We start from the raw sequence: 259,407 nt of genomic DNA on the forward strand, positions 1-259,407 counted from the left end.
TTAAATATCTAAAATGTATTGTGAGCTTTGAGAATAACAGAAATATACTGTACAGTCTTATAAATGTAGGAAAAACGGCGCTGTGCTCCTTTAAGGAAATAACATTCTGAGGATAGACCTGACGTTTCCGAGCCTATAAGAAATCAGCAATTTAAATAAGACTTGGAAATCAGTTAGAACTTGATATTAGTGTGCAATTTTAAAGGTATAAGTATACCATTATTTATTTCCAAAAAACATTGAAAGAAACTGTGTGTGAAGATTCTCAGTCATCCAGGTCATATTAATCAAAGGTGGGTTCAAATCAAGGCCAACTGGACTTGGGTGAAGATAGAAGATCGTTATCAAGGTGATGGTATAGGAATAGTTGAAAACGACACCACAGAGGTTAAATAACTGGGACTCTGCCAGTCAGTCAGAAGTGAAGAAGCCTCTTGAAGGTAAAATGTCTTCAAGCATCTTCAACCAGGTCCAGTTGAACCTTGATTTTAACCTTCCTTGGATTGAAAGTACCTCTTTATCTTTATGTCACCTGATGCCTGTTTGTGTCCCATGTCTGTGTGTCAGCCCATCATGTCAGAGTGCTGATGTTGTGCGTATTTCCCAGGCAGCTGCTCTAAAAGGTGATGGCTACAGGGGGCGTCCTTCGCCCCACTCCCCCAGTGAGATGTTCCAGGGAGTCACTGTCCTGAAGGCTGTGAAGGTCTGTAGTCCTGCTCGCTAAATTATAACTAAAAGCATTTAGCCAAACTGTGTTGTTTTCATCACAAAACATTTTCTATTTATCCAACAATAATTCATTAGAAGTTTGCATGAAAATAAATGAAAGACTTTGACCTGAGAAGTTCCACCTCCTACAGCTCGGACAGGAGGGGAAGGTTCCACTGAAGAGCGCCCGTCTGTTCTTCGACATCAGCGAGAAGGTGAGGAAGGTGTTGGAGTCGTACTTCCGTCTGGGCACTCCGCTCTACTTCTCCTACTCCCACCTGGTCTGCCGCTCCGCCATCGATGGTGAGTCATGCGGGGCCAGTTTGCTGGTGTTTTGTCTGTGGAAGAGACTAATCCACTGCTGCGTAAGAAAAAAACAGGATTCCTGGTTTGTCCCGGGTGATGATATTGGTTCATTCATAAAATGTTTAAATCTCTTAGATCTATCAACAGAACAATTTTAGACTTTTCCTTATCCATCAGAAAAACAAGGCCGTTCACAGCAGGGTACAAATGTTTTCTTGAAGTCATAACCTCAATATTCCTCATCAGAGCAGCATACAAGCCTCCTGGATCATTTAATATATACTGTAGAATGGATTATTCATGTTTCATCTTTGCTCTGAGAAATCACATTTCTCTTTAATAGCTTCAAATACTACACCCCCCATGAGCTTTAGTGACTGTTGTTATGGAAGGGGGTAACATGCAGTAATTAGATCTATTGTTAAGACAGGGTGTCCGCGGGGTCTTAAAAAGTCTTAAAAGGTAATAAATCAATTTTGCAAAAATTAAGGCCATTAAAAAGAATTAAAAAGTCTTAATCGCCATTTAACAAGGTATTAAATGTTGAAGATATTTTTGTGAAAATCCTGTTTGTCCAAAACTTTGTTTGCTAAAAGTGTAGGTGAACGCATTTATTTATAATGCGTAGCCAAAAACACTAGACAGGCAGAGAGCGACTGTGTGATTCGTTTCTGTAACGTTAGGCGCAGGGATCTACCGAGCGCCTATTTCACTCTTAAACGCCTAAAAAATAGATCCGTGTGAACCGGAAAATGATTTACGAATACACCAGACTGTAAACTCCCACCCCGCCGGACAGATCTATCACAGCCTGGATGATTTAAAAAAAAAAATTGCTGCAACAAACTTTATAAATGTTGAACTCAGTGTTCTGCATAAAGATTATTGACGAGTTAGTAGCCTGCCTAAAATCAAGGTTGGAGACTATCATGTAGCCTAGAGCATTTTTCTTGCACAAAGTTAATGAATAAAAAACAACCCCAAACTGAAGCAGCTGTAATTTGAATTAATATTACACTAGTGGTAAGTTATATACTATTATATGAAATTATATTGAACATAATGACTATATTAATATCTAACTTACAGTTTACTATTAAGTTAACAATGTACTTTTAACTTAATGTTATAATATTATACTAATCCAGTCATTTAGACTAGTTCCTCCTCCAGGTTGTATCTGTGCTACACCGCCTACACTACTTACGTTATTCATCACTCAGTTTATTCCCTTCATCTTTCTTCCCTCCTGCCCTATTTGAATTTTGTTGTATTGATCAATTGGTCGATGAAAGTTATCACACATCATTGCAAGCTCACATTCTCTAGTTTAAACCAACTAAAACACAAAATTACACTGTGTTTCACATGATTTGCTGTAATACTGCGTACATACACGTCATAGTTTATGTAAGTTTATGTTTATGTTGCTTTTGGCAGGAAATCTGACCAGTCCTTCACATAGAAAACAATAGGCCTTTACAGGCTGTTATAGGCAACTGAGAAAGTTGGTGAATGCCTCAATTTATAGGTGGCGTTACAACCTGATGACATATAGGCGATAAATATGTTATAAATATATTTACATTCCTTTTAAAACCTCAGAAATGTCAAGGTGTGTGGCTGATTTAATCCGTTACAGCTCAAAGTGGTGCGGCAGTAAAATATGTTGAAAAAGTCTTGAAAAGGTCTTAAAAAGGTATTGAATTTTACTGCAGGACTCCTGTATATACCCTGTAATACTTACTAGCATTGCTTTAAAGTTTAGGAAATGTGCTTTGGTGTAACTTCTCTCTGCGCTGTTTTTAATTCAGAGAAGCAGGAGGAACGGAAGGACCTGAGTCACCCTGTTCATGTGGACAACTGTTTGCTGGTTTCTGAGCTTAACGACTGTATCAAGGAACCTCCTGCATACACAAACAGAGACTACAGGTGAGCACACACACACAGAAGTACACTACAGAGTTGATCTTTCAACCAGAGAACGCTGGTGATGATAACCCACAAAACATCCTAATGTCTCTCCCCCACAGTGCCATCCTTTATCTAAACGATGACTTTGAAGGAGGAGATTTCATCTTCACAGAGTTGGACGCTAAAACAGTCACGGTAAATATTCAGCTTTTCTTTCCATAACCTTCTTTCAACATGTGCATGACTTATAAATAAAACCAGTAAGAAATGTCGGGCTTCCCTGCTATTCAATGCTACATGTTCTATATTTTCACACTTCTCCAGGCTGAGGTGCGTCCACAGTGCGGCCGTGTGGTCGGGTTCGGAGCGGGGAAGGAAAACCCCCACGGTGTCAGAGCTGTCACCAAGGGTCAGAGGTGTGCTGTGGCACTGTGGTTCACCCAGGATCCTGCTCACGAGGAAAAGGTACGATCCATCTCTGTAGACTAACGTCAGTGTAGGAATCGCTCTGCAATTCTACCAGCAGCATCTGTGAACTGCATAGCGCCTTTCTAATCGTCCGACCACTCAAAGCGCTTTTGCACTATGTCACACCTCCTGAGCCACAGCCACCATGTGTTACATGTTTTCTGCAAATATCCAAGGAATCAAGTATTGCATATGTCAAGTATGAATGAGTGATATTCCGCCTCTGGTCTAGGCACTTTGATTCTTCATTGGCTTATTTTGCTTTCTTCTTTTCCTCAAATGTTTTTTTCTGTCCTGTAGGAGAGAATCCAAGCTCAGGATATGCTGAAGATGTTTTCTACCCCTGTGGATACAGAGTTTATCAAACAGGAGTCAGCTGACATCTCCGAGCCCCAACCATCAACCCCAGACCCTCCTGCTCAGGCTGACCAGGAAAAAGCAGACGATAAACAAGATAATAAACCAGCAGAGCAGAAGCTGGATGCACCAGCAGACACGCAGGCTGACAAACCAGCCGACTCGCTAAAGGACAAAGCAGAGGCCAAACCAGTCAGCAAAACAGCAACAGGCACTAAAGCCAAAGCTTCTCCTAAAGCAAAGACCAAGACAGCAGACAAAGGCAAATCTGCTGCTAAAAAAGATGGAAAACAGACTGTTGAAACACCGGCCAAGCAGGTAGGCAAAAAAGATGCAAAACCAGCAGCAAAAAAGACAAAAAAAGTTGCCGCCAAGAAGGACTCCAAAAAAACTACAGCTGACACCATGTCGACCTCAGACTCTCAGAAGGGCAAGGAGGAGCTGTGATCCCGCAGCAGCTGTGACTCTGTTTTCTACAAGGTCTCCTCGGTGGGTGGTTGAATAAAACAGAGTGAAAGGTTCAGTTTGTTAAACCTCATTTGTCTTTTAATGAATTACTTAAGGTGGAGGATGGTATCATAAGTGCTGTTTCACTGCAGATGTCACTGAAGTCATTACTTGAGTACTTACCTTGTTAACTGTCTGCTAGAGTGCCCAAATCACTGTATCCATCTTTATTTGGCATCCAAAGCTCTGTCTCTGTATAGATACATATTTTCATCTTAGTTTCCAACCTGAATTTGTTTGTAGCTATTGTCTTTTATTTGTGATGTGACTTTGTGGAACCAAGCACAGGGGGGTTAATAATATTAGGGTATAATATGAGCAGAATATTATTGTTGAGAACTTCAAATCAGCTGTGTGAATCAATTAAATAAAAGTGATGTTTCTAAATTGTGGCGAGTTCATTAAAAAAAGAATGCAGTACTCCGAGCTTGCACTGGGTGTCAGGATGGAAGCATTGTTCAGTAATCTGTCACACACTCATTCAACAAACATAACAAGAAATCCTCAGGTAGTGATCTTCAAGATTTTGGGAAATTCTGCTGCTCTACTGCTGTGATTTGATTTCGACCTGAATAATTCAAAGCCCAAGAGCTCATTGCTCTACTGACTTCCTTGAAGTTCGACATATTTCAGGACTGTCATATTATAATTCCCAGAGCCTGCTTCTGAAAATGTGTGTCGTCCTACACTGATGTAACGGTTGTCTTTGCAGACACTGCTGTTGGGAATTCATTTAATTTGGATTTTTATTTTAACAAAATATATGTTCTCTCAGTCTCAACCATTAAGTTTTCCCGACAGATCCACAATTGAAGAAAGCTCATCAGTGATGTGGCAGAAAATAACAAAGTACATTTACTCAAGTACTGTACTTGTGTACATTTTTTAGGTACTTTTACTTTACTTGAGTATTTCCATTATATACCACTTTATACTTCACTGCATTTTAGAGGGAAGTATTTAATACTTACTCACAACAACAATACAGTAGTAACTTGTTGCTTTGCAGAATAAGATTACACACAAAACAATCAGTTTATAAAATATGATGCTATGCTCTCAACTGAATCATCACCTCGACCACGAATGCTGCTTACCTTTTAATTCATCAGTAGTAAATATCAACTCTAAGAGTCCATTCTGCATAATACATATTTTTAATTTTGATACTTAAAGAACTTTAAAATGCTGCTTGAAGAAGCTTGTAGGTTTCCCTGTAGAGCTAGAGCTACTGGACAGTATGTACAATTAATTTGTAGAGCACTTTTGTCACAGAGGGCTTCACATTAAAAAGCAAAAGACAATAATACAGACACAATAAAAGAGTAAAATATAAACTAAATGCAATTTAACCAAGCATGTCTAAGCAGTTCACCGTGGATATTTACAGGGTGTCCAAGGTGTTCACAGATGTAGTGCTGTTAAGCCGGAAGCAAAGGTAGGTGCAAAGGTAGGTGCAGCCCAGTCCTCGGTTCTTATCCTGCTTAACCCATCAGCTGCCTTTCACACAGTCAATCACAGGATCCTGCTATCCGCACTCTTGGCAATGGGCATCTGGGGCAAAGCACTTCTGTGTTTCGAATTCTACCTCCATGGGCGTTCCTCTCCCTCCCTCCCCTACAGGGGTGTCCCAAGGCTCGGTGCTAGGGCCCCTTCTCTTCTCAATTTACACCACCTCACTGGGTCTCGGCTTCTCTTACTCAGCTCTTCCTATCCTTCCCGCCATATGACCCCACCGTCTTGGAGCAGATCACGTACTGTCTCTCGGATATATCTGCATGGATGAAGACTTGCCACCTTCAACTGCTGCTTGTATGTTGTAGGGCTGCAGCTAACGATGATTTTATTCGAAGCTTCTACAGATTATTTCATCGATGCATCGTTTAAAAAGTACTTACGTAGTACGTAGCGGTGGCAGAGAGGCCTTCTACACACATATACACACACAGTGCTATTATGGTAGCCCAAATAATAAGCACAAAGCAGAATTAGCCTAGTCATTCAGAGAGGAGTATAGGTAGGTAGGTAGGTAGATTTATTTTGTCACAATACAACAGGTTATAGTGTGAAGTGTAGAGGAGGTGTTCCACTGCTGCCATACATACTGTATGAAGTCAATGTATAGACTGGGTCTGTGTGTGTGAGAGACAAATGTTTGGTGAAAAATTCCTTTAACTCTGTTCAAACACTACATTCACAGCTGACGCTGAACCCTTACTCTGAAACACGTGTGCAATGCAATTCCACCAACACAAACCCACACACATACATAGTGTCCATATTAATACAGACACACGAACACAGAGATCCTGTCAAAGAAGTTCCATGTCGATTTAAGTTGAGAAAATGCCCAGTTTTAGTTTGATTGAGCTTGTAGTGTGATTTGTGTGAAAGGCAGATGGACTCAGCTGTCATGCATAAACCAACTCACCCAACCTCCTACAGCACAGCCCCTCTGCTCTGCTAGAGTGTGTGTGTGTGTGTGTGTGTGTGTGTGTGTGTGTGTGTGTGTGTGTGTGTGTGTGTGTGTGTGTGTGTTTGTGCGCGTGCGTGTGTGCTGTATACTGTCAGTGCTTTCTTTGTATCTTCTTACTCTTGTTTGATTGAAAGAGGGAGACACACACAGGCCACTTTGTTTTTCTGTGTATTCGTGGTCTATGGATTTGACCATTGTTTCTCTAAAGGAGGGTGTGTATGTGTGGGGTTTAGAGTACAGTAGACAACGGAGGTCTAGTCCGTGATTGGTACAGTCGTCTCTGACTGTTCTGCCAATAGCCAACACATTTCAATACATTTTCATATGTATCAGAAGGTTCTTATTTTTCCCCATTTAAACTCTACGAGTGCATTTCTATAGGCCTGTATTTGTGTGTGTGTGTGTGTGCTTACCACATGGTCGGCCCTTGTTGCCATGGCGATGTGGTGGGCACGGAGACGGAGGTGGCAGGTTGGGGTCAGACACAGCAGGGCGCAGTTCTGAGATTAACTGTGACTGTGACTGTAGAGAGGAAAATAAAACAGCAGGCTCTGAAGGACTGACATGACCTCCGTCTCCCTGCTCCTCCGGCTACTGGCGGCACATCCAAAGGAAACTTTTCATTGTCCCATGTTTTGGCTTCAACTTTCAAGATCAGCCTTTCACTTATCCCTGTAAACCCTTGCTCAGCGCTCTGGGACATGTGTGTGTGTGTGTGGTTTTGTCCCGTTACTGAGAAGTCATGTACAGACACAACACACCCCCGAGGGAGTTTTTTTGTTGTTGTTTTAGCCCGTGAATAATTTAGTTTCAGACTCTGTACACAGGATAAGAGGTTGACGATGGATGGATGGATGGAGCCAATTCACTGCGCTATGTAGAGATATGCTGAGTATGTGACAAATAAACCTGAAACTTGAATATTTAGCTGACTGACCTAAATTTCATCAAATAGGTTCCCTGGAGGACTGTCAGGTGTTACAGTACAAGACAAGGTCAAACTGTAGCTGTCAGTTCCATTGCTGCTGCTGGTCTATCACAGCACTCTCCAGCCTCTTGTCTAAAACCAACCTTGTGTTGGCAGGACAGAGGGGTCCATTGTTTTGGTTTCTGTTCTGACGGATGCCTGGCCAATGACATCAGCTCCGCCATGAACCGTCTCCTTATCCTCCTATAGGACTGGGATCACAGCCGTGCCGGTCTGGGCTTGGAACCACTGCTGAGAGGGAAGCAGAGGTCCAGTACGATGCGGGGCATCGTATAGCAGTATAGGAAGTCAGATCAATACATAGAAACTTGCAGGAAAACATTATTGTTTTGGTATCAGACTGGACTGCCAGTTAACTTTCATTTTTATTTAAGGTTTTTCTTGTATAAAGAGGCTATGTAGTTTTCATTGAAATCACTTCTTAATAAATCATATTTTGACTGCCTTATTGTCAGTGGGCTCTGGGATATGAGGCACAGTTACTATTCTATAACGAAAATCAGATGTCGTCTTGTGAAAACAGTGAACATCAGAAAGGCTGGAGTCATGAGAGAGTCACGTTAGCTCGGTGGCTAACACCAAGCAGTTGCTAATGTTATCCGGTGCAATATATAATATGCAATGTTATGGCTTTCCACATTACTTCACCAGCTAACGTGATCCACATTACTATCCTGTGTACTACCAGTATTATGTCATATGTTGATTTTAGCCTGCAAGAAAGGATGTAATGTTACAAAGCAAATGTGGAGCAATTTGTTTATACTAGCCTTGATGCAAGACAGGAGCAGCCAGCAACTTTAACACGAATCTACCGCTGTTTGTTCTGCAACTTTAAATTTAGATTTATTGTAATTTTACCGATACTCAGGTACACAGCTTCTCTACCATCTCAATCGCTGTAACTTACGTGATCCACATAATATACAATAATGCAGAATAATTTAAGGTGACCCGATTTCTGAAATGAAAACCGGGGGACATTTTTGGTTTGGTGGTCGGTATGGCATTAAAAAAATATGATATGTATTATATATGAAGATCAGTTTTCGGCAAGACACTTGTATGCTCTGCTGTCCAGTCTTTATGATTTCAGCTCTGTTAACTCCTTATACAGTCTATGTAGTATAATTAACACACAGTTAAAAACAGGGACAGCTCCAGGCGGGGATAGGCCACCAAAACCGGGGACTGTCCCCGGAAAACGGGGACGTCTGGCCACCCTAGAATAACTGCACAAGACAACAACACGGTAGAATAGCCTTTCAGTAATGTTACTAACTGTGGTTTAAAGTGTGACAACAGTCTCATCTATAATAATCAGTCTTGCTCACTAACCGTTTTGTTATCATCTATTACCAGGGACGGTTCATTGGGGCGCGCAGGCAACGCACCACCAAACCAGGAAAGGCAGGGTATTTTTCTCACACATCCTACCAGTGTTAGCTAACTTTGACTGTTCTAGACAGACATTTGGCTCTGAATATCATAGCCCAATCAGCGTCAAGTCCTGTTCTGTGGAGTCCCGCCCCTTTTGGATGATTTCAGTCTGTCAAAATCACCCAGATCGCTCTCATAGACTTTCAAGTTAAGGCAGGTTTTTTTACAAACTGCGGGCGCTGCAATGCTATCTCTATGGCTAACCGGGGGGGGGGCTTGCACTTACAGCCGAGCTACATTTCTGACCTGAAAATGCAGTCCGCCAGCTTGTTGCTGTTACTACTATCAGCTGCCGTTTCAATAAAACGTATATTCAGACTGAAAATTCACCTATGGTGTTGTGTCGGGAGATGCAGTGACTTAAAGGTTCAGTATGTAAGTTTAAGTGGCATCTAGTGGTGAGGGTTGCGAACATAGGTTGCGAATTGTACCTCCCCGCCCCCAGCAAGTAGTATAGCTACGGTACCTGAGACAGGACAAAAGATGTCCTCTATTAGACTGCAGAGAGTTGCCAGTCAAGAAATTATGTTTCTTTAGATAGGGGGGGGGGTTAATGTTTAGTACATAGACTGTATATAAAAATGGACGTAGTATCAGTGACGTCAACCAATGGGTTTCTGAAGAGCAGTTTTGAAGCCCGAATTGGGCGGAGCTGGCCGTCGCCATCTTGGCAGCGCGTCACTCCCGGATAACCATAAATGGGCAAAGAGGCTGGTCATGGGTGGAGCTGAGGTGACATGTTGCTGAAACCACTCCCGCCTAGCTCGACATGACCGAGTTAGCTCATGCTAAGGAGCTAATGCTACTCTGTGCTGGCAGAGGTAGCTTCTAAACCCCGGTGCTGTACGGCGGAGGTTGGCAGCTGTTTATGTTTTGTTACCAGTTTATGGTCGTCAGCTCATCAAGGTAAGACACCGGAAAATATTAAAATAACTCACATATCTGTTATTGATATTGTACTTCACAAGGTTTTAAATGCTTTTAAATATATAAATGGGGTAAGGTTATTTTGCAACACTAACGTTAGATTTTGTTGAGACCAACGTTAACTGTTGAATTAGTTATTAATTACGTTAAGTTTACTTCATGTTACAGCTCAAACGAACAATTTCAAGCAAATCAATTAACCCTTTTACATACATTTAGTTACGAGTCGTTTATTTGGACGTCACCTCAGTATGTTACTTGTAATAAAAGGAATAAGCTAGCCGAGTCCTTAACGTTAGTCACATGATGGAAGCTGTAACGTATATCTTGTAAAATGTTTGCCATGGCTGTTATCACATTAATTAATTCCCCACACCGCTTATTATTATACCTTTCTACCTTATACTTTAAGATAAATAAGGAGCCATACACCCAGTACCCACAGACTGTATAACAGAGCCTGAAGTTTCTGAAGAGTGCCTTGTTTGCGGCTCTGATATAAGTCTAGTTTAAACACAGAATAATGTGTGCACATCCAAACCATCCTGTGGGTAAGTGCTGAAACAAAGAATGATCTGCACAGAGTGATTATGAATCCCACTAGGTGGTTTTTATTGTGACCTTGCAAAATCTGAGGTCTCAGAGCTGACCAAATGCACGTGTCGTAAATAGGTGAGTCTATACAATGTAAACCACACAAGACCTTCTCAGAGGTTGCAATGAATGACACCTCCTACAGGGCTTCAAAACTATTCAGTGTGCAGAGCATTTGTTTTTCACTACAGAGTAACTTCTTAGTCAATGTCACATTTGTCTCTTAAAGAAATTTCAAAATAAAACATCAACCTTTCATGTTTTACTTTCTACTAACATACGTAAAATGTTAGCCTATAAATACCATCTTAATATTTTCATTTACAGCTGTTAACTATAATATACTGTAGAGTTTAGATCACACTATTTAAAATTAAAATATGAAACTGATGAATGAAGAATGATTTTATTATGTATAATTAGTCTGATATACTTTATAACAAAGTCTTCCTAATATAAAAGCAATACTTTAATAAATTAAACTCTTGTCTTGCATTCATGAAAACATCAATATTAAAAGGTTACAAAGGTAAAAGTAGTTTTGTATGACTTGAAATGTGTCGAGAGTTATTATAATGAAAGAATCTGTTGATAAGTGTCATAAATTCATGTCAGTAGTGTTCAGTAAAAAGAAAAACAGGAGCTGTAGAGCTGGAAGCTGGAAATGTTCTCTCCTGAAGAGCTGGACACAGCTAATCACATCTGGAGGGTTCTGCAATCAGCTCCTCTGGCACCTGTAAAGACAACAATGGGTAGACAGTTAAGCAGCTTCTTCCAAAGAGCCATAAAGCTACTGAACTCTGAGCTCTCACACACCTAATTTCTCGCCTTAACTAAACCGTTGCCCTAGTTACAGCCCAGCTACCTGTCTGCAGGCATAACGCGCATTATATGCTGACAAAAAAGGTGGATGCAAATCTCTGCAGGTGGCCTATAACAGCTGTTCTGTCGAATTATGCATCCACCTCTTAAGCGCCTTATCAGAAACGTCGCTGATCAAACGCAGTTATCACCTCAGAGTGTTTGCTGAATCTCAAGGAATGCTACATCTACTAAGTGTATTAACTTATTACTATAAACGTCCTTCAATATTCAATCATCCCCACAAAGAATAGTATATCGTTTTTAAACAGTAACGTTACACTTGGAGGTGCACGGCTCTCCTTGGGAGAGACAGCTAGCTCAAATAGTGGCATCGGTGCTCCTCGGTGTGACCATTTCAGGCAGAACTCCGCAGCCGCTCCCCCTCGGCTCTCTGCCTTTAAACCCTTCATGTCCATTGGGATCAGGTGCAGCCACTTATAGTATCTGACTAGTATCTAACTGAACAGGGATTCCGTTACAGGACGTAACTAAATCTCACATCGCCCGTTAGTAAAAGTTACCGTTAACATAACGTCAGGTAACTGAGAGCTGAGCCTTACACCTTCACACAGATGCCTTTTCTTCAAAACATTATCACCCTAATGTCTAACACTAAGGTTAATCTAATAACGTTACATTTTGGCTTCTCTCTTCTTGCTGACTTGTCTTTGACTCATTAAAAGCTGCGGTTAAAACACACTAACTTACTTACACTAACTTAGCAGCTAGGGGCTGCTCGTATCTGGCTAATTAGCGTAATGAGCTAACGTTAAGCTAACAAGCTATATGCCGACAGCGACACCTGTTAAATGTTAACACATAAATAAAATACAGGAATTTCACTCAACAAGTAGAACACGGGTTTCCTGGAGGTTCTCTCTCCAATGAACTGCACAGTCGGCCATTATTCATCCGGTATCTGCATGTAGAAATGTCCAAAAGGCTCCGACAGGCTGAGCCTTAGAGCTCCGTGTAGCTGAGTGAGGCTAACAGACAGCGGACCAAGTGCTAGCAGCTAAAGGTGCCTGTCAATCAAAGCGGCCACACCCCTAATAATGCAGAACTTTAAGGCTTAATATAGTTTAAACAGGTGAGTTAAAAAAAAAACAAAAAAAAACCCCACCTCAGTTGACACGAAGGGCAAAATTAGCGATATGCAGGCTGTAAACATGATTTATTCTGCTGTAAAGTTGGGCTTTTTAACATGGGGGTCAATGGAGATTGACTCCCTTCTGCAGCCAGCCTCAAGTGGCCACTCGAGGAATTGCAGTTTCAGATGCTTCCGTATTGGCTTCAGGCGGGAGACCGGAAGTTTGCCGCTTGGTTTAGTCCCATGGTGGAAGGAGGAGACATGGACTCAGGAGTTCTCCACCTGGTACTTCAATTTATTTCTTCAGACACGTGGAAAGTGCAGTAGTACAAGGGTAAATTATTGCAAAACTATATCACATTTTAAAAACAAACAAGAAAACTAAGTATAAACTACTCAAATTATCATTACAAACTAATACAAAAAAAAAAAAAGCCCTGACTATTGGGCTCTAGCATATGTGCCCTTCCAGGCCAAAGCTGTTCTGCCCAGAGGAACCTCTGCCTCCTTCCTTTATACCAGAAACCCCTCCTACAAGACAAACCAAAGTTAATTGGAAATCATTTAAACACCATTATGCTACCTCAACATTCCCAAACATTTCTGGCTACATCAATACACAATATATCAACTATAAAACCAGAAATTAAATGTTACATGCTGAACATGCTTCTCAAAAAAGAAAACTGATGCATCTTACTTGTACAAAAATCTTTGTTGGGAGTTGCACATGCGCAGTTCCCAGGTAAGGACTACTAGCCAATCAGAGGCAGAGAAGGGAGGGTCATAAGAAACAAGGTAGTGTGAACCAAATCAAAGCCGCTTCAAACTGCAATCATAACCTAGCAGATGGTATAAGTTATTACCAATCCACAACCACACTACATCATTGTTCCACATCTGACCATAAACCACTACAAAAATCACCATATTTCAACTCAATTTTACATAAAAATTGCTCAGTAGCTTTCACATCAGGTGTAACATTGTAGTTATAACTTTAGCTGTGTTAGCCAACGTTTACAACAACTCCGCACTTGAACAGTCTTTTAAGTTACATTGTCGTGTTTATTTTAAATATAATTCACAACCAATAAAGCATACTTACAGTTTGATTGTGAATTTCCAGGCCCAAACCGAGTCAGAGTTGCATCGTCTTTTCCGACTAAACGTTGAACTGTTGCCGGTGTTTTGACGATCTATGCTGCCTTGCCAAAAAATGCTACCATAGCGCAAATCGATGGACTCGACTCTGTTCGGCCCTGCTCTGTCTGTGTAGGTTGGCGCAGGCTTCCCCCGCCGCCAATTGTGGAGCTCCTCAACTCCGAAAATATTCAAGCACATTTTTGTTCCGCCATCACTTCTCTAAAACTGTCAATATTGGAAATCTACACAGCTGATTTCTCACCTCAAAACTTCTCAGAAGTGGATTTAGTGATGAAATTCCATAAGAAAACTGTAACATATAAAACTTTCTGTTGCTGGCCTCTGTCTGGTGCAGCAATGATGATGCAGTGAATAGTGAATATTCTCTCTGACCAATCAGCAGTCTGTCTGTTTTCACGTTACATTTTAGTTTCCCTCAGCTCGCTTGGAACCTCGACTGAGGTGAGGTGATATGAAAAAAAAGTACCTGGAAGCAGGTACAGGTCCAACATTTCTACAAACCAAACAAAGGCGAGTCGAGCCAAAGGGCCTCCGCTCAGACTAGCTTGGTTTGAGGGCGTGCCTGACCCCGCTAGCTGCTTGGCAAGCTTTATGACCCGTTTTCATTGTGACATCACAAGTAAAGGAAGTGAAGGGCTGGACTCCAAACCAGCTGTTTTCAAGCGGTTCAGAGCAGAGCTTTCTGTGGGAGATGGGAACTCCCTTTGGGCTGGACTTTGGGCTTTTTCACTTTGCAAACCTGTTACATGCACAAAAAAGAGATATAACTCAATAAAGGAGAGGGGAAAAGCCAAAAAGCAGAATACCACCTCTTTAATTATTCAGTAAAACCATATGTTATTGTTACTTGTTCATTAAACAACAGCCACATCAAGAAATTACATGATATCTCGTACTCCTGTAATACATTATTTTACTATTTTACTATTTACTTTTTCTTACATCTTGGGAGGGTTGGCTCATCTGGACTAACATTCCAAAGTAAATCAAGAACATCTCAAAAACTGTTTTATCTAGTGCATCAAGTATGAGCACTGACTGATCACAGGACAATGTAAGCCTCACTGTTTCTGTACCACAGTCCATTATAAACCACATAATACATGAAGTTTACAAAGGCATTGTGGGGTGAGGATCAATTAGATAAGCAAATGTTACCAAAATGTATTTTTAAATTTTTTTAAATATAACAGAAGCACAAAGTAGTATTGATGGCATTTTCATCTTGTGAGCAACATTTTTAATGGGCATTTAGCATGTGAAAGTACATATTACACATTTTGTGCACAGTAGTGAAGCAATATCCCTCCAAAAATGTTTTTTTAAATGCAAATTCTGAAATATTCATTATTGGTCACTTGATAGGCACATGGTCTTGTTATGTATCACCATTAGTAGTTAAAAGAAATACACATTTACCACCAGGGCAGTATTCAAGAGAAGTGCTAATCTTAAGGTTCCATGCTGTTATTGTTTTATTAACAATAATATTCAACAGCTGTTTGACTCATACATTCCCAAACATTTCTGGCTACATCAATACACAATATATCAACTATAAAACCAGAAATTAAATGTTACATGCTGAACATGCTTCTCAAAAAAGAAAACTTTAGGTACTCCAGTACACCCCTCTATACTGGCTTACACTTGGACCCTTCCAGGTCTTCCCCCCTATAAATTACTCCAGACTCCATCACTTCCTGTTTGCCACTTGGACCCAGATCCCTGCTTGAAGATAAGCACAGGTGAAAGAACCATGCAAACATTTGGATGAGCTTTGTAAATCAAATGACCTAAAATAAATGACTTGAAATTAACTGTGTATGTGTTGTATACATGCTAAAGGTAATGCTAATGCTAAAAGTCCAATGCTCATGCTAAAGTTAGCTTAGCATGCTAAGACCAATGCTACCACTGGTTTAAATGAAGGCATGGGGCAGCCCCATGACAGGGGGCCTTAAGAGACAGGAGCATCTACAGCTTGTTTCAAACAGAGGCTAAAATGAAGGCCTACATGAAGAGTCAGTATAAGAAAGAAAAAAAACACTTAACTTTGAATCATGCAAAGCTGCAATACAGATGTCACAGAACTACAATATAGGACTGGAAAAGAAGTATAATAGGTCTCCTTTAAGAAATTATATTTACTTAAAGAGGTGGTATTATGCTCATTTTCAGGTTCAAAATCTTATTTAGGGATTGTACCAGAACAGGTTTACATGATTTAACCATATTTTTCTCATACTGCACATTGCTGCAGCTCCTCTTTTCACCCTGTGTGTTGTACGCTCTGCTCCTGAGCTACAGAGTGATGCATCTTACTTGTACAAAATCTTTGTTGGGAGTTGCACATGCGCAGTTCCCAGGTAAGGACTACTAGCCAATCAGAGGCAGAGAAGCATTTAGCATGTGAAAGCACATATTACACATTTTGTGCACAGTAGTGAAGCAATATCCCTCCAAAAATGTTTTTTTAAATGCAAATTCTGAAATATTCATTATTGGTCACTTGATAGGAACATGGTCTTGTTATGTATCACCATTAGTAGTTAAAAGAAATACACATTTACCACCAGGGCAGTATTCAAGAGAAGTGCTAATCTTAAGGTTCCATGCTGTTATTGTTTTATTAACAATAATATTCAACAGCTGTTTGACTCATAAAGGTATTGGCACATTTCTGTCCACGTTGCAAGGCCATAATAGAGCGCTCTAGAATAACTACATGAAATTACAATCCCAACTACATTGTTTTTTCTACCGCAACAGTAAAGGTGTAGCTGTCTGATCTGAGCTTCTTTGCTAGAAGCTACCATTTTATTGCCAATTAGTGATCAGCTGATTGTCTCAGGAACGTTATGACAATGCCAAAACTGAGCGCTGGAGACAGAGTAACTACATAAAACTAATCCAACTACATAATTTACACCACAAGCCAAAGCACAGCGCTGTAGAAATTAATCCAACTACATGTTTTTTTTCTACCAGGGCAGTAAAAGTTTAGCTGGCTGATCGCTTCCATGCTGTAAGCTAATGTTACAGTTTTATTTCTAATTACTGATCAGTTGATTGTCTCGCTAATGTAAGCAGCAAAGCCAAACCACTGGCTGGAGAATAACAACGCTACATGAAATTAAACCAATTACACTTTTTACACCACTGACAGGGGAAACATGTCAGACTGTCAGTCTGAGCTAATGCTATCGAACAACAGTTTTCATTTGCGTTGCTAAAGTCCGACTAACTTAATTACCTGTCCAGCAGAAACTTCAGTACTGCTTAGAAAACATCTGTCCCACATCAGAGCCTTCCATCTGGGAAAATCCACACCAATTACATCCTTTTTTTCCTACGTCAGCTGTCTCTAGCCTATCTGTCCCAACTACATCTGGCTTCTTTGCATGAAGATCCAGAGTCTGTCGGCTCGTGCTAAATAACGCGTGTGGTCATTAATTTTTTCAAATGTCACTTCTCTTCTTACTTTTAATAAACCAGAGGACTACTCCCAGACTGAATATTACTATTATTATTTCCTCTTCTTGTTTTCAATGGATGCATTTAATGTAGTGACGGGTGTCTACCCGTAAGTCAAACCGTCACATAAAAATGGCACCCCAGATGGGACCAATACTAACAAGCTAAAAAAAACATTGAATGACAACCCAAACAGGAAAACAAAAAAGCACAGTCCACAAGTTGCGACGTCAAAGCAAAACTTTATTTTGGGTACCGATAAAACCATCAGGACAAAATGGCTGCTTCAGACCGGTTATGGAATGAGGTGGAGGAGCCATCAGCATCAATCAATGTTGCACCTTTTTCACTGTTAACCCCCACTACGTACTCTCTGTTGGATATGGACTTCACTGGACTTCATAAACTTCTGGATACACCTCCAAATAAAGCTGTGGACTCTGACCACAGATTGGACAAATCTCCTTCTTTTACGTCCATGTCTGCTACAGAGGAAACATGTTCTGGAGCTGACATTCAGCAGCAGCTACACACAATTGTGGAAAACCAAAATCATCTCAGACAAGAGCTTTCAAGAAACATGGAACAAATGGCAACGGAAATCACAAATCATACGGACCAAACAGGCTTATCCCTGTCCTGAATGGCAAAGCTATCCGCCCGGCGCCGCCAGGGAGAAGGGCGCATAACGGGCAGTGCGAACCAAGAGTGAGCGCTCGGCCGGCGTGATCCGGTCCGAGACACACCTCGCAGCGGGGACGGAGATCACCCAGCACAATGTAGCCTGTGTGGCAGACGCCGCACACCCGTCCGATTGTAGCGGCGTCTTGCCCCGTTCTGGCCTGCTTGCTGGAGACATCGTTCTTCTTGTTTTCCAGCTGGAAAGTCTTTTGCTCTTTAGACAAATCTTCTGCTCTTTAGACAGCTCAGTGCTGAAATAAAATGGGAGCCGAAGGCTAGGTCTCACCGTTGTGTATATATACACACACGTGCTGGTCATATAATTAGAATATCATCAAAAAGTTGATTTATTTCAGTAATTCCATTCAAAAAGTGAAACTTGTATAATGTATACATTCATTCCACACAGTCTCTCAGTCTAGTTCTGTAGGCTACACACTCATGGGGAAGACTGCTGACTTGACAGATGTCCAAAAGACGACCATTGACACCTTGCACAAGGAGGGCAAGACACAAAAGGTCATTGCTAAAGAGACTGGCTGTTCACAGAGAGGCGAAGGGAAGGAAAAGATGTGGTAGAAAAAAGTGTATAAGCAATAGCGATAACCGCACCCTGGAGAGGATTGTGAAACAAAACCCATTCAAAAATGTGGGTGAGATTCACAAAGAGTGGACTGCAGCTGGAGTCAGTGCTTCAAGAACCACCATGCACAGACGTATGCAAGACATGGGTTTCAGCTGTCGCATTCCTTGTGTCAAGCCACTCTCGAACAAGACACAGCGTCAGAAGCGTCTCGCCTGGGCTAAAGACAAAAAGGACTGGACTGCTGCTGAGTGGTCCAAAGTTATGTTCTCTGATGAAAGTAAATTTTGCATTTCCTTTGGAAATCAAGGTCCCAGAGTCTGGAGGAAGAGAGGAGAGGCACAGAATCCACGTTGCTTGAAGTCCAGTGTAAAGTTTCCACAGTCAGTGATGGTTTGGGGTGCCATGTCATCTGCTGGTGTTGGTCCACTGTGTTTTCTGAGGTCCAAGGTCAACGCAGCCGTCTACCAGGAAGTTTTAGAGCACTTCATGTTTCCTGCTGCTGACCAACTTTATGGAGATGCAGATTTCATTTTCCAACAGGACTTGGCACCTGCACACAGTGCCAAAGCTACCAGTACCTGGTTTAAGGACCGTGGTATCCCTGTTCTTAATTGGCCAGCAAACTCGCCTGACCTTAACCCTATAGAAAATCTATGGGGTATTGTGAAGAGGAAGATGCGACACGCCAGACCCAACAATGCAGAAGAGCTGAAGGCCACTATCAGAGCAACCTGGGCTCTCATAACACCTGAGCAGTGCCACAGACTGATCGACTCCATGCCACGCCGCATTGCTGCAGTAATTCAGGCAAAAGGAGCCCCAACTAAGTATTGAGTGCTGTACATGCTCATACTTTTCATGTTCATACTTTTCAGTTGGCCAACATTTCTAAAAATCCTTTTTTTGTATTGGTCTTAAGTAATATTCTAATTTTCGGAGATACTGAATTTGGGATTTTTATTAGTTGTCAGATTTAGTCATCACAATTAAATGAAATAAACACTTGAAATAGATCAGTCTGTGTGGAATGAATGTGTACATTATACAAGTTTCACTTTTTGAATGGAATTACTGAAATAAATCAACTTTTTGCTGATATTCTAATTATATGACCAGCAACTGTACACATCGCTGAGCCTTCGGTGAAAGATACACAAATAGTAACATTACTGAAAAGGCGAGCTAACGTCGATGTATCACTTCGGCTAAATGCAGTCAATGTAACCTTATCATGTAATGGGCATGGATTACTTCAATCTCAAGCTGATAAAAATAGTACCGGAATGTTGCAGTGGGAGTTTACCTGAGTTTCCAGCATGTTGTATGAAGCTGTCTCCCTGTCTGTCTATAGCTGCTGTCACACTGCCTTATTTTCCGGGGGTGGGGGGTTGTGCCAATATGACGGCTCGCTGCACTGTATGAGCACATTGATTGTGGGATATCTGAATGAAAGTGGTTGTGTTTCAGATTATGCTTGCTCACGAGTTCAAGCGAGTACACATACGAGCACACACCTGGTTGCAATCTTGACTTCATTTAGAATAGCACAGCTGCTGTGAGCATCCTTAATTTCATCCAAACAGTACCTGCCAGCAACTGCAGTAGCTTACACAATGACATAAATGCATGAAAAAGGATTTGGATAACTTAATGTTCGCTCTATACATATCAATAGTATACATACACATTATTGTTAGCTCCATGTTAACATTCTGATTCACCACTGGCAGGACAGTAACTTCTTACTTTAAAAGAAGTTAGTTTTTATCATGTGACCTTTATAGTTAGATCTTTTTATAAAGTGGTTTCAATATGGGCAAATGTATTTTGTGTAAATTGTATGAATTTTGTCTCAGATGCAAACTTCCCGACTAAAATTTATGTAATTTGAGATTACTCAATGCACCGCGTAGTATTTTCTCAAACACAGCAACTATAATTCTGTATATTAGTATACAGAGAGTATGTGATGTGAATGAGCTGTGGCACTTACTCACTGAAGAAATGTTAGACTCTGCTGCAGATAAAAGGCAGGCATTGGAGGACACGTCCAGTGAAGCTGACCGGGAGACTTAAATATTCCTTCTAAGTGTACCAGGAGATTTTTAATATTGTGGGGAGGGGGAGCAGCTCTGGGGATATTCCACCACAGATCCTAGACAGGATAGTTGGATGGTGACGTGTGGATTGCATTGCTTGTTCTGTGTAAGCTTGACAGATAAACTGCAGTGCCTTCAGTTAGAGGGTGATAGCATGCCGTGTCTGAGTGGTATGCCTTAAGCTAGGAGTATAGCTTGGTGTGTAATGTGAGTAGTGGTCTTCACAGCTTTGTGGGAGCTTTTTGTGTCCTGACGGGACGCGGCATATGGAGAGAGGACAACAGACCATAGTATAAGTGGAAACAGTAATTGTGTGACAAAAGGTGCACAGGTTGGTGGAAAGACAGCGCAAGCAGAAGCGAAAGAGACAGAGAGGGGGGAGATTCTCCTTCACAAGGCAGCGGGTGTATGGCACATTTTTGGAATAGCAGCCAATAAAAAAGGTGGCAAAGAGTGTGAGAAAGGTTTTGTAGACACTTGTATCTTAACAGTGGGCTAAATGCTCCAAGCCAGTGTTGACACCTCGTCACTTGCAGAGTGGAGCTGCCTTACATTCATCGATGAGTTAAATGCAACTTTGCTTTTAACTGAGCTACTGGCTTGTAAGTGTATGATGCATAAAAATGGTTTCATAGTGTTTATCTTTGCTAAATGTACTGTATTTTGATCAAGCTGCATTGTGATTCTGCTGCCAAAAGTATCAAATATTCAAATTCCATGGTTTGATTGTCTATTTCATCCATCAGCTTACAAGAAACTAGCTTTTATTTTAGTCATTTTCCACTTTGCTACTACCCAATATTTGTATTGTACCAGACCACGGCCATCCCAGTGGACTGTTCACCCTTGAGTGTTTACATCAGCACAAAATGGCTGGATGTGGGAACATGTGCTGGTTTCAGGCAGGTAGAACATATTTGCATTTGAGTAGTGAGGAATTCAACCTTCTGTCCTGTAATGTGAAAAGAAGGAATGTGGAGATCGAGAGGGAGGCCATTTAGAGATTCAAGATGATGATGGGGCCCTAATCATCAGTACAAAATACATTTACTCAACTACTTAAGTAAAATTTAGTTCAGGCTCTGTTACTTAAACGTTCCCATCTCATATAGCGCAGCGAGCCGGCATATTGGCACAATACTCCTGGAAAAATGGCAGTGAGACAGCGTCTAGAAACGTGATACATCAGTCTTAGCTCACCTGCTCCTTTTCAGTAGGCTAACTAACATTTGTACTATTTGTATGTCTTTCACCAGAGGCTCAGCAATGTGAGCACAGCTCAGCTGAACCAAGAGTAAAGATCAGCTGGTTACAAACTTCAACCAGCCACACAAACACCTCTCTTCAGGTCAATGATGATGGGAAGGGATAAGAAAATTAGAGTAGAGAAAGGGGTGAGAAAATAAATACATTTTATATACATGGTTTGTTTCGCCCTTTTGTGTAATTTGTCATTTAGTATTTTTGACTCTTCCATTGTTTTGTTGTTCTGTGCAGTTATATTGCATTTAGGGCTGTCTGTTGTATGTGTTGGACAGAGAGGACCCAAAAGCAACACTCAGGTGAAAGAGGATTTATTGGAGGGCAAAAGGGGTTGAGGAAGTGGAGGTGAGGGAGAGGTGGATGCCGGGGGAACATGGGCACCGGGGACCGAGGAGCAAGTAGGGCAGAGGGGGCTGAGGCAAGCGAGCTGAGGAGCACTGGGGGCTGAGGAGCAGGTGGGACCGAGGAGGCTGGGACGAGGGAACTGGGAGGCACGGGAGAACTGACCAGGGGGTTGGTGGAGGAGTGTGGTGGCAGGCTGACTGTGAGGCACGAGGGGGAACCGAGAGGGTGCCGTGGTAGATGCCCGAGAGGAGAGGGCCGGTAGGCAAGCCCAGCTGACTCGACGGAGGTGAGCGGACCTGGGGAAAGGCAGACAGGGCTAGTAACAGGGAAAACAGGGGGGGAACAGATGTGGCAAGAGCAAAAGGCTTGAGGCAAGCAGTGGCATCAGGTCAGGAGCAACGACGATATAGCAGAGATTGTGTAGAGAAACGGGGTTGAAATACAGGCAGGGATGGAGTTGATTGCTGGCAGGTGTGGCAGGCAGAGGAGGTGGCTGACGAGGTGCAGGTGTGGATCGTCAGCTGGGCTCAGGAGCAGAGAGAGAGGGAGAGCACACGCAGGGGGAGAGGAGGAGACACAACAAGGGAGGCCAAAACACAAGGGGAAAACAGAATCGCAAGAAAAAAGGAGAAATAAACAGGACACTCACCGTCAGCTGGGTTGCCACCACAACACTGTCCCCGACTAAGGATTTACGTAGTCGAATCACAATTGTCAAGTCCTGCCTATAGTCGACCGATAGTCGAATTGTGTGTGTTTTTGTGCAAGGCAATTGCAATAACACATGGTGGCTCTGCTTTAACCTTGAAAAGCTGCAGAGCTCCAGTCTCTATTCATTCAACTTACACTGTTTTGCGTCCATGCTGTGCTGCCGACAACTGAATGCACGTTGCAGTTCCTTGTGGGTCTATTTGAAGTAGCCGGATTTTTAAAAACGCTAAAATATTGTGTGGTTTGGAAAGTCCCGCGAGGTGCGAACAACTCGGCACAACAACGGTGAAGCTGGGGCTCCTCTCTGTCTCTTCAGCAAGTGTTTCTCCACTGCTACTACACACACATACGCTACGCCTACACATGAGTTACAATTTTGGATTTATTCAGGCACTTCAAAAACATTTATTGAAAGTTTTTTTCTTTTTACATTTTTATTTACAGCATTAAACATTGAAATAGGCTTTATATTAACTTATTGTAGTTCTATATAAAATCAGATGTTGAGCACCCCCATTTCGCCAAAATGGCATGATCCTTGTTTCACCGCGAAGCTTCGACTGTGAGATTGACAGTCGAACCTGGCTCTGGTCATCGAAGCATAGAATCTTTGACTATTAGGGGTCAGCCCTAATTGCATTATTGGATATAATGTGGTCACGCAAGTTACAGCAACTCGGTGGAGAAGTGTGTACCTGAGTACCGGTAAAATGACAATAAATCTAAATTGAACGTTACAAAGCAAACAGCTGTAGATCCGTGTTGCTGGCTTCTCCTGCCTTGCATCAAGGCTGGTATAAACAAATCGCTCCACATTTGCTTTGTAGCGTTACATCCTTTCTTGCAGGCTAAAATCAACACTTATATACCAGTGGTACACAGGATAGTAATGTGGATCATGTTAGCTGGTAAAGTAATGTGGAAAGCCATAATGTTACATATTATATATTGCACTGGATGCTTGGCATTAGCCGGTCAACTAACGTGACTCTCTCCGTGTTTATCCAGTCTTTCTGATGTTCACCGTTTTCATGAACATCATCTGATTCTCTTTGGCCTGACAGGCTTCAGCACATACCTTTATTGTTGTTTTGTATCCTTACGTGGAGTTTGTGTTGGAGTCTGTGTTGTACTGGGGGCTGGTTGTTTTGTGGTGTTGGTGGACTGCCTTTTATTAGCTGCAGTGTAGTTGGAGAGCGGCTCGGGGGCGCGCACAGGGCTATATTGTATATATTGCCTTCACATTATAAGCAGAATATTGGCTGTTCCAAGCAGCAGAGAAAACAGGCATGTGCTTCATTTCTAAATGAGATTAGAGCTTATTAACAATAACTTGCCTGTCCACCAATATATGACCACCTTGTATCATATGACCTGCATTCACACAGGTCACGTAAGGAATGCTGACTCAGCTCCATGAAAACTGCGCAAGCAGGTGTGGAGGAAGACCGTGAGAGGTTGGAAGGCCTCCTTTCCATCACTCGGGTCATTAGTTCCCTCCACAGATTCTCGATGGGATTCAAGTCTGGACTCTGGCTGGGCCCCTCCAAAATGTTGATATTGTTGTCTGTTAACCATTTCTTGACCACTTTGGCTGTATGTTTCAGATCATTGTCTTGTTGGAAGATCCAGTGCTGCCAAAGGCCAAGACTGCCTGATGTTTTCCTCCAGAATCTCTATGTAGTCTTTTTATCGTGATGCCATTTACTTTGACATGGCTGCCTGGCCCATTGGCTGAAAAACGCCCCAAAAGCATTACATTCCCACCACCATGCTTGACTGTGGGGATGGTGTTCTTGGAGTTGAATGCTTCTTCTTTATTTCACCAAACGAAAGCAACTTCCCTGTGACTAAACAACTCAATATTCGTCTGACCACAGAATTGATTACCAAAACCTTTCTTCTTTGTCCAGGTGAGGTTTTGCAAAGGCTAGGCGGTCTTTTGTGAGCTTGTCTCGAAGAAGTGGAGTCCTCCTTAGTCACCATCCATAGAGACCAGCCTTGTGCAGTGTCCGCTGGATTGTCTGCCTTGAGATGTTGGCACAAGATGTGCTCAGATATCAGGATAGCTTTGGTGGTGATCCTTGGATTCTTCTTGGCATCACTACCATTCTCTCACCTTTGGCTTCCTACCACGCCCTGTACTTTTTGATTATGTATTGCACGGTGGACACTGGCACCTGAAAACACTTGGATACGGCTTTATAGCCTTTCCCTGTCTTGCGAGCAACCACTCTGTATATATGTACTATGACTAGTAACTGAGCACAGAACTACTGCTTCAGCTGTTCTCAATTTATAGCTAATTTATATTAGATTTAGATTAGAATGCTGTTTGACCATTTGAAATGGTATAGGAACTTACATTTTCTCAAAAACTTGCAACAATTTCAAGAGGTATGAATAATTTTGGACATAGCATTTTTACTACACATAAAAAAAAAGATTTTTCATTAATATCTTTAACACAATATCTTACTGTCTTTGTGACTAGTTTACAGGGGCAGACGGGAACAAAAAATCAGCCCTGTCACTGTAGCCACACCAGCCCACAATACCACACCCATGCAGCCCCACCCACGAAAACACGCATTCACTATTTACATTTGTATTCAGTTGCTAAAATAATATAGCACCATATGTAACAGATATTTAAACATTTAATATATGTGACTGACAAACAATGCTTAGGCTACTCCTTTTTAAAGTGCACATGTATATAACACATTTACACATACAGTAAAAACTACTACTGTAGAGTTAATTACAAACCCAAAGTACATTCGTGTGTCATTGTTTTCTCCCTACCTCTACTATCCTCCTCCCTGTCTCTTCTAACATGTCTCATTTTGAGTAACTCGGGACCAGGCCAGCCGTTACCGACTGGGCCAAATACTATTATAATATTATAATATTATTATTATTACCGTTGTGAAATATAAATTTAAAAAATATGAACAGCCCACCCCAAAACAAATGGTCCGGCCCCTCTGAATTGTCAGATGGCCAATCCGCTGCTGCTTGTTTATGTCAGTTCCAGCCAGATGAAACCTATTGGTAAAATGAAAATTCACTATGAATCAACATTTGTCATGATTATGGATATTTTTGGGCTTAACTATATATAGCATATCAAATCTATGTTTCGCTTGTTTGATTTACCTATAGCATGAAACAAAAAGAAAAGCACTACACTTGCACTTTACTCCTTATAGATAAAGGATAGTAATACTAGGCTTGTGTTATAGCTGTGAAGTGAAAGCTGAGGAGGAGGGGAACGGCAGCAGAAGGTCGAGGGTGAAGATGGAGTGTGTTAAGAGGTGGTAGAGGACTGAGGGGCGGAGGTCCGCAGCTGATCAGGTTTGATGGGCTGTTCATTGTTTGGTTAAGGCCAGATGGTAGGAGAAAGACATCTGTAGCCCCTGGTCTGTGGTTTGTAGGGAGGGCTCGGAGGAATGCTTGTCTTTTCTTTGGCTTCTCTCAGTGAGTGGAGACTCAGAGGACTGCTGTATAACAGTGGATTAAGTCCCACATTCCCTTTTTAATCTCTCTATAGTCGCTCTCAGCTGTTCACCCTCAGGCCTCTGGCTCCTCTACCTCCCACTGCCTGTCTGTTGATGTTGGGCTCGCATAGAGTATACACACACACACACACACACACACACACACACACACACACACACACACACACACACATATCAAAACCCCAAATCACTCAAGTGAATTTCTCACAGATTGTCACTGAAGGTCATCTCAACTCAACATTTGCCTCACTGCGGACTGTGTGCTGGTATCCTCGGACATACACATGGAAAAAACGTTGACTTCTCTTATTGACTACAGACGAAATACCAGTTTAAAAAATCCCATATTACCAACTACATCCATCACAACCTTCATTCGATATCCAACACCTCTGTCAACCATAAAGAATTCAGCTAAATTTCTGGCAAAATCATGCTAGGTACATGAAATGATAATTACAGTATCTCACAAAGGTGAGTACACCCCTCACATGTTAGTAAATATTTTATTATATCTTTTCATGTGACAACACTGAAGAAATGACACTTTGCTACAATATAAAGTAGTGAGTGTAGCTTGTAGCGTGTAAATTTCCTGTCCCCTCAAAATAACACATCACACAGCCATTAATGTCTAAACTGCTGGCAACAAAAGTGAGTACAGCATTGAAAATGTCCAAATTGGGCCAAAGTGTCATTATTTTGTGTGGCCACCGTTATTTTCCAGCACTGCCTTAACCCTCTTGGCATGGAGTTCACCACAGGTTGCCACTGGAGTCCTCTTCCACTCCTCCATGAGGACGTCACGGAGCTGGTGGATGTTAGAGACCTTGCCCTCCTCCACCTTCTGTTTGAGGATGTCCCACAGATGCTCAACAGGGTTTAGGTCTGGAGACATGCTCGGCCAGTCCATCACCTTTACCCTCAGCTTCTTTAGCAAGGCAGCGGTCGTCTTGGAGGTGTGTTTGGGGTCGTTATCATGTTGGAATACTGCCCTGTGGCCCTGTCTCTGAAGGGAGGGGATCATGTCTTCAGTATGTCACAGTAATGTTGGCATTCACAGTTCCCTCTGAACTGCAGCTCCCCAGTGCCGGCAGCACTCATGCAGCCCCAGACCAGGACACTCTCACCACCATGCTGGACTGTAGGCAAGACACACTTGTCTTTGTACTCCTCACCAGGTTGCTGACACACAGGACATAGTTCCAGTAATCCATGTCCTTAGTCTGCTTTTCTTCCACAAACTGTTTGCGGGCTTCCTTCTGGGACGACGGCCATGCAGACCAATTTGATGCAGTGTGCGGCGTATGGTCTGAGCACTGGCTGCACCCCTTCAACCTCTGCAGCAATACTGGCAGAACTCATATGTCTATATCCCAAAGACAACCTCTGGATATGACGCTCACGTGCACTCAACTTTGTGGTCGACGATGGCGAGGCCTGTTCTGAGTGGAGCCTGTCCTGTTGCATGTAAAAAAGACATCATTGTCGAGGACTGTGGTTACATTCCTGCTGGGGTCAGCCAGCGGCCTACAGCAGGGCTACAGTGCACTGTAAAAGCAGTATGGAGAAAAACAGGAAAAAGGTCATTAAGGACAAAAGAAGAAATGTGGAACAAAGGGAGGAGGAAGAGGAGGGGAAGCCTGCTAGTGCTAATTAGAGTGATAATGGAGGGCCAGAGCATGCAGAGGCTACTGGAAGGGGTTGACGTGATGAGGATAGTGGTAGATGGAGATGAAGGAGGGGATGATGGGGTTAGAGGGAGGAGAGTGGTGAGAACAAGACCTGGGCCTTCCCCAAACTAGGGGGATGCTGATGTTTTTCAGTCAGGACCAAAGAAGTGCACTGACCGACCGATCAGTGTTGTCATTCCTGGAGCCATGCCACTACCTGCCTGCACAAAAATGAACTGTTAAAAGAGAATTTTGTTATTTTTATAACCTGTATTTTTCATTTTTTACATAATTAATTTCTGTGATCCAGTGTGACAACAGTCAGACCATCAGGTTTTTACACAAGTCCCTATAGCGAACGACAGATTATAACAATTATAACACTGGTGTAAATATCCATCAAGGTTTGCAGACCAATTTACAACTTGGAGTTACTGTACATAGCATAGTTCAGGCAATATTTTATTCAAAAGAGACAAGAAATAATCTTAGCAAAATCAGCTGTTTCAGTTCGGTTGTCTTTGTTTGATACAAGTAATATTGGCATTCAAATCCTTGGATTGAAACTCAGCACATGCTCCCAATCCATCAGACTTCATATCCCCAGGTGGGCCCACTCCAGGTTGAGAGGAAGCTGTACTGCTACAGAGGAACTCAGAGGCCCCACTCCAGACCAGAAAAGCTTTTTTCTGGGGACCCTGTTAAAAGCAGTCATTTCCAGAGCCCTGGGTTAAACTAAGGTTACAATAAAGCCCTTCCTGGCTCTAGATAAATGCACACCCATATGAGGAGCCCTCCCCACTACCACCACCACTGCAGCACCACTAAAAGGCTTCCTGCTCTCCTCTCTGGTCTGGTCCTTCTCGTCTCCCTTTCATGTCCTTGATTTTCTTGGAGGGTCAGATCAACACAGTGCTTTCAGGAATTCTGAGAACCGGATAGAGTATGGACGTGCAGGTGCAAAAGATTTCCAACAACTGTATGGTATGGGGGAGAGGGGTAATAAGGTGCAAAGAGGCAGACGGCAGGAAGGAAGTGCTGGATAAATTTCTATTGTGGACTGAAAGGAGGAGACTGGGAGAAGATAGAGGAGACTTAGAGAGAAAGGGCAAAGTAACAAATATTCAGTCTGTTTGGAGAAAATGAGAGGTTTACACTTGCAATCTTAAATCTCAAACAATCCACCTGACAAGGTAATTCTGAATTAAGAGAGAAGATAACATGCAACTTATCCACAAAATGCGCAATCGTCTTAATGATTGAAGTATATCTTTAACATTGTGTTTAGTGTTTTTTGAAGAAGAAAGATCTTCGCTCAAGGTCCACCTATGAACTTTTTTCCAGAGCTTTCATCCATATGACAAAGTCTTCCTCATTAGATGGAACTTCATCTTGTTAGCCTCTCATCAGCCACTCCATGGATCCCTATGAGCAAACTCCATCCACGGCAGTGAAATGCTGTTCTCCTGACAAATCTAGTAGTAGCAGCTAGTAACTGGACCTTATGTAACACATTTGTTGTTGTTAAAAAAGGCTACTGTTTCCAAAGACAAGAATAAACTGTCACACTTAACCTGTTTAATATCATTTATTTAGATGTAATGAATAAGCTGGTCTGGGGCTTTGTTCCACCCCCATGTCAAGGCCATCTCCTTGTTGTCCCTGGAAACCTGACTGAATGACTGCATTTTAAGAATTCCCACTGACACAGTGTAAAAGAACAAATCTTTACAAATCAAATATTTAACTTTTTGTCACTTTTAAATAATAGTTTGAATTTCAAACACAAAGTGACACCCCTAGTCCCACATGTAGCGGGCATGTAAAAAAAGACATCATTGTCGAGTACTTACATTCCTGCTGGGGTCAGCGGCCTACAGCAGGGCTACAGTGCACTGTAAAAGCAGTATGGAGGAAAACAGAGGAAAAAGGTCATGAAGGACAAAAGAAGAAATGTGGAACAAAGGGAGGAGGAAGAGGAGGGAAAGCCTGCTAGGGCTAATTAGAGTGATAATAGGGGGCCAGAGCATGCAGAGGCTACTGGAAGGGGTTGACGTGACGAGAAGAGTGGTAGATGGAGAAGAAGGAGGGGATGGTGGGGTTAGAGGGAGGAGAGTGGTGAGAACAAGACCTAGGCCTCCCCACACTAGGGGGATGCTGGGTAATGGATGGTGGCTCTCTCTGCAGACTTAAAATCCCTAGAGTAAGTCAGCAAAATGTCCCATGGACCTGAGATCAGCAGGAATAAGTATATTTTCTCAGGAACACAGGCCGCTATGCGTGCACAAATATCACAGGGCTACTCATGCAGTCACACAGGCAGAGAGTATAATCAGCTCGGGTGCCTCCACGTTGATTCTAGTAACAGTAGGTCTATGGTGGTGGAAACCCCTGGGAGGTCCTGTGTCGTTGGGAACTCTCGCCTCTTGTTAGCCACTACATTGCTACGGTCTTTGATCAGCTCAGCTGACTCTTAAGCTCAGCTTAGTGCAGCAGGGGTCTGGAAAATCTGGGAAGAGGGAGAGAGGTAAGAGGTGGGGAGAGACGATGGAAAGAAGGAGTAACTGATGGCACCCACTGAAGCGTGCATCCTCCGGTGAGGAGTTGGAAGGAAGGAAGAGGATAAAGAAAAGATGGAAAGGAAGGTGAAGGGGGATACGCAGGTTGAATGGTAAATGGGTGGAGAGGATGGAAAGGTGTCTCCTTCCATTCCTCCCCAGGCAGTCACACGCTTCACGACTACCATCAGCAGAAGGCGCTGACCCAACAACTGAACTGAAGCCTGGCATGAAAGCAAGGTTGACCATGGTGAGTTTAGGAAACAGTGGGATGAAAGGAATTTGCAGAACGCACTGCCTCTGCATGTCATTAGATGCAGTCATTAGCCTTTGGAACAGTCATGGAAAGTGCTCCCATCAACCTCTCACAGTAGTTTTCAAATTTAAGTATCGAAAATGACATAATCAAGGCAATTAGGACATCAGTCAACAACAATAACTCTCAAGCTGTTTTTCTCCTCCTCATTCTCAATGTGTGTAACAGCACTTGATGCTGCTGTCTACTTTGGGGGAAAAGACGCCCTGTTCAAATCCATAATGAGCAGAGCCAACAGTCTCTTCAGGGACACTTGAGCCCGACCAGAGGAGCTCTCCTCGGGACACAGACATACATTATTCATTTCTGTGCTTAGTTAGCATTCATTCAGACGCCACCTTCTCATGTGGGCTGTCTGGGTGAAAAACGTTAACAGGAAAGGCTTAATGTACTGTAATTATAGTTTACTGGAGTGTACTACAAGGTATCTGGGGATACTGTAAAAGTTTGCATCCCAATTGATATCAATAATATAGTATCTTCAAGATGTATGACTGCATAAAATGTTCTTCATGGGACATCAAAGTGAAGCTGCTTCACTGAATAATCCCTGTGTGTTTCTTCAAATAGACTATTCCACAACTGGCCTGTTGTGTTACATATTTCTGCCCCAATACTGTTTACATGTCCACATCTGTCTCACTGTAACCCTGGCAACACTCGCTAATCTGATAGGCTCCTAATGTCTTAATTGTGCGTGCATGGGTATGAGACTGTACTAACCACATTTGCTGGCTTCCTGTCTGGGGAGAGTCATATCAAAGAGATAAGAGCTGAGAGTAGAGGAGGGGTGTATCCACATTGGTAATGGTGGTGGAGCTTCTGGAAATAAATGAATGTATATGTATAAACATAAAATGCAATCTTTCAATAATCTGTGCATCACAAACTCCAATGTATTATTTATTTATGTATTAATTTGTCACCGGGCTGGACAGGGGGGCAGAAATGGGGATCACGCAAACAGACTCCACAAAGATAGGACAACGCATGCAAAAGAACGGGGATAGGGGGTGGAGACAACAGGAAACAACAGAGGAAAACACCAATTGCAGAAATCGAAGACACCTGCAAGGGAACGCGTAGAAATAAGATAAAATAAGGGGTGGAGCAACAGGAGACACAGCCGAACAACAGCAATAAACAGCAGACATAAGAAAACAACTGAGGGAGAATGAGAAGGAGAAACAGTCAAGCAAAATAAATAAATTGCACAGCCATGAGAGGTGAAATAATAACAATTAACTTCAAAATACATGCATAAACAGGGTACGATTTTCCCGGGGGGATCCGTGGGATTTCCCCCTTTCTGGTTTATGCCTGCCTCTGCTGAAGTATTTTTATATATAATATATATAAAATTCTACTTCAATAGTGCAACTGTTGACCTCGATCCATAGTTTTGTTATGGGTCCATGGGTACTTTGGCTCTGATCCCTTTGGCTCTGATCCAACTGGCTCTCTCTATAGGTAATCACCTCTCTTTAGTCTTGCTCGCTGTCCCGCCCACGGGATATATATCCAGTGTGTACTGTCTGTGGCCTGAAAGTGACCCGCATGCGCAGAAGAATAACACGACATCACACGCAGAACGCTGTCGTACAGAAGCGTTGTTAGCTCCTACTTGCTAACCCTCCCAATTTTCATGGGAGACTCCCGTTTTTCATTGTCCTCTCACGGGTCACATTTCTCCTGAATTATGACAAGTGTTCACAACTTTCTGTTCTTTTCTGGGGGCGTACAATGCATCTCCCCCACAACTCACCCCACCCTCCCTCTTTCTCTCTCTCTCCACTGTGTCCGCACAGACACAAGTAGCATGCCCGTGACTCAGAAGAGAGCTCACGGTCCGGTGGATTTCAGGTGTAAGAAAGGGAATTTGTGAGCAGATAACAAGGTAGAGAAGAAAGAGAGCCACATAATTATGGCTTTTTGTGGAGCTTTTTCGTTCGTTGCGTCTCCATCTACAGCAAAAGAACTACTCTAGAGTGACATCAAAGTCGCATCAATTCCGACCTGTGTATCCAGACTGAAGTCATTTAAAAAGATCTGAACTGGATTTGGACCACATATATGAAAGTGGCACAAATCCAAACTGAAAAAGATCAGATTCCATGTGACTTGGCCTGTTCATACTGTTACAAAAAGATCAGATCTGAGCACCTATGGGCAAAAAAAATAAAAGTCAGATTTGGGTCACTTTGGCCTGCTGTCTGAACTTAGCCTATGTGTGTGTGCCTGGGGGTGAATGTATATGTGTGTATAAGCCTGTCACGGAATGTGGACAACCCCACAGCGCGCAGGCCGGCCCCAGATCCAGGCCTCCACACATCCCCAAGGCAGCCGTAGGGTACCTTAGCCAAAAGGTCTTTTGGACAGGTGCACATAGCCACATACCATGTACTGTATATGTAACATGTATAACATTGTTTTGGTATAAAAGTACAATTCTCAATTAAAAGATTTGGTTAGAATATATAGGTCTATGAAGATTCTCAGTCATCCAGGTCATAGTTATCCAACGAAGGTTAAAATGAAGGGCAACTGGACTTGGTTGAAGCTACTGGCTTCCAGTAACTTCAACTAAGTCCAGTTGCCCTTCAGGTTAGAATATATATTAAAAAGAAATGCCACCTAGGGAATACCCTGAGCCCTAGGACTCAAAACACACAGGTTCTTTTAAAATCAGGGTTGGAGCAGACCAGAAACCACGCCAAATTGAACAGTTTTTAATACACTTTAAAACAAAACATAATTTAAAAAGGCCTATCTAAAATCAATATGGTGCTGGCACAAAGTTAAAAAGCATCTATACTAAAAGGGGGATTAAGAGTAGTGCGCCAGCTCTCAGCGGCAGGGCAACAGTCACTCGCTCATTCTACCAATCCCCCACGTCCAGCGGCTCCACTGACCACACTCCTTCCCTACGGCCGGTTCTGTCGGTCCCTCAGTCCCCCCGCTGTCCACTCCATCTCAGCCACCCCTGCAATAAGAGAAGAACCGGCAAGTAGTGTGCTCTCGTTCCAATTAGCCTACATTGAGATAAAAATCTCACTCACAGATCTCCTGGGCTGCAGTTACACTGTCTGCCCAGGCTTGAGTGAAGTCGTGTTGGCGGGCACTGGCTGCTACAGTCGGCTGTACTCTCATCTCGGTCGATGCTGCTGCCTCCGTCTGAACCCGCTCGGCCACTTCCTCGTAGCTCTCTAGTAACCTCCACGCCCACTGCTGCTCTTCTGCTGAATGCTCCTCGTGCTACTGCTGTCGCTCTACTTAAAAGGAGTTCTGTTCAATCTGTTGCTAGGCGTCTGCACCTGTTGCTCATTGTCTAATTGCTGCATCAGCAGAGGCGTGTGGCGTTTAAAGACATTCTAGTTGGTAAAATAACTTTATTTTAAACACACATATGAATTAATACATAGCAATAGTTCATGGTTCATAGTAAGTCATGGCATGCATAGTCATCCCACTCCACATGCAATAAAAACACACACCAAAAAATACCACAGCACTAAAATCACAAGGCATTTTCTGGCCCTGTCACATATATAACTATCAGAGATGTTACCCGAGCAGTTCAGACACGTTTGACTGCATAAGACCCATTCTGAACATCCTTTGTTCTGTATAGTCTGTTCTGTGGAGAGTTTTATACTTTATGAGTTGTAGATTGGGATTTTTAGTCATTCTAAAAGTATTTAAACATATATGCGTCCAGAAGTTTTGGTCTGGACTAATGTATAGACCTACTACTTTAAGAATGGGAGAGAGATTGAACCATCTGTTTTCAACAGTAACATGTTTATCTTTGATAATAGCATGGGGGGCGAGAGTTTAAGTCCATTTTGTTATACTTAAATCTTGCCCAAAATATGGATTTAAACTGTTGATTTTCAAGGAATTTATTATTGCTAATTCCATATTGGGCCACTAGATCCTGGAATGGAATAAAGTCACTGCCCTAGATGACATGCTCAAGATTTCTTATCCCTTTATTGTATCACAATGGGGAATTTTGCGTTTTTCTTATTTTGGAGGATGGATGTCAAGATTGTTCCAGATTAGAGTAAGTCTTTTTTTTATGGTGGCGACTCTTCTCATGAGTGATATGGTTATCCTCTATTAATTTAAGTAGAGGCGTGTAGTTTAGCCATGACAGTTCTAACAACCTGGAGGAAATATTGACACCCAGGTATTTAATAATCCCTCAGTGTAGCAGCGTGGTAGATATACTCTGGAAATCACACATCAAGTAAGATTTACTCCAGTTAGTCTGAGATGGATGAGAATTTATCTAAAAGTGTGACTGTCTCTGAAGGAGAAGTTTGTGATTTTAGGAAGAAAATTAATACATCATCTGCATAAAGGCTTATCTTACGGTCTACATTCTCAGTTTGAATTCCTTTAACATTTTGTTTCATCTGATAGCAGCTGCCAATGTTTCTATACAAATTATGAATAGCGAGGGGCAAGTGGGCAACCCTGCCTAGTGCCCCCCTGAAGACTAAACCTTGGAGAAGTATGATCATTTGTCCTGACAAAATGAAGGAGTATTCAAATCCAAATGTATGTAAAGTAGCCAATTTACCCTATTAAATGCTTTCTCTGCATCTAAAGAGACAACTGTAGTTTCCAAGTTATGAATAGTGGCGTAGTCTATTACATTAGTAGCCTGAATGTATTGTTGGTGGAGTGCCTACCCTAAATAAATCTTGTTTGCTTGGGGTGTAACCTTGTTGCCAGGGCTTTGCAGATGATTTTAAGATCTGCGTTAATAAGTGATATTGGACAATAACTGGATGGGAGTGTGATCTTTTAAGGAGCAGGCTGATATTAGCAGAGTTCATTGTTGGGGGCAATATGCAACTTCCCCTAATTTGCATTACCATCCTATAAAATGTAGACAAGTGTTTCCCAGAATTCCTTGAAGAATTCAGCAGCAAAACCGTCTGGCACTGAGGCTTTATTAGTCGCCATATGTAAGAAGGCTTCATTGAGTCATCTAACCTTTGCAAATCACTACATTGTTCAGAAATGCATCGATGTTAGAGTTAGATGGATCGTTTTGTGATGTATTCAAGTTGTAATAAAAATCTCTAAATCTATTATTCATTTCTTCTGGGTAATGAGTCATATTCCCAGCTGAGTTGTTTATAGAGGAAATAGTTATTTTTTCTTTATTCAATTGTAATTGGTTGGCTAGGAATCTGCTGGATTTAATGCCATGTTCAAAGTTCTCCAAGCATAGTCTTTGCAACTGGAATTGAGTCTTTTTATCAGTAATTTCATTTAATTCAAGTTAAAATTTTCTCAGATCGTTCAACATATGTTCCTGTGTGGAGGAAGCATGGGCAGCTTCTAATGTTTCTTTTTTTAATTCTAGCTCTAATTCTCTATCGGACAGTCCAGTCAGATAATCAACGTATACTTTCGAGACTGTATTTTAACCCACCATATATATCACAGCGTAATGAAGAGGGAAGGAAAAAAAGCATGCTAATGAGACTGATCCTGTTGCTGGGTTTGCTCTTAGTAGAGCCAGGGAGTCGTACTGCTGGCTATCTACGTGAAGTTTATCCAATGTGAGGACAGCCCATGATCCATCTCCAATAAACTTTTTCCTTATTGGGAACAGGACTCAACGTCGGTCCAGGATCTCCCGGGGCAACTGGTCATTTACGCTGAAGTTCTCTCAGCTCTCTGTCACAGCTTTTAACCAGTTCCTTCTGCTTAAAGTGTTCAAACTTCACGACACTGTGTCTAGGCCTCTGATTGCCTGGTGGCCGACCTCCCATGCGCTAGCTTCAGCTGCTTTTGGATGAAGACTTGTTGTCCACCTTGTCCGACATTGTCCCTCATGCTCCGCGCCTGGAGGTCAATGACTGTTTCTCTAATGTTTTTATTTTCCACCAAGACCTGTTTTATTCCCTCGGTGAGGGATTTAACCAAACCTCTGAAGACCTTCTACGACGTTCTACGCCATGATCTCAACCACTTGTTTCTGGCTGAACTCCAGGGATTCCCGCAGAGCTTGAAACTCTTTGTGGAGAACTTCCACCATAGACAACCGGGGATTCCTCCTTTTCTACTGTCATACAACCACTCCAGGTCGCTGCCATAATAAGCGTATTTAGGGGTCCTTATTACTGCACAAATGTCCTATTTTTCTGGGGAGGACTGGCTAGCATTTACCTGACAAGCAGCCTCTTGTGATTGGGGTGAAAAAGACTGTTGTGTCTGAGAAGCAAAGGCAGAAGTAGCATGATATTGACATAACTGACTTTTATATGCGAAGACTGGGATTTGTGTCCTGTCCCATCAAAGTTAGTGCTGATTTGTTTTAACCATGACAACAACCTTTACTTGCTTAAACTGAACCTAACCTTATCCATAGAGCTGGCAAATCCAATAAGGGTGCTGTCGAACACTTATATGACACACAGCCTATTTTGTCACTTGCTGAGTTCAGTTTTTCTATTGAACTTGTACTGCCATAACCCCACCAATGGCAATGTGTTGTTATGATTCAAAATCAGAAAGCCTGCAAAGCCTTGTAAAACACCAACCTTGTTGACTACACCAGACTTGAGCAGTTGTTTTGGCTGTTTTTCATCCCCTCTCACCTCTCTGGCTCAGCTGACCTCTGTGCTTTGACTAAAACTCACCCAATAGGTCAAGCCCCTCAGTAGACTTTGCAAAACTGACAGTCACACATACACACAGCCCGAGTATTCACACCTATAGGAACACTGAGAGGCTTGAAAGATAACAAACCAGAGTTGATTTGAACCATGGGTTGACCTCCATGTATGGCTCTTTCTCTCTATCCGTGTGTGTGTCTGTGTGTAGTGAAGGGTTTTCAAAGACATGCCTGGTGCCGGATAACCGAGGTCACATGCATGTTCACATGTTCTGGTTTTTTGATGTCATGGTCGATCAAGTTCAAGTTCAATGTAGTATTGTTAGGAGAGGTAAGAAAATAAACAAAAAGGTAAGCCAACAACATTCTGCTTTTCCAAATGCCTTTCTTTCTATATGTCTACTATTTATTCTTAAGTGAGTAATATTTTTATTCATCTTAAGTCTGTTGAAAACACCCTTGAGAGTATAGGCAAGAACATGGTTGTGTAGACAGGCTGTATTTGTGTGTAAGTGTGTGTGCAGGGCGGGGGTGAGACATGTCTCTTACAGATGTGAGAAAACGGCCATGTCTCTGAGTGTGTCGACAGTCTAATTGGCAGAATAGAATTATTGAGTTAGTTAGTGAGTTGAGCTGAAGCCCAGCTGATAGAGCGCGCAACTGTGGGAAAACAGGTTTCTGCACTCTCCACAGACACAAAAGACTGGAGTGTGTCTGCATTTACAGCCCGTAAGGATGTACAATTGGGTGATCTCTTACTCGCTCTCTCTCCTTCTCGCTCTTCATTTGTCGGGGTTGCCATGGTGATGGGGGAGGCTTGCCTTGGCGGACCATAATTCCCAGAGAGCCTGTCTGGATGTGACACGTCCTTTTCAGCCAGGCATTGTTTAGATGCTGATTTACGTGTATTTGTTGCACTTTACCACCTCCTCCTCCACACCTCCAGCAGGGGCGGCAAACTTTTAAGGATCAATAAGATTTGTGGAAGGGTTTGATGGAAGGATTTGGACTGGAACAATTTTGCAAAAAAACTCTTTTTCATTAATGAACTTGTTATCATGACTTTACATAAGCTGTTTTCCTTCCTTCTCAACATCTTATGGTTTTTCTTTCCCTCTCTGTTTGAAACAGTGCTCATTTTCCAACTAGCCCATCCCTCTTTCCTCCCAGCAGGCGTTCCTACAACACACAGGGTCCAATCACAGGCCAGCCCTGTACCCCATCCCTCCGTGGTCAGCCTGTTAAGGACTTTTTGTGTTCACGTTTTTTTCCTTTTTCCTTTTTTTTCTCCACTACCCCTCATTGAGCCACTTGAGCCTGGAGCAGATGGAAAGCTTGTAGTGGAAAGTAAGCAAGCAGCAGAGAGAGAGAGAGAGAGAGAAAGAGAGAGAGAGAATTGGAAGAAGCCATGCGAAGGGTGAGGCAGCCCAGCGACGATGTTTGATGAACTGAACCACTGACTGCCAGAAAGCCTTTCTTTCACTTTGACTAAGCCCCAGAGAGACCAAGGAATCAGATAGGACAGCACTGAAGGGGGACATCAACCATCTTTCCAGCTGACGGGCAAAAAGCAGCCCAGGACGTTGTGAGCAAAAGAAAGAAAGAATTAGAGACACAGAGAAAGAGGGGAACTCTACAGGTGAGAGTTAAAGCAGAGAGGCAGAAGGAAATGCTCAGAGGGACCAGATAGTGAAGAGAAAAGTAAAATAAGTAACAGCATTGCTACAGGTGTGTCCTCAAAGACTGCTCAAAGAAAAGGCGACACACCAGAGTCACCCGAACAACAGCGGTTGCAAGTGAACCAGGCAGTGAAAGAGCGAGAGCAGACAGAAGCACAGGCACAGAGCTAGATAAGGATGGCCAACTCAGGTCTCCAGTTGTTGGGTTATTTCCTAGCGTTGGGCGGCTGGATCGGCATCATCTCCACCACCGCCTTGCCCCAGTGGAAGCAGTCGTCGTACGCCGGCGATGCCATCATCACGGCCGTGGGTCTGTACGAGGGGCTGTGGATGAGCTGTGCCTCGCAGAGTACAGGACAGGTGCAGTGCAAGATCTTTGACTCCATGCTCTCGCTGGACAGTGAGTACGACGTTTCAATTTGATTTAACAAAACCTGACTAACTTGTAGTGGCTTGTTACTCTGATCTCCCCCCTCTTAGATGATTAACTAATGAAATTTTACCAAATATTTGATAAACCGTGAGATGATTATTATCATATTTGAAACACGATATAACAAACAAAACAGGCACTGTGTAATTGAGTAAATGATATAAACTGGATCATTTGTCAGATGATGGAAAAGCATAGTTGTGATTCAATTAAGGCTGTAATTAGCTTGTAAAGCATTCTTTTAGTTACACGCAATACTGTATTCTCACATTGCTTTCTTTCTTGGCTCATTAAATTTTCTTTAATAATTGTCCTTTTGAGAAGGCAGTTCTGTGTGAGTTTCAGACAAAGGAGGACAAAAAAAAAGATCCAGTGAAAAACATTGTCTTTAGTTTATCTTACCAAGTTACCCCAAGAACTATCTATGGTGTTTTATTACAAATCAAACAGTTATTGTCATGGGTTATTGTCATTTTCTCACACATAGTAAACAGCAGCGAGAGTCCCTAAGCCCTCCATATCTGGGACACATTCAATTCAGAAGTTGTAAATCTCACTTAAAACATTACTTTTAGAATCTTTAATGAAGTTCAATTAAAGCTCCAAAACACCATGAAACGTCATGTGTGAGGAGTGGGGGGGGGGGGGCAGGAATGTGGTGTTCAGACATAAATTAGCTCAGAATATGAGCCTCCTGTCATCTCCAATCTGTAAGTAGGACCTAGTGACTCATAATTAATGGCACACAGATTATAGGAATCCATCCATCCACTGTCTGCTTAAATCATCCTATTAGCGATTCAAATGAAAGACTACGGGGGGTGGGCTTGGTCAGAAGTCGTATTCACAAAACAACTGAACGCTGTTTTTCTCTGTGGTTTGAGACTGATGTGCTTACAGTTCCTGCTGTGGCACACTTGCCTTAAAGAAACAAATGACGCACTTTGCAAACATTTTGGTGTGTCGGTGAGTGATTATATCAAAACATTTTCTGTGCCGTTCTGTGTGACTGGTGCCCGAGCTGATCTCCCATCTCCTTTGGTTCATTGCAGCAGTAAGAACAGCGTATTGTCCTTGCGGATGAATAGGGGCTGTTAGGAGAAGACAAGGGCAGTGTTGAGTCAAACACCAGAGATATTCCCAGAATGTGTTCCGTCTTCCCCACACGCGCACATTGTTCCATTTGTCCATCAACACACCCAGTGAGTACAGACTCAAGAAAGTTCTCCCACAGAGAGACAAACACTATGTGCCTCTGAATCAACACAGAGCTGAAATGTTGTGACCAAGCAATTCTTGATCAGTCACAGGTTTATTCAGGTGTTTCCCCAGACAGATTATGAAATGGAGCAGATCAGCATCCAATCATGTGTCTGGGGTCAGAAAAGGCACTGCAGGTCTGAACCTTGATGAAACACGCCTCTGTCCAAAAGATCCAGCAGTAACACTGATGAGAGTTTGTCTGAAGGAACTCTCCTGCCTGGCTACGCAGCGGGAGCAGCATGTGATGCTGGGTATAATTGTTCAGCAGACTGTGCTGCACTCGACTGATGCGGCCAAGCAAGTAGTGGAAACTGCTGGATCTGCTGCAGGTTTACTGAGTGTTGTGTTCAAAAAGGAGCCGATGATCAGGATAATACACGGTCGAGAAGGGAGACAATTAATGTCAGAAGAGTGGTGCTGAAAGGACAGCTCTTCAGAAGCAATCTGAGCATGACATTAGAGACACATTGACCTGCCTCTGCCAACCTGTTCTGTCAACATACAGAGTAACCTTGAATTCACTTTTGAGGCAAAATGTATGGTGTTTGTCTCTGCTTCTGTAATGTAAAGTCATGTAAAATAAATTCTGCTCGCTAAGTGAGGACTAATGGTAGACAAATCCCATAAAAAGGCTCAGTAATTTTCTTATACAGCTGGACTCTAGCTTTTAGCAAATGTTACTCAAACATGAGTAAATAGTACATGTGTTTGGGACTATTTTCACAGACTATTTGCTAAAGTGAGTATTTGGGGCAGCAGGACAGTGTATGTGGGACTGGATCAGAATAAAATGCAGTGTGTGTGTTTATGGTGGTGAAGGAACATGTCACCCAGGGCAACAGTGTGGCTGCAGGATCAATTCAGTTTTGGTTTTGGTCTTTTCATGGGATTCGCTGACAATAAGAAAGTGTTGGAGTTTAGTCTTAGTTACTAGTTAGGATTATTGGGATGTTTACTTAAGAGTGAGCTGCTGGTTAACTGGTTAACTGGTTATAGAAAATTCCATTTTTGCCACATAAAGTGTATTAGTACAAGCAAGGACATCAGAAGAGTGAGTTGGAGGTGATGGTGGGTTGGAGGATGGCTGAAGTTGTCAAATATGAGTTAAATTTTAAAGTTGGGCTGTGAGTGGGCAAACAGATATTACGTATGACAGAGTCACAAGTGACCTCACAATGGGACCTTACAGTGCCTACACACATGCCACCAAGCACACACACTCATTGAACGCTTGTGGCTGGCACTGCCAACCTTGGTACTGGAGAGAGAGGGCCTAGTGGGTGAGCTAGTCGTCCACCACCTCCCTCCCTCCTTTTAGCCTCTCCTTTACCCCAAAGGCCCCTGAGCACTCTTATGGTTTGTCACCCACTGAAACTGGTCAGAGTGGTGTCATTTAGCATCAGCCTGATCCTCCGTGCACTCTCAGAAGAAAGGAGGAATGCCCAGAGTGGATGAAAGAAACAAAAATCAAATGTCTCTCTGTTAAGGACTATTCAGATACTCCATCAAAAGGAGCTCTGGAGACATAAATCAGACTTCAAAGATTGCTCCATCCTCTTCCCCCATCATAAGTCCCTTCAGATCAGCTTCTGAAATGCTACTTCTCTGCCTCACCATGAATGATGGTGTGTGTATTTCTGTCACAATGACAAATGATGACTTTAGCTTCCTGCACAGGCGGTTGCTCAGCAGCTCTTTTTGAAGAGATTTTATTTTGTATATATATACACACTGTATTCTGTTCTAGTTCAGCGTGAACCTTTGTTCCTGAGCTTGAACAGTAGTTTGACAAAATAAATTAATACAGGGTCAACATACTAGGTTTTTTCAAGAACTTTGAAGAGTGTGTGTGAGATGCTCTTAAAAGCTCAGAAAAAAATAGTCAAAGATAATTCTTGACCTTGGAAACAGTTGTTTGACAAAAAAAATTTTAACTCAAGGTACATTTACTGTTTTTTTCTTGAGGGGGTGAAGATGGTGAGATGCATTTGAAAGCTCTACAATAAAAGACAAGGTCAAAACCAAGCTGGATCCAAGACCAGCAGAATATTCCCTTCTTAGCGCGTGAATATGAGTAGAACCGCTGTAATGCCCCCTGAGGATGTAACATAGGACTGTCTGTGCATTTTGAAAGAGCAATGGCTAGTGGGGAAACGCCAATACTCACCTGACCGATGGCGGAACTTCATCACTCAGTAACCCAGGGACAGACTTTACGGGGCTGGGCCCTTTTTGCTGCAGTCTAGCCAAAAAGCAAAATTCTTTCTTGACCCTTGGAAACAGAGGTTTTGACAAAAACGTTGACTTACTAGTGCTTGCCCACAAACAAATCTTAACATGTGGTTCAAGCTTTGAAGACCATGAAATGCAGTTGAAATCTCTGGGGGGAAAGTTGATATTGAGTAAAGGTTTTATTTGTCAAATTATTCTGTTCTGTCTATTGTGTTTTTTCTGCCTATTCAAATGTGTTTTGATGTGATTTAATTTTTGGTGTATAAACACTGACTCAATTTGAAGCTAATGCCTCTGACCCTGGCTGCTAAATCTGCATGGAAATCTCTGATATGTTTACTTTAATTGCCATACTTTTCAGCTTTTTCAGATATCAGAATATATCAGAATATCAGCATCAGAAAAAGAAGCATATTGGACTTTTCTGTCACTGCTGGGATTTCAACAATCCCCTTGCTTGTTGTAAATAAGACACACTCCATCAGTATTTGACAGTATCATTAAACTTTTAGCATTGCTTTTTCGTTTGTGAGTGCCGTGTTTGAGGCAGCAATGTCTGATCGCTGTAGTGACAGCCCCATGAAAACAATCTTGCTTTGTGACAAAGTCACACTAATCCCACTGTGTGAAACATGTAAAGCAGGCCCTCCTACAGCTCCTCTGGGTGAGAGAGAGAGTTGTGTTTCATCTGTGTCTATTCCACCTACAGTAATTGCGTTGATGCAGATATTGTGCATTTGCACATATGTGTGTGTGTTGTAATATGTGTAAATATGTTCCTCCCACTAAGTTATGTGTGTGCTGAGGCCTGTGTGGGCAGCACATTAGATTTTTGAGAAAGCAAACCACACTGGAATGATCTGGAGAAGATTTGGAGTATCATTTAAGGTCCCAGAGCTTGGCCAAGAAATTCACCTCTGGAAATGAAAAGGCTGGAATTACCCTGCTGCTAGGATAGTGGTGGACTCTCCCTAATGAGCTTTCTGCCGTAAATGCATGTGGTCTCCCATCAATCCTGCATGGCGTGTGTAGCGAATTCATTCCCTTATAATTATCACTTTATTGTCCAGAAATGTATTTTATTCCAATTGATGGACTAAAAGATTTGTTTTCTCATCTCCACACCACATCTCCTCCCTCTCCTTTCTTTTAATTTTGGCTCTCCCTTTCTTTCATATCCTCTATGGCTTCACTATCATTCACCATTCTGTGCTCTGCGATCCCTGTCTCGTCCTTTCCTTTTCTTTATCTAGTCCACATCCAGACATGTCGGGCACTAATGGTAGTGTCAGTACTGCTGGGTTTCATTGGCATCATCGTCAGCGTGGTGGGCATGAAGTGCACTAAGGTGGGAGATAACAACCCATCCACCAAAACCCGCATCGCTGTGACCGGAGGAGCTCTCTTCCTGCTCGCAGGTGTGATTATTGCTGAGGGCGGCTAATGTTTTGTTTAGTTTGCAAACAAAAATACATCTCCCGCAACCAGTGCATTTAACAAGAGCGGAATGGTATTTTTCTAGCTGGAATCTCTCACCAGGAGTCTTCTGGGTAATTAGAGTCCCTGCTGTAAACAGGAAGTGGTCATTTTATAGTCATTAGCCACTGACCACAGACATTAACCACAAGCCCAGGGGAGAAAATTAACTAAATAAAGATTGCCTAGTGAATGTGTGTTGTTTTAGCTACTGCAGAGTGAATATTTGCAAATTTAATGCATACAGAGAACTGTTGCACTCTTATAAATCTTTTCTCTCTCCACAGGTCTATGTACACTGGTGTCTGTTTCCTGGTATGCCACTCAGGTGTCTTATCAGTTCTTCAACCCAAATACACCGCCCAATGCCAGGTATGTAGAGAAGCTGATATGTAGAGATAGAAAACAAAGGGAAGACATCTGTCAAAAAGTATACACGCTCGTGCTTACTCTCTCTTTTTATCTTGGTGTTGACAACTCAATCCCTGTCTACTATTTTCTGACCAGTCTGAAGCTGCATATGTAGTCATTTTACATTAATAGATATTACTATCCCTTCTCCTGATATTGATATTAGGCACTTATTGCCTAAAGTGTAAATCTGTGCTGCAGTTGTGAGGCTTCAGCAGTCATAGATGTTGCAGAAAGAGTCTTTTTAACAGGCAGGAACCGCAGCTGAACAACCAAAACTGTAACACGGTTGCTCCAGTCAAAATGTTGGTAATAAACACAGCTAGCTTTAACTGCTCACATTTCCTTAAACATAAACATGATTAGCTTAGCTACTGACAGTTTCTAATTAGGTTGATAAACATGTCCAGCTTTAGTTACTAATAGTATGTATAGTACATGCTAATAGTCTTACTTGACTAGCTTTAGCCGCAAATTACAGCTGATAAGCTTGGGTAGCTTAACTGCTATCAGTTGTAACAGGTTCATTTTTAGAATTAGTAAAGTGGCTTGTAAAACAAACAATTTACATGATCCTGACTTTATTATGTCATCTATATACTATCTTTGATTTTTTTGGGTAAATAACATCTCAAAGGACGCAAAAACTCTGACACTGCCATACTGTATACCTGTCCTCTTTACAACCAGTTCCTCCCTCTTTCTTGCACAGGTATGAGTTCGGCTCGGCTCTGTTTGTGGGCTGGGCGGCGGCCAGTCTGACGGTCCTGGGCGGCTCCTTGCTGTGCTGTTCCTGCTCTAAAGACGACATGCGGGGGCAGCAGTATTACCGCCAATCACAGCCTTCCACAGCCAGGGAGTACGTGTAAAAACCACCCCCTTCCGGCAGTCACCCAAACAGAGAGCATCGGACACGCTTGGCACCCCTCTTTCTTTTTGTCAAATTATACCTAGTGATAGGAAACAAACAAAAAGATTATTCTGTAGACACATGCAATCATGTAGTACTTACACACTGGTATACATATGAACACATACAGTATTATACACAAACACATTACCCACCAGCAGGATGTATTTCTGTGGCTAAAACTGCTACAAACTTAAATCAATTATATGTAATCAGACAACCTACAGATTTCATGCTCATCATCCAGCTAGCTTATATAATGATAAGCTTGTAGTGTGAACTGGGACCTCTAGTGTGTGGTGATGGCGCAGTGGATAAGATGCATGGCTTCTGTGTGGGAAATCTATGTTCAACTCCCCACTGTGACCCACCAATGTGTCCCTGAGCAAGACACTTAGCGCCTAGTTGCTCCAGAGGTGTGCAACCTCTGACATACATAGCAATTGTAAGTAGCTTTGGATAAAAGTGTCAGCTAAATGAATTAATGTAATTTAATCTACTCGAAGTTAGTGGAGCTGCATAAATCTGATCCAAAGTTACAACTACTCCCTCTAAGTCATCCATTTTCCGAGAGATAAAAATGAAACTAATGAAAATATTTGCTTCTTTGTTGAGCAAAACTCCATTTAAGGTGAACTAAAAGACAAAAAATAGGGTGTATCACAGCTGAAACCCAGAGAGAATGGACATGGAGCTAGAAATACTGGTACTGCAAAACTTGCGTAACTTTAGCATGTCCTATGCTTCCTGGTTGGAGCTGCATCCATGTTTGGCCTCAATAATGCTTTGTGTATTCACACTCCACTGGTGCAGTTATGGTGTGTAAAGGAAGATCCCCAAACAACTGTACAAAACTTAGAAAGGTTACTGGGCTGCAGGAGAAACTCAAAGCACAGCGGCAGATAAACAGAGAGCAAGAAGAAAGAGGAAAGTAAAAAAAGAGGAAAGTAAAAAAATATTAACTGCCTAATTGCACTTGATGAAAAGGGTGATGCGCCCATAAAACCAATGCCCCAAAATTTACGAAAAATACAGGGGACATCTGATTAGCTATAGCTCTGAAGACAGCATTCCGGTAATTAAAACAACCAAAATGACAGGTGTGTTCAGTGTCCTCTGCCAATAAGGCCTAGGTCGGCCATTTTGTTACAGCTGAGGCACTTCCTCACTAGCTAGTTCTTATATAGCGCTGTTTTACACAACAATCACTAAATGAGAGCTGCACATAAAGACACAATCTGAACTGCAGGAGTGGAGGTGAATTGTTTATAAAAGTTGTCTGCTTAGTATGTATGTGAGTGTGAATGTTGTTAATGATCATTTCACCATTTTACTCTATTCTAATAGAAGGTGGAGGTTCTCATCAACACGTTTCACCATGTTCCATACACTAACACTTTCCAGATTTATACACTCCTTCATCTCATATACCAATCAATACCTTAAGATCTGAGCTATTTCATATACTTCTCACAGCCATATAATCTGACTGGGAATCATAAACTATGAGACACTAGTACATCACTTTACAATGGACCATGAGCTAAGACCAGAACTTAAAACAGAGTTGTAAATGGACTGTACAGCGCCTTTCTAGTCTTACAACCACTCAAAGCACTTTACTCTACCAGTCACATTCACCTCATTCATACGGGGATGGCAGAGGCTAAGTTCCCAACTGTTCATCAGCACTACTAATCTAGTCATGCAATTTGGGGTGCGGTATCTTGTCCAAAGACACTTTAATATGGAGACAAGAAGAGCTGGGGAACCATATTTAACTTCACTGCAGAACTACAGCTGTTTTGAAAACACTGACCACTGCATGAGCATGATTTATAATAGATTTCAGCAGCATTTTTAGAATCTGCTTCACATTAGCCTGTCTAACAGGTCTAGACTAACTCCCAAGTCCCCTCTTGATGCTCCCACATCACTTTGCCTTCATTTGTGTACCTAAAAGAGCTGTTCCAGATAATAAAGCCATTAACTTTTATTGGAATCGCTCCCAGTCCCCCCATTTCCCGGTGATTCTCTCTTCTTGGTAGACACTTGTTTGTGGAGTGCTTTATTATTCTCAGATTGGGGGAGTTGTAGGTCTATAGGACATTCCTTGTTCTGTTTAAAAAGAGAGGGATGTCAGGCGTCACTGGTCTGTCAGTGGCAGCTGTGCTTTGAATAAGGATTGCTCAACAGCAAGTCTGAAAAGCAAAGAAAAGAAAGCATTCATTTAAAGTAATGATTTGACATTATGGGAAATAACCTTATTTGATCTCTTGTTGGAAGTTAGATGAGAAGCTCAATGCCACTTTCATATCTGTGAATCTGTTAATATGAAGCTACAGCCAGGAGACGTTGAACTTAGCATAGCATAAAGACTGACAGTATATTATAAACAGCTAGCCTGGCTCTGTCTAAAGGTACAAAACACACAACAAAACGTCTTAATTATTGAGCTTTAGAGGTGCTGGCAGGCAGATTTTTTTTTCACTTTTGGACAGAGCCAATCTTGCTGTTTCCCCCTGCTTATACCGTTTATATGCTACACTCACTAGTTCTAATGGCCCTAGCTTCATATTTAGCATACAAATATAAGAGTGGTATTAATCTTCTCATATAAGCTAGAAAGTGAATAAGCATAATTCCCAAAATGTCAAAAACAGCCAGTGAACTAGCAGCTAACAAGTACAGCTCGATAAATCTGACTTAATGTGTTGTCTTTCATCTTTATCAGTCCATCATTACTAAGACATGCAATCTCTTCAAACTTTAGATTACTGGCTAGCCAACATGTAGCATCACCTCCCAAGCTCCTTCTCATTGTCTTTCCACCCTTTTTTCCTTTCTGACACTTCATTGCTGTTGTGAGGATATGAGAGGTCTTGATGTGTCTTGTTTCCCCTCCTGTCCTCTAATCCTGTTCTTCTCTGACTGTCTTCTTCTCTCCTCTAATTCAGGGCAGAGTTGTTGAGTGAAACTAGTTTCCCTGACTGATCAGCCCCTGCCTTTTTATCGAGGACTGTCCGACTGTCCAACCACTGTCTTCCCCCTTTTTCCCCTGTTACCTCTTAGAACCCAAGTTAGGACCTCTTGTAGAATACTGCCTTTCCTCAGTACTACATCTGCGCCTTATAAGTTTTAATGGGTACCAAGATGCATTATCTTCTCCCATTTTAGCCTACCCTCAGAGCCTTTACTGTAAATATGGACTTAAAAGGACATGTGATCAGACCTTCTATTTAAGAAATGGGGCAGCCTCCTCCATTTAAGCCGTACTCCACCTCCCACACCCCCCTCTGTCCCATTATTGGCTGAAAGTTAACAATGATTGAAACCCCTTGTGGTTTTGTTGCGCTGATTCATTATTTCACTTATATCCTATGACCTCTGGGTTTTTTTGTAAATGTGTCTTTTGGGTTTATTTTGTTTGCTTTGACTGTACTTTGACTGAAACGTGTCTTTTTTTCCCTTTTGAATTGCAGACCAAATGTTAAAAGTACCCCACCAGAGAAAAGGGAGCAGTACTTGTAGTTTGGGAGAGTCTTCTGGCATTACCATGGTTTAGATTCTGTCAGCAGACAGAATCCTCTCACTGAGGAATTCAAAACAGACAAACACCATTAAAGAAAGAATTTATGAACAACAACCTTTCAAGCATATTGCAGCAACATAAATTAGAGTCTTTGTTTAAGTAAAAGTAATTGTTGGGGGGTTATGAAATAGTTGATCAGGGGGATTGAGAAAGATGACATCTTTGTCTTGTCTGTTTTGTTGACTTCGGGAGAGACAGTCATTCAGGGTATGTTTTCTGTAACATGTTAAAATGCCCAGGTGTATATACCACCTCCTCTATTCTCTCTCTCTCTTTTTTTTTTTTTTTTACTACATGTATAATGTTATATTACAGTGCCTTATAACACATGTTTGTGCACATGTATGTTTTTGACTTCATGAATTCTTTATAGTCTCCTATCCCATCTGATGGATGTGTCCATAGTTCCTCTGCCAGCAGTTCTGTATGCCTTTATTTTTTATTGTTGTTGGATTTCTGAAAATGAATGTGAAGCTACTCTGCAGTACCACTTATGAAAGAAAAAAGACATACCTACGATAGGTCTTCAGCATAGTGCCTTATTATCCAAGTAGCCTGGATTGAGGATATACCCAGTACATTCATTTTGTTGTGCCAATATGATTTTGTGTGAGTGACAGAGTCATTATTTTATTGACTCTAAAGGATGTACTGTACTGTGTGCTGTCTCCTGTACTAAGGAACGCCAGTTTGCTGAGTGTTCAAATGCCCTTCTGATGCCTGCATTTATTTACCATGCCATTCCTTTCTCTAATATTTACCTCCTCGATGTTGTGTATCATCTCATTTACAGTATACCCCTGTCTGTTCCTTTTAGAATAAAGTAAACAGAGACATGGACTTGGCTATGAGTCACTGCTTTATTAGTTGTTTCCTAACTTTTCACCCATGCCTGACTTTCGGCCCACTCCCCCCACTCGTTCCTCTTTTCCAGTTCAAATACTTCTTTTGCACCCTGTTGTTCAATAATTGCAGACGTGGAATTTCACTTCTGCTCCACTGGACTGTAGCACATTCTCAGGGCTGGACTCACAAAGTGAACTTGCTCACCAATGCTATAACTGACAACAATTTTCTTCTTTTGTTGAGTTTCAAACATTGTTTCATCGTGAACTTGGAATGAAGAGTTAACGCAGTTTTGTGAAAATGTTTGGTTTTGTGTGATTTTACATCCCACCTTGTGAAACTAATGCAAGCCCTTTTTTTTTTTGAATTCCCAAAATGTACATAAATGATCAGATTTTGTCTAGTTTAGTCTATAAACAGATAAATGCATATGAAGGTAGATATTTGTAGGCAAGAAACAAGATTTTGGGATCTGGTTTCCGTTTGTAATCCTTTTGTAGTCTGAATAGCACTGGTCGATAATGTGTGAGCGGGCATTGATTGCATGCAAACAATCCGCGTGGACTGCGAAAAAGGCGGAACGCATCGGACAATATGCAATCATCAGTCAGTTTGCGTCTACATTACTCACAGTGCAACTGGACTGCCCACAGTTCTGGCAAAGATTAAGGTTTTGTTATTAGAAACGGCTACTGTAGCCTCGACCCGGTGGCCTTAAGCAGGAATGAGAAGGTCTGGTAAGGTTAACTCTTTCTAACGCCACACCCCCAGAATGTTTTCCTTTTCAAACCTGTAGTTTTCAACCTCAACCGACACCGATATATATCCATCTCCATCTGGAGCTACAAAAGGCTAATTCAACAGAGAAAGGTTCAACTTTGTTGATGTTATGCAGCAATGTTAATGTCCTGGAGACAACCAATCATGTTCTTTTTGTTTCCCCCGCTACATAAAAGTACATTTTCACTGTCAGTGGCTGATTTTATTGATCTACCAGGACTTCAATAAGAAAAACAATAGGAACTATCTCGAAAATAACTGCCCAATCAGGGCTGAGTATATAAACAATACGGCCAATGATGCTAACACACCTGCACATTTCAGGCTTGTGAGAAAACAAGTCTGCTACTTTGAGCCCAGATGAACACTGAAGTTATGTTGGAAAGGGATCTCTTTACAGCCAGTATGGAGAGCACATACAGATTACAACTACCATTAACTTTCAATATACATGAGAATTTAAAATGTGTGTACCTTTTCTTTAAGAAAATCACATAAGCATAAAATAATATTGAAAGGTCTTGAATATGTGGACCCCGCGACCCTGTACGCAGGATAAGTGGTTGACGATGGATGGATGGATGGATGGATGGATGTGGATGATTTGAATGAATTACTATTGATGCATGAATACAGGTAGCTCAAGCAGACCATACAAGCCATTGATTCAACATTATTTTAGTACAAACATACAGTCAGTTTCAATGTTGCTGCAGTAAATTATCTTTTTATCAAAGAGACTGTTCATGAAAATGTATACAGAGTTAAAATAAGGCAGTTTAAGAAATATGCACAATGAAGACACCACTGGTGGGAACAGAGTATGGACGTGAAATCTCACACACACCTGACATGTACGGATGCACCTATACTACCTAGATGACTATACAGTCTGTTCCACAATACTGATGTGTACCATTTAAGACTATTATTATTTATTAAAAAAACACCTTTTCCACAAGGACATTTGCTTTAACTGTACACAACAACTGTATCTCTTGCGTTTTCCTGCTAAGTCAAACTATGGAGAAATATTTTGGGCTTTCTGATATGAGCTATTCATCTATGTCGATATTTTTAAAAAAAGAGCAAAGGTTATTTACATAATGAACCCGATGAACTGAAGCTTGCCGCAGAAACCAAGTCATTATAGTAAACACAGGAATGTGTTTTTGCACTTTTAGCACTCTGAATGATAGATGTTACACATGTGTTTGATTCGGACTTATACAGAGTGGTAATTTAGGAATGTAAGCCTGGAAACTATCTCCTTTACTGCTAAACATCAGCACAACAATGTCACATGTTTTCATAATGAAATGCGTCATTCATATTGAAGAGGAAAATGAGGGCAGACATCAGCTCTTTATTGAACAGTAGCAGTTACGCCAACAACAACAACAATCTACTGGTTGTTTATACAGAAAAATAACCAAAGATCTAATATTCACATGTTGATACAGCTCTAAAAGAGACAATCTTGATGAAACAGAATTTGTGCAGGAAAGCTTTAAATGTAAGTCTTGCAGTTTAAGGTAGACTGTGGCGACATGATGGTGTTGGTTTGGGCCGGCTGACTGTGATCGAGTCGCATCCTGAAGGAATCACTGATGTGAGACACACTCCTGATTGTCAAAACAGCTGAGGGAAGAGAGCAGAACACACTTCCCACCATCAACCAGTACGAGAGCCCAAACTCAAATGTAATTCCTGGCATCCCCAGAGTCACCTGTTGGAGAAACATGCCGAAATAATTAAGTAAGCAGATTGTTTCTTACTCTGAATATGCATTAATGTCATGAAAACGGTCTACCTGTGATTTTTCCACCTGCTCTCTCTAGTGGTATTATTAGAAATTCAGTAAGTGCTAAGACAAAATGTAGACTGCAATTTCATAAGAACGTCTAACTTGATTTTTTAAAATTCTTTGTGAATACCAATAAACCTGCAAGGTTGTATCCTCTTCCTCTCTGAGATCTTTTTTGTGAAATCCACTGCCTGCTAGCTACACTGGTTAGCAGAGTGGACCGCAGCTCTTACAATTTATTTTAGCTTGACTTGACAGGTTTGTCTCGGAGCTGGGCATCAAGCATCAGTTTCTGCGTGCCAGCACATTCAGGAGCAGAGGACTGAATTATATGAAAAGATATCTCACAATGTTTTTATGATCATCTCAATGCAAAGGGATGGATTTGTCAGTTTCAAATAAAGTCACTAAAGTTAATGGGCAGAGGAAGAAGCTGTAAACATAACAGCAACATATTCTCAACTTATAATTATTTTAATAATATATTTTATTATATATATTGTTTACACATCCAACAGAAATGGCATAAAATTAGCATTCATTTGAAGTGTTTCCGAATCCAATATTCACTCTCCTTTTAGGTTTTGGTCTCTACCAACTCCTGAGAAAAATACCTGTCCCTTAAGCTGCTAAATGTTAGTGTAGACGTTCGAAAGTAAGACAGCAACAACTAGGATACACTGACATGGGAACAATTAACTCTCACACACACATTAACACATTGATAAACGCCAGGAATACTGATGTCATAGTTCAAGAACTGTTAACATCATTTATTTTGTGATCGTTGCAAGTTATGCAACCGTACTAATGATTTACACCTTAATGTTGATTCTTGACCTTTCGGGAACAGTATGTGCAACAATATAATCTAAGCCACTTGCTACCTTTTCGGGGATTTCAACTTACTCCCAAAGTCTTCAACAGTGAATGCTGAACTCGTTCATATTTTATACAAAAGACCAGCTAGAAGATAGACATGGGTTATGATCTCCTTCACATACACGACCACCTCTTGTCATGTGACTGAAGTTCCACGCCTTGTGATGATACCTGAGCCAGCTCCACTTACTGATAAAGACATTCAAGTTAAATTTAAGAAGACATGAAATAAAGGACCTTGTTGTTGTTAAAATGATGTCAGATAAACCTTCAACAAGCTCTTGATAACAGGAATCTCAAAACAAAAGAAATTGGTTTTAATTTATTAGCAATGCTGATACAATTACCTTTGCAAATCAATTAAATTAAAATATTGAAATATTATGAATAATTCAAAATCTTATGAAAAGAATGTGATACATGGTTACAGAAAGGTGTTTTGATAAAGCAGAATAAAATAAATACGAGCCTCATGGCAGCTAGACAGGAAATTAAGAGGTTGGATCATATTTTGTGCTTTCTTGATGCAATATTAGCAGAAAAAATCTGAATGAGATTGACAATTTAGATCTGTTTCTTTTGACGATGGAAAGGTTTGGTATTGGCTGTGGGTTTTTAAGGTTTCTAATAGGTCATATAATCTCATGGTGTTGTGGTGTTGTGTGATGACACCTACCTCCTCTCTGTATCTGGTGTAAGTCTCCACCCCATACCACAACAGGCCAGCTGCACCACACACACCTGAGAGTGACACACTCATTTTAAACCAATGCACAGATACGAGTCAACATTACAACTGTCAAAGCATGAACAGTAAACAAACTTAAGTGTGTGAACCAGAGAATGATATGAATCTGAAGTAGTTACCCACTGTGCAGAAACCACAAACCAAACAAACTGCTTCTGGCTGGATTTGACTAAGGCTGTTAAGTGCGAGTGAGGGGCAGTTTTACAGACCTCCACACAGACAGAGGACGCCAGAGATCAGCAGCAGCCTGCCCTGAGCCAGCACACTGGGGATCAATGTAGTGCACCTCAGGCCGGGTATCGAGATCAGGATGGAGACCAAAGACAGAACGCACATCCCCAGCAATGCTATTCGCATGGCCAACAAATCAGCTGTTGGAAGAAGAGACAAGATCAATATGGAGAACTCCTTACCCACAGAACCCAAAATGGATCACGACATTTTAAAACAGTCAGATCAGTTTATTAAGAGGAGTCAGACATGTAGTCAAGAATGATACTTGATGATTGTTTGTGCTTTGTATTCTTCTTTATGTGTTTTTCTGTTAAATTAAAACGTGCATTTATATGAAAGCCCATCTCATGACAAGGAAAACTAGCATAAACAATAAATGCTGTGGTATTTGGCATTGCTCCATGTACTTCTAGCTTACAACAGTTCATTCATTCTATTTTTTACTCTTAAAGGTACAATGTGTAAGAACAGACCCTTCGCTAAGCCACGCTACCCTTAGTTACTGTTGCTAAGTCAGACAAACTGTTGGATTTGCTGCCACTGTTTATAACTGCACTCCCTGGAGAAATATTGTCTAATTTTTTGAAAAATGAAAAAAGCGATCTCAGAAAGGAGACAGAAAGGTTAGCATTATACATTTGAAGGTTGTATTCAGGCTGTCAAACTGACGTCAAACAAATAATTAGAGAAGCTAAAGCCTAATGTTACTGATCACAGAGTAAAAGTGAACCACTGCATCACCTGACAACTGAGACAGAGGATAACGATATTAGGGATCAACACTGTTCCTGTAAAGCTGGGTAGGCCTCTGTTCACTATTACAATCATTAAACAGCAAAAACAGTAGGGTTATATAACGTTACATTCAGTAGTATGGTAAGTTATGTAACTAGCATTAGCTAGCTAACACATTACATGAGGAACAACCCACAGCCAACATTTTTCTGAATTTGTTTTAGGTTTTGGAAAGTGAATAAATCGTACTTCTCCTTTCAGCCTCTCTGGGTAGCGACTGTAACTATTACAAGTGCCCAAGAAACAGCCTTTGACCATATCTTGGAAAAATACAGCAAATAAAAGCTAGAAAACAACGCTTTTTGCATACGAGTCAATGGAGCGCAGCCATGAAAGTGTCTGACCTCAGTTAGAGCGAGTCCTGTACTGCGCTGTGATTGGTTAGCTGCATATTTGGGGCGTGGCTTAGCACAGGGTCAATTGATGCTATTCTCAAATTTATACTCCAAAAAATAGGCTCATAACTGTTGCTAGCTAGTTAGCAGCTGTACTGAGCTGTACTACAGATCAGGGTACATACTATCGAGGTACAAAGTGGTATTATCAGAAAGACAGGCTGTGGCTAGCTGGTTAGCATAACCAACTAAGCTCTGCAACATAACACATTGACGTATTTGTCATAACATCCGAACTGTTACTTCTTTACATTCTATTGATAATGTTAGTTCTTTTTTTTGAATGTTTTAAACTGAACTTCTGGACAAATCTTACACATTGTATCTTTACAGTTTCAAATTTTTCTTCACAGTTTTCAAAGTCTCGTATACAATTTTACCCCCATTCACGTTAGTGGAGGGCTAAAAGTTAGCCTGCTCAGCCGGCAAAAGTCAACACAGTGGAGGCTGTAGCGCTACTGCCGACTCCTACGCAGGAGTACAAATCAAGGTTTACGCGTTACTGAACGCACCATCTTGGATGCGCGGCTGTGCGGCACCTCAGTGGCACAGGACCTTCATTTGTTCATGTCCGGAAGGAAGAAAGGAGAACGAGGGAGAGAGGCGTTCTTTCCACAGCTGTAAGTAGCCTACTGTCAACCCCCCCCCCCCACCCGCCGAAAGGAATAAAGTAACCTAACAAGTAACGTATCTAGTTACTTTTATCACACAGTAATTTAAGTAAAGTAATATTATTACTTTTTGAAGGAGTAATAAGTATTACAATTTCTGAGTAACTTGCCCAACACTGGTCATTTCCTTTTTGATCATTTAAATAACGTGTTTTATTTCATAGAGTAAAAAGCGTTTAACTTTGGGGGGAACTGCATTTCTGTTATCAATATAGTACTGTAGTACCCTGTACTTAAGTACAGCTTTGAGGATCTAGTGCTGTAGGCCTACTTCAATAATTCAACTTTATTACTAACTTAACTTGTTACTACCTCTTCTCCACTATTAAATTGATATTAATTTTTTACTCCATTACGTTCATCTGACAGCTGTGAAATGAAAAGTTACTTTAAAGATCGAAATTTTGGATATGACATATGAATGTAAAGTAATTTGCATATAAAGTAGTTGAAACATAGCTCCACCTCGACCAGCTGAAACATTAATGCTGCTTACACATTCATGCATCAGTAATAATTAACCTAAACTAAAATATATAATAACATGTTGTAATCATGAAAGGGGCCATATGCAATACTTAATGAGTATTTTTCTGATCATGCTGTCAGTCTCTGTGTTAAAAGACCTGGAGTGAGGTTCCAGTCAGTAATATGGTTGGGCTATACTTTGAATCAAAGATTGTTCCTGTGAAGAGAGTAACAGCGCATCAGGAGTGAGAATTATTAGACGTCTCTGCAGTGATATTTGTGGAAGAGGAAGATACCATGATTGAAGGTGTAGTGTTGTTGTACCTGGCAGATGTTCCATGTAAGACACTGACACATCACATGTCCTCAGGCCAACCAGGCTGTCATGAACACACTCCCCCCACAGGCCTCGACAACGGGAGCTCAGGCCTACTGAGGTCAGCTGATCCTTAGCTCCATGCTGGACCAGGAGACACATTAAATTTGTGAAAGGCCTGATCACTAACTTAAGCACAATGATTAAAGTCAGGTTGTAAATCCATCTTAACTGTAATAAAAATAAGGTATTGGAAGTTGAAAAACATGAATAAATGTGTCCTCAAAATACGCACTTTACATGATTGGTCGTCTGGCTTCACAACCACACACTAAAGCTCAGAGTTTACCCACCAGTGTATCACTGCAGTCAGACAGACAGTAGTGCAGCCTAGTGGTTACTTTACACTCCTTCTACATACAATGATTAGCAGTGACTGCCGATGAGAAGTCGTGTGTGTGCGTGAGTGCACACTTGTTCCTACCCTCCAACAGTCCTTTCCAGCAGCAGCGATTAGCAGCAGCTGGCTTGTCAGTGCTATCAGCAGCCCCAGGACCTCAGTCTGTCCTCTGCTCATCCTGTCCTCTACTCAGCTGCTGGAAAAAAAACAACAACTTCCATCATAAAACATCAGAAATGTGCAGATTTCTAGAAGGAACTGTTTTACAGTGATGAAGAGAAGCAGCCTGGTTCTTAGATGGACTTAAATTAAAAAAATTATGACATTATCATTTACACTCATAGCACCTCGTCCACACAAGTGATGAAAGAAGTATTCAGATCCTGGACTTCAGGAAGTAAAAAATTATTAGAAATACTTCATTACAAATGAAAGATTCAAAATCAAATTAAAAAATACAGAATATATATAAAATTATGTAGTTATTTCTATTAGTTTTTGTGAATTTGTGCGTTTTAACAATCTGTGGGGAGTCTACATTTTGTAATAAAAATGGTTTTATTAATTGTTTCCCAGTAATTCTTACTTTTAGATTCAATATCTTTAAATCCGACTACTTTACAAAATAACAAAAACATCAGCATTTTGGGTTTTGAAACACCCTGGAGACCTTCATACTGGGAAATAAAATAAACAGAGAGCTAAATAAAACACAAAAGTGTTCCTCTTGATTTCTGGTGTGTTGAGGGGTGAGCTAAGACGAGTCATTACTTTAGTATTTCTAAAATCCTAACAACATGAAAGTGAATGGATAAAAATGTGCAGACAAGAGGAGAGACTTTGGTCAAAAAGAAGCAAAAAAGGAAATTTACACCTCAAGTGGAAGAGAAAAAAACTGATATTGTATAACAAAAGTGTAGTGTATAAAAAAGATAATCCTTAGACGACAACTTCCATAACTTTAAGATGGTTAAAAAAGCTTCAGACATTTTAAAGAAATGTTTTCAAAGACGTTACATTATCTTTTAATGAGTAAAATGTCTGTTATCGCCCCGTGTGGGGAAACAGCCTTTCTTTAAATATCTTGACAAAAGAATCATAGTAGTAATCTTGCCGCTGTCGTGAGGGTAATGAACAGTGGTGTGAAACTATTGAAAAAAACACTTACCTCTTAGAAAATGCTTTATTTCAAGGACTGACTCTCAAAGTGGATTTGTTCATTTCCCAAAAAGAGAAACGTGGAGGAAATTTGGCGCAAAAGCTTCAGACTGTGTGTCTTTGCCCTTGATCATTCCCAAATGAAGTGGTGTAGGCCTGTGTTAGTGGGGCTTGGCATAGTGCTGAAATTAGGTCTCAAGACATTAACCACGCATGACCTTCATAACTGCACTATGACTTTCCATTTTGCTCTCCTCTCTGTTTATCCTTTGAGAAGTTTCACCCTTGTCTCAACTCTAACTTAAAAGAAAAATAACTCTTTCTCCCCTCAAACAGAGAACAAGAAAATCCGCCTCATTTGAAGACATTTTCTTCCATTTCAGACTGTCCAGATGTGGCAAGGAGATATTTGTGTTGAGATGACAAGATAAAAAGGAAACAGTTAAATCCATCACAGAGAAAGGAGGAGAGACATAGGGACAGACAGAGAGAGCCAAGCCATATTGAGATGTTCAGAGGGATTATTGTGGAGTGAAAATGCCAGCAGGCGCAGTGCCAGCTGCCTGCGAGCTGCTGCTGACAGGCTGAAGAGGGCAGTGTTTGTCTTCCTACTGCACCACACCACCGGGAAGATGTGTCAACCAAAAAAAAAAAAGCTCTTATCCATAATTACTTTCAGTGATGTATACTGAATCCAGAAAGCTCTCTGCATATTAATATGGAGTATTAATAGGTTTCACAATAATTAAAAGTGAAGAAAAAATGCTTTAGAATTTACAAAGATTCGTTCAGGTCTAAATAAATGTGCTTCAATAAAAATAGAGGGATTTGGTTGCAAGTTTCTGCTGGGCCTGTCATTAGTAATGGAGTTGAACATGGAGACATACAGTGAGCAGTTACAGTGTGTGAGTGTGTGTGAGAGAGATCATATTTAAGTAGTCATGTCATGTGTGTGTGCATGTGAATATTGGCAGTTTTTAACCTTGTATGCACTGGCCGTCGGGAGTGTCGGGACATTTCCCAGAGGCCTGAGGGCCGTTTTGGCCTGTGGTTAATTGTCAACTTGACCAGCGGCAGCGATAATACGGCTAGCTTTTTTATAATCTAGCAAGCAGGACAATCTGCATCCACCGTGTGCGTGTTATCTCTCTCTGTGTTTCTCTGCCGGTGTTAAGAGCTTCCACACAGCTGGCCACATGTTTTAGTGTTTGTGTGAGTGTGTCTAAAGACTTTTCTGATCGGGAGCGACCCTCCTTTGAATCCACAGGGTCTCACTGCGCTCCCCATGTGAAAAGACAGACAGACAAGCGCTCCAAAGGGAAACACCATGGCAACGGCTTCTGTTGCTACTGAATCTCTGCAACTGTATTGGCTTTATAGACTAGGCCTATAGAAAACATCAACAAAATATAGTCTATCGAGTATTAGTTATTGAACGACGTGTTTATTTTTGTGCGGTTTGCTTTATGGACCCTGGTGACTGAACTGAACACAGGAGTGCTTTTTGGACTTTTGTTTTGCATTAGGCTATACTTACTTTCATTATTGTAGCTTATGTTCAAGTTCAGTGAACGTGTGTGTGGGTGTGACGCTTATAATACTTTTAATATGATTGATGCTTGTATATAAAGATACATGTCCAACATTCAATCAGAGGTGAAAAACTCTGTAGTCGTAGATCTCATTCTAGTCTTTAAAAGTGGAGCTAGGCTTATTTTTTGTGTCTAGCCTTGTAAAGTTTGTTTGTATTTGCTATGATTAGTGTAGCTAGCCTAGGCTATTTCTCTGGAGTTTTTGAGGGTCCACCCTTACAGTAGCTATAGCACACCTTGAAAACTCAATGTTCACATAGGCTACTTTAATGATAAGTCCCAAATGTCTGTAGATGAACATAATGGTTTACCTGGTTTAGGACCCATTAAATCAACAAAGTTAGTAAGTTAGTCCACTATGTTAGCGGTCTGGTGGTTGGCGTGAACAAGGTGGCCTGGGATGGAGTCAAATTCCCAGCCTGAATTATTGTGTCAGTCCGCCCCTGCTTGTATGTGTTTTGTGTGTGTTTGTGTGGGGACATGTTGTGTGACTTGGTGTTACTTGTTTCATGGTTGTTTCTGTGTGTGTCCTGTCTATATTTTCAGGTCTCGCTCCATCCCAATCTTCTCTCTGCATTACTCCACTCCATCTCCTAACGATATGGGTTAAAGCCTCATAATCACCTATTGATTCCTCATCATCATTACCACAGTTTAATGTTGTATATGGAGCGTCATCTGAATGGGAGTCTGCATGGGACCATCACACCCTGCCTTTGATTTGAACAAGGTCAGAGGAATCGATATAGACGTGCTAAGAGAAACACCTTATTTCCACAGGCTGCCAGCGGAGCACATGGTCCGGAGCTCCTCCTCAGTCCAGACGTCTGTGTACAGTGAGTGTCTGCCGGTAAAAGACCACACATTGAAAAGAAAAAAAAAAGTTTTATGAAGCCATAACTGGTTTTATGGTATATTTTTGTGTTTAATTTTGTGTTTGTGTTTGTGCACAGTTAGTCGTACCTGTGACTACCTGACTTTAGCTAGATGCCCTGTGTGCCACTGCAACATTAGCTTTAAGCATGCACCATAATACTGTGTTACATGTTACAAAAGCAGTGCTGCTGCACTAAATGACCACATGTCCACAACCTGCATGTTGCAAGTGGGACATGAGGGTGTTCCTGGGTCTCACCATTAGCCACAGGACAGGACTCTGGATCTCCCACTTAACCTCCTCCTGTGAGGCAGTAGACTGACTTTAGTCAGCCTGCTCTTTTCTTACTGCAGACAGTTTAGATTTTTAATCATGTATTTTTTTTTAGTATTTAATAATTCATAAACCGTTGCTTCAACAGAGCAACTCACCCCAACATTAGTTGCTAAGGAGAATCAGAGGTGAAAAATCTTTGGGTGACATATTAAAGCGTCTGCAAAGGGAGGAACTTAGAATCAACACTGACAGTAAAACCTAATGCCAAAAACCATCCCCCTCCCATCAGGCACTGACAAACAAACAATTAAAGGATTCAGAGGAGTGGAAAGTGATGAAGTCCACGAAACTTTCACTATTCATACTGCTATGTGTCACTGCTGCTCGCGGATGTGTTGCCTTGGGCAGCATCACAAATAAAGCCATCTCTGCATCTGTTGCTGATCTTTGAAGTCTTTCCATTGAGAGACGACAGCACGGAAAATTGAGTCTTGTTTTTACTCAAACTCCTGTTTTTTGCTTTGAGACTTTCCTGAGATCTAATTCATTTTTTTTCTAGATGGCTGAAGGCAGAGCTGCGTCTGCCATGCTTCACTGCACCTACACAATCCAAAATAGCCTGAAGATCTGGGAATAATTATCTAAATTTGCCTCCGCTTGTCATGCTGGACCATAGACTAAGTCTTTCTGTGTTCCACCTAAAACTTCACAGATTGAAAATAAAGGAATGTTTTCTCATGCAGCTGTTACCTGCTGCCAAATTCTGAGTGGTGCTCTCACTATGAAGTTGGCTGAACTACCGACTGCTTTTCCTTTCTTCTTCAGGTTTGTTATAGCATTAGTGCTGACTCAGAGAACTCCATCATTATATTAACTGCACACAAGTGATTACTTCCAGTCGCAATCACCAGAATCAAACTTTGGCACACATTCATGCACAGATGCACGCACACACACTCACACACACAGCGAGAAATACAGTTGAACCCACAATAAGTCGGAGATCCAGTTAAAAGTGTGTTTTTTGGAGATCTCTGCAGCTGCACGCCCAGCAGCTGACAGCTGGAGTGTTGTGTGATAGAGAGTGTTTGTCAGTGTGTGTGATGCGTGCCCGTGTTCGCATGATAAGCTGTGAGTGATTATCATTGTTGTTGTATCACAGTTTATCACACCACAGGAGAACAGTTACACTCACCTGGCCATGTTTTCCCTGGAAGCATCATCATTCTGATATGCACACACACACACACACACACACACACACACACACACACACACAGGCGTAAAACTTAATCTAATCTGTGTGTTTTCTCTCTGCTGCAATAATACAGGGGCCTAATTGGCTCTGACAACTTGGCCGACTCAATTCCAGCCAGTCTCGTCCAGAATGCCTCTCTATGTCTCTAATTAGGTCCAATCAGCCGGAGTGATATTTATCGATTCACCTCATCCCTCTTTCTCTCTCACACACACTAACACACACCCTCCATCCTGCTCTGCTTCACACCAACCTCTCTTCATTCTTCCTGCGTTTCTTTCTGAAGGAGAATGTGTTCCTCCTCTCTTTGGCTAATTTTAGTATGAGTAAAATAATTATGATTGATGCAGGTGCCTCTCTGTTCCTTCAAAGCTTTTTAAACAGAGCCCCCCCCCCCCTTCAAAAAAAGAAGCAGGAAGCTAATTAGCGTGCGAGGATGAGCGAGGGGAGAGGCCTTATCGAGCCGTTATCAGCTCGCCTGCCCCACAGCTTTAAACATTATATTAGATATCTTAATCGTTCATTCTGACAGGGGCGTCAGGGACAAACTTTCTCATTTTTCTAGCCAATTGATGTGCTCTATTTTCCCCCCTCTGGTTCCTAACTTGTTTTTTTCCTCCTTTCTTTTTTTTTTTCGAGAGACACACAGCCGTCAGCTACGTGTCGGGAATGCTTGATGCTTTAATTCATCTAAACAACCTTTAAGCCTCGCTGCGAATGTAATGCTACGTTTGAGAGTCTGAGCAAAGTCAGCGTTGTGTCATTTTGGGAGTATTGACGTGGCAGCCTCGCTGCTGAAGACACGTCTGCAGTGACATTGGAGCTGATGGTTGTTTCTGTAAGTCTGTGGTGAGATAGTGGCCTGATACAGACAAAAGGAAAGGGTTAGAGAGAGATACTGCACATATAGTGTTTCAGAATGCAGCACTGGCTGTGATCATTTTTATTTGAAGTTCATCTAGCCATGGTCCAAGACTGACACACTCGGTGACACAGTCCTGACCTAATTGCTCTGGTATGAACCTGAACATTTCATTCACTCTGGCATTTATCAACATTCATTAAAATATGAACTCACTGGATCAAAGGAAATCATTTTAGAGTGCTCCTGTATATATTCTTTTTCTTAATAAATAATTAAGAACAATAACAGCATGATTAAGAGGAGGCTAATTCCCATTAGAGAAAATGTTGATGTGTAAAATAAAAGATGACTTTTTTCTGTGAATTAGTATTTTCATTTTGTAAAATTAATTAATTCATTTGTGTATTTTGTTTAAATGGAATATACATTGTTATTTATCCTTTTTAAGTTTTTTGGAACACAGAATAAAGCCACTAAAGGAAACTGTTTTAGTTCAAGTATATTAAATAATACATTATTGAAGAAATACAATACATTTCCCCAATCAGTGACATATCTTTTCCTAATATTTGCAAAAGAAAAAAAAATCCTCAAATAAACCTCATATTAGAATTAAGAGATTCATTGAAAACAAAAACTGTGTTTTTTTAGTTTTCCTTTATAAATGTATTTCTATTATTGGAAAAGACCCCTGATGTAATGTTGTAATGAATTAACTTTATGTTCTAGTTGCCTGCACAAATCACTATTTTTTGAATGAATTAATCAAACCTGCATGTGTAATACCAAACCCTGAAAAATGATCACCCAACTCTGCAGTTCCCCTCAGCTTTACTGGGCATTTTAGCACCATTCAGCTCATTGTTTCGGTTTTTGTGTAACGTTCAACTAAAAGTGTTACAGTAGTAGTGATGCTTTAAAATGGTATCTGTATTCAGTTTGTATAGTTTGTATTGACTTTAATTGAAGTCACCCTCCCTTTGTGAGAGTAAATCATGTTTTTGTTACATTACACTCTAGATAAATTTCAAATTAAAAATGATGCCATGCTTCAAATATGAAACATCAGCATTGATCCACAAAATCCTGACAGGCTGGACTTGTCCCCTGTAAACCCCAGTCTAATTCTAAAGGCCAATACAATAAGGTGGTGTAGTCTTTTTAATAAAGCAGCAGGTTGCCGCCATCACTTTCCTCGTTGGAAGAGTCCATCCTTTAACTCAGTCTACTTTCCCTCTTGCTCTTTCATACTGAGCTGAGTGAGGAGTAGTGCTCGCTGTGGCTTTCTGACCTCAACATAACCCTGATTTAAGACAGAATGATGCTGTCTGATCTCTGCAGCTCTACCCAAACCGTCTCCCTATCCATTTCAGTGTCTCTCTCCCCCTCTCTCCTTCTCTTTTCTGTGTAGTGTGTGTACAGGCTGGCTGTTTGTGTACCTGCAAACTGACAGACTCTGCTTTGATCAGGTCCGAGCCCCGGGGGCAACACACCGCTGGCCCTCCTCTCTAGTGTTGACACACACACACACACACACACACGCACACACACAGCATTCACATACACTCATTCATGCCCACATCACAGAAGCAGAGCGAGATGATGTGAGATAGATAGGGAGAGAGTGAAGTCTTTGATGTGCTCAACATTTTCTGTGTTCATGTTTCAAACAGCAGCCATCATAACGCACCAGAATGTAAGAGGAGAGGCTCAGAAAAGATTGGATGACGGCTGATTGTCTCTTCAAACCTGGCCAGTCTTAACAGGGGCTGATGGGAAAAAACACAGGGGCGGGCTTTTTGTCTCATTTCCTCTCGACTTCGAGACCCGGCCCCCGCTCGCCCCTCTAACTGACAGACATCCTCTGCCTGGCTCTTAAAGTGAGCACCCTGCTACGGTGATTAGTGGTTTTCAGTTACCCTGCCAGTATGTGTGTGTGTGAGTGTGTGATGTGACCGAGAAGGAGCACTGGTACTTGGAGAGATTTTAAAGTGCCGAAATTGGCTGCTCAGATGCCCCGGCTATGACCCCTCACCAGCGAGCCAACAAGCAGATGGCATTCAAGTAGTCAGACCGCAGGTGGATGGAGCGGTGGATAAAGGCGTAGTCGGTACAATGAAGTGGCAGGTTACTTCTCTTCTCCTTTCCAATCCTTTTAGGACAGGCGTGGAGGGCTGCGTTAAGTGATTTTTATTTGGGCGATTAAACTGTCTATTCAGTGAGCCAGCTGAATTCCACCCCCTGCTACGCCACAGAGATGATTATGGAGGTTACGGATGTCACTTTTCTCTCCGCTGATCATCTCCCACCATCATCTTGAATATCTGCTCCTCATCCCTTCATCATACTCTCCGCTGCTTCAGCCCTGAGTCGCATACGTGTCATTTATTCCCCACCCTGACGCCTCGCTGATATAAAAATGATTTTGTGTCCAGGTAAACGTTTCATGTTCGAGACAGGGATCTCGTTGGGGAAATTAAGTCTCCCTGGACATTTTTCCTGGCTGCAGAAACACTTGAAAAACCCAATCAGAAATAATGATCCCCAGCGTTGTATTGAGCATACATGACAGTGATTTGGCGTTATCTATCTGCCGTGGAGCATTGCTTCCTCCCAGGTTGCAGGTTATTAACTGACAACACAAGGTGATGAGAAATGAAATATAGCGGTAGCTTCCACATTAGATCTAGGTCAGGCCAGATCTAGACGAAGTAGAATGTTCTGGTACAAGATGGGCTGCGGTGCTGAGGGGGAGGCAAGGCCAGGATTTTAATTTTTTCTACATTTTTCCTGCTCACTAAACCGCTCGCAGCCTGAAGCCAGATGGGATAGAGCCAGTGTATTCTGCAGAGAAAAAGCAGGTGTCTACTGTATGAAATAACACACTACCATCCTTCGCTCACAATTACACCCTATTTTGGAGAGCTGCTGACAATTAGAAATGAAGAGAGAAAGGGTGTATTGTAACAGCCAAGCTTTTCCAGATGTAATACCTCCACTGATAGCTTGACATTGTCTCTGCTGACCTTCTGGACACTTGTTAATCAGCTATTGTTCTATTGAGGGCTGTATTCAGTTCCCACAGTGTCAGACAGTTAAAGACAGCTATGTAGGTTTCAATTCTCCGTGGACAAGGGACACAGTACAGTATATCCGTTCTTCATCAACTGTAAGGTGAGTCTAAAGCCATCCTATCAGCTCAGTGAAGCTGCACTTAGTATCAGCAATACTGATGTCAGCATGCTAATATTCTCACAATGACAATGCTAACATGCTTGTAAAACTGGGATGTTTTCAGGGCTTCTACCAACAGTCTGGATGAGTTCACAGAGGCTGTGATGTCCTTCATCAGCTTCTGCGAAGACAGCTGCCAACATGCTCCAGTGTGAGTTACAACAATGACAAACCCTGACTTGATGATTAAAACCCCATCGCCCTGACTTCTGTATCGCGCCTTGTGCTGCCCTACCTAAAAACCTCAGTGACCCAGTCCTGGACCCCCTGCAGTTTACCTACAAAATTACCTAAAATATTGACAGATAGGTGTCATTTTCACTGGGCACGCTGGGGACAGGTCAGAATCAGAATGTCTCACTTTTTGAAAGTTTTTGTTAAAAATGTCCTGAACAACATCAACAAGAAATGTTAAATAACAAATGAAACAATGGACAGTAAGAAAACATGCAGTTTTCAGTCACATGACATGCGTGGTGACCTGGAGGGCAAAACAACAGACCAACACCAAGGCTCCCCCGTAGACACCGCAAAAGCAGTCAAATTTTATTTGTATCACCTTTCAACCTAAGAAAAAGAAAGATATGAACACAAACTGCAAGTGTTGGGCATATCTGATCCGTGTACCGTTCCACTGCCGCATTTCTACCAATAAAAAACGCTAGGTCCCTGACGCTGTTTGACTGCGGGAATGTTTACTTTTACCTTCTGGAGAATCCCTCACCTAACACAGCCCAGGCTTGTCTCCTCCTCGAATATTAAATCCGAAAGCACAACAACCATGTTATAATGTTTACTAGAGGGGGAGAGGGGCTACACTTCTGGTGTTCATCTGTTTTTTCCAGCTTTATTGCTGAAACATACCTCTGACAGAAATACATTCATTTGAAAAGGAAGACAAAGTTTTGAATTAAAGAGCAGCGGCCCTTAGATGATCCATCAGCCAGGTCTTCACAGAGACCTGCCCCATCAACACCCCGGATCAAGCACTCTGCAGGTAGTCCATGTTCCGAGCTGTCAGTGCAAGACTCCGGAGTGATGAGAGGAGGTGGACTCTTACACATTGATGATGTTTGGTGCACAAACACAGTTAAGATGGACTCTGTTTCCCAAATGTCAGACTTTTTAATGTGAAGGTGAAAGCAGATTATCATCTGGTTGCTGCTGTTTCCATTCTCCCAAGACGCATATTCAAAAAATGCTTTGCATAATATTCAGGGGGTATATGTGTCTGTATATATAAATAACTATTGTTTTATTTTATTTATGTTATATGTTACCACATTGACATTTACTTTTCTGTTAAATTCTGTGTGTGTAGCGTGAAGGGAACTTTTTTTGTTATACAACCTTGTGTTGTATAAGGACAAATAAACTAGCTTATACAATTATTAGTAGAGTCCCCATGCCTTTATTATTTAAAAGGGTGATCAATCATTTGGTATCAAATTGATTATACTACATTTAGATTGATTCCTCTCATCTCCACTGCTGCCAGTAGCCTGTCAGCTACTGCGGAGGCCGAGGCATGTTACATTAGATTAACATGGAGGAGGAAGACCTGCACATTCCTCCAAATTTCTCCAGATCAAATGTTTGAAGAGAGACAAGATGCATGCAATTTGGAAAATATACTGTGCAGCATACAGGACAGAGGCAACACGACTAACTTAAAAATTAACCTGCAAAGACCACCGAATCCGCCTGTGTCACGTTACGACTGAGTCAAGGCTGCCGTAGTTGATCGTATCCTTTCTAGTCAATGTTTTTGACTCCACAGACCGCACAGAGCAGATCGAACTGGGAAGGAAGACAGAATGACAGACAATCCTGTTGATTTTCAAAATAAAACTGTGCAGATTCCCGATCAACAATAAACACAATTAAAACAGACAAAAAAATTACCCTTTAACTATGTAGCCTAGTTAATCATAGTAGAAGCACAAAAAACAAGCACTAATTACCAAATCAACAAAACCTAAACATGTCAGCATCAGGTCGCAGAGAGCCATTGCCGGCAAGCCTAGTAGAAGCACAAAAAGGTCAAATTAACAACAAGCCAACAACGTGCTCCACTCCTCATTGTCATGGGGCTACCCCATGCCTTCATTTAAGCCAGCAGTAGTATTGGTCTTAGCATGCTAAGCTAACCTTAGCTGAGCATTAGCATAGGACGGTTACCCTTAGCATATGGGCTAGCATTAATGGACACATGGCTTGTCATTTCATGTCAGTTCATTTAAGTACTAGTCGGAAGAGTTGAAATCATGGTTAGATAAATACAACACATACACAGTTCATTTCAAGTCATTTATTTTAGCTTATGGGATTTACCCAAGGTCATCCAAATGTTTGCATGTTTTATTCACCTGTTCTCATCCTCAAGCAGGGATCTGGGCCGAAAGGGGCAAACAGGAACAGATGGAGTGTGGAGTCATTTATAGGGGGGAAGACCTGGAATGGTCCAAGTGTGAGCCAGTACAGAGGGGTGTACTGGAGTACCTTAAAGTTGATGTTTTGAGAAGCTTTTGTTCAACATGTAACATTTCATTTCTGGTTTTATAGTTGATATATTGTGTATTGATGTAGCCAGAGATGTGTTGGACTTTTGAGATAACATAATGGTGTTTAATTGATTGTCAATTAACTTTGGTTTGTCTTGTAGGGGGGGCTTCTGGTATAAAGGAAGGAGGCAGAGGCTCCCCTGGGGAGAACAGTTTTGGCCTGGAAGGGCACATATGCTAGAGCCCAATAGTCAGGGTCTGATGTAGGTTTTTTTTTGTGTTCTGTAATCTCAGTTTTTAATTATAATTTGAATAGTTTATACTTAGTTTCCTTGTTGTTTGTTTTTGTTAATTTGATATATTTTTACAATAATTCACTTGCACAACTGCACTTTCCACATATCTGGTAAAAAAATAAATTGAAGCACCAGGTGAAGAACTCCATGTCTCCTCCTTCCACCATGGGGCTAAACATTACACGCATCTTAGACGCTTCCAGTGGAAGTTGACGCCGAACAAAGTACAGAACAAGACTGTGGCGTAGCAGTACCGTGATCAGCCAGACTCAGTGGCCTTTTCAGGTAACTTTGGATACAGCTCTAGCTAGTCAACCTAATGGCTACAAATCAGGAAATCTAACTTTCTCTAACTTCAGGTCGTGACTACAGAGAAAGGTGACAGAATTTGTAGTTTCTTTGAACACTTACAATCACTTATGTTTACATGTTCCGCAAGTGATGTCTTGAGGTCCAAAGAAGTGACCGTTGTCTCTCAGATACAAAAATTGACATAGTCTTTGACTCTGACACCAGAAACTAGGACTGTAGCTAGGATTTGCCCCCAGTGCAACACCACCGTCTACAAACCACCAAAAAGCCTGAGACATTTTCTATTTGTATTTTTTCTTATGTCATTCACTTAAAGGTTCAGTGTGTAATATTTCTGAGGATCTATTGACAGAAATACAATATAATATCCATAACTATGTTTTCAGTGGTGTGTAAAGACCCTACATAAAAAAACATTATGTATTTATTACCTTAGAATGAGAATTTATATCTACATAACTGCGGGCTCCCCCTTCGAAGGACGTCACCATGTTGCATCGTCATGTTTCTACAGTAGCTGTAAATGGACAAACAGCGCTACAGAGCGCGTTTCGTCACTACGTTCTTCTTGTTCTACTTCTAGAATTCAGGCAGTAAATGTAAATGCTCTGTACTTGTATAGCGCCTTTCTAGTCTTTTCGACTACTCAAAGCGCTTTTACACTACATCTGCATTCACCAGTCATACACATTCATGAGCCTAAGTGCTCAAACAGAAACTAGCATTCACACTTGCCAGGGGCAAATCGGGGTTCAGTATCAAGGACACTTCGACACGCAACCAGGGGGAGGACAGGGATTGAACCGCCGACCTTCCGATTAACAGCCAACCCGCTCTACCTCCTGAGCTTGCAGACACTGTGCAGACACTCATCTCTGAACAGGTATGTTAGAAGTAGTAATAATATACTGCAGGGGTCGGCAAATAAGTTTTGCTTCGGAGCAATACTTTCAACCATTAGATGGTGGATGAGAATATAAGCCATAATATAGACCTGCAGTAACATGTTGGTTGGTTAGCTCAGTTGGTACGGCACAGGACTCAAAACCCAAGTTTTTTTTTTTTTCTCTCTCTTCAGCAGTTGGATTCTGCAGCAGATGTTTCTCAGATCACGGCATGTGCTTCACTGTTTTTGTTTCATGTTTGATCCCCATCCATCAACCTGCGGACGCTTTTTCAATTCCCCACACTGCATGAAAAGTGGGATTTTCCGCAGTTACTGGCACGTTAAATTGCCGTGGAAGTTCAGGTTAACGGCTACTTATGGGTATTTTTGGCCAGCACCGAAAACTGTCAGCAACTGCCGGTAATTGACGTGGATTTTGTGTGTCAGTGTTGCCCCCATGACCGCCCTTCGCCTAGGTCTGTGGGAGGTTTTCACATGTAAATGATAATGCTGTGAGCTATACAAATCAGGTAAACCCCCACTGGTCAGAGGTGACACCTTTTTCTATCTCTTTATGTGTTAGCTTCAGTAAAACAGAAATCAAGAGCATTACTAAACAGAGAATGAAAGGTGTAAAAGTAATTGGAGGTGTTTTTTCAGATTGTAGAGGATAGTTGTTGAAATGATTAGACACACTGCACTAAACAGAAGAAACAGTAGAATATGTTATGTTACACTGTCAGAAGCATGAGGAAGAAAGAAGGCAGCTGGTTCAAAACCTCAGAATGATAAGTACATTTAATAATTAATAAATAAATTAATAACTTAAATTGTTTATTTTAGACTAAATAGTATGGTTGAGAGGGCATGAGTTTATTTTATTTTTTTATGTATAAATAAAATAAGGACTAATCCTTGGATCCACACTCCTTACCAGTGGCGCTAGTGCGCCAATTCATTGTTTGCCAATCGCTAATAATGGTCAAGAAGAAGAAAAAGAAGGAGATGTTCTTTGTTGGATTATCCGACCTGTCATGTGTGAGTACTGGTGTGATTTGAGTTCGCTAACTGAAGTTTTTAATGATTTCTGCCTTCAGACCAAAGGCTAACAATAGCACGCTAATTCTAGCATGCTAGGTCCGCTGGAAAACAGTGTTAGAAACACTGTTTCAGCATGTTACTCTGCTCTCATAAGGCTGCACGATTAATGTAATCGCAATTGCAAAAAGTGCGCAATTTAATTAACAGAAAAGGTGTGTGTGACACTCGTCTCTGTGTGCGCTGCAGTCTGCTCATTATCTCCGCCCACACCGTGCTCTCACATGTGTCCCTAAAACGGATAACTTTACCTGCAATGAGAACAGTGATTCATGAGCAGTATGCAAGTAACATTTAAGACAGCAACCTACTGTAACCCCCACCCCGCCCTACCGCTAATGGTCAAAACATTGTCGGACATGCCACCGGAGCACCGAGAGAAATGCTGGGTGAATTCTGTGATCCCGCTGCAATCACTTTCGTTACCAGGCAACATGGATTGCATGCACACACGAAGTGGAAGTTGGAAGCGCAAGACCCAATGAATGCAGTAACTGTAGTTGCATTTTTTTGCATTTTGATTTGCATTTTGATTTTTGCATTTTGATTTTACGATTCGTGGATGAAATCTCTTGCCTGTGATCAAAGACAGTGAGAGCGGCTCATGTTGGGGAGTAGCCTGTCACCAAATTTGTGCTAAATTATTATTGATGCAGTTACATACTCTGCAACCTTTTTGCAACCAGAACCTTTGGCTTTTTTAGCCAGTGGTGAACAAATTTACATAGGCCTATTCAGATCCTTTAAAAATAAATAAAAGTACCAATACCTCACTGTAAAAATACTCTGAAAGTAGTACTGTATTGAAAAAGTTCAGTAAAAGTATGTAAGTAGGCTATAAGCTGGAAAATGTAGAAGTAGCAAATTAAAAATAAAAGTAACCTACTCAAAGCAGAAAGAAAAATGTCCCATACGACTGTATACTATTATGTATTATATCATTAGATTATTATTCCTTATGCATAACATAGTTGGTAGACGAACTATTTTGTATGAGACTGCAATTAATGATTATTTTTATTTTAATCAGCTGATTATTTTCTCCGTTAATCGATAGTAATATATTCAGAAAAACGTGAGAAATGCTGTCACAGTTCCCTCAGTGACACCAGTCCAAACCTCAAAATGATTAAAAATACATTAAAATAAGTAAAAGCAGCAAATCTTCACGGTTGTGAAGCTGGAACCATGAAATGTTTTTACATGAAAAATGATAATATACCAAAACAGCTGCCAATTAAATTTCTGTCAATTAGCCTAACTGATGTAGTTCTACTAGCTGGACTTGTATAAACTGTTAAGTAATTTAAGTTATATCAAAGCATCCTATTTTTTAAACTCTTCATCTATTTTGTGTGTAAAAAGCTTATTTTTAAAGTAACTAGTAACTGAAGCTGTCAGATAAAGTAAAAAGTAGCTACAATATTTCCCTTTGAGATGTGGTGAAGTCAAAGTAGAAAGTGGACTAGAGATATTTTTCTACATTTTGGCTCTGGACATCATGATGGTGAAAATGGCTGGCCTTGAGCCACAGTGCTTTAGTGCTTTGTGTAAGATTTAGTGGCATCTAGTGGCGAGGATTTGTGAATTACAACACTCTGTCCAGTCTACCACTGCCCCCTAACCTTTCAAAGAGCTACGGTGTCTGACACAACACAAAAAGTGTCTCTGTACTCTCTGCTGTCTCTTCTGAGACTATTTTGTTTAGGTAAGGACTTATTGGCACTACAGGTTTGGAGAAAGCCACAAAATGTATCAGTGAATTTTCTTCTTAATCTTTCTTTTTATCTTCCATATAATATTCTGCAGAAAGCTCTGCAGGAAAATGGGTCTTTCTGCCCATTATTCCACAATCCTCAAATCTGGACAATTCAGTCCCCAAAAACACAACTTTTGAGTAGATCAACAATTGATGACCAACAATTGTTTTATTGATGCTGAGAGTGTTTTTTTCAAGCTATGTAGATGTAGTATAGAACTGTACATATGCATATGTTTTGGGTCACTTATTCTTTCTTTAGGTATGAGGACAGCCAACAGGAAAGGATGGCCTAGTTTGGTTGGGTGAGATGATACCTGGGTTGCATCCATCTGCCACGTTCAGGCCTGGTTCATCGAATAGGTGGTGAAGAGTGAGAGAGAGAGAGTAAAAGAGAAACTCATAATAATCCCTTCATAAAGTGATAAAGTGTTAAAGATGAAATCATTTCTCGAACATGGACACCATGTATATATTCAGATTTTTATTTATGTTGTTATGCACTATTTGCAAATCAATTGCTCAGGTGCATTTCCTGCTTCAACTGGACACATAAACAAATAGTTCGTAAATTGTAAAATACAGTTTGAAAAGAAAATACAATATAAAAATCAGCTAATAATAATTGTGGTATATTATTATAGGTTAAGCTACCCGTCAGAATATAAAGTCAGTTAGTAAAAATGTAATTAGTCCCGGCTGTAGCAGCTGCCACAGTGAAGTGATGCACACATTAATGCATCACTAATTATAATCCAATAATATAATACATACATTCTGAAATGGCTTGTTCTGAGTAATGAGGTTTTTTTTTTGGTTCGATACTTTCAAAGTCTAGCTGTCTCTTGCTGGTTTGTCCATCATTGCCTCTCCCAGCTTTATTTAAGAGTTTGAATGCATGCCTTTAACTTGTAAGACTATTTTTACTCTGTAGTAGATTAATCAGGCTTCACCTCTCATACCCACAGCGTAGGAGTCTTCATTGTTCTGGCCTCCGTCTCCTGTGCCACATTTTTTCTGTGTTGTTCTTGACTATGAGGCACTTTGGGAACTTATTCTAAAAAGAATAACACTATGCAAATGAATCATCACTTTGTGTTATTATTCAAATCTACTGTCATAGTTCCCTAAAGACAACACAATAACATGTGCAAATTGATGTACTTTGTTCAGTGTGTGATCCCATGGCAGCAGAGATGCAGCTGTCCTGCATAATTAGAACAATATTGATTGATGTGCAAGACCACTCAATCTCTGTAATCTGCTGTGATCTTGAGTTGCATATCCTCCATCACAGTTTTGCAGCGCTGGGTGAATCCTGTGGCTGACTCTGCGTTGGTTGACAGCATCCCTTTAGGTGGTCCAGACTTCATTACAGACAGGAAGTCCTTCTGCAAACAGCAATAGTCCCCTCATATTGCATTTACATATGGCATGTGTATGCCAAGATGAGACTGGACTGTATCGGACAGACGGCTGTTCAAAGATTATCTCAGTCTACAGGATGTATGCAAATGTTCCAATTTTCTCTCTCTGTGATTCAGGGTTCACAGCTGAAATGGAGGCTACTGGCCTTTTGAGCTTTTGGAAAAAATATGAAACAGCTGCGAGTTTGCGCCTGCTCGTTGCTCTCTTGTTGTGGACCCAAATAGAGACTGCAATTAACCTAAGTGAAAAAAACTCTTTACTTTAAATCATGTAAATGAGTGAGACCATGAAATAGAGGCTTGGAGATTTCCCTCACCACACCTGGCTGTGAGTAGCCCGCCAAGGGACGTCACGTCCCTTTCAAGGGTCAGAGGTCGACTTACTGAAGTGGAAATCAATGGCAGAATCCCTGGTGGCCTTAAGAGAACAAGAAAGGAAATGAACATTTCAAACAAATAAATAGCAGCATTTTCAAGGTGCCCTCCCTACTTCACAGCTGTGGATTGATCTCGCCGGTTTAACCCAGAGGAGGAGGCAGAGAATGGGAGAAGCAAGGAGAGCCTTGCTCTCACTTGCTTTCTTTTATGTAATTGCTACTTTTTCACCTTGCTGCTGACATACTCTCTCTCTGCGTTGGTGCCAGCGAGGCTGGGACTGCAGTCTTCCAGATTTACAGGCGGCTAGTCAAGGGTAATCTACTTCACACACAGCCTAGGCTAGTGTACACTTTCATATAGTCACATCATCTATAGTCAGATCAGTCTTTGAAATTTGTTTTTTAAGTTCAATTAGTAGGGACAACTTTCTGATGAAAACTGAAAGGCAGCTGGGGCTTTAAATTTCTCTGAGGATTATATTTCACCGTCTTGACTGAGGGACAATAAAAAAATAGCAATTGAAATTAGTTTGTGCTTAAGTTACATTAAGAGCAGTGGTGCGGTGGCCTAAAGGTGGATAAAGTATGAACTCAAGGTAATAACTATCAGGATGTAAAACATTCACAAATGCACTAATGTAAGCTTTTTTGTCCTTTAAATACTTTGATATGACATAATGGTTTATTATATAAATGTTCAAAAACAACCTTTATGTCTGCCCAAGGAGAGGGCTTAACCCAGACCATTCTGAGTTTAGATGGATTTATCCTTGGTTACATCCCTGATTTAGAAGTCATGTGTTTGGCAGTGATCCCGTCCACCCCCCCTGCCACTCCTTCCATATACATCTGGGTGCCACTTTCTCTCAGATTGTCCCTGTGAGCCGATCTGTGATGTGTGGTGTTATCTCCCTGGGATACATGCAACAATCAGTTTAATACCAGGCCACCGACCTGGGAGAGCGACATCTCCTCTCCTGCTCGGCCTCAGGCAGATAAATATCAGGGAGAACAAAGAACCTGCATCTCATATCCGCTCTGACTCCAATGGACACTCCTGTCCCTCCAAATAGTTTTTTTGTGGTAATCCGTGCCCTTGGCTGCAGCGAAGGCTGGGAGGGATGGGGTGAGGGGGGTGGGTGTGATTATGGCTATCGGTAGCCCTAAACACTGGCTCTAGCCAAGGTGAATGACAAGCGCTCTCCTCATCCCCTGTTCACATGAAAGGCACTCTCCCCCAACCATTTTGCCACAGCCATGATAAAAAGGAGGAGTATGCAGAGGCCTGCCATTATGGTGAGACACCTATTGAGTTTGGGTGAGGAAGGGTACAGTTTTATTGTTCCCAGAAACTTTTATTCTGTGGACTGCTGTTATTTAATTTTTACTGCTACATATTAGCAAGCAATTACATCACATTCAAAGTCATTTTAAAATCACCAATGAAAGAAAACTACTGACATTCATTTAAAGCAATGGCTCAATAGGCGGGAAATTTGCTTTCTGGCAGAGAGAGATAAGTAAATTGATATCAATCCCATGTCTGCGAGTTAAGCACAGAGCTGGAGCCAGGACACGGTTAGGGAAAACAGCTAGCCTGGCTCTGTTCTGGCTGTTTCTTTGTGAAGAAATAGTTCCAGTACATTATGTTCTTACATTTCACATGGCAAACAACACACGTTGAGTAAGATATACAGCTTTAGTTGGTAGGCGTCTTTTTCACCAGGGGACAGAGGCTGTTTACCCTTACAGTCTTTACACCATTAGCTTAATCGCTAGGCTAAACTTTCAAAATACAGCTCCCGACTTAACACACAGACACAGCTCATCTGAGTCTGAGAAAATAACTCAATGTTTATGTGCTAATCAAAAACCATTACTCTTTTCTAGCAGGAAAATTATGTATGGTTGCAAAATAAAGATTACTCACGGTGTGAGCCAGCTTGCTTTAGTGACAGTTGACCTAAATTTATTATACTTTAGTTGGTAGTGGGTTACAGGTGTATTCAGAACTTTGTTGGATTTGATTCCCTGAATTTGCTTGACCCTGCAGCTGATCTTGTCATTGGTCTGTGTTTCATTAAAGCAAAGAAGACAGGTTCAGGCCAGCATATTAGAACGATATCAGACTGTCGGATATCGTCTGGTCACATCAAAGGTGTCATCTGCTGGAGGTCCCACCCTGACTACAACTAGTCATAACCCTTTTTAGTTTCTGTATGTCTTTCTGCCAGGTGTCTGACCAGAGAAATCAATCCATTGTGGCAAGAGAAAGATTTTATTTCAGTCTGTAAAGACTCACCCTGTCAGACGTCCTATAATCATCCTGTCAAAGGCTGCATGGCGTGTTTGTTTCATTTGTTTCTGAATTTTGTATTTCGATATCCAATCCTGAACCAACAAAGTCTAACAGAATGAGAGCCATAGCATGAAAAGTGGTCGTTACAATGGTTGAGTGCTGAATATTGAACAGTGAATGGAAGTCTATTGTCTGAAGAGGTTAAACATTCAAAAAAGAACAAATGTGAGAAGAAGGATGTTAAACAGATTAATGTGTTACATTTGACACAATTAAATGAGCTGTGAAGCTTGATGCAACAACAGCAACGCTGCAGCAGACCAGGCGCGTGACAAACATGCACAGTAGAGGGTTATGAGTCTCAGCAGGGCTGTTTAGACAAGTGTAATGTCCCATTAGAAGAGGATTCAGTTACATTATGTTCCAATAGATGAAGTGACAACTCGCCTCAAGCCTTGTTTACTGTATGTTAGTGTTGTCTTTGTACAAACACTGAGACAGTTGTAGAGCTCCCTGTATCCTCCCACAGCACTGAGCTTTAAGAACTTTTCCTCAGACATCACTAAAGGCCCAACAAATGTTCATGCTCGCTCAGAGGATATACCTTTTCTATTTTGGAAACATCATGAGCTACACCTTAACCCTAACATTTTTCAGTTCTTGCTTTCTACAATATCTGAGCTGGCAACAGTCAGGTTAAGGTGGTTACGGTCATGGGGTTAGGGAAAGATTGTGGTCTGTGACAGGAAGCAAAGTCTTGCTGCATAAAGGGCACACTACTTCCTGCATTGGAATTGAATGTTGGCACTGGATCTAAAATATAAGATGCAGAATTTTCTGAGCATCCGGTCATGCTTCCACTACGCTGGCTCCTGCATGCTTTGTCTTGTTCAAACCCCAGTAGCTCAAGCAAGTTAAATCGTAGAAAAATTCCTTCATTTTTTTCTTCTTTCACGTAGTTGAGTGGAGTAGAAAAGAACTATGTGGCAAATGGGTGTTGCCAGGCTGTAGATCTATGGCAGATAATGTATCTACAGAAAGTCGAACCTTTCTCAACTTGTGGGCAACACATACCTCTCGCCTCTCACAAAGGTTCAACAAAAGGTACAGTATCCAGGGCCGGCCCTGGTAATGTTGGTGCCGTAGGCGAGATTTTCTTCTATTCTATTCATTGTCTTCACCGTGCAAGTCGATCGCTTGCGCTGCGCATCTGTGAAGGGCACACGCGACGGCTCTTTTGATGTCATCCACTCGCCGCTGTTATAGATGTTATAGCCTAGTTAGATTCTAAACACAGCTTGAATTTAAATGCAGTATACAATTTACAAAAACGACTGACTGTTGTAGTGTTTTATAGGCGGTAATAATAATAGCCTCATAATGTCGGCTAGTTCTTACTGTTCTGCTTGTTTTTTCGGACTCCATCGGGCATCCAGACATAGCTACAAAAGTTTGAATGTCCAAATAAAAGTAGGCTATTTATTCGAAAGAAACGATTATTATCAATTCAAAAATTTATAGTAGATTTTTACCCAACGGAAAAATGTATAGGCTTAATTATCACTTTTACTAAAAAATACACAATAGGCTACTGGAAAAGTTATAGGCTAGCCGGTCAAAAAGCAGGACCGCAGAACACACCTCTATGGCAGGGAAAAACTAGACTACTGCAGCATTAGTTTTGATGATCATGTAGCCTTCACGAAAGCTATGAGCAGCGGCTTTTATGCATGTTTAGGCTACTTCATTCCAGGGGATCGCTGTGAGATAATGACCCGTCAGAGGCAGAATCAACCCAGGACACATCGCTCAGGCCCCACCATCAGACTCTCCTTCACTCACTGTGCTGAGCAAGTGTAATGTCTGTAGTGGAAGAGGCGTTGCAAATAGCAACATAGAATGTTTATCTAAACGCACGACATGAACTATTCTCTATAGGGGTAAATTTTACCCGCTGGCGCTTATAGGTATAAATGCCCATTTTTTAAATCTGGCTTTATATTGACATTTTTTAACAATAGAGGGTGCTACATAACACACTTTTAGGAAAAGTCAGAGACTGGGCGACTTGAATATTATATTGAAACAAAGATGCATACAATCAAAAAACAGCCGCGGGTAAATTTGGCCCGTTGGCGGTTCTAGTGTTAAACGTTCAGCAGCCAAACTCACAATTTTAGCATGTATAGATGAAAAGCCAAGTCAGTAATCATGGTCAATAATGAATAAATTTGATCAGCATACTCGTCAACCTCAGCATCATAGCCTAAATTAGGAGACCAAACATATTCCCCTCCAGAAACCGTGTGTCAACCCAGAGACTGTTTTATTGCAGTATGTGGTAGATTTCTTGAAATGCAAGATCATTGGTTTAGCTTCAATAGTGGAGATGACTCAAATGAAGAGGAGGGTTTGGGGGTCCTCCCCCAGAAAAATTTAAGCATTGAGGACTTCATTTCCTGCATTCTGGTGACATATCTGCCTTTTCTGCCTCAATTTATGGTGGAAAATTCTTCATTTATGTAAAGGGTAACACAAAAATCAGGCAGCAGGTGACAATACAAAATATAAAAAATGTATAGAATATAATGCAGTGAGGCTTTCAGACATTCTGAAGCTATTGCTTTTAAATATTTCTACTGTAGATCAACTTTTCTAATTTAATAAAAATCCCTGCTAAGTCAGCACACATGCAGGCATGATTCAGTCTTCCCTCCTCTTTTGTGTCTTTTGCATGGGGGTGTGCATGTGGCACCTTTTCACCTCAAATAAGTTCATTTTAATTAAAGTTAAAAACTGACACAGGTTCAATCCTTTGTTTTAGCAGGTTTCCTGCTCATGTTCAAAACTTCCTGCACATTCACAATCTCTCCCACATCTGTGTTCACTGACTTGTCGAAAAAAAAAGACGTAATATTAAGAGACTAACGTCATCATCTGATGAGGATTCATAACATCTTTTAAGTCTACCTGCCCTATACTCCGCTCCGCTGGAATTATCCCCTTTAGACCGTTTGACCGACACAGTGCACAGACTGCATGTTGCATGTGAAACCCAAACCAACAGGAAAAAACAATCACCACAAATCCACACACGTTAACTTCAGCAGCTCACATTCCCAAACAGAGCAAGGCTGCGCCTCAGATTTTAGATGTTTAAATCGCAAAACTCTACACAACGACACGACTCGTCACAACTGTCTGGACTCACAGCGCGAGCCGCGAGGTGCATTTACTATCACGGCGTACGCCGGTGTCACAGCAGCTGGGCCGAGTTCAACTGCGGCAAGTCGAAAACCTTCTTTTGCGGCGCCCCCTGACATTTTGCGCCCTAGGCTACTGCCTATGTCGCCTATGCCACGGGCCGGCCCTGACAGTATCTTGTCATGTCTCCAGTTCTTGAGTTTGCATGTATGAACAAGGTAGTATGTCAAAAGATCACCTTTACAGACCAGGGGCCTCATTTGTAAAACTTTATAAATGAGGCCCAGTTATCTCATAATTAATTGGGTGACTGCTATGTTTGCAGAAACATTTGTTCTCCCAAGCATAAACACTTTTCACTGGTATGACCCAAGGACCTTTCCTGTGGTGCCATCCTCATGACAAACTACATATCTGTAGCCTCACTTTCTGTACGGTTCTTTAAAACTCATTAAGTATGAGCATTTTTAAAGCTATAAAAGATGCTTTCACTATCGAATTTACTATATATTACTACACACAACAACAAACAAAAGCAAAGACACTAATTACTTTTGACCCCTGTGGTGATGGAACATAAAGTTTACTTAACCTGTATAAGGGACTCAGAAGAAGTGCATCACTTTTGAGTTTCAGAAACGAGACTTCAGTGAGGCCAGCAAGCAGCATCTTTGCAGAGGTCAGTTCTCTCATCCTCCAGCCTTCTCCTCTGGTCACAGTCAAGAAGCCCCCTACAGTACATACCCAATCCCAATTTAGCCCCTGGTTACTCCTCGTTCTGTCTGCAATAAGGTATGGATCTCCTGGTGCAGTAATGTTATGCTACAATACAGCAGTTAGCTGAATGAACTCCCCGTCAACTCTGTGTGTGTGTGTGTATGTGTGTCTACCTTGCTGCCGTGCTTTCAGGGTGTGTGCCTGCCTTCGCCTCATCTCCGTCCCTCGCTCTGAGGAGACTTTGAATTAGTCTAATTATCATCGCCTGTGTCACGGAAACATGAGGAGGAAGGTGTTGTCCCCAGGAGGCCTTCTTAGATTTAACACTGTGTGTGTGTGTTTATTATAATGTGTGTGTGCGAGTGTATCTTTTATGAATTGCCACAGCTGTGTTAGACAGCTGCTAGAGGGGCTGCATTCAGCGAGGGCACCTCCCCTTTCGTTTCCCGTACACAAACAATCATGGGCACAGTCTATCGCACACGCTCAGGACTTCACATAATTACAGAGTTCAGCGCTTACATTTAAGAATATATGCAAATTCATTCCGATCACCCTGAAGAACAGTTTGAGAGGATGGAGGCAACAAGCACATTTAAGTGTGTGTTTCCCTGTTGATATTATGAAGACCTTTTCATCTTTAGTTCTGACAGAAACTGGAGAGAGTGCAATAGTGAAAAATCCTCCATCCCTTGTAGCAGTTGTGTGACATTAGCTATGGGCAATGGTGGCTGCTGTGTGACAACACCAAAGGAGCTTTGCTTTCCCCGCTGTGATCTGTGTGCTGCAGACAGGAGATTGCTCTGTCGTCTCGTGGCCCGTGAAAACTTCGTAATGTTCACCATCCGTTCTCTTATAAGTGTTCGGGCTAATTTTTTAGCAAATATGACAGACAAGGAGCAACATTAGCATTCATTTGAGATTGTGTGTCTGTGCAAATCCAGAATCTCATCCAAATACTTTCTGCATCTCAATACTTTATCTCTCTCCACCAATTGTTGAGTAAAATATTAATAACTCTTTAGCAGCTAAATGCTGCAATCTGTTCACCAGCTAGTTGCTAACTTTGTTTGTTGATTTATAGAGCTTTTTCTCTGGAAACAGCTGCCCGCTGCTGCTAGAAATGAGAGTGGAATTTGCTGTAAAACCAAAACAATGAGCTACAAAAGCCAAAATCGGAAGACCGTGCCCGCGATGGTTGGCTGTCGGTGTGTGAGAGTGTGTGTGAATGAGCAACAAAAACCTTGTTAAGCGCTTGGGATAGAAGTGCTATATAAATGTAGCCATATTACACAAATACAATTGCTTCAATGTTGTTTAATGGCACAGCTTTAATGACTATGTAGTTTATTATGATTAAGTGTGATGTTATTGTCTAGCTGTTTCCCATTTCTGAGTCCGCACACTTCAAAGGCCACAAAGCCTAGAGGGTTAGGCTGATCCTGAACCTCCTTCCTAAATAAGACCGCTGCACCAAAACAAATGGTGCATTCAGGTGGCCCACGTCATCTTGGGAAGTACAAGATTTTCACCTGGGAGTTGCCTTTAAAGATGGACTTGAAAGTCACAACTTGACTTGAGATATTTTACTTGACTTCAATACATACCTTTTCACTTTTTTCCCAGCTTTATGAGTGGACAGGGTGCTGGTGCTGGGACCTCTCTCTCTCTGGGCTGTCGGTGCTTCTCTCCAGATGTTTAACATCTGGCTCTTTCTCCTCTCTGTGGGAATGGTGTGCTTGGGTTTTGCCTCTTGTGCATTTGTGTAGTCTGTCTTGGTGCAGAGGAGGTTATGTGACTCAGGTCTATTTGACGACACCTGAAGTTGCTCGAGGTCCTTCTCGCTCCATTTAATATCTATACATAACTTTTTCATTATGATTGTCCACACTGTAATAATATTATGTTTTTCATTCTCATGCTCCCTTACACCATTCACACCATCTCTCTGGGGATACATATGTTTGGCAAATATTCGGATCACAAGGTCTACTTTCTTATGTATAATATACTACCACTGATTATGATACCTGAGCAAGTTCCATTCAGTGAGTTTTATGAACAAAATTCATACAAAAGAACTGTGTTTTTTGTCTGCAAGCTAAAGGGGTTAGGAATTTCTGGCCTGTTATGACATATTTTTTCTAGAAATGTGGTTTTTGGGTGATACCACCTTTGAATTTGTACACAGCATATGTTCGTATCACAGGTAAGTCTTTTTTCCAAAACTTAAAATTGACTTTTAAACTCTATTCTATATCCCATCAACTATACATTCCTCCGTGACAGCTGACAATGTTCTAAAATTTTTTCGCTTTAGTTGAACCCATTTTAAGTTAATCTTTAAACCAGGTGAATTATTTTTTTTATAGCAGGCTGCTATTGTAGGGATGGTTGACATGTTATTAAAACATGCCCTGATGGGTGGGGGTAAGTTCCTCCCTGCTACCTTTCTCCACCCACAACCCATTTTGATGCCCTAATGATTTCCTCCATTGCCATAGTGAATGCTAGAGTGGAGCTGTGCACCCTTCCATGATACCAATTTCCAGGTGCCGCCATGCTGTGGTGAATTACATAGCCGTGAAACATATCTGTATGTTTTGGAAATGGACTTTAACTAGATTTTTACTAAGGGAATCGACTGCGGGCCACTGGATTGTGTGAACCAAATGTGTTTTCCAAGTCCAGGTCTTCTGTTGAACTGGAATTGCATGTCTGTCTACTTTAAGCAAATAGAGAACCCTGGTGCTACTACCTTTTCAATATTCTGTCATTTACTTCAGTACGTCATAACTGCTCTGTCATCACTCAACACATTCCTCAGCTTTCTAAGACTTTTTTCAATGTGATGGGTTGTTTGTGTTTTACACTCTTCTTTGTTTCAAACATCTGGTGTATTTGTCTACTAGAGAGAAAACTCCACTGTGTCCCGAGGCTGACGTTGCTCTTGCATAGTTAAAATTTTTGCTCCAATCCTGAGCACTGGCTCTCTGGCACGTCTTACAGACGTCATGTCTCTGCGCCTTTCACTGTCGGTGTATCTTTTCTTGTTCTGCTTTGTTGCTTGCAGAGCAGCACTTGTCCTTGGGGAAGAGTAATTCGAGAATTGTAAAGGGATGCTTTCATTTTTCATTCTTACCTGAGGTTTTCTGTCCTCTGCAGGATATTGTCATATGGTATGAAGATAAAGACAGCAAATTCTGACAGAAAAGCGGTACACTTAAAAGTTTACTTAATAAAGAGTGTTATATTTTTCCATACCGTGTTGTTTTTTGGCCCTTTTTTTTATTACAAACAACAAACCTCTGATAACAATATATGAAACTATGCACTCGTGTTTCCTGGACTGAGGCATTGAAAAAGGCATCAAGTTTAATGTAATTTATCCTACTGTTCACCTTATTGAAGAGAATAAATTGCACTACATGTAAGTATTTATTAATATGATTCCTGATTTAAAGGTTACGTGTGTAAGTGTTAGTGATATCTAATGGTGAGGGTTGCCAATCACTCACTCACAGCCGCTCCCCTTTCCAAGCGTGTAGGATAGCTACAGTGGCCGACATATGACAAAAGATGTAATCTCTGAAACAGCAGAGAGTAGCTAGTTAAGAAATGAGGTTTCTTTAGACAGATATATTAAGAAATTATAATTACTGATTTATTCAGTGAAACCATATGGTATTGTGAATATTATTGTTAATTGTTCATCAATCAACATCATTATCAATAAATGAAGTGATACATGATGTGGCGTACTCCTGTAAAACATTACTGTACTGTACTGTAATCATGCATTTTGTTACATCTTGGTTGGCTCATCTGGACTCACATACCAAAGTAAATGAAGAACATCTCAATATTTTAGTTTTATTTCCAATTAATCAGCTGATTGTCTCACGAATGTAACCGACACATAACTTTAGCCCAGCCAAAATAACTTACCGCTCAGGAGAATAAGGTTACATTAAATTACAATCAAACTAACATTACACTAACACTAACACTGACAAGGGAATTACTTACTAAGGAAGTTACTTCTCTGTGATTTTGGCCAGCTTTGAGCTAAAGCTATTGAACAACAGTTTTCATTTGCATTTCTAAAGGTGGACTAACTTAATGATCTGTCCAGCAGAAAATAGACAACTTCGCCAGCGCTATGAAAACATCTGTCCCACATCAGAGCCTTCCATCTGGGAAAATCCACAATGATTATATGATTTCTTGATTTCTGCTGTCTGCATCTGTCCTGGCTTCGTCTGGTGTCATTGTGTTTTCGCTTCTTTGACGACGAAGATTCACACGCTGTCGGCTCATGCTAAATAACACTTGTAGTCCTTCATGTGTCCAAGTGTCACATCTCTTTTTATTTCTAATAAACCAGATGTCTGTTCAGAGACTGTACATTATTATTATTATTATTTTCTATTTTTATTATTATTTCTCTTCTTCTTTGTACCAACCCGATCACATCTATAGTACGCAAAACGGCGATTTTGCGTGTATATGATACGCTGCAGTTTGCAATAGCGTTGCAACACAAAGAAGACACGGCCGATGTGCACAGCTGTAGGGTTAGCCGGTCGACATGCATATATTTACTGACTTGGGTTTAGGTTCTAACTTACAGTATGTGATGGTTAAGGTTAGGGTAGGTTGCCTCGGGGGGTTGTCAACTCCTTAAACAAAAACATCACTAGCTAGCTAGCTAGTTAGCGTACATACACACGCGGCCTGGATGCGTCTCATACACACGCACCTGGGGGCGTCTACTATACACGCAAAATCGCTGTTTTGCGTACTATAGACACGGCTTTTCCAAAGCGTGTATATGTGACGCCTGAGCATGAGAACAGGCTGTTTGTACGCATTCCAAGTGGTGACTAGCGTCTGCACTGCTGGAATTACACAAGAACAACAACAACATAGTGATGAAATGCGCTCTGTAGCGCTGTTTGTCTGTTGTCAGCTACTGTAGAAACGTGGCGACGTCCATGGAAGGGGGACCTGCGGTTATGTAGAAATAAATGTCTCATTCTAAGGTAATAAAAACATAACAGTTCATTATGTATGGTCTTTACACACTACTGAAAACATAGTTATGGATCTTATATTGTATTTCTGTCAATAGATCCTCAGAAATATTACACAGTGAACCTTTAACTGTACAACATATTTGAGGCATTATTTTGCAAAAACAGAAATCTCAGTTTGTGTTTATTGTCCATAATCATGGTTCTTTTTGTGTGCACTGAAAATTATCTTTGAGTGATCAAATGGGTGTTTATTCGGACTTCATCTGTTTTGCAAATGTACTTATATAATATTAAATTATATACATTTTTATTAGCCTATAATAGTCAGGTAATATTTTGATTTATTTTGGACACAATAGTATCCATTTCAAACTGTTTCATCCTTCTGTCATGTGAGTTGCGGTTTCTTCTATTTCCAGTTTATTGGTGCAATTACGGCTCAGATTTTGCGTGGAGGACCACACGTTCTGCCGGCAAGTTTATTTTTATTAGATCACAACCTTTGTGTTGGAAGTAGCACCGTTTATAAATGAGACTCTGGGACATCATCTTTCTGTTGAGGATGCTCTCAAAGATCTACTAAGTGCTAAGCTGCCAGAAGGCATCTCAGGCGCCTGAAGAATCCATCCATCCATCCATCGTCAACCGCTTATCCTGCACACAGGTTTGCGGTGGGCTGGAGCCAATCCCAGCTGACATTGGGCAAAAGGCGGGGTACACCCTGGACAGGTTGCTAGTCCATCGCAGGACTAATCCCAATTCCTGCTTTTCTCGCTGTTCGTTTTGTCCAGCTATCATCTGTTATGTTTTATATATATATATATATATATATATATTATAGAGTACGGTCTAGACCTGCTCTTTTATGAAAAGTGCTGTGAGATAACTGTTGTTGTGATTTGGAGCTATATAAATAAAATTGAATTGAATTGAATTATGTAAACCACCACTGAGACTACAGAAGACTCATAGCCCTACATAATTATAGCACGTTGTTATAATGTAATGTAAACATTGTTAATGTGTAGGTGTCACACACAGTCACTGGCCAGAAATTTTGTAAATGTGCATGGGATTACAATTACAATTCAAAAGTTTCAGATTATCCAACATAAAGTGAAAAATCTCCCCACGCAGAGAGAGGACTTACCAACTACAAAAGAACTTCATGTCCATCAGTCACTAATAAGACCATTTCAACAGGAAGTCAGTAATTATACATTTCACATATATCTAATCATATTTTGCTTTATAATCCAGCAATAATAATGATTTCACAAGCATTTAGTAGAAAAGACAAACAGCAGATGTTACCTGTATGACACCGTGAAGAAAAATGTGATTTCTTGAGAGATGAAAAGTCTGAAAAGAAAGATTGGTAGAAGGGTATTTTCTCTCACAATGGAAAATATTTACATATTAAATCCTTATTTGTAAAGCAGTATAATTTTATCAACTTATTAGAAAGCTTAGTTTCAAGGATTTCAAGGATGCGCGTCCTCTGCTGAGACTCAAATAAGCTCCCAGTCACGATTCAGTAAGAAACAACAAGGCACAGAGCAGCGGCACCACTGTTTGAGTGTAGAGAACAGAAATACTGATCAACAACCCACACAAACTGTGATACTGACGATTGATTATCAATAATCTGTGTGTGAACTATTGCACACACACAGACTAGGGACTATTACTACAGACTAAGAGGGTGATTTAAATGCATTGTGCCCTAAATTACTGCACATATTAGAGAAGTGGTTTTATACCAATTACAATCAAGAGCGTCACTTTGTGCTGAAAAGTGGTGGGGACATAAGGGCTCAGTATTTTAAAAAGCTGTAATATACGAGTGGGAGTACTGGGGGTCTTCCTCTCCAAAATTTTGAGCATTTCTGCACCAATTTATAAAAGATATTTCTTTATTTATGTAAATGGAAACAAAGTGCAGGTGGCAGATGACAATTCAAAACATAAAAATATCTTGGAATATTATGCAGTAATCAGTAACCTCTCTATTTACATAACAATGCATGTTTTGTTGTTGTGCAAATAAGATCAACATAATATTGCAAAGCATTTCATTTGTTGCTGAATGTTTCTTGTTGCAAGCTATTTTTAAGAACATTTTTAACAAATGCTTCCAAAAAGTGATGGAGACAAAAGCAGCCATTACAAAAAGTGGTGGGGACATGTCCCCAGCGTCCCCAGTGTAAATGACAACTACGATTACAATACACCTTAAACTAGACATTTCAGTCAGGTTCAATACACCACATATAAAAGACGAGGCACAGCATCCGTGTCTAAATGATTTAACACTTCCTACAGCAGGTCATTTTGTTTGTCTTCACACAAGAAAACATTTTGCCAGTGATAGTTGGATAGATAGATAGTTGGATTCTGGTGTCTCCTTCTGTAATGCTTTTACAGTGGGAAACGATTTGAACAAAAGTCTCAACTTTTATGCATGGCACATATACGCTGCCACACCACCTGATGTGTCTATATGTCTGACATTTTTGTTTTCCATCACACTGTCTGCTGGTGATAGGTGGGAGGGGAATTGGGAAAACTCAGAGAGGAGGTGAGATGAGACCTCCAAGCTGCATGTCCACGTTGACTGTGTACTTTTTCACTCTGGTCTCACACTGTCTATTGTTTGAGTGGCAATATACTCAATTTGGTCCACTTTACCTATGTTTCACACAGACATACTCACAGACGCCACTCCCACCCTCACAGACGCTGGCACACACACATACAGATGAGGCCGAGTCTCCTTTCCCTGCCTGCTCTCAAAGCCCTTGGTGCTGCTTGTTTACCCTTCACTGTGACAGCTGTGTGTGTGTGTTTGTGTGTGTGTGTGTGTCGATCTGAGGAAGGAGATATTGCGTGTCAAGTGCTCTCCAGGGCTAAACTATCATTTCTGAGTGTTATCACACCATCCTACTTCCCAGGGGCTGACTGGCTGTCTCTCTCTCTCTCTCTCTCACACACACTCACACACACACACAAACACACACACACACACACACACACACACACACACACACACACACACACACACACACACACACACACACACACACACACACAGGAGGAGCTCCAGACAGTGTTAGCCCAGTGAGGCGTGCAGTCAGAGAGGAGAGAAGAGACTGGGGTAACTTGACCAGTTCGTGAGCACACGCACTTTTTCAGACTGGAAAATCAGTCATGCAATGGTCCCATTCAGACACGCAGCGCTGCAAGATCTCTGTGACCTGCAACTACAACACAGAGTGCAAGTTCAACTGTCAGACCCCTGAGGTCTACGGGCTACTAATGTATAGTATTGACTGCATACTTATGAATAGGATGAAATAGAGACCCACTGCAGTTCATCCTTCAGTTCATCTCAGAGAATTCAGCAAGATTTCAAGTGAGGTTTTGAAGGCAGAACTGCTATTTCTTAGATCTACTACTTCAGCAAAATGACATGCTTTAACACTGTTCGTTTCCCATTTTCAACCAACAGTAGACATTGGTTTCTTTTATCCATGACCACTATCGTTCCCTTACGATATGCTTTATTTTTGACACTAATGGTTAGGGAAGTCACTGACAAATGATGTCTTGTGTGTGATTAGGCCTCTTCTCAGGACTGTATGGGCATGTACAGACAGTGTTTGATTTCCATTTTCCTCACTCCCTTTTTATCTTTGTTAGGAAAAATTACATTATCATTCTTACATGGAGTCAGATGACCTCACGCAATTGGCAGCATAGCACGGCCCCTGAGCAGAGGCCTCATCTACCAGAACAACACCTGCATGGATGTGCATTGCCCTAACTAGTTTTTCTTTCTGTTTCAAATTTAGTGTGTCATTTGACACTTTTCAAAACGGCACTGTGCGATGGACACCTGTGTATGTAGCTCTTGAGTGTAGAATGATTTTTCTCCCGTGGAGTAACCAGTTGTTTCTTTTTCACCTTTTCATCTGTATTAGGGATCAAGGTTCAGGTCACTACGATCCCTCACCAGCTTCCTAACAGCAAACCAAGCAAGATATTCAGCTTGAGCTTTTTGTGTTTTCAGAGTCAGAATAAGCTTTATTGGCGAAGTATGTGTACATATAAGAGGAATATGACTCTGGTTTGAAATTGATTTCAAAGTACTCATACACAGTTCCAAAACAATAGATAGAAATATACACTGACCAACAACATACAATGTCTGGATACATGTTATAGTGTAATGACACTGTATGACTCCTGTCTGTCAGGAAGTTTGTGATCCACTGACAGTGAAGGCTGGCACAGTGAGCTGTAGGAGTTTAGGGCAGAGTACATCTGGGATGATGGTGATGAATGCTAAACCCTCCACAAACAGCGTTCTTGCAGGGACTGCATAGTCAAGGTGTTGCAGGAGGTAGTGCAGTCTGTACAGGCTTCAGACAGGAGCGGGACAGAAAGAGCTTACACACTTCCTCTTCTTAGATCCTGAGTGCAGGTGAGGGGTCATAAGAATGTACAACACATCTATTTAGTGTGACATTGGTTCTATTGATAAGTGAAATCTGACACTGACATCGCTGGAGGCACCTACAACAGAGCCACTGTGCACCATGATGCAGAAATGCAGCAATATTCTCGGCTGAGTCCTGAGTCTTGACTTAGACCAAGAGATTCAAAAAGGCCCTCTGAGACCAAGAGATAATACTGAATATAAGTTGCATCATTCCCAATAAAACCAACACAAATCCAGTTTGATGAACTGAAAAAAATAAAGGAACTGATGGCCCTCTGGAGCCTCCTGGCCTTACCGTCTGTTAGTATATCACACCATGGGATGATGCCATGTAAATTGCTTGTGTTTCTCAAACAGTTAACAACAAGCATGAAGCCCATGCCAACAGACGGAGGGGAGAAAAAGCATTACTGATTAACATTATGTTATCAGCACAACAGTCTGCCCATTGTTCTGCGGTAAGAAGGCCTAATCCTGCTCTTAGCAGTCTGGAGGAGAGATGGAGGCTTTTGTGTTTTTCTATCCTGCCGGGTTTCTGGGCTTGATGAGTTTGCCCTTCGCATGTCTGCAACTTTCCCTTTCACTGTCAGTGACTCATCTGTGGCATGCAGGACTGGAGCATATGAAGTCACCGTCTCAACAGATAAAGTCACGGTGAATGTGGAATCTCTTCAGAAAGATAGTGTAGCTTGTTGCAGAAAACAACCAGGCGTTCCGCTCAGCCTCGGACTGCCGCTGAGAAGCACAGATGCCACTGTTTGTCCAAGGCTTGTTCGTGTGTGTGTGTGTTTGTTTGTCGCTCAGGAGTGCAGCAGATGCCTCTGTTTGAGATGTCCTTGAAATGTGTCCCTGACCGCCAATTAGCACTGCCTTATTTGGCCACTGCAATGCCGCCCCAATTAGCGTCAAACCAATACCTGTTCCAAACTGCCATGAACCGTTATGAGCCGCTGCCACACCTCTGCTCTGCCATTTAAGGCATCAAGACCCCGGGTCATCACAGTTAAATGGCTGTCACCAGGCATTTAATTATACTGCTGCTACAGCTAATGGAGTGGCTGCCACTCTTATTTGTAGACAAAGTAGCATGGTTGAAATGTTTATTTCATCACGATAGAGGGAAAAATAGATCTCCTTCCATTCCTTTGTTAGTTTATCCAGCCACACAGCTACGATTAGACTGTGAGGAAACGTGGAGAAATAATATATGTCAGAGATTTGAAAGTAAGCTGGGAGTGGAGACGTGTCAAATAATTTACCGTTGTATTCACATAATAAGTACTGGTTAAATACAGAAGGGCTCACGACGTTGAGCTCACTATTCAGAAGGTCAGTGGTTTGACCATGTGGTGTAGTCTAGTTTTTTAGTATACTAGTATACTGTGATTTTCCCCTCCCAACCTCATACTCACCTGTCCCCAAGTGACCCGTCCCAGAGCAATGTGTCCCAGAGCAACGTCCCATAAGCACCTCTACACCCACTAATACATATGCAGTATGCATGTACATGTAATAGAGAGCATTCTGAAGGACTGTGTGTGTGTTATCAAAACTACTGAGACTTTAACAGCCAAAAAGACATTTACAGGTGGGCAAAGGTGTCACCTTGTGTTGAATAGTGGTGGAGACATTCTAAGGGCTCAGACAAAACACTTCATCACAGCCCATCAGACGTGACGATGCAGAATATTTGGGTAACGAGAACAAGGCTAGAAGATATTTTAATACTATTTTTAAAAGAAATATTCATTGATGAAATATACCATTGGGGGTCTGGTGGTACTCCTCCAGAGGATTTTGAGCATTAAACACTTAATTTCCTGCATTCTGGAGACATTTTCTGCACCAATTTATGGTGGAAATGTCTTTATTTATATATAGGGGAACGCAAAATTTCAGTGGCAGGTGACAATTCAGAATATAAAAATATAATGGAATATTATGCAGCAATCAGTATCACATTTCTTTTTAGCTTAAGTAATTTCTTTGGACGATGCAGATCTATTTTTGCATTGCATTGCATGTTTTCTTATTGTGCCAAAAAACATTCTCATGGCACTTACATTGTTTATTATTATAGCATTTCTTGTTGCAAGCTATTTTTCAGAACATTTTTAACAAATGCACATTTAAGAGTGCAAGTTGCAACTATGAGAAACTGGTTCTTCAGCACATAAAGAACAACATCCCAGCCAGTCCCAGTCAGTTCAGATTGGCGGACTCACCTCCTCCACTCTAGTACTCAACACCGGAGCCCCCCAGGGCTGTGTGCTCAGCCCCCTCCTGTTCACGCTGTACACCCACGACTGCATCCCCCGACATGGAGAGAACTCCAGAGAAGTTTGTGGACGACACCGCCATCATCGGCCGGATTTCAAACAACGATGAGACTTCATATCGGGAGGAAATTGATAATCTTGTAGAGTGGTGTACAGAGAACAACCTACTGCTCAATATCAGCAAAACTAAGGAGCTGATCGCTGATTTCAGGAAGACGGCGATAAAGACACACACTCCTGTCTACATCAGTCACAAGCTGGTATGGGATGTGCACGGCCCAGGACCGGAGGGCTCTGCAGCGGGTGATTCAAACTGCTCAGAAGATCATTGGTACCATCTCCTGAGCATCAGTGATATCTGTGAGGTGAGGTGCCTACGCAGAGCCCAAAGGATACTAAAGGACAGTACCCACCCAGCCATAGCCTGCTCACCCTGCTGCCTTCTGGGAAGAGATATAGAAGTTTCTGCTGCAACACAACCAGGCCGCAGAGCAGCTCTTCCCCCAAGCTATCAGACTCTTAAACTCTAATTCATCCTCAGCACTGCTCCATTAATTATAGTTTATCGCTGTTTACCATTTTTTTAAAAATTGATTCTGAATTAATGTATATTGTCTGCTACGTAGCAGAAGGTAGGTACAAAACACAATTTCACTCTATAACTTGTTATATTGTGACAATAAACCTACCTACCTATTATTAACAATAATGGAAAGCTGAGGCTCCATAGTAGTAATAATGAACATTTGTGCAGATCTATCACCAACACTTCATTACAGAATATTATGAATTTAAAGGGGCATTATGCAGTTTTCAGCGGCCACTAGAGGTGCGGTTTTAAGATTGCAACCAGGTGTGTGCTCGTATGTGTATTATTATTATCCATCCATCGTCAACCGCTTATCCTGCGTACAGGGTCGCGGGGTGTATTATTATTATTATTATTATCATATGTAGCCATTTTGCTACAATTACGCTTCACACAGCAGCTGTGTTTGACCTTTCTTTTCCCTGTGAGAGGGAAGAATATAAAAAGTTGCGTGACGCTGCAGAGCCCCCAGCTGCAGTAGTGCATGGATCATGCATTCATTCAATCCAGTTCATTCAATATTCATCCAGCCAGAGGGAACAATCACGAACCGTTCACAGCGCGTCGGTCGTACTAGCGACACAACACGTACCGGAGAGGCAGTGGGGCGGTGGAGTGTACAGGGCCAGGGACAGGATCGCGGGGGCCCGCTGCAGACGTTTGGTGATCGTTCCCTCTGGCTGGATGAAGTCTGACGCTCTTCATTTTACTCATAGATCCATGATGATAGAGAAATATTGAAATTAATTGCAATAAAGCATGTCAATATTTTAGAGATCCCACCAAAATATCACAAATCATGCTTTTAGGGGAGCTGATGTCTTATTAAGGGGAGCCTAGCTTCCCCTGGCTCCCCGGCATGACTGTGGCTTTTCTCTAGACATGTTCAGGCTCTGTTACTTCGATGTTCCCAGCTCAGAGGTAGATCAACACTGGCTCTGTACCTTTCATACAGCGCAGTGCCACATATTAGCACAATCCTCCTGGAAAAAAAGGCAGTGTGACAGTGACATATAGACAGACAGGGAGACAGCTCCATACAACATGCTGGAAACTCAGGTAAACTCCCGCTTTTCAGTAAAAGCAGCTGTCACAGCACCCACTGCACTCCCCTGGCAGGTCCCTCTCCATCCGGTCAGAGATAAGGACACCTTGCCCAGCAGCACCCCTGCTGCCAGACGGTGAGAAGACCCCCAGAACCACAGGTCCTCCTGCACCAGTGGTGATGGTGGTGGGGGGGGGTTTGGGTCACCATGCATTGCTTTTGTCTCTTGAGGGCCAGATGCAGGCTGGCGAACCAACATTATAGCTGTCACATGTGGTGCAGCAGGCCCAGTGGGAAAACCGGATGGACTGCTGCCCTGAGGCTCAACAACAGCATCACTGACGCTGTCACCACTGTCCCCTGCTGCAGCCTGTGGACCACCTTGAGAAGCGTCGCCTGTCTGAGATCCGACAGATTTTCTCTCAGGGTGGTGGAACTGAGCACAATCCCCTGATACTCTGCTTGCTGGGGGGAGCTCTCTTCACAGTTGATCGCAAACCCCAGGTTGTTGAGGGGCAAGATCAACTGGGCTGTGTGGAAGATCACCCAAGGCTTCGATCTCTTCGTGACCATGAGGTCGTCTAAGTAGAAAAGAACCCCCAAGCACTGCTCACGCAATGGTTGCAGTGTGGTGTCCATGCATTCGCTGAACGTGTGGGGAGTAGTTGACAGGGAGCCTGTTAAAAGGCGAAAGCATAGAAACTTCCTGTTACTGTGTCACCTCCACTTCCACCTGTATCAACAAAACTTCTGAGTGAAGCCACATCAGGGCATCCTCCTCTCCACTGCAGTGAGCTGCTGCTGGAAGCAGCACATGAAACATGATCAGAGTAACTGCATGCTGGACACATAACGGGGGGAGGAGGTCTGGTGGTGTGCATCAGCCTCTCTCCCTTTGCCACCATTTTTTTTAATATAAAGAAGGCTGCGACTCTTTTTCCAGGGGGTTGCAAACGAAAAGGCCTTGCTCTCCCCATTGCACAGCCTCCACACAGCTTCCATGTGAAGCAATGACAGGGTGGAAAGCCTCGCCAGCGGTATCGACGATCCTGGCAAACGACAATCCTGGCAAACCCACTGAGGTTAAATAGCTGAGTTTACCTACCAGTCAGTCAGAACTGAAGAAGTCCTTTGGATGAGGGACGACACGTCTTCAAGTATCTTCAACCAAGTCCAGTTGCCCTTGAATGTAAACTTCTTCTTTTCTTACGTCTAATAAACCAGTCGAGCTCTACTACTGCTACTACTAACATTAGTTGTTCTTCTTGTTCTTCTTCTTCGTTCGAATTCAACATAGTGACCAAACATACTCTGAAGATTCGTTTCTCCATTTGGGCTGCTGTAGAAACATGGCGGCACAACATGCTGATGTCCATGTAAGATAGGGTGACCAGACGTCCCCATTTTTTTTTCCGGGGACAGTCTCCGGTTTTGGTGGCCTGTCCCCATCTGGAGCTGTCCCCGGAGATATCCCCGGAGATATCTCCGTTTTCAATTGTGTGTTAATCATAGACTGTATAAGGTGTTAACAGACCTGTAATCAGATTTTACGTGCCCAGAAATACTGGACAGCAGAGTGTGCATGTGTCGTGCTGAAAAGTGATCGCTGAAAACTGATTGCCGTCCGCAGGTGCGCGTGCAGCATGTTAAAGCTGTATCGTCTCTTTACGTGTGCAGCTGCTTTTATCTGGTTCCAACGGTCATAACGTAAATATGTCCCCAGGTAACATCTAAGACATGTCTTTGTGATACTTTATCTCTTTTCTTTTAACGGAATAATCACAATTGTGGCCAATGAGTGTTTGCAGTTTATAGCGTAACCAGGCGTGACATTTACATGATTATAGGCAATAATAAAAGCCTATTGTTGCCGATGGAAAATGATAGGCATATATCATCATTTTTTAGATTTGGACTGAAGTGCTTTTATTCAAACTTGGTGGCCCCCCACCGATCATAATTGCTGTCATCTACCGCCCCCCAAATCCAGCTGGTCCCTTCATGCTGGAATTCCCTGAATTTTTATCTGATCTTGTTTTATATGGGGATAGAATTCTTATTTGTGGTGATTTTAATTTACACGTTGACGAGTCTTCAAATCTCCCAGCTCTTGATTTTTTAAGTATCATTCATTCTTTTAATTTTACTCAACATGTGTCGGGCCAAACTCATCACTATGGCCACACTTTAGACCTGGTCCTTATCTTGGGTGTGAAGATATCCGCTGTAGAAATTAAGGACTTCTTTATATCTGATCATCAGGTCATTCATTTAAAGTCTCACATTAAGCAAATTTCAAAGACCGCCTTTTTTCACCTACGTAATATTGCGAAAATCAGGAACATCCTGTCTAAAAATGATGCAGATAAACTAGTCCATGCATTTGTTACTTCTAGGCTGGATTACTGCAATTCCCTATTATCAGGCTGATTGAAAAAGTCCATTAAGACTCTTCAGCTGATCCAGAATGCTGCAGCACGTGTTCTGACAGGAACCAGGAAAAGAGATCACATTTCTCCTGTTTTAGCTTCTTTGGATTGGCTTCCAGTAAAATCCAGAATAGAATTTAAAATCATTCTTCTTACCTACAAAGCTCTTAATGGTCAGGCACCATCTTATCTTAAAGAGCTCATAGTACCTTACTACCCCACCAGAGCACTGCTCTCCCAGAATGCAGGGTTACTTGTGGTTCCTAGAGTCTCCAAAAGTAGACTAGGAGCCAGAGCGTTCAGCTATCAAGCTCCTCCCCTGTGGAATCCTGAACCATCCCTTAGTTATGCTGCTATAGGCCTAGACTGGCGGGGGATTTCCCATGATGCACTGAGCTCCTCTCTCCTCTACTTTCTCTCCCTCTGTATGCAACCTCATCCCATTATTGCATGTTACTAACTCAACTTCTCCCCTTTCTGGTAGTCTTGTGCTTTCTCGTCCCTCTCCTCTCTCCTATCACTTCCTGCAGGTTTTCTGGCTCTGGAGCTGTGGAGTCTGGATCTGTGGTTGCGGGTCACCTGCTGCCCCCGTGTTCCTGCTCGACACCCTCTGCTACAACAATTATTGTTACTAGTCCTATTGTTATTATTGTTATTATAATCATTAACATTATGATTGTTATTATTAACACTACTTTAAATATCTGTACCATTTTTCATTTAGTCTATAGCAACATCACCTTTACTGTCTGTACCTCTTTGTGTGTATATTGTGTAGGCTGCCTCCTCTCTCTCTCTCTCTCTCTCTCTCTCTCTCTCTCTCTCCCTCTCTCTCTCCTTCACCCCCAACCGGTGGAGGCAGATGGCCGCCCACCCTGAGCCATGGTTCTGCTCGAGGTTTCTGCCTCTTAAAAGGAAGTTTTTCCTTGCCTCTGTTGCCTAGTGCTTGCTCTTGGTGGGAATTGTTGGGCTTCTGTAAATAGCATCACAGAGTATGGTCTAGACCTGCTCTTTTATGAAAAGCGCTGTGAGATAACTGTTGTTGTGATTTGGCGCTATATAAATAAAATTGAATTGAATTGAATTGAATTCATTTCCACTGTGAACTACAGGCTGTTAGTGTTGCTCAGTCTTTCTCAAAACAACCCAGCAGTTTAAATGAGCAGAGCGCCTCTAAATTTGGTGCCCTCTTCAGTTCATTTAGCAATGTGCCCCCTGATATCTCCTCCACTAATGATATTGTCAACTATTTTAATTCCCTCTGTTCCTTAACCCTTGATCTCAGAGCTCCTCTGAAAAACAAACAACACTTAAAATCTGCAAAGCAACCCTGGTTAAATGCAGATATCAGAAGCTGCAAACGGGAATACAGAAAAATAGAACACAGATGGAAAAAATCAGGTCTCCAGGTCCATTTCACGGCCATGAAAGAGTTACTATCTTCGTACAATAGTTTGATAAAAGGTGCAAGAGCTTATTGCTGTCCACCAGCACAATCCTAGTTTTCCTTTTAAGTCTCCCTGTGCCTCGGCTGATTGTGATGCAGATTGTGAGATATTTTTAATACACTTTGTCAGTAAGGTGGAATTATTAAGAGCCAGTATTAGCCTAAACTCAGCCTTTTCAGATGTTGTTCACCCTACCCAGGATCCTTGGAGTTCCTTTTCTTCCATTACCATGGCAGAACTTATGGAAACTATGTTGAAGATGAAGCCTTCCTCTAGCTCTCTGATCTGATTCCTAGTGTTGGAGTATATTAGCCCACACCTGCTTTTAATTTTTAACAGCTCATTATCTACTGGTTGTATCCCGGTCTACTTCAAGACAGCATGTGTACAACCTGTCCTAAAAAAAACCTAGCCTTGACCCCAACATCCCTGATCACTACCGCCCAATCTAAACTGCTTTTTCTTTCAAAAACCCTTGAAAAGAAAGCAGCTCCTTGCTGAAATGGAAAATAATTGTATCTTTGAAAAGTTCCAGTCTGGCTTCTGTAAGCATCACAGTACTGAGACAGCACTCTTTAAAGTTACCAATGACCTCCTAATGAACGCTGATGCGGGCAAAATATTCAATACTGGTTTTGCTGGATTTAAGTGCTGCCTTTGACCCCATTGATCATGGCATCCCGTTAAACAGACTGAGGCACTGGGTGGGGGTATCTGGTAGTGCACTGAACTGGTTTGCCTCATACTTATCCAATAGGAAGTTTTGTGTCTCTATAAATAATAAGTAATTTTTTTCTACGGTGTGCCTCAGGGGTCAATCCTTGGACCTATTTTGTTTTCTATATATATGCTCCCTCTGGTTGATATCATACACAGGCATGGAAGGCATGGAATTTCCTTCCATTGTTATGCGGATGATACACAGTTATACCTACCTGTACAGCCCACTGACCTTAGAATGCTGTGCTCACGACAGCACTGCCTTACTGACATAAAGCACTGGATGTCAAATAACTTTCTACAACTTTACTTCAATAAAACAGAAATCCTGGTTATAGGTCCCCAAAATCTCTGCAATCAAATTCTGCCCTCTTCTGGCGACCTGCTACAACACGTGAAGCCTGTTGCAATAAATCATGGTGTGTTATTCGATAGTAAGTTATGCTTTGAGCATCATGTTTCTAAACTTGTCCAGTCCAGCTTTTACCACCTTAGAAATATCGCAAAAATAAGGCTTATTTTAAATGTTACAGATGCAGAAACTGTACATGCTTTTATCTCCTCACGTATTGATTATTGCAACTTGCCTTAATCAAAAAACCCTAAATAGGTTACAGACTGCACAGAACTCAGCTGCTCGGCTCTTAACTAGGACAATCACCCCAGTTTTAGCATCATTGCACTGCCTCCTTGTTTTAGAATTGATTTTAAGATTTTACTCATTATTTTTAAGGCTATTCATGGCTTGGCTCCTGATTATATTTTAGATATTTTAACTCTTTATGAGCCTTCCCGTGGTCTAAGATCTTCTGGCAAGGGCCTCTTGTCTATTCCTGGAGCCAGACTAAGAACAAAAGGTGACCGAGCATTTGCTGTCAGGGCCCCGAGGCTCTGAAACGACTTGCCTGAGGAAATTAGGCTGGCAGGGTCGGCTTCTTCCTTCAAATCTCTTTTAAAAATGTGCCTTTACCGGAAAGCATTTCCAGATTTTATCTGAGCTGCCACTCATTTTACTATTCCTGCCCTATCGTTCTTATCACTTTGTTTCCTTGTCTCATTTTCCTTATGTCCTACTGAACATATTTACTCTATTGTGATCCTTGTTCTTTTCTGTATTTTACCCCCCTGTATCTTATTACCCACAAGGTTAGTTGTTTTTCCATTTTATGTGTGATTTGTTGTGAAGCACTTTATACTCTGTTTGATTAGTGCTATATAAATAAAGCTTATTATTATTATTATTATTATTATTATTATTATTATTATATTATTTATATTATTATTATTATTATTATTATCATTATTATAAAATGGCATGTAGCCTATAATTAACATGACTTACTGCTGAGTTATATATAAAATAAAGACATGATCTCTTTTGCAATTATCCTTATGACTCTACATTATTTAACTTGCTGTGTAGCAACCAATCCAGTCCTTTTTTCCTGTTAAAATACCTTTAAGAATCAGAATCAGCTTTATTGCCAGTATGTGTACACATACGAGGAATTCAACTCAGGATTGTACAATGCTCACGATGTGCTTACTCATACAAAAATACCATAACACAATAATAAAATAATAATAACACAAACTACAGAGTAGACAACACTAACATACACACTATGAACAAAACAAAATAGACATATTGACAAATAGTGCAGTGATCAGAGTGCAAAGGATGCAAGAGTAAACTATTATTCAAAGGGGAAGGGGACATTAGTTCTCTGCATTTAACCCATCCTATTTAGGAGCAGCGGGCTGCCATCGTACAGCGCCCGGGGAGCAATTTGGGATTCAGGGCCTTGCTCAGAGGACACCTTCGGCATTGGTGATTGCAGCATCTAGGCCTACTTATTGACTGAAAGGTAGATTCTGCCTCAAAATAACTTTATTTCATTCAGAAGTTATATTTGACAGATTGTAACTCAACTAGTACTTTTTACCACTTAAAATACCTTTAAATGGTAAAAACAACACAAAAAATGCACTTGCCAGAGAGTATTGACTGAAAGGTAGTTTCTGCCTCAAAATTACTTGATTTCATTCAGACGAGTTATATTTGCCAGATTATAAAACCGAAATTGTCCCCCTTTTTATTTCATGTTTAATAAAATTACATTTTTTAATAACATTCCGACCACCAAACCAAAAATGTCCCCAGATTTCATTTCAGAAATCTGGTCACCTTAATGTAAGAGGATCCGCGGTGTATGTAGAAAGGAATGGCTCATTCTAAGGGGTGTGTGACAAGAAAAATGTAATGGTGGTGTTATAGTGTAGGACTAATAACTACAACAATTATTTTTTGTGGAATGTTTCATGAAATAAAAAGCTGAATAGAAAACTTTCCTTTGTAAATTTGATTTAAAATGAAAAAAGTTATTGTTAATAGTTAGCTCACAGGGAATGGCTACTCACACATCTCTTTTCCTCTCCCTCTCAGGCAGAGCCACTCTCGCTGTAGTTACAAATCCTCTCATAGATCCTCTTTTAGTCCATGTTATCTGTTTATGAGGCTATAACAGGGTGCGATTTGTGAGAAAACAGAGGGGGGATGTTTTGAAACGTTTTTTTCTCATGAAAATACCCCCCACCTCCCTCCGCACTGCAAAGTTTAACCATCACATTATGAGAAAAAGTTTTACTTCCACTGTTACTTTTTAAAGTAATAAATATATAACGTTAAGATGCAGAGCTGCAGAGAAAAGACAGGGGAGACAGCTGTGTTTAAGCGCAGTGAGTGGGTAAGGGGAGAACAACTGATTTAAAAGCCGTCACTTTCAAGAGAGTCACTGAGTGAAACCCCTTACTGACTTCGGGCATGTTCACTGGTGTAACAGGGACACTGCGCTGCTTGTCATCACAGAAACAGATCATCAGATTTTAATGTTTACTGCACCTTCAGTAATATCGGCTGCCTTCTCTTCAACACACAGCTCCGCTGCTCACCAGAGCAAAGTGTTAATTGGCTATTATTCGATATTTAACCAATCAGGGTGGGACATTGATGAAATAAATAGATAAATAAGTAAAATAATAATAATAATAACACATTTTTAAAAAGATTGTTGTTCAAAATAGGATTAATCTGTTCTGTCAGATGCAGGCTGAAAGACATCCTGTGTAGAAACGCTGTGACACCAAATTGGCTGTTGGGCCCCTTAACCTTGGTTCTTACTGCTCTTGTCCAGTGTATTCTTATGTTGGAATACTACATAGTGTATTCCTAGGTTTGCAGTGTAATATTTTCATTAACAACACATTATTTTATTTTTTATTTTAGCATCAACCAGCACAATCTCAGATTAAGTAATGATAGACTTGAGGAAGTAGTGTACACTCGGTTCATGAGCGGTGCTGCCTCCTGCTAGTGGAAACAAGATAGATGAGAGTAGTGAGCATAAACTAAAATAGAAACGTGTGGGCCGAAAAGCTAAAATAATTTGCAAACAGATGCTAAAATCTCTGATGAGCTGTGGGAAACTGCAGAGAATCCTCGGCGGGTTCATCACTTAGAGCGACCCTTTTCTCATTACACTTGGTCATTTGACCCATTGTTCACAAAAAATGATTCATTAGTGCAGCTTTAACCATTTATGTGAGTACCTGCTTGACCAGGCACCCGTTTGAGGGTACGCGGGAGAAGTTTGCCCTCAGGGTTTCTGCCAGAATGCCTTACTACTTGGTTATGTTTAGGAAAAAAGAAAACCAGAGAGCCCTGAAGGCAAACTTCTCCCATGTGCTGAGGTTTTGTGCAAGGCACAGCAGATGTTAAAGTCATAGAATACAGGCACATACTACAGGTTGTATTGCTAAATAACCTGCATCGGCCTTCAAAAGCCCATGTTGGTTGAACTGTTTTGTTCAGCTGTGTTGTTCGAGGAAGACAGGAATCCTGCTGATGTTGGTCATTTTTATTTTGGGAGCGATTAGTCTCCCATTTGCATATTGGTAGCGCCTGATCTCCCTGGCACTCGTTCATTCATCCATATGCAGTACATCTGGAGAGGAATAATTTTCCTTCTCTAGCTTCAGGCTGTTAGAAAAAAACACATCAAGAATGGTGTGGTGCTTGTGTTTAATGTATGAATTATATGCATGAAGCCTTTTTATTTTTTACAGTTGATTTGAATTCCAAATTAACTCAATGATATGAAAGGAATGGGTCAATAAGGTCCGTACTTTATAAAAAGAAAGGCTTTAATGTGTTTCTTATTGATCTCCTGGGGTTCAGTGGGGAAGAGAAGGTTAAAAAACACACATGATCAAAAAGATCATGTGATCAACAGATCTCACACATGAGACAAAGTGGAGTTTAGAAAAGTAGCCTATGTGTTCCTCATGCTGGCTGTCCAGATACTTTTGAAAATACTTTTACTTTATATTCTTACTTTTTGTGTCCTTTTTCTATGATTGCTTCTTCTGCTTACACTGAATTTAAAGGGACAGTTTGGGTTGTGTTTAGTGGGCTGTATGATGTACATATTAATAGTCAGTGTTTTACTTGTAGTAGATACACACTCATCTTGCAGCACTGAGACAATCCGTGTTTGCAGTGATCAAGATTATGTAAAGCCACGGCCAACCAGTAAAGAAACACTTTATTCTCCGTTTCATTTTGAATATTGCAACACACATACCCCCATATATATTGTATATCCATCTGTCTTTAAGGTGGCTAAAATATGTGTTGCTGCCAACCCTGTCCACAGCAGTACGTTACTGCGTGTGTACAACAAAAATCTTTTTTGGAGATCCAGTGTCTGTCATGCTTTGGATACTTGACAGTAGTTTAATCCTTTTTTATACTGTAATATGGCACAGCTGAACATGCACAGCATAACATGGGGAATTGTTTTCTCACAGAAGAGTGGTGAATATTATTTGGAGCTTTCATTTTCATTAGAACAATACATTACAGCATTTCCTTGTAAAGAAAACTCACCGCAAAACATTGAATCTTCAGTTTACATAAGATACCTGAATTTCATACTTTTTGACTTGTTGAAATTTTGACTTCCACTCTCTATCTTTTGGCTTTGTATCTCATATTTGTGAATCGGTCAATAAAATACGTGGCTTACATTTTGAGTTTTCATGATAATCTATATTTTTACCATTTATTAAATTTCATTTCAGGCTGGATTAGACTTCCACATACAAGTGAAAAACATACATGAAAACATTTAGCTCTGTGAGAATGTGAGTCACTTTGACTGTGAAAGAAAATTACTTCAATCTAATAAATCAAAAACCAACCAAAGCAACTGCTGGATAACAGTTTTTCATCATACCCTGTAATAACCATAAGTCTAAACACATTTTGTGATGCACTCTCTCCTCTGCATGCCCATGCTTTGTGTGTGCGAAACAGTGGTGGAAAGTAACGAAGTAGGCCTACAAATACTTCGTTACTGTACTTACCGTTAAACTTTGATTAATAGCCTGGGCTTTTATTTACTAAAATTCCTGAATTGACCCTACCTATGTTTGGGACAGGCGTCCATATGGGACAGGCCTTTAATTCCTCTTGCACAAAACTGAAATAGGCTAACATGAAAAAGTTTATTTATTTCAAACAAAATATTACTTGTATAAAAGTTATCCAATAATAATATAATACACGTCATTCATTTGATCTAGCTCCAACAGACGGCTTATGCGCTTTTATTTTGAAGGCAGCAACAACAATGAAAACAACAACACAGTGCAGGATGAGAAAAGTGTGGTAGAAGTTAGCAGAAATGCTATATATTTTTTGAACGTTTAGAGTTGTTAATATTTTATTACACTTAGTAGAAGTAGCATTCATTGAGATTCAGCTAAAAGACGTGGTGATTACCGTGTTTGATCAATGAGCACAGCAAAGACTCTGAAAAGGACCTTAAGAGGTGGATGCAGAATTCGGCAGAACAGATGTGTTAGGCTACCTGCCCAGATTTGCATCCACCTCTTTTCTCAGCATAAATGAGCGTTACCACCCACGAGGTGCATTCAAGTCTCTGCAGGCAGGAAGAATTCGGCACAACACCGGTTACACGGTAAATCTATAAGAATTAGACTTTGGGGCTTGTTTCTGTTGAATGAACTGAACTTTGATTTGTGGAGAATCTAACCGATCTAACGATATATAAGGTTAGCATATCCATACTGACATACTGATCATACGTTTAAACATTAATATGTAGCCTTTTAACGATCTAAGCAACTTTAAGAGTGAGGGTTTAAGAGGTTTTATACATCCAAAGAACTTCTATAGAAACCGGAACAGGCGTTTAATCGAGACCTGCGTTTATTTGTCAAAATGTGTTCCCACACCAGGCCAGTAAACAGTATAGGTGGCTATTTGGGACTCGTTTGAAGGTAAGTAGTTTTTTCTGTATCTGTACTTTACTTCTTATCTTTAGTTGTTGCAACTTTTTACTTTCACTTTGCTACATTTCAAAGCCAAATATCAACTTTGTACTCTGTTACATTCTGCCCAAGAATGTGTGAATGAAGAGGGACTATCCTTCTAGGTACGAGAAGAGAAAAACGCAGTGAGAGTGAAGTGCGGGAACAGCAGTCAGGTAAACTTGTGTTCTCTCCTCTCCAAGTCAGCAGATCACACTTATGCCTAATGTGCAGCTGCAGTGAATCTCTCTGTCTGTCCTGCTAACCAGCTGAGCAGCGCAGCTCTTGTCTGTGTGTCTTGGTCGCTTGCCAGACTGTGACTGAACAATTTTGAGTGAAATACAACTCTTTATTATGTTTGATAAACGCGGACAGGCCACGGTGTTTATAAACTGCAGCTCGGAAAGATGACTGCCTTGCGCGTGGAAATGTGTTCATATGAAAACTCAAACTCAGACGGTCTGAAAGGGATACTACCACAACAGCAGAGCAACAACTCAGATTCATCCTCCCCACATGTAGGAAATATCCACTTGTCCTCTTGCGACTCATTTTTCCTTATTGTGATTCACTACAACTTGCTGTATTCAAAGCTGTCCTGAGTGAATTTAAAAAGATAGACTGTGTTTTGTAAGATCATTAGATTCTGATGTGTAGTACTTTTTACTTTTGATTACTTAAGTATTTTTAAAACCTTTTATTTTTACTTGAGTAGGTTTATACTGAATGACTTACTTTTACTTGAGTAATATTTTTCATATGGTATCTGTACTTTTACTTAAGTAGGAACATTGAGTACTTCTTCCACCACTGCTGTGAGATACATGCCTCCATTCAGCATGTTCCCTCTTTTACTCTCACTTAGCAGCAGGGGTGCAGTCACACACTGAGAACACAAACCATTGGCAAGATCTGTGGTTAAACTGGGACATTCCACACACTGCCACGATATACAAACACACACACACACACATACGCACACATGCTACAGAGACATGCTGATGCGCATTCAAATATTCATACACCTGCAAACTTGCATGTTAAATACGGATGGGTGGATGGATACCGCAGGATTGGTACTTGTATTGATATATTGATACTTCAGTAAATATTGATAATAAAATAATACAAATGCATCAATTCCAATTTAGTACTTTTTTTATATGTTTATTTTTGTGCCAATAAACAGCCCCCACACACACACATATATATAATATATATATATCCAAAAATGTGTGTAAAGTTACAGTTTTACAATCACTTTGTTACTATTTTCAGAACCTTGATGTCATTTTTCACAACTCTAGACAAACTCAAAACGGTTATCACTTGTAACACAGGCTGTCTAATGTTCAAAACATTGCGTTGTGCATTCACATCTTTAAAGAAATCTTGCACTTGCACAATCATTGGTTCAAAAAACTAATTTACTGTGAAATACCATTGAAACATAACTATAGATCACCCACTCCCAAGCAACCGATAGTTTCACTGTGTCATTGTTCGTACAATCATTAAATATTGTAGAACAAAATAGGTGATATAGGTTTCATTACGGTACTACATGTACAGTAAATACATCTCTAGTAGTACTGCAGTAGTAAAAGAGAATACTACAGACACAGTGGAATCATTGAACAAAGTTTGTAATATATTGATGCAAAACACTACAGTACAATCACAACATAGGTTTATTTGAATCAAAGCAAAAATAATTAGCTATGAAATAGAAAAGTACTGTAAAACATCAAATGCAGTGTTCCTCAACTTGCTTGCTTGTACTGTAAGAAACAAAACAGGAGTGATTACTGTACTTCTACACTGTCATCAACTCTGTGTTGTGGATTTGGCCACAGGTTCTCATCTACATCACAATGGATGTTTTCATTAGCCAAACATGTTGGAAAAAACCTTCGGGCATGGCGAATCCAGGCCTGACACTGGTCTGCTGTGATGTCATTGCAGGCCTGGAAAAGAGTGACTTGTTCATGAAGGTGCCTGTCATGAACCTTCTATCTCCATGCGGAGAAAAATTCCTCAATCAGGTTAAGGAAGGGAGAGTATGGGGGTAAATACAGGGTGGTAAATTGTGCATGGGCCTGAAACCGTGCTTGCACCACATGAGCATGGTGGAACCTGACATTGTCCCACACAATGTCATAGGTCACACCTTCAGCTCTACAAACCTGATCCAGCTCATCAAGAAAGGTGACAAGGAGAGCTGCATTATATGGTCCAATATGAGGTCTGCGTCCCACCACACCATCTTCTGATATAACCACACACATGGTAATGTTGGCCCCACGTTGTTCAGGTACTTGGATGGTTGCCCGCTGGCCAATGAAATTCCAGCCTCTCCTCCTTGTCTTGGCCAGATTAAAACCTGCCTCATCCAAATAATATGAATTTGTGATGGTCGTCATCAGCATCCAGCTCCACCATCCTCTAAAAATACATTTTGGAAAGAGATTTAGAGATTACTGTACAATGTAGAATCTTTGGGAATGTTTTTACAACAGCTGTCTTGAAACTTACCTGAACTCAGTCCTCATTTGCTTCACTCTGTCTGCATTTCTTTCGAAAGGCACACGGTACAGTTGTTTTATAGATACCTGGTGCCTTTTCACTATGAGTGCAATAGTCGGCAAACTTATGGATCCCACATTGTTGAACATGTCTTCATTGTCCAAAATATGCTGCCGAATTTCTGTAAGGCGAATATCATTTCTGGCCCGAACCAAATCGACCACAGCGTGCTCTTGTTGGTCACTTAGAATTTTGCCTCTGACTCCACTATTTGGCCTGGTCACAATTCTACAGGGAACTCTTGCAATTGGATCCCAATCAACTCTTTATATACTCATTCCACAATGTGCACTCAATCATCAGTAACGAGTTGGCAGAATTGGACAAGCAATTACAAGGGCCTGCATCTATACAGTGCAGTAGTGTCAATACTGTAAATAGTCTGAAAAGGTGGTACCATAGACACAGTGTCTGATGAAGCATAAAATATTAGGCTACATCCATGGATATTGTAGTCTAATTGGTTCGTGCTCCACACTAATTGGTGACAATGAATCTCGTTATCTTGAAACTTTCATGATTTACTGTACACATGGAAGATTGTTTGTCTGTTTCCATACAACTATGCATTAAGAGTAATGCAACAGTTACTTATCATTTTGAGCAGTTGTATCAATTGATAGTTAGATCATTGTAAGGAAATGAATAGACACTCATTTGAAATGTAATGTATGAATTGCCTTTTGAAATAGTAGTACTTTGATGTTAAGTTGTGTCATATTGAACAGGTGAATTTTGTTGAGTTTTATGTGTATTGTATCCAAGCAATTGAGAAAAGGGTTAGAGTTTTGAAAAATGTGCATTTTGATCATTGGTTGTGAGTTTTGTGTCTAGAGTTGTGAAAAATGACATCAAGGTTCTGAAAATAGTAAGTGATTGTAAAAAAACTGTAAAAACCGTCTATCTCTATAAGCAACAAACACAGTTCTTCAAAATTTCTAGAAGGTTAAGCAGGTGATTATGGAATTAGTTTTTTGTTTTTCTGTTTGATCAATTCTATTGAGACTCAGTTTCTTACTGTTGGTAGCCCAGTTTGAATTATTAGTCTTTATTTTACCGCATGAATTGCGCCAATCCAATTTGAGCAACCTTATTTTTGGACTTGATTTGAATTTTTTGATCCAAATTTATGAAGCCTGAAAATAACAAATAAAAGGATAACAAAACAACAAATAACATATTACCATCAGGAAATTAAAAAAAAGGAATTCAAACCGCATAAATTCATCCAGATATTGTTGTGGTATTAATGTACAAAAGTATTCAGTAATGATTAAATGTCAAGATTAGGTATTCCATTGCTAAGAAAATAAAACATGCTTTCTTTGTTTGTTTGCATATAGAGATCCAACTCCACGGCCCATTTCAGAAAGCAGGATTAGTGAAAATTCTGAGTATGTTCAGCCTGAGATGAGGGAAACTCTGGATTTTCTGTTTCAGAGAGCGAGATCAGATAAACCCTAGATCAGTAACTCCGGCAACTGATGAACAGGATAAATTGTCCCGTCGGGTTACAGCTTAATAAATCTAGCCTTCCTATTTAAAATCAAATGTAAGGGGCTGTAGAATAATTCCAGCACTTTATCATTCATTAAGGAAAGTCCAGTCTGGTAAATGATGAATGAGCAACGCTGTGTAGTAGCCTAATAATGTTAACGCATTGATTCTTCTTCCGCTCCTGCGTTTTAGAGCCTATCAGGGTCCGCGTTGGCACGCATTCATATTTCTAGCTCCACTCGATTGAAATGGAGGCTCTGCCTTTATTTACCCGTTGCCATGGTGAATCGTAGTATCGGATCTCCATTGATGAGGCTTTTTTTAATCCCCACGCACGCGTTTCCATCAGGCTCAACGTACTCAGAGTTGATTGAACTGATTCTGATCAGCTGTTCTGGAACCGAAAACTCAGAGTTTCACATCTCAGGCTCAGTCAACCCAGAGCTCAGGGACGAGCTCAGAGTTTGTTAAGCCTGCTTTCTGAATCATGTCTTGGTTCCTAGGAATCGTGTGGACCTGTGAAGTCCTCAGTCAGGCAAAGACAAACAAGTGGCTTCACAGTCGTGATGAAAGACATTTACAGACAGCACCTCAATGTCACCAACGCCACTGTCTCAGTGCCATGCAGTGAGATACAACCAGTAGTTTTAAATTGTTTCATTTAACAGAACTATTATGATTTATTTTGTGATAAGAACAATATCACCCAAGTCACTCAAGTAAAAAAATAAGTTTTTGTGATATTGTGGAAATCAAACTGTTCTGCTTTATTAATTTTCACACACGCTAGTCTTGAGAAGAACGAAAGAATACAGGGTCTGATTGCTCTGCAACTCTTCTACACTACATTACAAATCAGCTTGTTTTCCTCTACTCCAGTGCTAAATATGAAGCATGCCATTCATTTTAATTCTGACCTAGAAATTCTAATAAACTCATCTTCGTATTCATTAGCCTCGCGCATTTTTGCTGAGATCTTGTATTTTGCATGTGCATTCATTTCTCCTTCTCTGAACTCTTCCTCTATCCTCTCCTCACCCTTCCTGTTTTTCCCCCCACTGGAAAGACTTAGTTTAGTCAGGGCGGCATGCCTTTGGCACTGCTTGAAAATCAGGTTTCCCATTAAGCCTTGGAAAGTTCATTCTGGGGGCAGGATGTGTGTGTGTGTATGTGTGGTGGTATTTTGTTTTGTTTTTTTTGACAGAGAGAACCAGTTTAACGCCAGTAGCCTTTGAGCTGCTATTTAACATATTGCTGCCAGTCAAACATGAAGTACTCATGTCTATTAGAATTAAATGTGTAATATAACAAGATGCCATCTTTGTTGTTTTAGTGTCTTTGTATGACCACATTTGGCAAAACCTGCAGTATCACAGTGAAAATGTCATCAGGGACATAAAACAGATAACTGGAGAATGCACATTCCACATACTGTATTATATTGATCATGAATCATCTTTAGCTGTAATAATTCTGAATCAACATCATTTAAAAGCTAAATTCAGCAAAGTAGCTCTTTATCTTCACACAGAAGGTGCGGGTATTGAGATTTAACATTTCACCCTCTAGCAGTTCGAACTGATAAATGCTGTTATCAGTTCTTCCACGTCCAGCCTTTGAAATCTCTGCTGAGTTAAAATGACTGCAAGCGCTGGCAGCTGTAGATGACGCATTGTGAAATGACAGACAAGAGCATTCCGTCTTCTCAGTCCATCTCCCAGCATTTCATTGCAATATAATGTCCGGGTTTATTGCATCGATTTTTGGTGCTGCGTAATCTTTCTGCCAGGTTGTGCCAACTCTTCCTGTTTTTGAAGGTGTTCACTGCTCCTTGTGTGCTTTCTAGAATCCCATAAATAATCCCTGGTAACCTTTCCCCACAATGCAAAGGAAAGGTTCCATCAGTGCAACTCTCTGAGTGTTAATATACCCCCCACTCACTTCAGTGCCAGCGTTTGTTAGACATTTTTGCTGTTCATTTAGCTAAACAACTTTGAAAGTCACCTCTTGTCTTTTTTATTTTTCTCTCTTATTTTCCTTCTGTTGGCTTTGGACATCTGAACTTCTCATCACACTCAGCGTGCTGTCAAGTTGGATTAGTCCATGAAGTTTAACTTGTGGGTGTTTTTTTATTACAGAAAAGGCACTCTAGGCTTACGTCTGACAAAGAAACCTTGCTGAGTTGCAAGTTCAAAGTTTATCCAGGCCGCTTCGCCCCCCGATTATTTCTCCTGAGTCTAAAGTTTTCTGCTGCAGCTTAACGATACATGTGTGGCATCATCAATAGCAAGGCAACCGTGTAAAGAAAGGCGAGGAAAGAGTGGGGTGACTGGGAGGTTGGCTCCTGCCTCTGCCTTGAAGTGAGGACTTTACGGTGGGGAGGAAAGAGAGAATGAGCAGGAAACAGAAGCACAAAACAAGGGATCAGTTGTTTAACAAAATTAAGGAGCTCTTGTGAACTCGAAGGACCCAAGGCACTGTTTGAATTAATGCCGGGAAGTTTTATTCTTATGTTGCTTTGGTATGTACGAGTAAATGTAAATGTAAATGTTCTGTATTTGTATAGCACCTTTCTAGTCTTTTCGACTTTTCGAAGCGATGTAGTGTAAAAGCGCTTTAATAAATAAAGCGCTTTTACACTACATCGCTTTTACACTACATCTGCATTCACCAGTCACACACATTCACACACTGAGCCTAAGTGCTCAAATAGAAACACACCATGGTAAAAAAGCCACCAGGGGCAATTCGGGGTTCAGTATCTTGCCCAAGGACATTTCGACATGCAGCTTGGAGGAGCCGGGGATTGAAGCTAAAAATGTTTTTATCATCTGCATGGTCAAAACATCTGGCTTCTATATTCATGCTGTTTGATAGAGTGGGTGTTCACATAAACACTAGATCTAAACAGGCATCATGAATGTCAGTACAAACTTTCATGGCAATCCAATTGTTGGACTGAACTGGTGGACAGCAAGACCAACAACTCGCTGCATGGCTCGCTGCATGGCACGCTGCATGGCACGCTGCATGGATCGCTGCATGGCACGCTGCATGGCACGCTGCATGGCTCGCTGCATGGCACGCTGCATGGCACGCTGCATGGCACGCTGCATGGCACGCTGCATGGCTCGCTGCATGGCACGCTGCATGGCACGCTGCATGGCACGCTGCATGGCACGCTGCATGGCACGCGGCACGCTGCATGGCTCGCTGCATGGCACGCTGCATGGCACGCTGCATGGCTCGCTGCATGGCTCGCTGCATGGATCGCTGCATGGCACGCTGCATGGCACGCTGCATGGATCGCTGCATGGCACGCTGCATGGCACGCTGCATGGCACGCTGCATGGATCGCTGCATGGCGCGCTGCATGGATCGCTGCATGGCGCGCTGCATGGCGCGCTGCATGGCGCGCTGCATGGCTCGCTGCATGGCACGCTGCATGGATCGCTGCATGGATCGCTGCATGGCACGCTGCATGGCACGCTGCATGGCTCGCTGCATGGATCGCTGCATGGCACGCTGCATGGCACGCTGCATGGCTCGCTGCATGGCTCGCTGCATGGCACGCTGCATGGATCGCTGCATGGATCGCTGCATGGCACGCTGCATGGCACGCTGCATGGCACACTGCATGGATCGCTGCATGGATCGCTGCATGGCACGCTGCATGGCACGCTGCATGGCTCGCAGATGATCGTCCCGGTTACAGCCTGAAATATCAGACATGTTTAAAAAAACACATTTCATCTCCTGACTGTCAGGACTGGCTGACCCGGTCCGACTTGGTCCATTAGCAGATTTACAGCAGAGTTAGACCCAACATGTAAATAGTGGAATAGTGAATTTCCAATGGCTGATTATTTAGTCAATTAATCAAGACAGCCAGTGGTATTTGGGGATGACTTATTTGGTATCCATTTGGGCTTAATCCCAACATTGTCTGCCCTACCTTAGTTGTTGTGTGCCTTTTAGGCCAGAAGGGGGCAGCACATTTCTAGGTACCAGTTCAGTCTCAGTACTTTGAAGAACTCAAAAGTTGTGTTTGTCTATTTGCCAACACTAGTTTGAGTCTGACATACCCAAACTCCACCGGTGTATGTGTGTGTGTGCAGGTGTTTGTGTCACCACCTATTCTCCAAGGCTCCGTCTTTCTTCAGCTCCTCGCCATCAACCTGCCTCTGTACCCACCTCCAATCTCCCCTCCAGTTTTCCCTCCACTTCCTGTTATTGCTCCTGAACTTTTTCTATTCCTTCTCTTTCTCTCTGACCCTAACTCCTCACCTCCAAGCCCCCCCTTTGGCTGTGTTGCAGGAAGACAAGTTTATCATCATCATTATCACCATGTTAATTCCAGAGCCTTATCTTCCTAAATAAATTGTGTGGTTTTGTCTCTTTGTGCTGATATCCCCAGGCTGCACTTGAATGTAACTTATTTCTATCTTGCTCCACTTAGCATTGAAATGAACCAGTTTTTGGGGACTAGCACTAGCGTAGCTTGCATCAGCTCCATGCAAGCTAATAGGGGTATCAGCAGTTGCCTGCATCAGAGAACATCAAAGCGAGCAATTCCCTCTGAACACAGAATCTGAGTGCACACAGCGGGCACGCATGCAAAAACACACACACACCGACACACACAGACGGGTGCATACAGCGGGCATGAGGGAAGGAGCAGCGTCTTGTTTTCACACTGCATTTCCATATATGTTAATAGCATTCTTGTTATTGTGCAGAAACAGCCGGTGGTGTGATGAAGTGATGAGCTGTCCTGGCTGCAGGGAAGAGGACAGACAGGGTTAGAAAACAGTACAGTCTGTGTAAAGAATGTTTGTACACACACACACACCAAAACACACACACACAGCATACACATACACACTATTGATTTCCTGCCATTGTACATGTTGGTGCTGATATGAGTGATGTGTTTGATGTGGAGCACTTTGAGGCGCATCATTGATGTTTCTGCTAACACCACATGATTAACCTGTGAACGGCTTCATTTGAAAAACCTGCATGGGAACTGGGTCATGAAATTTCAGAAATTCAAACAATCATACTGCAAAGCTAGATGAATGGGGTTTATTTGGAACAAGCACAGCTTCTGACCGGCTAACTGATGTACTATCATGTGTGACTGGAGCAATGGCTGCTCCTTTATCTGCACACCGCCGTGACAAACAAAACACATTAGAGCTATCAAAGTGCTGTAATCATATTTGGTGAAGGAGCTTTTTTTGCCCATTTGTTGTATAATTTGATTTGCTCGGTGAGTGGCCACAGAGTGCTGCTCATTACCATTGGAATAATTCACAATTAATTATGTTTGTAATTTCTGCTTGGTTATCAAATCTCTTTGATGTCATGGAACAAATGTATTGAACAGATAGAGGTTAATATATTTTAAACATGTTTTTGTGTAGTGAAACATTCTCATCATTACTTTTAAAAATGGGGCTCTGGAGGTTTTCACAGAGTGAAACATTTAGGGCTACTTTATATCGGTGTAGTGATTTAAAATTGCATTTACCTGCAATGCCTCCTGCACGTAAAGAGACAAGACATCCCTGCTTTTGCAGATGCACACCGACATCTGGCACAGTGCTTGGACTGGCAAACTGAGGCGATTGTTCCCATATAAGAGGACTGGAGGGAATGCTTCAACTGGAAATGACTACGGCCACTTGTTGAACCTTGCATTTAGAAAGCACAGCATGGATTTGTCCTGGTCCAGGAATTGTGGCTATTGCTTGGATACTGGAGAGGATAATGGGAGTTTCACAGTCCTGTTGGCTTTTCTTTTGTAGATTTGGGGAAGACTGACCACCATTCTGGGGTACAGTCTCTATGAACAACTGCAAAACTGGATAGAGAACTGTATCTGTCCCAAATGGCAGTGACAAACATCATGAGTGTTATTCAGTTCATCATGCCGAAACATCATGATTGTTGCGCCGATTATCAATTGGATTTTGGCAAGATAACTGATGGACCGGGTCAGCCAGCCCTGACAGTCAGGAGATGAAATGTGTTTTTTTAAACATGTCTGATATTTCAGGCTGTAACCGGGACAATCATGTGTAGTTGTGGAGACATAATCATAAAAACAAAACTGGCCTAAGCTGGCGAGCACATTGCAATATGCTGTTAGTGAGCGAGTAGCTTTTACGTTCTTCTTTAAACATTTATTTCGTAAGGTTTTTCGGACAGAACCACAACTCACCTTAAGATTCCCTCGTTTTGATGAAAATCGCTCTCTGCACAGCCCTCATCTGTCCTTCCAGCCTCTCATCTAGATTTAGCATGTTCCCTTGTACCTGTAATCCATTAGACTCTAATCATAGCATGCAGTTCCTTTTGCCGATTGTTTTCTCTGCAATTACTCAATTATTCTCTGGCTGCCAAGGCTAAAACATCTGTGTGCTGGTGTGTCATTTATGTGTGGGATGTCGGGCTTTCAATTCAATCTAGATTTCAATTATGCTAATGTGTCCCCAATTTAAAGGTTCGGTGTGTAATATTTTTAGGATCTATTGACAGAAATGCAATATAAAATCCATAGCTATGATTTCAGTGGTGTGTAAAGACCTCACATGATGAACCGTTATGTTTTTATTACCTTAGAATGAGACATTTATATCTACATAACCGCGGGTGCCCCTTCCATGGACGTCACCATGTTGCGTAACCTGCTTCTACAATAGCCGTTTTCTCTCCTCGACAAACATTTCAGACATGTGTCAATCAGGCTACAGACTCTTTTTAATGTGATTCTGAATGTTTCAAAGTAAAAGGCAAAGCCACTAAATAGGAAATTATTACGTGAGTAAGTGTTGCTGACATGACTGAGATCTATTTCAGCACCACTATCAAAGTATTTATTTATTTTTATTTTTTGACACTATCAAAGCACCATTTTCTGATATTATTGCTGCTGGTGGTTGGTATTGGACTTCACCAGGGGTGTCTTTTCAGATCTCAGTGGATAGAATTTCAGGAATGGGATATGTCCACATGACAGCAGGATCCTGTAGTATCTCTGCTTTTTGCAGATCGTACCTCTGCAGACTTTGTCAGGGTAATCTACTTCTTAGGAAAGATATTTAGCTTTTCAGCACCAAAAGCTTCTTGTTTTCGCCAGCAAGCTAACTTTATCTGCCTGTTGTTTGGTGCTTGACGGATATCACACAATCAGTTAATCAGAGTTTTTTTGTGGCCTGTGGTTGTAAACGATGCTGATGAGCCAGTAAGTAAAGTTGTAAAATTGTTACAGTAATATTACATTTTGAATTAGTGCAGCTTTAATTTTTGGGATATCATAGCAGTGAAACTGCCCTTCTGCAGTTTAGTAAGATCTTTTGATGAGTGCATAGCTTCACATCCTCTCCTTGTTACTGCTACATGACATGACTGCAACCCAGACAACTCAGCAGGCTTCTCTTTTTTTAAACTGATGTAGAAATTGGGCTAGTTTCTCTGGGACTGCCAAATGGTTATACTCTGTTAGGGATTCTGTTTCTTCTGTTTTATTGATTATCTACATTGACTGGTGTACATCAAAGCTCATTGTAGGGCTGATACCAGAAAGCAAAATAAATACTGTACATAATAAAATAAGAGCTGGATAGACAGGCAGGCAGGCAGACAGGCCAACAGATAGACAGGCAGGCAGGCAGACAGACCGTGTTTAAGTCAATACATTTATCATCTCTCAGAGAAAGAAACAACCTCTGACCAGCCAGACAAATATAAGTATGAAAGAAATAATCTATAGGCTACCAGATGTCATGGATGGACACGTACATTCAGAGAGAAGTAAAAGCATTTTCAAATCTTAAGTGATATTTATCCACTTGAGCAATATGAGTCAAACATGTCTGACATGGATGATAACTCTTAAAAGGTGAGCTTGTGTTTCAGCCTGAAACGGCCAAGTGAACATCTGGTGAGAGAAATACTGTCCAGCAGCGGCGTCTGATTAAGATCCTTATGTCAATATGATGACTTAATGCAATTAATTCTGAACAAACACATGAATGATTGGACTTGTGCAGCTTTAAATCTGTTACGATGTGGCAAACATTTACACGCTGATTACCATTAATTTACATACGTTATTTGGTAAACACTTATGCTGACACTTAGAGCTTTCAGCCGAACACGGTGCTGTACAAAGCTGGTGTTCAGTGCCAGGAAAAGCTGGTATGGCTGTGAAAAACCATCAGGAAATCAACAGATTCTTTTTGACAGATTTCTTTGAGAAATAACACCATGACCTGACCACATCTACATGCCTGTGACAAAGCAACAGAATACACAGGACTCAGCACTATGTTGAGTCTTAAGGTTTTGAATTTATATATTTAGATTTATTTTGTCAGTCTGTGTGCCTCATGAATTATATATGGCCTATTTACAGAGCAGCAACATTAAGTCATGAATATATGCACAATATAATAGTGTTTGTGCAAAATGGTGCATTGAAAACATATTGTTGATTCACTGTCTGCTGTGAGAACTCAGCTTCTCTGCTACTTAGAAGAAGTTACACCAAAGAAATGAATACTGACCCCTGATAGGATGTTATTATTATTATTATTATTATTATTATTATTATTATTATTATTATTATTATTATTATCGACTGTTGTAGCAAACTTAATCTAATAATCTTCTTTCTGTATATATTTGTAACATTTGTAACGCAATGACACAGATGGACGTTCCTGTACAGTTTGCTTGTAATATAAAATGGTACTCCAACCTCTTTTATTCTCCAGGTATATATTCATTTTATTCTATTATGAATGTATATTTTTTAGTATGTATATATAGAACATACTATTATACTGTATTATGCATAAATATTTGCTGTCCATTGACAACCACATATCTTTATATTTGTTTTTCTATGATGTCATAAAAAGCTGATCATTTGGAGATACATGGTTTTCATTAGACTGTGACAATATTTATTTTGCTAGGTATACTGAGTATCTTGGGCTCAAACATTTCCTTTACATAGTTTACCTATTTTCACTACTGTCATTGCTCACACAGGTTAAATGTACTATTGTTTTAGCCTTTATTTCAATGACTCCACTGCATCTTAATGTGAAGCAGGTCCAAAGTACACACTGAAATATAGTCATTAAAATCCTGTTAAGTATTCGAACAAATGTAGAACCATTTTAACGTAGATATTAACTCTCCAAAGTTGTGGGTAGAAGTTTTGGCAGTATTTGGACAATTCATGCTGTCTGGAACTGGTATAATGAATTAAATGTCACATACTTGCAGACAAGATCAGTGGAGTGCTGTTGGTGTCCTGCTGTAGAAATCTACTGTGTTGTACTCTTTTACTGGACACTTATTCCAACCTGTAACTAAACGCTTATTGTAACCTGGTTGATGTAAAATATAGGGATACATACAGCAGATCAGTAATCAGATTTCTCCCCTTCCTCTGAATTTATTTTGAAATAATTATTATTAATTATTATTATCTTATGAGCATTAGTGATACAAAAGGTTGCTTCTTAATTTTTTTGTATCTGTGTGTGTGTCAGAGCAGGTTCTGTGATGAGACACAGTTGTCCCTCACAGATTAATTCTGATTATGCAAATAGTCTGTCTAATGCTGAACTGTGGAAACTTATTTAGATTTGCAGAGACTACTTAATGTCATTTTCAGATTTTAATAACATGAATGTATCACTATATATAATGATCTGACCACACATGTTTATTTGCAAATTAGAAACCTGGATACACATGACTGAGAAATCTGCTTTTTGCAGGTGGAATCTACAGGAAAAAAATTTTTTTCTTATAATCTTGCCGGTACGAAAACCAGATTTGCCAGTTTACATGACACAGAAGAAATCCACAGAAAGCAGACAATAATTAAAATGCATGTAAATACCCTGACTGGTATGTTGACCCAGGAGTTTTTTTGCTAGCAGGAACGCCTCTCTGGCACATTTCCAGTCATTTCTTTTCTTGAGGAGGTTTTTCAACCAGTCATCAGGTTGTTTACTGCACAAAATTCAGTGCTTTCATTTTATTGCTCTTTTGAAAAGGCAGAGTGGCCTCACACTGAACTGAGAGCTTTAGGCTTATTCAACAGTTTGCTTCTGAACACAGTGTGTTCCCCTGTTCTTATAGCGTATAAATCACATTTCGTGTAGAACAGTGGCAGGTCAATCCAATAAAATCCTGTCGGTGATGAATTTGCACACCTTTTTCCCATTCTGTCAACGAAGGTGTTCTAAAATAGTGGTGCTGAAAGATATTTTGTGTTGTGTTTAGGGAAAAGGCCCTTCACAGCAGTGTAAAAATAATAAAGACCAAAACTAAAAGTACCTATAGCAGCAGGCAGAGTGAGCTGACAAGGCAGTCCCTAGTGACTGCATCTCACTCGGCTCTCACGGATTGTTTGCTTGATGAAATATACTGGTGGAATTACAACAAGCTATACACATGCATTGTTCCAAGGTTGTTCGCAAAGACTTCATTATGACTGTGCAGATTTACACAGATTTGAAATCTGGTTATTGAATTTGTATTGTTGCTACTTTAGGATAGAAGTAAACTTGACAATCAGTGCTTGAGCGTTTAAATCCATCCGCATTGTCTGCCACTCTCTCATCATGTGGACCTGCTGTGAGGCGATAAGAAACGCCAAAACCACTCGCGTTGTGATCAGCGTTGTGTGCCGTTCAGTCAACCACAGGACATCCAGGGGACACGAGGACACGGGCACAGCTGAGGCTCGGAGGGTGCCTGATCGCAGATACAAAGTGCTATCACGGCTGCGCTCAAAGAAGTCAATCAGGGGACAGTGTAGATGGTCGTTTGTGATGGGTGGGACTCGGCGTCATCATGGGGATGGGGCTGGGGCTGATAATTGGACGTGGGACTGTGTGGCAACAAAGCAACACGGCCTTAGTAATGAGATTAATGATGTTGTGTTAGGTCTTGTTTCACCAAGGAGAGGATTATCTCCTAACAGCCCTCCTAAGGTGAAGGAAAGGACAATTACTCAGACACAGATTCATCAGGCCATTCCCTATTCAGGCTGAGCTCAAAATGATGTTTCAGAGTTGGGTCAGGGCTCATTCCCACACAAAAAAAGCAATTTACTCAAAAACTCAGCAATGAGCATTAAGGAAGTCAAAGTCAATTGTTTTCAACCCGAGTGTTGCAGAGTGAGCGTCATGGTGCTGCGAAGTTCAGATCGACTGACAGAGTAATGATGCCTTTCTTTGTCAGAGATGAGCCCTAGATGAATTTTCTTGAGCTCTGCCCTCTCTGAACACAGGAGAAATATTCATTACAAAAGATTTGTGAGGCGTTTGTTTAAATGATGCACCACTCCTCAAGCAAATATCTTTCTGGGGACTGTCGCATTCAGGACTACACGCTGAATTCTTTCATGTTTGGCAAGAATGATCCATAGAAAATGCCATGCAGGGAGGGGGAGTGCATCAGGTGGTGAACACAGTTTATTTAAAACACTCAACTGGTTTTCTTTTGGTAAACAGACATTTATGCACAGCGGACTTTTGGGCATAGTTCAGATTCAGCACTGAACTCATTGAGTGCCATAGTCCTGCCACGGCTTCAAGATAGCATCTGTTTCATTCGTCTTGTTTGACAATATTTTGATCCATGTGATCCGATCCATGGAGGCCGTACCTCGCAACCATACCTGTCAACCCTCCGGTTTTACCAGCGACTATCCCGTATTTTACCATTCCACCCTGGTATTTTCCCGTTTAAATATTTTCCCGCAATTCTCCCGTATTTTTAACAACAAAAATGAAAGTGCTGTAACTGGACTCAATATAGTGACCTAGTAGTAAAACTACATATGAAATTATAATGAATATAGTAACTATAAGTAATATATTAACATTATACGACTGGTTGGCAATATGTGTTGGCCCGCCAGCAATAATATCTGGCCTGTGGCCAGATTACTTTGATAGTGGCAAAAAAAAAGAAATTATAGCAGCTGTTGCTGAAACAGTCATGACAACAACAGTTACTCAGATAATCACTTCCTCTTCAGTGATTGTGTCTGCAAAATAAAAGCTTAAGAACATTTTTGCAGCAATACTTTATGTCGTGTTTAATTGAGAGCTTTTACTTTGTTCTATAGGAAATTCTAAAGAGTCTCTGGCTTGCTTGACACACCTCTGAAAAAGCCATCAGAAAATGTGAGATTGTGGATTCCCTTGAAACATGAACATGAAATTGCATTTCCGAACTCTTTTGTCAGAACACTTACTATTACAACATCAAACAAATATGATCATTAACTGACATATTGTTAACTAACTACTAACACATTGAGTAATGTTAAAGCCAACCTATTAACAAAGATGGTAATAAAAACTGCTATCTTTGTATGTCTGCTGTTTGGTGCACAGTAGCGGACGCTGGATCAGGGCTTTTATTCTGTTTTGTTTTTATGTTTCTGAAATCTGCTGCCGTTAGAACTGATCTCTGGAAAGAGAAAACAAAATTCTCTGTGGATTTGTCACTGTGTACATGTAAGAATTTGATCCATTGTTAATATAAAGACAATAGTGCAGCTTTAAACCAACATAAAGCACTTGCATTCACCAACTACAACTCCTGTGAGGTTTAGTGTGCATAACCAAAGAACCAAAAGCTAGTGCAACTGAAGTATGGGTGGACATCAGTTCTCTATTGTATTAGAAATAGTCGGAAAATCACTGTTGCAGTCACACACAGACAAACGTTCCTTTATTGTGTATTTATGGACAGTTTGCACATTTATCATTAGCAACAAGGATGATTCATCAACTGTAAGAAAATCTCTCAGAGTTGTATTATTTGGAAAACAAGTAAGTATGAATAAATAATGAAATGTGAATGAATTACTGTTTTTTCTTCCTTCCAGTGACTGAACTTGCTGTATACATTATAAATCAATTCATCTAGCAAAAACATATCCTAACTTTATAAAATATGGGTTTTCAGTTCAAGTCCAGTGTCTTTAAAAGCGTCCTAAAGAAAAAAGAAATCTTTTGAAACCAGTAGTGAAATGCCGCTATGATACATCCTCAAAAAATACCATGAGGTTCTTCTCTAATAAAAACTGACATCAATCATATAGAGGAAAACCTACTGGGGTGCACAAGAAAAAGACATTCTCTTGATGGCATAGGGGGTATAAATTAGGACTAATTATGTACTTTTGAGAGCCTTTAGACATAAACATTCTACTTACATGTTCTTCCCCATTTCATTAACACTGAGGCAAACAGTGTAATCACATATAATCAGAAGTAACACTTTATTTTACAGTCTGTGTAGCTTATGTGTACTAGTTTCCCAGCATTCACACAACAAATGTGTTCAGATATGTACTCTGGGGTACAGAATAATTGCACTGAATAGTATTAGTGCTGACGGATGAAAAAATCCACTGAATTAAACAAAACCATTTTGTTCATAATTTTCATGAGAATACGAGGGCTTTCAGGTGTAACGCACCCTCCCAGCAAAACATTACTCAGAAGAAATATTACTCGACAACGTGGGTACAAAGACAACCCACCTTTATGTATGTCTGATTTTGCCAATAAAGATGTAGGGCATATTTATATTATAATATTTAAGGGAAAAGTTAAGGGAATATAAAAATGTTGTACAGGTTTGGCAGTCATGGATACATTTCGGTAAAAAGTCATGGACCACTGTCAGATTTTTACAACTGTTTCTGGGCTTAAAGCTGGGGTAGGCAACACTGGAGAAACCAGAAAGAATGTGCAGCGAGTGCATAGGCAGAGTGCACGCAGGTGGGCTGGTAGGCAGGCCAGCCAGAAAGGACTGGCCGTGCTTATTACAGTCCTGCGACAGCCACAGACACCACACATTTTTTTGTGTCAGAGCATTTTATTTATTGATTGCTTTCGGGATGCAAAGAGAATTTCAACAGATATAACAAGAAATGCTTCCGAAATACATGACCTACCCCAGCTTTAATGATGTCACAACAGAGATTTGATTCAACCAACACTGGGTGCGTAGTGGGACACTGGCAGCCATTTTGTAGGCCTTGGACAGTCACTGTAAACAGGTGTTGTTTAGCACTGAAACAGACTTCAGCACACAGATATTTTGTGCTGGCTTCTTTTAAACTGGGCATACACCGTATGATTTAAAAAATGTTGTTTAAATCCAACCCCCACTGTACGAGAGAATTACGAGGACTTGACTGTGATATAGAGCCAAAGCTCACAATTTACGTGCTCACGCGGTACGGTCCGATCGCCAAGCCACGACCTAAGTACTACATGTAAACACAGGCCTGTCGGCCTCTGCGGAGCATTCTGGCTATTGACAATTGTCAGTAAAGACTCGTTTGAAAGCCCGGAGGCAGGTAGAGGTTTGTTTGCTAGCAATAACGCTAACAAGGCAGAAACGTGCTGCTTCGATCATCTGTGTCATCTTTTGTGCCGAAACGTCGGAAAAGAAAAAGAGAAAAGAGAAAAAACTGGTGGACAGTAGCTATGGCCTGTCCTTTTAGCAGAGAGAATTGGAGGTCAGCTAGCTACATTTTACTGTATACATTGAGATTCAGACACCATTCAAGGTGTCTGAATTGACCAAAATTTCTGACATGTCAGAAATTCATACAGAAAATGCCAGACGGCCGTTCAGGAGAAGCTGATCGGTCCTCGCTCCCCTGTACACAAGCTGAAATTCGGTCTGGCTCTAAATTGAGTCATGCAGCTCAAAAATCGTGTCAGAAATGGGCTCAAATCATACAGAGCATGCCCAGCTTTACTGATATTTTTTACACAAACTAAAGTATTTAGCTTACAAACGTTGTGCTTTGTTAATTATTATAATTACCACTCTCCTGTTGTACAACTAGCTTACATACTAGTGTAGTAGAAGCTAGAGTTAGCATCTAGAGGTCAGTTCACATTAATGCCAGCTGCTTTACTTAACTGAGCTTGCTGCCAACTACTTAGCTAACAAACAAAACCAAACGTTAACTAATGTTCATTTAGGATTTATATTTTTCAAATACATTTTCAATACATGGGCTCTTCCAAATGCATTTCAAAAATGCATTTAAGCTACATGAAAATGTGTTTCTGTTTGTGAAGGTAATGCAGAAAGCATGTATCCTGACCAGGCTTGAGAAGTAGACTATATATTGTAATATATTTGAAATTGATTTTGATTTCTTTTGCAGTTTCAAGATTTTAACTAAACAACAGGACAGAAAGTTTGACAAAATAATCTTAACTCGGGGGCCTCTTACTATTTCAACCACATATCATGTCCTTCACCAGCAAACTGAAGATTGTTAAGTGTCGAACCACTATTCCCAAGATCGAGAACCCACTTTCACACTCAAAACTGAAATATGCATTTAAAATATATTTGTTAGACATTTAAACCTGATTTGAAATGCACAATAAATACCAGGATATTTGTAATTTTATTTAAAATAAGAGGTGTAACAAGAAATCCCCAAATATACTGAAAAAGTATAACCAATATAATTTGTATGCCTATTTAAATACATCCTGTATGTAATTTAATTACAGATACTTTAAATAAAATCTGGAAAGAAATCTCATAAGCAAGTTACTTAAAACACTAATGAATGTTAGATATCTCTTTTTCTTCTTGGGTTTTATACTGTTTAATTAGTCATTGTTTATGTAATATTTTCAAACAGGTAATTCTTTAACAGCCAACTTCGTGGCTTCAGTTGCGGCTGAGAGAAGATTTGTGACACAACTGCAAAGCCTCTCCAATGCAGAGAGATTGTAGAATAAAGTGCACTGTAACCGAATCATACATATCTTCCAAGTACAGCAGTTGTGCGCCGTGCAGCTTCACACTGGGCAGAGGGCTCTCGGGCTCTCCTGGGGTCATTCATCAAGGTTGGTCAGCGGAGAAATGTTCCTGTTGTTGGTATTAATAGCCTGGGGTGAAATAGGTCTTCTCCCCTGTGGAGACGATCTGGCAACTCGGGTGAGCCCTATCTCACTTTTCTCCACCCTTTCTGACTCCAGCCGCATTCTGGGCCTCGTTCTCAAGCCGTTGTTGCAGGAGAGGCAGTGAGTGTTATCACAACATCTGAAAACATCCCGACCCTCTCCATCACTCCATGTACTCTTGCTGTTGCCCAGTTCAGGAAATGATATTTCTCTGATAAATTCATGATTGATAAATTATCTTCTCTTTGTAGACAATAAAATTAAAATAATTTGTGGTAATTAAGGCAGTCTTTCCATTTATAAACAAGACATTTAAACTCAGAAAATGTAATCGGATAGGAAAAAAAATGAAAGGTCGGACTTGTCCCAAATAAGCCATGTTTACTTGCTCCACAGTTAAAACCTTTCATGTTTTGTTCTTCACTCTCTTGAGGAAAAAGTCTTGTAAAGTTCCCACATATGTTGTTCTGACATTTATCAGATCATCTTAAATTCCATTAGAGTCCATCTAGGCCTTATAGAAACCTGGGTTCCTAGATTTCCCCAGAAAGACACCTCAGCTGTGGAGTTATACGTGCACAGACGGCACACTCTTGTTGAGGACCTGCGCCCTCATCAGCTGGACGCTGGTCATGATCTTCTTCTGGTGGCCCATCAGTGTCACGCCGAGCCTCTGGATGTCCCTGCACCACAAAAGTCACACAGAAATCATAGTTGTTGAGCCTTAATGTTGTTTCAGTCTCAGATTTTGGGGTATACGCAGAATTTAAAACAGAACATCCTGTAAATTCTCAGACAATGATCAGGGCAGAGAGAACAAGCCCTTTATTCAGAACAGGCTTGTTTTATTGATAGGCTTGTATTATTAATTATTAATTCTAAGTATATTTCACCATAATTACTCTGTAATGGTCAGCTCCCATTTTAATTTGCTGTTGATGTTGGTAATGAAAACTCAACATATCTTCCATTTTTAACTGTTGTCTTGAGAAACTTGGTACAACACAGCAGGGGCACTGCACCAAATTTTGGGCCCAATATACAGGTAGTCTCCTTCCTATCTTGGTCCCTGTTTCTCATGCATCATTTGAAAAATGTTGCCAAATAATTGAGCTAAAAGCTGTACAAATTAAACTGTGGTGGTGATTAGGGTAGTCGCTAATGAACCGTTCTACCACATTTAAATAAGTAATAATAATCTGCAGTTTGTGCTTACAACTGCACAGTTTGAAATGTATACAAACTTCAGTCTGCCAACCAATTTAGTTAGCCAATTTTATCTTAGTAATTTCCCCCCGACACCCTCATGTTTGCATTTACCTATATAGATTACTATATTATTTGGTGGTGTTCTGGACTCTTTCTGACTTTGATATCAGCTTCACAATTTTTTTGCAAGAGGATCATGGTCACTTCACATTATAGGGGAGATATGGTCATACAGTATGAGATGATGTCATAGTGAAGGATGGACTTAAAGGCAGATTGAAATAGAAATCTTCTGTCCCCTGGCTCGGATATAAATGTGCCTTTTACTTGGAGCAGTTTTATAATGATTCAAGTGTGCAGAGAACCAACTTACTTTAGTGTAACAATCAAACAGTTTAAGCTTGGAGTGTAGTGATTTCTCACCCTGCAGGGTCTTTAAGCTGGTAGAGTCAGCTTACAGCTGACCATCACTCTCCATCATGGTCAGTACTTACCCTTGGTTCATGCCTATGACGTGTCCCAGCGTGTGATATCCCCCTGCTGCAAAGTGGTCCTTGTAGCGGCCCATCTTTATGGTGTCCAGCCACTCGTTTACTGAGTTACAGCTACTGAAGTCAGGGATAGCTCTCTCCATCAGTGGAGGACTGTTTAAACTGCTGCCAAGAGAGAGACAGATGGCCATAGATAGACAGAGATAGTGAGAGAGGGGAAGAGGAATGGGAAGACAATTAGTTGGAGGGAGTCCGAAAATGAGAAAAGAGTCAAAAAGTGAGGAAGAAGCAGAGTGACTGGGGGAAAGGGGGCTTTGAAATGCGCTAGTAGCTGAGGCAGAAAATCAATTGCAGTTAAAATGATAGAGAAGAGGCGACGGCTGTGGTTACAGGATGGCTGCTTTGGGTAGATTAATAAAGGGAGAAATTTTTAACACTCTTCCTCTACCTACTTCTCCCCCCTCACACACAGATGCACAGTGCCATGCACCACTGACAGCGTAGGACCTGGGATCTGAACAGAGCAATTTACACAGGTCCAGCTTCAGCCCGGGCATCCTCTCAGACCTGCTCCCAGATTCACAGCGGATCAATGTCTATATCACAGCTAGTCTTTTACTTAACGCACAGCACGTCTGTCAGAGATGAGCTTATCGGAAAACGACCACTTGCTTCATCTGCCAGAGAACTTTGAGGGAAACTTTAGGCTGCAACTTCATCCCACTGCGCTCATGTTTGATAGCAGCTGGATGAGATTGGATTTACTCTGCCTCCCACACCAGGACAGTTACTTAGTAGCCTAACAGTCTGTCACCATATATTGTCCGGGAGATCATCTTCTCAGCCCCTCACACACGGCGTCTTGCTTTGATTTGCAGCTTAATCCGCTAATCACATGAACCAATATTTGATTAAATGTTGGCGAACTGTCATGCCAAATTAAATCAAAGGACTCCTCGGCATGTGACACAATCCATCCATGTTGCTTCACCACAAATATGAATCTATTCGGTGGCCCACCCACCTGCAGAGCGTGTCCAAAGACTTCAGGTTCTCTGGGTTGCGGATTAGCTTGTCAAGAACGGTGACTATCTGGCAAAAGCGTGGCCTCTCATTGCGATCCTTCTGCCAGCAGTCCAGCATGAGTGTGTGTAGAGCAGCAGGGCAGCCCATAGGAGCAGGCAGCCTGTAGCCCTCCTCCACAGATTTGATCACCTGCACATGTACAGCAAAACATGGATGAGACAGTGTCTACAATGAAAATACAATGAAGGTTAGCAAATTTTGCTCACATCTCTGTTGGTGAGGTTCCAGTATGGTCGCTCTCCATAGGACATCACCTCCCACATGACCACTCCGTAGCTCCACACATCACTGGACGAAGAGAACTTCCTGTAGGCAATGGCCTCAGGGGCTGTCCAGCGGATTGGAATTTTCCCACCCTGTCAGGAATATAAAGACAGTTTGACCAGGGTGTATCAGGCTTACAGACAGAATTACAAGTCGTCTTAAGATTAGAAAATTCAACCCAGTTCCCAGTTTTAAGAGTGTGTATGGTTATATTTCATATTTTTGTTATCATTGTCAACAAATCCCATGAAAAAACTAAACCAACAAAGAACGTATCCTACTAACAAGTAGCCTCTGTATCTAAACCCTGATGTCTCCTCTTCCTCTTTACAATAGAGCTCCACTATTGTCTAGAAACTATTAAAACCCATCAGTGAGCCGCACTGTTGCACTCAGTGACATGTTCCTTCATCACCACGAACACACACACTGTAGTTTATTCAGTCCCACATATGAAAGATTTATGTCTTCAGGAGGACTTAGGGAACAGTGTCACAGACAGTAGGATGCACTATTATTTTTGGTCATATGTCATTTCAAAATGAGATTATATGTCAACAAATCTTCTCTGAGGCTGTTTCATAAGAAAATGTATATATAAATGTAAATAACTGGCATAAAATAAATGTACTTCAATAAAAGGTACACTATTTCCCTCCGAAAACATAGAAGTAGAAAATGGAGAGGTTAAAAAAGTACTACATAAAATGTACAGTACTTTTCTCCACTGAGTACATTTGTACATGAAGGCAGAACGTGAAATGACACACTGTGGTTAGAATACTGCAGAATGCAGTCAAGAATAAACTTGCAAATGTTTGCAAGTATGTGAACTACTTCCATTAATCTTGATATAAAGCTGACACTTAATTAAGTTGAATACATCACTTCTTAAACAAACAAAGCCCTCCCTGTGGGTTATTTCAAACATCTGAAGGTTACTCTTAACAAGTAAACCATTATAGACACTTTATGTCTGTTACGGCCACTGTCAGCACCTTCTCTTTTCTGTATTCTGGTTGAGAATCTGTGTAGGCTACTATATGTTAAGTCAGCTGTGAGGTTGCCCGCTGAGGATTGGATCTGCTGAAACCAAGGCCACTTCTTACTACTGCCAGGTTGGCTTTGATGACGAGTCCCTCCAACCAGAAGATGGCAATTAGCAACAGTTGCTCTTAAATGGAGTGTTGGCTTACCATTGGAAGCAGCTGTGATTCCCACTAATCGGTTTGCGTTTGTGTCAGGTTGTGTCATAATTTTGTTTCCTGATTTATTGTCTATATAATAGGGCCTAGGTTTAGTTTTGCTACTTTTTTATTACTTTGTATAGATCAGGGGTTTTCAAAGTGTGACATCCGCATCCCTTGGGACTTTCAGGGGAGGTGTGAAAGAAGCAGGGAAATATTTTATTTTAAAAATAATTAGGCTATTTGTCTTTCTGAAAAATAAGTCAAAATCTATTATAATTTAGTGGATGAATTGAATACATAGATATATATTTTTTTTATTTTATTCGGACAGCAGATGTGTGAGTTTATTTGTATAGCACATTTCAACAACAAGGTAATTCAAAGTGCTTTACATAAAACATAAAAGCAACAGGGAAATATAAAAAAGTTTAAAAGCAACATAAAATATAATAAAAGTTACAGTGTTACAATCAGGGTTAAAAGAGTTAAATGGAAAATAAAAACAGGCTGAGGGGTCGAGCAAATAACTGAGTTACAATCATCCTGAAAAGAGAATAAACAGAGAAGTACACTTACCACTTCCTTCACTCTGTTCAATCTCACTCCCATAATCCCCCAACTCAGTTACCTGCTCATTTCTCACTGTGTAAATATTTAATTAAAAGCAATGCTAAAAAGCTAAAAACGAAAAGAAGAAAAAGGACAGTAAAAGTTACAGTGCAGTGTAAGTTATCAATAAAAAGAAAAATCTTAAATATTTAATTAAAAGCAATGGTAAAAAGAAAAGTCTTCAGTCTTAATTTAAAAGAACTGACTGTTTCAGCCGACCTGCAGTTATCTGGGAGTTTGTTCCAGATATACGGAGCTTAATAACTGAACATAAACTAACAGCAGGATTTTGAAATAAATTCTTTGACATACAGGAAGCCAATGTAAAGGCCTCAGAACTGGACTGATGTGATCCACCTTTTTGGTCTTAGTGAGGACTCGAGCAGCAGCGTTCTGAATCAGCTGTAGCTGTCTGATGGATTTCTTAGGGAGCCCTGTAAAGACACTGTTACAGTAGTCAAGTCTACTGAAGATAAATGCATGGATAAGTTTTTCCAGGTCCTGCTGAGACATAAGTCCTTTAATCCTTGATATATTCTCCAGGTGATTGTAATTGTGTTAATGTGGCTCCTCAAATTCAGGTCTGAGTCCATGACTACACCAAGATTTCTGGCTTGATTTGTGGTTCTTAACATTACAGATTGAAGTCGAGCACTGACTTCCAATCTTCCTCCCTGGCTCCAAAAACAATAACTTCAGTTTTATCCTTGTTTAATTGAAGAAAATTCTGGCACATCCAATCGTTGACCTGCTCAATACAGTTACTTAGCGCCTGTATGGGATCATAGTCCCCTGGTGAAATGGTTATGTAAATGACAGGACACATGTAATTAGCTAGCGGATAGAGCAACTTCACTCAACAGGAGAGAAAATGTCTGAACCTAGCAGAAAGCGCAGAAAGTATGATGATGCATATTTAAAGTTGGAATTTTCTTTTACTGAGCCTGCTGATGCTCCAAAGCCACAATGTGTGGTTTGTAAAGAGGTGCTGGCTAACGATAGCATGAGATCCTGCAAACTGCGCAGGCATCGGGAGACCATGCACCAAACTTTGGTTTCTAAGCCGCTAGAGTTTTTAGTACAAAGCTAAAGGAACTAAAGATAAAGATAGTCGAAACAGTCAGCACTTCAAACTGCAAGGCAACTGAAGCATCATATCTCGTAGCGTTACGCATTGCAAAGGCGCGCAAGCCCCACAACATTGGTGAAACATTACTCTTACCTGCCATAAATATGTGCTCAGTGATGATGGGAGGAGCTACAGCAGCCAAGTTGAATGTCATCTCCTTGTCTAATAACACCGTCCAACGCCATATCTCTGACATGGCATTGGATGTGAAGGAGCAGGTCTTGGATGGTATTTGTGGAAGTCCTTACTTCTCCACCGATGTGACTAACTGCGCGCAGCTAATGACCTATGACCTGCATCAGAGAGCTCAATGTCCAGAAGAAGTTTCTGTTTTGTCATTCTCGACAGCTCACACCACGACAGAAGAATTATTTAACATTGATTGGAAGCGGTGCTGTGGTATATGTAGCGATGGGGCCAGGGCAATGACAGGTTGCCATAGTGGTATGATGAAACGCGTGCAAGACCTGGCTCCCAACACTGTTTGAAATCACTGCATCATCCATCGACAGGCATTGGCGGTCACGAAGATACCCGAGGAGCTGCATGTGGTCCTGGGTGAGGCAGTAAAAATTGTGAACCTGATTAAAACCCACGCCATTACGCAAATACGGAGCATTTACATTGTGTCAAGCTCTCACCCTATAACAATAACTTTACTTTTACTAAATCCATCTGGATCTATGTTACTTTACTTGCACACACGAGACAGGTCGTAACAACGTCCTCCTAAACAATAAAACCAGCAACATGACCCACTGGAATTCTCAGAGGTTAAAGTTTAAGTGTAAGATTTAGTGGCATCTAGCGGTGAAGTTGAGAATTGCAAAAAACTGTCTAGTCTACCAATGCTTTATTTTGAGTTGAAATGAGGGCTTTTACTTTGAAAAATTGACATTAAATAGTCTGTAGCCTGCTTGACACACCTCTGAAATAGCTAGAAAAGATGATTCCCTTAAATGTCCTCCACCTGGAGATAGTGGGGAAATGAAAAAGCGACCGTAGGATGATGGATACGGATCAAACTCCGGAACACACTGCAGCACCCAATCTCCTAGGTAAGAGTCTTGCACTTTACCGACTGAGCTAACTGAGCACCATAATATGCAGTTTAAAAATTCTGTCTTATATTCTCACCCATCATCTAATGGATAAAAAAATTGCTCTGATGCAAAACTTACTTGCCGACCCCTGCTGTATGTTACTACTTCTTCTTCCTCTTCGAACGTACGTATTCTACGTAGTGATGAGCGTCTACACTGCCAGAATTCTAGAAGAATTGTCTGTTCTGGGCTACTGTAGAAACATGCCTGTGCAACATGGCGACGTCTATGTAAGGGAGACTCGTTTCTAAGGTAATAAAAACATAACAGTTAATCATGTAAGGTCTTTATACACCACTGAAAACATAGTTATGGATCTTATATTGCATTTCTGTAAATAGATCCTCAGAAATATTACACACTGAACCTTTAACTCATGATCTTAGTACTTTCAGGATCTTCAAAGTGAGATTCTACAGAATAGGCAGCTTTTTCACTTTACTCAGATTCCAGGCAATAATGTGAACTGTATTAATCTTCAGCCATTATCAGCCATTAAATCCAGATGTGCTGTGACAATGCTATAGTTTCTGTAATATCATCATCTACAATCCTTTTCCCCTTCAGAAGTCTGTGAGTTGGATATTGGACTGCTCTGCTGGAGCACATAGAAAGATGATTTTACTTTGTTCTCACTTTAATGTATATTGTTGTATTTGTCTCCAACTTCTACTTTCCTGGCCAGGTTTCAGTGATTTTGCCTTCTGTAATAATATATTTTTATTTGTCAGCTAAATTGACAAAATATGAAGATCTACAGTACATTTGCCTAAATGTAATCTGATGACTGGAATGAGATTCTGCCCAGAGAAAGCTAAACTCACAAGTCTGGAGTCTGAAGTTCAAAATGTGAAACCTTCCTAGTGCAACTTTAAAGATGAAACACTACTGATTTTAGACATATTGTCTTCTGTGCCTCCAGAGGAGTACATAACCCTGATGACATCATACTGACACCATCAGGGTTATCTTGGCTTGGGGTGGAGGAGTATTACAGACTGGAGGTGTGGCATTTGACATGGGTGTTTACTAAAGATGCACAAATCAGATTTATTGGCTCAGATACTGATGTTTTGAAGTGTAGTGTTTATCAGTCAACACGTCCTCACACTTCAAAACACCATGTATGACCACTGGAGAGTACCAGCTTTGTTCTCATGGTAACAATAAAATACATGTGGTTAGCTTTTGGTTAGACACCAAAAGTGCTTGGTTAGGTTTAGGAAAAGATTGTGGTTGGGGTAATTGAGGTGAGGTAAGTCACATGACGTAACTTGCGTATGTAAATTAAAATAAGTCATTGTTAACTTTTGGTTTCCCACAGAACACAAACAGCGTTCTCCTGGGACTTTGTCACCTGACCTTTGCTCATGTCATAATTACTACAGCCACTAATGGTCGCCGCCTAACAATAAACATAAATAAGGGTCATAATAAGCTGCTTACACTGACACCTTATACGGATGTATTTTTGGGGAGGAGGGTCTGGTATGGGCCAGACATCAGCGATCTACATTAAAGCTACTGCTGTTACTCAACATTTCCTGCTTGTGCTTCACAATAAATTCATATTAATGTTAAGGTGGATGTAAGGCTTTATTTCTTTTAAAAAAGCCTGATCGAGGAGAGATGCTACAAAAATGAGGACTGATGTTACATGTTATTGACGACAAATGTTAGCAGGTTGAAGCTAACTTCCCCCAGAACGTCAGGTATAAAAAGGTGGAGTGTCCATTTAAGTTTGGGAAAAGAGAGCAAAATATGAAATTGGTATTTGCAGATACCCTAAGTTTAGCTATCCAAATTGGTATCTGGAGAGAAAAAGTCACATCAATGCATCACTTGTGTTCTCTTGGTTGGTACTGGTTGTGAAACTTTCATCCACACTAGGGTGTAAAAAAAAGCCTCTGCTGCTTCAGGTTTTACTATTTTAATTGTCTGTTGTGAGTCGCCCAACTTTATAGAGGCTGCAGCTGTACATGCCGTACATACATATTTCTACATATCAGTGGAGACGTCCATTCACCAACATTCTTTCTGGGTTTGTGCATTTAAATTGTAGTTGTTTTTTCTGTCCCATTACCTGTGAATGCCACTCCCAAACTTTATTTTAAAGAATTGTGTATGTGTCTGAATGTGTGTGTGTGCGTGTGTGTTTGTGTGCACTGCAGTAATGCTTGCCTCGATGTGAAAACTCACACTGGTGGTGTATGCAGCGTCGGGGTCATCCTCCAGTACTCGGGACAGGCCGAAGTCAGACACCTTACACACCAGGTTGCTGTTGACCAGGATGTTGCGGGCAGCCAGGTCTCTGTGGATGTAGCCCAGGTCAGACAGGTAGGTCATACCTGCTGCAATGCCGCGCAGCAACCCAACCAGCTGGATGATGGTGAACTGGCCATCGTGTCTCTACAGGAAGGCAGAAGAGAAAAGGGAAAGATAGGGAAGGAGGAAGTACGGAGTGAGACTTTTAATGGCAGATCAAAAAAACGTGATGGTATAGCAGCAGAAAAGATGAAGAGAGTGATAATAGAAGAGATTTTAATCAAGATAGAGAAGAGAGTAAAGATAAGAGAATAAAACATGACAGGGATTTGCTTTTAAGTAATAATCCGAAATATTTTCATATAAGCAAATACTGGAGCTGTTTGACATTGTCGATGTAATACAATGTTAAATCAACTTATATCTTGCCAAAGAAAACTTTCACATTTAATAGCAAGCCACTAGTCCCTCTATCCTGGCAACAATACTCTGATACACAGGACATGATGTGAAGTGATGCTGCTCTCCTGTGAAAAACACGTTTTAGATTTTTATGTTTTCCCAGTCTCCCTGATGTTTTGAGAACATTCTCCAACCTCAGAGGTTCATAAAACCGAACATGGATGATGAGCAGTTACAGATGTCATAGTTTAACAGAGAAGGAAAACATCACCTCATTTACAGACAAAGACAAAATTAAACAACATTAAACGCAGACAGGAACCTTTATTACTTAAAAACTGTTCAACCTAAAGCTTCAATACGAACCCTGAGGAAGGAGTCCAGAGAGCCGTTCTCCATGTACTCTGTGATGATCATCACCGGTTTGCCTGAGGAAACAAACAGGAACCTTCAGGACTCTTCTTTTGCTGCATATCAACAGGATAGATACTAAGTGTACTTATTTACATGCATGTTCTGCATACTGATTACCTGTATGTGTTTCATGTGATGTATGAAACAACGAAAAGGTGTGTGTATAAATAAAAACCTTTGCTGCAAAGAAGGACACATAAATGCAGTACCTTAAGTTTACTGTTTTAGTTCCCCCAAACCACAAAAACTTTCACTTTCACTGTTCGTCCACCCCTCATTGTAGAAAGGATCTGTTTTATTTTGGTGAGGTTTCCAGATCTCTGACATCATACCTGTTCCTCACTGCATGCAGATTCTAAGCAAGTTTAGAGGAGTTATTATGTTCACTATAAAGTGACATATCTGGGTATACATAAAAGGTCAGTATGGTCAGTAAAAGGTCAAACTAAACAACACTTTTGAGTGTGCTGTTAGCAGGGCTGGACTGTAATCTGGCATACCGGGCAAATGCCCGGTGGGCCGAGGCACATTTGGTGCCTGTGTAACGTAAATTATTTATTTATATAAATGTTTTTAAAAAATGGGCCAACGATCGGCCCATAAAGCTTGGCCCAATCACATCTCTTACTGGCCCCCACCCGCTCTGCTCATTCTTCAGAGGCGCAAAAACAACCAATATGTTTCCGATAAGTTTTGCCGATAAGGGGCTGCAGTAGCTTCGACATCAGCTGCAGTGTCCTGCGTAGTGAAAGAGCTGTGATAGCGAAACAGAGTGACAAAGGGCCGAGTGAGAGAGAAGAACAGGAGGAGAGTGGAGGTGAAGTGGTAAGCATGGAGTAGCTCAGTCTGTAGGGAGAGGGCAGGGAGGGAGGGTCATTTACACTGGGGATGCTGGGAACATATAGCCACCACTTTTTGAAAGGATTTGTTAAGTAAAAAATAATAATAAGCTACTGATTACTGCATTATATTTTATTATATTTTTACATTGTGAATTCACCTGCCACCTGAATTTTGTGCTTCCCTTTAAATTAAGACATTTCCTCCACAAATTGGTGCAGAAAATGTCTCCAGAATGCAGGAAATTAAGTGTTTAATGCTCAAAATCTTCTGACGGAGGACAATGATGTCCGACCAGTTTTGGTGGGCCGCCTCGGCCAAAAATGCCAGGGCCGATTTTTTGTCCCAGTCCAGCCCTGGCTGTTAGTGTAAGGAAATGGTGGTTGCTGCTGTCTCAAGCTAAACAAAACATTACAATACATTCTGTGTATTGTAATGATGGTGAGAAGAACAGATCTAATTTTAGTATTCAGTATTATTTCATCCCTCTGACGTTTAGTGGACTGTGGCATTCTAAATAAAAATAATTAAATAATACATACTGTATATAATTATTTTTTAGAATAGAATAGGGACACAGCAGCAGACTTCTGCCACCACCACAATACAATTCAAATGAAGGGCAAATGATCTGGTGAACTCAAAGTGTTTGAGTGTTTCCAGGTTCAGAAACAATGTCTGGATCTGGATCATCCACAAAGCCCCCTGGAACAGTTTCCATTGAGAAATGTGACAGTAGTACTTTGGTAGAACCTCATTCTAAATGAACCACAAAAAGATGTTGCTGTTTTTTAGTACTACCAAATGGGATAAGCAGTTAAATTAATTGTGTGAACTGACGCTTAAAAGCACCGTATTAGGGAAACAATCTTTAATGATTTAGATAAGCATTAAGGAAGGACACATTTACAGTCTGGCATGGAAGTAGGCCTCAAAATGTATTTTTTCCAGTTGATTATCATGCTCATTTACATTTCTGTAACTATTACTACATGGTCAATCATTCTCAAAAAAGTGCTTTACATTAATAAACAGTTTTAGTGGCAGCGTACTCTGAGTTACCACTCCCTCCAGGCGGATGACGTTGGGGTGGTCGAACTGGGCCATGATGGACGCCTCAGCCAGGAAGTCCCTCTTCTGCTTTTCGGTGTATCCTGCTTTCAGGGTCTTCAGGGCCACTGGGATGTCTCTTTTCCCCGGGAGTCTCATACGTCCGTAACACACCTCCCCAAACTCCCCTAAACACATACACAACATGATCACATCACAGCATGAAATACATTCTACCTTTTATTTTAGTCCTCTGTATCCAACATGTTATGTGCTCAGCTGCGCCCCTACCCCCTCTTAAGCAAAGGTTATAAATAAGAATGTGTGTTACGTTGATTAGCTTAGTTAGATAAGAGAAACAAATGCACATCTAGGCTGTCTGTCTACATACAGGTGCAAAACTGGAGGTAAGCTAATTGTCCACCTGCCTCTTTCTTATTAATTCTTATCTTTTAAAAATCATCTACCTTGCTGTTGTCTTCCTCACTGTTATACGTTATATTTCTCTGTATGTCTATCTATGTCATATGTAGCAAAGTGTATTGTGGCGCTGACACAGTGTTAGTATTCCCTGCCTGTCTGAGGACCTTTGATTGACAGTCCCACGCAACGCTCTGATTCCGCTCTGCCATCCTCCTCTCTGCTGCACACCACAGCCTTTACACTGGCCAATGATTTTAAGTTAGCTCAGCCAATGATTCTCCCTGTGTGTGTGTGGGTGTGTGTGTGACTCTCTGTTTGGGCGTGTGAGCGCACAAAGGTCCATGGTTTTACCTGAACCAATGATTTTCTCGATTTTGATCCTGGAAGCTTCAATTTCTCTGGCAAACTCATGGACTGCCTGGCAGGGGTCCTCGTATGTGTGCGGGTCGATATAGAACCTTGCATCGGGGAATGACACTAAGATAAACAACATTAGCATTTGGTCACATATCGGAGAATGAGAGCGACATCACATCTGAGCCCCTGTCACTGGAGTGTGGAAGGAAAACTTGATGAAAGGAAAATAAATGACTCAAAGACGCAGTGAGAGACGGGGAGAGAATAAACAGCATGCAGCGAATAAGGCATGTGTGTGCTGTAATCACTCAGAGCGTGATGAAAATTGTTTGCTCTAAGGATGAACTTTATTACATGGGGATGAAAATAGTCCTCTTCAAGGAATAGCATCTAATCTATTATTGGTAATAATTGAGGAATGGGCCAAACATACCGTGACCGTTCTGGTAATGCATCTTCTCCTCATCAGAGTCCTGGAAGGCTTTGCTGTAGCCACAGTGTCTATACAAACCACACACACATGCAAAGGACAAACACGCGCGCACACGCACACACACACACACACACGCACACACACACACACACACACACACACACACAAACAGACAGTCATCCAAACACACATGCACACACATAAACAGACGTGGGATGAAAACAGAATAGTGAAAAATCTGTACTATACTTCAACTAATCACAGCTCATAGTTAATAAATCAATAATTGTTAATAATGAATTATTGACATCAACAGAACTGTTCATCACTTAGAAAGATGCTTGATTATTTATGAGAACAAGGTCAAACAGAAATGTATAAAGGGTCAATTCACCCACAACCAAACTTTAAATTTTTTGTTTTGATCGAGGGTCCCTTTAATAATTATAAAGCTTTTTTTTTCTAGGCAAATGCCTCCATGTTTTCAGGTTAAACTGATTAAATAAAATAATGAGCTGATGATTTTTTCCTCACTATAGCTACTGATGCACTACAAGGGGAATTAATTTTCCACTGGTTTTAATCTTACATAAGAAAACGCTCCTGGTTTTACTTTATATTGAAAATGTGTACCTGTGACAGAAGAGCCTGATTGACTAGCACTGGAAACATTCCCTTCACTTGCATCATTTGGTATGAGAAGTTTTGGGGAAGCTAATTTGAAACTGTAGCTATTGACGCCACAAGCTACTTTCGGTGGCCACAGTTAGCCTACAGGAACACTATCTTTGTGTTGAAAGTAGCAAGCTACACTACAAGCTGCTGAAAAGGTAGCTTAACACAGTGTTTCCCATTACTCTACTAAAAGTAGTGTCGCTTTTAGAGTCTTACTGAGGTTCACTTCAAAATGTCTGCATCCTTCACTTCTCCAGAGTCTGTATGTCTGAACACTGGGAATGGGTGTTTGGATTTCACTCCGTGTGGCAGGAACCATCACATTTGTCTCTCATCTCCTTACTAATAATTTAATTATTAAAATAATTCAATTGTTACTCACTTTCAAAGTCATATCTAAAAGGTTCATTTTCTTTTTGTCTGGATAGTTACTTTAAAACCTGGTAAGGTTGGTGAGATATCGCCACTGACAGTCCTTACAAAACTGTCCTTTCTACTCAAACAATCAACTTTTTACAGCTACCAGAGATGGAAATAGATGCTATAAAAGTGCGCAAATATAAATACAATTTAACAAGTTTTGGCAAATTGTGATGAGATGGAGACATAAAAGATAAAAGTTTCAATGCTAGCATGCACAATCTTGAATGATAGCTGGGCACTAGCATTAGGCAAAGTGCTGTATTTTATTTCTAAAGATTAAATGTCATTTGAGGTGATTAACAATTAATTCAACTACAGTGAGGTATAGTTTCTTTACCTACTATGTAAGCAGCAAAACTCTTTCTGTCATAAGGACATGCTGGTCATCAGTTTGAAAGTTAGTTGGCCAGTGGCCCATCTCGCTCTTTTTAGTGTATTCCTTAAAAAGGAGCAGTTAAAATTTGAACTCCACCATCAGTAAAGACTTTCTTTTTCAATCATCCATCTTAGTACCATTAAATATACTTTGCCATTGTGACAACATTTTTTGCCTGGATATCATCTTTAAATCCTTCACAGTATTTTTTTACTCCTCAAACTGAATAGAAATGAAAAACTTAATGCACTAAAGTATGAATTAATTAAGTGCAAAGAAATTAATTATTCGGTGCAGTACTACAGACACGTAAGTTGAAGACATCAAAAGAGAGGAAGGGGGGCTGCTGGGATAAGTGGGAACGTTTGGCTTGCAAGCTAATGGACATGAATCAACATAATTAAATCCACTATGAGGTGGAAATTACGAGTTACGAAATTAGCTAAACAAGACAGTGAGAAGACAGGGAGGGTTGAGGAGATGAGAGAAGCTAAAGCATTAGCTTTCAAAACTCCTCTCTACTCGTCCTCCTTATTAGTGATGTAGGTTCCTGTCTTAAAGCATGCAGATTATTTGCGTGCTCCAACATGACAAGGGGGATTGAAGGTATTTTAGCTTCTCAAACATAGGTTAAAAGAGACCCTTCCCCATTTTTGTAAAACTTTTTTAGGTTTTCCTTTAGGAGGGATTCACTCAGATTCTAATCTTACTTTACATGTAGAAAAAGCAGGGAGAAACACAGTGCACATTGGGTTTTGATCACAAGCAACATTACACAAAGAGAGGCACGGTAGAGTAGTGTAAGAAAGTGTTCCACACACAGCAGCGATGGGTAGTGTGGTAAAGTGTAGCCTTGCCGTTTCCTGCAGATGATGATGGCCAGAAAGGTGACCAGGCTGGATACCAGAGCCATGCAGATCCAGACGATGGTCATGGTGTTGTAGCGCAGAGGAGCTAAAATCACACAGAAACACTCTGTGTTAGATTTGGAAAATGTTCCACCAACAGTCCAGAGTTTATACTAACACACACTGACACACACCGGCAAACACAGAAGGCAGGTACAGTATTCTACAGTGGTACTCGGTCAAACAAGATAAACAAGAATTTGGAGCTTCATTAAAGAACTTACTGTTTTCTAATTACATCCTGTTTGCATTTTGAAAGTTTGTCCACAACATTAAAAGGTAGGACAGATTGAATGTTGTCTCAGATTTATAAGTGATTTAGGCGCAAGTACACTGTTATAAATACCTGCGAGGACATGTAAGATGCAGTGTATGACAAACAACCTGAGGCTTCATGCATCAGACAAAGGACTTGCCTCTGAACTGGTTTCATAAGATCTTAGTGCTACATTTGATAGCATTTACCATCATATCCTATTACAGAGACTGGAACATTTCATTGGCATTAAAGGAACCGCTCTAAGCTGGTTTAAGTCGTATTTATCAGATCGATTTCAGTTTATACATGTTAATGATGAGTCCTCCATGCACGCCAAAGTTAGTCATGGAGTTCCACAAGGATCTGTCCTCGGACCAATCCTCTTCACTTTATATATGCTTCCTTTAGGCAATATTATCAGGAAACACTCCATAAACTTTCATTGTTATGCAGATGATACTCAATTATATCTATCAATCAAGCCAGATGAAACTCATCAGTTAGCTAAACTTCAAGCATGCCTTCAGGATGTTAAAACCTGGATGACCTGTAATTTTCTGATGTTAAACTCAGCTAAAACTGAAGTCATTGTACTGGGGCCCAAGCTCCTCCTAAAAATAACTCTGGATGGCATTGCCCTGTCTAAAAATGATGCATAAAAACTAGTCATGCATTTGTTACTTCTAGACTGGATTACTGCAATTTCTTATTGTCATGCTGCTTGAATAAGTCCATAAATCCAGACTCTTCAGCTAATCCAGAATGCTGCAGCACGTGTTCTGACACGAACCAGGAAAAGAGATCATATTTCCCCTATTTTAGCTTCTTTGCATTGACTTCCTGTAAAATCCAGAATAGAATATAAAAGCTATTTGCTGACCTACCGAGCTCTTAATGGTCAGGCACCATCTTATCTTAAAGAGCTCATAGTACCTTACTACCCCACCAGAGCACTGCGCTCCCAGAATGCAGGGTTACTTGTAGTTCCTAGAGTCTCCAAAAGCAGAATGGGAGCCAGAGCATTCAGCTATCAAGCTCCTCTCCTGTGGAACCAGGTTCCAGTTTGGGTTCAGGAGGCAGACACCATCTCCACATTTAAGAGTAGGCTTATGACTTTCCTCTTTGATAAAGCTTATAGTTAGGGCTGGCTCAGGTGAGTCCTGAACCATCCCTTAGTTATGCTGCTATAGGCCTAGACTGCCAGGGGACTTCCCATGATGCACTGAGCTCCTCTCTCCTCTACTTTCTCTCCCTCTGTATGCAACATCATCCCATTATTGCATGTTACTAACTCAACTTCTCCCCTTTCCGGTAGTCTTGTGCTTTCTCGTCCCTCTCCTCCTATCACTTCCTGCAGGTTTTCTGGCTCTGGAGCTGTGGAGTCTGGATCTGTGGTTGCGAATCACTTGCTGCCCCCGTGTTCCTGCTCGACACCCTCTGCTACAACGACTATTGTTACTAGTCCTATTGTTATTATTGTTATTATAATCATTAACATTATGATTATTACCATTAACACTACTATAAATATCTGTACGATTATTCATTTTCAGTCTGTACCACTTCTACCTTTACTGTCTGTTTTTCTCTCTGTGGATATTGTGTTGACTACTCCACCCCACCTCCTAGCCCTCTCTCTCTCTCTCTCGCTCTCTCTCTCCCTCTCTCTCCTTCACCCCCAACCGGTCGAGGCAGATGGCCCAGTGTTATACGCACTTTAAAACTGATAATGTGGTAACTGCACATAATGTAGGAACTATGGACAATTTAACTTTAAAATGACATAAAAACTGATAAGTGTTGAGCACATAATATAATACATTTTGTGTGTAATGAATAGTTTTTTTGAATGAAAAATATAATGTAATTACAGGCCCAAATAAAACTAAGATTGTGATGAATACATTTTTGCTAAGCATTCCAACTGTGTGCCAGTGGAGGAACGTAACGAAAGTACATATACTCAAGTACTGTTCTTAAGTTTGAGGTACTTGAGTATTTCCATTTTCTGCTACTATAAACTTCTAGCAACTACATAACATAGCCAAATACTGTACTTTTTACTCCACTACAGTTATTTGATAACTTAACTTTATTTTATTTATTTTTAATATATTATTTATTTATTAGTATATAACTGTGTTTTAATTTCTTAAGTTTCTTTCTGCTTTTACGTGTATCTTATTTGTTTGTGTTTTATTGTCCTTGCTATAGTGAAAGCACTTTTTAACATTGTTTTGAAAAGTGTCTGTAAATAAACCTGATTATTAAATTATTATTATTATTTCAAGTTACTATTTCATTAAAGTAATCAAAATCAAATCAAAATCAAATACTGGTCATTCATTGTTCTATGTGGGGGGGTTCAGAGGTGCACAGGAAGACAGAGTATGAATGTAGAAAAACCTATGAGAAAAACAGTGGAATCTTGACGAACGCGATACCAAGTGTGTGAAGTTCATGCAAAGTAGTATGTTGTAAGCTGGTGTTTTAGACTATCCACTCGACAGTCTTAGCACAGAATACCATCCTGCGTACTTTTTGGTGAGAAGTAAAAGACCTTATCGAAATGTATCGTACAGTTGTTCGCATGTGTATGATAGCTCGTTTGCTGACAGTGTTTTGTGTTAGCATTCATTAGCAAAGTGAATGGACTCTTAGCCACTGTATAGCTAACTCAGCTGCATACTATTGGCCTAGTTCACTGTTTTCGACGTGAAAACCCTGAAGAGTTATCTGAAAGTTACAACTGCAAAGTCAAAGCTCAGAGTTCTTCAGAACGAAGGACACCAACCATGCCAGTTTGGACGCACGCTTTCACTCCTGTTCACCAGCAGAGACCGAGAGACTACAGCTGCAGAGCGCGGGACAGACCATGCCATCTTTGGACACCTGCTTGCCCTTGTTTTGCTGGAGACCGGGAAAGACTGTTGAACTCTGCACAGTGGACTGAACTGTTACCTAGGGTAAAAACGCTTTCATTCTGTTGCTCCTTTGAGTGAAGTGGACCCACAGTTTAAGTATCGTCGCTCTCAAGCACCGACACAGGCCTGCAACAAAGTTTGGGGTTTTATATTTATTTTTTAATATGCTGGCTTGTGTGTATATGTGTGTGCGCTTGGTGAGTGTGGGCCCCACTGAGGTAAAGCTGAATTTGAACTGAAGGTAACTGATTCATAATATTGCGTTATGCTGGTATTCAAGAAAAGGGATATTCCAAAGAGACTGGGAAATTTATTTTATTGTTTATGTTAAAATTGCCAAAGTAAAGTGGGGATTTATTATTTCTAAACTAACCCTGGTGTGTCGCCTTATTATTACTTTTACCAAAGGTATATGAACACATAAGGTAAATCTTGGTGTTTTGTTGACAAGGTGGTACATTTATTTTATTGCAGCATGCTGGTTACAGCACTGTATGCTTAGTGTGACTAGTGTGACAGAGCTAATAGACGTTAGATAAACCTAGCCTAGTGATAGTGGTGTTACAAATTATTTGAGATAAATACAGAAACCCAAGACATTTAAAAGTGTATAGAGACCGAAGATAAAAAGAACCTTATTTTAAGTATTCAGTTAGTTTGATTTAAGAACTCATGTGTACTATAGAATTAACAATAGGCTAAATAAAAACTGTCACAATAAATACATAAATATATGATACACAAATATATTTACTCACCAATCAAAATGGTGATAAATTAAATTTAGAAATTTTTCACATCCTGTCTATCAACAGCCACATCATGAGCATCTCAGCATCCACTGGTTATGTGGAAAGGATATTTTCCAGAATGACCAACAAAGTGACAGCAAGAACAGGTGCTCTGTGAAGCTCATTAGGAGTGAGCTTTTGATCAGTCCTGTTCATAGTTTTACTGTTTGAAAGACAAACTGCTACTCAGTGCTGCCCGAATAGTGTATATCTGACAAGAAAACATTTATAAAAGGATGTAGGCCTAACATGATCAAATACTGCACACAAGGCCTACTACTTCTGGTCCACTGATGTCCATGGAAAATCCTTTGCAAAAGCTGTCATAGCTGTGTATTCAGCTATGACAATATGACCACTAGTCCATCTATAATGTCTTTTGATATCAATCTTAATACTTTCCTGAAAACATGTTTTAAGTTATGATTTACCACCACTGGCACACTGGCCTGTGGTTACCAGGTCCCCGAGGGGTGTGGTCCCCGCAGTGGCAGGCGTCCCTTATTTTTCTGTAGTGAAGTTGGCAACCCTGCCCTCTGAATATCCCTAATATTTCAGTGATATATTGGTCTGGACCAAAGTGGTGGACCGACCAACAGCCATCCTGCTAGCATGGCTAATTTCAGTCTGATTACAAGGTTAGACGTAAAGCAGGTTCCTGTTAAGTCTCACACAAGATTGTGTATAACTCGGCTCTCAGAATGTACATGACTGTTTGCCATTGGGTAACGAAGGTTGCTCAGTCTGTTTGTAATAAACTTCAGAACCTATTGTTTACTCAGCATGTAGGCTAGTGGGATGTTTGCAGTCCTATCAAGAGGAAGAGAGTCAAGCTCCAGTGAGCAGCAGAAGGAAGAGAGACTATTAGTCAATGAAACAGCACAGGGATTTCCAACCAGGCAGGAGGTTGAGCTTTGCAGACCTAGAGACTTCTCTGTGAGTTATCTGCCAAATCCCCTATTAGGAAAGAAAAATGTTCTAATAAAAGGGTTTTTGTTAAATATTCTAACTTTCAGTGTTGTACTTGCCTCAGGTGGACAGACTCATGAAGACTTCTATCCCACCCCAGAACTGTGTACAGCAGTTTGAAGCTGGGATAGGCTGCAGTTTTGCTGACAGGGGTGACCCTCTAACAAAGCGGAGATCAATAGAACAGAGGGATGGACTGAGGCGGTTATCTGCCTCACTGACACCCAAGCCTCTTTAGCCCTAGACCATGCTGTGCCGTCTAGCCTGGCTTTAAGAAGCTTTCTCTGCCAAACCTTTTAACACAACAAACAGTTTTCTTACTAGACTTTTCCCCACTGTATTAAACAACATACAACTGCTGAGGGGTTCCCCTGGCTCACGACAGGCGGGAGGTTCACTGCTCCATTATGCCCTCTTTCTGTTTCTCTGTTTCTTATAGACTGTCATACACACACACACCTGCTTTCCCAGTCTGGATCTCTACATTCTGGCTGAAGCGTCCGCAGCCTGCAGACGTTCTAGCTCGGACCTGGAAGATGTACTTGGTGCCCGGCTTCAGCCCTGACACCCGGGCGCTGGTATTTTTAGACTTCAGAGTGGAGTAACTCTGCTCTTCATTATCCTGTAAGAAAAACAGCCACATTTAAAGATTAGGTTTGGGGAGAATGACATGCTGGTCAGCTTATGAGCTCACTGCGTTTCCCAATGAAAACATAAGCTCTGCTGCTCCATATTAACACGTTATAAATAGTGGTTTATAATACACTATATGTATGTCTGATGGGAGACTTGATGCATTTAACAACTCAAAACATAAACTCAATACATATGATGTAGCCATGTACACAACATTGACATGGAAACATCTTTTAAATAGTTGCTTATAACACATGCAGCGGTTCCAGAGCAACATTATCATTCATGGAGTCATGTCTCTGTCCACCAGGTCAATGTAAGTCCAATATTCTCTCTGTTAGTCTTTGGTCTCTGCCAACTCATGAGGGAAATATTTGTCTCTTTATCTGCTAAATGCTTCACCATGATCACCAGCTAGTCTCTAACTGTGTCAGTCTGTCTGTCTGTGTAATGTACAGTGAGTTTTTAGGGCTTTTCTATGAAAACAGCCGCCTGCTGTTGCCGAAAGCCACACTACGAGAGCGGTGAGAGTGAACCAAAACAGTAAATGTGTGGGCTGGACAGATTAACAACTGATAAATTCACTATACCGCTCTATAAAATCGAGGGGAGCTGCGGATATAAATATCAATTGTAGCCGCTTCAAATTGAGAAGCCATGTATTAATGCACTGTACCAAAATGTTTGGGGTTGGGTGGGAAGATGATTTAAATTTGTCAACTGTCAGGGATTTTGCTGTTTCACTGAGCCGCCAATTTAATATCTCCGTTTGTATTAGGTCACTTTGGGTAATGTTACAGATCAATGAGCAGGACTGCTTTATTGAATTTTTATGTGATTTCTGCATCCTAGGATGAAGTTGCTTGATTTGGCAATAGGGGCTTATCTGCTAGAGTTTAGCTCTGCCTCATCAGTAGTACACAGCGATGCCAACTCACACTTTTGGTGTAAGACAACATTACAACAAATGTCATGCCAAATAAGAGGAAAGCACAAAGCCACTCTTTAATAAAAAATGATTGTTTTAATGTGATAAAGGCAGGTTTTAACTTACCAATACGCTTCACGTCTTCGACACGTCATTGAATGTAATCTGGAGTTTTGCAGAAACATCAATACTGATGTTTTGTTTGGTATAGGCATTGCCCCCAAGTATTTCTACAATTTAGGCTCCTTTCCTTTCAGTTATTAATTAATGACTCTCATCACACAACAGCAACATTATTATGTGTGTCTCCAAATTGAGAGAGGTGCTGTGGTTTTATCAGTTATTTCAATTTCCTGACATGGCGACAGGGTCTAACATTAATTAATGTTCTGTGTTTTTTTACACATCAGACTGGTAAGTTTAACAGTAAAATCGTGTGGAATAAAGCAGCCATCCTCTGGATGAGTCCTGAGCTCCATCAGAGCTTTCAGTAGTGGCAATGCTACATAAGAATAATTATAAACTGACCTCAACGTCACTATTTATTGAAACACAACAAGGCAAGAAATAAAAACAGGTCTGCCAACGTATTTAGGGTGATGTATTACTTTTCCCTCTAGTGGAATATGACCATTTAGACAGTTATGATTCAATTCATCCAAGGTTTGAGTTATCTGTCACCTTTTGCTTCTCACAAATCCTGATTTAACCCTTGTTCATCAGAGGCACAGATACAGATGGAGCCCTCTACTGGACTCTATGGGTAATTGCTCTCGAGTCTTTTGCTCCCGCCTTCTGTGACAGAGCCCCCAAGACTTAGGGAATGGTCCAGGGCTGGGCTGCCTCTTGACACATGGAGAGCTTCCAGAAAGAACAGGTGCTCTGAGGCCCGTAACCACAAGTTCTCCTCCATCTTCAACAGAGATGGGGACTGGACTCCACCCTGCCAGTTGATGTAGGCCACTGTGATATGGCCACTGTGATATGGTTGTCGGCCCTCACCAACATATGCTTCCCCTGAACTAGGGGTTTGAAGCATTGAAGGACCAGAAACACTGCCTGAAGTTTGAGCAGGTTGATGTGTTTTCCCCTGTGGGCCACACAACAACTACCACCCTCCCCAGGCAGGTAGCCCTTCACCCTGTCAGGGATGAATATGAGGTCATTCAACCCAGAGGCGTTCCTAATGATATATGAGGTGGAGACCCCCAATGACGTAGGTCGTCCTGCACTGATGGGGGATCGATCACCAGACAGTGCTTGTGCTTCTTGGCATGTAAGTGATCTTTGTATACGATGCATGTGCAGTAGCGGATAAACTGAAGCCAACAGCCCCAGCACTCGCATGACAGTCAGTGCTGTCACCATCGCTCCCAGTCGCAGCTTTTGACTGCACGCAGCCGGGCCATGCATCTGGGCTCCAACAGGAACACCTGCAGCTTGGTTGAATCAAGTTTGACAGATGTTCCACCTTTTGGCATGCCTGGGGGGTGCTCTTTTTGATTGCAAATCCCAACCTTGAGGTGAGGTGAGGTGTAGGACCAACTGTGCTCATGACCATGCCCTGATTGCACAGCCGTTGATACACTACTTCGACACATTTACTAGCCGACCGGTAGCCTGTTGTACTCGTAGGCTATCCCCCGAAAAACTAAGCAGAGAATGTTCCGTTTTGAAGTCACCTCAACATTAAAGTATGCATTCTTCAGGTCGACGGTGGTGAGCCAGTCACCTGGCTGCACTAGTTTCAGTAAACTAGTGCTAGCCCCCACATCCTTTGTTAAACCCCTTTATTCTGTCGTGACCTGGAAGAACAAACACACCGCCTTTCCTGCTCAGCTCAGTCTGAAGGGGAGGGGGATGCTAACTTAGCGCTAACAGGCTTCACTTTTTCAGCAGTTGGGGAAACAACAGACTTTTCTTGGTCTTGAGAAGCAGACACACTGTAACAGATACCGTACATTTCCTGCCAGAATATTTTCCTCCGCTCATGTTCACCGTCACTTTCTACTGCTTGGACAATCAAACACTCGCTACGCACCTCCTGATTCCTAACAGGAGTTACGCTGTTATAACCGCATCTGTCACATAGATGTTTTGTACAGAACGAGGAGAGGAAGCTAGCCAAGCATTGAGTGTTGCCGTGCTCCCACAGTGTGCGAGTGAAAACATTTGTAGCACATAGTTAAATTATCGTTGGAAATTTTTTTAGCGGCGGTCATGATTCAGCATATAGGGGAAACACTTTGTATCATCATTAAAAAGGGAATACAGTTCAAGGAACATGTTAATTTTCAAGTCTTGATTAACAACAAAGTTCCTTATTATCATCGTAATTGCTATCCTTATTTTTATCTGCATGGTGCAGCATCTTTGCAAACTTAATTCAGAGATACTTCCTAAGTGTGGAGGTAAAATGAGTTCAACAATAGGTGCAAGGTGCATCCAAACAGCAGAATAAGTAAATCATTCATGTGTCCTTAGAAGGATAAGAGCCTAATTATGAATAAGTGCTAGGTACAGAAATAAGAGGCTTTTTTTGTCTTCATTATCATCCTCAGCTGTGTGCTGCTGCAGCGGACGCCACCCTCGCTGTGACTCATTGTTGTTTAGTACAGTAGTATAGAAACCTTAAGAGAGCACATTGCTGACTTGTCCACTTGAAATCCCCCACAGGCGTCTCGCCCCCTGAGCAAGGCCAGATTAAGACACCATAGCAAGAGACGAGCTAATCCTTCAGCACTCCCCACACCATCCTGCTTGTTTGGCTATGAGACCGCCTGTTCCCAGGCTGCTCCCTCTGCAATTAGCTGATTTCTATCATCACACACACATACATTTCCTCACCCAAACACTCTTGCACGTACACATTCACACACAGCAATTAGCTTGTTGCAAGGCTTATGCGCCTGCCAGCCGCTTGCTGTCACTGTCACTTTTGCTAAGTTGGAATCCACACCGTCTCATCCTCCTTCTTGCTCTCCCTCTCTCGACCCCATTTCCTTTCAATTAGCTGAGCTGCCAGCAGGATCTTTTTCTTGGATTAAGTTATCCAGAGTCTATCCAAACGCCACTCCTCTGCATTCCCAATATCTTGACTCAGCTTAGTCGCAGCCTTTGAAGACAATAAGCTTGTGTTCTCCAGGTATAGCTAAGACTGTGTCACTTTTTTTCCTTTCATAAACTGCCTGAATAGTTTGTTAGCTGTTTTTTAAAAAAAGAAAAGAATATGTTGACACAACCCTAAAACAAATGACTGCAGTATTTGGGTTTTTGCTTTTACGTGCAGTTCTTAGGTGATACAGATGCAGCAGTTAGTGGAGTATCTTCTTATAGTATTTGATGTCCAACTAGGGTTGGGCTGACAGACATCACGACGTTGTGATTGTAAAACCCCTGCCCCCCAGCAAAAAAATCTTATTATTGTTTTTAAGTATGCTTTGCACCTGCCTTGGAAATCGCTTCCCCCCACACTCCGACACACTCACACACACCTCAGGTAAACACCTTGCCCCTCCTCTCTCTCTCTCTCTACCCCTCCAGTCTGCTCTATTTTCTCCATCAGCAGTCATCTGAAAGACTGAGAACTCGTCTTTTTTCCGTATATTTCCACCTGCGATCCGTTATCACGGCAGCAGATGACCCGCACGAGGGCTTGTTAATGACGTAGCCTATCAAACAACTGAAACCAACATCTGCACCCTGTGTGTTCACTGCTGCGTGCATAAAATATCCAGTTATATCCAAGTTAATAGTCTACAATTTTTTTTTTACCGAGTGAAGTATGTGCGAGAACACATGCACATAAGACGCCCGCCGCCTCCCGCGCGCGTGCGCGCTCCCGATGACATCGTCCATCACGATGTTTCATTGTAGACATTGTCCGATGGAAATTTTGTACACATCGCCCAACCCTTTGTAAGTATTTGATGTCGTACCTTCTCATAGTATTTGATGTCGTACTCCAGGATGACTCCGTTGGGCTGGTCGGGTTCATGCCACAGCAGAGTCACGCTGTTCTGACTGGTGTTCTCCTGGCGGATCGCTAACACTTCAGAGGGGGCTGCACAAGAAACAGGATAGATTACTGCTTTGTGAGTTCAAGATGTGGCTCCTCAGTAACTGCCACATATAATAAAGTAATGAGATTACCCTGCAGTGAAGTCGTGTTGATGCAGGAACTGTTGCGTTTCAGGAAATACATTAAGACCAGATGATGACATGATTGATTGTACAGTAAGGTGACTTTTTGACAGTAACATCAGTTAGTGCAGACTTTATAAACACTTTGCTAAGGGTTCATTCTGGCAGATGACATTGCCATGTGGTTTCAGTTCCAACAAGAAGTATAAAATTCCACGTTCTTTTTCTGATCTCTAGCCTCAATTGGCAGGACAATATCAGTTGTCAGTGCTGTCGGCAGGTATGGTGATCAGTCTCCAGTGTGAGTAGATCCAACAACCCACACTAATACTTTCTGCAGCACTATAACAACGTCACGCTACTTTTGACTTTGCTTTTGAGACACCAACTAACATCATTTTCATGGCCACAAGAGGTCTTTGTCAATAAATGAAATGTTGTTTTAGACATTTAGATGAACAAATGGTCAATACTGTCATTTTTCTCAGGACAGTCTCTTCAGTCCTGTTCCATGCAGACCTTGGTGCACTGTGGAACTCTAGTCTGAATATTAAATAGACTACAGCAATGTGAAAACACCTGAAAATACAGTGAAATCACAAATGAAAAGAGGAATTAATTGGCGAAAAAAGTGTAGCTCAAGCTCAACAAAGTCAGTGCCACAGACTTCTGTGAGATCATGAAAATAAATCTGAAGCAACCTATATGAACGAATCATGGAGCTATGTACAAAATGCTGAGGTCACAGATGGGGCTAATTTAAAGCTGGTACGGTTCACCTGCTGTAGGATGATGACCTCAAAGATCTCTTGTCTGTCCAACATGTTCATTTTTATTCGCTCTTCTCAATGACATCTTTTCTATTCAACTCTAAGGTCTACTGGAAACTCTATATGAGTCAATCACTATGGGTGGTGCTACCCTGATGGCAGGCCACTTTGGGAGTCAACTTTAACACTAAACCCCTGAAGCAACCCAATTGACCCAAATCAATCTATCCCTTTATTTAATGTTTGAGGAACATTATCTACATCAAAGTAAATGAAATACAGATAAAGTTGGCATTATTTGTTGTGTTTCTACAGTCATTATGGGGCACAGAAGTGTCAGAGTTGGACATAAATGTTTGCTGACAGTGGCAGCTACTCCAACTAGTACTTATGGAAACAAAGTGCGTGTGCCACAACCTGCTTTTCATTCTCAGCACAAAATATCGTTGAGACAGCACTTTTCTTTCAAAGATTGTTATTTTGGCACTTTTGCTAAACTTGACAGTAAGAGTAAGACAGCAAGAGGAGAAGAGGAAGATGTGTGATGAAGGGCTAAGGCTGGATTCAAACTCAAAATGATGTGGCTGCAAGTCAGCCATCAACATGCCCAAGGGCAAAGTCTATCTTTTACTGTTTAAAAGATCATTTCTGTGCCATTTCTCTTCTTTTGGATAATTTACAGTGAGTAATTCAAGGTCAGATTTGAACCCAGGACATCACAGTTACGTAGTACGAATAATACGCTATTCCAGATTCCCAGCCGAGTGAACACATCCTCTACTATTCAACCATTTTCCTGTCTAAAGTCTTTAGGCATCTTTTCACTACAGGAACCAACAACTTGGAACCTGGAACTCCATGTTACCTGAACCTTTAAAACCTGCTAGGTAAATGGACTGTACTTATAAAGAGCCTTTACATTCACACACGCGGGATTGAACCACTGACCTTCTGATTAGCAGACAACCACCAGAATATTATAGGAACAAGTCATTGAAAAGTCGACACTCCTTCAGATATACACCACAGCAGGATGTTGTCAGACAGACAAGAATGGAATGGAATTGTCCCTGATAATGACTTTCTTTCATGTTTACAGGTAATGACTTTTGAATGTCAGTATCATCCCTCCTGTCTGATGCACAGCAATCATTTCTGAGGGAAAATTAAATGTAGCAATGTAGCATTTGGTGTGTACAAAATAGCTCACTACTGACAGCATTATATGGGTTTTACAGTAGTTACACAACTTTTTCTCTAAAAACTATAAAGCTAGGTAAAGCCGAAGAATCAGGGGCTAATCCTCTGTAGGTTCATCACTACGAGTGACTCCTTTTACGTCGTCACATGGTTTCACATTGTCATTTGATACATTGTTAAATATTGATAATTGCCGCTTTAAACTAGGAGTGTACTCCATGCAACAAGTTGTCAGCAGGGATGGGAGGATTACTTTAAAAATGTAATCCGGTACTATATACTGTAAAAAAGATATATAAAAGTAAGTAAAGATGTATAAAAGTAATGTAATCTGATTACTTTTAGTTACTTTTGGATTACTTCAATACCAAATAGAGTATCAATAACGCATTGTCTGCTCAGTGTATTTTTAGAGAAACATACAATAATAAAGGGAATGATAAAGGGGAGCATCGCCTGATCGACGCTACTGGCTACTGTAAACACCAATCAAGGTTTGCGACACATCCCTCCCTAGCTTTGTGTTTTTACAGAAACACGTAGATATACCATAGACTGTATATAAAAACAACATCTACAGAGGCAAATAGACCTACGTTTCCTGTTTCATGGAAACTTTCTGCCTAAAGTAATCCCTGTGTGTAATCCCTGATTTTACAGAATGTACCTGTAATCTGATTACGTCTATTTTTTCTGTACTGTAAAGGAACACAGTTACATTTTCTTTGTAACCTGAATACGTAACGCCGTTACATGTAATCCGTTACTCCCCAAGCCTGGTTGTCAGGTTCCATAGTGGAAATGGCCTACAGTATATGCACCAACGCCTTCATATTGAGAAATTGTATGGCAGTGTTCCGAACCCTACCTGCCTGGTTCGTTGTGATGTTGACCAAGGCATAAGGTGATGGCTCATTGCTCATGTGCGTCACTGCATTCATAGCCAGGATGCGGAAGGAGTAGTTGGTGTGAGCCACCAGGTTGAGCACCGTCACCCAGGGCTCCGTCAGCCCGGTCTGTCGAGGAACAAATCGAACTGCTGCAGTGCCTGAACGCTCCACCATCCCTCCTCCTCCTGCCCCGATACTTGCTCCTCCGCCTGCCTTCCCTCCACCGACGCCTCCCGGGTAGGATGCACAGTCCTCACAGGGCCATCCTTCCCCTGAGCATTTCTGACACAACACGCTGTACTGCAGGTCACTGCGACCCCCGGTATCCAGAGGGCGATCCCATTCTAAATTCACAGACGTCCCATTGACCGAGGAGATGACACTTACTGGAGCAGATGGAGGGCCTGCAGAAAAGAAAGACGGAGGTTTGAGTTCATTCAGAGTTTTGATCACGGTCTAAAAAGTAAATTGGATTTTTGAGGTATAGAAGTTTGGCACATCATTCTGTAGTTGCGGGTGTGTGCGATTGTGTGTATATGTCTTGGAGGCGTTCTTTCCTGTGGGATTAGGTGATCTTGTGTACCATGTGTTTGTGCTTACGGGAACATGGAGCTGCTGGTGGGTCATCTGCCGCACGATAGTAGTTGGAGTCGCAGGGGCAGGAGAGGGCAGCTCTGGTCTCTGAGTGGCTGTGTTGAGGACATTTACCACACAGCCCATCGCCCGCCACCGGCTTATAGAAACCCACCTCACAGGCTGCAGAGAGAGAGAGAATAAATAGAGTAAATAGAGAGCTTGCAGGGAAGGGCTGTGCTCTCCCATAATCACTCAGACCATGATAAAATTGAGAGAGTGCAGCCAGAAAGGCATGAATCACACTCCTATAGCAAGCTGTGCATATCAATGCGGCTTCAACTTTTTCAAAACTGTGTCATCTCCTTCAAAGCATTCATTTTGGGACATAACCCACCCCTTGCACCCCTCCTCCAAATCTATGTATAATTACAGGCCTTGTAACCGTAGAGACCGTGGAGCAGGGGAGATGAAAGTCATATTTCTTTCTGCTCAGATTTGGGCTGAAAAGGCTCTGCACTGTTGATACTCCCAGTGAGACCCTCAGAATCCAGACCGTGTTTCAACCTTATTCAGCTCCTCTGATACATATTCACTTTTAACTCTGCACTGATTAATAATGGAGGGGGCCCTGATAAATATATTCTCTTTCCAAGCGGTTAATAGGCTTCTGCTATGGTAAATGGGGCAGGGGTAAACCTCGCATACACTCAGAAAGCAGCAGCAGGCACCAGCATGCTCGCGTTTGCTCTTCCTCGCAGGGTAATTCACGCTTCCCCAGAATGCTGAGTGTTAGTTTACAGACGCAGTGTTTTTCTAACCTTTCCTTGTTAAGTTTATAGAAGACCATTTTAGGTGCTTAGACTTCAAATGTGCTGAAAGAACCATGAAATTGGATAACCAACATGAGTGAAATTTTAACAAAGCGAATAGTTAAAATGCATTCTGGATTACTGGCTGAGACATTTTTAGATGCATTTGGAAAGGAATAAAACCTCTTGCTTTTACCTGAAAAGTACATATGCAAATGTTCACTATGGCTGCACAGAAACACACATCGACACACACAACCTGCATGTACAGTTCAACCATGTGATTGAATTTTATGATAGCCTGCATAATGGTGTTTAATTTGACAGGTTTTAATTTCAGCCAATTGTTCATTGGAACACGCTGTTATTACCCTCTTGAAGCACCTATTTCTTAAAAATAATAATTTAAACCGTAAAGTGTGTGAAGGTTCACATTACCCCTGAAAGATCTAGCTCCACTGAATGGAGAAGTTACTACTCTGGACATGATCTCAAACTGGTTTCCCACCTGAAAACACCACTAGTTGTGTTTATGGGAGTATACCGATTTATGGTTTGACCGACTTATTCAATTGAATTAGAAAGAAAAATGAAAAGCAAGGAAGTTGGCTAGATAAAAACACTACATTCTTTGCCTCGCAAATTAAAATAAATTAAGCAAACATGAATTCAGTAGTAAAAAAAAAGCTTACAAAACACAAAGGTGCTATGACTTTGACAACACTAACACCTTCACTGGTACTACATGGACAGGCTCAACATGGAAAACCTGAACATCTCTGAGCATGAGCCTGAATACCTCTCCTGACTTCCTGCGGCAAAAATCCTTGTCACAGCTTTTCTTTGGAACGTGTCTCACGTAGAACTACCATTTTATCTAACTCAGTTCCTTTCTCTGGATAAGAAAAGAAAGATCTCTGGTAACTCTGAGCTTGAGCATGGTGAGTATAAACAGAGGAGGAGCTGGGAGTAGCTTGCAGAAAATTATTTACCAGCTCAGCTTCTGCACTGTTTACTAAGGAATCCTGTGCTGAGACAAAAATGTCTGTATTTTATTTACAGACATTGAGCTGACATGTCTGCAAACCTAAAGGGACGTGCAATGTTTGCAGAGCACATTTTAGCTAAGACATTTTACATAGAAGTCCATAGGATCTGCCAGAACGGTGAATCTGAATCTGAAGCCTGACTGTGCTATTTATTCTGGGACATCAGCGGCTAGCATAGGTCACTACTGTGCTGTATGTAAATAACCAATGTCTTACAAGAAAGCTTCCTCCATGTAGGGTCTATAAGGTCTTCCACACAAATATTTTAGGTCTGTGGGACGGTTGCACAGTGACCACTACGTCAGGGAAAGTGGTTGAAGGAGGGGTAAGTTGTGCTGCATGTCCCAGTCCGTCACAGAGTAGATGCTCAGATATGCGCACACACACACAGACACACACACACACACAAACTCTACATCACAATGGATCACAACAGACTGTGGGTGATAGTGCTCAACAGACTGTGGGTGATAGTGCTCCTCTTTCACTGTCAGTGCCCTCACAGGAGCCAGAAACTATTTCTATTTTCGATATTTATCCAAGACTGTTTCTCTTCCTCCTTTTCATCCCGTTAATCCCTCCATCCCTTGGTGTTTTTTGTGAAGCCCCTGAGTTGAAAAGCAGGTCACGATAAACATCGGAACAGCTCATTCATCAAGGAGAGAGGCGGCGAGCGCTTTGAAGTCTGTGACAGATTCACCAGTTCTACACACACTCTCGCATATACACACACGGAAAGGTTATGATAATGCAAAACGCACACAAACGTACAGACGGGATGTCTGATGCAGCTACAGTAACCACACGCAACATGAATTTATCAACACACAGGTGAATATGCAAAGGCTGAGAGAAGGCAGTCTGAGTCAAGACCAGCTGTGATAACCTCTAACTTCACTTCTGATGTGCAGCTCATTTGGCGCTCTGCATGGACAAAAATAAAGAGCTGGCTATCATGAAAACAATATCATGATCAGAAAGGTGAGTAAAAAGACCACAGCTGCAAGAAGCACAGTCATCAATTGTTCACTCTCACCTACAACACTGTAACCTTATGTTGCTGCACAAGCAATCGATAGCAACCAATAACTGATCCAAAGTGACTGTGAGTTTAAGTGTGTGATGCAAAAAGTTACTCTGCACATATTTCAGTGACATTTTGCAGGTGGACTTCGCCTTTAAGGGCTGCAGCTTGGGATTGAGACTTCACATTTTTAACAGAAAGTCTGGGAATAAATACAATTTTTGGAAATGTCAGAACTTTAGCTGACACAAAGAAAAGCATTGAAGTACTGGCTGATTTCTTTGGGGCATACAGTGGAGCAGTGGATAGGAGTCCAGCAGCACATTTTTGTGATGTGATTTTTGTGATGATCAAATCATGAACTGAGAAGCATCTAGTCACAGGAATGTGAAAAGAAATTCATGCATGTTAAATTAAACAAAACACGCTCTCTTTGCAGCAGAATTAATGGGACATGTTTACTTTGGGAAACAGTTGGACTAACAGTACACCCAAGTTGAGATAGTGGCCAGTCCTCTCAACTATGGTGTCATTTATTTACAATAATTACACTAATGGGGCATCCTGATGTTAAGATGCATTTGATTCCAGATTATTTGAGAGCTTGCTTGTTTTGCTGTGTCTATATTTTACAGTGTTTTAGTTTATAATAATGTTAATAATGTTAATAATGTTAATAATACTGTTGAGCAGAGAACGTTTTAGACAATTAAAGGATATATGTAAGTGTGACGAAATAGAGGAGATGTGGTGTGAGACACGCACGCTGTTCGGCTGCACACTTTTAGGTAAACTGTCCACAGAATCTGTAAATTGGTAAATGTGTGTGTCTTTGTATGTGTGTGTGTTCATGTGTGGCTGTTTGCGTGCTGCCCGTTTTGTCAGTACCTGTCAATGTAGTGCATTCGCTTTGGGAGAATTTGCATTACAATGAATCTTAATAGCCGTGTGCGGCATTGTGTGCTGACCTTGATTTATTCCCTGTATAAGAGGGTAAATAAATACATTGGAAAAAAGGGGGAGCTGGAGAAAGCACATCATCATCCCACGCGTGAGGAGACTGAGGGAGGAGTGGGGGGGAGCGGGGTCACAAGTGCAACCTGGGATGGCTGGTGAAAGCTCACGTTCAGCATACAGTGCTGGCTCTGAGCCAGTCTGCTTCAAAGATACAGTTGAATAAATCTAGAAATCTACAACAACAATGAAAACATTTTCAATTCATTAACACTAAAAATAAGGACTGAAAAAACAAATCTACTGTGTGACAGTTAAAACGAGTAAAGCAACATTCGGACATTGTGGTTGTTGTTCCCCCCCAAAAATAAGTAAATTGGGAGTCAGAATAGTGGATGAATTAGATGATTAGATGCTTGTCACTCTTGCCAAAAATAAAGACTTACTGGCTGAAAAGCATCAGCATCTTGTGATGGCCGTATGCCCGTCAATTAACTGTACTCTGCTGTTATGACTCGTGACATGTGTTATTGCTTAATGACTGTCTAGTGGAGGCTGTGTTATTTGGTTCTTCTGCTTACCTTGAGGATGGAGGACAAATCAGTCAGTCTCTCTCAGTGCAGTTTTGACATGTTTTGATGCTCCTAAATTGTACACAAAGTGCTAATCAGGAAGTTTTTTGTTGTGTTGAGGTGTTTGGCCATGCTGATCCCGGGAGTCACTTGTCACTAGAGCTTTGGTGAAGACCATTTAAGTCTAGCCAGAGACAAGTCCAAGCAGGTTCAAGTTAAGTTAAGACTGAGTCTAAAATGGGGGCCAAGTGCCGTGTAAAATCAAAAGCCAATGTTGACTTGATTAAAAGTTAAATAACATTACAAAGGTGATGTAGCATTACAAACTTACCATAAAACTTCATTTCAGAGCCTAATCCCAACTAGACACATGTCCCTTTCACTGGCCTGGTGTGGCTCCATGTTTTTGAAGCCTGATCTGATTTTTATAGAAGTTCTCTGCATGTATAAAGCCTTCTGAAGCCTACCCAGTCACCTGATTGAGCTGGTTCTAAGCATCTTAGGTAGCTCATACAAATATAAATGTCTAAACTTTTCAATATCGACATTCTTCACATCATACATCAGTTAGATTCTCCACAATTCAATCGTTCAGTTCATTTTATGGAAACGAAGAGCACCAAAATATAATCCTTTCATAATATCTGGCATGGTATACAAGAGAAACTAAAAAGCAGTTGTGACTCATTACCTTTGAAGCTGTCATAAAGCCTGAAGATGTGTCCATTCCTCAATTATTTATATTCCTTTAGTCTGTAAGGGTCCGCTGAGCAAAAGAATCAAAAGTTGAAATAACTTCGGTAACCTTAGGTTTTCTTCCTTTCTAAGGTAGTCTCTCTCTCTAAGCTAGATGAAATGAATGACTTATAAATGAATTTTTTTTACCACAGCAGCAGCAATTTACCACAACACGACAGCAAATCGTCACAACATGACACAACAGCAGTTTACCACAATAAGACAGTAAATTGCCAAAACAAAACAAAGCATTGGTACCTACCCTTTCCGTTTCAGTCTCACTAACGCTGCTGTGCGATTTGCTGTCATATTGTAGTGAATTGCCGTCCTGTTGTCCAAATTGCTGTCTTGTCTTGCCGTATATTTTATATACAAGAAATATTCATACTGGTTTATATAAACAATTTGATAGTAGCCTATTTCTTGCTGAGTAAGAGTTTTGTGCAAATTAAAGGCCTGTCGCATATAGACTCCTGTCCCACATATAGGCAGGGTGAGCTCAGTCATTTAAGCAAATAACCGGGCTATTTATTAAAGTTTTACAGTATTTCAACACAACCCACGATATTTTCTTAACTTCACAAACTGCGACAGTCAAAACATTAATCTTTTGTTTGTCCTTGTAAGAAATAAATATTTCAGATTGTAGATTTTTAGATTATTTGATAATTTTATTATAATACTCATTGTGTGTAACTCTGCAAAAACAGTAAGTTAAAAGTCATGATCAACGTGTCATCTTTAAAGGGGGCAGTGACGACACCTTTTATTTTAGCACATTAACACGAGTGTGAGCTCAGGATGTGTTCAGGACTGTATATTCAAATGCCAGACAGAAACACACCTTTTAGTATTAACATGACCTGTGACCTCAGGACTTGTCTAGGACTATATGCTAACTGCCAGAATTTAATCAATATTTGCATGGGGTGGCGATAGATACCTATGCTTTCTGTGCCATATGTCAAATAAAAAGGTCTGCTCAAAACTAATCGTTTGATGCCTCATGCATCACTGTGATGTTCTGTTCTCAAGTTATCGGCCTGTAAAGCAGACAGTAGTATTTTAGTTTAAAAAAACAACAATTTTACAGATAGATTTGTATTCCAGGTATAGTAAAAGATAATGGTGATCTTGCCTTTGAAATATAGATTTTATAGCAGGCATCTCCATTTAGTCTGTAATGGCAAAATAAATAGGCTCATTTACAGTAGATTCAAATTCCTGAGCTTGTGACCTAACCAAGTAGACCAGATTATGCATCTAGGCCTAATGGTTGAGGAGGTAGTCCTGATTAATATTGGGTATGTTATTTAAAGCGATTTTCCTGGAAATAGGTGTCTGTTTCCAAGAGGGTAAAGACAATAATAATTGTCATTTTAACATTTTTTTCATTTAATTATGACACAGTCAGTGGATACATTAAGCGGAAATACATATAAAAATTTTCACTTTCTTTTTTTTGTTTGATTAGTTTAGAAATGGGTAGCGCAGTGCTACAGTGGTTAACGCTGTCGCCTCACAGCAAGAAGGTCGTGGGTTTGAACCCCGGTTGCCCCGGCCTTTCTGTGTGGAGTTTGCATATTCTCCCCGTGTCCGCGTGGGTTCTCCAGCTTCCTCCCACCGTCCAAAGACATGCAGGCTTAATTGGTGTCTCCAAAATTGTCCTTAGGTGTGAGTGGTTGTTTGTCTATGTGTGGCCCTGTGATGGACTGGTGACCTGTCCAGGGTGTACCCCGCCTTTCGCCTGATGTCAGCTGGGATTGGCTCCAGCCCCCTGCGACCCTGTACGCAGGATAAGCGGTTGGCGATATGAGATAGGTAGTTTAGACATTTTAAATCTTCCAGACAAAACACTTGGTAAGGGTTGGGGAAAAGACTGGTTACAGGGTCAATTAAACAGCATACATTGATTGCAGGCTGGCTACTGCAGCATATGCCATTTAACAAGTTCACTTCCTGTGTCCTGCATTTTTTCATAACAGAAAATAAATAGAATGTAAAAGTTCTGCATTAGCTTCAAGAACATATCCACTCCTCATGTCCTAGACCTTGTGCAGCATTGACCTTGTAAGGAAGTAAGTGCACTCCAAAATCCAGTGACAAATTTAGCAAAATGCTCCTTGGCTGGTTCTCCAGGGAGCACATGAAGACACTAACGAGCCGCTGAAGCTGTCTGAGTGATGGATGAACGTGTCGCTGAGATCAGCTGTGGAAATGGGACACTCACTATCCACATTGTACCTCCTCTTACATCGTTAGTCCAGCTACTAACAGCTGGATTGTCGTTCCGCCTCAACCCAGAGTACACTTTAAACGAAAGGTGTGCCCTTCCATTTTGAAGTAATCCTGAGTTACTCAGCGTCAGGGGCATGGAGATAAATTACCTTGTCGATAGAATGAATGGGGCTGGTTAAGGATCCTTTCAGGAGGGGAGATAGATGGCTTCAGCTTGCTTGTGTTGGGGTCAGAGGACAACACAGATAGTCAATACAGTCATTCTTAGGTAAAAATCATTGCTCAATCAGTGCTCTTAAAAAAATAAATAAATAAAGGTTTTTGTGTAGGGAGCAAATGGTTACCGGTTTGATGATAAACCACAGTAAAATTGCAGATGGTTGGTATTTAATGAGTTAGGTTAGTAACAGCTTCAAAATGTTATTATCATTAAAACCGCATTTAATTATTGTACTTTGAAAACTTCAAGGTAAATACTGTCCAGCGTCTCCCAAAATTAATACTGTAACAGTCAGCCAGACGCAGGCGCAGCGTGGGTTTGTTTTGGGTCATTGAAAATATGGCATAAGGCATCAACAGCCTAATCCTCAGAGGACTAAGGCTATAGTCACACTACTATGTTTTTTTAAAAACGGAGTTTCAGCTGTGTATCAGAATTGATCTCTGTCTAAATTAATATGACTGAAAACACACATCAAGTGACCATTCACGTACACTGGGCATACGCGTGCCGGTGTAAACAGGAAGCAGAAAGTACTACTAAAGACAAATGAAGAATAGCAATGGTGAAGAACCACAGCAGAGATTTCTTTGCATGGACCGACGACAAGGTGGAACTGTTACTGAAAGTAACACGGGAGTACAAAGTGACTGTGGTGGCGGAAAACAGACTGGGAGTCATCTCAAAGCAAATATGGTGACATGCACAGTACACTTGTATGTGTGATTTACACAGTACAAAATATTTTAATAAATACCACAACAAAAACACTGTCAGTAGCCTCATGTTTTTGCTTTACATGAATGATAAGACCCAATCAGGAAGCCAACGTGAGCGTCTGTGTCATGGTTTTCGCCTGTCTGCACTAATATGCTACCCCAGAGTTTTAAAACAAAAACGGGGTCAGCAACGTTTTCAAACTTCTCTGTTTTAGGTCTTTGGATTTGCTGTTTTAGTTTTTTAGCAAAAGTGTTCTGTTTAAAAATAAAAAACGAATAATCCATCCATCCATCCATCGTCAACCACTTATCCTGTGTACAGGGTCGCGGGGGGCTGGAGCCAATCCCAGCTTACATCGTGCGAAAGGCGGGGTACACCCTGGACCATCACAGGGCCACACATAGACAAACAACCACTCACATTCACACCTAAGGACAATTTTTAGAGACACCAATTAACCTAGCCTGCATGTTTTTGGATGGTGGGAGGAAGCCGGAGCACCCGGAGAGAACCCACGCGGACACGGGGAGAACATGCAAACTCCACACAGAATAATGATTGTACTTATTCTCCCACCAATAAACTAGCACATTTCCGTTACAGGCAATATAGGTTATACAAAATTGTCTTCACTCCTCCACCTCTACCCCGTCAAATATAATGAAACCACTAAACACAGGTAACATGTATATTGGCATTCAGCAAAGCACATAGATGTTGTTTCTTTTTTTTTTTTTTTAACCTTTGGGTATTTTGTGTTTTTAAGTGTTTTTTTTTTAAACCACTGTCCTTAGTTAACAAACAACAAATACAGGGTCAGTGTCCCAATAAATGTCCATTAACAACCCATGTCAGTCAACTGAGTGGGAGGGGGTCGCTCACAGCATCAGCCGCTGTGGTCTCCGAATAACCCGACCTGAACGAGTAGTAAGTGAGTCACCAGAACTAGGCACTGCAGGAGCAGTGGCAGTCTTTTCATTCTGTTGTGGCTGGACTTGTGAGACCCGTCCTGAAGGTCTCCTTAGCAGGGGAACAGAGGGGCAGGCAGGCACAGAAGCTCAAGTCCAAAAGTTTGTATGTGAGTCCATTGTTATCTGCTGAGATAACCTTGTAAGGTCCAGTACAGTTTGGGTCCAGTTTCTTTCACAGTGTAGTGGGATCATCCATCGATACTAGATCGCCACACTGATAAGGTTTGAACTTAACATGTTGAAGTAGTAATCACGCTGAAGTCTCTGCTCCTCACGATGATAACGAACAGCCTGAAAAACTGTGTCAAGACGGTGCACCAGTTCAGAGCCATAGTTCTGTGGAGTCTGTGATTCCCCTGGAGCAGAGAGATTCACATTAGCTGGAACACGAGGTTCTCTGCCATGACCAAGAAAATAAGGTGAGTATCCAGTGCTAGAATGTGAAGTAGAGTTAAATGAGAGAACCACTGCTGGCAAATAGTGGTCCCATTCACCACCATAATCGTGAATAAGTTCAGCCAGCTGTCCTTTTAGAGTCCTGTTAAATCTTTCCACCATCCCATTTTCACAGGGGTGCTATGGTGACGTTCTTTTCTTTTGGATTTTCAGTCTCTGACATATTGTTTGAATGATTTCAGATTCATATTGTCGTCCCTGATCTGAACAGTTTCTCTGGAACTCCATGTTCAGGAATGTATCTCTCACAAAGTAGTTCTGCTACTGTAGTTGCTTTCTGATCTGCCATAGGAAAAGCATTAACATACTTTGTAAAATGATCTTGCACTACAAGCACATACTTATGTCCCTGAGAAGTTACTGGGAGCTCAGTAATATGAGTGCACACAAACTGGAATGGTCTTTCTGCTTGTATGGATTGTAGTGGAGCTCTGTGTTGTGGTACAGGTTTCCTGTAAGCTTCACATGTATGACACATATCACAAAAGTTATCAACGTCAGACCTCATGCTTGGCCAATAGCACATAGTTAGGGCTTTGTTGAATGTGTGATCAGCGCTGTAATGACCAGAGCAGGGCGAGCCATGGAGAGTGTGCATAGTCTCTGTGATTAAAGAGGTGGCTGTCCTGGTGCAATATGAGCTTTTCGACAAAGCAAGTCATCGCATAGTACAAGTTTTGGAAATTCCCAGCAGAGCTTCCTTAGAATTTTCCCTTTTACCTGTCTGAGGTAGGGTCGCTTGTGTTGTTGCACCCATTTGTACACGTCAGAAAGAATCGGGTCGCAAAGTTGTTTAGCCAAAATGTCATTTCCTCGACTAGAAAGTGTGTGTGCAAGAGCTCTGTACCTGTGGCTGCCTGAACAACTGCAATGTCTTTTTCTGAATAGCAAATCCAAGCTGTTGTGCTGTCGACCGAAGAAGGCTGTACAGGTAGATTGTGCATCTGAGAAACTGCAGGAGGAGTGTCCAGTTTTACAGGAGAGGACTGGTTTTCCTGGGAGGGAGGTACTGTTTCCTCCGAGACCACTGAGTCCTGTTGTGAGGAGGGAATCCGTGACATAGCATCTGCATTAGTGTGTTTCCATCCATCCTTGTGTTTTATTGTCCAGTCATACAGATCCAACTCCAAAGCCCAACGACCGCGTCGTCCTGTGGGGTCATGTGTGACATCCAGTTTCCTTAGACTGAGTAACGGATGGTGATCAGTGATGATTGTAAATGGATTACAGCTCAAGTAGTGTCTGAAGTGTCTGACTGGCCCAGAGTTCTTTGTCATATGTGGACCACTTCTTTTCTGTGTGGGTCAGAACATGACTTGCATATGCTATAACCCACTCATTCCCATTTGAACCTGTGAGAGCACTGTGCCAACTGCATAGTTAGATGCATCTGTACTGAGAATGAATGGCTGATGGAAATTTGGAAAAGCCATTATTGGAGGAGAGGTAAGTGCATCTTTTAATGTCTGAAATGCAGTTGAGCACTCCTCGGTCCATTCAAATGGCACGTGCTTTTGTGTGAGTCTGTGAAGAGGATGAGCAATGAATGCATACTTGTGCACAAAACGTCTGTATTATGAGCACAATCCCAAAAATGCTCTTACCTCAATTGGTGATCGTGGGACAGGCCACTGACCTACACGGTGGCTGTTGACAGGGTCCAGGGTAAGTCCATCCCGTGAAACAATGTGTCCCATATACTTGACTGCAGGCTTACAAAAGTCACATTTCTGTGGATTCAGCTTTAAACTGTCTAAATGGTGTGAGAATGTCAGTCAGGTTTTTAAGATGATCATCAAAGTTTTCTTTAGCAGCAGTATAGTCCGATTTTGTTGCATCAGATAAGCTATCCCAATAACTGAAAGCAGCACCGACCTAGGCATGTGGGCAGCAGTTTAGCCAAATTGTCTTCATCATAATCGGGAATAGCCTCTACATACACTTCAAAAGGTCTGCACCACTTTGAAAAGTCTTCTTTTCCGTCTCCTATGAAAACCTCCCTTACAATACTGTGGCACATTAGAGCCAGAAAAGGGCAGTTTATTCCAAAAGTTATTTTGAGTGGCCATGGTTACTTCCAGAAAGCACGTATTATTTATTTATTTTTTAACTGGGGAGGCACAACTCTTAAAACCGCCTTTTTTTTAAAGTTCAGAAAGGGGTTATGACAATTAACAGTCCTAGGTTGATGTGCTAGGCAAGTCCGTCTTGAGGTTGCAGTATCCAGAGTAGGATGTGAACAACCTTTCTAAACAGGTGTCCCGCGTAAACAAGTTCACAAGCAGGCCTCCAACATGATGTAGCCTGACCATTCACGGAGAGCAGGAAAAAAAAAAAATAATTGTCCACTTTGCCAGTCTCAGTTACTCACATATGTTGTCCTTTATGTTGTCTTGGTGATTAAATGTCGTTTTTTTCCCACCAGTATCCGACTGAGTCACTAGTTCAGCTAAATCTAGCTTGTAGCAGGAGCAGTCCACAATGAGGAGAGAAAAAAAACGTGTTGTCGTAGCACATGCAGCTAGCTTATTCATCCCCGGCAATACTCCAAACTCCGCAAAAGTTGCAGACCACACATCCGCTAGACGTGGGTAAAATAAGAGCATGGGGACAACTTCTTCAGGATAACTGCGTTCACTTGTTTAATGCTCCAACAGCAGCCCACGACCGCGGAACATTCACAATAACCGTCACAGATCGCTTCCTCCTCATATCACTGCGCCAACCTTGACCGGTAATAACTTTAATTTACAGGCAATGTGGACCATGTAATGTAGTTCCTATTAAAGCTTAGAAACAGAATACAATGGATATAGTTAACATTAATTAAATCATGCAACTTATTTCAGTAAATGGAGTAATCTATAAAATAAATCTTAACAAAAATAAATCTCATCTTACAGTAGTGTAGATGTAGCCTTAGTCTGAAGTGTGGTCGTATTTTAAGAGTGATGAGGGGAAACCTGATTGGAGAATATCACTGTGAAAGAGGGAAACACTTTGTATCTTATGAGTCATCTTCATGTCCACCACCCACTTCTACTAGCAAATGCAGGGTGATTTAACTTTTGGCTCAATGCATGATGTGACATGATGAGAATGAAGGAACATGTCACTGTTTGTCTGTCTGACTTGCTAACAGCTTGTAAACCCAAACTGTCAGTGTTACCTGCTCTTGTAAAAACACTACACATTGTTGCTGCTGTATGCGTCGTGTGTCTGTAGACTCTATTTGCCCAAGTTACGTAGTTTAGTTTATTTAAATCTGACAGTGATTAAATTTGTTGTAAAAGTGTTCCAACAGGAGAAACGCTGCAGACTCCCACAAGTCTCCTCTGTGTTTATGTCAGCTGTTGGCTCATGCAGTCACTATCACTGTCTTCTTAAAACTCATTTTGTATTTAGGTAAACTGCACATGGGCTCATACTTTAAAACTTTAAAACATCTAATGTTAAAGTTAATATGGTTTTGATATGTTTACATAGCATTGGGTGTTATTATTTTCATGTTTATGGAAACATAGAGTGCTGCTATGTTTTCAGTATAGAACTTGGTGAAAGTTTCAGTGAAAGTTTCAGTAATTTTTAATAAAACAAACAATACAATAATACTGATAACCATGATAAATCTGGTCACTATAATCTTGATATGAAATGTACATACTGTTTCATCTCTAATCTTGTGGCATTCTAAGAGCATCAGGACAAGGCCATTGTCAGAATGGTATTAACAACCACAATACATGTTGAACTGTATTGTTATTGTTCTCTTGGTGGTGGTGGCGTATAGATAAGCTGCTTGCCTTTGGTGTGGGAGACCTGGGTTTGATTCCCACTGTGACCCATCCACCATTGTGTCCCTGAGCAAGACACTTAACCCCTAGTTGCTCCAGAGGCGTGCGACCTCTGACATGTACAGCAATTGTAAGTCACTTTGGATAAAAGCATCAGCTAAATGAATTAATGTCTTAAATACAAATTAAGCAACATTATTTACATTTTACAGAAGCCATTTAATATCATAATGGATCCAAGATGCAATATAATTGTATAATTGTATTGTATATTCTCTGTTTTACAGGATACAATATATTTACATATTTAAACTCATCTGATAGAGAGAATTAGGAAAGCTGTTTCAATGGCTGTAACAATAAGGCTAGATAGAAAAAAGGTTAAAGATAATCATAGGATTCGTTTCACAAAGTATGCCAGCAGAGAAATATTTATTAGACTATAAAGTGGAAACTAGACAAAGACTGTGATATAACATAAAGCCACAGCTGACTAAAGCTGAGAAAAAATAGCTCATTTTAAAATGTCCAAGTGAACAAAACATTTGTTCATCCCACTGGGTACCTGGGTTTCCTCTGGTAATATGACCACAGCACATTTTTAAAGTCATCTGTCACATTATTAGCTGACCTTCTTGGGAGGTTCTGTGTGAACAGAGAGAAAAACGTTTCCCCTCTTAAATTCCAACTGAAATCCCAAAAGTTATGTTTTCGTAGTCAAAGATTGTTTTAAGTGTTGATTAATAATGTTATTACTGAAACTTTTAGTCTCTGAGTGGGCAGGCCTGTGTAGGTGTTTCACTGACAGCTGAGCAGGCAGGATCACAGAGGTATAAAGTAAATAAGTGTCTGCTGGTAACTGTTTCTTACAAGGACAAACATTTAGCATAAACTGAACGACGTTGAGGTTTGCAGGGAGTTTTTTTAACTAATCGTGCAGCTTACCAGCTAATTAGCTAACCAGCCTGTAAAATATAGTAGCAACTAACCTGTGAACATAGTGGAGCATTTAGCAGCTAAAGAGCCAGATATTTCACTCAGGCTGGTGGAAACCAAACACAGAACAGAGAGTTAATATTAGACTTACATTCATCAGGTGGACTGACACGTGACTCCAAATGAAGAATAATGTTCTTTAGTACAGTTCATGCCAATCATTGTCTTTGTATTTCATTGATGCGGACATCCGTAAGTATTGATATGCTGGACATGGTAAAGATACTATCAATTGATTCCTCTCTAGCTGTCTGAAGAACATTGAAACTTAATAATAACAAATAACAAGTATTGCGTCAATGTCTTCAGTACATATACGTTCTTGCCTCTCTGTTGGCCTGCCTGTTGGCCTGCCTGTTGGCCTGCCTGTTGGCCTGCCTGCTGGCCTGCCTGCTGGCCTGCCTGCTGGGTTCAAATCAATTCCATCAATGAAGCCATCACAAAGGGAACATCACCGTAGTGTTTTCCTGTGAAAAGGCCTGGTAATTACAAATCAAACGAGACAAATACATCCCGGTTAATGAGCGTTAAACGGATGTTAATTATCCGATTGAATGGCTGTCACCATTAAACAGTGTCTGATGGGGGAGTGGGAGGAGGAGGGGATGGAGGGGAAGGGTGGCTCAGAAAAGACAGGCCTTCTGAAAGGCATATTAGCAGCAGATTGAGAAGATCAGACACTGTGAAGCGTGTGTGTTGGAAATGGAAGCGAGAGGGGAAAGGCGTGGGGAGAGGCAGCGGGGGAGGGAGGCTAAACTTTTCTCTTTTTCCGACATTAGCAAATGCTGCGATGCATCAGAGGGGAAATTAATCAACTGTTTCTGATTATTTATATATTTGAAAAGGACAAAGTGTGCTAGGAGAGAGTTGCACAGAGGCAGGAGTCACGCTGCGCTAATATGGTCACAGCCGGTCTGCCAGGCAGCTCCAGTCATAACATATCCGTCTCTGAAAGATCAAAAAAAAAAAGTTCTCACACTTAACATTCAAAACAAGGTACACGTCTTCTCTGATTCATCAAGCGGCTCACATAACGAGGCAGGAGTCTACATTTGGATTAGGAAGCACACACAGAACAACTTTCTCATGTTTGGAATGACTGTCTGCGTGTGTTTGAGCAGAGGTTTGGTCAAATAATAATTCCACAGTGGAATGAAGCAAGCAGATCACCAAGGCAAACAGATGGAGGGTGTACACACAGTGTTGAGCAGGTTTAGACAAAAACTCTCAGTGGAACTAGTTCAGCAGCACTGTGAACAGTGTGACTAACCTACCTGTAACTGTAACCAGCGTTTTCCCTGCTTCAGGTCTTTTTTCTTTGTTGAGATCAAAAGGATAAATGAGATCCATTTTCTTGCTTTGGCACAGGACTGCTCCATCACTGTCAGCGAGATAATATCTCACCAGATACAGTGACTAACTGTTTTCCATGTCACATAAAACAAACAGAGCTCAATGAAGAAGGCTAATCTGCAATCTAATGTTATGTTTTTATTTAGCATATTCCTTCAAATAAAAGGGCTGCAGAGAGAGTAGGGCAGTCAGAGAGTAGGGGATTTGGGTATTAAGAAATAAGAAGAATATAAAATATCGCAAGAATACACAGACAGTGGGTACAGCAGGTTACTCCATCCCAGGATGCACTGGAAGCTTTCACACTGTATTGCAAAAACAAACAAAGTGAAGCAAAGAGATAAACGAGACTTATTAGTTGGCTCGGAAATGAGAGCCAATTAAACGTTCAACTGACATTTTAACAGACTGCATTAGAGCATACCCTGGTTTTCAATAAGAAACAATAAATGACACTTTTGTTTATCCAAGGAATCAACTGATGAATGCAATCTCCCTACCAACAATGTCACAGCCAGTCCCCCTCCTTTAAATGTCAACATCGTTACAATTCATGACACACACATACATTCAACCATCCACATCCATACAAACTCGGCTCCCTTCAGTGGAGGCCTGGAAGAGGGAGAAGTAAATGACAGCGCCCTGTGTGCACATCAGTTTAACTCAACAAGAAGTCAGGGCAGAAAATCATTTGAAGAAGTCCCGCAGTCCCTTCAGACGGGGGCTGCCAGCTTCTCAGTGATCTGCTATCATGTTGCCTGTCTCTTTACTGTCAGCACTAATAGCTCTTAGACACTGGGCTGGGACATGGGTGGCTACTGCAGGCTAAGGGTGGCACACACTCAATCAATAATTGACCCAGCAGCTCTCGGCCTTTTGTGTGTGTTTTCATTCCTGAATTAAGCATTCATATGGACTGCACATAAGAGGATTTGTTTGTGAGAGTGTTTCTTTGTGTAGCTGGCAACATGGGTATGCAAGTGTGAGTATGTGTGTGTGTGTGTGTGTGTCAGCAAAGTTGCATTGTGTACTGATGTGTAGCCCTTTGCACCTGCTGTGGAGATAGGGCTTCGGCCAATCACAGCAAAGATTGGAGGGAAGTTTGAGTGACACGACAGTGCTGTGTCTGGCTGAGATATGATTCATTCCGTTATCGCCTGCTCACTCACTCTCTCTCTCTCTCTCACACACACACACACACACACACACAGTTACGATGGATTAACTGCATTAAAATGTTTAATAATACCATCTCTTCTCATCCACTGGTTCTTTTCCTCTCTTTCCTTCCTCCTCTTCCCTTCTTCTCTCCTCTTCCTAAACCCTTTCCTCCTTTGCTCACTTCTCCAATTTCCTCTCATCTCACCAACTTTCATCCCTTTCTCCTCTTCTCTACTCTCCTTCCCCCTCTTCTATTCTACACTCCACACTGACCAATCAAAATCCTCGGTCATCCACCAACGAGGACCAACCAGACACACAAAAAGACTAATTAGTCTTGGCACGGCAACAACAAATCCCTCAGCGCTGACGCTCACACACTCCAACAAACAGATGTACACAGCTTACACGTTTAATGAGACCCACACATTTGGTCACACACACACACACACACATTAGCGCATTACAGTAACACACACATTCCCAGTGCCTCGTTTCCCAAAGCACAGCATGCGGCCGCAGCAGCTGTGACTGCTGTTGTTTTGTGCTTTTGTAAAGCTTAGTAAAGTTTAGTCACATTATGGCTGCATTATAACTGTATTATGTGTGTTTGTGTGTGTTCAGTATGAGCATGATGGGAGTGTATGAGCTTGTAAGGAAACCATTCCAGTCTTATTATGAAGCTGAATATCCTAATTTTGCTTATAGAGACGTTTCAATTAGCCGCTTGTCGTGCCCTGCCACTCACTGTGCTGTATTTGTCTGTATTTGTTTGTATTTGGATCGATCCAGTTTATTATAGCTTGTGTTTTATTTTCCTAGTTCTGGCCATCACTTCTAGCGCTTTTGAAAACATTATTTTCAAATAATTGTTGAGCTCTGGCAACACACCAACGTCCTTTCAACAAAGTTTGACATTTATTACTTTTTTAAATCAGTATTCTCAAGGTAATTACAGCAGAAAGGGCCTACAGAGTTGTAAAAAAGTTATTTCGTTTTTTTTTGGCTAATCACATTGTTTCTTGGCTAACAAATGTTCAGTGGTCCAGGTGGTTTGGAAGCACTGACCCCAATCACTTTGAAAGTAAAACTGAAAGCAAAGATGAAAGTTATGTTTTATTTTCCAAATACGTTTTTTACAAAGCTCAGAAAAACATTTTTAAACCTGATCATCAGACTTCTTATGTTTATTTCCCTACCAAATTCTCTTTTGTGATGTAGGGGCATTCCCAGATCTCAGTGATTACTTTTCTGAATCCACTGTTATAACAAACAATAGCCAACTGAAATAGTAACCAAAACTACAAAAAAAGTTGTATTTAAACACAATATTCCTCTAAGAGAAAAAATGTTAACCTTCCTCAGAGTTCAAATGGTGTTGATACAAATCTCTGGTGAGATGGTATTAGAGGATCCAAATTTGAGAGCATGTGAGTTTGTGTCAATCAGTATAAAGCCAAGTATGTGTGTGTGTGTGTGTGTGTGTGTGTGTGTGTGTGTGTGTTTGGGTGCTTCAGTGTCATTTGCCTCCAAACAGTAACAATGTTGTTGATCAGCAGTTGTTTACAAACCGCCAGGAGGATGGAACTAATTTGATCACTTCGTATTCCCCCGTCTCTCCCTCTCTGGAGACCGTTTCAATTTAAGCTCCTTCTACGTTCTCGATAGCAGGCCGCCACAAGTTGATTCTGACAGCAATTATGAATATCGTGTTCCACTCAAGTGGTCGTGAGCCGAAGCATAATGAAGTTCTCACCAAATCATCTGTTCTCCAAATCACTTAACTGCATCTTCATTATGAACTTTGCAGCCTGGAGGAAATCATGGTGGGACTTGGCAGAAAGACGTAGCGGCTACGTGAGAAATAACTCGATTTATAGGCTTAATTTCACCTTAAACTCTGTAGCTAAAATCTCATGACTTACACTTTCATGATGCTTTGCATTGTTTAATTGTAATGTCTTTTACATTGAAATCCATATTGATTCATAGTATACATTTTCTACTTTGACTGTGATTTGCTCATTTTAGTGCTATCACATGACATGGCATTTAACCAGTTGTAGTAGATTGGAAATGCTACATGTTTAGTTTTATGTAAACAAACACCCCCCCATTCTTTTGTTAGAATTGATCTATCCTAATACACGAAGTCATAACATAAAGGTAATGCACTTACTCAGCAGGAGATGGTGCTCTGGTACTGCTGTGGATCAAGCAGCTGTAAGCCCCGCTCATACGCAGCTCAGAAATAAACAAGCTCTGGCTTGAGCAAGACGCTAACTTTGGTCATCTCTCTATTAATCCACAGGTACAGTAAAGCTTGTTTTTCTATGTTTAGCTTGGATAAGTATTTAATGTGAATGCAGTATAAAATGTTCAGAAGTGTTCTAAGATGATTTCAAGATGTGTGTAAAGTGATTCGTTTAGCTAACTGCTCCGACAAGTGTCGTCAGTTTTTTCCCCGTGAACTTCAGTCTCTCACGTTGTTTTGTAAGTGTGAGTAACTAACATTAACATTCTGTAACAGACGAAAATGTGTTCTAGACGTTGTTAAGAGTTTTAGCCAGCCGGTAGTGAGTAGATGGTCAGGGGAAAGATGCCATATTCAAGCTAGTTCACCTCGCTGGTCACACACTAGTGTGTCGTGGTACCGCCATATTGTTACGCGCTGCAGTAAAGTGCAAGTGTAGGAGAGAGTGTGATGTTGAAAGACAAATGTGTAGAAAAATGTATGTGTATTTTATGCTAGTGTTGCAATTAATGTTAGCAGAAATGTAATGTATTAATATGTACGTGACGATATCAGAGTATAGTGAATGTGTGTTTTGAGTTCTATTATTTATATCATTCTTTTGAGTTATTTTGATTATGTGGAATATCTGTTCAATTATTTTGATTTATCTCTCTATTAACCCACAGTGGCTACACATTGCTCCCTAGACTGTGTAACCTTTGCTGCCGGTCCAGATTACCCCTAGGTCTGGCGCCGGTATGACAGTCATGATGGAACAGCTTCCGAAATACATATTTCAACTGCTTTCATCCCATACACTCATATGCACTCATATACACTCATATACGCCCCAACTGACAGTTCAGCTGGTGCTTAGTGCTTATTGATTGAATTACATTTTCATGTTCTTCATGGCTTAGACACTGACTGACAGTTCACCTGTTTTCAGCTCTGACTCTCCAACGGTTACTTTATACTTCCAGTGTTACTGTGCAGTATACAGACTGACATCTCACCTGCCTACACTTTAACTTTCTGCGCTTCAACCTCAGCTGACAGTCCAGCTGCTTTAAGTGCTACAACTTGAACACATCGAACATCAGACATTTTCAGACATGTTAGCCTGTTTACGATGTTTGCACGTGCAAATTTTAGCATGAGTAAGCATGCAAAGGTTTTCCTCTGAAAAGTTTTCCTTTTCTAGTCTATTTTTTTTAATTGTAAAATGTCTGAAAAAATAAATACTGTGATAAATATCACAATTTCCCAGAGGCCAGGGGATGTCTACAAGTTCCTTCTTCTGTCTGAACAACAGTCCAATCATATAAAACAGAGAAAAGCAGAAAATACAAGTGAATGTTTGGTGTTTTGCTTGACAAATTACTACAACTTATTGTCTATTGGAATAGCTGCACATTTATTTACTGTAACCTGACTAATTGATTATTCTTTCAGCAGTAGTGAGAAGGATATGGATATATTAGCTATTTCAATATTCACATCAAAATTTACAAACAGCCCAACAGAGTAATTAAATGCAGTAAAAAATCATTCAACATTTCCAGAACACATTTATCAGTTTTCAAGACAACATTATAATATATTTAATAAAAGTAACAATATTGGTCTTCTTTAAACATGCAGTGTGTATGTGTGCGATGAAATAAATATATAATAACAGTATTATTAAATCTTCCTTGTCACCTGCTGTCTTCCTCTGATATTTTTTACGGTGCCACACTGACAGATAGCAATCACATTACTGCAGGTGGCGGAGTGTCACACCCTTTTCTTCTGAAACCACACTTCTCTCATTTGACTTTGTTTCTTTATCTCGCTCTGTTTTGTATTTTTATTCTTTCATTCCACCTTTTTTTTCTCCTCCTAACCTCTCCTTTATGCATGCTGCTTTTCTTTCTCTCATCAACCTTTTCCTTCACTCTTTAAGCCTACCTCCTCCTCTCTCTGACGGACAGGGAGAAGAGTTTGCTTATAGGACAGTCAAATCACTTAACTGAAAGGCTCTGAACAATCCCACAATCCCTCAGTGACTTGAGGAACCAATCATGTTGTCTGCTTCAGAGGGGGAAGTGAGGAATTGTAAGACCTGCCAGGATCTCTCACACACACACACACAGTTTGATAACACACATCATTTCGAGGCTAAAGCGGAATGACTTGAGCTTCCATCTTGGATCATTAATGTAAATGTTTTAAATATGGATCTCAAATGTTTCTAGGGAAATTCTAATTTAAATTTCCAAATCAATTGTTACAGTTTTTTATTTTACACATGTAAAATGTGGAGTTTTTCCTGTTACTATGTAACAATGGAACATAAGAGCTTACTGCATTGCACACCACATTTGATAATTCTATATGATTTTACCATCCTTTGCCATTTACATATATATATGTATACACACACACACACACACACACGCACACACACACACACACACATATATATATGTGTGTGTGTATATGTATGTATATATGTATATATATAATGTCCAAAAATACCAGAACCCTGGATAAAAAAAGACTATGCCTAAAATACTTTTCAGATTCAAATGTTATCAGACATTAGAAATTTATTTTGTACAGTTGACTGTGACTGAATTTCCTAAATCTCATTATTTGCTTCCGTCATGATTTTATCTCTACAAGATCAAACAAACCGAGGGCCATAATTATCTGTGACAATAAACATATGGAACTGCCAAATAGGCTATCATAAGCACTAATAAATAAATTAAAATTACTTTTATATCCAAATGCAGAGAATAACATGTTAGCTCCCCATTGTTATGCAAGATCAATACCTTCATTCTTTTTTAAAATTCTGTAAAAATGTGCAACTTTCTCAACAAATGAAAGCCATTTTAGTGTGGACATGGACCATAATGAATACATCTGTGCTTTAATGCAGTGTGTTATAGTAAAGGTAAATTCTGGGGCTCATCCAGCTCATAGTTATCCAAGGAGGGTTAAATCAAGGGAGTGATGTGTTAGTTTAAAAAGAAAATGTATTTATTTATTAATATTAGTTCACTAATATAATTTGATTTGACTTTTAATTTCAAAGCAAATTAAACATTTGCCCCTATGTCTGTACTTGCTAATAAAATATCATTTTAACATGAGAACCTGTGGTTAATTTTTATTATTGTGGCTTAAAGGTTCACTGTGTAATATTTCTGAGGATCTATTGACATGCAATATAAGATCCATAACTATGTTTTCAGTGGTGTGTAAAGACCTTACATAATGAACCGTTATGTTTTTATTACCTTAGAATGAGCCGTTTCTATCTACATAACCACGGGCACCCCCTCCTATGGAGGTCGCTGTATTTTGTCTCATGTTTCTACCATAGCCCACAACGGACAACAGCGCCACAGAGTGCGTTTCGTCATCAGGGCGTTCTTCTTCTTCTTGTATAATTCCGGTAATGTAGACGCCTGTCACTACACTGAATACGAAAGAAGAAGAAGAGGGAATAATAATAATAATATTAATATACAGTCTCTGAGTAGTCTTCTGGTTTATTAGAGGAAGAGGAAGAGAAGTAACATTTGGTAAATTGAAGGAGCACACGTGTTATTTAGCACGAGAGCCGACAGCCTGTATGTCTTTATACCATGAAGCCAGACAGTCGGGACAGATACAAACAGCTGATGGCAGAAATCAAGGATGTTGTGGATTTTCCCAGATGGAAGACCATAATGTGGGACAGATGTTTTAAAAGCGGTGACAGGTAAATAAGTTTGTCAGACTTTAGCGATGCAGAAGAAAGCTGTTGTTTGACGCTTTAGCTATTAGCTGGCCATGATCACGAGAGACTTGACATGTTTCCCCTGTCAGTGGTGTGAAATATGGATTAATTTCATGATGCCTACTTATTCTCCAGCCTGTGGTTTGGCTTTGCCGGTTATGTTAGCGAGACAATCAGCTGATCAGTAACGTTAATTGGCAATAAAACCATAACGTTAGCTTAGAGCATGGAAGCATCAGCCGGCTAAACTTTTATAGCACTGGTAGGAAAAAATGTAACGTTAGTTGGATTGGTTTATTCTCCAGCGCTGCTTTTGCTTGCGGTGTAAACTTCATGTAGTGACTCTCTCTCTCTCTCTCTCTCTCCAGCACTCTGTTTTGGCTTTGTTACATTCATGAGACAATCAGCTGATCACTAATTGGCAATAAAACCGCATCGAAGCTCAGATCAGCCAGCTAAACTTCACATTTTAGTGCCCTGGTGGAAAACATGTATTTCTTTTTACTGCTGATGGTGATATATAACAAGACCGTGTGCCTGTCAAGTGACCGATAATGAATACTTTCTGAATTTGCATTAAAAAAACTTATTGGATATTGCTTCCCACTGTGTAATTTTTACTTTCACATGCTAAATGCCCATTAAAAACGTTTTAAAACAAGCTGAAATGATGGCTGTCAGTACTACTTTGTATTTCTGTTGTATTTAAAAAAACATTTTGGTAATATTTGCATTTGAGCCTCGATCCTCACCTGACTATGCCTTTGTAAACTTCATGTATTATGTGGTTTATAATGGACTGTGGTGCAGAAACAGTGAGGCTTACATTGTCCTGTCATCTGTCAGTGGTCATACTTGATGCACTAGATGTGATAGTGTTTGAGAATTTCTCCATTTACTTTGGTATGTTAGTCCAGATGAGCCAGCCCTCCCAAGATGTCAAATAATGTATTACAGGAGTATGACACATCATGTAGCACTTCATTTCTTCATGTGGCTGTTGTTTATTAATTAACAAGTAACTATAATATTCAGAAAAACATGGTTTTACATAATTTCTTAACATATTTATTATTTATTTCTCAACCTTAATTTTGATTGTTGCTTATTTAGTCATATGTATTTTATGTTGCAGAGAAAGTATTAAAACCGAGATTCCAGGGGTTTCAAATTCTAATACACAAAATACCTATAATATTTCTATTTGATGGAAAGTACAGAATAAAAATCATTAGGTTTGAATAGTAGTAATTATACTGCTGTGATGTCATATACCTTCAATAACGATGTGACACAGAATTTATATGGTGGAGAGGTACTTCAGGGGGAAACCAGTATGTTAAGGGGTTAATGTAATTATTATAGATGTAATAGTTAGATGCCAGAAGTAAGTGTGTGAATGTCTGCTCTAGTAGCTGGATGTTGTTTCCAACCATAAATCAAATGAAAGAATCACGTGCAGCTCCCAGAGTAGGAGGACAGGCTGTGGTCCATTGACCGAGCAAAGGAGTGAGCTAACCCACATGTGTGAGTACGCACCAAGCCGTCTCTCCTGGGTCTGTGTGTGTGTGGGGGGGGGGGGGGGGGGGGTGTCAGGCTTGGATAGGCCGGCTGACCTGAGTAGATGTGACCAGCCTAAGTGTGTGTGTCTCATATCAGTGTGTCCTCGATCGCTCTCACTGTATGGGGCACTTTAGTCCATTCTTTACTTGCACCAGGAGGCACGCATACACACAAAGACACACACACATACACACACACACACACACACACACACACACACACACACAGATACAGTACACACTCCTGCACACATGTATGCACAAATACACGCACATACACATACACACACTGACTCAGTGTTTTGATGTAAACTCAAGTGGACGAGGGCTCCAGTCAACCACTCCACCCGTCTTTCTCCCTCTATCTTCCTCTCTTTTTTCCTTCGTCTTTCATTGCTTCCCTCCTTGTGACACTTTTAACGGCATGTCACGCAACCCTGTGCTCAAACACACACACACACACCATGCCGTGCTCTCAGCCCAACCTCTGCACCTTTGTCAGGGGAGAACCACTTAAGCACGCTCATATACACACACATATTCACGCACATTCATGTCTGATTGTCTCCCTCTCTTTTTGCACACACACATACAAGCCTTCACCACTTAAGCCGTCTTCCTTTCACCATCTCGTGCCCTCCACTCCTCTCTGTGTCTCGTCTGGTCTCGTGTGTGCGTGACTGTGGCTGGCTTTGGCAAGGGTGAATTAGCTCGGCGACCCAGTTTGGTACCAGAAGAGACAAGACGTCAGTGGAGGATATATTGAAGAGCTTTCTGCCCCCTTCCACTGCAAATCCACTTTGTGCTCTGGCTGTCGTGATGTAATGGTAAATAAAATACAGGGTAAAAACATCACCTCCAGCTGAGGATTATCATAAAACAAATTAATTCTATTTTTAGATGCGTTTATGCTTTTTCCAAGATCCTATCTTTATAACCTCAGATACCTTACATCAGTGTGTTCAAATCAGCCTTAAATGTGGATAAAATCATTTCCATTAGCACAGACCTGAGGAGATTTTTCCCTCCACTCTTTTCTTTGCTTTCTTTATGGGCTGTTTTGCATTTCTGTGCTGATGCTAATTGCCTGCAACTAATTATAGAAAGTCTGTAAGTGGCCCTCTGAACCGGACACACGCATGCACATATACTCCACTTCCTACACATTTAAAAACATTATGACAAGGAACGCTTACTCCGTGTGTGTGTGTGTGTGTGTGTGTGTGTGTGTGTGTGTGTGTGTGTGCGCGTGTGTGTTTGTTGGGAGGTGGAAGAGGGTACAGAGGAGGACGAGAGAACCAGTGTTGCGTGTCTCGTTCGGCTCGTTTAGCTGACAAACTGCTTTTAGTGTTTAATTATCCATCTCTCTGTGATTAATAGGTTTTAATTACTGTAACCCATGGCAACCTGAAATATGCACAGGTCTCTGCGTGAGGTTAGCCTATCAAAACCCCATGAAAAAATCAAAAAAGACAAAAACAAACAGAAGGTGGTTGAAAAAAAGAAAAGAGGACTGAGAGTCTTTGCATCTCAAATGTCTCACTTATTGTTCATCATCAGAAACTGCTGGCTGACACACGGCTACTTTCTCAGTATATAGGCTACCTACTTGAGAAAAGTGTTAGACCTCTGAAAACACTTTTGACCAGACCTTGAACTCCTTCACTTCATTTATTTTTTTTACATGATCCACAGCCGGAGCTTCAAACAGACTTTTTGATTCACTAGGAAGGTTAGAACCTTTCCAAATGCTGGTGTTGCTTCGAAGGCTTTTTACATTCTACAGACATTTCTGCTGAAGCTCTGAGCTCAGAGGAGACTTTTAGTTAAATTTAGTTAGTTTTAGATAAAGACTTTTAGTTAAATAATTGGGCAATTCTGATGCTTAAGTGAGATTTTTTTTTCCTAAATAGAAAAGAGGTTGTTAGACTTAATAAAAGCAACCAGTGTGTTCCAGCATCTTCAGCAGAGCAGATCTATCTTTGCTTCCATTCATACCTGTGATCCAGTTCACTTAGTCTGGACCAAAGAACAAATAATTATTGGTCTCTTTACTGCTGGACCGGTAAGTGTTCACACTGAACCAAGAGGTGTGAATTTGGTCTCAGAGGTACCTTACAATCTGGACAGTTTTAGTGATATGCCTCTCGTGTTTTGCTCGTGAAGTCCTAAACATACCAAACTGTTCATAAACGGTAAACTGCTGAACTTCACTTAACCCTGATTAACCTCCAGCTCTCTTCGGACAGTGTGCAGTTTCCCCTCATCACTCCATCCACCAACTCATCCTAATTCAGTGTTTTCCCTCAGTTTCTTTCTTTTTTTGCTGTATAGATTATTAAGGTGAGCTCCGTTTAACAAATGTATGTTTTTATTTTGCTACAGGAATTCATGCTCGGCTAGGTTTAAAATGCCCTCGCTGATATCATGTTACTGAATGATCTTGCAAGAGTACACAGATATTTTATATAGTTAGGAAATCACTTCCTTGATAGTTTAGCTTTTGAATTCACGCTAAAGTCACATGTACTATCACACAATCCCGTTATTGGTCTTCCACCACAAAGAAACCACACCAGACCTTGCTAGTCGTGGTGTGGTTCTTTGGTTTGCTTCACACCAGCCTAAACGAACTTCACTGGTTAGGTTTGAGTATCAATGGTACTATCAGTTTAATAGTTAGCCTACATGAAGGCACCATGAACCAACTTACCCACGCAGGAGTCTCTATGTTCTTCAAATCCAGCGGAGCACACACACCTCCCAATGGGCACCAGCCACTCCCCCTCAGCGCTGCAGTACATTTTGGGTGTGTCCCTCTCCTCTGCGTGATCCACACACTGACCCCTGACCTCCACTAGAGAGGACGAGTCGGCCCCCGTCACCACATCAGTGAACACCGCCAGGTTACGGCTCACGCCCACGCAGCGTTTGTAGTATACTCGCACAGAAGTGAGAGCGATGCAGGCGCCAATGTCCTGGAAAGCCAGGTAGAAGCCTCGCCTGGTCAGAGGGCCCACACCTCGCACCTGGGAGCAGAGGAGAAGGGTTTAACAGCTCACATACTTCAGGTCATCATGAGAGTGCTAACAATGTATTTTTGACAATGACAACGGAGATAAAATTTACTATAATGTATACAGTATAGAAGTCTCTTTCTTGTGGCAACAGGGCAACAAGCACAGAACAGTCTACGAGTCTATGAGAGTCTTTTTAACAACAACAACAACAACAAAAGACAGCACTAAAGGCCCTATGTGCTGCCAGATTTTATCAGGTGGAAATGTAGTTTCTTGCACTTGTTTGGTAATATCTTGACTCCAACAGACTCCATTGCAGCGGGTTGGGAGGAGTGACACAGCTCTGCGTCTCTATATGCAGTTTAAACAATGCAGTGCAATTTTGGTACTAGACAACTGCGCTTGTGCCACCTGGGAGGCAAGAACACTTTTAGGTGTCACAAGATACATCTAAAGGGTTATGAGAGAAATAACAGGAAAGACAACAAAACACAAATAAGACTTTTTCTGACATCCAAAAAGACTTCAAATTATAACAACAAATGACACTGCGCTCCTTTAACATTTTCACTCACAATGGACTAAATCGATTCAGCAGAACCAAAGATATCATCCTTTTATTCAGCGCACTCTACGTTACGCACAATGCACCCTGACAGCGCACAGTTCAGTCTTAGACTGTGTTATGCAAGTAATGGCTAAAGTAGCCTCGACCCGCTAGCCTAAAGCAGAGATGAGGCATTTCATTAGATTTCACAAAAGTCTACAACTTTTGACACATGCAGTAGCAAGTATTTCTCTATAACATTTAAACGGCATGACAGAATAAATGACAATCAACGTAAAAAAAAAAAGAAACACAGAAATCTCTCGGGTGAATCAACCAAAACTGATCATCTTTGGCAGAAAACAGCATGTATATGTACAACCAAATTATTATTATTATTTTTTGAAATACTGGATGGTTTTCCCTTTTCTAATATCTACAAATTATTTAAATCGTTTTATGGTGGAACAGTTCATGACAAGACAATGCTTCATTTTGAGGGGTTATAATCCAAAAAGAGAAGCACTGCCATACGACGTAAAGCAACTGCACGTTAATGACACTTTACTACCTTTATTGTGATCAGTGCCTGTGGTGACCTTAAAAAAATATACTTTCAGTACTGTACACGCTACACATTATACAGTACACGGGATACACGTACATATTTTTGAAACCTGTGTTTTATTGGACTTGCTAGAAACTTCTCCCACTTCTTCGTACTAAAAGTTCAAACTGTGGTTCCTGAAGAAAACAGGTGGGACAGTGTGAACACAGTTTTAATTTAATCTCTGGACTGAGGTTTGGTATTGTGCTTTGGCAGCAGCCATGCAAGTCATTAACACACAGTAACAAAACTTTTTTTAAGGTACTGGGACTTTTTAACATCAGGGTCACAAATGAGAGTAGGAACTAGTCTAGTTGTCTCTAATTGCCTTTTTAAAAACTACCTGCAGACACCACGGGCTGATAAGTCTAATATAAGGCCCTAAAAGCTTGGTAACGTAGTGACAATACTTACAGGGCTAGAACGGCTGTAGCTGGCAAGCCAACTGTTAACTCGCTAGCTGGCTAACCATACTCAATCATGATAGCTTTTTTTCACCACCTTGTGTCGTAAAGATCTTGAATTTGACTTGTGTTTTCAATGGTGCTATCACTATCTATCTTTTTCTCTTTGGTGACCCTGCCCCAGTGTCAGCCATAACCAAAAATAAATATTGTCCAAGAAAAAGACAAATCTACTCCTACTTCCTTTTAAGTGGCTAACACACCCCTCACTGTGAAACTTTGCCTAGGAAAATGTAAACAGAGGCTCCAGTCTGTAGCTGATGGTCTGGTTTGCTTATGTGGGTTATATAGAGCGGGCGGCACAGTGGTGCAGTGGTTAGCACTGTTGCCTCGCAGCAAGAAGGTTGTGGGTTCAAGGCCCTGGCCTTTCTGTGTGAAGTTTGCATTGTGCCCGCATAGGTTCTCTCCAGGTGATCCCACCATCCAAAGACATGCGAGTCAAAACTGAAAAAGTTCCCCAAAACATTTTGTGGACTTTCTTTGCCCTGTAAGCAAATCCACTAATTGCAGCAATTCCTTTGGAATGCCTTAACGCAGCAAAAAGCAAAGTACCTGCCTCCCCCATAGCTCTATTGTAATGATTAATTTTGTAATTTGTAATGAAAGCTGTGAGTCAGTTTGTGTTCACTCTGACATTATGGTCTGTCCTGTTTTTTCTTTCGAATCAGATTCCACAAGTGGCAGAAAGGAAAGAAAGTGGTTTTGTGGTGAGGTTTCTTTAATACTAGATACTGATTCTCACACTTCACAGGATGGATTTTGTATTTCTTCTACATTTGAAAGATGAGGGTATGCGGATGTACAGAAAGAATAGATCTAGTATGTTTTCATGTGTATGTGTTTTGAAAGGAGCTGAAAGACCATTGCTGCTGCTTAATTAGTAGCTTTGTTTATGAACTGATTTGATGGACTGAACACATTTTTCAAACTGACTCACCAAGCTCCTGATACATCAGCACTGTATGCTAATTAGACAGCTAATTATGAGTTTTGCTGATCTTTCAGGGCTATTATGGGGACAGTTTTTGTTGCTATTTCATGTAAATGCCAGGAATTAAACATATGTTCTGTAATCACTATCAGCAGTTGTCATTTCAGTTGCTTCAGGCATTTTCTTTCCTGCACTGTGTGCTAACATTTGTCAGCTGGGCACACACTGTATGGTTCCTGCTCTTTTGATGTCACTTTTCCTTGGGACAGTCATACATATTCATTCACAGTGATGGTGATATTAAAAAATGAAAGAATATGACTGTTACTATTATGTCCATTACCTACAGCTGTCTGTAACATAGTAAAGGTGCAGCACAGGTGATTATCTAATCTTACAGAAACTGAATTAAATGTCCAGAATTGGAACGTCCATTCACATTTTAACTGGGAGGACTATCATTTGCAGGGACTAGAGGAATTAATTTTAAAAAAAGCAAAATAAGATAAATAAAATATATAGGCTAAGGTAAGATAAGATTAATGTCCACTTTAAAGATGTGTAAAATGTTCATTAAAATCACGTTATTTTCAAATGTAGTAGGCAGGTAAAAATCAACATCTCTACTGTCAGGATTAGGCTGAGTGCAGATGCAGGTAAAGTGGAGTTGTGGACCCAAATGCAGATGCAGGCATGCAGGTTGCAGATTTTGTAATTTATTTAACTGAACAAAGTCCAAACAAAAGTAACATAGTATCAAAGAAACATAGTCTACACAAGATAATCCAATGATCCAGCAGAAATAATCCAAGTACGCAGGCAGGTCAGGTCAGGTGAGTAACAGGCAGAAAACTCAACATGCGACGAGGAGTCTATAAAGACTGAACAAAACTGAGCAGGTGCAAACAAGCAGGGAGGGAGGAACTAATCAGAACAAACAAGAAATAAGTGAAACAGAGACAGGAAACAGAACACTGCAAAATAATACAGGAAGTAAAGCACGTGACAACAAAAAGTACAACAGAACACAACAGAGAACGCATGCTTTACATGCAGCCGGGAACACATGAGGCAAGGAGTGTCAAACACTGGGAATAGCATAAACAAGGATAAACAGGAACAAATAAACAATCAAAACCCAAAACCATGACACCATCCTAACGTGCAGGTTTCTATCAGAAAAGCCGAACAAGCTTAAGACGTAACGGTTGCCGGTACAGTTATGTGATGGGTTATGCATCCATGGACGCAGACATCTGCAGCTGAAACCTGCTGTTAGGTTTTAGATTGGGCTTTCTCGAATAGAAAATCTAAAGGGTTTGAACTAATAAATCAAGCGTTGAAGACAGCAGCCACTGTGAAGCAGTATACTTGTAGTATTGCCTGAATGTTCACACTTTAGCACTACAGGCAGAACAAAAAAGGATAAGATTATGCAAAGGGTTAATTACAAAGCCACTGTGCCAACAAACCACAAACTAATTTAAGTTTTTTTGTTTCCTATAGCTAACTCAGGATTAAAGTAACAAATTCAGAGTGTACAATGAATTGTACTGTGTCTTTCATATCGTCATCTTTGTAACAATGTAAGGTATCAATAAAAGAGTAGCTCCACTATGCAGTATCAAATTTGAAGCTGTTATCAATATCAAAGTATTCCCCATGATACTGAACTGAGCCCTACTGTTTGTTTTCTTTTACAGATCTGCAGAACCGAGCACAAAACAGAAACGCTCCACAAAAGAACTCTCCAGGGCTGTGGATGTTTCCAACTTGTCTTGAACTCCTGTGGAGGAGTACGTGATTGAAATTAGAATTAACTTTACAATCCAAAGTGAGATACTGCTTCACAGAGCCTGGACAGTTGTTTACCCGTTGTATCAATCAGAATTTGTGTTGCAGTTTAGTATCATAGCTCGTACCTCAGTGTTGAGTTTGAGTCTGCGGACTCCTAGGTCCACCCCGGTGAAGCTCTCGTCAGCAGCGATGGTGTCAATCTTTATGAACTGGTTCTCCCGTATGGCCGAGCCTACCGCTCTGTCAGACTCGTAGTAGTACAGGTTGAAGGTTTCCTGTGAACAAACAAGGGTAGTGTGATTACTGTATGTGTGTATACAGTGAATCAGATTATGCTGAAGACCTTCAAGAAACTTTAGGATGCCTCCTCAGTTTGTATAAGCAAGGCAGCTCTGCACTGAACAAGACCAGGTCAGGCAACCCTGAGTCAGTCAGAGGGCTAAAATATACTCAAAAACTACAGTACATTCCCATAAAATACAGCAGTGTGTATGTGTGTGCATAAAAATCAAATCCCTCATTCTTTATCTCTGAGTAGGCCTCTCCCTGGCTCAGCTTCCCTGTCCTGTGCTGGACCGTCTGCTTTTACTGATTGTACAGCTACATATGCACGAACATCACTAATAAATATGACAATATTACAATAATCCATTCTCTAATTTTAAAAACACACTGCCCCTGCGCATCACCTCCACAGCTAATATACATAAAGACTTACAGAGATTCCTCGGTTAATTTGGCACATTTAGCTGCCTCTTATGCCAACATTTTTTCTTCTTAATTCTTATTTTTTCAGCATCACACATTTCTTTTCCCTCTTTCACTCTCTTCTCCACATTTACCGGCTCTGTTGAGCCTATCACACAGCCCTTCTGCCCCGATGAAATGTTTGGAGATTAAACTCACTCGTACATCCCCTCCATATTAAAAGTATTGGTTTGGCCGAGTCACACACACAGACAGCTTTCGCTTCAGGTCTGCTCCCGAACGCCGCAATGGCCAGTCCGCCCCTGCTCATAGTCCATCAATGCAAAGTTGTTAGCTACGTAAAATAGATAATAGATCAGAAACTAAACTGGCATCTCCTTCTGGCATGTTTAATGGTTATTGTAGGTATCAAACTGCTTCCTTGAAAACCAAAGTGGATTACAATCAGATTTCATGAGATTGATCACAAAAGTAAATGGCGCCTATTTTGTTTTCACCTGAATTTAACAACTTTAGCAACAGTATTTCATTAGGCCAGCACTGTATTTAGATTCAGTTAGTAAGGCAAACTCACAAACTGAGCTAGTGCAATTTAAAAAGAAGTATTGATGTGTAGCCTGCCGCACTGACACCCTGCAATCAATATCTAACTGAGACCATGCAAATGTCCATGAGTTACGTCTTCATTTGTACTTTGTTTTTTATATGTAGCTGTGACCGAACCCTTAAAAGAGCACTCCACTGATTTAGCATAGCACTCCTATAACATTGTCAATATGGACAGTTTAACGCAACTCTGTCACCAACAGTTCAGATTAACTTTTGTAACTAGGTTCGGGAAACAAAGACCCCGCCTTGAACACATCTTACACAAAAGTATTTATGCCCTCTTTCCCAATAATGTTCCTCCCCTTGCAGACCTCCTCTATATATTTATTGCCATGATCTCTGTTAGTGAATCAGAGATTTGTATACAGCACCACCACTCAGCCTTGCTGCGAATTTTTATCAGTGGCCAACCATGATCCTGCAGTAAAAAAGTCCAAAAAACATTTTCCCATAGATCAACTTTATAAAAACTGAAACTTTTAAATAGACACATGGAAATGCAAACACGCTTAATTATTATGCTTAGTATTATGCATTTTTAAACCATGAGGGGTTTATATTTGTAAAAGCATAGAAAAGGGATGTTTGTGCGCGTGACATCCCAAAGTTTGGGCCAAGCCGGCGGTAATGCGAGTAGACAAACAGTATGGAGGTAAGCTCACTCCTTTCCACACCAACAGATTTCACACTGAACACAAACATTCCCATAGATGAAAAAAGCATGCTTTGTATTTGCTATTGTTTGCTCATGGCACTAACTTCACTGAGATCCAACAGGTTTTTGATATTTAGGGTTCTTCAGATTGATGAAAAGTTATGCAGTCATCATAACAACACATAAATATTTAACTTGTTGAAGACTAAATTATACCCAAACGTCACAAGAACAGGCCTTTTCGACTGTTTTCGGTCAGTTTCACATCTATTTCCCCAAAAGATTTGTTGGTCTATATTTGGTCATTCAAATGAACTCACCTCCCAGCCTTAGCTGCTAAAGGTTCTCATTGTCTCACCTTTCAGATGGTGATAATTATTTGTGATAATAAACGTACTGCAAGGCTTTGCTAAAGTTTTAGCATGCACACCTCAGAGCTTTCTACCAGACACAGACACTGATTTTTGGTACCATTGTTCTTTTCCCACATTAGGTAAAGTTAGCAGTCTGTCAAACTCCCAAAAGTCTCAAAAGTCCTTGAAAGGAAAAGTATAGTTTCCTAATTACGTTTATATTCATTTTGAATCTTTGAACTCTGTGTAGACTGTAGACTTCATCTCAGACTGTGATTTTTAAATGCTAACTATATACTCTAACAGAGTACAAGTGCATTTAAGCCCTATTTTGTACAGCCATATCTTTCTCCCACACAGTTTTAGCTTAATTCCCACTCTCTCCCTCCACTAGCTTACCCTCTCCTTCTTGTCTGAGTGTTACCTTGCAGGTGCCCAGTACTCCAGGCATGCTGTTGCAGTCTCTCAGGGTGAACTTGACCTCGATGTAGATCCTCCTTGCTCCTTCTCGAGGGATCCAGGCCGTCCTCAGCCAGTTGTTCTGGCTGGGGCTCATCACGTTACAGACCTGATTTAGAGTAAGTGTTATGATCAGCAACATGCTGTACTGTATCATCAAGAAAAACAAACATTGCGGCTATATGTGGTTTATTTTCTCCTTAGATTTTTGGAGTGATGTCATTCGCCCGTCCTGCAGCTGGTAGTTGCTCTTCACAGCAGCTAATATGTATTTAGATGATTAAGCCTAAGCTGACATTAAGACAAACCTGCACTGGTAGACGAGTTGAAATGGGTTGAAATCAGAAGTGTTTCCTGGTTCGTGCCATTCAGCAGTTCAATATATTTTTCACCAAACTCAACCCAGTGTCACGCAATGGAAAATGTGGCGTAAGTGGTGGACGTAGATATATGTGTGTGTGTCTTATGTTTTTATGTTTCTGCCGGGATTTTAATGTGCACAGATGGGGGAAGAGAAACATTTTGAAGAATAAGACTTGGTTTAGGGTTCAGGTTAGAATTAGGGTACAGGTTAAGGTTAAGGTTAAGGTTGTCATCTGATGTAGATGTGAGGGTTAAGTTACGGCAAGAATCCACTGACTCCGGCTACGGCGCATTACGGCCGTGCCACGTTTTCGATCCATCCTCAGCGCAGCGTCAAAGTCCACTGCAAACATCAGCAGCAGAGCGTGCAGCCTGCCCCACGTTATTGACTTGTTAATGACTGACTGATTTAATTTGTCAGTTTTGTGCTTCTGCTACCTTCTTCACAGCTCTATGTGCCCCCCTTTCGTTACGTCAACTTCAGGCTGCCTATCCCACAAGGAAGGAGCCTTTCAGAATAAGAGCATTTTGCCTGCCTGATTTTGCTGACATGTTTAGATTTTGTTGATTTGGTAATCAGTGCTTGCTTTTTGTGCTTCTACTATGATTAAGTAGGCTCCGCAGTTAAATTATTTCTTTTTGTGTCAGTTTTAACCATGTTTATTGTTGTTTTACGATCAGAAGTCTCTATGCCGTTCTGTGTCTGACTTCCTGCCTGGTTGAATCTGCTCTGTGCTGCTTGAAGTTTTTTCACACGGGAAGCGACACTCCGCCTGTGTAGCCAGGTGACTACAGGCGGAGTGTCGTATTATATTATATATATTATTCATATCCATATAGCTGATAAATCTAGTCAAACGCCTTGCTGTTAATGTCATAATAACTGTTCAGTGAAGTCACCGACGGCGAGGATCAGTCTCTCATCCATCTTTTTGTTCTGTGCGTTGCATAGAGAAAGTTCAAGTCAATTCAACTTTGGCAGGGCCTGTCGCAGTGCCCCCGTCTCCCTTCCTACACGCTCGCCTCTGATTGAAAATGAATTTAGAGGCGCCATGTGAAAAGGCCTTGACGCGGCTTGCGTCAAAAATAGACCTGCTACCTATTCTCTGCAGAGCAGAGAGCTGCTTCTGGGACGCACTGTGGCCGCTTCTGCTGGACTCACAAGCATTGACTATAATATCCGCGATTAGCTTCGACAACTGCGCCGTAGCCGTAACGCGCCGTAGCCGTAATGCGCCGTAGCCGGAGTCAGTGGATTGTAGGGGTTAGTGTAAGGGGCTATGGAAAGCATTATGTCAATAACATTTCCCCAGGAGGAAAGATGAACAAACGTGTGTGTGTGTGTGTGTGTGTGACTCATTACAAACCATTACAGTTTTATAACCCTTTAATGAAACGCTAAATCATCAGTTAATCGAGTGTTTTCCTCACCAGAGTGTTTCTATAATCCTGGCTATGGTGCTGGCTACCATGTGTGACATAATTATAGCCAAAAACTGCTGCAGAAATGAGTGGCCGCACACCAGTGTCGTTATCCAGGATTTGAGATGGGATTTCTCACCAAATCTACTCTTCTTGTTACCGTGGAAAGAAACACTTTTTAACCATGTGTGTTCATGTGAGCTAAAGACTATCACATGTAAAGAAACAAAACCACCTTCTCAAAACCACAACTCTCATAAATCCTTAAGTAAAACTTTGACCACTGAATAAAGTTGTCTCAACTTTGGTACACCAGCAGGAATTAATCTTGATTTATTTTATTTAATTAAAGTTATTACCATGTAATCTAGCAAACACAAAAAAATAACTGGTGATTATCCACAGCTTGTGTTTTAAAATCAAACATAATTTACGTTAAAAAACAGTTTTCCTTAGACCAAAGTGAAATTTTCTTATAAAAATCTCTTTTAATAAAACATTCCACCCAAACGCATGCTGAGAAGATTACACACCTGGTATGTGTGGATAGGACTGAAGTACTCATCCATCTCATTAATGGCATCCCACTGTGCAGGGAGAAAGAGAGAGGGAAACATTATTGGGTCAGTCACATGTTCACACGTCTCCACGTTTTTCAGATTCATAGGCAGCTGCTGTCTGTATTTCCCACAGGGTCATCCGCACCATCGGAAGATTTTTAGCTTTGACTTCAAATAAAGCACATGACGACTCCTGTCAGGCTAGTTTGGCAGGTGTATGGTCTGCTATATTTAAATTTTAAATAAGACAAGCATTATGGTTAAGTTTCCAGATAATTGGTGGTGATAAACTTCATTATGTGTATAACTGAGCTGGAGTGATGCACACTTTGACAGTCAAAAAGAAACTGTAGAGATAATAATAATATTTGCATGAGGTTAAAAAATCCCCTTCACATTCTTTGTCTAAAAGCTTCATTTTAAAATCTCTGGCATTCTGCTGAGCAACAGTTATCACATGCAGTCATGTGTTCAACATTTCAGCGTGTTGGATATCACTACATGTAATTCCAACAGGATACATTTTCCTTTAATGAGATGCCCCTCATGTATGTGATTTACACTGTTTACTGAATGCCGCCAGCACCTACTACTGTAGCTCCAGCGCCAGGAGGAAACTCAATCTCAGGGAGAAGACTGTTCCACGCCTGCTCTGTGGATATTGTAAGGAGATATGAGCTGTTCTCCAAAAGACCTCTATCTGTAGATGGGGAACCCAGAAAATACCCAGATTTCATGTAGTAGGCCGCAGAGGAAGGTTACGTTTAAAATTCAGATGTATTTGAATCCATCAGTGTGTATCTACGCTGGCACACTGATGCAGTTTAGGACAAGATGATTGAAAACAATGTGCCTACCCAACATACCAGTCAGTCTATTTTAGCTCATTTACTCACAAACAGTACACATGTAAACAAAGCATTTACATATTGCATGGATTTGCCTTTCATTTTACAAAGACAGACTTGAAACACTTTAACTGTCAAGTCCTACATAAAAAGTCAAATCAATCAATCTGAAATTGTCTAGTACTTTACATTTATGTCCAAATTCCTGCAGAACTAATGAAGTTGTCGTGGTTAACAGTCTTAATGGACAACCTGGTTAAAAACCTGTGTAACGTCTGGACAGCTGACTGCGGCACAGAAACACATTACACATTCTACTTATGGTTGTCATTGTCAGTGCAAATCCAGTTGCACAGTTATATGGTACATTAGAAGTAACCCTCCACAGCTCAGTCATAGAGGAAATAAGCATGTTCTGTCAACTGGTTTATTCATGGTAACATGAAGACTCAATTGCACAGTGTAAGAAGTTCATGCAAACAGCTTAACCCAAACTGCAGGGGCTCGATAAGAGGATTCCTTCCTTCCCTACTTCTGTTGAAACAGGACAACAATAGGATATTAGTTAGTATGAGAAATAAAGATTGATTTTACAAAAGGGGAGCTGAGGTGTGTATATATATACAGTGAATTTCCCACTGTGGGATCAATAAAGTCTATTTTATGTTGCTCAGCTGGTAGGCTATCTAGCATTACCAGTCATTGACACAGCTGGAGTGCTTGGGGCCACAGTGTTTACAGAATGTTATTGTTCATCAGTGTGGATACTCACATCGTCTTAAGATGGGAGGAGGCAGCTGGTTGCCCAAAATCACATTTGATTGGATAACATTGTGTATAGTCCCCCAAGTGGAGGTCATCGTCATATTTCAGCGTTTAAATGTAAAAGAAACTAGGTTCATCTAAATTACTCAGAAATGCTGATTTTTACATATATATGGCATATACCAAGAGATAACAGAACCATTACTCGGAAAATGTACATAATAATATAACTTCAAGCGTGCCTGAAGGATGGAAAAACCTGGATGACCTACAATTTTTTGAAACCAAAGTTATTGTACTTGGCCCCAAACACCCCTGAGATGCATTATCTAAATACATAGTTACTCTGGATGGCATTGCCCTGACCTCCAGCACCACCGTGAGGAATCTTGAAGTTATCTTTGATCAAGACATGTCCTTTACAGGTCCAGTGTGTAATATTTAGGAGGATCTATTGACAGAATTGCAATATAATATGTTTTTATTTCCTTAAAATGAGCTATTTCTATCTACATACATAGTGGGTCCTCTTACATGGAAGTCGCCATGATGCCCCATCATGTTTCTTCAATAGCCCAAATGGACAAACTACTCTATATTAATGCATGTTACTACAGTAACTCCACTTCTTCCCTCTCCCGTAGTCTTGTGCTTTCTCATCCCTCTTCTCTCTCCTTCTGTCGCTTTCTGCAGGTGGCTCCTGAGCTGTGGAGTCTGGATCTGTGGTTGCGGGCTTCCTGCTGCCTCCATATTCCTGCTTAGTCCTATTAAAATATTATTATCATTAATATTATTATCAATAATTAGTACTATTATTAATATTGATTGAATTGAATACTGATGTCTTTAACACTACTACCTTTACTGTTGTTTTACATTTCTTTGTGGATATTGCACTGGGCTACTCTCTCTCTCTCTCTTTTTTTCTCTCTTTTTTTCTTTCTGGCGGGTCTCTAAATGCAATCAATAAAGATATTAAATTACACAACAGATGTTGACTTAAACCCACCCTGCTTCCCCAATCAAATCAGCCAACAAAAAGTCTTAGCTGCTTTAATTTTGACCACCTTTTTTGGGGCGTGCAATACAAATCACATGAGCACCCCTTTGAGACAGTTGCCATTTAATTGTGTTTTTAAGGTGTGGAAGAAAGGAAGACCCCCAAACCAGCATTTTATCTAAGGTCCCAAAAACACTAAGGCTGTGTGTTAATGTAAAGCAGGCCGCTGCAGGAAAACAGAATGGCAGTCATCTCCTGGATGAAAAAAGCAATAATGAAAAAGGAATATCTCAGTGGATGTAAACAGAACCAGTGACTCATTCTGTGCCAAACTATATGGCTTCCTCCTCTACCAAGAGAAAAGCAATTCTCTCAGTCTCCCTCCTTCTGATGGGCTGCAGCGAGGATTACGGGTGAAGGTGTACTCGGTACTAAAAATTGTTATTCATCACATTAAAATCTGGTGCTCTCTCGAATCATGGTCACAATACATTTCAACCTCCAACAATATACTGCATTGATTATTTCGTTTCAGTGTAAGCATAGCCAATTTGTGTGCATGTATAAATGAATATGTGCATATGTGTTTAACCCCGATGACACCCGTGATCCTCCTGGGCTGTGGATCCTCGTGCGAGTGGTGGGGTAATTGAAAGGGAAAGTGTCAACCCCGGGAAGCTTTGGGCCACGGCCAGCTGAACTCGACCACGGATAACTCGACTGGGCTTTGCATGGAAGCCCTCCAACCACTCTCCTCAGCCCCAACTCTGCCTGCCCTCCCATCCCCCCCACTTCCCCAACACACACACTCCCCTAAGCACCACCAGCCAAAAACCACTGGGATAATTAAGATGTAGGAAGTCTCACCCATCTCGCCCTTCCCTCTTTTCCACATCCTCTCATCTTTATCAGCTAAATTGAAACCGTCCTTGAACTTGTGAAGACCTCGGCTAATTAGTGGGGTGTATAACCTCTCTATCTCCCTCATTATTCCCGTCTTGCCATCGCTGCACTCTCAATCTCTCATTTTTTTCTCTTTCCTGGCAAAGATTTTTCCTCCTTGTAATGTTGTCCAGGAGTGAAAAATCCCAGCGTCTGAAGGCAGATTGTCAGGAGGTTGAGAGCTGTACGGCGATCGAGGAGGGGATGAGATTGGTTGAGATTGGCTGTTTAAGTCATGATGTAAATAATGGAAATCTTTTATGCTTCTCCTCAGTAGACGGACAAGGAGGAAAAGAAGTCAGAGAGATTCAGCAGGGCATGTTTATCTTCTGAGAGAGCGATAAGAGAGTTTCATATCGTGACAACAACAGAAACACAGTGCTTTACAGAGCGACTGGCTGACAATGCTGTGCGGGTGTGCACATATATGTGTGTCTGTCAGACAGACAGAGAGAGAGAGTAAAGTACAACAGAGAGAGAGAGAGAGAGAGGAGAAATTAATTGGCTGTAAATTGCACATCTGTTTCCTGCCTGTCAACCCATCGGATCTCTCATCAGGAGAAATCAATTGTGGCAGACAGAGAGCAAAACTTATTCCTCGCACACACATACATAATCACAACAATGTATCACATATGCAAATACAGTGCAGGTACACACAAGTGTATGAAAATACAAGTCTATCAACTATACATACACATAATAAATGTCCCTGAATACATTAGTCAAACGCTGGATGTTTCAAAACTGACTTGCCTTGTACAGCCTTGCAATTAGTTGTGTGAATTATTAATCAGCATAAATACAAGGGACCAACAAAATAATTTACATTTTACCACAAGGTCCACTTACTGGAAGTTTTCTGGGGCTTTCAGCCATATCTCACAGCCTCATTTTTCAAAACAAAGCAAACACAAATCTCCTACATCTCATTACACTAAGCTTTGGCTAAGATTTTTAACCACAAAGTGTGTAAATCACACATGTCAAACCAAAACTCTAATAACTCATTCTGTAAGATTACATTTTTGGAGTTAAGGGTGCCCTGCACAGTTATGTTATGTTCCTTAGCAAAAAGAATTATGCAGTGTTTCCCACAGGATTTAAAGAGACTATAGTGGGTGGACCTCTGACCCTCTCGGGGGGTCTGGGGGCATGCCACTCCGGAATGAAATTTTGGACATTTTAAAGTCAAATGCATTCATTTGGTGCAATATTAAAAAGCCCACTGAGAACTTTGCACTCTTGTAAACAATGTTGTGCTCTAGTAAACTATTTGATCATGAACCCATTGTAGAGCTATAAATGGTGATGAAACAGCAACAAAAGTCAACAAATTAACACCTATTACAACACTAATACTGTGTTTGACCCCCTTTCGCCTTCAGAACTGCCTTAATTCTACGTGGCATTGATTCAACAAGGTGCTGAAAGCATTCTTTAGAAATGTTGGCCCATATTGATGGATAGCATCTTGCAGTTGATGGAGATTTGTGGGATGCACATCCAGGGCACGAAGCTCCCGTTCCACCACATCCCAAAGATGCTCTATTGGGTTGAGATCTGGTGACTGTGGGGGCCATTTTAGTACAGTGAACTCATTGTCATGTTCAAGAAACCAATTTGAAATGATTGGAGCTTTGTGACATGGTGCATTATCCTGCTGGAAGTAGCCATCAGAGGATGGGTACATGGTGGCCATAAAGGGATGGACATGGTCAGAAACAATGCTCAGGTAGGCCGTGGCATTTAAACGATGCCCAATTGGCACTAAGGGGCCTAAAGTGTGCCAAGAAAACATCCCCCACACCATTACACCACCACCACCAGCCTGCACAGTGGTAACAAGGCATGATGGATCCATGTTCTCATTCTGTTTACGCCAAATTCTGACTCTACCATCTGAATGTCTCAACAGAAATCGAGACTCATCAGACCAGGCAACATTTTTCCAGTCTTCAACTGTCCAATTTTGGTGAGCTCTTGCAAATTGTAGCCTCTTTTTCCTATTTGTAGTGGAGATGAGTGGTACCCGGTGGGGTCTTCTGCTGTTGTAGCCCATCCGCCTCAAGGTTGTGCGTGTTGTGGCTTCACAAATGCTTTGCTGCATACCTCGGTTGTAACGAGTGGTTATTTCAGTCAAAGTTGCTCTTCTATCAGCTTGAATCAGTCGGCCCATTCTCCTCTGACCTCTAGCATCAACAAGGCATTTTCGCCCACAGGACTGCCGCATACTGGATGTTTTTCCCTTTTCACACCATTCTTTGTAAACCCTAGAAATGGTTGTGCGTGAAAATCCCAGTAACTGAGCAGATTGTGAAATACTCAGACCGGCCCGCCTGGCACCAACAACCATGCCACGCTCAAAATTGCTTAAATCACCTTTCTTTCCCATTCTGACATTCAGTTTGGAGTTCAGGAGATTGTCTTGACCAGGACCACACCCCTAAATGCATTGAAGCAACTGCCATGTGATTGGTTGATTAGATAATTGCATTAATGAGAAATTGAACAGGTGTTCCTAATAATCCTTTAGGTGAGTGTATTTAATGTTTTTCCAGCAAACCTAAATCAAAGAATAGAAAATAGAGTAAGTAATTTCCCCTACATTTTATTGTTGTTATGTTGTTTTACTTTTAATGGACACATGTAATATGTTTTATACTTTCTGTGAATTTAATCCAATTAATCTTATTTCCATGCTGTACCTTATTTTGAAAACCGGACGTTGTCACATGTGTATCTTCACGCTAAATTCATCAAGTCCAACCCAGTTTGATAAATAATGTTGTATGTTTTTCTCGTACGGCGCAACACGAAGACTTCACAGCCTCTCTTCAGGTAGGACTCTCATGCTGCAACACTTGTCTTTGTAAAGAGAGAAACTGACAGGATGAAGTCGGTAACCTGCCTGTCAGCTCGCACTGGTCCGTTTCAGTGGATTTACCATAAAGGCTTGAATACGTGTGCACTCCAAATTTAAGCGCGGCTAGCTTAATCGCCTTCTCTCTCTTCTCTTTTGACAGAAACAGACTGTTAACGTTACTGCAGTTACCTGTTACCGCAGTTACCTGTCTCGAGTCAGATGCCAAAGTGTGTGAGTGCGTGAGCATACAGCCGCGCCCGCAAAACACAACATTAGAGGTCTGAAATGTGATTATGAGATGTGTAAAAATATTTTCAGCTCATTTTGAAACTGGCAGAGCAAATTAGACTGTGGCGGGCCGCCATGGTCTCATTAATTAATGGGAAACACTGCATTATGTTTATCCTTGACACCTATAATGGTGAACATGTTTCCATCCTCATAAATTATTTGCAAAGTGGATTTTTCTGAATATTACATTAGGGGCGTATGACTTCATGTGGCGTTGCGCAGCGCTGACTTAACGGCTGCAGGCGCCTGAGTCCGACAACCACAGTTGCTTTTCTCCGGCTGCACAAAGTCGGAACCACACTTTTGTCTGATCTTGCAGCATTTGCGAAGAAAAATGCCTCAAGATCAGACATTGATCTCAGCTCACAGTAAGCTTATGCAGATAGAATGTGTCTAACTTGTCTGCAGTCGCCTGCAGCTCACATTAGACTATAAAGTCGATGAAAGTCAGCCGCAGTCATCTTGAACGCACCTATTGTCTACATCCATGTTTGTAGTTTTCTTCTTCACTGCCTTTTGTTGGAGTATTGTCACACAACCTGCTGTGTTACTGCCCCCCCGGCTTATCACCTGTGTGGTCATGCACAAGATACAAACTAAATAGGGATCCAGTCATCAATGTGTTGCTCCATAGCACTACTTGTGGTCAAAAAAAAGGATACATTACACTGTTTTGTCAAAATTAAATGTATCATATTATAAATAAAAATCTAAAATTATATTTTCAATAAGATTTCAAGTTTTAGGCACAAAAACAAGTTCAAGGAAAGATCATGGTTTCGGTCGTTATGATTAGGGGAGATCTGAGTTTAAGTTTAAGTCACTGTTTTGAAAAGCAGTATAAGGGGGCAGTAAACAGACAGGAGAGAGTGGTGATAAGAGAGAGTGGAAGATAAGTGTTGTGACTCAGTCCACTGATCCACCAGAATGCCCCGAGTGAACTGATATTATACTGATATCATCACTATCTTCATTACATAAAATTCAAACAAAGACAAAATCTTTAAATCCAGCCTTCTTCTCATTTATTGCTAATTGTGTTTCAGCCGGGACGTTCTGGGGTCACACGGTCACCACTCAGCCTCTTTTGACTCTTTGTACCAGTTAATACACGTCTGATCCACGTTCCTCGATTTCTGTGATTCTCCACGCTCCCTTTCTCTCTTTAATCTCAGTCTCTTTTGTTTTATTCAGCCCACTTAGTGTTTCCACTTACACAAAGAAGTTGCCATCTCAGTTGCCTGGAGATCAGAGAAGCTGTTGTTAAGCAGAATGAGTCGCCTCTATGGCTTGTAGCTTGAAGCTTCTGTATCTTGGGGTCTACGCTCGTACGAGACTGGGGCCCTGTAGCATGAAATCAATTTCATTCTATTCATAATATATGATATGAAAGAGAGAGAATGCCAAAAATGATGAAAGCAAGACTGAAAGATTGATTAACAAATATAGAGAGACGACTGGTTGAAAAGAGAGATGATTATGTGCTGCTGGTGTGAGGGACAACAGAAAAGGAGTTGCCTGTTTAAGACTCTGTTCATCATTGTTGTTTCTGAGGAAGCTGGCAAGGCAACATAAAAACACAGATTCTTGCAGGGATTCTGGTGTGCTGACCAACTTACGTCCATATATATACCTGTATGTACCTATATGTTACAATTCTAACAAGACTAGCCTCAAGACTTTCCAGACCACACAAACAAACAAACTACTGATGCAGACGCACGAGTTACAGTGTGATTGTTCTTATTAACAACCTTCACTGTCCTCTATTTGTCTTATCCTACAGAAGCCACATACTGACATCAGTAATTTACACATCATTTTAATTATGTCTATTTTTAATAGATTATCACCAATGTTGATAACACTGCACCAACCAATCTGACTTTTACCTTTCAAACTTCCTGTGCATACTTAAACTTCACTTTTATTTTGACTGCTCTTGAGAAAATCAATTCCAAACTTAAACAGTAATATTAAATCATGTATGATTGACAGATTTTAAACCAATGTGACAGCTGTTGAAAACTTACTAAGCCGAACATCTGCTTGTCGAGTATTTGAATTTGTTTCATATACATGTTTAAAATCGAGGGGTGGGTGTGTGGAGCTGACTAATTGGTTCCTGGCTTTTATGTAAACAAACAATATGTCTCTTAGGCTGCACTATAGTTTCAGAAATGATCAGTTTAGGTTGATGTACTGTATATTCTTCCTGAAATGAAATGAAAATAGTTCCTCATAGCAATGATGTTTGGGGCATTTAATGGTGCTGGAAACCACTAAATGTCTTTCCTAATACATTTTGGGGAAACATAATGGCTACCTGGATTATATTCGTTCCAGTCCACAGAGTGCTAGGTTCAGCCAGAAGGAGGCTGGCGGTTTTCAGGTCTTCGTTCTGCATCCTACCTGTGGTTGCAGTTTGGAGATTTAAGAGCTTAGAAGAATTGATTTTAAAATACTGCTGTTGGTTTATAAAGAACTGAATGTTTTAGGGCCAAAATACATTTGTGATTTTCTGCAACATTGTGGACTATCCAGACCTCTCAGGTGGTCTGGGACAGGTCTGCTTTCTGTCTGTAATTGAATATTTTTTTATTTTGCCGTATGTTGCTTTTTATCTAAAGCTCCAAATTGCCTTTTTTTTTTTTTTTTAAATGTGCTATACAAATAAACTTTCCTTGATGTGCTGTTCATGGTGGCATCAGATGAGAAACGAGGAAATGGACAAGTGACATATTTTGTCATTTAATTTAAAGGACTTGTTACATTCCTAACTAATTATCCAGTCTGCTGGAACTGAGCTGGAATGCAAATTAATGGGATGTTGAAACCTGCAAGGTTTTAAACTGAAGAGCACATCAGCAAGTGTCATGAGGCTCATTTCCAAAAGAAATGTGTATTATTGTAAATAAATGTGTATTATTATAAATATTACTACTATTATTATATTATTATTCATCGTAGATGTGTTAATAATCATACCTGTGGTTCTTTCTTGACCTTAGAAAAAATAGAAGTAGTTCATGGAGGCAGATGTGTTGTCATTTGAGTAAGTAATGGATGAAGGTCATATGGTTGTGAAAGATTTGGAAAGAGTTAGTAAGTGGTCACTGAATCTAATTTCTAAGGTCAGTAACTAACTTTGATGCTTAACTTCAGCCAACACAGACAGGAAGTCCTAAAAGCCCTGTGGATGAAGACAGCGACTCCTGCGATGAACGCAGTGGGATACAGTTGGAAGCTCCAGTAAACGCCAGTAAGTGCACCTTGACTTGTACTTGTTTTGTCATACTGCTAAAGGATTTTATATGAGAATGTATTACTATTGTTTGATTAATTTACCTCTGACTTCAGCATGTAATGATCAGCTCATGCGATAATTACTGCCACTCTGTCTTACATTACAGCGCACAGAAGCTGCAGACAACACGTTTTAGAAGATGTGTCAAAAGAAATACAAGACGAAGACTGGTGTCTTCTTTGAAAGATCCAATTTCAGATTAGTATGTTTGGTGGAGGTTTCTTTAGAACTCATAGACAGAGAGAGAATGACAGAGAGGGAGGGATAGAAAGAGGATGATGAAGCTATAGAGAGTCTGTGGGGTGTGATGGCTGTGTAACACACAGTGTGTGTGTTTGCTGGTGGCATTTCCAGACTTAATGCTGGGCTCTATGTGAAGTAACAGGTCTGCATATTAACTCAGTGGAAATATCAGGTTCTGCCCAACACCTTTCTGCCTCTCATACTATCAGCCACACGACCAGAACAGACTTAATAACTTTGCTTCTGTGTGTGTGTGTCTGTGTGTGTGTGTGTGTGTGTGTGTGTGTGTGTGTCTGTGTGTGTGTCTGTCTGTCTGTGGGCTCTTTGACAGCGATAACCTTTCTGGAAAAGGAGTGTTAATTGCACTGGTCTGGGATCAGTGGGGGAGAGGGTGCAACTCTGAGATGCAATTTTTACAGGAACGTGTGTGTGTGTGTGTGTGTGTTTGTGTGTGTGTGTGACATGAAAACATCTTAACAAAGAGTAATACAAAAATTTTTTAATAAAATGTACAAAAAGTGCAGCTTGTGTGTCTGTGTACGTGTGTGTGTTTGTGTGTGTGTGTGTGTGACATGAAAACATCTTAACAAAGAGTAATACAAATTTTTTTCTTTTTTTTTTCAGATTATCCACCTGCTTCACCTGGGGATGGTGGCCAAGAAATAGAGCTACGTGTATCTAGAGCAATCAACGTTTGATTGAAGATGGGGTTGTAACGTCAAACAGATCATCCCCGCTGCGCCCGTTAAGGCCAACAGCATAATAGAGCTGTCAAACTCTGTTGAGGCTGAGGTGGTCTGTCTGAGGACTGCAGCACTGGTCAGGAAATCAAACCTGGATCATGCTGGCTCCAGCTTCCTTTAGAGAAGATCTTTCAAATGAAGAGGCTACCATCCTCCAACCTGCCAGCATGCACACACACTCCTATGCTGGATTTACAGACACCACATCAGGCCCCTCCAGGGATCCAACACATGCAGCGCACCTTTGCCTTCACCTGGCATGTTGTTTAAGTGAGATAGTTGCAGACAGCTGCAGGAATATTCGCCCCACCATTAGCCAGCAGCAGCTGTGCTGCGTCGACCGTGCCGCTGTCTCATGAGAGCTTGTACGGCCAATTACACCACAGCGGACGGTCATCGGGAGGGCAGAAGAGGAAGTTCAAGAACTAGCTGAAGGTGTGTTAGGGAAGTGTGTAATCAGACCTGGAGGATGATCCTGCTGATAGCAGCAGAAAGACACCAGGAGAAACACCTCATAAACATTTGTTGGATTCTTACTCGAAAAAACATTTTTACAAATAAATTCAATATAATCACTTTAGGGATAAAAAATTATTTAGTGTAAGAAGTCCCAAATTGTGATTAAGATTAATAATAATAATAATAACAATAGTAACTACATGATACTGAAAAATAATAATAATAGACAAGACACTGTTATATACTGTTGTACATATTGCACTGCCTCAGTGTTTCCTTCCTTTGTTACCAACTGTTATATGACTTTTCTCTTTCACCCCCAAAACTTTAAATTGCATCTGCTCCTCTTTACAAAATCTGACTTAGACAGTTTATTTTCCTGTTAAATGATAAGAGAAAAACAATCAGTGTCGATGGTCGGCGTTCTCTTCAACCTTGCGGGATAAAGTCAGAGTAGAATGAACACTCCCACTCAGGGAAGTCCTCATTTATCATGTAAAATGACAGGGCAATTACCACAATAAAAAAATCATTTAAAAATGTGATGTGACCAGTGTCAGATTAAATGTAAATACTCTGTATTTGTATAGCGCCTTTCTAGTCTTTTCGACCACTCAAAGTGCTTTTACACTACATCTGCATTCACCAGTCACACACATTCATACACTGAGCCTAAGTGCTCAAACAGAAACTACATGCACACACTGGCGGAACAGCCACCAGGGGTAATTCAGGGTTCAGTGTCTTGCCCAAGGACACTTCGACACGCAGCGTGGAGGAGCCATGGATTGAACCTCCAACCTTCCGATTAAGAGGCAACCCACTCTATGAGCCACAGCCTGCTAAGATGGTCAGGGGTGCACTGCAGTGCTTCCATAAATAAATTTATACCTGCAAAACTGATTTTTTTCCTCTTGGGTGCAGAGGAAACAAGCTACGGACACAACACTGTCATATCGCCTTAAGTTAATGAGGTAAAGTGGTTAACAAACAGTTATGTATTTACACATCCAGCAGTCAAGGAGCAACATTATCCGTGATGTTTCTAACCACACACACTGAACACAAGTCCAATTTTCTTACTCTTTGTTTTGGTCTCCACCAGCTCCTGTGGAAAATATCTGGCACTTTAGCTGCTAAGTGCTCCTCTATGTTCACCAGCTAGCTGCAAATCTTCTGTGTGCAGTTTGGTGCTTAGCAGCTAGTTTACCATTTTAGAGCTTTTTCTCCTAAGACAGCTAAACAACAAGCTGAAAGTTGCTTTGAAGCTCTGTAGAGCTGATAAGAACTCTGTGTGGGTTTATTACTACAAGCAACACCTCTGACATAAGTCATGTGTTTGAAAGCTAAAATATTCCTTATAGTGACATAAGGGTTTCAAATGGCAGATCTCATCGTACAGGTGGTCACCATGAATGACTACTTTCACCCACTTGGAATTAATATTTTATAGAACTTTATCATAACTCCATAGTTGTGGTGGGAAGCAGCAGGCGTGCTATGTGTGCAGGTGTGAATGACAAATAGAGGCTGTTTTTCCCTCACTGTTGTCGGTCCAGCCCGCTCCACTGAGTGCTGCTGTTGACGGAGAAAGGTAACAGAGGTAATGGAGCAGACAGGTCAGCTTGTTAAGCCGCTTCAGGTTGTGATTGTCAATACATTTGGCTACAGTTTGCTATTTTAAATCATGATAGTAAAATAGAACAGGAGTTTACACTTGGTGAGAAGCCTAAAAATATAACTGTATCGCCATCCAGCTGTTCTACACAGCAGCCCACCGGCATAAAGCCTATAGGTACTAGTTTGGTCTTTTCACCCATCATATAGAACCCATCTTTAAGAATCAGCAGCGAAAGGCACTGTCAGATAGTACACATAGTAATATGCAAAATAAATGTGTGTGTGTGTGAGAGAGAGAGAGAGAAGAAGAGGGAGTTGGAGAAATAGTTAGTAATGGCAACAGACTGTGGGCTTTTGACACTTCTGCTCATCACTTGCTCATCCACATCATGGCTTCCACAGCACACGTTAATCATCACACACACACACACACACACACACACACACACACACTGTCCTGACAGCTGTATCGATTGTGGGGTGGCCGGTGGATGAACCTGTCATGGCCAACATAGATCGGACTGGAGGATAATGAAGTCTTCCTGCCCTATCTGACAAGCTCCAAGACAAAGTGAGAGAGAGAGACAGAGAGAGAGTAAGAGAGAGAAAACAGAGAAAGATGCTCCTGGGACAGCCCATGGGCATCCTAACCATTGCCTGAATAAATTGGAAGGAAAGAAGCCCCTTGAGCCGAAGACGTGATCTGTCATGATGTCATCTAAACGAGACTGGCATAGAGGGAGAGGTCAGGGTGCTAATAAAGACCTAACCCACACACACACACACACACACACACACACATCGATTGAACAGTGAGTACAAGCTGACAATCTTCCTGGAAACATTTTAATCTGGCTGTAACATGCCTACAGGGTTTCTGCTTTCCTCCCTCTCTTCTGCATCTCTTTCATTTTCCTCCCATCACTCCATCTTTCTAGGAGTACAGACTCAGACCGCGGTGATGTCTCTTTTTCTCCCTCACGTGAGTATTGTTCAGTGGCGAGCTGAAGTACAAGTCTGTTTCTCTGTTCTTTCTGACATCTTTACCCTGCCTATGGCACTCAGCACAAAGTTAACAAATATAAGTTTTAAATCCACTCTCCGCTCTCCTTGTAGCTCTGTTTTGGTCTCCACCGACTCCTGATGAATGTCTGTCTCAATAATGGCGGTACCGTCGTTCAGAGGATGACGGATGGCGCTGAAAGCAATATTTGGGAAAGGGGGGAGCTGAGGTGCTCTTTTGGGGGTGTTTGTCGAGGTGAAATTTTTAAGGTGAGTTTTCACCAAAGAGTCACAACAATGCAAGTTTAAACTTGCAAAAAACTGTGGTCTGCAACATTATAACCCACACGGTACTGCGACTGGGTGAGACAGCTTGTATCATAACTCTTCTTCACTTCAGTGTTTCTGTCAGACACTTAATTAGGCGCAGCTCCGTGCTGCCTTTAAAGGAACAGGAAGTCAGAGTATCATCTGTGAAAATGGACCCTCTCTTTCTTGGACCCTTTCTCTTAAAAGCAGCCTTTTCTCTGAGGAATACACCGTGAATGCCTTGTTATCGCAGTGTTTACACATTTACAAGGGGAATATTCAGACTTCCCCTGAAAGCAACTTTGCGTCCAGCATCCAGCACCTGATGCGACACCAGCAAGTGCCCTGATAAGTGGAGGCACAGCCAGTTTGTGTTCAAGCGGTAACATGACATGCAGAGTTTTAATCTAAAACATTAAAAACTGAGGCACATACTTGCTCTGTTTGGGTCTGTGAGCTGCACTTTATCAGAGGTGCTGAAGTTAACATGTAGGTTAGTTTTGTTCTGGTGAAAAGGTGCCACAATCACATTTAAAGAGGTAATTAAAAGCAATAACGAAAGCCTGAGAGCCTTACTGCATTATATTCTATTCTATTTTTATATTTTAAATTGTCATCTGCCACCTGAATTTTGTGTTTCCTTTTATATAAATAAACTAATTTCCACCAGAATGCAGGAAATTAAGTCTTTAATTCTCAAAATCTTCTTAGGGAGGACCAGCACACCACCACTTATTAAGTGCCATATCCAAGAAAACAGTATCTGGGTTCACACACAGTTTCTGGGAGGAACATTTATTTATTAATTAAATAATAATTATTCTTTGCGACACGACCCCAGATAAGTGGTTGAAGATGGATGGATGGATAATTACTATTCACGTGGCTTTTTTGTTCCCTGGGAAAGTAAAAAAAAAAATACTGTCATTCAATTATGTACTTTTTCATGTTTTTAAAAAACTATAGTAAAAACAACAATAGTAATATTAATCAACAATATTCAGGGTACGTCATTTTTGATGGGGGGCAGTAAGGGACCTGGATAATGAATGGACGGTGCTGGTCCAAAAAACGCTGTGCTAAAGTCTCCACTTTGTTCACCAGGTGTTTGCTAACTTTGTCTCTCGGCTGTTTGGTGCTGTACAGTTTGTTTGACCTTCTTTGCTAAATGAGGTTGATGAAGCTTAAAAACACTACACATAAAAGTGACCAACAGTGAGCAGAAAGATGCTATAACACTCCACAGAGCAGCATAGTCTGATGATTATCTAGAGTACGGTCTAGACCTGCTTTTTTATGAAAAGCGCTGTGAGATAACTGTTGTTGTGATTTGGCGCTATATAAATAAAATTGAATTGAATTGAATTGATTTGAATTATTCTCTGTGGCTTAATCACTATGAGCCACCTATTTCATTATACACACTTATATTATCCAATTTGACTATACAGATTGGTTCAGCTTTAAAGATACTATATGGTATGCCTAAATGCAAAGGGACTTAATCTGGCAAGGTTTTTTAAAAAAAAAAACCAATAATACAATTTTATAAAAAAACAGTTATTCTGAGCTGCAGTGAGGATATGTCTGTCCCGACCTCTGGCCCTCTGGCCTGGTCTGAAAATGACTTCACATTCAGGAAACTACACGCTGACAATTTGAATCCATCTTCCTCTAGTGTGGATTTGACGTTTCTTCCTCTTGTACTCCCTGTGGGCAACCTCTCTATCTATTTCTCATCCTCGTTCCCTCTCACCTTTGCCTCACTCGCTCGCTCACATTGACACGTGTGTCGCCTCCTGAACAATGTAAAAATAACATTACTGAACCTGCAGGATAACAGCAGGGCCAAGTTTAATGTATTTGTTATGTAACTGTACATTTGGCATGATATTGCAGAATCCAAACTTTGTGGGTCAAACACGGTACATAAACAAGTCTCTCTCAGCACTGAAGGTAGCAGCTTTGTGTGACCTAATCATCAGGCGACAGAAATCCTTTCCTTCCAGTGCAGTTGTATTTTCTCAACCTAAGACCATCAAAGAGCTGCTGCGGCCCGGAGCAGAGGGCATCTGAAAAACTGATGCTGCTGGCATGGCACATTCATAACACTGTAAACTGTCAGAATTGCACAAAAAATGACCTTATATGTGTACTCCATGAGAGAATGCATGTAAGTGTGTAAGAGTGAGAGTGTGAGAGAGTTAGGAACTGTCAAAACATCTATTTATCAAAGAACCCATGAGCTCTCAGTTATATTTTCCTCTCGTTTTCTCACATTACAGATATACTTTCTGAGGCACCTTGCGCATCAGTCACATTGTAAATAGTTAAAGAGCGGTTGCTATTGGTTGCTGTAATTGTTGCTTGTTTCCATACAGGAAAGAGAGATCCTTTCCTAAATTCAGCCAAGATTAAAGCTACTCAATATTTTAGTTTTAACAGCAGATTTGTTAAGTCTGAATAATGTGTAAGGTGTCACTTGTAGTTACAAACCCACAGAAAATGATTACCTACTCTGCATCTCAGCACAACTCAGCTCTATGTATTGTTTCAGTGTCTTTCAGCTTGTTGTTTGGTTTTGCGGCTGCCGTCAGCCATGTTTCCAGCACTAAACTGCAGACAGACAAAGTTAGCGACTGACTGGTGAACACAGTGGAGCATTTAGCTGCTAGAGCCACGTATTTATCTCAGAAGTGGAACCTTAACAGAGTTAAAAGGAGATTACTGGACTTTCATTTGGTGGTAGAGCGCAAAATAATTGCTAATGTTGCTCTGTGTCTGCTGAATGTGTTTATAGGTAACTGTGAATTTCGTCCCCCATCCTTTACAGTGAAGTCAACGGGATTTATTCACAGCCAGTATAGGGAATTTGGATAGCAGTAACAACAACCTATTTCATACATAGCATGTGAGTATTGTGTTGAAATATATATATGATATTTTTTTATCCTATTCTTAAACATCATCTCATTGTCATTTTAAAGTCCCTTTTTGCCTTAAGATGAAGTATACAGTAAATTTATACTTTAGCAAAGTTACTGAAAATGTTGTCTTCAGCAGTGCAAACAAACCATCAGACATACGTACTTTTCCCATTTCTGAAACCACTGAAAACATAAGCAGGCCCACAGCAATAAAGTGCAATAAAGAATCATTTTCAGTGCGTCATTATCGAGCTCAGAACATACCCAGTCTACAGTGGCACTTAGTGCGCCAAGGAACTCAAACCTCCCACATGCAGTTCCTTCAGTGACTTACTCATTCAGCTTGCTCTAACATCAAAGGGAAAATGTGCCATTTCTATATGAATTTTGTTTTTCCGAAACATTTAGAAATTTGAAATTACTACAATAATATAAAAATTATTTAAAAGCAACAATCTGCATCTCTGACTGTATTCCTATGAAATAAATGGACGAGAGTGAACTGAACTGTCATCTTCACCCTCACATGTAACAGTGTAGTTATTTCCCCCTGTAGGCTTATGCAACATTAAAAACAGCAGTAAAACAAAAACTGATAAGAACAAAACATCATCCAGCTTGTTTCACCTTCCTTGCCATTAAGCATAAGATGCATACCTTATGAAACCATAAAGTGCCACAAAGCTGAGCTCCAGCTCTAAATGCTTTCAATCAAACATTTCATGTGCAGGTGCTCAGAGTGAAAAAATGTCATCAAGTTAGGAGGGGATATTTTTGGCATTTTGAACCAATTAAATGAAGCACTATGGACTGGGTTTATGTAATCTAGATGTTATAACACAAGCCTGTCAGGACGGAGGAGACTCACGTCTCACGCTGATTTTACACAGAAGGAGTCATTTCTCTCAAAACTCTAATCCAATTCTCCTAGCTCTTTTCTCAGGACTTGAAAGACAATCCATCTGCTCCTCCTGGCCGACGTTCAATCACACCGCCTTCTGTTGTGTGGGCCGGAGGTGAGTTAAATGTTTCTACCACTTCACCGACAGCCGGGGGAGTCGGGGACACGGTGGCATCTCACTGCTATAAAGATCACGGCTGGAGTCCTAATTCATCACCCCAGGCAGCATCATGTGGCATTACAATATGCTAATGTAGCGACGCCGTGCCCCCACTGTCACCTCGGTCTCTTTCTTTCATCTTTCTCCCTCTTCCTTCCACCTCCCTCTCCTCTTCCTCCCCTTGGGGTCTAGGCTCCCCCTTTTGGGATTTGCTGCCAATGTGTGGAGAGGGCTGAAAGTGATGTCAGAGCTGATGTTGGAATTAGGTGAGCGCTCTGTGTAGATGTCAGGCTGCAACGGACGAACACGTAATTAGCCTGTGATGTCAGCTTTATAACAGGATCCCATTTAATAAACACAGGTTCCCCCTCAACTGGAACACCACCGCCTCCCATCACCTCAGATGGGATAAAAATAGGAATACAACAGGAGTCGCTTTGTGGTGGAAATGTGTGCATTTGGGTTTTCACAGAGATACAGTACAATAATGTGTACAATACAAAAGCTAGCTAGGTAAAGCTAGCTAGGTAAATCTGACAGCTGTACTCTTCATCATGTTGGCACCAGCAGTTTAATTAGAAAATGGATTTGAAATTGCTGCTATATAAAAACGTTGTTCTCTGATAAAGTCCTCAGTGGGTGTTCTGTTCTTACCCCATGTGATGGATACGTTAGCCAGCCCCAGTCTCCTGTGATTGTTGTCGTGTCCAGTAGATTCACTGCAGAGGAAGAACAAAACAACAGAGCAGGTAAGTGATGAACTTTAAATGATTGTTTTTCCCATCCTCCCCCATCCGTCCTCTGTGTGTCACCCACACACACACACACACACCTGTCTGACAGGTGTGACTGATGAGGCGGGACGGTCGTCACGGCAACTCTGAGCTGTGTGCCACAATGTGTGTTGCCACCTTGACCTGGTCCACCCTCTGAGTTCCCGGAGCTGGGACCTCAGTGGTCCAAGCTCAGAATAGAACAGGAAACAAAACGTTTACTGTTAAATGTGCAGCGTAAACGGACCAGAATCTCAGTGGCGCCGTCTGGAAGTCAGAGGACAAGACTAAATTTCACTGAAGTCATGTTCAAGTCATGTAGACACCTCTTGGACTGTATTTGCGCTGCCTCTCACCACCTGCATCTGTTTGCGCCCACACACACACACACACACACACACACATCTTTCCATAGACTTGTTTGCAATCTTGCTGCATCTAAAATTCACTTCACATTCTGTCTGAACACACCTTCAGATCTGAGTGGCAGAATATTACCAGAGGGATGGGCAGATGAGGAAAAGTTTTTTTAACTACAGCTAATTCTACCCACTGGCAGTGTCCATATCTTCAGCTGAAGCCTGTGTAAGTGTGTGAGTGTGTGTGTGTGTGTGTGTGGGTCTCTCCCCTTCAACACTTCCAGCTAATATGATCTCTGCCCCGGGGCTACTTGTCAAGCAGCCAAGCGATGTTCCTCATATTAGAATGAGTATAACAAAACACTTCACACTTGTTAGCTTTCTGTCTCTCATCCTTCATCTTTCTGTCTGACACTTGCTCTCTTCCTATCTCTCCTGCACGTTACAATATGCAACACTTTTGCCTTCAAGCAGGAAGTGAACTGCAAGGTCTGACCTCCTCCCCCACAGCTGGCCAAGTTCACATCCGTATACTTTTTATTCATACTGATGAGTTTACAAATGAGCCTACACACTTAGGGATTATCTCTGTGGTTACTTAGAAAATGTTATCAAAGTGAAATACTTGATGTTAGATTTTCAAAATATTCACTGTTTTGTTTCTTTGTCCTCTGGCAAAAAGGAGCATATAAGAAAACAGTGCCACCTAAAATCTAAATTCATGTTAACAAGAACCGCCAACACAGTTTGACTCTTCCCATAACGAAGGTATAACATTTAAGCTAAGCCTGCTAAGCTAACGTTTGATCTCACGAAGACGGCAACATTAACCTTAGCAAACTGTCCATAAGTAAACTCTTACTTAAATCTAACACTAGGTTACATTTCTGCATTGCTGTTTGCCATTTTGGCAATGGCGGCATGTTGAGGCTGCTTTAACATTAAATAAAGATTTAATTTTAAAATAAGACTGGTTGCACTGTGGGACACAGTATGCGAGGTAGACTGGTCTGATGCAAACTGGAGATTTTTTTTGAATCAATACAACATCCGGGTATTTTTGGCATACTGCAGATTTTGCTTTTGTTTGCATACTATACTACATTTAGGCCAAATCAGCATGCTAGCTGCTAGTATATTAGGCGTTTATTTAGCTTTTATTCCACCTGTTAGGGTTAGACAACAAACACCTGTATGATTCTTTTAAAGCTGCATTAATACATGTTGGCCACTAGGAAATAGAAGATCTACAGAACAGGCAAAGAGATAATAAAGCTGCCATTTTACTGCTTCAAGTAATGGGCTGACGAGCAAGCAGCTGCCTATTTACACATCCAGGAGACACAAAGCATCTTTCAATTAATAAGTTTCTCGCCACTTGATGAAATCCAGTGTCCATTCTTCTGTTTTGGTCTGGCCAAGTGTAAAGTGGGTTTATCAGAGGTTCTGCTGGAAACAAGGTGGATGAGAGGTGCAAGAGGCTGAACCACACAGTAAATAAGGCATAAAACCACAACAATGAAACAAAAACTTCTACAGTGCAGGGCTATACTAAGACACAGCTAATGTAATAATGCCATGGAGTTGAATGCACTTAAAGTAGGGGACTTTACAAACTCCTAGCCAAGCTCTGCCCATCTTCAACCTGAAAAAAGATCTAATTAAACCAGAATCATTGAAATCATCTGTGTGGGCTTTAACACAAATGATGTCCAAAACAATGTACAGATTTTACAGATCACTTTATTAAAACTAGACCAGGCAGTCTGGCTATTTGGTTGCTAAAAAAAAGCAGGAGTCAGCCATTCTGAAAACAACAAACTTTGATAGCAAGAACTTTTGTGACCTGACAGTAGACACACAGGGTGCTCACATTTACCAACCTGTACAGAAGCACGCCAAAGAGATGAGCTAAACAGTGCTTGGCTGCTGCTGTTGTTGAGAGTTTTGTGTTATGATCTGAAGTGTCACTTCCAGTGGGTCAAGAAGTGTTTACACCCACAATTCATGGAGGCAAATAGGATGAGAGTAAAGCATGGTCATGGAGACAGAGCACTCTTGTCTGCTGCAGCTCCACTTCCCGATTTAGGCTGGTAAGACGGGAGTATTTTTCCATAAAAATCTTGCCAAGTGCTGATGATGATCTCCTGATTGCTCTCTATCTCTCTCTCTCCCACACACACAGACACTCACGTGTTTCAATTAGCTGGTGTGTCACTCCTCCTAATTTGAGCACTGGGCCGCTGAGGAGGCCAGTGGGTCAGAACACATAGACAGATGGCAGTGCCACCTTCCTCTCATCCCTCCCCCATCTACCAGCCTTCTCTTTGCCTCTCCCTCCCTTAGGGCGCCGCTGTCCCGCCGTCTCGTATTGATGATGCCATGGCCCCTCGCACTCTAGCCAAGGTCACAAATGGATGCCGCCAATTACACTCCTCTGAGTGCTCTTCATCGGCCCACCAAAGTGACATAATGAAAGCAGCGTACTGGCGCAAGTGGATTTAATAATTCTTCAATGCAACAAGGGAATCTTTCTTCGCTATACTGTTATTATTAAAGGACCAGAAAAAAGGACAAACATATCCCTTCCCTCAATCTGAAAACATGCGAGGCGGTGTATTATCACCGCAGCAGACCGTGTTAAGACTCACAAGCCATTCCCAGTAGTATTAATTTAATTTCCACTCAAATGAGAAATCCCTCTGTCTTTGAAGGTGGTGGGAGTCATTTATCTAATTTGCTCTAGCTGTCTGAATTATGACTTGTATACAAGCGATAGGGTTTAGTGGCATGTGTGGTTGCTTTAATGTGACAGGAACTGAGAAGAAAACAGAGGACAGGCAGTAATTAGCACTTTGTTTTTTCTCCCCTTGTACGTCTTCTCATCTTACTTGAAAACATAAGTGAAGTCCAAGCCTCTCTCCCTCTCTGCATCCCACCTCCACCTTCAGGGACAGGTTTTTGTTAGTGATGCTGAACTTCTTAAACTTGCTAAAACAAACACCAATGGATTGAAACAAGCCTTGTTCTTCAGAGTACTGACTGACCTTCATGACACCTTAGTAAGAACTAGCTCTAAAGTCAGAGGTTAGCTGCAACAAAACATTCTGCAGCAGTGAAGGGGTTAAATTCTTTGTTTGGCAGTAGAGGCGGGTGGAGGGACCAAGTGCCCCTCCTCGAGGACTCCGGGCTTGAAATTGAGTTTGTTCCTGTTTCACAGCGTTCTGTTCATAACAGAAACACAAACCACCCATACCAGCCCTCCACACGTCCCCACACCACCACCACCTCCACCAATTTCTCTCTCGCCCTCTCTACCCTGTACTCCTCCACATCTTGGAGAGCACCAAATGAAAAAGCTGTCCACTGACTTGAGAGGTTGTTTTGGCCCGCTCAGAGAAACGCCACATATTTCCCAGGGCGGTGGTCAAGTTTGCTCCCCCATTACTTTTCCCTCCTCGCCCTGCGACTCAATCTAGCCAGTAGGTTAGCGGTGTGTGGACGCCTGCGGCCTGGCATTCATGTCGAGGTCAAAACAACCAGGCCCGCCAATGCTGTTGAAGCTCACACACACAAACTCACAATATCCGTCCCTATCAGTGGCCATGGCAGGCTGAAAAAGGGAGTGTATGTGTCTGAAGTCAGCATGGAAGAATTATGGGCTGTCTTGGAGGAAGTGGAGTTTGCCTGCAGCGCCTGCGGTGACTCCATACAGCCGACAACAACAGTGCCGCTTTTAAAAGAAATACACACACACACAGAAGGAGGAACTATAGAAGGAGAAAATGGCGAAGTAGAGCAGATGTTTAAAAACTAATTCCCCCCCCAAAAAAGACATGGCCATTAGTTTCAAAGGAAGAAGTGCAGCCATTATTCTATACACACATACACACATAGTATATGTATATACATACACATTGATAGAAGACAGCATGCAATCATAAATGTGCATTGTACCGTTTTTTTAGGAGGTGGGGGGGGGGAGTGAGATGCTGACAAACAAGCATTCAGCACCCTCACAAACATGTACAAACACACACACATGGACAACTGACACATACATGTACACATGCACACACAGACACACATTAACGGCACAGCTCTTAGGCCAGACAGAGACAATGACAGCTGTGTAATTATCTCATCAACACCTCCCTTCTCTAACAAGCCTCTCCTTCTCTTCTCTGTCTTCTTGCTGCCTCTAAAGCTCCTCATCAGCGCCGCCACCAGAGGAGAGGATAAAAGCCTTCAAAGAGATGAGAGGATCTCGACCAAAACACCAAACCTCTCTTTCTCTTATTTCCACACACACACACACACAAACACACAGACAACCATCTTTTTTCCTTTCTAGTTTTGCATTTTCTCCGTAGTCCTAACACCAACTCTCCACTCCTCAATTACCAGAGCATGTCCACATAAATTACTACCTCTCAAAAAAACAAGCCTTTGTTCATTCAAGGCAACAAACCAGTACAAAATGTAATTGTTTTTATCAACCCCCCTCCTCCTTTTTTCTGATCATGGCTCGTGATGGTCTAGGCAAGTGTGCTGAACTAAAGTAGACATGAAATGAAAGCTGGAATAGAATTACAGTAAGGGTGTTCAATGACTTCTTTAATTCGCAAATTGTTAATTTGGTGTCTGTAAGCAAATAGATGAGAAAGGAGTGCAGAGGTAGTGGATTATGTTATTGCTGCACACAAGGACACTCAAGTATACAACGGTGCTTAGAGCCACTCGAAGCATTTTCAGATCGAAACCATAGAGTAAGAAAGGCAAGATGATTCCTCAGGCATGACAGTGCTGCAAAGAAAATACTACAAATAATTATCACTTTACAAAGCACATACCCAGAGCTGTATACAGGGTTTTAGAAACAAGGCTAGTCTTAATTCCCCCAACAGAATCCCACTTAGGAATTTTTATCTACCAACCACACTCTGTACAATTTTCTGAATATTTAAAAAAACAGCACACAATTTCGCACTTTATTTATTTATGCACTTAACTTCTTGATTAAAAGTAAATTTAATCTCCTTAAATTATAATCTAAATAATCTTCTCTTTGTGCCAGATTTGTAATTGTGGAGGAGAATATTAAACTTTCTTTTTTTCATCAATTTGCCTAACGAGGTTAAAGTTAACAGCCAAACTAACAACAAAGTTTTATGTGTTGAAGCCCGTCAGGCCAAACGAGAAACAGATGATGTCGGGGTGAAAACACTGTGAAAATCAGAAAGGCTGACTGGAGTTGCTAACATTATACGGTGCAAAATACTAAATTACAGTTGTATAGAGACATTACTTCACCAGCTAATGCAACCCCTATTACTATCCTGTGTACCAACGGTATTATGTCAAAGTGCTTTTTTTTTGTTGCAAGAAATGATGTAACAGTACAAGCAAATGTGGAGCAGTTTGATTGTTCTAGCTTTTAGCGATACAAAGCAGGGACAGCTAGCTAAACTTAGCATGCATCTACCCGTTTGGTTCGTAATGTTCAATTTAGATTTATTGTGTACAATACAATAATTCACCAAGACCTGCCCCCAACTGGCACCGATTTATCTCTAAACTCAGGAACCTTAGAAACAGCTGTAGAACCAGATATATGTTTAGACTGTTTTGCTTCCCTCAATCTTTACCAACTAACTTCAATAATTTCTTCATCTAAACCATCAACCTGCCTCTTAGACCCCATCCCGACTAGGTTGCTTAAAGATGTTTTACCCTTAGTCAGCACTCTATACTAGATATGATCAATCTATCTCTATCAACAGGCTATGTACCACAGTACTTTAAAGTAGCTGTAATTAAATCTTCCATTTTTCTCTAAGGTCCAAACAGCTGTTTGACTTTCTACATAGCAAAAGTTTATCTCAACATTATTTTGAGCACACATGTTCGAGCCACATATCCTGCTTTGGCTCCTCCCATAAATTACTATGCAAATGACCATAAATATGCCAAGGTCACCTCCTAAGGTCCAAATAACAACAGCCAATCTTGCTGCAAACCACGTGAAAAAAGAGAAACTTCACTAAATGTGAGATTGAGGTGCTGATCACTGAAGTGGAGAAGAGAAGAAATATTTTATTTGATGATTTGAACTCTTTGATCAGTATCAGTATCACAATGGCTGTCAATGCAGCTGGCTCATAATGGCTGAAATAAAGAAAACAGGTCTGACATGTCAACAAAAGATGGGAAAAGAGTTTTTCTGATGCAGAAATCTAGGTGTTTGTGAGGTAGAAGTAAGAAAGCAGATTTTGTTTGATGCAGCTTGTTCATAAACAAAACAAAAAGTTTCACACAAATATATTATTCTAAACAAAGACTTTTGGTAGAAAGGTAAACTATATATTGTTGATTACATAAAACACACAACTGTCACCTCCCGCTGCTAACAGAAACCCCACAGTGGTTTTATCCTTCTTGTATTTGTACCGGGATGGCACGGTTCCATCAGGTTGGTCTGTCTTATGCTGAAGTTCAGCACACAGATCCAGGAGCACGACTGAATCTAAATTGAAGTATTAGCCAGTCATCATCATGGGCCAGGAAATCTTCGTGGACACTCTCTAATCTTTCTGTTCGCGTTTTCCTCTGCTGTGGCGCAGCCACCATGTAGCGGCTTTTCTTACATTACACTGATTTAATGTCCCTAAATACTAATATATTTCAGTTTGTAATATTTTACTGAATGACCTGTGACCGCGCTGGCGGACCGGTGTCTGTCAGTCTGGGCCAAACTAATACTTACTAATACTTACTAATACTATTGATACGAGCAGCGCCTCCCAACTTGGACAGCGTAATTTTTGCTCAATTCTGATTGGCTCAAAGGCGCCGATCAGAGCAGTTTACTTTCCATCTGGGGCAAGTTTAATCCAAAACTTTTTGCACCGGTTTGCTTTGTTACGTTTTGTCAGGGCTCAGCCCAGGGTTGTGTGATAAGGGCAACAAAGACGATAAATATGGCGAAAAGAAAGAAAGAGGAAAAAGAAATGTGTGGTGCCGAAAAAATAAGAATTAAGAAGAAAAAGATGTCGGCACAAGATGCAGCTTAATGTGCCAAATTAACTGACTGCTTCCTTGGTGGGAGTTGCTGTGGCAGGTGCAGATGAGGAAGGACCCAGCAGCAGAAGAAATGGGTGCAGAATTAGTAATGCATTTATTATATACTGAATTTACACACACATATATATATATATATAAACAACAGTTTGCAATGTGTTCACTCCAATCACTCCAAGACGACATCCTTCTTTAAGTGGAGTGTGTGTGTGTATCTATGTTAGCTGTTAAGGTCAGTGGAGGTAATGCAGAGGGACAGGGTGATGATGACCCCAGTCATGTTGATGAGGAGGGAAGAGGTGGAGCTGCAGGAGTTGCAGCAGGAACTACAGGATGAGGAGAAGGACAATAGAACCAGAAAAAACGGCATCCGCCAATAAAACAAGCAGAACAGCAGTGCGAGGGGGCCAGTTCCCAGGATGGATGATGCAGGGCTCTACAGAGTATTTCACTTGCATATATCCCAAAAAATAAATACATGGGAAGCGGAAAAATGACACTACAAACTACGGTAAATGTTCTGCATGAATAGTTATGATTAATGACAAGTATTTACTTAGTATTAATAAATTAGAAACCAATGTACACTGTTTTTCTTGCACATGGATTTTATAAATGGAAACATTCCACAAAAATTAAACTGCTGTAACAGTTGGCAGTGTTGGGAAGGTTACTTTGGAAACGTAATAGTTTACCGATTACAAGTTACCCTATTTAAAATGTAACAGTAGCCTAGGTTAACTATTTCAATTACTCAAAGTAATTTAACTTATCACATTTTATTACTTTTCTAAATTTCTAATGAATATTTTTCAACTGTTAACCATTTTTAAAAGACAGTTTGGGGGGCAGTTGAACTGGCAGATGGTGGTGCTGCATATTCAGACATGAGAACCAATAAAAAGCATCAGAACAGCATTAAACTTTAATAAACAGCTGTGGCTGAAACTGGCAAAGAGAGACATTGTGCACATGAAAAACATGCAAAGCAATAAAAGTAATATTATTCAACATATAGTCGAGCGTTTTACAGAAAATATTCAGATGTAACCCCCAATGTTATCATAACCATTTTCATAAATAACTTAAGTTAATACACATTTTCCCCAGTAACTGTAACATACTAGTTACAGTTCATTTGTAATTAAATTACATGCAAGTAGTTGCTTTCCAACACTGGTAACTGGAATATAAAATTCATAATGGGCCTAAACTAGTGGTAAGCTACACAGTATATGAAAATATATTGAATATGCTGAGATTATGTAAGTAATGTAGTAACATTATACTAACAGCTGACTTTTATAACATCATGCCGACCAGTCGCGCAGTCACGGCAAGGATGGTGCATTAAGTAACTCAGTACCGCAGCGTTACTTGGATTAGTAACTGTAATAATATGACTGTTTTTGGAATAGTAATCCGTTATCCTACTAGTTACAAGGAAAATGAGTAAATGTAAAATGAGAAAAGTAATATTATTACAATTCCTGCCCAACACTGCTAACAGTAGGCCTAGCTATGAAATCTGTTTTAAATTAATGGTAGAATATTATACTAATTGGAATAATTTATTCTCCACAGATTCTGTGCAATCAAAATAAAGATTTTTGCTTCTACTTCCTACTACTACTTCCTTCGCCATACTAGAACTACTTCCTTCGCCATCAATTTTTGAAAGCATTTGTTAAAAATGTTCTGAAATTTAGCTTGCACCAAGAAATGTTAACTAACAAACTTGAGAAAAGGTTTATCTGTACAATAGGAAAACATGCAAAGCAATATACATTTTCCCTCATATAAAAACAGACATTTGCACCAAACGCTCAAATTCTTCTGGGGGAGGACTCCCAGACCCCCCGCACATATATTTCCGCATCAAATATTTCCGCATCAAATATTTCAGCTAAATAGCGCTAAAAATCTTCTTGACTTGTTCTGGTGCATCGTCACGTCTCATGACCCAAATGTATCATCACGCCCCTAATCTGAGCCCTTATGCCCCCACCACTTTTCAAAACAAAGTGACGCCCTTGATTCACCTTCTCAGCTCTGCTCCTCTCTTTTGCAAGGCATGGTATGCCTGCTACATTCTCATTAGGGGCTGAGCACCCCTAAAGGTCTGATCCTAGAATCGCCCCTGACAGCAGTCATACTGAGTACTTCACTCTTTGCCAAAATGATCGCTTCAGTTAGTGGTATCCCCCACCCTGTATGTCATGTAAAGATGGAGGTTTGACATGTGAACACATTTTTCATGTCGGTTTTGTTACCCTTGGTCTGCATTATGAGGACTGATGATGAGGATGGAGTGTAGTGACTGTGTGAGAGCTTCACTGGCTTTATTTCTAGACTTTGTTAATTTACACAGTCCATATGTGCAGGTGGTGAACATGTGCTGGGTAAGTCGAGGTGAGAAGTTTGTACGCCACCATGATGTCTCAGTGCGCTCTGTGCGCCTGACAAAACAGTCTGTTCACTGCAGCGATTTACACACGAAAACTAAATTGGGACTAAATGGTGATTATGCACAGAGGATATTATTAAAAACTACTGATGTTCTGTTTTGCAATTCTTTAATGCTATTTGAGATTATCTTGGATTTTTAAGATGATGATAATTCAATCTGTTAGCCAAGTTAAAGTCTGAAAAAGTATAAAGTATCGGGGAAAGGCGAGGCAGAATCCTGCCACCTGATGCTGGCAGTTCAACAGCTGCAGTGCTCCATAGCAATCCGGCCCTCTCCTCTGTGCTCCGGGATGAAGATTTCAGTTGGCTCGTATATACAAATAACACTGCTGGTTTGAATTTTTAAAAGATAAAGTGATAACAGGTGTTATGAAGTAAAATCAAATGTGTGAGAGGCATCATTATCTATTCCTCTCACATTCAATTTCATTCTGATATTAAACATCCACATACATGATCACACTTTTATGGTGTATCAGCGGATTTAATTATGTTTTTTATAGACTACTTAATAGACATGTACACAGAAACTGGAGGGGAAACGTTATTTTAAAACATTTGGTGAGTTTCAGTACTGACTGTTTACACATTCTCATGTCACGTTCATTTTTATACATCAGACATGTGCATGAAAACCAGCGTATGTAACCTTTTGTGTGTAAGCAGTGTTTATATATGAGGCCCCTGGTCTTGTTCAGTGCAGTGGCGACTTGTCTATACAAAATGAGGAGGCAGGTGTCATCCTAAAGTTTCAGCATTATCTGATTCTCTTTATACCACAAAACACTTCACTAATAACTACAAAAAATCTTTCTACTTGTGCCCAAAGACCGTTTGCATAAAAGCCTTTCCATCTCAAAGTCCCGGGCTGAATCTCAGTCCCAGTACAGCCCTGGGTCTAACCGTGTGGCAACAATCTCAATTATAATATTTAGTCTAGCTCACCAACCGTTTCATTAGCATCCAATGCTGAGCCTCCAAGATACACAAATCTCTGTATGAAAGTGGTTGTGTTTCAGATTATGCTCACTCATTAGTTCGAACCAAGCACGCGTACAAACACACACCTGCTTGCAATCTTAAAACCACACCGCTAGTGCCCGCTGCTAACTACATATTACCCCTTTAAAATGTTGTTGCAATACGTCCCACCAAGATCATTAGAATTCACCGTCTGGGACCACAAATGTCATTTCAGGGCAATCCATCGGTGGTTATTGAGAGAGTTGACTCTGGACCAAAGTTTTGGATTGGCCAAACAACAGTCCAACTCCTAAAGACATGCCACTACTGTGGCTACAAAAAGTCACATTTTCAAATGCATAAAGGTAAAGTCTTGCCATCTATGTGCAATTTAAATCCCCAGATATATTACAGAGGACCTAATCTTATTTGTACGGTGGCTCCGAGGGCTCAGTGAGGAATATTTTTTTGAGGACTACTTTGCGTTCCCTCGCAATACTTTTGCATTCCCTCACAATACTTTTTCGTTACCTCACAATACTTTTGCATTACCTCACAATACTTTTGCATGACCTCGCAATACTTTTGCATTCCCTCACAATACTTTTGCATGACCTCGCAATACTTTTGCATTCCCTCGCAATACTTTTGCATTCCCTCACAATACTTTTTCGTTACCTCGCAATACTTTTGCATTACCTCACAATACTTTTGCATGACCTCGCAATACTTTTGCATTCCCTCACAATACTTTTGCATGACCTCGCAATACTTTTGCATTCCCTCACAATACTTCGCTCCAGAGGAGAGGGAAGACAGCCGGGATAGAGACATGCTGGCCCAGCTTGGACGTAAGGCTGCTCCCGGTAAATGTCCGGGCTAGAGGAGATGGGACTCATTCTGCCAGACACTGGGAAACCAAAGACTGTTAAGTTGACATCTTTACACAGACCTCAATCATCAATGTCCTGGAGCATGCAGCGGGCACACCGTGTTCTGTCAGAGCGCAAGGCTCTGGTGAGATGAGGACTCTGTGTTTACATCAGTGATGCTTGGTGCTTAAACAGTCAAAGTGGATAGACACTGTTTCCTACATGTCAGACTTCATATGGAGGCTACATATAATAACAATAATAATAATAATAATAAAGTTATTATTATTATTATTATTATTTGTAGCTCCCGCTACTGGCTTATATTTCAGAAGCTTATTATTTAAGTAGCCATCAGAGCTCCGCTAATGTTAAGAAGCCTACTTCTGATGTTGCTATTATTAAAATAGGTTACAGATAGGCTATAGGGCCTACAGGTGAAAATACTTCAGATAGGGGTTGCACTATTAGGCTACGCACTTTATAATGCTCCAGCCCCACCATTCTCATTCCCCTGACAGTATACAGATCAGCTGTCTCGTACCCTCTTATTTTTGCGGGCCTGACTAATAGTGAAAAGCTGGCTGGAGAAGTGCTTCCACCTGGCAAGTTAAGTTTCCAGGTTTCCTTTATGGATGCATTAAAAATCACAAAAGATTCACAGTAACTTTGGTTTAATGACTGCTGCATTAAACAATAATGCCATTCTTTCTTTTGGCTGGCCAGCATGTTTTTGTTTTGTGTCTTGTCTGGTAAGTTGAATTAGGCTATTGTGACTTTGTTTTTAGCACAACCATGAGAACGGCTTTTTGTTCATTTTGTTCTGCAGGGGGTCCAGCAGGGGCCTATAATGTCCTTCAGGTGGGCCAACACCAGTCTTTCAAAGGACTTCATGACTACAGATGTCAGGGTGACAGGCCTGTAGTCATTTAGTCCAGAGATGGAGGGTTTTTTGGGGACCGGGATGATTGTGGAGCGTTTGAAGCAGGAGGGAACTTCCCACAGCTCCAGTGATCTGTTGAAGATCTATGTGAAGATGTGGGCCAGCTGGTCTGCACAGATTTATATGTAAATATTTGTTAAACTTATAACAGAATCAAATGTATTTATGCGATCCAATGCATGTTTGAAACAAACTTTAGTAAAGTAACACAGGCAGAGCATTAAGCATCTTCACTGCTACTCCTCTCTGTCACAGATCACTACCTCCTCATCAGTGAGACAGAGAGCTGCTCTGAGAAATCTATTCATAACGACCCACCTCTACTCATCACTTATTTCAGTACGACAGAACACCATCAAGTCCGACTTTCTGTATTCTAATGACATTCTGTTGTTTATCGCAGGAAGAGCAGGAATGCAGGTTCCACACATGAACCAGCTGTGTCCATTTCTCCTGGCAGAAAAATGATGTAAAGCTAAATCAGCAGCAATATGATCATCATAGCAAGACATGGAGTCCAATGTGCTAACCAGGTTAAACAAGAAGGCAAAGACGGGAAGTGCTTATATTAAGAAGTCAACCTGCCACGTTTATCGGATATGCTGACAGAGTCCTTGACATTGTTTGGAGGCAGCTTGTTACACTTGGTTGAGAGTGTAGACGGGGAATTAATAGTTTTTGTATAAACAATGGATGTTCTTGTTGCTGTCATGAATTACAATCATGTCTTAGCATAAATCTTAGCAAAACAATTACATAGTGTCCCTTTTAAGTAATTTCGTGAAGACAAAGCCTTAACACGTGCTGAAACATCTCAGCCCTCAACACAGTCTGACAGGACTGAATCTACTCAGCGGACACATTAACGGAAAGGTATTGGCGGCTTGTCAAAACGATTGTTCATAAACTCTGTTTTTGCATGTTCATAGGTCCATACCAGAATTTTTACAGATACCACCTAAGGTGGCAAATACTACTTACGGACTATTTTTTTTTTTGTCTAAAAGTCTATATTTCTAGATGATATTTCAACATGATAACTGGAACCTCTGGGGAAGTTCAAATCCTTGCTTACAGAGGTTTTTAAAGATGAATGTAACTGTATTTGTATAAGCAGGCATTACCTTGGTGTATTTTGACCACAAATCCACACATGTTAACTTCAGCACCACCGATAAAGCTCACAGTCTCAAAGAGAGCAAGGCTGCGCTACAGTTTTTAGATGTTTATATTGCAAAATTCACAGCTCCAGCTACGTCTCGATTCTGTCACAACTGTCTGGACCATAGACTGTGGTCTGGGCTCACAGCGCCAAGTGCACTTGATTGCTATTACCGGGGTCGCATCAGCTGGGCGGGGTTGATGCGGAAAACTTTCTCTCACTGATTCACAATCATTATGCTTGCTAACTGGACAGATTACTATCCCTGAAGTTTAACTGACTTGATTTTATACTCCGAAGATCAAGCTTTACCTTATTTTTTTTATAAGCAGTGTATGTGCATACATATTTTTTTCTAATTGCTAGGTCATGGATTGTCCCACCATCATGATTCTGTGGACAGTCTTGTCTATCCATATCTAAGGCCCCGTGTCCACCAAAGCGTTTTTTTCTGACGCCAGCATCTTTTGTCAATTCATTGCAATGGGAGCGCCGCATTTTTCCAAGCAGGTGAAAACGCCAGGAGCGTGACGAGGCGTTTTTTTCCAGTCGCCGAGAGTTGATAAATGTTCATTTTTGGGAAAAACGCTGCGCTCGTCACTGTCACTTTTTACTCAGCCGTCCAATCACAGTGCAGGAGGGGCGGGACACCGAGCACATCCGATCTTGAACGAAACATTGTGTCTACTCGCCGAGGTGTGTCCTGGCCCGCAAAACCTCATGCAACCACGTACGGACAGTCTGTGCTCTCATGTTCAGCCTTCTCTTTATGCAGAGCAAAGACCAAAGCAAGTAGGCCTACGTACTTTGTGATGACATTTTTACATTCAGTAAAATGAAGTAGCCTACCCTACTTGCAACACATCGCCTCCACGGAAATGATGTATCATAGCAACCACAGCCTCTCGAAAAAAAACACTGCGCCTCCAAAACGCTTCCTAGCGCTCCCAGCTGGCGTTTTCAGAACAGCAGGTGGCAGTTTCAGCTGGCAAAAAACGCTTTGGTGGACACGGGGCGTAACATCAACATCTTTTCAGCTACATGTACAAATATAACAATTTAATATATGCAAACATGTTTTCCTTAATAAGGCCAATATCAAACATAATGCATAATACAAATAATATCATGTCAAATGATGGCAGATCCAGAAGATTGGACGTATGGCTACCTCTTACAATAGACTTCACACAAACCTACTGGGCAGATACTGTAGGACGATAATGGCAAAATGGTCATCATGTCTTAAAGTACTTATATGGAACCTACAAACACACTGGTAGCAAAGAGATTTTCACTTAGGGGTGTACTCACTTTTGTTGCCAGCAGTTTAGACATTAATGGCTGTGTGTGTGTTATTTTGAGGGGACAGCAAATTTACACTGTTATACAAGCTACACTCACTACTTTACACTGTAGCAAAGTGTCCTTTCTTAAGTGTTGTCACATGAAAAGATATAATCAAATATTTATAAAACATTTGTGAGATACTGTATGTGTGATGTGGCTCTACACAAGAAAGTGTCTGTAAGTGGATCTTAGATCTGCAAATAAATGAAATGTTCATTGTTAATTTCCGGTTGTGAATATAGTGAAAAGATGGTTTATTTTCAGTGATTGGGAATGGGCCTATATTATCTAACTTAATACTGATATAATGAAAAGTGTCTGTATGCATGTTAAATTGGGGGTTGGGTGGCTCAGGGTGCCATGACAAATAAATTCTTTTGGATGGGTGTTGTGGTCTAAAAAGGTTTGGGAACCACTTCTCTGTGGCACAGAGGAATAAGATACAGACAATAATTGTGAGTAGGACTGCAGTAGTCCCTCTAACCTTATTAAGCACATGGGGAGTACCAGATATTAGTTATCCACATTCAAATCTTTATCAACATGATTCAAATTTTAAAATGAATTTTTCACAACAGGCCACAGACTTATTTTGTGGCACCACAGCAATCCCTGACCTTATGTCACTTTATATAAAAATAAGCCCACTGAGCGCTGCACAGCGTGGATTTTAAAATTGCAAAAAAAGAAAGGATTGTTACCGACTCAGTACTTAATCTGCAGAAACCGTCAGTTTTCGTACTAAAAAGGAAGGAATATTAGAGATGAGTGCATTCTTGCTTATTAGCATAGGTGTAATTTACCCTGGGGTTGCTGGGGACATGTCCTCACTACCTTTTGACATGGTTGATTTTGTCCCCACCACTTTTTGAAAGCATTTGTAAAAAAAATAGATTGCAAAAAGGCATGTTAAATAACATGAAAATGCTTTGGGAAATGTTTATTTGCACAATAAGAAAACATGCAATGCATTTCAAATATAGAAGAAACAAATGTGCATTGTCCAAAGAAAGTAACTCATATTAATAAACATAAGCTGCTGACTACTGCATTATATTCTGTTATATTTGTATATGAATAAAGACATTTCCACGATAAATTGGTGCAGAAATTAAAGGGGAGGACCCCCGGAGCCCCTATCGTATATTTCAGCATTGAATATTTCTTTCGAATAGTGTTAAAATATCTTCTTGTCGCCTTCTTCTGAACCCAATATTAAGTTTATCTTAACACCCCTAATCTGAGCGCTGGCATACACCATGCTAACAATTTAGCACCCACTTTACTAAGACACAGACAGTGGCCTTTTCCAATGAATGAGAAAGGAGAAATAATCAATAACTTACATAGGTGAATGGTCAGATTGATTAGATGGACCTACTGTTTTGTAACCAGGACCTGCCTTTGCTCCAAATTAATCTTAGAATATGTAGAATAAATGCACTGGGCAAAGATTGCACAGGTCACACCGGTATCACAGACACATAAACAGCCAAACACATTCATTGATCAGATTCACGCCTACAGACAATTAATTAATCATTTACACATGTCATTTAAAGTGTCTGCTGTCGGGAAAAATGATATTTTCTCACACTTTCGTTAACACTCAGCCACATATACTTCTACAAATCTGACTGCAATCTGTCTTGGCTTTTCTGGGCTAGACGCAAATCAGGGTCGGTCCACCTCCAGTCCAGAAGGAGGTTGTTAAGCACCAGAAGCTGTCTGATTAAAAAAAAAAACACCAGTAGAAGAATACCTTCTGCACTGTAGTAGCATAGTCACAACAGTAATGGTTATCTAGCATTAGCTAACGACACAAACACATGAATTAACACATTACTGTTGACACTCTTTCTCCCTTTCTTGAAGGGTCCGCTGTATTTGTTGCAGAAGTGGCCTATTTTCCCCACAGGGATCATTAAAACTTCATCTCGTTACCTCTACACCTACACCTACTTACTGCCCCCTCCTCGTCCCATCTTTCTCCAAAGTTTTTCTCCCGAGAGGCCCTTCTTTTCTCCCAGCGTCTCCACAGTGGTGTAAGCATTTTGTCCTTGGTGCAGAGAAAGCAGAACAGACGGATGGAGGGAGAAGACTGCTGCGAGACTTATTATGACACTCTGATGCAGACGTCAAACCAAAAAACACTGTTTTTAACTTTTCATCTTCTCCTTCTGAACTCTCCTGTTTGTACGGTACAGAGCCAACAACTGCCAACAACATTAACCAGGTCATTACCTCAGTACCTAATGATTCATTAATATAGTATCTCCCAGTCTGTTCTCTAGTAACTCACCCTTATCAACTCTATGGTCCTCAAATCCCAGTTACTCAGAACTCGTTAATGATTCATTAATAATCAGGTTGTTCCTGATTCATTCCTTACTCGTTCCTTACGAACTACTCACATTTTTTTCTAGCGTGTTGTAAGTGTTACTGGATAATTCTGGAAAAATCCCTAACAAATCAAATCAATCCTTTAATACCTGTGAAAATCTAAGCAAACAGATATTCAAGCCTGCAAATGGGCATCATTCATACAGCAGTCAGGGAGCAGGGACTGAAGACTTGATTTGTTAGGAGTACTAAACTGTTTCTAGCAGTATCCCGGAGCAATAGGACTCTGTCACATGCTTTTGTGATGAAATCGGTACCTGGCTCATACATTTTTGATTCATTGATTTTGCCAGATCAATGCTTTTGAAGACAACACACACAGCACAGAATTTTAATATGTTTGAGTGTATCAAACTAGCATGAAAATACATATTGTCCTTGTATATAATTAACCAATGATCTTATTAGAAAACATGAAATGCAGATATTTATTTGGCTTTTTGGTGTACAGGCTTGTTGCACATGTAAAATACTATTGAATGTGGATGTGCCTCTTATTGAGTGATAAGCAGTCATGACATGGAATCTTTTTCAATCACAGCAACAAGGCAGGGACTCACACTCCTCTCACTGCAACACCAAAGCTGTAAAGGGCTAAACAAAATACACAAAAATCTAAAAATGATACTTACATTGCAACATGCATACATGGATCTGCTATAAGCATTTTCACACTGGAGACACAACGGCACACATCACCATCACTACCAGAGCATCCAAAATTGTTATGGAAATGGAAGCATGGAAGTGTGCACCGTGCACCTTTTTCCATAATATCAGCACAAAATGCACTAGAGACAGCGCTTTTTCGACGAAAAACTAAACAAAAGTATACAGGCTCTAGTTTCCCTCTTTCCAAAATCACGAGATTGGGTCAGAAAGAGTGGGCAGCGGAGTGTCTGCTCCTCTGCTGGGATGGTGATGATGCTGTTTACACTGGCCAGCGCACCACGGCACAATCCCTCATATCTTATTTTAGCAGGTGCTCATAGGTTGGAGTATGGGATGCTGCTTAGTATTTCCCTGCAAGGCATCGTGTTTGCTGCATGATGGAGGGTGGAGGATGCTCAGGGCCAGCGAGGCTCATCCTTTCCCAGGGGAGAGGAGTGAATAGCAGGCTATACTGCTGCCCAGGCCTGCTTGGCTTCCCCAGGGAAAACATCCAGAGAGGTATAGACGTAGTGGAGGAGAGGCACACAGAGCTATTTATAGAGCAGGTAAAGAGGAGAGGTGAGGAAAGAATGAGAGGGGGGAGTGAGAAAGAAGGGGGAGTTGAAAACAAGAGGAGGAGAGTCTGAAAGCAGATGACAGAGTGTGATTTCTGCAGCTGATAACAGCCACAGAGAAGTGGGCTGACGCCGTCTGCAACACCTGCTGAACAGAACAGAGCCCCTGACTTTTAGTGTGGCCTGCTGGTGCAAAGGCTAACAAAGTACTCAACTCAGCTTATTGATTGATGGTAGAGAGAGTTCATGCAGAGGTTAGCTGTGCTGAACTGAGAGAATAGTTGAGTCAAGATGACAGTGATATTTTATCAATACAGACTCGCCTTGGAGCCCAGAGAACTTTGTGATGTTTCCGTACACGCAGAGTTCTGGCTCTGCCTTCCTCTTTAATAAATAAAATTACTTTTATTCTTTATTTATTTTCCCACTCTCCCCCTCTCTGGCTGCTCCACCCGCAGGCCTCCGCACTGTCAGCTTGTTTCAGCCCGTGTGCAGCATGTATGTCTCTATTTCACACTGATGCCCTTTAATCATTTCCATCAATCCAGTGAGCTGACATTTTACATAAAGAGCTCTTATCATCCCTGGCTTACACTTAATGATGAATGGTTATAATTACTGTCAGTCACTGCGTCTAACGTGCCATGGTCACATCAGTATTTCTGCTCTGAAGTGTGCTGCGTAAAGAGAGAGAAGAGTCTGCAATATCCATAGCTAGATAACATAGTAAAGTGTACCACATATTGTACCACACATGGTCATGACTCAAGTAACACACGCAGTCTTTCCTCTCAAGCCCACAACAACATGACACTGACTTTGAACTGCAGTGGGCACGCTTTAGGTGAGGTAGCACATCATCACCTGTTTGTCAAGTTCTTCATTGTCATGTACTATAACATTACATAACTATTACAGCGAAGAAGTCATTTGCAAGATATAGTATTTATGTATTAATTTTGATTTTTCACATAAACTACTCTACTTAGTTGAAGAAAACTGACTTTGGCACATACAGTATTTTCCACAATATCGCTGTGTACTTTTATGTGATTCTAGATGCAGTCTTGATGGACGTTTCTGAGTGCTTTCTCGTTTTGGAGCATCTACATATTCATCCATGTGCAGTGACTTCTTCCATCACCCACACGCCTACCTGCTATAAACACAAGTTATGTTTTTGTGTTAAATTTCATATTTTGGACTAGAATTACTTAACTACTTACGGTTTAACGTTCCATGAATTAAAACATAACGTTAGCCTGAAGCACAAAACCGTAGTCCCCTGGGGATAACAGACGATGATTGTGATTAATGAGTCTTCTCTCATCACCAAAGTCTTGATGTACTCCCATCTGTGCGTGTATGTGTGCAGCCCGGTCAGGGTACAGTCCTGACGCTGTCTGTCTGAATGAGGCCCATCACGCCACCACCAGCTGTCCATGCAGTGACACCACAGCATGACACAGTGGCAATGTCAATGTTAAAATAAAGCAGTCTGAGGATAAACACATCAACAACAAAAACTGAGGTGCATGACTCAGTATCAAAGCACACATTCTAACACTCCGTGTGACGACATGCTGCCGTATTAATGTGTTTGTTTTCCCCACAGACTGGCGTGTTGGAGTGTGGAAAGTGTGGACTAACTCGAGCTTTTTCTCCTGTCATCACAACCAAGCACAGTCCCCAGCCTCGCAGGGATACACAAGCTTTGTTGTTAATCTAGTTTGAATGTGAGTAGATGAATGAATTTAACTTCATGCATTTAAAAGGGCCGTGCGAACAGAAGAAGCAGATGACAGGGAACAGAGAGGAGAATAAAGGAGTGTTTGGACTCCCTGCTTTGGTTCTGTTTGTGGGTTAGCCGCTACTGAATCGTTCATTAAACGTCACCGGAGGGGCTGTTGTAAGATCTTCATCTTGTCTGTAAGATTTTAATGTTCTTCTTCTGACTATTGCTGTTTGGATGATATAATTTATCTTCAAATGTGCTCTCCATATTTTTACGGGACCTCACATACGCACAACTGCCCTGATTAGTCATGTTAGCCATTCACACATTGATAAAACACAGAGATAATGGTGCTATAAGAGAACAGATAAAGAGGGAAAATTAAACATATTTCTATGAGGAGTAATAGCTAAAATAAATGATTTGCAGGTGGCCCAATGGCTTGGCAGTCAAAGAGATTGTGCTGTAAATGCAAAATTATATTTCTCGCTTTTCTACAGCTTCAACAACTGTTTCTATCCTTTGTGAGTTATTTTGACGGTAAGACATTATATCGCTGTATCCAGAAGAACTCTTCTTGTCTTGCCCTGTACTCTGGTTGAGAGGGTAATGATGAATTTGCTGTAAAACAGTTATAGTACACCATAAAATTCAGCAGGACAGAACAGTCAAAGGTTCTTTTTAGGCTTCCAGACAAACAGCCCTGCCCTCCAAATAACTACTTTTTTTATACTAAATGCTGCGGTTACTGCAGCATGAGATAACTTACAGGCTAGACGCTGATGCAAGACATTGAAATAGACTTTTACAAACCTTTTGCCAAAATACCCTTCATTTGATTTATATACATTCTCCTCTTCTCTTCCCTTTCTTTCGCCACTATCTGTGCGTATAAGTTAGAAACCATGAACGCTTCCATTCCCTTTAGACCAATGCTTCACATATACCAGGCATTAATATAATCCCCACTGAGATAACTTGGTTAGATGGAGTGTGGTTCTTTGTGTTTGTGTGTGTATGAGTGAGCTCACGAATACGCCGACATGCGTGCCTGCGTGCATCTGTTTGGATTGTGTGTACAAGTGTCTGGGTATACATCAGATGAGAAATTTGTTACCTGCCCCCCACCCCCACTACCACATATTAATAACATCATGCCTGTGATATATGGACAGATTACTGGGTGTAAAATCCATTATTTTCTTATGGAAACTGGCCCAAGGAGAGATCCATCAGCCTGCATCACGGTCTGTTTGGGGCTCACTACATCTTACGTGAGCATCCAGCTTACCTGCCACAATCAGAGGGGGAATTTATCCTCCTGCGCACCATAGGAATTCAAGACTGTCCTCACCAGCGCTGGTTTTTCAAATGCCTATAATTAGGTTTACCTGACCTTTGAGAACCTCTTAACTTCTTAGTTCGGAGTCTGTGGGTCCAACAAAGTAAATGACTTTGACACAGTATCAGTGGTAAAACAAGCATTTTTTACAGAGGTGTTACCTTTGGGCCAGCATGAGCATGACTCATGACTGATCAGATTTTTGTTTTCAGCACTTTACACTGAATACTCAGTAGTTTCAGGTTACTTACTCTTTTAGTTATTCAATCAAACAACAGTTACCACTAAATGAAAACAAGTTCACAAATATTACAAGTAGACTGTTAGGAATCAGATATTAATCATATATAATGGTGCTTTTCTTTTAAATAACCATCAATGTATGAAACAACCTAGTGATACTGTTAATGTGAAACTATTTCATTTTTGCTGAATGTTTACAGAGATAATGGCACAATGACTTTTTCAATTCATTTCCCCAAATTCCCTTTAGTCAGCTGTTTTAAAGACCTCGTCAAAAGGTAGGCTGAGTGATAAATCCATTGAAATCTTAATATACTGTAGTGTAACCCGAACACAAGTATTCGTTGAACTGATTATTAATGTCAGTTTGACATTAATGTGATTTAAAGTTAGTTGACATTAGCCACCCTAAGCTACTGGGCATACCAGACCAGACAGGCTGTAGCAGCAAAACCCCTGATTCTACTGAACTGAGTTTTAGTAAATATGAATTTACACAAGACTGTGTTACTTCTCTGTTTAAAAATGACATTGTCTAGCTTTAAAGTTATCTCTCATAGGAGGATATTTGTTTTGGGGCAAAATATGGGTCCAGTATATTAGGGGGTTAACTCCACCACTGCATGGAAGACCAAAAGACCACTGTTCACATCCTGTTTCCTATCAAGCCTAAATGTTAACCACGGCCACTATTTGATTACCTAAAACTCACCAAATCCCAACGCCAGAGGCGAATCATTTTCGTTCATTCAGTACTGACAAACAATGTTGGTCAGTTTAGAAAATGCTAGTTCTGGAAAGCAATGACAAACAACCTGTCATTTAGTTTAGAGGACTTGTGGATGAATTCACACACCACGCTCTCAGCTTGTTGCTGTTTGAGCCGCTGTGACTCAGAGGAAACGCTCTTCACAAAGTGAGCTGACTCAAACTCTGAGTTTGACCTTATTAGTTGGATGGTTCTTTGTTGCTGCAGCTATTGGAACAGGTTGGCAGGTTTGCCAGCATTTATCAGAGCGTATTAGGCCTTCGCTGGGCTTCTATTAAACTTAATGAACATTTAAATCCTTTAATGGATTGAAGGGAATTGAGAGTAGCAAATTATCAGCTAGACGCTCTCCACTGGCGTTGATAAAGACACCCGCCGATGGAACTTAAAGAGACACATTTCAGACAGCAGCCTCCTCCTCTTTCCCTCTGTTCATCTCATTTTGTTCTCTCCCCGTGACCTCACTCTCTTCTTCTTTCTCTCCTGCACTCCTCTCTCTCTTTACCCATGTATCCCTTTATCATATAGCCTCTCTTTTGTTTTTAGCGCAAGCTGTGTTCCTCTGTCTGCCTATAAGAGAGGAATGGATGCTGTAGCTGCAGAGCCAGATCTCTGTCATTCATCAGTCCCCACGAAGGGAACATCATAGAGCTCTCTCTCCAGGAGGGATGTGCTAACACAACCACAACACCGGCCCATTACAGGGCTGTCAAGCGTCACCTACAACCTTCTCCCTGTCTCTCATGCTTTTGCTTTATCCTCAGTCATCCCAGCGAGGGATCTTCTACCCCACATGCTAGCAGAGCAGAGAAACATAATTTACCCAACGTAACAGATGCAATCACAGAGCAAAGCAGAGCTAGCCCAAGGGCTGCTGAACTCAGGCCAGACAAGCATCAGGTCCTGCTAATGGGTGGAAAGGGCTCAAGAGAGGCCCCTGCTTTCTGAGGCCTCGCGTGCTTCTGGCCACAGCTCAGGAAGACCGGTAGACCCGGCTGTACTGATCTGGTAGCTCCTATATTCCTGTCGATAGCTGGCTAACAAGGCTGATGTCTCAATAAAGACCAGAGCCTTGGGGAGAAAAGGGGGAGCAGCCAGCCGGCCGACAGCAACCTCTGTTAAGACAAACCAGCAGACTGAGGGAGGGAAGGTTCATGCCCTCTCTGGTTCTTTAATGCGCTCCCACAACACTGCACATACAGGCTTTGGAAAGTTTTACTACTGAGCTGAAACTGAGAATGGGTCATGACCCAAGGAAAAATACAATTTAACAATTACTGACATGACTGGTGCGGAGTGATTTAGCTTTTATTGCTTTTAAGGTGATACAGAGTAGTAAATTGCAGTCATTTGCTGGCAAATAAACCTCACAGCTGAACAATTATTTCGTAGTTTCAAGGTGAAATTAGTTAATGCAGAGCTCTGTTTGCACAGAACGCAACACCTTACAGACTTTTCCTAGAGCCTACCATATCTCCTAATACTCTTCTATCTATTATTGATTGGGAACTGACAGCTCTAAGTGATTGAGCAAAACAAACAAAAGAAGCAAGTGCGCGTGTGAAAGAAACACACTGACAGATGGTGATCTATTTTTGATGCGTGAGACTTTAGGATATGGTTTGGCCGTTCTGTGTGGTGAGGAGGTGGAAACTTGTCAATAAAAGGCATTTTTTAAAAGCTAAAATATGAGACACCATAAAGGAAAAGTTGTTCCTTGTCAGCAAGCCTGTTGTAGTGTCCTTGAGCAGGACACAAAGGACTACACACTTTAGCACATTTATCGCTTAATACAATAACTTTAAGGCTTTTTTCTCTGTAATCTGTTGCAGAAAGGTCTCACCTGCAAGCTATTAATTAGGACGGTCTTGTGCATTTATCTCTCATGTGATGTTAATAAATATGCGGCAGGTACTCTATTGACTGAGGAGAGATCATTACAAACAGCAACGATGCAAATTTGTCTTTGCCTTTTATTGCACAGAGAAGAGAAACTGCAGCTCCCAGCAGTCTGGCTCTTTTCAACTTTTCCTTCTTCATTTCCTCTTTTCCCTTCAATTTTGTTGCTTCTAAATTACATGTTCAAATCTTAAAATAATGAGAAAAAAAATGTTGTTGCTTTTCATCGTTCCCTGCCGCTGTGTCTCTGTCCCCGGTGGTCCTCCTGCAGCAGAGGTATGTGGTAATAATCATCCACCTACAGTTTGCTCATTAGCAGCGAGTCCTGCTCTCTGCATGAGCCTTTTCATGTTCCTCAGTACTAACAACAACCTGAAGGAACGCTCTCTATCCTCGTTGGGAATGCGACGGTGTGAAACAGTGTGCAGGAGTTGAATCAGGGACAGTGCCCGCAAACAGGAGGGGTTGCTCAGGAAAACCACATCTCAAATAAACCATTCTGCACACGCTTACAACAAATGTGGGAGCTGCTGGTTACGGCAAGGTTGTTGTTCATTTCTTGCTCTCTATGTGTGTTAGGCCTACGCAGATTTTTCTGAAGGTTGGTGCCTTAATGTGGCCATATTCATCCCTCAAAAATAACACAGGTTCCGTGTTTGTTGAAAACATAATTTCTCCTGTTTGAAGGGCTTTTACTGCTGTGGTGATGTTAATAACTGACGTTGAGCTGATGTTGATGTTTGTTGAATCTTTGGTGTGAGAGAAAAGTGCCTGAAACTAAATTTATAGTGTGGGATTCTCAATTTTGCTATTGTATTGCAAGAAAATATTTACGGAGACCAAAAGTAAAAAATAAAGAAGTAAAGAAAGAAAGAAATGTGAATAAATAATACAATTTTATTGATATATGTAAATGAATCAGAATTATTAACATTACTTTGGAGACCCAAAGTCTTCAGAATGAAATAAATTATTTTTTCAATCCACATGGTGAAATTTGCCAAATACATACAACTGTATGTAACCATGGAATTGTGAAATTATCCAAAACATTTTTAACTTAACTATGACACGTATCTCATCCCACCACGTATTTGATTGGCTGCTGCTTTGAGACGATCACATAGCTGCCAGACTTTGTGATGATAAGGGGTATTATGAAATAAAACATTGGGAAAAATTCCGTTGGGAAATAAAAACGGATATTTGGAAATAAAAGCTGGAATAAAATAATATGAAATAACATTTCATCATAAGCGTGTTTATGCATTGGATTTTTTTTCACAATTCCATGATAATATTTTTAATATATTCTCTGTAAATATTCATACACATGTATTTCATAAGGTCTCATTTATTTATCTGATTTTGAACACAGTGAATATCCACACTGCCAATGATAATGATAATAAAAATGTATTTACACTTAATTGCCTCCATAATTCGCACATTTGTACATAAATAGGAGGCTAAAATATCTTGGTGATTTTCATACAAACATACATCTGAATTATTATTATTTGTCAATAATTTACGGAAGAGAGTAAAAGTAAAAATGGGTGAAAAATGGAGCGGATGAGATTTTTACAGTTTCACAGTATTTCACAACTGTCAACTGACAACCATGTATCTCCATATTTGCTGATTTTTAAAAACGTTTTAGATGAAGGATTTCCTGCTCCTTTACGGATTGACAAAAGTCTCCTAATTCGAAAAAGCAATTTATCTGAAAAATCTAATATTACAAAGGCGAAAACCGGCCTATTTTTAATGAACTATGAAAAGCTTTGTGTGGTGTTCATAGGATGGCGATCTTTAATGTTTTTTTCAGTGTTTTCATTTCACTGTATAGGAAAATGTTTTACATCTGATACTTCAGTACTTACCGTGACGTGTGGTAGGAGCAACACAAAGAAAGAAGCTTTCCATTAGCTTGTGAGCTCCTAAACTCCATTCCTCCGTAAGCTGAGCTGAGCTACTTCCCTGCTGATTCCTTCCCTTTTATCAGCTCTAGGATAGAAAACAGTAGCAATCTGATTCTGTAATAATTACTGTGTCTCTCAAGCTGCATGATTCGATGTTTCACATGTTACTGAGGAAATATACAAACACGTCATGAGATATCAGAATATTAAGACTAGCTTTCCCTTTGTCTTGTTCCTTCCCCTTACCATACACACACACACATACATATGTGCAAACACACAAAGTGAAAGTTATAATGTGGACAGGACTGAATATGAACATGTATACAATCCAAAACCTCCCTGTGTCAGCGAGTCAGCTGTCTGGATACACATAAGATGAATTTGGCTGCAAACATGAAGAATGAACAAAAACAAAATGGCCGGCCATGGCCCCTGCTCGTATATCAAATATACATCATGTCTGTCTCTTGTATGTGTGTGTAGGTGTGTGTGTGTGTGTGTGTGTATATGTTGTCAAGTGGAGCCCTGCACGGTTGTTTGAGCAGTTATCTGTTCTTCCGCCAATTTAATTTGCATTCAATCCAAAGGTTATCTCCTCCATGTACATGTAATATTTGTAATTGCCCTCAAGTCAGACCGAAACTAAAGCAAAGAAGAGAAATTACATTTTCGGCACTATCATTTTTTAAATGCAATCAGTTATCATTTAGACGCCAAATATTTGCTTGGGCTTAATAACAACTTTGCCCCTAATCACTTCCAAAATAGATTAAAACCAGTAGTTACTCTTTTACCGAATGTTAACACATTTATAAGAAAAAAAATCTCATTTTGAGGAATGTTATATTCACAAACCTGGTGATTTTTTTCATGGAGTGAGAACGTCTTTCTACGGAATAGAAATCAATTGATTTATTCACAAAATGTTAAATAACTAAACAGAACCAACTATATTATTGGGTCTTCAAGCTGCACAGTTTTCATCTCATGACAGAACAAATAAAAAGAGTTTCGGGGAGGCCCACAAAACCTTTCAAAATCTTTGCTCACGGCTCTTTGTTTAGAGCCTGTAATTGTATAGTTCACACCAGTCAGACAATTCAAAGGGATCTGCAAGACAATTTGTGAATATATTCTGTAAAACATTTTCAATGGAATTAGTTTTTTCCTGTCTAATTGCTGTTTTAGGGGGATTTACAAACCTGACACACTGCATTTTCTTCATTTTAGGAAACAGACATTTAAAACTGGGAGGCATCATGGTGTCCAGGTGGCCGAGGCGGATGACATTTATATCCAATGTCCCGGTTTCATTCCAGCCGAAAAACTTTGATGCATGCCATATCCCTCTTTCTCTCCCCACGTTTTGTGTCTATCTCTGTTTTATCACCTTAATTAATTTTAACAAATAAGAAGATGATATCGATTTAAAAGATTTTGCTTAGGAGACAATATTTTGTTGTACTGATTTAGCTTTTACTTTATGAGATCGACTGTGTGATCAATAACATGGCAATTCCTCCTGCAGTTTAACATATTCAGACAGTCAAACAGACTCATAAAAGGTGGGACTTTTTATAAGGAACTCAAGATTTACTTTCACACCTGGATGTAGCCGGTGCAGGTATGCTTTTTTTCCAACGTGGAATAAAACACCTTGAACCAACTGCTTGAATTCAGTAAGCAGAGAGCAGGTGACAGGACAAAAATTTTGCGTATTAATTAGTTGAAGGCCAACGATAAGGACACTTGACGTAGACGTCAATAAGTGAAATAATGGTGCAAACAGAGGAGAAGGAAATACAGGATGTTAGTAGTGCATTGTAAATGTGGTGGTTATTCAGGCGACACACACAAGGACATCTTGACTGGGCCAACGGTCCCTGTCTGTCTGTCTGCATGGCGCTCCTTGCTTCCTGCTGTGTCTGACCTGAAGCGGCCCGACCCTCCCATCCCGACTTTACACAGCTTAATACAGGATAAGTGGCTGCCCTCACCTCTCCACTGCTGAGGTGATCCCACCTGAACCAAAGCACTGATCTCCCTCTCTCTCTCTCCCACTCACTATCTCTTCCTCTTCTTCTTCTGCTGCTTTTCCCTGCAGGGGTAAGCTGATTGTTGCCGTCAGCGTGAAGAAGGCCCTAACAGTGGAATCACTGCTGTCACTCAGCCTCCTGAGATTAGACCTATGTCAAGGACCCTGTCACACACACACACACACACACACACACACACATAAAGGAAGGTGTCAGGGGACTTTGTAGTGTGTGTGTGTGGCATTAGTTGAACAAGTGACAACAGTTTTCCGTCTCGTGGTGGAAAGATGAAGGACGGGAGGACAGAAGTAAACACACCCAGGCTGGGCTTAGGGAGCAAAGTGTGCTGTGTGTGAAAAGAAAGCACACACAAACACATTGAAAGACACACACATCGTTCAGGAAGCTCAAAAGGAAATACACAAGTGAGATCCAGAACGATGTTCTCCTCAGATCCCGTAAAGGATGGAACCAGCGTAGACACACGCTCTCACGTCACCGCCAACCCCACAGCAGACACATGCGCTGTTACTGCTGCTGACACGCAACCCGGGCAAACACGAGCAATGTCAAAATGAGTTCACACACACACATGGACAGTCACAGACGTCACCCAGATTTCCTTGAGTTGCAGTGCAGAGCAAACTTTGATGTCATGCCTCGGGTTATGATACACAAACGCACCATCTAAGTGTGTGTGTGTCATTCGTGGGTCATGTTGGCTCGTTGTCAGTGTGTTTTCCAGGAGCTCCACACGTTTGAAGTTAATCCCCGCTGTCAGAGAATATGCATTGTTTAACTCCGTCTATTCTAATGAGCGCGCGCACACACACACACACACACACACACCTTACCTTCGTTGCTGTTAGTTCCTGCGGTTCCCAGAGCCTGTAGTGATATAGTCCATAGCAGCATCGCAGCCAGCCCCGGATCTGAAGCCATGGTGTTCTCCCTCACACCCCGCCAGTCTCCCTCTGCCTCTCTCTCCCTCACTCCTCTCTTACTCCCTCACCCTCACTCTCCCTCTCTGCCACTCGTTGCCTCTCTCTCCTCTCCTTCTTCTTCTTCTTCTGTGTCCCAGGGTTGAAGCAAGAGCGAGAGCCGGCTCTGAGGAGAGTGTGAGTGTGTGTGTGAGGAGTGTGTGTGAGGGCTGCGAGCTCATTGGGTTGGAGTTAGAGCCTGCCTCTGTGGCTCGCTTCAGTCTGCCGGCTCCCTCACACACACACATACATACATACACTTTCGGCAGGCAGCCGGAGGGGGGAGGGACGAGTGCGTCTGTCAAAGACTCACCAGCCAATTAGAGCGCAGGATTGGCCGGCGCTGCACACTAAATGCTTTCTCCGTTGCCACACCCTCCTGTCCTACCTGCCTGGCCAACTCTCACTTTCTGTTTATCTCTCTGGGTCACGAGCTGGCACACTGCATCCCTCTCTCTCTCTCTCTCTCTCTGTTATTTACCCTCATTTGTCATTGGCTCGCTTCGCCCACACACACTCTCACCTACCCAGTGGCAAATATCTGACTGATGGGATGAACTGAAAACAGCAGCATGTCTGCGAGGCTCAAGGACAATGATCGGGTATCGATCTTCTGTGTTGTATTCATAAAGCTATTATCTACAGTATGTCCAGGTGCAGCAGAGAGTCCTCACATGATGTGTTGGTGTGTGTGTGTGTGTGTGTGTGTGTCTGTCTGTTATTCAAGGACTTTGATTGATTCATGTGAGGGTGGGGACCCGTGCCAGATCACAGCACCTGTCCTGATCAATTGGTTTTTCGCCGTTGTCACGCTGCAAAAGAGACACGCGCACACACACACACACACACACACACCTTCCTCCGCACACTGCTGCGAAGTCACCTGACCGTGTTGAAGTGAAATCATTACACACAGTTGATAAAGCTGATAGGAAAAGATTTTTAGTCAATGTTACCTAAATCTGATGTAAAACTAATAATTCTGCGTACAGTTGACTAAACAATCTCACCTCAAGCTCCATCTGGTCGCTGCTCCTGTCCTCCAGATGGAAATCATGTGACATGATCCACAGCTACTACATGGACCTTGCTGAGGTTTGTTTTATTTGTTTTTTCTGATGTTGTTTCCAAGGTCATCAACAAACTGTGATGCTCCACAATAATATTCTTTCATTTATTATTACCACTCTTGTTACAGTATTATTTGTAGTAATACTAATACTTTACTTAGATTGTTTTACAAATAATAGTATTACAATAATACTCATATTAATAATGTGTAAAATGTTTACAACACTACAACCACCACTACTACCATTACTACTAATAATATAAATAATATACTGTAAGTCAAAATAATGCTAATAATTAAATTTGTGCTTAGTTTAAAGAACTACTACAATTACTAATAAAAATAACGTTAATGTTATTAATGCTAATAATACAACAGCTAATAATAATAATAGTGTTATTAGTATTTATATGGCACTGTTACTATAACTTCCGCCAATACCCTACCTGATATTAATACTAATACTATTTTGTTTGATACACACAACTACTAATAATAATACTACTACTACTGATAATAATAATAATAATAATAATATAATAATAATAATAATAATTTACTGTACTGTTAAAGGTTTTAAATAATTTGGCTTTGTGAATAAAAATGAATGTTCTTTTATAGTTTGTATAGTGTTTACCAACACACCCCTGCATACCGTGGCTAGCCGCTTCCTCCAGTTGTAACTGTGGTCTAATATGTACAGGGTGAGTGCCCTACTCAGAGGTCTGCCAGCACTGCTGCCGTGCTGAGTTTTTGAACTGAACTGTACGCCCTGCAAGCCCCGGGACATGGCAGCACAACGCTGTCACTGCTCAGCTGCCATCACGACAAGGCTGCTGCTGCTGAAGCATCACGGCTGGGACCGCTTGATTCGCCTCGCACACACACACAAGAAGAAGAGAAAGAGTTCTACTGATCTGAAATTTTTAAGACTATAAATGAGGAATGTCCCTGAATATCGAGTGTGAACATACATGCAGCTGGGCTGCTCAGTGAGGAAGATGGAGGGTTAGTGTCCAGGCCAATTTGAAGCAGTGCTGTGTCTGCCAAACCCGTCCCCCCCCCCCCCAGGCCTGGAGACACAAGGGTTTCTGTGTGAGTTTACAATGCTTCCTCCACAGCATGTATAGGGGAGCCTTGTGCCTACGTGCAATGTCTTGATAAAGGGTGGAGCAAGCAAGACACACACATAGCCACACAAAAGTGCAGAGGGTTACTCGTCATACTCGGGCAGACGTTGTTATTCTCCGTAGCTGTGTTGTCCCTGATCTGCAGTGTGTGTTCATGTGTGAGGCTCCGTTGCTTTACCACTAGGCTGCACTGTCAGTCTGCCTGTCTAATAGGCTGCACGCCTGTGAGGACAACAACACTGTCATCTCCTCCGACACTCCGATCTTTCAAGTGCAGAGGAGAGAACGCTCTCTGAACCCTTAAACACAACCCAAAAATCACTGATTTCTGTCAATGGACAGGGGATTTGTAGAAGAAAGGGATGCTTTGTAAGGAGCAGCCTGACAAAAATAGTTCAAACAAAGAGAAATTAAATCTATATTGCTCTTATTACTAGTTCTATGTAGTAAGGACTTTCCATTGAGATGTAAAGCCTGGAGCTGCTCGCCATAAAACATAGATACAAAATGTTTGGTGTGTGTTTTTCCACACAAGCATGATCACTGTTATTGTAATACATTGAGCCACAAATTAGATCTGTATCCCCAGAAAATCGCACTGGCTGCCGTGTCACCTTTTGCATCTCTGATAATTGATTTTCCTCGCAAAGACACATCAGTGTGACATCTCAGTTAAGGCAGCAGTGTCAAGTCTTTCCTCATTTCTGGCAATGGGAAGTGGTAGAAAATGCCCACAGCAAAACTAAAAAGTCCAGGACTATGTGACTAACAGTACGCAGATGAATTATAAGAGTGTGACTCAGAATATGAACATGAATATAAATGTGAACACAAAGAGGAGTAATGCTAATACTGTAGGGTCATTTTGTCCTTTTAACCATAATTGAAGCAGTGTGAGGACAGAAATGTGTGATAGATGCTATTACACACACACACACACACACACACACATACAAATACAAAGAGGAAAGCTCATGAAAACCACTCCTGTCCTCACAATGAATCCTTGTTGTGTTCTCATAAAGTAGATGCACCCGCCATAATGACAACATTTATTAACAACTCTATCACAACAAAGTGGGGAGTCCCCAGCATATGTGTGTGTGTGTCCATCTGGGTTTACCTGGGGGGGTCTGCGGGCAGCAGTTGGCATTAAAACCTTAAGGTATGCGTCTATATGCATGACTTTGTGTGTGTGTGTGTGTGTGTGTGTGTGTGTGTGTGTGTGTGTGAGCGAACAGATGGTGGGGGTCAGTGCGTGCCTACTGTTGTGGGGCTTGTTGGTGTGTGTTGGCTAAATATAGCGCAGTGGTGACAGAGCTGCTCAGAGCACAGCCACGGACTCTCGCTTTAATTCTTTGATCAGTTCAGCTTCGTTCATTTCACCTCAGTGTATGCAAGTGACTTCTAGCAAGTGAATTTATTTCGGGTAAATTCATTTCAACTATAAACTAAATTATAGTGAACTGTTATCATCACCAATCAAAATATTCATTTTTATCAGGAAAGCTTTTTTCGTCTTTAAGGCTATATTAGAGACAGGCCTTCATTTTAAATTTCCCCTGCTAACGTAAACCTAATCAAACCTTAACCATAGTGTTGGCACATTATAAAATGATTTTATTTCTAACTTCTTCTGAACTTCTCCTTGGGATTTTACGACATCCAATAAGTTGTTGACCCAATCCAATATGTTGTATTTAGGACTGAAGGAGGTTTACCCTGTTTCTCCAAAGGTTTGGGTAAACAGAGTTGAGATTGATTCAAGCTTCATCTTCCCTGCTGTTTTTTCATTCTGTGAAATGATCGTTATTGACTCTCAATATTCCTCACACAGGTATATCACATTAAATGCCTTTCCCTGGCTCAGCAGACATAATTCCTTCTTTTTCGGGGAGGTTTTTAACGTGAAGCAGGAAGGGTTGTGCATCATTCGTGTAACTTAACAGCGATCAAAAGAAATGCAATTAAATGGTGAGTGAAAACAGTACCTCTGTTAAAAAGACAAATTCGGCGCGTGAGATGAAATTACCATGTGAGCAATTACAGCACAGGCTTCCTCTCATCTGGATGGGTTGTTTGATCAGACTCAGCACCAGTAAGGCTTAGTGAGACCACTCCACCGTCCACCCAAATGTCTTGACACATTCTGCTGCTTTAAGATAATCATTTTCACCTCCTCCTCTCTCAGGCTCACAGCAACAGAGAAACACTCAGAATCTGAAACTATTAAGATCTCCTGCATAGACCTTTTTACATCTTCTCATCTGTTTTGCTTGTCAACCCCCAATTGTCTGCGACCCCCTCCAACACAGAGGTCAATGAACTCTTCTCACTGGGTGCTGCAGCTTACACAGCTCAGGGTCAGAGGTGCTGCACTCAACAGGTAGCCTCACAGAGGAGCTAGGTGACCAAGCGTGAGTCATGACAGGCTGCAGAAAATGAGGGTAAAATATACAACAACTGATGGGAAAACTTTGGAACACAAAACATAACATAAGAAAAAGGTGTCATAAATACATAAATCCCAGTACATATGAACCATGCACAAACCATACACAGCATCTGTTTTGGAGTATATCAAGATCTTAACATACACGTTAGTGGTGGGGGGTGGTGGTAGTGGTGGGGGTGGTGGTAGTGGTGGGGGTGGTGGTGGTGGTGGTGGTGGTGGTGGGGGGGGGTACCGGCCTCACAGTATGGTGTTTTTGTTTGTTTGTTTTCTTTTTTCTTGAGCTGCCGTGGTCTCATTCTAAGGTACCGCACCATCCCAACCTACCAACATCCACCAAAGCCAGTTTTTATCTCACAATCAAATTGGACTGATTTTTTGCACATCTGCTGTAACAACACACCCACTCTGTACAGTGTGTCTGTGCACTGTTGTGAATTAGGGTTTAAATGGCATCAATATTTTTATTAAATAATATAATGATTATTGTTACTATTAGTTAATAATTAGTAATAAAATATAACTTAAAGTTAAATTCCCCTCACGGCACCACTCTTGAACAAGAGAAAACTGATAGCCAATGATAATAATAATTCAGTCTCATGAAATATACTAAACTATCAATTTGGCTTTATGGTTAATTATTAAATGAATAACTATGACATAGTTACCAGTATTAGATAGTCGTTTAAGGATTTGGAGTTCTACATATAAGAGGTTGGCAATATATTCACTCTTATGCAAATAAAGAAACTAGCATGTATATACAGAAGCATTTATTTAACCCTCCTGCTCATGTCATATTAATTAGTTTTGTGTTCTCAGTCAAAAGTGACCTAATCTGCATGTATTTGGACATACAAGTATTAGTAAGTAAACAAAACATAATATATACTTTATTTTGGCTCTAATAAACATATGAAACATATTATTTATCATGGACTACTTTATGTCCAAGTTTAACAAGGTGGTTTTGAAAGGATAAAAGATTTTTAACAGTGATACAAAAATCTTATTTGTAAAGAATTGACATAAACCCAAACAAATAACAACAACAATATGCAACAATAAAAATGACTACAAACAACAACATAAACATCAAAAATAACATAACCTGTCAATGGTGGTAAGATCTAAATGGTGTTCTCATGCACATTTTTGACAGTACATGGTGGCTGTTGCATGTGACTTGCAAATACACTCACCGACCACTTTATTAGGTACACATTTTCAATTGGTTGTTAACCCCAATAGCTAATTGCATTTAGGCATGTAGACGTGGTCAAGACAACTTGTTGAAGTTCAAACCGAGCATCAGAATGGGGAAGAAAGGGGATTGCAGTGACTTCAAAAGTGTTGTGGTTGTTGGTGCCAGACGGGCTGGTCTGAGTATTTCAGAAACTGCTGATCTACTGGGATTTTCACACACAACCATCTCTAGGGTTTACAGAGAATGGTCCGATAAAGAGAAAATATCCAGTGAGCGGTAGATGTTTGGATGAAAATGCCTTGATGTCAGAGGTCAGAGGGGAATGGGCAGACTGGTTCGAGATGAGAGAAAGGCAACAGTAACTCCAATAACCACATCTTACAACCAAGGTATGCAGAATACCATCTCTGAACGCACAACACGTCAAACCTTGAAGCAGATGGGCTACAGCAGCAGAAGACCACTCCTGTCAGCTCAGAACAGGAAACTGAGGCTACACTTCACACAGTGTGTCATCTTCTGATGGCTACTTCCAGCAGGATAACACACCATGTCACAAAGCTCAAATCATCTCAAACTGGTTTCTTGAACTGGTATGGTATGAACTCTAACTTTTACCAGTGAAGAGCTCTTAAACATCAGACTTTCAACTGCTCACATTATTCCACTACTCCTGATTGGACCTGGAACTTTCCCGGAGTTATTAGTTGGAGGACCAACCACTCCGTACGGGATATACCGGAGACGCAGAAGAGGGAGGCGTGCGGTGGCGCACTGGTCACTGTCTGGTTCACTCTCTGATCACTGTCAAACTTCAAACGCTCCACAGTCATCCCGGTCCTCAAAAACCCTCCATCTCTGGATTAAATGACTACAGGCCCGTCGCCCTGACATCTGTAGTCATGAAGTCCTTTGAAAGACTGGTGTTGGTCCACCTGAAGGACATTACAGGCCCCTTGCTGGACCCCCTGCAGTTTGCCTACCGGGCTAACAGGTCAGTGGATGATGCAGTCAACACATCCTGCAACACCTCGACTCTCCAGGGACATAAGCTAGGATCCTGTTCGTGGACTTCAGCTCGGCATTCAACACCATCATCCCGGACATCCTCAGCACCAAACTCACCCAGCTCACTGTGCCAGCCTCCACCTGTCAGTGGATCACAGACTTCCTGACTGACAGGAGGCAGCAGGTGAGGCTGGGGAACATCACATCCAGCACCCGGACTATTAGCACTGGCACCCCCCAGGGGTGTGTGCTCTCCCCGCTGCTCCTCTCCCTCTACACCAGTGGTCGGCAATAGGCGGCCCGCAGGCCAGGAGTGGCCTGCCAGCAATAATATCTGGCCTGTGGCCAGATTGCTTTGATAGCAGAAAATAAATATATTAATAGCGGCTGGTGCAGAAATAGATCTCAGTCATGTCAACAACAGTTACTCACATAATCAAGTGGTCTTTGGTGGTCTCTTAAGTGATTTTGCCTACAAAAGCTGTTCATATTGTATATTGTATATACTGTATACCAAATCCACCTACCTCAAGTCATTACTCCTGCACATAATACTTATTTATTCCAGCATCCTTTGCACTGTGCTCCTCCATCCACACCACAAACACATTGAAGGCTGACACATCTAGACTGTTGAAGAATATCACCATGTCATTCTCTTACAAGAGTATGTGCCAGTAACCTGCTAAAGTACAACAATCAGTTTATAAAAGAAAGAGTACACACAACTGATACTCCAAATCTTACATAGTAAATTTTTTTTTTAAATGCATCAAAGTTTTAATGTGTTTTAATTTATCACATCTAATAAGTATTTACAATTTAATATACATACACGTACATATTTAATATACGTACATATTTTTTAGTGCAGCAAAAACAATTTGGTAAGAATTGGTTGTCTGTCTTAGTAGTGAGTAAGGCAGGAGGCAGCTTAGGCTTGTTCATTTTGACCATCCCCACCATGGTCACTTTTCTTTGGAGCAGCTCCTGGCCAAGGCCATATGAGGTGAAGAAGTTGTCACATGTGTGTTAAAGACCTGAGTTCAAAAGAAAATGTGTTATTAGATTCTGAAATGAATGAATTGCTTTGTTACACATCATTGCCACAATGTAAGTGATCGGGTGTATGTTACATTAAAAGTGATCTCGGTGGAAATCAGATCCCTACAGTGCAATATTAGTTTCCACCAGGGAATACAGGACTTTAAGTAACTCAACAGACCAAACCATTTGGAGGTGCCTTTTTTCTCTGTTCAAGGCCTTTCACCGGCTTTCATGAATGTTAATGCTAATCGTGATATTCATTGTAGCATTTAAATGGTCTCTTCAAAGTTGCCTCTTTTGAGCAAATCATTTTATGGGCAACTACTTCAGCCTGACCATGTAACCCTGCAACATCTCTAAGAGCATTCAGGTCAGCTGGATTTAATGAGCTAAACTATTGCAGTCTTCTGCTGCTAATCTGTGGAGGTTCCTGTGAACTCTGCTCCTGCCCAAGCAGCCAGGACCAACAGAATCTAACCGTTAGCAGTTGGAACTGCCTGTTAAGCCTTAACGCACAGCTAAAATAAACATTCACACAGTGTGATCTGCGGTTAAATCACTTCTCTTAGACAAGACTACAGACGCCTCATAGGCTGATTAGTATGTTATGCTTTGAATAATGAGCATTGATTATTCAGTCTTAATTTACCTGCATATGTTACTGATTGCTGCAGGCTTCACCAAATTACAGTTCCTGCAGTTTAAATATCTGACATGCTTGTGGTACTTGTGTGCACAGCCTAACATATCAATAATTTAATACAGTAAGAGGTTTTATCATCAAAGGCAGAACTATGCCCTTGAGGATCACATTCAAGTATATTCTTGAAAGCTGAGTCATTGTTAACTAGTAGCAGAGGGATCTGTCTCATTTCAAGGTATAGCGCATACTTTGTGAAGTTCATTTTCACTGTTTCTCAGCTATTCACTAGTTGTGTAGTGACTATATTCCCATATTTATTTGAACAACATAGACTAAAGATTGCAAGTGTTGGTTCACTGGATACTTAACTCATCTATCCAACTCAGAAATAAACCATCTGGTTTCATTTGTGGCTGGATGCAAAGCGTTTGGTAACACTGAATGTAAACAGAACTCCACAGGGCACCTTTGGTCCAGTGTGTAATATTTCTGAGGATCTATTGACATAAATACATATAAGATCCATAACTATGTTTTCAGTGGTGTGTAAAGACCTTACATAATGAACTGTAATGTTTTTATTACCTTAGAATGAGACATTTATTTCTACATAACCGCGGGTGCCCCCCTTACATGGATCGCCATGTTGCGCCGCCATGTTTCTACAGTAGCCCAAAATGGACAAACAGTGCTACAGAGTGTGTTTTGTCACTACGTTCTTCTGGAAATGTAAACGCTCATCCCTATGTTGAATACGTACGTTCAAAGAAGAAGGAGTAAAAATATACAGCAGGGGTCGGCAAATAAGTCTTGGGTCAGAGCTACTGGTTTTATCCATTAGATGGTGGGTGAGAATATAAGGCATAATATTTAAATTAAATGTAACGGTGTTTGGCTAGCTCATGTTTGACCCCATGTTGGGAGAATTGTTTTATTTTTCTCTCTTCAACAAATTGATTATGAAGCAACTGTTTCACATGCTCACAATAAAGCATGTGCTACAGTGTGTGTGTCCCGTTGTTTGACTCGCATCCATCAACCCCGAGTATCTCCAGGCAGAGGACATTTAAGGGACCTTTTCTGAAGGCTATTTCAGACATGTGTGAAGCAGGCTACAGACTTTTTTAATGTCGTTCAGAAAGTAAAAGCTCTCAATTCAACTGGAAATAAAATGTTCTCACACTTTTATTTTGCAGGCAAAACCACTAAAGAGGAAGTGATTATGTGTGAGATCTATTCAGCACCGCTATCAATTTATTTATTTATTTATTGCTGCTATCAAAGCACCATAATCGGGCTGAGGGCCAGATATAATTGCTGGTGGGCAGTTTTGGCGAGGCTCCATTGTCCCAGAGAGAATTTGCATGTTTCCTTTGTCAATGTTTGTAACCTTATCTATTATATGGCTTATGTGACTTAGGTGCTGAAACACCTGACAATGTTGCACCCGTGGCTTGCATTTTCCATGTTATCTGTCAGTGGCCAAGTCGCAGTAACTAAGTAAATATAATTTCTTAATATATTGTTATGACCCTGGGGTTATATTTTGTTATTTGTTATCTCACCCTGCACTGTCAGCTGTCTCCTCCCTTAGAGTGTGAGTGAGTGTATGCAGGTAATGGAGAACAGGTGGGCACACCGGATCGGTCCTGCAGAGCTGATTGGAGCTTCCTGATTGGTCACCTGAATGACGGCAGCCATTTTAAGCCCCACTGACAGGAACTTCTCTCTCTCTCTGCCGTTCCCAACCTGAGCCTGTGTACTGTGTGTTTCCATTGCGAGTAGAGAACCTGTGTAGTGAGCATATTAGATGTTAGTAGTGTGATTTTGATTATTGTCTTATGACAACCTTGTTTGTTGGCTTTAGCCATTTTGTTTGCTATGTAGCAAGTTTCTTTGTTGTAGCTTCCTTGTGTCAGCTACTAGCAGTGAGTAAGAGTGAGAAGTCCTTTTTGTTTGCACCTTTTTTCTCCTGTTTTTGGAATTAGAAGCCCAGTTTAGAGCTTTGTCTTTTTTACTTTCTGTTTTTGGTTAGGAAAGTTTTAGGTTTTCTTAGTGTTTAGGTGGTTGTTTTGGGCACTGCTCATCTAATAAAAACTGCTAAATTGTATCTCATTTGTTCTGGCATTGCTTGGGAATGGGAAGAGTGGGAAGCCACATTTGTTACATCCTGGAAACCCTAGACGTAACTATCTAAAGAAACCTCATTTCTTGACTGGCTACTCTCTGCTGTTTCAGAGACATTTGTCCTGGTATAGTCTATGTGGATGGTTTGGCCTTAACCCACCTCGTCAGGCATATACAGTTTATACCATAGTCTCATTAATCCCAGTCCCAAACAGGGTTTGCAGTGAGGGTTGTTGTATAATACTGCTGAATGTACAATATCCTACATTGATCAAGACAAATGGTACACATGGACATTTTGACTTTGTATTAACAGAAAACATCAAAGAAAAATTGAACAGGAGCACATCAGAAAATATCAGGTAATTACCAAAACATGGTAACTATAAAACGGGACAAATAAAGGCCTGTCTGTGATTTAGGCTTGTTTCAAATAAAGGTCCTGCCTCTTTCTGTAGCAGAGGTAAATAATGGCCACTATTTGATCATCACATAGAATTTCCGTTTTTATCTGTTGCTCCTGTAATTGGATTAGGGTGCCTCTCTGATATCCATCACTGATGCAGTATTTTATACTATAAATACAACAGTGATTAGGTGTTGAAATCAGATGAAAACTGCCATAATTACTGAGGTCCTTAAAATGATTTTTTAAAAAGGTGTGAGTAGTTTACAGTAAATTGGCCAATCTGTCCTTTAGTTTTTTTCCAGAGCAGCAGGGACCGTGAGAGTGTCTTAACCAGGAACAGCATCAATAATGAGGTCACACTTGGTGTGCGAGTGTGTACATGAGAAACTGTATTTTCACTTGTCTGTGTATGTGTCCATGTGTGCGCCTGCAAAAAACAAAGTGTGCGGGAGAGGGAGGGCTTCGAGGGGTCAGTGGTGTTGTTGTGCTAATACAATTTAGTCCTAATTAGCAGGCTGCCTCTAAGCCTCAAGGGTCCTCTCACAATACACAACACTTCCTAACAATCAATTTCCATGAAAACAAGAATTAGCCCTTAAATTATAATATTATGACCCAAAGTCGTTTTGTTGTGGTTTTTTGGTCATTTGTTTCAGTTTTATGCTCTTCATGAGCATGACGTTTCAGCACCAGACTAACATCCCAAAAGACGAATAGTCAAAAGTGATGAGTTGTCTTGTATCTTGTCTCCAAGAAAGCTTGTCTTGACTTGTTTAGAAACCCCGAGAGTTGACAGACTTGACAGGGCTGCTCCACGGAGACCCTGTCAGGCAATGTGTGTGTGTGTGTGTCTATATATCTTATTTAAGGAATTTTAGAACACTGATTTGCTTTCTTTCTGACACAGAGATGAGAAAAACTAAACCCATCTCACATCCGTGTGTTAAGTACAGAGCTATGGTAGTTATCTTAGCAATAACACACAATAACAGGGAGAAACAGCTAGCTCTGCTATCCCCATAGTTAAAAAAATACACCTGCCAGCATCTGTCTTTACACAGAGCTGGGCCAGCTGTTTTTATGCTGAGCAGTGCGTTCCCCTGCTCATGCTCGATACTAACATACAGACATGAGTGATATTAATCTTCTCGTCAAACTCTATGAAAAAAGTAATAGTGTTTCCTAGAATGTTACAGTCTTTCTTTATGGGGCTGTTGTCAGGATGTGGTTAGCCTAGCTTACCATAAAGACTGGAAGTAATGAGAAACAGCAAGCCTGGATCTGTCCAAAATAACACAAATCTGCATACCAGCGCCTCAAAACCTCATTTACTAACTGACATGTAACTCGGTCATAAGCAGTAAAAGTTAATTATTTAGTTATTTCTTGGTGTATGACTGGGTGCCTGGCCACTCAGGAAGTCAAGAAAGAGGCCATAAAATGGCAAATTGATGTTTTTACATTGCATTTATGAATTGATGTTGAAAGACCCGAAACACCCGAGGACCCCTGGTTACATCACTGATGATGTGTCCCAGTGCATCCAGAAGACGCATCTTACACAGATGAACAAAATAGATTGTAGATAGTTAGTAAGCTTTTGAGGTGCTGGTTGGCAGATTTCTTTACAGCTGGACAGAGCCAGGCAAGCTGTTTCCCTCCCAGTCTTAATGCTAAGTTAAATTAACCGGCGGCTGCTGTACCTTCTTATTTACATAAAGAATTGAGAGTGGGTCTAATTTTCTCATCTACTAACTCTCCACCAGACAGTAAATAGGCATAAATCCCAAGACATTGAACTATTCTTTAAGGGGGCTGTAGTTTTTTTAATGAAATGAATCACTCTTTTATTGCCTGTGTGTGAAGGGTAGTAACCTCATATAAAAATGATCCACTTGGGGTTTTATTGTTACCTCTGACGTAGACTTGTTCCGATTGGCAATTGGATCGCTTACCAACGATTGAAGAGATGACCAGCAATTGGTTTTTCATGTGCCAATATTAAGGCGATTTTAACTCACTATCAGAACTAAGATGACAACAGTCTCTAGAATCTGCACCACACTGCACAGTATCTCTGTTGACCGCTACATACTATTTAATCTGATTAAAATCATAGTTCATTTTGGATCTGCGTGCAGCGCATAGATTTGCTCAGCACCTCCACTTGCTCACTGCCTCCCTCTTTCTCTCACATTGAAGAGGAGCTGTCTGTATATAGAAAAACTAATGCATTCAAGTTGACTCCGAGAAGTTAGTCTATCTATTTCTTAACACAACGCTCTCAATGTCGGAGACCCACCTTTAAATAAGTTATAAGCAAGCCTGTATGGAGCCTAGCAGGACAACACCACAAGACCCATTCACTACAGTAACGTTACTTACTGCGGTCTAACTGTTGTAAAGTGTGGCAACAACCTCATTTGTAATATTCAGTCTAGCTCACTAACTGTTTTGTTATCATCCAATACATTTAGCTGTGCTGACATTGTTGAGCCTCTGATGAAAGATAGTTACTGAAAAGGGGCAGGGGCACACAAGTTGCAATCTGAAAACTGCACCACTAGTGGCCACTGAAAACTACATATCCCCTTTAATAGGGGCAACAGGAATATCCTTGTCCCTCATCCGGCTCAGTCTCAACGTTTCCCTCATCTCTATGTGCGTGTTGTTCTTTCAGATGCCTCACCTGCCCAGCTGACACCCTCGGTTGTCTCTGTGCTTTATCAGCTCATCAGCCTTGAGACCTGCTGAGTGAGAGTAAGTTTGTACTGTCTTTGTCTATTCCACTCTGGTTTGTTATGCACAAATTGAAAATTGAAAAACATTTATTGACAAACTTCTTTCCAATTCTGCTATTTGACATGTTACAGTGAGATGGTGAGATTACTTATTATACTTTACATAAAGTATTAGTGCGTTATCCTACTAAGAATCATATTTACTTATTATTCATCCATTTTTATTCACTTTTGCTAACTCATTGCTGCACTTGTATTGCACCCATTCTTTGCTGCCGTTGAGATTCCTGTAAAATACAGATGAATCTGTATCTTCCATAAGTATAACTGTCTTTATTACTGCACCTTACATTTTGCATTGACAACATAAATTACATTCAGTTGCCAGCAATGAAATTACACTTTCAGTTATGAACTAAATTCCACGTCCTTTTGCAGTCCGACTGTGAACCTCCTTTCCCTGGCAGACGCTCCCTAAATTGCAAGTCTAGCTTCACTGTTTTGGTAGTCAGACAATGTGTTTGTTGCTTGCTCTGGAAGCACAATTCACGCAAAATAAGAACAACACCTGCTCTACAGTGAAGCCACTAGATGAAAGCTGTAAATCCTTATTATTATTTTATATTAAACCACTTCATGAACTTTACAGGTGCAGGAAAATGTTAATCAACTGTCTCAGATTGAATGGATTTAATAGCGAAAGAAAACAAGGACTCATAGCTCTCATCTGGTAGGTAGAGCTGAAGTGAAAAGAGAGTTCCCAGTTTTTACACACTATAGTCTGTATCGTAATCATTTTTCATGATGTGTGTTTCTGGTGATGCCATACTAATGTGTTGTAGAACTGCTGTTTTGATACATCATGTATTCTTTAGTTTAACTGTCAAAGAGGAACTCCACAAACTGTACAGACCAAACCCTGCTTCCAGGTGTTGGAGAGTCCTAATGCATGTTTTAAAGTAGTATAACATTTAGTGTCTCCAGAGGAGCAGCATAAATGTCCTCGAAGTATGTCGCTTGAGTCAGCATTGGTTTGGGTTAAAGATGAATATTAAAATAATAATCTGTTGGTGAGCTCACAGACTGTAGCTGCTCATCTCTTCTGCAGGGTACAGGCTACAATAGACACTAATCAGAATCAGAATCAGAAGGAGCTTTATTGCCAAGTAGTTTTACACATACGAGGAATTTGCTGTGGTGATAAGGTGCTACACACAGACAAACATACAGTCGACATAAATAAATGTAGAAATATATAAATATGGAATAGAAGAACAACATTGCAGATATATACATGTGCATTATTCTGGGTCTGTGCCGTGCAGAAGTAACGCAACGGAAGAGAATATTGTGTACATATAAATATATAAACTGACAACATAAAAATATACAACAACAAAAATCAACAATCGACAACAAATATGTGCAACGTGCCAGGTCTGTGCACGACACGAGATGAAACATTTACATGTGCAGAGACATTTGTATCATTTGCAAGGGGGGAGTGTCAGTGGGGGACCCGGGGCTTGTTGATGAGGCTGCAGACGGGAAGAAACTGTTTTTGTGGCGAGAGGTTTTGGTCCTGATGGACCGCAGCCTCCTGCCAGAGGGGAGAGTCTGAAACAAAACAAAAATCTGTGTCCGGGGTGGGAGGAGTCAGCTGCAATCTTTCCTGCTAATAGCTTAATGCAACCAAATCTGCAGAGTTGAGTGAATCGAGTGGGTAATGTAGGCGACAATAAAGAATGCATGGAATAAAAAGATGATATCGCTGGTTCTTCTGCATCATTTTGTTCCTTAAACTGTCCATCGTGGGTCTGGCAGCGTTATAGCAGTTGCATATAAAAATCGCTGATTACTCTTAAAAGAAAGCACGTCTGTGAAAATAAATTTCTAATGTATTGTTGTGAACAAACAGTGTGGAACAACACTCAACAGACAGCTGAAGCGACTCCAAGAAGGCGGTGGAAAGTTTGCTTTCCCTAAGTGCTGTTTCTGGGCAGCTCGAACATAAAACTTCGCCTCTGGTGCCGCAGCCAGATAAAGCTCGGTGCCTGACTGTTAAAATGACAAAGAAACACTAACCAGAGATTACAAACAGCCTATCAGAACTCTTTGGAAAGAGGGCAGGAAACCCTAAACTTCCCCCCACACGTAACCATGGCAACTGTCCTCCCTCTTTGTTGAATTACCTCACATCAAAGGATATCTCCTCTTCACACCCAGTTGTAAATTCGTGAGGAACTCCAGGACACCAGAGGACAGCCCTGAACTCCTTTGTGTAAACAAAGAGTACTGTCCTCCTCAAAACTCAAAGCATTACCTTGTTTAATTAAATAATCTTTAAGTTACTTAACTAGGTCTCCACTCCATTTGAGTAGTTATGTTACCATGTTGGTGTTATTTGTTGTTGAAAAGACGCTAAACAAGTTAATTTTGCAGTGTTTTAATTTTCAGCAAGGATCCCTGACCTTTATTAAATTTTTGTTGTAACCAATGCTTTGTTCCCAACACTTTCTGACACTTCCTTTAGAAGGATATGATAAAGAAATGTCATCCTATACTCGATTAATTTTCCAGCTCGAATTTAATGGTTAAATGACTAAATTCCCCAGCTCCTGAGCAGAAGGTTGTTTTAGGGTTAATCAAAGCTATCCTCATGTAACCAGAGCTCCCCCGAGTGGACAAAATAAGTATTGCATGCCATCGTCTGAAATGCCGTTTAATGTATAAATGTCACTCGTACCTGTTCATAATCTGATGCCATTAGTGTATCTTGCTTATATTCTCTAAGTAAGAAGGTAAAACCAATATTACCAGAAAGCTAGTTAAGTTCCTCTCATCTGATGTGATTCTGAAGGCTAACCTTGCAGGTTGAACTACTGACATTGTTTTATCAAATGCTTAAAACTAAGAACGGTATAACCGTTTGACAATTAAGGTTTGATTGTGGGAAGATATTTGATTACAATACGCGCAGATAGATTTTGAATAGACAAGCCCTCAGGGAACAAAGGACTGCCCTCCGGGAACCACGCCCCAGCGACACACGCTGTCGCTCTGTTGTTCTCTCTGTTCTTGTTCTCTCCGACTGCA

The 259,407-nt window shown here is 41.0% G+C and overlaps 4 protein-coding genes and 1 long non-coding RNA gene across 8 annotated transcripts in view; 2 read left to right on the top strand and 3 right to left on the bottom strand.

Annotated features, from left to right (window-relative positions):
- Positions 1 to 4,647, top strand: part of p3h1 (prolyl 3-hydroxylase 1) — a 13,478-nt gene extending 8,831 nt beyond the window's left edge. Inside the window, exons 10-15 of the mRNA XM_038697923.1 lie at positions 608 to 703; positions 861 to 1,011; positions 2,829 to 2,946; positions 3,048 to 3,123; positions 3,253 to 3,393; positions 3,697 to 4,647. Coding sequence (XP_038553851.1) covers positions 608 to 703; positions 861 to 1,011; positions 2,829 to 2,946; positions 3,048 to 3,123; positions 3,253 to 3,393; positions 3,697 to 4,200 — 1,086 coding nt within the window. The 3' untranslated portion in view covers positions 4,201 to 4,647. The remainder of the gene's footprint in view (positions 1 to 607; positions 704 to 860; positions 1,012 to 2,828; positions 2,947 to 3,047; positions 3,124 to 3,252; positions 3,394 to 3,696) is intronic.
- A 29,105-nt stretch (positions 4,648 to 33,752) lies between these two features.
- Positions 33,753 to 34,286, bottom strand: LOC119886546. Its single transcript, XR_005441506.1, has 2 exons — positions 34,099 to 34,286; positions 33,753 to 34,022 (listed from the first exon to the last, which is right to left on the bottom strand). It is a non-coding gene; the product is annotated as an uncharacterized LOC119886546 (long non-coding RNA).
- A 4,671-nt stretch (positions 34,287 to 38,957) lies between these two features.
- Positions 38,958 to 50,515, top strand: cldn19 (claudin 19). 2 transcript variants are annotated; one of them, XM_038697079.1, is made up of 5 exons: positions 38,958 to 39,758; positions 44,540 to 44,704; positions 45,050 to 45,134; positions 45,886 to 46,032; positions 49,041 to 50,515. In XM_038697079.1, exons 1-5 carry the CDS (start codon positions 39,536 to 39,538, stop codon positions 49,075 to 49,077), a joined length of 657 nt encoding a protein of 218 aa, XP_038553007.1. In that variant the 5' UTR covers positions 38,958 to 39,535; the 3' UTR covers positions 49,078 to 50,515. The 2 variants fall into 2 exon arrangements, with proteins under 2 accessions (XP_038553007.1, XP_038553006.1); XM_038697078.1 differs by having other exon boundaries at positions 49,566 to 50,515.
- A 2,291-nt stretch (positions 50,516 to 52,806) lies between these two features.
- Positions 52,807 to 59,462, bottom strand: LOC119886378 (claudin-16-like). Of its 2 annotated transcripts, none has more exons than XM_038697077.1 (6): positions 59,186 to 59,462; positions 58,102 to 58,210; positions 57,626 to 57,761; positions 54,948 to 55,109; positions 54,667 to 54,731; positions 52,807 to 53,030 (listed from the first exon to the last, which is right to left on the bottom strand). In XM_038697077.1, the coding sequence occupies exons 2-6, from the start codon at positions 58,192 to 58,194 to the stop codon at positions 52,812 to 52,814; spliced, it is 675 nt and encodes a 224-aa protein (XP_038553005.1). In that variant the 5' UTR covers positions 58,195 to 58,210; positions 59,186 to 59,462; the 3' UTR covers positions 52,807 to 52,811. The 2 variants fall into 2 exon arrangements, with proteins under 2 accessions (XP_038553005.1, XP_038553004.1); XM_038697076.1 differs by having other exon boundaries at positions 58,102 to 58,213; positions 59,186 to 59,461.
- Positions 59,463 to 123,454: 63,992 nt separating this feature from the next.
- On the bottom strand, positions 123,455 to 242,694 carry epha8 (eph receptor A8). Of its 2 annotated transcripts, none has more exons than XM_038697778.1 (20): positions 242,347 to 242,694; positions 212,595 to 212,659; positions 193,531 to 193,584; positions 191,178 to 191,321; positions 188,554 to 188,703; positions 183,776 to 184,091; positions 156,453 to 156,608; positions 155,831 to 156,256; positions 152,788 to 152,912; positions 147,745 to 147,907; positions 142,256 to 142,388; positions 139,961 to 140,028; positions 139,522 to 139,647; positions 138,750 to 138,935; positions 136,810 to 136,871; positions 135,976 to 136,185; positions 129,688 to 129,837; positions 129,420 to 129,610; positions 128,399 to 128,557; positions 123,455 to 127,378 (listed from the first exon to the last, which is right to left on the bottom strand). In XM_038697778.1, the coding sequence occupies exons 1-20, from the start codon at positions 242,432 to 242,434 to the stop codon at positions 127,264 to 127,266; spliced, it is 3,087 nt and encodes a 1,028-aa protein (XP_038553706.1). In that variant the 5' UTR covers positions 242,435 to 242,694; the 3' UTR covers positions 123,455 to 127,263. The 2 variants fall into 2 exon arrangements, with proteins under 2 accessions (XP_038553706.1, XP_038553705.1); XM_038697777.1 differs by having other exon boundaries at positions 128,399 to 128,560.
- Between the last annotated feature and the right edge of the window lie 16,713 nt (positions 242,695 to 259,407).

This window comes from Micropterus salmoides, unplaced genomic scaffold, assembly GCF_014851395.1.
Source record: "Micropterus salmoides isolate LMB-PRFRI ecotype aquatic unplaced genomic scaffold, ASM1485139v1 Ms_hic_scaffold_4, whole genome shotgun sequence".
Classification (NCBI taxonomy): domain Eukaryota; kingdom Metazoa; phylum Chordata; class Actinopteri; order Centrarchiformes; family Centrarchidae; genus Micropterus; species Micropterus salmoides.

Bases quoted from the DNA above. Each gene is read 5' to 3' on its own strand.
- cldn19 (XM_038697078.1), top strand. From the start codon at position 39,536: ATGGCCAACTCAGGTCTCCAGTTGTTGGGTTATTTCCTAGCGTTGGGC. The intron at 44,705-45,049 runs GTGTGATTATTG...CTCTCTCCACAG, and splicing joins AGCTCTCTTCCTGCTCGCAG to GTCTATGTACACTGGTGTCT. The intron at 46,033-49,565 runs GTACGTGTAAAA...TTTGAATTGCAG, and splicing joins CAGCCTTCCACAGCCAGGGA to ACCAAATGTTAAAAGTACCC.
- epha8 (XM_038697777.1), bottom strand. From the start codon at position 242,434: ATGGCTTCAGATCCGGGGCTGGCTGCGATGCTGCTATGGACTATATCA. The intron at 191,322-193,530 runs GTGTGTAATCTT...ACTCTAAATCAG, and splicing joins GTCCTATCCACACATACCAG to GTCTGTAACGTGATGAGCCC. The intron at 156,609-183,775 runs GTAAGTTGGTTC...CTCTCTCTGCAG, and splicing joins ACATAGAGACTCCTGCGTGG to CCTGTGAGGTGGGTTTCTAT.
- LOC119886378 (XM_038697077.1), bottom strand. From the start codon at position 58,194: ATGAGCAGAGGACAGACTGAGGTCCTGGGGCTGCTGATAGCACTGACA. The intron at 55,110-57,625 runs GTACAACAACAC...TTCTTCCAACAG, and splicing joins TTACATGGAACATCTGCCAG to CTGATTTGTTGGCCATGCGA. The intron at 53,031-54,666 runs GTAGGTGTCATC...TTTCTCCAACAG, and splicing joins ACACCAGATACAGAGAGGAG to GTGACTCTGGGGATGCCAGG.